Source organism: Apostichopus japonicus, chromosome 1 (assembly GCF_037975245.1).
Source record: "Apostichopus japonicus isolate 1M-3 chromosome 1, ASM3797524v1, whole genome shotgun sequence".
Taxonomy (NCBI): domain Eukaryota; kingdom Metazoa; phylum Echinodermata; class Holothuroidea; order Aspidochirotida; family Stichopodidae; genus Apostichopus; species Apostichopus japonicus.
In genome coordinates, this window is record NC_092561.1 from 11,260,719 (window position 1) to 11,505,670 (window position 244,952).

At 36.6% G+C, this 244,952-nt stretch overlaps 8 protein-coding genes and 1 long non-coding RNA gene across 16 annotated transcripts; 3 read left to right on the forward strand and 6 right to left on the reverse strand.

The window, feature by feature from the left end:
* Positions 1 to 17,395: 17,395 nt before the first annotated feature.
* LOC139967478 (fructose-2,6-bisphosphatase TIGAR B-like) lies at positions 17,396 to 29,299 on the reverse strand. 3 transcript variants are annotated; one of them, XM_071971354.1, is made up of 7 exons: positions 29,245 to 29,291; positions 27,858 to 27,918; positions 26,290 to 26,327; positions 25,430 to 25,548; positions 24,262 to 24,336; positions 22,945 to 23,049; positions 17,396 to 21,119 (listed from the first exon to the last, which is right to left on the reverse strand). In XM_071971354.1, exons 2-7 carry the CDS (start codon positions 27,881 to 27,883, stop codon positions 20,709 to 20,711), a joined length of 774 nt encoding a protein of 257 aa, XP_071827455.1. In that variant the 5' UTR covers positions 27,884 to 27,918; positions 29,245 to 29,291; the 3' UTR covers positions 17,396 to 20,708. The 3 variants fall into 3 exon arrangements, with proteins under 3 accessions (XP_071827455.1, XP_071827464.1, XP_071827446.1); XM_071971363.1 differs by lacking the exon at positions 29,245 to 29,291 and adding an exon at positions 28,527 to 28,677; XM_071971345.1 differs by having other exon boundaries at positions 17,397 to 21,119; positions 29,241 to 29,299.
* Positions 29,300 to 39,444: 10,145 nt separating this feature from the next.
* LOC139967511 (A-kinase-interacting protein 1-like) lies at positions 39,445 to 46,220 on the reverse strand. 2 transcript variants are annotated; one of them, XM_071971398.1, is made up of 6 exons: positions 46,065 to 46,220; positions 45,154 to 45,222; positions 44,234 to 44,365; positions 43,555 to 43,635; positions 42,086 to 42,190; positions 39,445 to 40,991 (listed from the first exon to the last, which is right to left on the reverse strand). In XM_071971398.1, exons 2-6 carry the CDS (start codon positions 45,163 to 45,165, stop codon positions 40,848 to 40,850), a joined length of 474 nt encoding a protein of 157 aa, XP_071827499.1. In that variant the 5' UTR covers positions 45,166 to 45,222; positions 46,065 to 46,220; the 3' UTR covers positions 39,445 to 40,847. The 2 variants fall into 2 exon arrangements, with proteins under 2 accessions (XP_071827499.1, XP_071827503.1); XM_071971402.1 differs by having other exon boundaries at positions 46,079 to 46,211.
* A 9,044-nt stretch (positions 46,221 to 55,264) lies between these two features.
* Positions 55,265 to 65,598, forward strand: LOC139958780 (uncharacterized). Its single transcript, XR_011789943.1, has 4 exons — positions 55,265 to 55,374; positions 59,581 to 59,622; positions 61,725 to 61,952; positions 63,759 to 65,598. It is a non-coding gene; the product is annotated as an uncharacterized lncRNA (long non-coding RNA).
* A 16,217-nt stretch (positions 65,599 to 81,815) lies between these two features.
* Positions 81,816 to 105,180, reverse strand: LOC139967522 (uncharacterized). Its single transcript, XM_071971413.1, has 7 exons — positions 104,795 to 105,180; positions 104,169 to 104,293; positions 92,595 to 92,664; positions 90,913 to 91,041; positions 89,153 to 89,329; positions 87,813 to 87,923; positions 81,816 to 86,179 (listed from the first exon to the last, which is right to left on the reverse strand). The coding sequence occupies exons 1-7, from the start codon at positions 104,963 to 104,965 to the stop codon at positions 86,003 to 86,005; spliced, it is 960 nt and encodes a 319-aa protein (XP_071827514.1). The 5' UTR covers positions 104,966 to 105,180; the 3' UTR covers positions 81,816 to 86,002.
* LOC139971985 (52 kDa repressor of the inhibitor of the protein kinase-like) lies at positions 83,107 to 84,158 on the reverse strand. The gene is made up of 2 exons (XM_071978852.1): positions 84,155 to 84,158; positions 83,107 to 83,546 (listed from the first exon to the last, which is right to left on the reverse strand). Exons 1-2 carry the CDS (start codon positions 84,156 to 84,158, stop codon positions 83,107 to 83,109), a joined length of 444 nt encoding a protein of 147 aa, XP_071834953.1.
* Positions 105,181 to 111,310: 6,130 nt separating the features above from the next.
* On the forward strand, positions 111,311 to 130,162 carry LOC139967546 (uncharacterized). Of its 2 annotated transcripts, none has more exons than XM_071971464.1 (8): positions 111,311 to 111,424; positions 112,387 to 112,516; positions 113,467 to 113,632; positions 118,901 to 119,121; positions 120,646 to 120,756; positions 121,581 to 121,710; positions 123,397 to 123,505; positions 124,892 to 130,162. In XM_071971464.1, exons 2-8 carry the CDS (start codon positions 112,407 to 112,409, stop codon positions 125,029 to 125,031), a joined length of 987 nt encoding a protein of 328 aa, XP_071827565.1. In that variant the 5' UTR covers positions 111,311 to 111,424; positions 112,387 to 112,406; the 3' UTR covers positions 125,032 to 130,162. The 2 variants fall into 2 exon arrangements, with proteins under 2 accessions (XP_071827565.1, XP_071827556.1); XM_071971455.1 differs by having other exon boundaries at positions 111,359 to 111,539.
* A 607-nt stretch (positions 130,163 to 130,769) lies between these two features.
* Positions 130,770 to 184,877, reverse strand: LOC139967534 (tubby-related protein 3-like). 3 transcript variants are annotated; one of them, XR_011793026.1, is made up of 13 exons: positions 184,600 to 184,877; positions 158,243 to 158,357; positions 149,986 to 150,151; positions 149,069 to 149,203; positions 143,822 to 144,075; positions 142,315 to 142,503; positions 141,528 to 141,640; positions 140,484 to 140,598; positions 140,084 to 140,182; positions 139,245 to 139,332; positions 137,358 to 137,441; positions 132,677 to 136,792; positions 130,770 to 132,634 (listed from the first exon to the last, which is right to left on the reverse strand). XR_011793026.1 is itself a non-coding variant. In XM_071971440.1 (12 exons), exons 1-12 carry the CDS (start codon positions 184,617 to 184,619, stop codon positions 136,659 to 136,661), a joined length of 1,512 nt encoding a protein of 503 aa, XP_071827541.1. In that variant the 5' UTR covers positions 184,620 to 184,877; the 3' UTR covers positions 130,770 to 136,658. The 3 variants fall into 3 exon arrangements, 1 of the variants encoding a protein (XP_071827541.1); XR_011793025.1 differs by having other exon boundaries at positions 130,770 to 132,600; positions 132,635 to 136,792; XM_071971440.1 differs by having other exon boundaries at positions 130,770 to 136,792.
* An 885-nt stretch (positions 184,878 to 185,762) lies between these two features.
* Positions 185,763 to 234,898, forward strand: LOC139967557 (PIH1 domain-containing protein 1-like). 2 transcript variants are annotated; one of them, XM_071971476.1, is made up of 7 exons: positions 185,776 to 185,985; positions 188,157 to 188,306; positions 189,578 to 189,692; positions 191,765 to 191,908; positions 193,480 to 193,760; positions 232,740 to 232,883; positions 233,502 to 234,898. In XM_071971476.1, exons 1-7 carry the CDS (start codon positions 185,923 to 185,925, stop codon positions 233,535 to 233,537), a joined length of 933 nt encoding a protein of 310 aa, XP_071827577.1. In that variant the 5' UTR covers positions 185,776 to 185,922; the 3' UTR covers positions 233,538 to 234,898. The 2 variants fall into 2 exon arrangements, with proteins under 2 accessions (XP_071827587.1, XP_071827577.1); XM_071971486.1 differs by lacking the exons at positions 232,740 to 232,883; positions 233,502 to 234,898 and adding an exon at positions 201,919 to 201,939 and having other exon boundaries at positions 185,763 to 185,985.
* Positions 206,022 to 228,189, reverse strand: LOC139967526 (uncharacterized). Its single transcript, XM_071971427.1, has 5 exons — positions 225,659 to 228,189; positions 213,057 to 214,145; positions 211,090 to 211,381; positions 210,372 to 210,557; positions 206,022 to 208,554 (listed from the first exon to the last, which is right to left on the reverse strand). Exons 1-5 carry the CDS (start codon positions 226,475 to 226,477, stop codon positions 208,382 to 208,384), a joined length of 2,559 nt encoding a protein of 852 aa, XP_071827528.1. The 5' UTR covers positions 226,478 to 228,189; the 3' UTR covers positions 206,022 to 208,381.
* Positions 234,899 to 244,952: the final 10,054 nt, after the last annotated feature.

Below are 244,952 nucleotides of genomic sequence, written 5' to 3' on the forward strand. Positions count from 1 at the left end.
GGGTCCAAGAGTGGGATGCCCATGGTATCTCTTCCCTTGTCTGACATGAAGGTGTCAATGACTTTTCAAGAGATGTTCAGTGCTTCTTTGTTGTCCCACTGTGCATCTGGGGATGTCAAACATGATTTTTCTTGAACCGCCTCATGGTCAGCCATCAAACTTACTGCCCAACCAACATCATTTTGACACCAGCCAAATGAATGGTTTGCAATGAAAATTTTACTTATCATCCACATCCCTGTTAGTAATGATCCATAAGGCTATAATATAGGAACCAACAACACATATGATTAAGTGATTTTATGTGAATTATGCTTTTCTATTTCTCTAATATTTGAATAAAGTGCAATCTATAGCTAGCTATGGGTATACAGTGACATCTTTCTAAATGAAAGGGGAAAATGAAGGAGATGAAAATCAGTTAAATGAAATAATAAACATGCATCTGAATCTAAAACAAATGGTATACTGTACCTCTTTCCATATTGTAGCTTTTTTCTACTTTCTCAGCAACCATGATCATTGCTTCATCCTCAGCAGTTTGCTCTGCCTGCATCTTAATGAGGTACTTTTTCAAGAGGTCCAGCTTCCCGCCAGGGTTAGTCACAGGGTGTCGCAGCATACGCTTTACATAACTTTCGTGTTCTTTTTCAGTTGACAGAAGAAGTGCTTGTCTTGAGAGATTACTGTAGGGTCCAAAACCAACAAGGATATCTCCTTCTGTGGTACTCAGATTAGGTTGTGGCCTTTTGTCTCTGCGAGCTTTAATAGCTTTCCTCATCTCTGGGAACATGTTGACATACCTTTGAGAAAAGCATTAAAATGAATAACAATGTACATATTGACTCTGCAGTGACCATCATTTATACCCTTTTTTCATATTGGATGATTTTAATTTGCAATTACTACCTGTACAGTGCTTCTTTGTTGTCCCACTGTGCATCTGGGGATGTCAAACATGATTTTTCTCGCACCGCCTCATGGTCAGCCATCAAACTTACTGCCCAACCAACATTATTTTCCACGAGCCAAATGAATGGTTTGCCACGGTACTTGCCAAATTGAAGACAGCTCAGGCTGAGCACCCATTTTATCATCTGGATCACCCTTAGTTTGCAAGAGATGTTTCTTTGCTTCTCTCTCGACCTTTTAAAAGAAAAATAACATCTAATCATTAAGGTGGCAAGACTTTAATGTGATTAAGCATTTGATTACAAAGCATTTGGGTATCAGTACAGTTTCTCCAGTTGGAAGAGTCAGTTATTAATAAAATTAGAAAAATTAAATTAGAAAATGAAGTTTTAATACAGTTTTTTGCAAAAGTGGTTGAGAAAAACTGGACTTAGGATTCTTATTGTAGGTATGGCTTACCTTGTGAACATTGACTTGAGGTTGTGAATGGAGCACAACGTGAGGGGGGACTTTCCTGGTCTCGGTCAGCCTGGAAGAGAGCTCTTCGACCTCCCTAGTCTGGTCCTCTGAGTAGCTTACCGCAGTTTGGCCCTCCAGTCTCCGGTTGACTGTCCTTTCATACAACTGTATGAAGTGTCTGTTGGTTATCCGGAGCTGGTTGGCATCCTCCCCCGCACTGGTTCGGTACTCTTTCAGTACCCGCTCCATTCTCTCCTTCCCTGTGTGTTTGGCCAGGAGGTTGTTAATGGTTGAAACCATATCGAGATGCCAATTTGTCACCGTTCCAGATAGTGTACTAAGCTTTAGACCCACTACTGGTGGCCTCGACTTGGTCAGCTGGGCAGTTCCTGATGGCCCTAACACACTTTCCTGTTTCAAGTAGAAGATAAAAGAAATTTATAATACAGGCAACCTAAAGATAAATGTGTAATAGTAAAGTTACCTGCTCATAATTTTCCCTCATATTTCTGACTAGTCCTGTAGAGTTGCTGCCGATTGTGCCCTCGCTGACGGCCACTGTGTCTTTGAACCCGAACACTTACCATTGTACGTTGTTCCAGTGAATCTGGTCCACCAAAGAGGGCCTACCTGCATGGACCACAGCTTCACTGTGGTGTATTTTGTTTTCATAACAATCATTGCACGCACCTGTGTTTTAACCTCCTGTGATGATATCATCTCTTCCACTTTTTTCTGCGCCTCAGCATCGACAGAACAGTCAAAGGAAGTGTGAAGATAACCAGCATCAGGTGTGGGCTCATCCTCCGTTGCGGTCACAGGCACCATGTGGACTTGTTCCTCATCCAGGGTTGACATATCCTCGTCAGAGCAGTCCATGCCAAAGTTTCACCGGTATGGTTGTCACTGCAGGAGAAATCTGGGTATTTGGGGTGTCCATACTCGTGCTGGTGAACGTTGTTCAGCTCTGACGTCAACTTTGGGTCAAATGCAGGCAAAGTTAGATGTCGATGCTCTATGGCACGCTTCCAAGTTCCAGTGCGTAAGACCCAAGAATGTCTGTGCCTGATGAGGATAGAACCCTTCCAGCTGTGATGTACCGCAGAGTGGTTGCCATACTCGTAGGCGCGTGGCTGGAGACTTAACACCAGCAAGGTGCACATAGTCCACCAGGCGCTAGAGAACTCTGCCAGCCTGGTCTGTGACATGTTCTGCGAAATATTCATATACCTCTGTTGACAATACATTTAAAATTAATCCCTTCTTGTTGTAAAACTTTAAATGAATTAGTTGACAACTACAATCACAGACCTCTTCATTGAAATAATAGTTGTTAAATTTGCTTTTAGAATATCTTAACCACCATAATAATAATAATAATAATGATAATAATCAGCAGTAATTTTTACAACGCATAAGCGACCATAAATGTGGGAGAAGCCCGGAAGGGCTTATGAATTACAACTTATATGTTGGGTGGCTTCCAATTCAACAGGGAACAAGCTCAACCAGATACACTGTACATATCACATTGTTAATATCACAAAATCTGGCACAAGCAAGATAAATGGAGATTTAAGAGGCATATTTGTGATCTCATAATTTCCTGTTTCCTGCATTTTGTAATTTGTAAGACTCTCTCTCTTCTGCAATATGTCAAATCCTGACAATTTGTTAAGATTACTGTACCTGAGCCATTAACAGGATGAATACAGATCAGAAAGACAGCTGCGTCTGATTTGGGTCCTCTGCTGTTACCATTCACTGGTCATGCTCTATTTGAAGAGCAGGATCCAGTTGGCATTTCAAACGATTGGATGACAGCGTGGACCCTCTTCTCCAGTTGTTCTGGGCCTGGGATAACAGTTCTGAAATGGAAAAATGAATAATACCATTTATAAATTAATATACAATATCAGTGTACTATTGGTTGTCAGGAACGTAATATTGTAGCATCAATACAGGTACTGAAACCTATTGGTCAGACAGCATCAAGCTGGATAAACCCTGGATGAGGAAAGATGAACTGAAGAAGCCAAATAAGCAAATAAAAATAAGAAAATAAGCAAATAGGAAAATAACACATTGTGTTAACAAATATAAACCTATCAACTTGCACTATTTTTGAGGGGATGAGGTGTACAGTATTTTGTGCTTGACAGCTAGGAATGCTGAGTTTGATTAAATGGGTGATGAGTTAGGTAGTATCCAACAACTGTCATTATTGCCCTTAATTCTGTCATTTATTCAAACATTACAATTAAATCTAATCTTACCTGCAGTGTTTTCTGATCTGCTTCTAAGTAGGGTCTCCCTTGGCACCTATGGCAGCTCTAGCTGAATGCAAATTCTGCATGTCTTCCTCATCAATGATGAAGAAGGCACTTGATAGTAGACCCATGAACCTCGGGTAGGCAGAGTGGGCATACGGTGGAGCAACGCAACACTACTTATCTATCCACCTAACTGCTGCCTTGTCAACTGCCGCCATCTCGTACCTTCTTGAAAGCCCTTGGTAATACTTATTCAAGGACATTTCTGAGTCACTGTCCACCATAACCCATGATAGAACCTCCCAGAACTCATTAAAGGTACAAAATGACTACATAACTCCACTGAGCAGTTCCACCTTCTGTGCCAAAGTAAGGGTGTGGTCGGACCGCCAGAACTTCCCAAAGACACTTTTCAGATGGCCATAGAGATATGGTTTCTGCTCAGTGTACTCACTGATCAGAACAGTTGCCAGAAACTGCTCCGAGATTGTCACACCTCTGTATCCAGTTGGGTTTTCATACGTCCCAAAAGGTGCACTTGGTCCAGCATGATCCAGTCCCAAAGCTGCATCCAAACTAGCCCTTGTCCTAGCCTGCCCACGGACTATTTTCAAGAGTGTCAGGTATTGATTGTGGGCTCTTTCAAATCTGAGTTGCAGCAGCTCTTCAATTTCTTTACTGGAATCTGAAGGGGATTTTCCAGACCTCCTGATTTGGTCCACCAGGCTCTTGCACACAGCCTTCCTGTATGTCACCACGGCAGGAAACAAGTTCTGCAAAGCTTTGGGTAGCATCTGTAGATAGGATGGTTGGTCAGAAGCCCAGGGAGAACACTTAAACTTTGTACAGTAAAGTGTGCTGGCCAGGATGTAGTATTGGCCAGTGTTCGGCATGCCAGAACTTCCACCACCTGTTCCAACAACCACCCTCGGCTTTCCTATTCCTCTTTTCTCTGCCCGTCCAGTACAGGATGCTGTGATACAGGGAAGTTGTGCAGTCCCCATTAGCTGTTGGCAAATGATTTCAGGACTCCAAACAAACATGGGATGAAGCCAAAAGTCATCAGGCTTTGGGAGTTAATTTGCTGGTCGACTCTGTAGTTCGCCAGGTGGAGGGGTATGCCACAAGGGTTGGCCTTGCCATCTTGATGGTTTTAGATACTCCACTGTTCCTGGGAGCAATCCAAGCTTCTGGAGTTCTTTCTGCATCCACATCTCTTGAACCGAACTAACAAATCTTTGCCAACTCAAATCTGTTGCTGTGGTTGCAACCTCTTCACCAATGGTAGGTTTGGATGAAGTGGTTTGGTCTTGTTGGGTGGCTTTCCGGGGGGCAGTTTTCTGGGTCGAGGTAGAAGGCTGAGCAGGCGTATCTGGCGAAGTAGTTGCGGAGGATGATGGCAATCCCTGGAGATGCACCTGGAACCTATGCATCGATGAACCCTGCATGACGCTTTTCTTGCCCAGGATCCATCTGCAGTACTTCTGGTGCTCTTTGTCAGAAGACTTGGTCACATCTCCATACGTCAGGGTGTGGAAGCGGCCAAACCCTAGTACATTGAGACTAACATTCCCCGTCTCCTTGGCTTTCTTGTCGGCTTGGATACTAGTCACTATATTTTTGTGAGCTGTCACTCAGGCAGGTACTTTCTTCATGTAATTTACCAAAGAAGAAACATTTGCAGTTGCCCTGTCAACTTCTTCTTTGGTCTTGCCAGAACTCTGGCCTTTCTCACTCTCCCACCACAGGTAGAATCCATAGCCTGGGTCATTCTCCATTAACCACCTGAAGGTTTTCCCGCGGTACTGACCTCTGTATCCACAGCTCACCAAGAACAGTAATGTCATCAGGATTGGCCAGTCCTGATAAGGTGAGCAGCTGTCTTGCCCTTCGTTCAACATCCTCTGGAGATCGTACGATGGGAGATGGCTAAACGGTGGGTCTGGCTTTGTACGTTTTCTTCACCTGTTCTGCCTCTACTGTAAGTTTGGTGATGACATCCCTAGAATTTGTCAGTCGGATATTTGGGCCAGGCATGTTTGACAAATGTTGTGATCTGTGTACCTGTGAGATAGAAGCAAGAATAACAATCCTTAATGTAGTACATTTGTTTAAGAACTGGCATAATGCTTTCAACGTAACCACGTGAAACAGTTGATCAAGGGAAGCAGGGTTCTACCTTTGCGAGGATATAGCTACAAATAATTGAAAATGAATATAAACACAATATGCTCTTGATACTCTCAGGGTAAATACTATTTATATACCATAAAATAAATGAAAGAGGAACACATACACAAATCTAATGATTAAAAAACATTCTTTTATAACACTTGATGTAAGGGGAACCAAACACCAAGGGTTCTTGTTAGTTTCTTACGAACCTTTGGTCTTTGGAAATCCTAATGCTCAGTGAGTATGAGGGCTTCTGAGCATTATCTTTGAAACATATACAAAATAATACAAAACTGGACTACAGAGTGCAGGGCACTAAAGTCAACTTTAGCCACTAAGTCGATAATATAATATTAATATATTAGTAAAATATTAATGTATTATAACTGATAAGAAAAATAATAGCCTTACAGTTGGGGCGCCTCCAACGAAAAATTTAAAAGTATAAATAACAAACAGTTCTGTGTCACAGATGTTGCCGAGTGGTTCCTAGTACTGTTTCCCTGTTAGTTCTGTGTCCAAGTCTTCTTCAATCTCAAGGATTATTGGACTGATGTTTTGCACACTCCTTGCATTGGCATAAATGTTTACTTCCCTCTCTGATTTTGGTTTACCTGATACTCTTTTTTTTTCCTCCATTTATTGATAACTTGAGTCAAAGAACAAACTTTATACTTACATACTAGATGCTTCATATTATGTAAACGTCATAACACATTAACAGTTGTTCAAAGAAATGCAGCACAATGGATCGAACAAGATTAACGGATATGAGAATCGCATGTCCTGAAGGCTTGTTTAAGCTGCATGGAGTTAACTTTACTTTTACTAGGATAACGATGTACCTGATACTCTAACAGACAATGCACACAGCAGGAAAAACGTGCTTTGATCTAGCTGTTTGATTGAACTTCTGAACTAAGTCCTTTCCGCTGCTCCTTGCTTTTGTGTGATACTTTTATTGCAGGATCCTAAGTGGCAAATCAGTAAATAAACCAACTAATACCTCATCAACTTTAACTTATTATAAGTCAGCACAAGAAAGGGAAAGCAACTTGCATTCCAAGTCATAAATGCAAATCTTCATTGTCTGAAATATGTCCCTTTGAAATAAAAATTGTAACAGTGCCCAAATGGAAAACATTCAGTGCCTTCGCAAAGAATTTCTTTCCATGACTATAATGCAGAAAACACTGTGTCAGTGCTCCTAAAAGCCTAAGCAGTTCTCAATGCTGAACCAAATTGAATCTAATAGTAACAATATAATGTATGCATCATCAGGACTGATACAACTGGTTAAGGAATTATCCTTTACTATCCTTGACCAGTGTTGGATTTTCAGGAATTTGAGGTTGTCCAAAGGACTACCCATTTCAAAGATTTCAAAGATTTGGTAGTCCTGCAAGAAACTTGGTAGTCCTTCCAAATTTTCCACCAAAATTGAAAATGAACACAAATAATACAAAACAAAACATTTTGGTGCTCAATCTGATTGTGTCAACCAAAGCTTTATTAGTTTAGCATATAACCATGTTATTGTGTACTGTTTCAAATCACTTTCATTCCTCTATTTCAATCTCTGACTCATCACCATCTTGGTCATCATCATCAGGAATGGCTCTTCTCGGACCATAGGATAGCTGGAATGTTGTGTGAATGTTTGTGTAAGCTTTCGATTCGTAACGATGCACATCCCTTTATAAATTCTGTTTTGCATAGGGCTACATCCTCTGTTTTTGCCCTATCCTCGCATATTGTACAAAACATAAGCTTTGACGCATTGTCATATCAAAGCCATGGTTTAAATCCTTGTGATCCAGTCAGGATTTTTTAAACGATCGTTGCCGCTTGTTTTGGTCGTATTTTTGGCGGACCGTTCTCTTTGTCATTGTCCGTCTGAGGCTTTTTCTTATGTGGTTCAATTTTCTTCATAAATCGCCACATATTTAGATCATATCAGATATCAGAATATAGGAAAATATATGCTACACTCTTTACACTAAAATGTGTAGGTGCGTAATGCAGCATGCATGTGTTAAAGACTAACTTTAAAAAGTAAAACAGATGACCGCTATCCAGTATCCAATGTGTAGGAGTAGTCTAATATGGCCTACTTTAAAGCCATCATTGTTTTTACAGTGGAATGTGTTCTGCCATTAAGACAAACCAAAATATTTGCGAATGTAAGAAGTTACATCTTTGTTACACCTATTCTTTGGTAGATTTTCCTTGTGTTTCTGTGCATTCATTTAATGATGTGATGAACATTACCATAAGAGCTGCTGAGAAATGTCAAATATCATGCCCTTTAACTTTGAGGAAGCTGTTATTTAATGAGATCAGAAAACATGAAATGAATTTAACTGAGTAATGGTATCTGGATTTTTGTAGATTTAAGTTGGTGGTGCTTTACCAAACCTCTGATTCTGCTCTTGTTCACACCATTGCATTAGAAAAGACCAAGAAATGTCTTCCATATAGCAGTTTCACTGCCAAATGTATAGTGAGCTCACAAAATGCATCTCCATCTTGGAACTTCTGAGACAAATAAAATCAGTAAATTCATCCTTGAATATGCTACAATGTCTGGACCACACCCTGTCTCTGTTCAGTATGCTTTATGTGTCCCATGTGACATGAAGTCTAATATCTTGTTTATAATACACTTCATTCATTATATGACAAACAATTAAACTTACTGAATTACAACACCACACTCCACGCAAATGAAATGAAATGAAATTTAATACATTTTGATAATGCATTTTCCTAATGTATAATATATAATGTATAATATACAGTAACTGTATCTCATGCTATTTTGAAGAAATTCTGAAATTGTGGTGTATTTATCTTCACTTTTTTGGGGTGATTTGACAATGACCCCTTAAACTCTGTTGTCTCACTAAAGAAAACTCTTGGAAACTTAAACCATACTGAACCAAAATAAAAATAATAACATCATTTTTCCAGAACACTGTTGCCACCAACCACCCATGGTGAGAAGAGGCTTATAATTTACAGCACAATTTATCTTAATAGGCTCGCTTCATGAAGTTAGGACCTATTTTGGGACCTGAAGGTCATAATTTCAAAAGTTGTATTTTGTCATGTCATTATTAATTTTAGGTAGCCCTCTAATGGAGGTTTAAGAAGGGAAAAATAATTGAAGAAGCTGAAACGAAAATGCCAGAATGGCTGTGTATGCATTTATACTTAATCAGTTTGTGTTTTGGTTTTACAACTTAACATGAATGTTAACATTTGCTAGCCTCTGAAAGTAGAGCTTAAGAATTAAGTTCTTCTTTACAGGTCCTCCTTAAAGATAATGATAAGTTTTACGTACTAAATGGTCTGATATAAATCTTATGTAATAGAATAAAATAAATATATAATGTTCCTGTGTGAGTGTGACCATTACTCTTGACTTTATACCTTTAAAGTTTTTCATTAGGCTTAAAGTTACTAGAAGTTAAAATTTAACAGTACATGATTTTGTTCAAGTTCATAGATTTTTGCTAAAAATGTAAACATTCTAACTTTCTCTGGCTGAAGCCTACTTCTGTTTGCGGTAACAATGTCCAGCTGTACACGAAAGTCGCTCAGATGAAGAACTTGATCCACAAATACACAAATATTTTTTTGCCAAAAAAGTAAGCCAAGGCAACTTGACTGCCTCTCCCTTCCACCACTCCAGTGGGTCGGCCTCCTATTGAATCGAATCGGTGGCAAGATATGTCCCAATCTCTTTCTTGATTTTCTGCTCATTGGTAAGATCCGCAGATTGGCCACCAACACCGCCAACTTGCCCTCGCTTTTTCACCTTCTGCAGCAGATCTGCAAACTTTCTTTTTCCTTGAATTTGATAACCTTCCCCTTAACTGGTTTCCTCTGAAGCTTCAGTAAGAATAAAAGGGTCCTTGACTTTCTTTTTGATGTTCCCTACACATACTGCAATAACATACAGTAGTTCTTTGTTTCTAGTAGTTCTTCGCAGTCATGGTAATCTGTTTTGTACCGGGGGTCTAGAAAACATGCGAATTTCAATAATGTGACAAATCCTTCCATTTTGTAGTGAGATAGTTGAAACTAATTGTGTTGGGTGACTTCAACACACTTGTCAGTTGTCACACTCTAAGCATCAATGCTTCAATTGGTGCTTTTTTATCTCAAAATTTGCCATAAAATAAACAATGCCATGTAAATTTCATCCATTAATACCAATATTTAAATTGTTGGAAAATCCTTATCAGTTTCTTAATTGGTTGATATCCATAAACCTTATGGTCCAGGGATTTGGAAATCTCTGTGGTCCTGACTTAATTTGACAAATTTAACTCAACTTTCCCTTACATCAGTCAGTTAGTTGAGTGGAAAATTTATGGCAAGAAATCACAAAGCCTTCTTGCTGTCCTTAGAAGTTTGCATTATTTCTTCTGCACTCACAAGATATTATGTGACATACAGTAACTCTACATTAGGGATAAAATCTCTAGCTCTGCTTTCTTCATCAGCAGCTGTAGTTAATTAATGATGCCAGACATGCCGGCACTCAACATGTTCTGTTTCTTACTACTAAGTCATTTCTCATGGCTGCCGTGGCTTTTCTTCTCAGAGAACTTAATCATAATTAAATTGCTTTAACACCCTAACTGTAACTGTAACAGAGATCAAGACTCTCATTGCCTCCTCATATTGCTAAATGTATGAAATGCCAACTAATACCGTGTGCTAGACCTACAGTAGGCCAGCCTAGTCAGCAATGTCCTTAAAGCTACTGTCACAGCGGTATGTGAACAAGAAATAAAGGCACAAACAAGTAGTTGAATTTAACAGAGTATATTATATCTTCACTTGGCTGGATATCTGCTACTGAATAAAATTGGTGAAAGGTACATCTTATATACTATTTTACAATGGATTACAAGAGGCTGGGACAGGATGTTACTCTGTCCACATGTTTACTTTACTACATAAACAGTGTTTAAAGGATATTCAAGTGTAAAGTTTTATCAGATTGTGTAGAAAACTGCTGAAATCTGACTAGCTGTGATGTCACATCCTCACATTCCTGAAAAGTCTTTGATTTTATCTCTAAATATTTTGTGAGATTTCATGACTTTCAACCAAAAGATATGTCAGGAGATCTCGTATTTGTCAAAAGAAGTATTTGAGATTAAATTAAACATCTGAAGAGTTTGATTATATTATTTTCAAATGTGTTAAAAAAGTGTAAATAATTTTTAAAGAAATATATTCACAAATGGTGAGGATGTGACATCATACCCTCACAGTAAGTCTTTCTACACCAGTCGTTTTCAAAGAAATTTTGAAATCTTCAATGTGTCATATCTGCTTAACAGAGCATGCTATCATGGTAGTTTCTTCACTGTTCTTTTTGTCTTTTTGTGCTCTTTCATACAAAATAGACATGTCAAACACCTGAAACAATCCTTTAAGCTACTGAGAAAATGACCACACATTCTGTTGAAGACTACATAATAGTAGGTGCACACAAGTGCAGGGATTCTGTTGTAGAAAGTTACACTGGAGGCCAGAGTGTGGGTGATCTCCTGGAACTAAGAAGTTGGAGGCTTCTGGGAGGTGTGATGTAAGAACTTCCTGTCTGTGCTACTAGCTAAGATATTGTAAATATGTTCCTAGGGTAAGGGGAAGGTGAGATACTGTATTGGTAAAATGCTCTCTGTTATACTACTGCAAGACCCTAAATTTACACTGAGCAATATAAGAGGCAGAGTATCAATAGGTATATTAATGGTGCACTGTCTCTTGACAAACAGCTACTTAAGCTAGGCTACATGGCACAAGATGCATGCATGCCTATACAGCTACTGAAGCTAGGGTATGGCACAGATGCATGCATGCCTATACAGTTACTATTTGCTAGGCTATGGCAAGATGCATGCATGCCTATACAGTTACAACACAGGGTAATGTAGCATAGAGGTCATACCTGTATGGCAGCAGCTTTGAGAGAGAGATAACTAGCACATGGCATCAACTTATATACTAGGTCACTGTAAAAGTCAACCTAATTAGCATGGACCATACCAAAATGCAGACAGGGATGTCCAAACAATGAACACAGTGAATGTTTTGGGACACCACAATACTACAACTTCATCAATACTTCCACTTAATTTGAGTATGCTACATCTTTTCAGATGTTTGTATGTGATAGTTGATGAGTGTTTACTTATACAATAAAATGTGTCAATGATGGAAAAGCTGTTGAGAGTTTGAACATGAAAATTTATAGTCTTGAAGGAATGTTATTGGAAGCTGAAACATTGTTAATTTTGATCATGAATACCAAATGTTACATATTTGGGTAATGTTGTATTTTCAATATTGTGTACACATAAACCTTGATATGCTATACCTTGAGTGCTCTGAAGAATGGATATGTGGGTATAATTAATCATTTATTTTAATTGTGTTATTATTATTAATATTGATTTATTTGTTTAGAAGGAAATGAGAATTGGATATTTTCTTGTTTTGTCCTATGGTGTCTAAGTTTGGAGAAAGTTTGATTGTAGCAGTATGGGGTCCCATTGATTGAAGAATGGACATTACACTAGTAATTATCCATATTTTGGTATATAGTTGCATTCCAGTATTGTGTACAAATACACCTTGCCGACTTTCTCCTGCACTATCAGACCAACCTGTGTTTGCGTCATATTTGATGTAAACATAAAGTCATTTGTTTATCATTAGAGTACTTTCCAAAGTACCTCAGGCTTGGAAAAGTTGAATGTTCACAACTACACTACACAGTTTAGAGTACCCACATAACCAATGGTGTCCTGTTGTTGATACAAGCTCATTGTTTAAGATGACTTGCAACATATATAATTGTCAATTCTGATAGTCTATACTGTAACTCAGCACAAAACTTTAACATCTCTAGAGATGACTATCACTCCAGTTAAGGCTAGTTGTAAGGGCAGACTGAGTAGAGTTTGGTGTTACTCGTGTCCCAAAGTCACTGATATTTATAAAATTGTTAAGATGTGAGCTTCATTTGTGAATACATTAACTAATGCTCCTTACTGCTGTAGTAACAGTCTCAAGTCTAGAGATTCACTTGTGTCCAGATGCCCTAGGAGTAATTTACTTTCCTCGATCACTAGACACAGCTTTAAACATGGTCAAATGTGCTGAATAACTATCGTTTTTAAAAGCTGGAATAAGCTTTCAAATTAAATTTAAACTTCATTTTGTGTACAATTATTAATACTCTGATTAAGTTAAATCTTTCTTTTTAATACATCCTATTGACTACTATTCATGTTTCTTTGTTTTTGATACCACCAAGTTGCTTTACTTCATTTCTCTGTTCCCCTTATTTATTTTTTTAAAGGTTACTAGCCTTGATAAACAGTCACTAGCCTCGATAAACAGTCATGTTTTCTAGTGTCCTGTATGCATGTATAAAGTAATATGTACACACGTTTGTATATTTAATTCTACTCATAAATGTGTATATATATATACAAAATATATAACTCAAAGCCAACCATGGCTTTGTTTGTGACCTGAAATTTCTCAACAGATAGCTAGATTGGTGTGTACTATTATTCCATGGTGACTCGTGTGACATTTTTACTAAAATTCCTCTCTATTTGATATCATTAAACAAATAAAGAAATTACCTGGGAAGAAAGCATTCATGTAGCAGTGAAGGAACGCCTTAATGCTTACAACAGTAGAGAAAAAATATTTATACCTCAAGTATTGGGGGTGAAATTGGCGAAAAACTAAACGTGACTCGCGTGACAGTTACTATTAGCAAAATTCAGAATGCACACACATGTATTTGATTTCTTATGTCTTATTAAAATTTTTCCAATCAATTTTTATAATCATACCGAAGTTGAAAAACACCTCTACCTCAATTGCTATGCAACTTTGGAAAAATGTTGTAACCCATGGAAATAATGAGGAAGATGTATTGTGACTCGCGTGACAAGAAAACGTGACTCGCGTGACAAGTTCACTTTTCGGATAGTTCTAGACCAAATGCAGTAATGAATCGAAAGTATAGATCTTGCATAGTGAAATATAACATTCATTAGTCTAGAAAGTGTCCAAAAGGTACTTCCCTTGGTAATGTCCAGATGATATTCATGTCCCCGAGTTACCTTCATGAATGCAGACAGAAGGTAACATACTGTACGGGTAGTACAGTTGTTCAGGCAATATATCTTGTCAATTAATATTTATAACAATATTTAGTCTGTTGAAGTCACTCATTTGAAAGCTATAGAAGAAAGAGATCTATCAAAATGTGATTCAAATTACCATTCTGATTTATCATATTTGAATAAACCAAAAGTGTAATATTTGAGAAGATACATTCGCTCATAGTATTTTGGGAATGATTGAGCAGTTAAAACCTTAAGGTTGTCAAGTCATAGCACATGGCATTGCCAGATACAAATATAGATTATGTTTTTGTATATTACTAAAAAATAAATGACATGTGCTAACTTTTCAAATGTGGTGATAAAATAGGCATTATATTGCGAATAAATATTCATGATTTTAAATTCTGATATTTCAAATAAAATTATTATAATTAGTTGCATTATGTGTGCCCATTTTATTCAAGTTGCCTAATTAAAGGGGTATGCATATGATATCTTCAATCAGTGATTCATTCATCAAACTATAACATCCCTGTAATTTTCACACAGTAAATAGGTAGAAACACTATCTTGATTTGACGTGACTCGCGTGACGTGACTCGCGTGACATTCGTAAAGGGTGATTTTCTGCAAAATTTGAATATCTTCTGAAAAGGAAAATTCAGTAATCCTTTTGGTATCTATGTGACGACTTGAAATTAATTATTTGGAGTGAAACTTTTGTGCAGGCAAGGAGAAAAAAACAAAAACAGTCAATTTTGTGACACACGTGGCAGTAAATCAAGGATGTTTACTGTTTTCAATTTACCACTATGTCTAATGCCTTGATGTCAAAATAAAATTGAAGCTATTAAGTGAGCACTATGCTATAGCAAATATAATTAGTCCAACACAGAGTTAATAGGTAGAAACACTATCTTGAATTGACGTGACTCGTGTGACGTGACTCGCGTGACATTCGTAAAGGGTGATTTTCCGCAAAATTTGAATATCTTCTGGAAAGGAAAATTCAGTAATCCTTTTGGTATCTATGTGAAGACTTGATATTCATTATTTGGAGAAAAAATATTGTGCAGGCAAGGAGAAAAAAAAAAAAAACAGTAAATTTTGTGACTCGCGTGACAGTAAATCGAGGGTGTTTTCAATTCACCACTATTGTCTAATGCCTTGATGTAGAAAAAAAATTGAAGCTAATAAGTGAGCACTATGCTATAGCAAATATAATTAGTCCAAAAAACTGATGATACCTATGATTACTATGTACAAATCTGCACAAAATGAAATTTCACTGTATTTTTCATAATTTAGTTTCTACGGGAACCATTTGTTATTACCGACCCCATAATCAAACAAATGACATTTTGGGGGTGAAAAAATTATTTTTAGTAACTACAAGTATTCTTTTTATTGGAAACTTATACAATTTTAATGTACAATGATTTTAAATTTTTTGGTATGATGTTGACCTTATCATGGAATTGACCTTATATGTGATACTACAGGTATGTGTTGAAAATTCAGCCTCAGCACTACACTTTACATTCTCGGTATCTCTTTGTGCTATAGTGATATGATTGCCTGTAAGTTTGTGTTTTAGATAAATTTCTTATTTAATAAATTTCTTAAATAAATTCAGATATGTTTGAGGTAAATTTGCCTAATCTGTATTCATGGACTGGCATGGAGAAAGTATAAAGAAAGAGTTATCAGTTTTTTTTGTATTGATTGAAAGCTTTAATCACTTTAATTTATATTCACTCAAATCAGGATTTAGATGGACTATACGAAAAGGTTACTAAGGAAGTGCATAGAAAATGTCTTTTTGTAATTTTTAAGAGGTTATCAAAGATAATCAGTTGATAAGTTTAACTACTGAATTGGTAATCACATGTCTTCTTTTTTTGTTTTGTATGTTGAATATTAATTAATTCAAAATTGACCGTGTTTGTAAATTTCTTAACATGTCAATAAACCATACATGCAATTTATTGTTATTTCATTATCATTTCTTTGTCCATTTTACCTTCAACTTTCTGTAGAAGTTTGGGGGAGGGGGGGATTTCTAAAACCCAGGATAAAGCCTTATAGGGGGTAATGTAAGTGAGAAATATGCAACATCAAATATACCCTGCTTTTCCAGTAATGAAAGACAATCAGATAATGCAGAAAATGGAGCAGTTTTGTGCCACCTGTCGTTAACCTCCTTCACACCTCATCAGAAATTCTGGAAATCACATAATTTGTAAATCAATTCATAACCAGAAAACCGACATGTATAAAGAGTGATTTCTTGCGATAGTTTATATTCTATTTATTAGGTCATGATAAAAAACTTCTTTTCTGGGAGGTTCTGACTCTTCACTTGATTCCTGGAAATTATAGCAGGTTTGTTTAGTGTCATATGTCTCAGAGAGGAACAAATATGGAGATAAAATACTTGTTGAACTGAGCAGGTTTGTGTTAATTAGTATGTCTCTATGAGGAACAAACCTGAAGATTTTATCAGGCACTGACTCTCGACATTTGTGAAATACGACGGAAAACTTCAACAACGGACGCAAAGACTTAAAACCAATGATTCACAATGATATCGTTCATTCATATAGCAATGTATGTTCAAACAGTATGTTAATACGTTGCAATACACACCTTGTCACAGGCATCTATGCCGCGACGTACATTGCAACTCCAAAAGTTAGTGACACACTTAAGTCAATGGAGATTTGGTCGAGACTTCCGATTCTTCTATGGATGCCCTTAAGCTAATATCCAATTGCCAACAGCGTCTCCTGGCGTAATGCACCAATTATCTAATTGGCTGATCTGTGGGGGTTAGGGTAGATTAAAAACAAGGTTTTCAGACCAATTTCAAATTTGATGTGTAGAAATACCACAATGAGTACAAAAAGTATTTTGTTTTTGGTGGAGGTCAAAGGTCATTTGGGGTCACCAGGGGTAAAATTGTGAAAACCATATAAAAAAATATCAAGAAGCGAACGGTGGGCAGAGCTCATGTCTAGTGTGTAGAAGTACCACATTGAGTACAAGAAGCCTATTGTTTTTGGTGGAGGTCACTGGTCAAGAGGGGTCAAATTGTAAGTGAAAACCTTGTAAAGACGATATCTCAAGAAGGGAAGATGGGCAGACCTCATATATGGTGTATAGGAGTACCACATTGTGTACAAGAAGCCCATTGTTTGGGTGGAGGTCATTTGGGGTCAAATTGTAAACACCTTATAAACAATATCTCAAGAAGGGAAGCTCACCAGGGGTAAAATTGTGAAAACCTTATAAAAACATATCTCAAGTAGCAAACGATGCGCAGAGCTCATGTCTAGTGTGTAAAAGTACCACATTGAGTACAAGAAGCCTATTGTTTTTGGTGGAGGTCACAGGTCAAGAGGGGTCAAATTGTATGTGAAAACCTTGTTAAGATGATATCTCAAGAAGGGAAGATGGGCAGACCTCATATACAGTGTATAGTACCACATTGTGTACAAGAAGCCCATTGTTTTGGTGGAGGTCATTTGGGGTCAAATTGTAAACATCTTGTAAACAATATCTCAAGAAGGGAAGCTTGGGCAGATCTCATACTTGGTATATAGGTGTATAACATTCAGTAAAAGGAGCCTATTGATTTTGGTGGAGGTCAAAGGTCATTTGGGGACAACCGGTCAAATCGTGATAGCCTTGTAAACATGATATTGCCAGAAGGGAACCTTGGACAGATCTCACGTTTGGTTTGTAGATGTAACATATCAAATTTAAGGAGCCTATTATTTGCTTTTGGTCAAGGTCAAAATGTCATTTGAAGTAAAATGCCAAACATTTACTTCATTCCCCTCTTACCTGTCTCTCTACGCTAACACACCTTCCTAAATATAATATCGCAAGAGAAGCTTGGACAGATCACATATTTGGTATGTAGTTGTACCACATTGAGTACACAAAGCCTAATGTTGTGGTCAGAAGTCAATGGTCATTTGAGTTCACCAGGGGGCAAATTGTGAAAACCATGTTTTTCACAATATCAACAAGGACAGATGTCACATTTAGTACAAGGAGCCTGTTGTTGAGGTCAATGGCCTATGCCATTGTGAATTTATTGTTTGTCACATGACACTGATTTTCACTATTACTTAGATCAAATATGTTGTACACCCTCACTATACATTAAGTCAGATTTATGAAGAAAACTGCTCATGTTACATCATCAAAACCAAAATGCATTTTTGCATTCTGGTTAAACTTATTATTCAAAACTTTATAATATATTTTCCTTCCTGATATTTCATAATATGATGGGCTGAGTAGATACAACAGTCACTTTTAATTGATGAGCCAGTGAAGTTTAAAAGGGTCATTTCTGATGAACTAAAAATGGTGTAAAAAAATATAACCCAGATTGACAGTAATAGTTTGTGAAAGTCTTACAGTTTCCCTTTAATTTCTTTTTTTTTTATCTTTTTTTTTTATAATTCAGCTGCTAGGTTACTGCATTACTTAAGCCACTTAATCTCAGTGACATTGCTTATTATTGACCCAACTCCAAATCATAACCAATTAGGTGCAATATTAACTTTTTAGAAATTTGTCAGCAACATATTCCCTGGTTTGACTATTGGTTTGAGATTACATTGTACACTATCCCTAATACTCATCATGAGCACACTGAGGTACAAATGATCTCAATCTTCTTGGTCAAGAGTAACCCAGTTAAAACTGACATACTACAACATATTATGTAAGGGTATTTCGTAGGGCAGTAACAATATATATCTTTATGTAAAAATGTCCATAAGTTTGAAATTTCACAAGCTCAAAAAAAGTTTTGTAATATTTATATTGATGTCAGCTTAAGTAAATAGCACACTACAACATGTTCCTCTAGATACAAGAAAATAGGTTCCTGTTAACAAATCCTTTTCAAACTGATTCCACGTCTTGGAGTCACATATTTATACTGAACTTTTTTATGAGAATTTGATAAATTCCTTCCTTTGGCATTACCTGTAATCTACCAAATACTGAAAAAATTCCTCCAAATCATGCAATGACAAAATGTAATACACCAAATGATGGTTCTGCTCAGTGGCGGCGGAACCGGGGGGGCTCAGCCCCCCCAATAAAAAAGTTGAGGGGGCAAATGCATGATAAGCCCCCCCAATATTTACCAAGGCTCCGAAACGTGCATCTGCCCATTTTTCAATGCATACTTGTCGATCTGTCCGATGCACACGTATGCTCTATAGGTGTAATAATTTTAGTAATTGCTGGGGGACCCTCGGCCCGTCCCCTGGCTATAGATAACATTGTCACCCCAACCGCGTCTTCACGCGGTTGGGAAGCAGTGAAAAGTGGAAGCAGTGAGTGTGAGTACCGGTAAGCGTAACACAACTTCGTCTTAGGCAATGACTTGCCTCATTTCAGCCAGTTCTCCAACATCCCCTTACTTAGTGACGGAGCGTCCATATATACAGTCAGGGGGCGGATGCCCCCCCCCCCCTGACGGACTCAAATGGACTGCTGGCGCCCTTTTCAGCTTTTCACTACTTTTTTACTTATTCGCGATTTTTGACTATTTTATTGCGCTCTCATATACCTATTGACATTTGTCATATTCTGTTGGTTTAATTTTCCGACAAAATGGCGACGACACCTATTTATTCTCCGTTTATCTGCAAATTAGCAAGGCCCCGGAAAGGGTCATTTCCTGCAATCTAGGAAGTATCTTTACTCAAAAATTTTCTGTACGCTCCGCGCCAACCTGTGGTGGCGCTCCGCTTAGTTAGTGTCGAAAGCGCCCCTACAGACCATTCTTGCCCTCCCTGCACCAATACCCTAGCTCCGCCACTGCCCTTACTACACTCAAAAACATCTTTGCGAGAACACTACGAGTAATAGCTACTCTCTTAAAAAACCATCGAATATACAAATTACAATGTTTTTACAGACTTTTACGTGCAATCTGAGAAATTGCAGGCTTGAGACCCATATTTTAGGGCTGGGTATTCGCAGCATAAAACACTCGGAAAGTGCCGTTTCCGGCCATCTGGGGGTTTGAAAAAACCCAAAATTTTCTTGTACGCTCCGCGCCAACCGATGGTGGCGCTTCGCTTAGATAGTCTCCACACATTAGCCCCCCCAATAATTTTTCCGTTCCGCCGCGCCTGGTTCTGCTTATTAATAATGAATAATGATCATAATTGTTAACAATAGTTCAACACTGACATCAATATCATCTCCAACTGTCATAAACATATTACAGCATTTCTAACATACCTTCCTGTGGGTGTCTGACAATTCAAACCATTTGCAGAGATTAAGCAAATGTCAGGAATAGGTTAGGTTAGGTGTAATGTTAATAGGTATGGTGTAATGTGAGGATAGTGGTGGAGGCTATCAAAATGCTTTCACTGCCACTGGCCATTGTTTATTTCAAAGCTGTTCAGCATATTTGGTTGCAATAATTGTTACTTGATTTGTTGCTTTTGGCCTCCCATATTCCTCTCCCACCTTTGAGGGTCTTCGCCTGTGTTGTGTGTTCTTTTACGTGTTGGAAAAAAAAATTACTAGCCATGTGCGCACATGCTGGCATCGATGAAACACCTACTGTGAATCGAGAGACAAGATTTTCAGAGTAAGTGGCAATTTTCAATAATGATAAACAGTGACCATGCTGCAAATAGTACATTACCTAACATCTAATAGCCTAATCATCACCTAAATGATGATCGCAAAACACAAACTTATAATCTACATGACTAGGTTTTCCGTCAGTTAACTTAAATATAAAGCCAGACAGTCCAGTATTTGGGCACCTTCTGTAAATATGCATCCCTTTCGGAATTTGGCAAATGTACCTCTTCCTTAACACTTGCAATAATATACGTAAGAACATGCCGTGGGAGGAGAGCAAGACATGAGGTAGCTCCATCTCAGGGGGATATCCAATCTCGTTAAATGTGAGGGGCTCATCATCAGTTCTGGCTTCCCTTGTTGTAGCCTCATCCTGTGTTGTGATGTCATCAGATGTAACGGTTGTAAAGCTGGAAGTCTTAACAAAGTTTTCAGTCATGTCCTGACATAGGTGGTCAAGAAATGATTCCATGCGAAAAATAACCTGCAAGGAATTGAGACGGTTCACATAGCGATTGCAACAATTAGTGAAAACCACATCACCAGGAAAGCCCTAGGATTAAAATAAATAAGTCAATATAACAGTATCCAACATTGAAAAACTGATCATATATTTATAATGGAAAACTGTTGATAACTGATCGTTTCCAACTACTTCACGACAGGTCCTTTACGTACATGAGATAAGAATCTTACCCAAAGCTAAATAAAAACACACTTTTCAAAACCTGGAGTTAGTTTATCCGGCCATCCAGCACAACCAAACGAAAAAGTTACAACAATGTTGAATGTAAATGCAGAGCAAATAGGACAAAGACCAGAATGCAAAAATGCATTGTGGTTTCGATGATGTAACATGAGCAGTTTTCTTAGGAATCTTATGTAATGTATACTGAGGATGTACAACATACTTGATCTAATTTATACAATGAAAAGCAGTGTGATGTTACAAACAATAAATTCAAAAATGACACAGGCTGTCCTGAAATGACCATGGACCTCAACAACAGGCTTCTTGTACTAAATGTTATACACATTCATACCAAGTATGAGATCTGCCCTAGCTTCCAAAATTGAGATATCATGTTTACAAGGTTTTCACAATTTGACCCCTGGTGACTTCAAATGACCTTTTCACCTCCACCAAATACATTAGGATTCTAGTACTCAATGTGGTACTTCTACATACCAAATATGAGGTCTGCCCATGCTTCCCTTATTGAGATATCGTGTTTTCGCATTTGACCCCTGGTGACCTCAAATGACCTATGATCTCCACACAATAGGCTTCTTTGCACTCAATGTGGTCCTTCTACACACCAAATATGATGCCTGCCCATGCTTCTCTTCTTGAGATATCGTGTTTACAAGGTATTCACAATTTGACCCCTGATGACCCCAAATTAGCTTTGACCTCCGCAAAAACAGTAAGCTTCTTGCACCCAATGTGTTACTTCTATACACTAAATAGAAGGTCTGCCCAACCTTCCCTTCTTGAGCTATTGTGTTTACAGAGTTTTCACAATTTGACCCATGGTGACCCCAAATGACCTTTGACATCTACCAAAAACAACAGGCTTCTTGTACTCAATGTGGTACTTCTACAAATCAAATATGAAATTGGTGCCACCTCCCTTCTTGAGATAAGTGTTTACAATCTGGGCATCACAAACGCACCCACACACACCCACACACACGCCCACACATACGCCATCATGAATGCAAAGGTTTCGATTATAATCAAAATCAAAAATTGAAACAGCAAAAAGACAAAGAACGTTGCTGAAACTGATGGTAGAGAGACAAATCTGTGAAATCCAAATACTGAATATATTGAAAATTCTTGAATTTCTTAATTACAGACGTGATATGCACATGTTCACAGCAAGTCGCTCCATTTCAGAATCAGGCATTACAAAGCAAAGTGAAAAAGTAGGTATTATGATGAAAAGGTGGGGGAAAACAAGTAACCAATGGTAAGCTAGAACCACTGGAAGACCTGGTTTAACAAATACTTTCCAACAAATGACTAAACTGCTGCTAACTGTGGGACATATACTAAATTACAGATATGGAACAAACTTTAAATATTTTCCACCCCCCATCCTTACTCCACTTCCTTTTGCATTGAATGGATTTCAACAAACGTGACTTTTCACTAGAGACAACTTTAAATACTGATAAACCATTTTTCCCTATTTACACCTCATATGATATTTCCCCTCTCCTCCCTATTAGCAAAAAGGAAGACAACATACTCAGAGGAAATAACTATTAAACCAAAATGTTACAATATTAAGTACTGATACCTCTTCTTCTGTCTCTCCTTCTGGTATTGTTGAATTTCTTCCACCATTCGCATCAGTCCAGTTGTGATATTCATGAAATGGTTTACCTTCAAATATCCCAAAAGACTGAAAATAAAACATAAGAGGACAATTATGTTCAAATTTTCACATGAGATGAAAAACCCCAAACAGAATTTATCTACTGAAAGTAACAACTGTTGCAAGTCATATTGATGTAGTTAACAGGTCAAGGATCTGGCAGGCCACCTGTCTGTATTCTGTGTGTGTTTTTGTCCCTTCTGTTACTGTTACTTGTCATTCAGCCTTTGAAGAAGATCCTGCAAGGATCGAAACATCAGGCCAACTTACTTTTACACAGGTCAAGGATCTGTGAGGGTGGTACAGCCACCAACCCCCCCCCCCTGTCTTCCCAACAACCCTTCTTCAACCTCACATGAAGAATGTCAAGTACTTATACGTACAACATTTCATGTAACCTAATTATAGACCTAAGTTATAGCCTAAATATACCTCAGAATTACCATCTCACATCTAAACTTTGTAACTCACTATAAACAGTATGATCACCACTGCTGTAGGTAAATATTTGTTGCAAAACAGAACAGGTATATTGCTGGGTTACTAAATATGTGTGAATATAAAATGTCTTTCTTTGAACGACAGAAACTTACAATCGAGCACAAAATGCAGCTGTAATAATGACTAAACCAAGATTTTTCTGGTTGGTTAAAAAATATCTAAATCTATCAATTAACGCAGTAGCACAAAAATATGTATGCTACAATAGTTGAGACAATATTAAAAGATGCAAGGTTGTCTGTATTAGATAGACAATGTTTTAAATTGTTCATGAGGAGCAGAATTTATGGCTGTGTGAGGATCATAGAAATTGAACTAAGAATGCTGACACAGTGTATCGCCATGTGTTAAAGCAGTGAAGCCTTTAAAAAAGTGAGGGCGCTTTGTGTTGTACGGCAAAAAGCCAGATCATTTGTACATCTTCATATATACATTGTGCATTCAACTTTGAAAATGAATTTGATTTTACCCGTTTTTTTACACATCAAGGGACATCTACCAAGCAAGTATGACATTGATTCCACTTATGATTGTTGAGATATCATGTTTACAAGCTAGCCGTCACAAACACTCACACACTCCAGCACAATTGCAAAGGTTACTGAGCATTCAACCAATTTAAGCCAAATTGGATGGAAAATTAAGCAATTGAGTTTGTATAAAACTCCTAAGAATGACTTATCAGTATATCATAATGAGAGGTTGACAATAGGACTCTCAAGGGAAACATTTACCTACCTTTTCTCTTAACCTTGCATCTTCAATAATACCAGGTGGAGAACAGCTGTTCCTCTTCACCACAGCATCAGCAGTCTGAAGAATAAAATAAATACTAATATAAGGGTAATATATTTATCAGTTGCACTATGAAAATTTTTTGATATAAATGCAACTATGATGAACTGAAACTTGCACAGCTGTCTTATCCAAGTGTCCAGAATTTGTCCAAAACAATTTGAGATGAAATAGTAAGCAGACATAAACCTTGCAAATAATTGTTGTATTTAGTTGATACTTAGTAGCTCAACTTTGTTTACAGTACCTATTTAGGTGGTGTTTCCCTTTAAAAGGAATAATATGTTGTTCAATCCTTCACTAAATGATACAAAATTTCACAACATTTATTTGAGGACAAAGTCTACACATATCCTGTTAAGTCCTGAAGAATGGTGTCCAAGGAAGGTCTAAAATCACAGGTAAACTTGTCTAAACAAAATTATGCTCTCAAAGAAAATATCAAGTTCAGTCAAAAAGTTTATGCTCACAACACTATATATATAGATATGTCTGATACTAGGACATTTTAGCCCCTGTTAAATCCTTACTGCTCTCACTCCCCTCCTCCCCTCCCCACCTCTTCCTTAAGCTTCCAGCATCTGACAGCTGCTGGTGTACTCACAAGCTAAACAGCAGAATACAGAACTAGAGTGCTTTTGGTGAAAATATTGTTCAACAAATGATTGGTTTCTATAAAAGCAGCTAGCCATTTCCAAACAAACCTCTCAACATGCAACTTCAAAATTAGCAAACATGGTTGCAATGTCATGACAGTCAACAGATGTTTATAATTGTTCACAAATATCAGCACTTACACACACTATGTCCATAGCAATCGCATCAAAGATGAACCTCTGGTTTTACCAACATTGCATGACATGATAGAGAGGAATTTGATTGACTTACACTGGTAAGACTAATTATCAACTAATTGAACTTTTCTAGGCAGACCAAATTTATACTTAAACCTGGTTTGACCTGGTTTATACTTGCATGGGTTCATCTGACAGGCACAGAATATTCTTGTGTAAATTTTGAAACATTACCTGCTGCTTTCAGCTGTCAATAATATTAGTATTCTTTGCCCCTAAAAGCTTATTATTATTATTTTGCATAGATATGACATTACCTGGATACATCTAATCAGATCACTGCTGTAAATTCTGTCAAATTTAATATTTTTCAAGTAAGCACCTGCTGCTTCTGCTTGCTTCTCTCCTAAACTGTTAAGTGGGATGTCACTTTGACCTTTCAAATAAAAATATCAAGAAATAATAATTTGAATAAACTTCAGGTGTGATATCTACTTTACATGTATGGCACTGTAATTGTGCCACACTGCTCTCACACTTGATAAAAACAAGAATTGGTCCCATGATGGTCAAAACCCAGGTGCAGAACACCTTTTCGAGGTACATGTATCTGTCCAAGTTACATTTCCAATGCCAAACACATAAGAGGTAACTTTAAGACTCATTACTGTAATGATCACTGCATTACCTGCACTAGACTTATTACCTCAACACTAAGTTCAAAGAGATGTTTTTCATATGAATCACAGGCTATGAAATTATCTAGATTGCCTTCATCCATGAGTCATGAATGAACTTTAGCCATAAAGTTCTAACAATCACATTCAAGCTGGTTCTACGAACGGAACACCAAACAGGTACACTTGAAACTATTCAGTGCCCTTTTCAGGGTTTTCTTTTGGGGGGGGGGGAGGATTTTCCAGGGGTATTCCTTGTAACAGCACATAAAATCCACCAATTTCTAAAGACAAATTTTTAATCTGGGTATGGTACATGCAACCAAGGTACTGTCCCAAATTGGAGATGTTCGGTCATGTTATACTATGGTAGCCACTTGACATTGTGACCATTGTAGTGAGCTACATATGAACATTTTTATGGTATTTGACAACTCGCGACCATTCGTTCTGCAGGTTTACTGTGGCAGTTTACTCACATCTCCTGCATTCACACTGACCTTGAAAAAGTCCATTGGCATTGTACTCTGTCTCCCCACTGATGAAAGAATAAAAGATTGCTGACTATTATTAACCAATTATAGAAAATACAAACCTCTTCAAGCCGGAGATTTTGGCAGATAGAGGTCTAACATGTTTGCTGGTAGTGAATCAAATATTAGAACCACCAGTGTAAAGTAAACCACAAGACTACAAAGTATTAAAACTGCTTCATATTTTCCATTAATAACACAGAAAATCATTTCAATTATGACATCCAAAATTATAAAAGGATTGTTGCGGATTTCAATCTTTAGTGTAAATTTCCCGCATTTTTCATACTGTTCAGCTTTTAATGTGCTACCATTTGAAATTTATCAATGTCATGACTCACACTGAATTAGAAGATATCGGTTTTGTCAAAACAATGGAGAAGGTTATTTTTTGTTTGGAGAGGTCAGTTTTATCTCATAATGCAACCAGAATGCAAAATGCATTGAGGTCTCAGATGACTTCATTGCACTAGACTTCTGCTTGAAGTTAACCAGAAATAACTATCACAATATCAATGGCCCGAAACTCTATCTATGTACACTAACATTAAATGGCATGGTAAACACAGGTCAGTCTACTGTACCTGGTAATACACACCTCCACCAAAAACAATAGGAGCCTTGTCCTCAATGTGATGCATCCACACATCATAGTATGAGAAGTATCTATGATATCCATCGTTAGATATCATGTAAAAGGGTTTTCAAAGTTGACCTCCCAAGAAACAGGATTCTTGTACTCAATATGGCAAATCCATTCACCATGTGATTTCTACTATGAGAAATCATGTTTTAAAGGTTTTCAGGCCTCAACACTGACATTTTTTTAAAAACACTATCAACTAAAAATCTACTCGCCAAAACGCAAAACTCATTCGACACTATGACTGCTGTTCAAATCTCCATAGTACAGATCTACAACTATCAATACTTTCTATGAACAAATGTTAGGCTCTTAGGCAGATAAATGGTGGTGCGTAATTGTTCATTGGAAAATTATGTTTCTGTGCAGTATGAAAGTTTAACTTTTTTTCCACCAAAAGTTATGAACAAAGTCAAACATGTCGCAGAATCGTAAATATGCAGCTAGGTCTACTGTACAAGTGTCACAAAGATATAAACATAAAACATCTGCAAATTGGTACATTTTCCCAATTATTTATCTTGTCTTTTAGCTGCAGATTGGTGTGCAAAATATAACGCTATTACTCCATTACACTGCCTAAGTCAAAGCGATCTTTTACACACTGAAATCTATGGTTGAAAGAGCATCTATCTTCCACTCGCAACCCGGTTTAGTAAATATCTTTGGCAAAAAATCCTAGCAGCAATAACAACAAACATAAATTTCACTCCAAGATTAAAACTGGTAACTAAATCAACATATGTCTTAGAGATGATACAGCCTCAGGCATTATCTACTTAATGAGAACTGCTTTGTAACTATCTTGGTCATAGAAGTAAAAGCGATACATTATAACTTAAGAAGTAATCTCTTTGTAATACATCTCTACTACAAGCCCCTTAATACTTACTGTCTGATGAAGGTAACCTTGAACATCTTATCCTCAGAGACTTCTACCGATCAAAATATCACTACAAAAAAGAACAAAATACACATGAAATAGATTGATAGTATTGAAGAAAAACCCCAATTAAACCATGGCTTGGTTTCATGATATTAATGAGATGTACAAATGTGCTGCTTTAATTACATACTATAATGTCATGTTATGCTAGACCAGTAAGGTAAGTAGTGTAATCAAACTTCAAAGGAGACACACACCCAACCATCATCATTGGACTGTGTGACAGAGATAACTGTCATCACAAACCCCTCTTCCCCCCTCCCCTTCTCATCCCACCCTCCAGCCAGGAGACACAAACCCAACCATCGTCATTTGGTCTGTGTGACATAGATAACTGTCATCACCAACCCCTCTACCCACCTCCCCTTCTCATCCCACCCTCCAGCCAGAAGACACACACCCAACCATCGTCATTGGTCTGTGTGACATAGATAACTGTCATCACCAACCCCTCTATCCCCCCCCCCCTCTCCGCATCTCACCCTCCAGCCAGGAGACACAGTACGTAGTACAGTCAATACATACAGCTACGGTCAATACCCACAACACAGTGTACATAGCAGCGTGGACATCTCAGGTCTAGATAAAAGATAACAAGGTATCACGTTTCATTACTGTCTGCATTTTGTAGCGACAAGAAGAAGACGTCATTTGCAAGCAACGGAAAGTTAACTTTTTCAGAGCGCGGCACACGGTTTGGGGCGAGTCTTCAATGCCTTTAAGAACTGCCTTAATGAAAACTGCTAAAATTGAAATAGGATGAGCTCTGGTGAAAAGAGAAAACATGTACTTCGAATTTGTACCACTTTCATGAAATATTTGACACATTTACCAGAATTATACAGTACGAACTTAAGACGTGCAAATGTCCCTCTCAAGTAGTAAAGGCCTTGCTTGTTTTCGCAATTTGATCAATCCATGGATGAAGAGTAGTTCTAATATAAAACTACATGATCTGATGAGTTAATTCAGGGATATAATCATTACCGTTATCTTTGGAAACTACCATTGAGGTCTTAGCATCTCGTAATTACCGTATACGCTACCACCATATTGATACCTCGTATTTAACGTTGAGCCTAGAACTACCCTTTACGTAATTATAGTAATAGTGTGTAGTATAGGTCTAACTTGATAGTATTGCCCTAACATAGTAACAATAACATTAGTATTAACAGCTTTCCCGAGCACTTCTGTTACTGTATCTGAGGGTTTAACATCAGTTTTAACATCGAGAGCCTACCATTCTGTTCTACTAAGTAGAAAAGTACGCATTTACTTAAATTTACTTAAATAGGTTGATAGGTGTAGCTAAATATACGCTCTTACGCACATGTCTTGACTTAGTCTCCATCAATGCAGCGATATGATAGAAATAACGTGTTGATTACGCAATACGTAATTCCCCGCCTGATCGTGACAGTGTACCGCTCTTATGGAACGCCTTGTTAACATTTATTCAATAATTAGAGATATGTTCAATTAATTTCAAATATCTCGAATTAAATTAAAGATATCTCTAATTATTGATGATATCGTCAATTCAATTTGAGATATCAGAAATTGCATTTCGATATCTTGAATTTTATTTAAGATATCTCAAATTGATTTTAAGATATCAAGAAATAAATTAAAGATATCAAAAAAGGAAACATCATTTAAGATATCTCGAATTGAATTCGAGATATCCAAAATTGAATTCGAGATATCAAGAAAAGAATTCGAGATATCCAAAATTGAATTCAAGCTATCAAGAATTCGAATTAAAGATATCTGGAATACAATTAGAGATATCTGGAATACAATTAGAGATATCAAGAATTCGAATTAGAGATATCTGGAAATAAATTAGAGCTATCTGAAAATAAATAAGAGGTATCTTGAAATGAATTAGAGATATCTGTAATTATTGAATAAATGTTAAAATGGCGTTCCATTGAATTAGGATATCTCTAATTCGAATTTTTGATATCTCTAATTCAATTTTGGATATCTCTAATTCGAATTCTTGATATCTTTAATTCAATTTTGGATATCTTTAATTCGAATTCTTGATATCTCTAATTCAATTTTGGATATCTCTATTTGTATTCCAGATATCTCTAATTGAATTTTGGATATCTCTTATTGTATTCCAGACATCTCTAATTGAATTTTGGATATCTAATTCAATTCTTGATATCTCTAATTCAATTTTGGATATCTCGAATTCGAATTCTTGATATCTTAATTCAATTTTGGATCACTCTAAATAGAATTCTTGATATCTCGAATTCAATTTCTGATATCTCAAATATGTTTCAATTACAGATATCTGGAAATGAATAAGAGATATCTGTAATTATTGAATAAATGTTAAATGGCGTTCCATACGCGCGGAGAGGTGAAGTTTACATAACCAGAATGCAAAAAAAAAAACATTGTGTTTTCGATGATGTAACATGAGCATTTTCCTTCATAAATCTGACTTAATGTATATTGAAGGTGTACACATACTTGATCTTAGTAATACAGTGAAAAGCAGTGTGAAGTGACAGACAAATTCACAATGACACAGGCTGTCCTGAAATGACCATTAACCTCAACAACAGGCTTCTTGTACTAAATGTGATACATCAACATACTAATTATGATATCTGTTCTTGTTGAAATATTGTGTAAAACATGGTTTTCACAATTTGACCCCTGGTAAACTCAAATGACCAATGACCTCCGCCCACAACATTAGGCATCATGTACTCAATGTGGTACAATTACATACCAAATAAGCAATCTGTCCAAGCTTCCCTTGCGATTAATTGAGGAATGTACGTTATTGTAGCGAGACAGGTAAGAGGGGAGTGAAGTAAATGTTTGCCATTTCTTGACTTCAAATGACATTTGACCTCCACTAAAATCAATAGGCTTCTTTTACTCATTGTTACAAACCTTCTTACCAAGTATGAGATCTGCCAAAGCTACCAATATTGAGAAATCATGTTTACAAGGTTTTTGCAATTTGACCCTCTGATGACCCCAACATATAACCTCCACCAAAATCTATATACTTGTTGTAATCACTGTAGTACTTATACGCACCAAATATGATGTCTGCCAAAGATTTCCTTCTTGAGATAATCATGTTTACAAGGTTTTCACAATTTAACCACTAGTGACCCCAAATGACCATTGACGTCCCCAGAAAACAATAGGCTTCTTCTACTTAATGTGGTTCTCCTACACACCATATATATTCTTGAGATATCTTGAGATATGGCGTCACACACCTATCCTCATCCGCCTGCATGACTACAAAGGTTTTGATTTCATCGAAACCAAAAAGTGGGGAAACCTTTGAGTGACGTAATGAGTGTGCTGAGACCGGATATATAGGCGTGGTTAAAACAATGTGGGTGGGCTTTAGCGAACCTCCAGGATGGAGCTGGATAAAGAAATACATAAGTGTTAACCCTGATCGAAAAAAGCCCCCGAAAAACGGGGGCTCCCAAAATGATGCCCCGTTTGGAGTCCCGATGGGGGGGGGGGGGTGGGTGAAGTAGCACGATATCTACTACTAACCTCTCTGAGACAAAGAAGATGTTTTGAAAATTTTCAATAATTTTAACAAGCTAATTTTTGGCGTCAATACTGATTGTCAGCAATACACACCTCTAAAGATAAGTTGTATTCTGATGTCTCTGTCATATCATAAACTTCCAAATATTTCGAAGGGTATAGAGGAAAAATTAAATAATAATAAATTAATTAACCAACACACTAGACTACTAAAGTAATACACTAAACTAATATAGAAAGTGCTAAACGAGGAGCTTGATTAAAATGGGAAGATGCTGGCTGCGGTTAACATAAACAGCAATAAAAGCGAATTATTACGAATAATTTAAATGCTGTCAGCATTATGCATTTCATTTATTTAACGACTTCGTTCGTGTTCAGTTTTTAGTGTCGCATCAAATTTTTTAAAACTTAACGTGTGTTAATGTTGCTGGTACAGCATTAAGTTTACGAATTATTCACGTAAACAACCCCATCCATCCATCTTTGTGAACACGATAACTCAAAAGGTGCATCTTTGACTTCATACCCAATTCATACACTTCATAGTTCATACATAATTGGACAATTCCGTAAAGTCGGACGTACATTTCGGACAGTTTGTTGATCCATATCTCAATGGCTATGAGGTTGCTTTTCATTTGGGTTTTATGGAACATCTGCCCTGTATTATTCTTATATAGGGTTTCAGTCCTTGTCCCTCCAAATAAAGTAAAATACTGAAAAAACTCCCTGTGACGGACATACACAAAGAAAGTGACTTTTTCAGTTTTGTTTTGAAACTTTCTGTGAGTTGGGAATGGGGGTACAATTATAAACTACTATTATTATTATTTTAGGTTTACAGTCTTGTACAGGGCCAAGGCCCTTTCACACGACTTTTACAACTTAACCCTGGTCATTGGTAACTTGTCACACCTACACAACAAAGTGTGCACAATTCAAACAATCTCTCCTGGGGCACCAGAGTGCACCACAACCACGTGTCCGGGGGACTTCCCATAGGGTGCAGCCACAAACCGGCCCACGCAACTATACACCTGGGTGAAGAGAGGCAATGGAGATAAAGCACCCTGCCCAAGGACACAGCGCAATGATCTGGCCAGGGCTCGAACCTGTAATCCTTAGATCACAATTCCACTGCCTTAACCACTTGACCACAACGCCCTCAAACTACTATCATATGAAAAAGACTGTTAAGTACACATACCAGTAAACAAGCAGTTGAAACCTTTATCACTTCCCTGCAATATTTTCAAAAATTCCTTTAGGACGGACGTACAAATTTTGGTGACTGACGTGTGAAATTATATAGTAAATGTACGTATGTCACAAACAAAAGCATTACTTGGTATGCCTAAAATTTCAATTTGTGACAAGGCTTCACCCAGAGTTTCCATTGTTGACAGCTGCACACAAAATGCAGCATTTAACTGTACCTAATGGAACAAATTAGGTGAAAGTAATAGTGAAACGAAGGTATATGCAGTATCATCTCACAAAATTTTCCATTCCATTGGAAGTATATAATTCACTCTAAATTGTATGAAGTCATCACTTGAAATAATAATGGTAAGCTCATTCAAAATTGTGTGTGCCTCATTTCCAACAATACAGATGTTAGACCCCTGGGGTGTTGAAATTCTCTAGTGGATCAGACCGATGGGTATTTATTAACATTAGGATGGTATGAGCACCAAAACCATGTTCCTTTCACTTTTCTTCACACCCTGTTAGTTTAATTGACAATTTTTTTATTATTAAAATACATGTACTGCAAGCTTCTGTATGGATGATATAACAACACTTTTCAGCAAAAAAAAAGAGATTTTTTTTTTTCAGTTCAGATGTGTGATACAATTCTGTTGCATTGCTCCAGGAGCTCTCAGGCTGTGTTCACATCGAATCCCCTGTTCTTGGTCCTGTGTTGACAATTTAACCACAGACAGGGACGTATCCATACTTGAAGGGGGAACAGAATTTTAAAAGGGGCACTTCTCACAAAGGGAACATTGATACAGTTAACGGAGCGCCATGATGTACAAAGAAAATTGTTGCCCAAAATGCTTCGCATGTTGCAGGAAATAAACATTAATGAGAGTATTGTGTTACTTAGCAACGGTGGCTTAATAATAACAAAGGAAAGAGAAAGTGTCCACAAATCTTAGGTTGATTTTTTATCTCAAAACTTTGATTTTGTATATCAAAAGTTTGACTTAAAAGGTCCGTATGTGAAAATACACGTTGATTTTAGCTAATTAGTACGTAATTAATTAACTTTTGTGTTCAAACTTTCTGAGTGTATTTAGTTTTATCACAAGAAACATTTTGTAGAGTATGGGGGGAATTTGTCACGTGTCCCCCCTCCCCACCTTTAAGACACAGACATACAGAGGCACACCCTTGGTTAGTATAGCAACTATATGAAACATTGTATTTAAAAGTAATATATAGACAAAAACACTGTGAAGTTAAGGATGAACCTTCTGGTAACTCTGTCCACCAACACATAACACTATGAGCAGGGACGTAGCTAAGGCCTGACGATTGGGGGGTGTAGTGGCTGAAATGCCAACTGGATGGGTTTTGAAGCCAGAAAATTCGGACTGCTGCCTTGTATACACCCCCCCCCCCCCTCCTGCGCTACTCGCCAACGATACGGTCAGTGTCAGTCAGACATTCCATCTTTCGCGACTGCACGTTTGTTCCGAACTTTTTTTTCGATACATTTGTAAGATTTAATTGTCTGAAAATATAAACTACGAACCTATTTAGGCAAAGATTCAAGAGTTCGGTGAGACGTACCAAGTAACGTACTGTAACGGTTACAACTCTTATTGAGTGTTTTAATTGTTTACCATAGAGACAATATATATATATAATGCACGGGGGGAAGGACATTTTTCGATTGATATGGGGGAGGGGTCTAAGGGGAGGGGGTCTCCCCTTCCCTTTGAGAAATTTTTGAACAATTAAAGGTCCTTAGATGCGATCTGGTGCAATGTTTTGCAGTTTCATCATTATCATATGATATCATATTATCAGCAGATTTTGTTTCCGGTTTGAATTTTTCTTTTACATGTTCTTTTACATATTATATCAGAAAGATAAACATAGTGCTCTTTTACAATTTTTCCAGTAGGATGATTCTTTTTTATTGTCCAATGTCTGGACTTTAATACATTTGACGAACTTAACTGATAGACAATATAAACTTTCATATTTCGCAGTGTAATAACTATTTATAGGAAGCGCGTTTCACGTACGATTGCTAGCTTAGCTTCATATAACATGCTGTTCGTGCAACAACTTATGACGAATTATAATGGATGACTGGGGTGACTCTCCTTCGGTTAGGTAGGTTATATGTATATTATTAGTGGCCAACTGTAGGCTTGTAATAGGCTATAGGCTAAATTTAGCTATTGCATCTGCCAAAACTAAGTAGCTGAATCAGTAGGCCTGAATGCTACTACGATTATAATCGAGTTAACGGAGCTGACGAGTATTCAAGATCAAAAGAGCACTGACAAAATACCATGCAAAAAACCCAACAGATTTTAACATTTTTTCGACACTGAAAGCGGGGGAGCAGTTGCTCCCACTGCCCCCCCCCCCCTCGGCTACGTCCCTGATATATACTGAACCTACTTGAAGCTAGCGAACAGGGTCAACCCATCCAATAGCAAAATTAATACATAAATAAACCGAATTGAAGCTGGCGAACGTTGTATGGTAGTTCTATTAGGCATTTTTTTTAGAGTATTCAAAATCATACGAAGTTTTGTATGGTGGAGTATAAGGATCGCGAGATACAATTTCTCAAACTGGCAAGGAAAACGTGTTAAATATGACTGATTAAAGGTCAATTTTGACCGAAATTTTTCAATTTTTATGTCATTCACAATCACAGGAATATATGAATATGCCTACGTAAATTAGAGTGCGACAGTTGGAAATTCTGACAGTCGGAAATTCCGACAGTCGGAAATTCCGACAGTCGGAAATTCCGAAAGTCGGAAATTCCGACTGTCGCACTCCAATTTTCCAACTATCGTCAGTTTTACCAAGTTTGGGGGTGAGACACTCCCCCACAGTTTGGGTACTTGCTTCTATTGTTGGACAAATTTAGTTCTCTTGCTCTACATTAGTCAGATAGTTATTTTGAATTTTAAGCAATTGTATCATGCCAAGAAATCAAAAAGTTATAACCGGCTCTCTGGTTCTCCATTTATACCGAAATTTCCACACAGTATCAACGTTTGTACTCAATTGTTACTCGAAATTTCGACTCTTGTATGCCAACCTTCTCTCTTCAATTCCACTATTTCTCCATATTGTGGCTTTTTTTAAATTTTATTGTTTTCTATTTCTCAATTTTTAAATTGTCAGCTATTTCTCTAGGAAAAAGCTATTTTTTCTCAATTTTTTTTAATCACAAATTTGGCTTCTTATTCCAAAGTTCAACTACTGAAAATGTTAACTTTTTGTTAACTTTTTGTGAAATTTTAAATTGTTTATCAAAGTTTGGAGATGTGTCACATTTTTTTTAATGTTTTTTATTTAAATTATTACTTTCATGACGAAATATTAATATGTACATAAACTGTTGAAGTTTTGGTGTTTCAGTAAAAATATTACTTATAAGTCAAAATTATAGATGTGAGGAGCAAGAACATATACACCTTACCTGCCATCCCGCTTTGAAGAGTGAGGGGGGGGGGGGTGCATGACAGTTTTCCCTACTGGCTCCCCTTGTTCCTACGCCTATGTTGATTAATGAGTGAATAACTAACTGCATTATCATGGGAATTTTGTATCAAAAATAGATTAATAACTTGCCCAAAATATCAACTCAATGAGATTTAAATTTGTGAAGAATGTTCCATTCAACGAGGCGCAGCCGAGTTTGAATGGAACAAATTACATCTTTCAACGAATGAAATATTAGCACTATTGCACGAATGGAAACCATTCATTATTTGTTTTATACAACATATTATATTAAGATGGGTAAAATGCATTCATGCAACAGATTGTTTTGTACAGACAGGTTTCTCTGCTCTCTTACCATTGAAAAAAGTGCTATCAAAAAAGTATAACCCATGGTTCTATTTCATAGAGTGGAATAGAGCGGATTTTGCATGCAATCAACGAGCAATTGACCAATCAAATGACCAGAATACAATTAGGTGTTGTATAATATCAAATAGCTATATAACCTTGTATCGGTGATAGACATATCTACGGTGGTCCTGAAGGGACAGATGAGATGTAGACCTACCGGTTTAGTATAACACGACTTCATAACAAATGTATATACATATGTCGAGTTGCCAAATTGTCGAGTTTCTTAACCATACCAAGTTAAGTCCAAATCAATGATAATGTCCTCATTCCATGACTTATTTGTAAATGTAATTCCATTTCATTGTTAAATCTTATAATTCTCTCAAAGCTGTTCATTTTTAACTGAAAGTCACACGCGGAGAAAAAAAATCGAACTTTGCAACGGCGTGTCCTTGTCTTTCCATATTAAGTTCTGATTTCCAGCAACGAGCTAATAATATTTGTTATGCTCTCACGAAGTTTCTGGGCTGTATCAAATTATAAAAGAATCCAGACAGGAATCTCTTACTGACATTAACTGACGATGATATGCAGAGCATTCTTTCTCTTATTTTTATGGGGGGGGGGGGCAGGGGGGCAGGGGAAGAGTTCCATAGAGAGATGGTTGTAATATCATTGTATGCAATGTATTGTATTATAATTTAAGTTAATCCAGGAAGAAAAGAACTTGCTGTCATGAAACAAAACCAGCTGCTTATAAACAGAAAGAATTGCAGTTTTACAACACAGACGGTACAGCGTCTTAATGTAGGCCGTAATATGAATTAATAATCAACAGTAAACATCTGGCGTGTAAGTAGTGTTATCGATTGATCGTGGAGTGTCCTTGAAGAACAATAGTATGCTATGGTAAACACTCCAAGAACATTACCTTATCGAATGGACGTTAAATCTCTACATTTGTCGATAAATCCTATTAACAATAAACATCTGTTCATTGAACTAAACGGAGTCAGTTAGTATGATTTCATTGACTCGATGAAGTCACTCGGATCTCTGTGGAGTTATCAAGTTGAAAAACAAAATTCCGGAATCTTTTCTTTATGGAATCAACATTTATTAACGCATCTTACGCGATTAATATCATAACGCAACGTTTCATTCATATAAAATTGTTTCTTTGTTGTATAGAAAAGAGGAACATTGCAACCTGAACATGTAATTCGCGGTATTTTCATGATCTCTCTTATTAAAGTTCATTCATTCAACTCACGGAATACGTTCCATGGATCAGGATTATACAAACGGATCTGAAGTTTCTGCTCATTTGGAAACAGACGCGATGTGTCGGAAGACAAAATTCAACTCTCTACCAATAACCGTTAGATGTTAGACATATAATTAATGTAGGATAATAGGCCTACTCATAGTGAAATGTAAATTCTTGGTAACAGTTTATACTAATTGACGCATCAGTCGATAGGCATCACCTGTCTATATCTGATAAAAAATAATGGCTACCGTCCATTATGCTCTTAGCAACGTCTTTTCGACTCCAACTAGAGAAGTTACCGAACAATATTCTCCACGTCTGTCGTATCTGAACTCTTGTCAACAAATAGATCGCGAAGAAGCGGACAACGAAGGTACTTCAAATGATGTTACGGAGATAAAAGGAGTAAGCTTACCCAAGACAGAGATTCAACCTCTCCCAGCGGACACTACCGTCGAGAATGACACTGTTTTAACGAAAGATATGGATATATGGGACTTAAAGAAGTATGGAGTTGGAAAAATCAAAGACGGGAAAATATCTGAAAGAGACAACTGTGACAAAGATGACGACGGATGGCACGTGTATGGTGATTTATTGATGACAGAATTACTACATCTACCTACAGCGATGTCTCCGAAAACAGATCATGTGTCTCGTATAGCTGATCATGTGGACACTGGCAGCGACAGATCCAGCATAAACTCGGCAAAAGTTACCAAAGGTGACAGAAAGACAAATTCAAGAATAAATGATACGAATATGCTGAGGACTTTAAGTGAAGGAATCGGACGCAATATGTTGAGCAGGGAATGCCATATGATATATGATAGCAGTTACGTAAAAGAAAAAAAACCAAAGAAACACATCCAGAAAAGTAACGGAAGATCATTATTTCAAACTAACCAAAAAAATCAACTCGATATGTCAGGAAATTCTACAATGAGCCGTAAAAATGTAGGAAAAAGTGGCGGCAGAGCACAGTACGGACGTGTTGATTCTAGTCATGACCTTAGTATAGGAGCAGTAAGGCTTCCTTCACATTCATTACCAGAATATAAACTACGATCAAGCATGAAGTTAGGCAACAAGGTCAACACATCCAGCTCTTTGTTATTGGAGCCTGAAGCAGAAAGTCCAAGGAAAAATATGAGCAACAGTACACAACGACGTGTTGTTAGATTTACATTGTGACATAGACTTAACTAACACTTATATGAGCTCGGAGGTTGTTTTTTTGTTTTGTTCTTTTGCTGAAATATTAAAGTAAATGAAGTTCACTGTTGAAGAAAGCTTTGACAAGGTGGTCGGTGTGGAGAGAGGGATCAATTTACTCGAAACTCAAATATTTGCTCAGCATCAAGCAAATTTAATATATTTCGGAGATTCGAATGTGGACGCGATTGTGGGAAGAAGGACGTGGGACAATTAATCACTAAAGTAATCAACCCCCCCCCCCCACATCATTAACAACCAGCACTCTCATATTGCACATCTAAAGGAAGTCTGCAATCTATTCAGGGGGGCCGGATATGTCATCACTAAAATTCCACAGTGACTACTCCATTTAAAGCCAGGAACTAAAACATTTTGGAAGACATATAGTAGAAAATACTCAATTCACAATAGTCAATATTTGTTTTCTTTTGTAAAAAATCTTTATTTGAACATAATTTTGTTTGTAATGCAAACATGTATAAAACATACAATTAAAATTAAATCTAAGACAGTCATCCCCTTTAAAATGAAACAGGAGAGGAAAGTAACAGGTGCATAATAGAGACTGGAATACATCACATGACCTTAAAGGCATAGCAATGTCTGCCACTCACATGAAACACATTGGTTGCAACTTGCATCTTGAAAGCTCCTTCCATTGCTGGGATGGTCAATGTTGACATTTATTCATTTTTATTCAGATAAATGCATTGCACAACAATTTGTGATGTCATACAGGCACAACATATCAGACTGTCTTTGTTTTCCATTAGTTTTCAATGTTACAATGCAGACCCCTAATGTACATAACTCAAATCACGATTTTGTTGAGATGCAGTCACTTGATCACACATTACCAAAATAAAACAACTACCCTGTCACACAATTGAATTATTTTCCAAGATTATACAATCATTTCAAATTAGAGAAAAACAAAACAAAGCTCTCAGTGTAGTCCATGAATGATATCACAGATTATTGTACAATGCCCTCATCCAAATAACTTGAATTAACTGGAACATGTTTCATCTCGACTATGGAAGGGGCTATGGAGCTGGGAGTTAAATAAATGTGCTTTGTTTCAGACTCTGTATTAAGGTTTAATGATTCAGCATTGTTGTACGGTTAAAATTAACATATCAGTAACAAAGTTAGAGAAAACAGGACACCAAATCCAGTAGCAGAGTACCCTCACAAATTATGTAAGGGAAAAAAGTATTATGAATCAAAAGTGATCTTACCATCGATGTAAGGATAAATTGGGGAGCATGATTGGTATGTATGAATCCCCCCATCCAACCCACCCCAGTAAAATGTTACTCAAATTATCAATGCTGTGTAGGCATGTAATAAGTAATTGATTTGAAATCAAAATGGTATCTGAAGTTTCCTGTGAATTAGCACAAATAAATTGAGAAGTACTTATTTCAGATTATACCAAACAATCATTTAATGTTCTTCAATCTTTAAACAGGTCACAAAAGAGGCACACAGTGTTACATGTAAATATATTAACAAATGCATTGTGAAAGACATATGTTAGTATCCAGAATAAGCTGTTTAATGATGTTGGTCTGGAAGTTGTATTGTAGAACATAAGCAGCGGTACCAAAGCAACCTAGTTAAGTTTGCATTCAAGAATCCGCACAGGAATCTCTTGCTGACATCAACTGATGATGGTATTTAAAGGACATTTTCTTCTTTGCCTCAATTTACCCTTTTAACCTTAGACACTCTGAAAGCATAAAATGGCTTTGTAACAAAATATTCTGTGATTACATCACCGCTGTGGATGTTTATAACATGTCATCTATCATCAATCATAAATTAAAGTCCAGGTTGACACTTTGTCCTGGGTCCAATCGGACTACATGAGTCTGCTGGGAGTCCCTTCCCCAGGCACCTGCAGTCACAGCGTAGGTTCCAGGAGTAACCAAGATATTCATGTTCTCTGATTGTTGAAGCTAACAAGAAAACAAATGTAGGATGTACATCAATACACCTGAATAATATAAAATCCAAACACAAAATACTTAATTGCAACTTATTTCATCAATGTCAACTCGGAAAGCTACGACACCTGCACCATGTCGTTAAATGTCTGGTGATTGGAGATGTATATTGACATGGTCTTTAGAAACAAATGAAATATAGTCATTCCGTAAACCAGGGTCGAACCCCATTGACTTGTTTGGTGTCCTCACTATACATTGAAACATTCAAGGTTGACATTTCTAAACTATAACTATATTTACAAGTTGTGATCAAGCATATCTCATTTGCCTTGTTACTACATGTAATGAAATGTAACAATTGCACAGACATTGCTTTGCTGTGCCATAGAATATACAAGTACAGAAAAACTGACACAAACTGGACCTCTAAATACTGGAATGAATTCAAGAATAACTTAATAGATAAAAACAATGGAGAAACCTGGGTGCATTCCTTATGTTGATGGCTTTAGGAGTCATTATCATAATTATATTCTTCACTAAATCAGAAATTATACTAGGAAAGCATCTCATGCATTTTCAACCTTCTTGATCCTGCTGATTAATGTCACAACATTAAAAGTGCGAACTTTCTTTGGACAAAACAAAAAGCTTCCACAATAAACTCATGCTATTAGCATTTGTATAGCTTGCTAAGATCTTCAGCAATTTTTGTTACTGAAATCAATTATCACAATTTTGTCTCCATTGGTCACAACCAAAGGAAGTTCAAGAGGGAAACACGTGAAAACAATACCAACTACTTTATGTTTGCTGGAGAAAGCTTTTTAACTCAAAAAGAACTTTGCCGTCATCATGCTGTAATGAAGACGTTTGGTGGCTTCGGTCATCATTTTTACCAAAATCAAATGATAACAAATAAAATCTGGCTGTAAACAGCCAGTAAACAGCCATTGTGCTCATCTAAATCATTTACTCACTGTGATATATTATATATATATATATATATATATATATATATATATATATATATATATATATATATATATATATATATATATATATATATATATATATTAATATCAAGTAGTAAAGACACTTACTGGATGTCTTTGTGGTCGGTATGGGTACTGTGGGCTGTGGAACCTGGAACAATGGTTCTTATCGCAGGAGTTGTGAGTGTGTGGAGGAGAACTGACAAAGAATCGCTGCAAAGAATCAGAGGAAGGAAAACAGAAGCACAATCAAAGTCAGGAAAGATAAGCATTTAGTATCATGCTGAATGTCATGTATGAAAACATAGAGAATAGAATCTGAACAACTTATAAAACAAAAAGGAAGAAATGCTTTTTTTTCATCAGCATCCATTACATGATTGAACTATTGATATTAAGGTGAACATCAAGGTTGAAGTCTACAGATAACATGTACCGTATTGTGAAATACCCAACCTCTTACCACACTCATTGAAAAATCCTCAAAGTTTGGGATTTTTACACAAAAAAAACGTTTTTGCCCTGTTTTGATGTTCCACATGTTTTGAGCCTGGGTATTGTATCATTTCAAAATAAGGCAAAACACACTTCTGAATTTTTTTGTACAAACAGGGTGATACTATATCTCTTCCAGAAAAAATAATCAGATTTTTTTCAACATGACGTGTTTTGAGTTATTGGCTGTCAAAGACGACCTCGTTTGTAGATCGGAGCAACTTAACAACTTCATAAATTAATATTGAGAAAAGCTAGAACCCTGAAATTTGGTAAGGTGTAGGAACTTTATACTAATAATTAAAATAAAAAAACACTGACAGCTCTTATATGGTTACTTTGGTAAAGAATTGGCATCAAAACCCCTTCCTCATGCTGAATATCAGCATGAAATAGCAACATTAGAGCTGCAAAACTTTCAACTATATTAAACGGAAAGAGCATTGTAATCATTATTTTAAACATAATAACCTCTGAAAGAATCAAGTACCCTGAAGCAATGGTTTAGGAGCAATTTATCACTTAAAATAGCACATTTCTTTGTGAAAAATACCAAAATCAAATATTTTGACACTATTAAGTTGACATAACTCCATAAGAAAATGTTTTTGTAGCCTATTTTTTTATATTCCTGTAATAGAAAGGTAGTAGGATGTTTAATTGCTGAGAAATTTGACCTCAAAAGTCAAGAAAATGCCACAGTGGCGACAAACTGCCGAATTTCAAAGTGTGATAAATCGGCCAATTGTAAAGCAATGTAATTTTCAGAATATGCGTATTTCATGGTGCTCCAATCCAATCACACAAAAAAATTGGGAATTTTTGGAGAGGGTGCTGCAACAGCCATCCATGATTTGACACGGAATGACCCTTCAATCAATTATGTATTTGTCATGGTAACAAAAAAAAGGGAATGAACTTCAGATCCCAATTTGTAATTGTGGCCTACGTGTGTACTGTGACTGGGCATGTAGATAACTACTTTATCAAATCATCATGCAATGCATTCCCTTCTTCTGCTTTAATGGCAATTCCAACATAACATATTATTATTATATAATCCAGTGTGTAACTTGCATTACCTTGCATTGTCTACTACTGGTACTCATGTACTGTAACATACTCTCAAAGGCTTCGTCTATTGTTGTGTACGGTAGATTTTCCTACAAGAAAAACAGAAAGAGAAATGAGACAATTAACATGTGAATATCTTGATAATCATAGTTAAAAGTGAAAATTGAAGTTAAACAGTTTACAGTCTTGTTCAAAACCAAGGCCCCCTCACAAGACTTTGCAACACTTAACCCCTGGTCATTGGTAACTTGTCACATCCACACAACCAAAGTGTGCACAATTCAAACAATCCCTCCTGGGGTACTACAGTGTACCACACCTATTGTCCCCTGGGGGACTTCCCAAAGGGTGCAGCCACAAATCAGCCCACGCTAACTATATTTACAAGTTACCTCGCAAGTCCCTATTTATACACCTGGGTGAAGAGAGGCAATGGAGATGAAGTGCCTTGCCCAAGGACACAACATAATGATCTGAACAGGGCTCGAACCTACAAACCATAGATCAAAAGTCCACTTCCTTAACCACGATGACAGCAATGTTATCCACATCAATACCTTTTCCATCTATTCATATCATCACATTATACAACTATAGTGTTAGGCTGTCATTACTCAGCTGAATATTGCTAACACTAGTTTATATAACTACTGTATGTTGCTATGCTGAATGGTTTGCTCAATTTACCTCTACTGGAGATCTAAGCTGATCTGGTTTCTCCGGCCATTCAACCTTTCTCCTCTGGGCTCTTTGAAGGACGCTGACACCCTGGCGGCCAGACCGGCAAAGTGTACAGGACATCCACTGTTTAGATTCACTCTGAAACAGATTGAATGTGTTCAGGGAGATAAAAATTACCTTGTAAGTACATAATAACAGACATATTCATGAACTCACTGGAGGATCTCAGGTATATATACAATGTTTGAAATTCATTCAAGCTCTGCTTTCAGAGTAATGTTTACAAAGAGGATCTACAAGCCAAGTATGAAAGTTAAGCTACAGTAAGCACACTCTTTCTCAGTTATTTGACAGGTGTCCAAATACTCAAAACAATATACTGTACACACTACATCAATACATCATGTGCACAAAGATAATTCGGCAAGGAATACAAAATTTGAACACTACCCTCATCTTTGAAAGGTTGTGACACAATTTTCTCCAATCACACAATTGTTTTGCAAAATCTGCAAACTACATTATTATTGGTACAAATGTCATTTTAAGGTGTCACTCACCAACAAAAACAGTTGTGTGCCCTAATTGGACTATTTTTAGTGACAGTTTCATGCAGGATTTAAATCTTTTCGGAACTGTTGAAAGTTTATCCTGTTTAATGACTACAGTTCTATATATGTATTTTTTTTTAACAGCAGTAAACAGTACCTTATGATACAGGGGATTTGATTGTTTAACATTAGAACCAAAATAAATTAACTTTTAACTTATTGTGTACTAAATACGTATACAGTATTATCAAACATATCAATTGACTGAAGTAATGCTACTACAAAGGGTTCATTAGCTATAATGCATCTAGAAGAAAATTGCATCTCCAAGATATAATCTGTAAACAACCACTTTGTTCTGATCTTCATACTTACATGATCACACATCTCCGACTGCTGGCACAGTGAAATTTTCTAGACGAAGAACATATTCTGAGACATACACTGAAATGGAAATAAAAAAGTGGAATTAAAATTGTCAAGATGGTAGGGATCATATCTAGACGTTGCTTCAGAGAACAATACATAGTCAATGGTAACACCAGAAAGAAATGCCTGGAGTCTTTAGTCTAATGTAATTGCTGCAAAGCTAGTGTATTTTATTTTGAAGAAAATGTTCAAATATTGAAAATCATACTAAAGGATTTATAATACATAACTAGTAATATACAGACACACAAACAGTCATAGAAATTAAGAAATGTCATCAAAAGCTAAATCATTTAAATAAGTCCATTGTATGATGCAATCTAATCAAATCAATTGGAAATGATATGACCAAATTTGCTCGTGTAATCCAAGTCAGTAATTACAAAAGCAGAATTAAAAATAGTACAGCTGTTCTTATACAAATATATGAAAGCTATAATTTGTAACATAGGCTGCCTGGGTTCTGTCAAAAGTATTCTTTTGTTAATGGTAAATTGGTAATATAAAAATTCAAGATGAAATTCAGATCATACCTCCATAAGCCTATAGATAATTCTTGCAAGCTAGCAATTACATTACAAGTATATTGCTAGCATAACAAAGTCTTTTAGACAAAACGCTTTTAAAATTTCTTTGCAAAGAAAGTGTACGGTCCTAGCCTAGTATAAATGTATCATTTAGGGGCCTACTCTCAGGCCTACTCTGGCTAAGCCTAACGTTACTACTGTAAGTTAGGAATTTGAAACGTCCTTAAAATCTAAACCTTACAACAAATTCAACTAGGACTAGACTAATATTATTCAACTCTTCCGGAGAGCTTTTATTACACACAAGATATGCCAAAATAACGGACTCACAACATCTATCAAACCTCTGATCCAGTTGGAGCCAACACTAATGCACATTAGTATTTAGTATGGACGCTTAGCCAGGCTACTTGTTTTGTAATCGAACGATAACAAGTTTCGCGCGATAGGCCGAGGTAGTACACAAATAAATAACCTCACGGAACTGATGGCAGTAATCAATTTCTATTCGTCCGACAGACTAACATGAAGGTCAAGGACAGGCTAAATTAAAGGTAGTCAGTAGTATAGGCCCCAAATTATAGCACGCTATTATTGCAAAGGATATTTACAAAGAATTCAGAGAAAAACCACTAATAATTAAAGTACTTAGCAAAGAGGAAGATTTTGAGATGAGACTTGAAAGTTTGAAACTTAGGTCATAGAAATAAAGAAGGGTAAGGTATTCCACAAACGTGTCGCGGAAACATGGAACGCCCTATCGCCGTAGAACTTGGTATTTCCAGTAGGTTGGTGGAGACTATATGCATCTGAGCGAAGGGTGCGCCCACTACTGCGTGTAGTCAGTAATTCTGCCAGATAAGCCGGTTCCATGTCATGTAAGATTTTGAATGTAAGACTTATAATTTTATATTCAATCCGCTGCTGAATTGGAAGCCAGTGTAATTCTTGGGTTGAGATAAAAAAAAGAAAAGAGAACTTTCGGTATAATTACAGGAGACAAAGGTCAAATTTTCGAGAAAAGAGGTCAAATTTTCGAGAGCAAAATTAAAATATCGAGAAAAAAGTAGACATTTCAACATAACAGTCCACACTTTGAGGAACAAATCTAACTTTTGATCAAAAATAGCCAAAATTCTGAGATAACATGGTGGAAGTTATATGTTCCATCTGGGGAATAGTAGCATCTCTATAAAAGTAGATTCTTCTTGGAAAGATCCCCAAACCGGTCACCTGTTTCATGCTCCCACTCTTCACTTCTTCGATTTGTTTGACCTTGAAAACATACGGTAGGTACGGGGAAAGGGGGGGTGGCGTCAGAAGGTATAGATGCTAGTAGAGCCAGTTTGTTTATGCTTCTGATCAAGTGCATTTGCATTCCTGGAGGGCTTGTATCGGTAAAGTTTGACACTCCTATCTTGAAAACGGATCGACGCCTCTGTTTTCTTGATTTACAAGTGACTTGGTCAATCGTGTAGTCGCAAACATACATGCCCAACTACTATCCACGGAAATCGACGTTACTACGATGTCAGTCGGGCAGTGCACGAACGTGTGCATCGGTAACTCATTTGGTCTCCCTGTAAAGTGCCCAGAGGGACATTATTTTTCAGGAAGTATGTCCGGCTCGACCCAAAAATAAACCAACCTTCTTTTCCCACTTCACGGTAACCCCCCCTCCGGGAAAATTTTCTTTACGAAATATTTTATAATCATAACATTTCATCCCGTCAGAGAAATAAACCAAAGCTTATACATTAACCATATGAATAATAAATTAATATATATATATGCATTTCATTTGCTACCATGACTACTCTCAATCTATCGGTTTTCCCCTAGTAGGAAACTAAACGAGCTTTATATCCTGCGAACACACGGGTTCTTGTCTCTTCACATTGAAATCGTATCACTCTGGTCCAACCTCTCCTCCTCTCCCCCTTTCCACCTATCCTCCTCCCCTCCTCGGCCCTCTTCCCCTCTCCCTCCACCCCTCTCCCTCTTCCCCTCTCCCATCTTCTCGTTGTCAACATGGATTATCATCGTTCTTGAACACTAGCTGTATGTTGTCAAACCTCTCAGGTATAAATGCATAGATTACGAACCTTTGTTCGTCTACTCTTGGATTCAGAATAAGACATTAATATCTTGCCTCTCGGAAGATTAACGTCGGAGAACATATGCGAATATATTATACCGCACGTCTTTAGAAGAATGGTCCCAACTTTCACAAAAGTCATTATTCAGTGAGGAAATCTCCTCTAAACAGATTTGATTGAATTCAATAATTCAGCGAGTTTTGTAGATTTGTACATCACTATTCCCTGGGGCAGGAATACAACAGAAATTATTAGTTCTGACAAATACGTGTTTCTTATAATCCCCTTCTTTTACCAAAAGTAATTAAGAATTAAGCTAGACGTATATGAACGTGAAAATAGTTTTATATTGAGGGCTAAAAGAATTGCAAAGTATTTTATTTTCATGTAGGCTTAAAGTAATATAATTATGGTTTGTAAATTTATTAATTTATAAAAATTCGTTAAATGTTCTTCTTTCCACGAGACAAGTCCAACCAATCTGTCTTTGCGATTATAAGTTCCCGTTAGTAACCATTGGAAGACTCTGAACCTTGGTTGACCTCGCCCAACGTCATGTAGGTGCCAGTTTCAAGTTCAAGATGTTTCGTACAAACAAATCGCAGCCACGCAGCCGGTGGCAGGTGTGGGTAGCTGGACGCAGGTGTTATATTTACAAATCAGATTGATGCATTCATAAGGGGTGATGTGGACGCATAAAAGAAGACGCGGTGTATGAACAAAGAACAACAGACAAGATCATATCCTTGTTACGAAAACACTTAGACCATGTTTGAAGCAAACATCATGTTCTTCCAGAGGCATAACCCGACCACTCCATTTCTATATATTTCCTTACTTGAATGGATAGATGAATATTAATACGTTTTATCTTTAAATGTAATGGCCCACCCAACTGTTGGCATTTCACAAAACACACGGTAATAGTTATAAACTTAATTATATTAAAGCAATTTTTAGTGAAAATGGGAACAGTCCTTCCTGTCATATAGTCTTTCTATCGCCCTAATGAATGTGAATTTTAGTTTCTGTGATAGAGAGCTTGAAATGTTGGCCCGTCCTGCCAGAGAAGTTCGAATCTAACACGTCAAGATGTGACGTCAGTGCGGCACATTGGTCAGAATCGATCAGATCTCACTCTAAGCTTGGCCTTGATACAATACACAGGAATGTGTACAGACTTTGCGTACGGCTGTGATTTAAATAAAATCTCAAAATAACAAATATCGGAACAACATATTATGAAGAAAACCTAGTTAGTGAATTCTGGAACGTTTAACTCTCCAAAAGATTGCTAACTTGCAACTTCACTGGGAAATTTAATCTAAATCGCTATTTTATTTTCAGAAATGCTAGCTTTCCTCGCTACAGTGTAGCTTTCTAGTGAAAACGTCCCTGAAGCCCCCCCCCCCCCCCCGAAACGAAGTGCAGCGCGACGTCACAGTCGTTCATCGTTCTTCACTGTTCAAAATATATTATCTTAAGTTGGGGCGAGGTTCAAAAATTCACTTCTCATGAATCGTAGGATGAAACATCCTCGAACTAGGACTGTGGAGATGAAAAGAGAATGGAGTTTTTTCATATACCCCATAGACTGCCACTAAAGAATTCCTTTAAGTTGCTACCCAATCTATAACTGACTTTTAATTTGGATAACAAAAATATATGATACTTGGGAATCGCACATCAAGCTTTCCGCTAATCTATATGATTTGCCAGCATTAATTATCCAGAGATGAAAAAAAAACCGCACTTGACGGCAGGGTGACGTCATAAGGAGCATCAGATCCCGTATATTTAGCTAAACTCAGTCAATGCAGCTGCTCAGTGCGAACACCCCCGATGTCTTCATGAATAAGAAATCAAACCCCCGATGACTTCATGAATAAGGCAGAAATCAAACCGACTCTAAATCATTTAATTCATTCCACATCTTTCAAAGTCGATCATAAAGTACAGAATTTTGCTCGAAGGGAATTAAGAAATATTCTCACTCAATTCCGGAGGCGTTGCTCAATTCAAGGGATTTATATCAAATTAGGCTTGAGATATTACTTGATCGACTTTTGGTCAGATTTGCATAAATATTCTATAAGCTATTATTTGCAGCTGACGGTTTGTCAATGACCAGCAAAAGGGAATATTAAAAAAGGACACAGACATGAAAGATAATATATGCATATTTTCAAAAACTGACGTTTATTATTGTTGTGGTGTTACTAGGATACAAAAAACACAAGAAGTTTGTCGCTATTTACTGAAGATGTAAAACATGGCGAATTTGGGGAAATATGTAAACGTGAAGGTGAAAATGAAACTCTGCTGCAGGCATATTCGATTAGTTATAAGGTTGTATCAACGGAATGGAATGGGTTTCTGTAATGTTAATATCAATGTGAGCAATCATCCCTATTGTGGGCCTTTTTAAAGCATTCACGAGGAGGAGAGGGGAGACTCCGAATTTGCGCTTGTCAAACGTGACCCCCCCCCCCCCCCCACACACACACACACCTTCCTGAGATGGAGAAAAGCTATTTTGCAAATACAGGGGAAATTTGGAAATAAAATCAGTCAATATTTGCAGGTAAAGCAGTCAAAATTTTGACTGAAGAAAAGAAGAAATTTGAGGAGATACAGCTGAAATGATACAGTCGAAATTTCGAGGAACAAGTCGTAATTTCCACACAACAACCAACACATTTAGAGAGGAAGTTAAATTTTCGACATAACAAGTCACAAAGAGTTAGACATTTGGAGATAACATAATAGATATTTGGAGATAAAAATCAGATATTTTCAACGTCCCATTTACCATCGTGACATCTACATAACTAAAATTCTTTGAGGGAAGTTTTCCAAACTGCACCAGTTTTCCAAGCCCTCACTGTCTTTTTGATAGCTTCCACTCCTCTAGTATTTTGGGCTACATTGGACTGCCCATATCAAACCCAAAAAATTATAAAAATATGAAAAAGTAGACTTTCACCAGAGTTGTCACAATTAATTTAACAATCTTAACAAAACGAACTTTTCACAAAGTCACTTCCATGACCCCCCTGGTCTTCCCTAAAGCTTTTCGGCTTTTGTCCTTTCCAGAACTTACCTTCAGCTTCAAATCAACATAATTTTTGAGTTGTGTATCTTCCTGCCTATTTCATGTTTGAATTTCACTTGGGGTCATCATGGGGGGGGGGAGGGAACCAAACATAGTTTTGTTGAGTGCCGGGAGACGCCACTGCTGCACGTGAGTTGACGTAACTTCATGTCAATATTGTTGAACTCCCTTTTCTCCTACCGAAGACGATTAACCAATTTCTTTGAGAGAGCGATAGATTCGGTTCTACGTTGCTGTCAATGGATAGAGTATTTGTAACCAGTTTATGACGATGTGTTTATTAGGGTGTAAGTGGGGGATTTCCAGATTGTACACAAATACAGCAAAAATTTGACAGTACATGAAGCCATGCAAAGAGAAATTTTGACCTCGATAAGTCAATATTAATTCATTTTTGTAAATTTGTTGGCATTTTTTGGCACACGGTGTGCAGAGAAGTGTGCACTTTTCAAGGTTCCTATAAAGAGGTGGGTGAATAACGCAGGGAAAATATAAGGCCGGTAGTAGGTGTACGGTGGTATTTGCTTGTTTATTTACATCTGATACAGTTTATTGATAAGACTTGTTACGTACCATTACAACAGTATGAGTGAGAGTACAATCAGAATTCCAGTTAGTATGTGTACGAGTATGACAGGGGCGTCGGAGCCGGTACAATATTCACGGCGCCAAAAAAAAAAAAAAAAAAAAGTAGGACTAAGAAAAAAAATGGCAAAAAATAAAGAACCAAAATGAAACATACTTCAAAAATGTGTTTCAGAAGATTAAGGTAATGAACTTCGATTGCACCAGTTTGGGACCTTCTCTGATATGTAAATTAAATCTCGTTACCCTTGAAATCTTATTTTTTTCATATGACACATGTGAACTGCTATTTCATGCAATCTGGGAGGTATATTTTTCAATAATTTTCAATAATGATGACGGCAAGAAGGCTAAATGTGACTACTCTCATGGCAGGGGTCTTGTTTTGAAGCTCGGGAAGTGCCATTTCCTGCAATCTTGGAGGCATTTTTTCCAAATTTTTTCCATTACGCTACGCGCCACCATAGTTGGCGCGTAGCGTAGTTTGACCTACCAAACGTCCCCAGATAATTATGATAGATGGCCACACTCTGATCTGCCGTACCAATCCCAAATATCTTCCGACGCCCCTGTATGAGTACCTGATTCGAGTAGGAGTCCTTAATTTGGAAATTCTAATTCTTACACTAGAATCCGAAATATCACGAAGGAGTACAAATTCAAAGGAATGCTCGAGTAGGAGTAGCCTACCGTCCATTATGCCGGGTACATTATTCACACTATTCTTTAATATCGATACATTATATGTACTGCACACGCTCTCTATATACCTATATGTATAATGTAGGCATAGGGGGCCTACAACACAACACATGTGCTGCAGGGCACATTCTACACTGCTATGGTTACTGCATGACCTTCGACCTTTTGACAACGTATCAACGCAATAATCATATCGACAACTCCATTAGTGAGACGGTAACCTCAGAGTTTAGTTTGCTTTAATAACATCTTAAATTCCTTGGCATCGCCTCCTTGAGTTGTTTCCTCGCCTCGGTTAATCAAGTTGAGAAGAACGAGTACTGCTCCCAAAGCTGTAAACAGTTGTATAAATGAAGTCAATAAAGTAATGAAATATACTTTTTTTTTCTTATGGAAGTGGAAGCAATGTCCCTAAAAGCGATGTATAACTGAAAGATGATGGTAATTAAAACAGACTCAAGCACGAGTCACTGGAGAATACCTTTCTTTAGAATGAGGTTTAGCTTATGACGTAAACAACGTTAAGGTAACAACGTATGTACACGATTGATTGAATTTATCAACCTTTTATTTAGTTATGATCTGATTATGGAAATCCCAGACACAAGGTTCGATTAACCCGAGGTAAATAATATATTTATGTGCGTAAAATGAGGACTAATTAAAATAAGTGACATAGTACCAAACAAATCACTTCAAAGGTAACACGAACATACCAGAGAGTAAAACGTATCCAGGAAATTGCTAAAACGCCTAATTAATACCGGACATGAACAAATTAGTCTTCTGTCGATTTCATTATATTCGTTTTTTATATATAGTACTGTCTTTAGTGCCACTCTGTGAAGCAGTGTTCCCAGTATATGTGCGAATGGTGTTTCAATTGGGCTGGGGTTAGTTTCAAGGTGTTTCGACGACAGATAAGTTGCCCTACATGTGGGGCTGTGACGTACTTCCGTTTCCAACAGCCAATTAAGAGCCAAGAGCCTGTACTGTGGCCATGGCGCGCTTAAAATGAAATGGAACGTATATCCAAACAGCTTAATTGTACATTAATTGTAGATGACGGCTACCCTGGAGATGTCAGGCAGAAAAGAAACAATGTAGAACAATTAGATGGCATGACTCCAGGGAGTTGCATATCTCTTCACCAGCAAACACTGATTTCAAATGAATAGCTATAGGCTACGCACTCTGGCAATACCGTTTTTGAACTTAAAATGACTTCATTCTTTTGTGAACCCTACACTGAACAAAAAATAGGTTTGGAATCCTGACTCCGGAATCATACTTTTAACAGTGATAAAATTATTGTGAAATTTTCCTTTTGTTTTCGTTCGTTTTATACTAAATTTTATAACTAGAAATATTACCACTCATTGTCAATCAGTGAAATTCAAATGCAATGTGAAGGTTATTATACATAGACTAGACGTAGACACGTGACGTGATAAACAGGCCGACTTTGTCCGCTTGAGCACACCGTGGGTATAGACCTAGGCTGCGCGCCTATACACAATGCAGTATATATATATATATCGCGCGTACTTGCGCACAAGTTATAGGTTAGACCCGGATGCGAAAGTGAACTGCGTCTCAAAACTGCGACGTTCCCATGTAGAAAGTGCTGTCATCGCGTCGTGCGTTACCGCCGTTCTTCTAATCCTGTGTGACACATGGGCATTCTTGAAAATTTGAAAGCCCGCCAATTAATCCAAGTTTTCACACATCATGGACCATGCCAGGCACAATATTGTACATTGTAAGTTCAGGCTAGTGCGGCTTAGTTATGCTAGATCTAGTTATAGTATAGGCTAGGTTTATACTCCTGACTTTCACTTGGCCTGTCACTAAAGACTTGGTACTGGTATAATATACATTTAACATTTAACCACGTGACTTTTGACCTCGCTTCTCATTGCAACCACATAGTTTGTTAATATTTGATAACATCTATTCAATTTCCCAAAAATCGCAACCAAACACCAAACCAAAGGCCAGGCTACGGAAAACAGCCTGATAGAAGAGGGTTGGATTCATTTTTCAGAATTTCGAGGCAGCTCGTATAGCTAAAAACCTTCACTGTCTGAAATTCAAGGAACGGTATCCGTTGGAAGGGGAGGATTTACCTGGCGAAACGATACTAGCTTGGCTATGGTCTTTAAATAAATATATCATGTATAGAGTAATATATTGTATACTAAATCTGATGAATGAATGAAAACAATGGGTTACACCTACATATAACAGTATAAATAATTATAAACCCAAACAAACAATAAGAAAGACCTTTGTTACGTCATCGGACGGTATTTAAGTTTAGGTTTTGTGGTGACACAACTGGACCGAACAGGTTGATTAAGTGGCACGGATTGTTGTAATTGATTTGCTAAACAGTTCATGTAAAGGTGAAAGATTCCGCCGAGCATCTCTGCAAGGACAATATTGAATCAATGAAATGCCTAATAAGGGACATTTGTCGTTATTCTCCCCGCTTCTAATCTGCGGTATAATTTATACATGCATAACAGGACGTGTTCCAAATAGGCAGAGTCCATACCCAGCGATGATAACGCGGACAATTAATATATTCTCCTATTTTTTTGATAATACCAACTATTTGACGCAATCGTGTCAGAAGAAGTAGTAAACGTTTAAAGTTAAAGACGACAACACATTGAGTGCGATCAAGTAACCCTCATTAAATCGTCCTCAGGGCGATAAAAGTCACCTTCTTTCTTAGTTTGAAAAGATTTTCCACCTAAACAACATCTTTTTTGACAACGTTGACACCGGACCTAATTGTATCATTACCAAATTATTCACAAGTTTTTAACTAATGAGGGAAATTCAAATACATAGGCGCACCTGATTTTGGTTCTAGCCGAGAGTTTGACTCAAGGCAGGAAGTATTTAATTCCATGATCACTCACATAACTGAACACCTCTCGAAGATCTTTAACACGGCTTCTGATATTTTATGTTAGATATATCTTTATTATTGATGGAAAGTAGGACCCGAAGCATAAAAAGGCACCTCGTAGGTTGCTTTGTCATCATTGAGAAGTTATCCTTAGCTGAGGCAATACAGATATATTGTTTTGTCAAATTACTCTCTGGATTAAGAAGCCCAACAGAGGTAAGCTGTTTTATCCATTCCTTTCACAACTTAATTTTGCTATTGTTCTATTCCATTTCCTTTTTCCCTATTTTACTCTAGTTTGGTCGTAAGGAATTGATTTCAGGTTGATAACAAGAGCTGCATCAAACAAACTTGTGTGAACAACATTGTCAACACCATTGGGGGTAACTTTGTAAGAAGTCATTATCAGGTTTTTATACTTGTTAGTATATTTTCGGTAGACAAGCAAATTACTTGGTAAAAAAATAATCACTTAGTTGCACATTTATTTGGACACATCTTGTAAGGTTCACAACATTTGTGTTTCATTGTTTCATTCCCCATTCCTTTATGAGAAATGGAAACATTTAAACCACTTAAATTACCAATATTGTTGTCTATGTTTCAATCGGCTATGTTCAATTCCTTCGTCATGTCTTGTAAATGTTTTCATGCTAGTCTAAAAGTAGGAGGCGAGCTGGGGGGGGGGGGGGGTAGGGGACAAACATGACGGGTCACTCGTCATTGTTTATCAAGTTAGTGCTATACATATCCTGTGATAATCAATTAATCGAGGGTTAAGCCTAACAGACGCAACCACTTTAACCATAGTAGTTGCGTGTTTGTTCTTTCACTGCGGCAACACTATACTCTTTATCAATCTCTTTTCATTACTTGATATAACATTCGTTTCATTTTAACGGGTTTTGATTAACAAAAGAAAGTGAAAATAGTAACAATCATTACTTCAACAATATATACTTGATAACATATTTAAGCCAGGATGCGGAGTTTGAATTTCCAATGACATGGTTGTTTTTTTCGGAATATTTAATATTGAACAAACTAAGCAAGACGTATTTGTTTTATATTTAATTTAAAAAACAACAACTATATAGCTTTGTAATTTGTTTGTAGAAAACACTCGATTTTACTTTATAATTCACGTGTAACGATTGAGTATAACATCATCTTGTTAGTATAATCTTTCATTGTTTTGCTTATTTCGTCATTTGTTGACCGCTCATTTCAGTGATGACGATAATAGAACAACAAGAATCTCTAATCAACCCGACACAATAACGCGACCAACAATGAACAGTTTGAAAAAGAAACCTTTGATATCACCCAATCTATTTTCATACATTTCAACAATTAATAATGGGCGTTAACATTTTTACTTTTATAATAAATTCTGTATAATCGGTTCCGGTGGGGGGGGGGGGGTGAACTATTGAAGAATGACAGGCTAGTTAGTGGAAACCTAAGTAGATATATTAAATACATTTATTCTTAGTCTTTTTTGTTTATTTAATTATAGAATTCATCTGTTGCATTATGCCCTAGCTTCTTGATTGGTGCAGATTTCGCTAAAGGTTATTTGCCGCTTTTGTATACATAGTCGAGCGGTTAGATTAAGCTAGTTTCATCTTTAATTTGTTCCACATAAAATAATATTATCCGATCCTAAGGAAACTTGAAACCTTGAGCAAAGAAATATGAAGTCAATATTTGGGAACAATGTGAAAGGGTTAAGTTAATAAGTTAAAGGATATATAGGCTTGTTATTTGTTTAAATTTTATTACGACTGCAGAAATTTGTTTTTACTTATAAAGAATCTACGTAAGATGAAGTCTATAATAAAAGATTGGCAACCTCGTATGCATGACTATATTATCCTGAAATATTTTCACAACAAGAAATAACACAAATGGTTAAAATAATAATAAAACTGTTAGAATAATGTTGAACTCTATAGAAATAAATATTTAAGAAATACATTTGTTGTTTGTGATAAAAGTACATATATCATTATGTAGGTAGACCTATCTATATGCAAATATATTTATATGTGTCACATTAAGGCGTATTTATTTTTAAGAGATTCGGTTATCGGAAACAGGTAAAATATCTGAGGTTTGTACAGATTCCATTCACTTTACGCTAAAATATACTTAATGAATAAGGCAGTGAAGAATATTCCAGATGTCATTTCTAAACCCGTTTTTTTTTGGCAAAATGAATAAACATAAAGAAATTCTGTTCACTGTAAGGAATCATGACTGAAAATATTTTCGAATTTTATGCAACAATTTCTCCGTGACCTTCATTTATAACTACTGTACTCAATTAAAAAAAGTGCATTACAAATTAAAAGCATAACATAATTATGTATAAGATATTGATAATTACAGATGAGCCAAGAATCTAACCTTGATAAAGTAATCACCTTTTCACTTAATCCGTAAAATAGGGGTTGTCTTCCAGTATAGCCAATGGCGAGAAAATAGAGGCATGTGTGAAGTTATCCTTATAATTCTTTCTATGCATAATTAATTTATCTTTATTCATAGGCCGGAAGCAATTCTGTAATAATTGCAAAAGATTTCCTTCAGCTTCCATATTTGTTTTTATTACTTCAGATATGTGGAGTGGTGATCTCAAAATTTTAGAATTTTTTTCTATAATTTTTAAACCATTGAAATAGTTACTTTATTTTATTGTTCTTTGTGTGATTTTTGGTGAATTAAGATGCCGGATTATCTTTTAAGATATACTTTATCCCTCCCCCCCTGAAAACTTTGATATCGTCTTATTATGAAACGTTTGCATAATTGGCCTTTCATAACTACTGGTATACTTGGCCGGCGAAACTTCCGTAGACATTTTTTTTCTTAAATTAATCTCTTACATGTAAATTTTTCTTTTACTGATTATTGTATAACAATTGTAACTTTTTTGTTTCAAATCGTTCTTTTTTCAATCAGTTAAAGTCCTTATCACTCGCTATTTCTGTTTTTATTGGTTGCAGGCCTATTGCACACAAAACTTGTAACATCTATCTTGGTGAAATATTTGGGTTGAGTTTTTAATAGTGATTCCGTGGCTTAGGAAGCCACCAATATGTGACGGGGGAGGGGAGGGGAGGGGGTGATGTGACCGGTTTGAAATCTTCCAGAGGAAGGATTTTAGTAGATGCTATACGGCGCTCCTGATGGGACAAAGCAAACTTCAACATTTTTCTCAAAATTTGGGCAATATTGTATCTTTATTACCTTACATTACAACTATTTTTCTCAAAATTACAACTTCCTTTCTCAGAATCTGATGTTTTCATACAAATATTCGAATCCATTCTAGAAAATACGACTTTTTGGGTACATGTCATAGCGAAATTTCTACATTTTTATCTCAAATTGTAATCTTTTTAATTTTTTTTATTCATTTCATGCAAACTTAGGTAAAACTTTCGGTCGGTAGAAAGTCGAAAGCAAAGGTCGACATTTTTACTTTGTAAATCGACCAGAATTTATATCAAACTTCGGTTATTTTATTTTAACTTTTGTCTATTTTCTCCAACTTTCGAGATTATTTTTCTAGAAACTTGTATAAATTAGAGTCTCGAAATGTCGACCTTACATCTATGTAATTGATACTAATATCTATTTACAATGCACTTCATATACATTTGTTTAGTCAGGTGTAGCTTTAAATAATGAAACAAATGTATGTTTGTAAACTGATGCTTTAAGTATTGCATGTTATCAATCATCTTACATATAACTATATGGGCGACAAGATGTTTATATCTTTGAATAGCTATACCAACTATAATCAAAACCTTATAACCATGTACCCTGTATATATAAAAATACCCTACAATCATATACCCTTTATAATAAATACCCTCTAATCAATACTCTGTAACGTTTTGTTGATGGAAACTTCTTTATGGCTGTTCAGTTTTGACATTGTTTTGCGGGTAATACTCAGTGTATAGGTTTAGTGAATCATGGTGGCAAACCGTAGAAAACGAATTCTTATGTTTATTCCCCGGGTAATCGTATCATTCCGCTGTTATTCGGTTAATATGTTTGCGCGATTATTCAAATCGCCCATTCTCTGATCTAATGATATTTGTAATACTCTTTAATTATACGGTCGTTTTACAACACCTGATGCCAATCTCATTAAAGCTTAAACCCCCAAACGCATTTACGTATTAGCCTACTACATGACGACATACAAATATCTGTCTATATAAACAGCGAGGCAAATCACTCAATTAGAAAACTTTTCTTCGCTTCGAACCTAACGGACGCACGACCACGTGACTCGGTATTATTTTTGGAGAATGGTGACAAATGAAAGCTATTTGAGTTACTGTCACGATTTAGTCTCGTTTAAATAATATTTTTATCTCTCTGTTTTTGTACCAAAAGGAAAACAACTCTTCTGATACTTCAACAGATCTATAATTCCTGGTAAGAAAATTTCATTGTTTTACATTGTTTATTATATTATCCAGTTTTATGCTTCAATGTTACAGCCAATAGTTGTCTGGTAATGGAAGTTACAGTAAATATTGAAAGACTTTTAAGAGGCAAATAGCCTTACTTTTAGATTATGAAATAGATAATGGCTACCGGTAGTTTCCGGATCATATGTCCTGTATACGTTGTTAGATAATCTGTCCTTTTTTCTGCGTAGAGTAACAGCTTTATATTAGTTCGGCCAAATTCATCTGAGTTAAAACCTATATACGACGAAGGGTTTTCGATCTTGTATTAAAGTATGTTTAAAATTAATCAAGCAAGTTGTTTTAAATATTTCATCTGATATGCATCCATAGTTATGTTGTCTTGGAACAGTTTTTGTTTTCAATGTAAAGTAGCTGGGTTTCTATATTACCCAAATGTAAAATGTCTGCATAAATTTGCGTTCATAGTGGAGTGAAAAAAAACATATTTAACTTTTAACTTTTGTCACGACATCTACGACTTCAAGTAATGACAATTTAAGGAGTGATGAAACTACAATTGCTATAAGTAATGTAAACCAGGGTTCTTCAAATAGTTGTGTGTGTAAAGAGGGAAGGGGGAGGAGTGGATAGGGATGGATAAGAATGTGTAGGGATGGGCAAGGATGGGCAGGGATGGACAGGGATGGACAGGGATGGGCAGGGATGGGTGCGGATGGGTAGGGATGGGTAGGTTTTGTTGGTTGTATCGGTGAGGAACCCACATTTACAGGAATATGTCTTAAGCGGGAGGGATCTTTAAAATCGAGGATTTTGTACGTCAGTGTACAGAATAGTTCGAGGAAAGTTTGGGTCTAAAATTAGTACGTTTTCCTCTAATAATTTATTTGGTCACATATATACACACAACTTTTATTTTGATTCATTAATTGAAGCCGCAGAAGTCGTAAAAATAGTTTTGAACTATTCGAATCCATAGTACATAGAAAAACAAAGCTTGGGTGAGATAATAGATACAAGTAATATGTTATGCCAGGCGAGTAGAAACTTTCGTGGTGTGTTTTTTATATTTTTTATGCGGACCTACATTTGCAGGACTTTCATTCCTGACTAGCGGAACGATATAAATGTCCGCTGAACGCGAAGCACAGTAGACTAACACTGAAACAGGGAAAAGTATATCAGTGAGCAATGAATGGTAAACGCTCAGAATGCCTCCATTTTGGTAAAAGTTATTGTAAAGATAGATTTAACTTCTTATTGTTATTTGTAATTATCATGATATAACAAATCCGACGTGATAAACTTTATAGGTCGCATATAACATACTCGTCGATTGGGGTTCATCGTTATGAAAAACATTTTATTTTGCGCGTAGAATTTAACCCACAAAAATAATTACCAGCTTAATTGTTGAGGGATAATAAGAGCATTTGTGTCTCAACATAATATTTATCCACAGACCACCTCATGAAACTTGATATTAGTAATGAGGTTGACACAATAGCAAAGTTCTCTGACGTTGGTTTCTCAATATTTATTAAGTTTCTCACGCCTTCTTACTGTAAACTCATTTGTTGATTGATACTAAGCAGCTGCATTTGTGCTTGATCGATAAACCGGTAGTCGGAGTGTCGGCAAGGAAGATAGAGAGGGTGTGGAGGAGGGAGGGGGGGGGGCAAGAGAGTGCGGGCGGTGATATACCCCTCTAAATTCAAGAGGATCCTTTTAATATTCCGAGCTTCGTTCACATCATGAGAATGTACTTTATATCAGTTCGCTTTGAGCACAATCATCTACAGAAACGAAAAACCGCTGTCAAAACTTAACGATTCTTGACAATATTAACAAGGTTAACAAATGCTTAATGGAAACGATAACTAGGCCTATTTCCAATTTCCAACAAATTGAAAATATTCCTTCACATTGAACACGTTCCTCAGGCTATGTATCTTCAACATGACATATTGGTTTATGCTCTCATTTGATTTGTCAATCCATGCACACTTTTTATTTGTTTTCATAACTGTCCATTTAGGTACAAAGTTTCCAGTTTCCCCTCATTAGTCTTTCTAATCTTTCTTCCATTTTCTTTTTTTAATGTAGACACAAGTTAAAGAAAGAAAGTGAACAATATGACGACCCAATCTACCACAGTCATAATATTAAGGATCTTCTGTGTGTTGATAGCAGTAAGAGAAGCCGCATCAATAAGGTTATGTGGGCCGGACTTATCCAGGGCTGTTTATCAAATCTGTTCACATGGTAAACGAGGCTACATACCACCAACATTTAACTCAGAAGATGACCAGTTAAACCAAGAGTTCGGAACAGGTAATTACATACAGAGGGATGCCAAGGCCTCCATGAATATGTATGATAACTCACAGCCATCTCCGTGGCAATTTGGCGGTTTTAGGTATTGAGGGAATTCAAAGCTTTAATCAATGTTCATTTCATAGAGAAACCGGTATATGTATGATATGCTTACGAATATCATGTTTTTATCAGATAAAAGTTAGGAAATATTCATGTTGTCAGTACGCCTGTTTTGAAGCATAATATGAGAGGACAGTATAGAGTGTTATTATCATTAGAATCATAGTAAGGTTAGGAACTGTTCATACTGTCACTGACAGTCTGTCAGTACAACTGTTTTGAAGCATGATACGGACAGTATAGAGTGTTATTAAGAAATTTGCCCGAACTACTGCCTAGAGAATGGCATATTGGCTAATATCATGCGTTGAATTCAAAGCTTTAATCAATGTTCATTTCATAGAGAAACCGGTTGGGACAATTTTTCTGTCAGGTATATGTATGATATGCTTACGAATATCATGTTTTTATCAGATAAAAGTTAGGAAATATTCATGTTGTCAGTACGCCTGTTTTGAAGCATAATATGAGAGGACAGTATAGAGTGTTATTATCATTAGAATCATAGTAAGGTTAGGAACTGTTCATACTGTCACTGACAGTCTGTCAGTACAACTGTTTTGAAGCATGATACGGACAGTATAGAGTGTTATTAAGAAATTTGCCCGAACTACTGCCTAGAGAATGGCATATTGGCTAATATCATGCGTTGTATCTGTTCTTCGCAGATACATAGTACAAACACACTGTTGGTCGCTCACCAACCTTTTAACCAATATCACGTGCATTATTTATTCCCTTTCGGAAGAACCCGGATACATCACTTGATGTTACACCTTCCAGTGATCACATAAGTCACCCCAGCTTAATTGTATTTAAGGGGCTTTTGCATCCTTCGACTTCGATAGTATTCCAGGAAATTCCTTCCGTTTTCACTTGCAATTGCATATTATGTGCGAACATGTTGACGGAGAGAAATAATTGAACCCCTTTGAGTGGAAATTTTGAAATGTACCAAAACTGGTTTTGTTCAAATAATAAGAATTCCATTCACTGTTTGCCTTGTTTAATCTTACGAGTCGGTTGTAGATATAACGTAGATAATAAATAAGCTCGAATGAAACATGAAATCCTAAAGGACTGGTGTAGTGCTCTTGGTTACTTTGAAGTTGTTTGTAAAATGTTGGCTATTGCAAGTTTCTAACTGAACGAAAACCACCAAACCGGGATCCACTTGTAACTTGACATAATGAGAATATATACATACGTTAATGGTTCTCAAGTTTTACGAATTGCTCGTGGATTTAAATATTTTAGAGATTGATATAGATTACACTAAATAATTACCAGTATTAACAGAGGTTCGAATTCGAAACCCGAGCTGTACTGATAATAAATTGAGAGTAAACAAGTCACTCTCGTCCGATGGATTAGCTTTTATACCACAGCCCGCTTACATAATCTAGACGATATAGTTGCCTATATAACTGTGGCTATGTTATAGAATTCTGAATGATATGAGAACAACAAGTTTTAATACGCCCAATATATATTTTTGTTTGCCATAAGAAAAGCATCGGCAGTGATTTGTCTAGTGATGTTGAAATCACTATTATATAACTCTATTGATATAAGGAAATCCAACATTGCTCCCTCCCAGTAAATTAGAAATAGCCACTGTTTGGGCAAAAATTATAATTATTAAAGCTGCCCACCCAGTAAATGTTTCGCCTTTCTTTTTCTTTTTCTTCTGCTTTTTAGATTTGGAGGAGTACTTAGCTGAGACTATTAAAGAATATTTGAAACCAAATTCGTTGTACGATGATGTAGAACGGGAACTGTATCCTTCGTTACCAAGGGGCTTTAGACGGGTGACCAGAACGGGTGGGATCGCTAGAAGATGTTGTTCGACTGGTTGTAGCTCTTCCGATATCGCCAAATTGTGCTAACATGTCATTTCACGATATTATGAAATATGCCTTGAACCGAGAACCTTGCCCAGCCCTTTCCTGTAGATATCAGCGATGACACGTGCACGGCTTATGTTAGGGTGGAGAAAACTAAGCTGAGTATTATCACAAAATCCACACCGTAAGACAAGTCATTTTATAGCCATCTGGGAAAACTATTTTAGTTCTGTGACTTCGTTTCTGTTTATTTTCTGCAGAAGTCGGCGATACTCACTAAAGATTTGTCAGGTGTTACAATAGAAAGAAGGTTTAAGCGCAGGTGAATGCATGATACTTAAAGAACAGACCATGTTTTCCTCACGTACTCTATATCATTTACATTGTAGATTTCAAACCGTATTTAACCTAAAACCGCTTGCCATGGAATATCGCGGACAAAATATTTCACGCAAACCCTCGAAATTCGGAGGAGACAAGCGTTATCTTTAGCCGTCATCACCGTATGAAGAGGTTAATATGCAACCATATAAATGTTACTTCAGTTATAACGAGCAATTAGCAGTCCCATTACTTGTCGTAAATGAGACATTTCCTGGCCTCACTGTTTGGAATAATTTGGATGACTGGAACCTCAAGGAACTGACTTTGCAAGTACTTACCGCAGCAATTCTGAACCAGCCATGCTCGCTAAAGAAATGAAAGACTCCCGGGGTCTTTTACTTCACAAAACACATTAAGCAACGACTTATTTCTTTTAACCGGAATTAGTTTTGAAGTAAAATACAGTTGCAAGATGGCGGAGAAGATGATAAAACACAGCGATGTGTTATAATAGAAAGAAGACGTACGTTCACGTACATATTATGCCGACCAGGGCTTCTTCTCTCAATTTTATTATTGTTTTTCCTTTAAAGTATTTAACTGTGATCGAGATTAAAACAATGTATTGAACTATTTTAACTGATCTGATATGTCAGATGTATGAAAACGTTAATGTCTCGTCAAAATTTTAAGATGTTCCTGTAAAGATTAAACACTTTTTCTACAATATTATTAATTGTATGCTAACATTTTGTAACAAAATTACAATTTCTTGAATTTCTTGAAGTGAGGAATTCCTTGCTGTAAAATGGCAAAAGGATAATTTATCAAATGTCATCGATTAAATGATAAAAACTGATCATATATTATTTCACCTATTCAATATTTTGCAACAAAATGAACTACACAAGAAAGTCATTAATTCAATATTTTGCAGCATATGATAAATTGATCACTTATAGGGAAAAAAAATGACAACAAAATGAGTCAGTACGCTCGCATTATAATGTCATCATTTCAACATGTGCAGGAAAAATGATGAACTTTTGCAGGAAAATTGCAGAAATATCTTAACATCTTGACGGCGCTTCACGTTTCCATACATATGAGAGGATATAAAAATAAACGATTGTTTTTTGAAGAAATACGAAAGAAAATATCTTGAGGACAAAATATGGTGCGATTTTTTAAAACTGGAAAAATACGATACCTTAAAAGACGACTGATAAATTTTAATTTGATTATGTTTTACTTAAACAATGTTGTGTATATTCCTTTGTGTATATCCATATATACTTTTACGTCAAATATCAAGTATTTGAAATCTGACTAAAATGGTCTTTGAATTATATATATACTAATATAAAGTCAAAAGTTCACAGAATTTGTTAATCTGCTTCATTTCACGGCGTCAAAACAATTCCCAATCTTTTTCTTCAATTGTTTTTGCATCATCTTACACTTCGGGCTATTTATTATCCAAAAAGAGCTCGCAGGTACACCCCATTACGAGTACGAGATAGAGAAGTTGATGAATCTTAAGTTACCTGCACGCATTCAATCATGATGTTGACGATGTTGACGATAGTTTTACATTTTAATAGCTAAAAAAATTCATGTCGAATTAGTATAAATAAAGTCCTATCAAACAATATTTTAAAGTAGACTTAATAATATTTCATTAGAGACACCTGCATACGTTCATATCTGGACGATGGTACACATAACAGGAAGGTGCACTCGCGAACGTATTGTATATAATTATGCACAGGAAGAGAACTGATATAGTCTATAGCCGAACATTGAATTAACCAGTGGCGTAGGAAGGTACTTTTGAGTGGGGGGGGGGGCTGAAGACTGATGGCCGGCCTGGGGAGGGGTCTAAGGATTTTTTTTGCATTTCCAGGTGGCCTCAGGTGCAATTTGGTGCAATATAGCACACTTTAACTCTCACACCATTTTGTAAAGAATTTTGCATTTTCACCTGGCCTTACATGCAATTTGGTGCTCCAAATGAGATTTTTTCTCATTTGGAAAAGAAAAAGGGGTTTTTTGACTTGCGGAGCGGGGGGGCGGAATGATACTTCCGCCCCCCATATTTTTCACTGGGGGAGGCTGGCGCCCCCCAGCCCCCCGGTTCCTACGCCCTTGGAATTAACTATTACATATAAGAGAGAAACCATGAACTTAGGGATGGGGTGGATTAAAGGCAGTATTTCCAACCTCCCTCCCGCAAAACCAGAAGAGGGGATATGAGAGGTATTGAAAGAAAACTTAAAGGAATTACTCTTCTAACATATATTATATATGCTTGAAATCCTTAACAATGAACATGAAAAATCTGACAATGATGCAGCTCCTGGGAGGGGGGGGGGGTTCCCTAATGGTTCTGTCCCAAGGCTACCTTGGGAATACTCTTCGCGGGTTACCTTCACCCCTTGTCAATATTATGTTGAAATACTCCCTACACTTCGTATGCACATGTCGCTCCTCATATACCTCTCCTTCACACTTCAAAACTCTCCGCTGTTCTTTTTCTATCACAAAAGCTCGTAAACCGTAATATATTGAATAAAATCCAAATCTATTAAAACACCTTGCATAGTTTCATTGATGCGCATAAACAACTCGAAGAGGTAATTTGAGACATTTTCTTTATTTGAAAGTCTTTGAAACTCTCGTCCGTTCTTTCACCTGTCATCATAAAACTAATACGGGATAGTTGGTTACAGAGGTGTACTTATACGAGTTGTGGTGGAAATCACAAATCTGTCCCAAAGTTGGAAACGAATGCAGCCTTGTCTTACACTCATAAACGTAAGAGTAATAACAACAACAAGAAGAAAACGAAACCAAGAAAATGTGTTCTTGTCCTCAAACGTCACTACAAGAGAGCACGGAATATCTGCAAATATATACTAAAGCTTCCGGGTGGGGGAAGGGGAGGGGTGGAGGGGGAAGGGGAGGGGAAGGGAGGGAAACTTCACAATCCAGGCCTCTGCAATATATTCCAGAATTTTCAAACCTCTCACACATATGTTTGTGTTTTTAACTAGCTACGAATGAACACGATACATCTAGCAGCGTTGCAGTTTCAGGAGGCATTTCCTCGTGGACGCCAAATACGGCTTAAAATAAACTCCAGAGAATTTAGAGTTATTCTTTTTTGTAACATGTATTTTTTTCCTTCTAAAAATGCGAGAAGCAGAGTCGGTTTCGATATCAATATACGCCCCCCCCCCCTTTCTCCCCTAGAAAATGGTGAACGGTTGGTGCGAGCGCAGCTTAAGATTATATAATAATAATAGTAATGAGCAAGTATTTTTACGACGTTTAAGCGACCACAAATGCGGGAGAAACCCGTATAGGGCTCTTGGAAAACAACTTACACATCGGGTGGCTTTCAATTTCAACATTTTATCTCAATTTGGGATCTTTTTCGGTTTGGAGAGTCAGATGGGAAAATCGTAGATTGCTCTTGGATGAAAAGCCCACCTTACTTCCGGCCGGGTATCGGAACCAGAACCTCTCGATTGCTAAGGCTAATTGCTTCACATCGGACACCGCCTCTATCCACTCGGCCACAGGTACCGATACGGTATCGGTAGATTAGCTAAACATAAACAAGAGCATCGACCGCAACAAGAACAACAAACCATTAATTTCATATTTAAATAAAGCTTAGTATTAAATAAGTGGGAAAGACTGACGATAACTTTTCTAATTATAACGTATAGGCTACGATTCCATCAGGATGATTATACTAGAAGCCGAAAGAATATCTGCAGAGATTGTTGATTCTTCAACTGTAATATCTTCCTGCATGAAGTACGGAAATGGACTGGCCCAGCATACTATAGTCCATCACATGTACCATACCAGTGTATATACAGTTTGAATGTGCAACGATAACCCAAACCATCAACTATCACATGGTGGGACGTGTTATGTTCTAGTGGCCTTGGAAAGTGACGAATCCAGTATGTACGTCAATTAAGTAGTTAATTGTGGTACCGTATATGGCAAGCGTATATATTCAAATTAATACGCGGATATATTATGCGGTGTTTGTCCCACATGGCTTGCCATAACCGCACGACACCAATATACCATGCATTGCTGCTTGCTTACATATCGTTCTTTGCTCCCATGTGTGTGTTCATCGTAGGTGACGGAAAATGGAACATCGGATAAAATTGACAATGCTTACTAACTGTCACGACTTTCAACACAGTTTAATCAAATATATGAGATTTTATTATAGTATACTATATCTTCATAAAAATGAACCTTTTAATGTAATGTTAGTGTGACGACAAAAATATAACGTCTGCTGAGGTACACTCTGGAAGTACTAAAGATGTCACATTCGCTAAACCATAGGCGTACGGGACTATTTCAGTTTGGGGGGCAGAAATTTTTGTGCCCGAAAGTTCCCGTGACACTATCTAAGCGGAGCGCCACCATCGGTTGGCGCGTAGCGTACAAGAAAAATTTTGGCAAAAAATGCCTCTCAGATTGCCGGAAACGGCACTTCTGAGGCCTTGCAAGTTGCATCTAAACATTCTTTTTTTTATAATCTTACGTATTAGGAATTTACACTGCAGCAAAATTTGGTAAATTAGAAGAAGAAAAAAATGGTAACATCACTTTGAAGGGGAAAAATAGGACAGTATATTTTTTAAGCTCCTATTTAGTTACCGTTATTTATTATTTTAACACAGTACTCAGCTACCTCCAGAAAAACATACATTGTTCAACGACACGCAGGCTTTAATGTCGCTGTGTCGGGTGAAACTGCAATTTGTCTCACAAAAAAGTATAAAATATAACAAAGAATATGATAAACCTGTACTTCTAGGCTTTTAGGCACCCCCACCCCCCCCCCCACCATCCATGAACAAGAAAATGTTTCTTATATACACTCATGTCGGGGATGTCCAGGTATACAATTGACTAGTAAGAAAAAAATTTGATCGTGCAAAAAGCGTGGTAGCCCAGATGAGCTGCGCTCACGGTGGTGTTACACGCAAATATTCGGGCATCATGATGCTAAATAAAGAAAATCATGGAATTGTCGGGCAAAAATTTGAAAAAGATTCGGGCAAGCTACTGCATATTTATATATATATATATATATATATATATATATATATATATATATATATATATATTCTCCTCTTAGGCTGCCCGAATTTTTCAGGACTTTTGCCCGAATTTCTTGTCCTCTGGAAATTTGGGGGGCAGTCTGCCCCCTGCCCCCCCCCCCGCCTCGTACGCCTATGCGCTAAACAATAGAAAAATTAACCCCAGCAAAGGATTGCCAAACTGATCCCACTCCGAACAAGACCTTTTCTTACATCTGCAGGATTCCCCGAGACAGTAACATTTATAAAGATAATGTCTGGTACAAATGTTACACATTTTACATATATACTAGAAGATGTCTCACTTCCACGATTTACCACCGTGATCAATCGTTAAATACTGCTTCGTTAATATCGCTCTGATTTCGTTGACCTGAGATTCCTAACGAGTTTGAAGGGCGAGTATTTTAACATGTAACCGAACGCGTTTAGGCTCACGACTTAATTCATCGTGAATTTAGTATTCATCATTAATTTCAACTTTCCATGCTTACTCTGTTAGATATATACCCTTACATGTATGTCTTTATCTCCGATAATAAGACACCTAGTTGGGATAAGTTGTTTCTTTATTGTATATACCTTTATGTCTCGCTTCAAAGCACTTTTACAGACAATATGAATAATAGTATCATGAATTACCGCCAGATAATGAGCTGTTCGCATTGTCAATACGAGTATACATGATAAGGGAGGAAAGCTCCCTAGGTAATGTTCTGCTAATGTGAAGGAAATATGCGAAGGAAACTCATTCTTTTGTACATGGAAATGCATCTCTGTCGGGTGTACCCTTACATTTAATCCGGACTGTGATAAGAAAGTGAACAATGCAACATTCTATGAATATTCATAAGTTCAATTCTTTTGTCTGACGTATATCGTCGCACATAATTGCACGTTGGTCCTGAAGAGAATAAAGACAAAGGTTTTTACGTCTAATATCCTTTTTCAATGCAGACTGCATGATGCAGTGTGAATCTTCTTTCATCACAAACATTAGTTATCCAAGAAACAAAACAAACAAATTACAAATAAAACGATTCTTGCTCTAAACAGGGTTCTTCTTAAATGATTATTTTGTTATGTTGTTAAAATAACAGGTACAGTAATTGTCCCAATCAAAGTTGTGATATCACGGTCATTCAAAGACTCGTTGGTATTTGGTAAAACAAAAAAACAAATAAAAACAATAGAGGGTAACTATATACAGTACTCAATACAAATGGTATTTCTTGGAGAGAGTACAGAAGAGAGGTGGCGAGGGGGAGGGAGGGGTGGCGAGGGATGGAGGTGGAGGTAGGGTGTGGTGGGGTAAATAATGAATAGAAATTAATTAATTTTAGTAAATTATGGTTAAAGGATTATTAAGAAAATAACCTTAAACATTTGTAACGTGAAATATTAATTGTTCGTTTAGGTGGATACTGAAATGCATCAAATTCAGCATTTATTGTAAAACATGTTTTTTGTTGTTATATTATTTCTATTGAAACCATAAATAGTCATTTACCTGTTTGCGCAACCCCCAAGACCAAGCCTCCAATATCTATAATTTAACTTTAATCCAGATAGTCGGAAATTTATTGCAACCCCGTTTTCTTTTTATATTACCTTGCCATCGCCGAGAACGACTCCCCATCAAAACACATTTCCGCCGATTTCAATTAATTCACATAAACTTGTCTTTGTGTAATTGTCTTTGGAGATATACACTGAGAGGAACCAGTAAGAGTTATTTAATTATTTCGAATTTGATGGGTCATAATGCTTAAATTAATTTGATCATTTCCGCTGTATACGGTAAGTGTCTTAAAAGTAAGTTTATTTAGTGTTGTCTTAGAAACAGTCAACGCACATCCCTTCGAACACTATACCCTATGGAATAGGCCATATGGACAGCTGAGGTCCAGCGTCCGGTGTTTGGCAATATTCTGAATACATCTCAACATAGGCCTATTGCAAACTACATTTTGCGATAATATGATGGCTTGAAAACATAGAAAACCCAAGAGGTTACTCACATAGGAATTCGGTTTGTGAATAAATAACTAAATAATATTCTTTGGTTCACAAATCTGAGACTGACAGAACTTGTGATATGAGTGTTAAAAATGGAACTAAAGCGACCCCAAATCACTGCCTTAAGATAATAATAATAATAATAATAATAATAATAATAATAATAATAATAATAATAATAATAATAATAATAATAATAATAATAATAATAATAATAATAATAATAATAATAATAATAATAATAATAATAATAATAATATTAATAATAATAATAATAATAATAATAATAATAATAATAATAATATTAATAATAATAATAATAATAATAATAATAATAATAATAATAATAATAATAATAATAATAATAATAATAATAATAATAATATTAATAATAATAATAATAATAATAATAATAATAATAATAATAATAATAATAATAATAATAATAATAATAATAATAATAATAATAATAATAATAATAATAAATGATGATAAAAAAATCATAATAACATCAACAACAAAAATATCAATAACAGCAACAACAGAAACAACAACAATAATAATAATAATACTACTACTACTAATAATAATAATATTAATAACAATAATAATAATAATAATAACCCAGTAAGGTAACCCAGTAAGTTAAGAATAAATATATTCTTCCACTAATAAAATCATTGCAGTACAGATACAGGATATAAGTATAAGAGCATTGTTATAACTCTTCAAACTCTTAAGAACATTATATTCTTGAATAAACCAGTTATTTAATAACTTCAAATAATGCCTTGGGAAGAATCACAACATTATCACACGCTAAGCAATAATGTCTTGGAACTTGTGGGAAAAAAAAACGAAAAATGAAAGCTATTTATATGAATATTTGTATTGGAATCATTTAATTCTAATCTCAAGATAACTGTAAAATTCATCACGGTTTGAAAGTATGTGATTATCAATTAACATAATTATATTATAGCCTCATTTAAAATCAATAACTTTTCTTAAAATTGTCGACATTTGTTCATTGTGAAATTGATTCAATGTAATGTCACCTACTGGATTCCAGATCAGTGGATGTAATTTTGCGTTTTGCTACTACACTGTACTACAAGTGATGTAAACCAATCTCACTCAGACATCAGTCTTACTACATTTAGCTTATCAATTCATGATGCTCGCGTCGTTAAAATTGTTGATATGTAAATACTGCCTGGGAAAGACAGCTCTCCAAGGCCTGGTACCCCTGTTGTGTCTAACCGAACACCGGTCTGATACCTCATATCACTGAGAAGTGTATCCTAGCAACGGTTTTTATACCTGGCAACACTACGATCTTGGCAACATAACACCAGTTTTATATCTGGAAACACAACGAAATTAAACCTCACACAGTATTTTTTTTAAAACTGGTATCACTTGGATTTCCTAGCCTAGCACCGGTTTGATACCCAGACACTATAGCGACACTTCCCCTTACACTGGTTTGATACCTAGAAAAAGTATGATCTTTAACATAAATCAGGTTCGATATCTGGTATCTATAAGATGTCTAAAGTAACAATATGGCTTGATACCAGGCATCATTACGATCTTTAACATAAAAACCGATAGAATGCCTCATATAACTTTATCATAGGCGTAGGAGACGGGGGGGGGGGGGGGTGGGGCTTGGAGAGGAAGGCTTTGTGAGCAATATGTTGAGAATTTTTCGGGCACCTACTGAAAGAAAAATAATTGCAAATGTGTTTTTCAATGGTTAAACTTATATTATTATGATCATTATTATTGTAACGAATTCCCCAATAATTATAACCAATATGGAAGGGTAATAACAGGGAAAATGATTTTATGTTATTGGCATGCGATGTAATAACCGATGCATGCCTATATGATATTCACATTAACATGTTAAACGCGCGGAGCGCGCGAACAATTTAGGTTATATTTTTCGAGCAAGTCGTTACAGCCCCCCCCCCTCCCCACATCAAATTGGGATCCCTACGCCTATTATATCTGGAAACACCAGGGGCGTATACAGGATTTTCCAATAGGGGGGGGGGCGTCAGGCATGAATGATCGCCGTCCTGGGGGATGGCTCTAAGGGGAGGGGTGGACAATTTTTGCTTTCGAAGAAGGGCTGAAATGCAAAATGGTGCCATATGCATGGGCGGCGATCCGTACTTCCGAGTGGGGGGGGGGGATATGACCTTGTTGACTATCTAAGCGTAGCGCCACCATGGGTTGGCGCGAAGCGTACAAGAAAATTTTGGGATTAACAAACCCTCTAGATGGCCGGAAACGGCACTTCCCGAGGTTTCCAAGCGGCATATACCCAACTTTAAAATAGGGATGTCATGTCCGAAATATCTCATAATCAGGATCCAAAATACCTTTTTTTTAATTTCGGGTGTTATTTTGGGAAAATTGCCCCTGTCAATCTTGTTTCAGGCGCAACGTTAGAATGTTCGAGAGCTCTTTTATATTATTCGATGAAGAAAATGGCCTCATGCAGGCTATTATAGGCCTATACACATGCAATACACAATTACACATAGTTACATTCGGTACTGATTGCTAGGGCATCCAGGTGAAACGTATATTAAGCATTACCCTGGTAACATGAGATTCTCAGCTGTTCGAGGGAACATGTACGTGTGTAGGCCTACTATAGGGCCTATATGAATACTATGAGGGTGCATATATGTACTATATCAATACCGTGGGCGCAATAATACATTTTGTTGTTATAGGGCCAATGGCCCCTACAGTCAGCTATTCTTGCTTTATAAAGACGCTTCATTTGAAAAGATCGCACTGCGTTTATGGTAGGCGAGAAATGAAGCTAAAAAAGAGCCGTACATTAACGATGATGCATACTCTCTTAATTCGCAAGATTGACTTTTCACTCTTAAAGATTGAATTTTAAATCTTTGGCAGATTGATATTAGGGACCAATCGGCTTAGATTGACTTTCAATCTGTCTTAAGATTGAAAAAAAAATAGTCTTAAAAGATTGAAAGTCAGTGTTTTTTAAGATTAATATATCAATCTAATGGATTGGTTTTCTTAATCTAAATTCGATTGACTTTTAAATATCAATCTAAAACGATTGTAACTATCAGTCAATTAGATTGATAAAAGTCATTCCATACGATTGACTCTTCGATCATAAAAACTGACTTTCAATCTGTTATAGATTGAAAAGGTAGAAATCTAATAGATTGACTTTAGAATCTAATTTAGAATGACTATTAGTCTAAAAATGTTTTTTATTTATATGATTGGGACTGTCAATCAATATGATCATGATTGTCACTCGTTTTGCAGTTTGTCTATGTTTAAGCTTTCAACGTTAATTTTGTAAACATATATTGAAACAATTGGTTTTGTTACCCAATTAAATTATTCTCAAACAGAAGCTATAAACATAAGAGTATGTCCACTTAGTTTCGCTTGAGGAAAACACCAGAAACAGAAAAGACAGAATGTACTTTGTAGACGAATTATATTCATTTACTGATGCAGTGAAGAAAACAAAACATGCAGAACATGGGAAATACTGGAGTTCCATAATTTTAAACATTTTCAGGTGCTAAAGATGAAGGCTAAAATAAAACATAATTAAACCACTGGCATGCATTTACTGATGCAGTGATAAACAAAACATGGGAAATACTAGAGTTCCATAAGTTTAATCATTTTCATGTGCTAAAGATGAAGGCTTAATACTGGTGTTCCATAATTCTAAAGTTAAAGAATGAAGTTTGCAATAACATACTGAAGATTTTATCAGGTGTAAAAGGAAAATTTGAATAATTAGCCTTTCCTATAGATACAATAGGCAAATAAGAACCTGAATTGGATTAAAAAACTGAGGCTATGTCCCTTTTGGTTAAAACAAAACAACCTGGTAAGAATACCGAGCTGAACTAAAATTATACATGCTTGTTTTAAATGCTAAATCTTTTATTTATATTTCATCAGTAAACACCATTTTAAGTCAATATCATTACTTGGGTGGTGCTCTTATTGCTGCACCAAGAGCTCGGACCTGTGGTTTTGCTGTTGCTGGAGGTAGTACTTCATAGTTCATTGCAGCAATAAATTCCCAAAATTGTTGCAAACTTGGAGAGTACTCCACATTAAAAACATAATGACACTTAAACAGTCTGTCTAAAGCATCCACCACATGAAGCCCTCCTGAAATTGCAATGCGGTCCAATATTACAAAGAACTGTTTCGGATCTTTTTCTGCACCAAGGGATAGCAACAATGGCTGCTTGAAACGATCTTCTTTCAACTTTGTTGCTTCTTCAACATCTGTTCCTTCCTGTGGATAACAAGCAGAAAAGAGTAATAACTGTAACACATGGTAATGCTCTCCTTTTATCCATTTTCTGAAATGAGGATGATTTCTGCAGTTGAGCTAACTCTTTAACGCTTAAGCTCGAAAAATATGTTCAACTGCTTTTAAAGCAGCATTTTGCGTTTGGTCGCCGTATTATACTTTTTTGACATGTCCATCAAGTTTTTTACATATATCAATCACAAAAGAGCCAACTAAGATATTTATAAGATATTTGCAGATAATGAGAAAAGTGTCCACGACAAACTCGATATTTAAAATTAATCGCATACAGTTCCCCCAAACCTACTAGTTTGAATTCAACCAATCAGAGATATGCAGGTTTAGTGATGAGCCGTTGCTAAAAATAGATTCAAGACTTTGCGTTGGTACAACCAGGGAGTTGTAATGGAACTCCCTGGTACAACTGCCATATAGACTGTACACAAATCAAGCATGGTGTTGTATTATGGATTGGTCAATGACGTTCGTAGTGTATATTCATATTATCGGTGAGGTTTATTGGGATTCCAACGGATAATATCTTGGAGAAAAACACAGTTGAAAGTTGCAAAATTTTCAACTTTTATGCCACCATTTGAAGTAAGATTTAAATAGATGGGCTAGTTATGTATGTCGTTATGGCATAGTGGAGTCAGTGAGGTTGAGAAAAATCAAAGAAAAGCACGCAAATTGTTTTATTGCACATGTAATTATATGTATGCACAGTAACCGTTGAAGGTGTACCGTAACAGTGCAATAAATGTACTAGATAGTCTATACTATCCACACTTTTGCCATCTGTGGGCACTGTGCTTGATATTATGATATTATGCCGATATGGATTATAATATTGAACTGACAAGAGAAGTCACAAGCCTTTACCAATTTTAATGAGCAGTAAACTTCTTGCATATAAGTACAACATGATATGTACAAGCATTAAGCATCACTACACACTTAACCCTACTGTCCAGAGAATACACACTTTTTATATATATACTGCACATATATACAGTTTCAGTCAAAACCACTATGACCAACCCACAGCTGCTGACCTTGTTCTGTGAACTGCTTGTAGTTCAAGGGTCCCATTAACCTTTGGGCAATAAGGTGTATCCTATGGCGCGAGAAAGCGGAATATATTACGTACAAATATATATATGCTGTACTTGCGAAATATATACATGGTTAACTTCAAAAATACATTTTAGACATATTTGTATATTTGTATATATGTTTATAATAATATATTATCTAACAATAAGTATTCTGTAAATATATAGATACTAAGACAAAAATTATAAGTTTCTATGCCAAGAATATATTTATTCTCTAAGAGAAAAAAATATATATATTCTCTAAGAGAAAACAATATATATATTATCTAAGAGAAAAAATATATATTCTCTAAGAGAAAAATATATATATTCTCTAAGAGAAAAAATATATATATTCTCTAAGAGAAAAATATATATATTCTCTAAGAGAAAAAAATATATATTCTCTAAGAGAAAAAATAAATATATTCTCTAAGAGAATAAATATATATATTCTCTAAGAGAAAAATATATATATTCTCTAAAAAAAATATACAATTGAGTGAAATGCGCCCTGCACCACTGACGTAACAGTTTACCTGCCTTACAGATTTCAATAGGCACTTGCGGTAGATCGCAGGAAATTTGAGCTGTGCAAATGACTTTCACACGTTCGTTTCCTTTGCAAGGTTTGGCAAACTGCTTACGTAACACACCGGCTAACGTTCCAAACTAATAACCTTGAAATATGAAGAAGTGAGCAGTAACTGTTAAGCCGGCTAGTTACGTACGGTACAGAAGGCTTCGCTGTCGAACCATGGAGCTATAAACGAGAACGTACCGTAGTACAATCAGGGAGTTGTTATGGAATAATCCCTGGTACTATCATGTGCAATGTGATATCGCAAACCCACTAACTATGAACTGCATTAAGATTCTGAGCAAACATGTGCGTTTTATGAATGGCCAGTGTAAAGAACAGGCTGGTCACTGCTGAATATATATATATATATATATATATATATATATATATTTATAATATATATATATATATATTTATAATATATATATATATATTTATAATATATATATATATATATATATATATATATATATATATATATATATTGAAAGAAAATATATATTTTTCTCTTAGAGAATATATATTTATATTATAAATGTTTTTGTGTCAGAGAATATTTTTTTTTTTCAGAATATATATAAATATGTCTAAAATGTATTTTTGAAGTAAACCATGTATGTATTTTGCAAGTAAAGCATATATATTGTTGTACACAATATATTCCGCTTTCTCGCGCCATAGTATCCTCATGAGGGTTTCTCCTAGCTAGTAGTAACTGGAATGTGATTAATGATTTATCATTTGATGACTTTTTCTCCTATACAATTCTAGCGTGATATTATACTATTCTAGACTGTCACTGTGTGAAGAATTTTGTACACTCTGCACAAGGGATGTGGTGGGAAGGTATGAAGGAAACACAGCACTGTAGTGTTTAACAGTTGATATAGCACTAGCAAGGGCCAAGGCTAGGTCTAACGTTAGGCCTTGCCTGCCATAGGCCTAACAAGTTTCAATGTGAATATGGCGATGGTCTTTATCTATCATGCTGCTAGACTACACAACCGAAGTTGAATGAATGTTTCAAATGTATCACGATAAATCCTAGGCCTACTGTAATTGAATTAAACCGCATGCACATACGCATCCGATTTTCTCTGCAGTGCGTTAAACCTCATTACGCCAAAAGTCACAATAGACCCTTGCCTAACTTTAAGTCTAATATAATTAAAGTAGGAAATGCAACAATAAAAGAAAAGGAAAATTGAAGATGGGCAGATACACAAATTAAAGGAGTAAATGAAAGCGTATAAAACAAGGGCGTAGGAACCGGGGGGGGGCTGGGGGGGGGGGGGGGCGCCAGCCCCCCCAGTGAAAAATGTGGAGGGGCGGAAGTATCATTCCGCCCCCCCCCCCACTTCGCAAGTCAGAAAACCCCTTTTTCATTTCCAAATGAGAAAAAAAATCTCATTTGGAGCCCCAAATTGCATCTAAGGCCAGGTGAAAATACAAAATTAAGTTTACAAAATGGAGTGGGTGTTGAAGTGTGCTATATTGCACCAAATTACATCTGAAGCCACCTGGAAATGCAAAAAAATTCCAAAGGGGAGGGGAACACCCCCTCCCCTTAGACCCCTCCCCCAGGCCGGCCATCAGTCTTCAGCCCCCCCACTCAAAACTACCTTCCTACGCCACTGGTATAAAACGAGCATTTTGAAATACAGACGATAAGAAAAGCGTAACGTAAGCCTAACGTTATCATAGGCTTAGTAGATCAGCAACTAAGCAGACTGAACAGCGAAATGCTAGGCTACATGATCGACAACTAGCTGAAAGGTGTTAAAAAGTCAAAAATACGAACCTTCTAGAATAGTGATTATCTCCTCCGTGAACTCTTTCTTCGCCAGAAAATTTCTTACGGTTCCTGCCATCTTTCTTGAAATGAGAAGGCTTCTTCGAAAGGTTTTAAGAAACTGAACTAAAATACACCGCTGTTTTGGCACAATCAGTCAATCAGTACTGTGTACTATCATATACGTTTCATGCAGTGCGTTGTGCAGAGCAGTATATAGAAGACCGGTATAATGTATTACGCTGTGTGTACGTACGCGGTGCAGCAGTGGGTATTTGGTTTTGCGAAATCTGATTGGACAATAGGCAGCGTTGGTATTTGTTTTGGCGTAATCTGATTGGATAAAAGTCAATCTTTACAAGACTGACTTTTATTTGCACCACGTGACTTGATTCTAGCGTTTTCATTGGATATATCTGTAAATCTAAAAAACGATTAAGTCAAGGATAAGACGTATTCAATCTATTAGCTTAGATTTCAGTTCATTTTCAATCAAATAGATTGAAAACTACTGTCAATCTTAGCTACCACTGACTTTGTCAATCTTACGAATTAAGAGAGTAAATGTAGGCATGAAAATATTCTTATCCCTGGCATTTGGTGGGGGGGGGGGGATATGGTGTATTACATCCCCTCCACCCATTTTCATGGGGGGATATATCCCCCCTTCCCCCCAGGATCGCCGCCCATGGCCATATGTGATCCAAGCAACATTTCCAGTAAATATGGACACAAAATGCACAATTTAGTATGGCTGGCATGTCACTTAGTGTTTATAGTGATAATACAAACACAATTACCATCTATGTTTCTAAAACTATTATGCCGCCGAACTTTGCCAGAACCTTTTTTTGGCAAACAAAAAATAAAGCATACGGGAGGGGGGGGGGGGGGGTTGAGCGATCACCGATATCTCACTTAAAGGTCGTCATCAATTTTTTTTTTGGCTAAACTTTTTTTTGTTTTGTGACGGCCAATAGGGGGGCGCGCGCCTGTTGCGCCCCCCTGGATACGCCCCTGAACACTATGATCTTTAACCTAACATGCCTGGCTATAATACTACCCGGCGATGCATAATATTGTGTTCAACCAAGACAGCAACATTTCATCTAAGAAATCCTCATGCGTTTAGTTGAGTTCAGACAAGACAACAAATCCGGGAAAAAAAAATCTGCATTGGTGTCAAGAAGCTACCTATGAAATGTTCGTATCCACCGGCATGAAACTGAAGAGGCGTCACATTTAAGGAGTACTTAGTGTCGAAGTAATGGTATACTTGATAGTTTCACAGGTTGAAAGAAATATCACAAATGTACCTCAGTCTTGTAATGACGTTTACTATAGATATGACGTGTCAATGCGCATCTAGTGACGTCTCATCTTTCTTTATGCATTCTGTATTTGAGTAACACCAAAGACTAAATTAACCTTGATAGTTTGACATGCGTAGGAGGAACACCTGATTAATGGACCCTCCGGCAACGTCATTATTTAGATGAGTCACGTGACTATCATATACAAATTGATCATTTTGGACTGTGTTCAAATAATATTTTCTTTTCGGGTCTTGAAGTTACCGTCCAAACTTCGACAACTTGATATAACTAATTCAAGTGACTTGGACTGCGATGTTGAGCATGATTAGGCGTACATCTTTAATTATTCTATGCTGCATTAAACTGATATAGAGAGTTCTATTTCATGACTAATTTTGGATATAAGTTAATATTTTGAGTAGTAATACATGTTAAGTGCATGATACATATGGGTTGTTATTTTACAACAAAAAACATCTACGTGTTATCACGGACTCTGCCTCCAGTTGGGTTGTTTATTATAAATATACCAAACGTTGGGTTTGAAATTTAGCCAGAAATAATAGTGGTTTGAAGATTTAATCTGACATTAAAACAACTCGGATTTATATTCTTATACGGGTATTCGTTGACAAACGCACGTACGGAGTTGGTTCACGACCTCTGACCTCTACACACCCCTCGGAAGACTTGCGACCTGATTCTACGTCACATACACACACACACATATATATATATATATATATATATATATATATATATATATATATATATATATAGATATATATATATATACCGTTGCTGGAACTAGAGCAGCAATGCTTCAGTAGGTCACGATGAATTGTTCAGGCTAAAGACCATCGATAGGATATTGTCTAAAATTTGCAGAAAAATAAAGTAATTTTGAAACCGACTGCCATCCTCTGGGCATTTTCTCTCTTTTTGACATCACATTGTCTAAATTGACTCCATGATATCTGGGAAAAGTTGACAACCCTAAGGAAAGTACTTCAGTCATTTTAGTCACTCGATAGGAACAATGTACTCCACAGAACAATGTACTCCATAGGAACAATGGACTCCATCAAACAATAGACTCCATAGGAACAAATTACAATGTACTCCATAGGAACAATGGACTCCATCAAACAATAGACTCCATAGGAAAAAAATACAATGGACTCCATAGGAACAATGTATGCCATAGATGATGAAACCAAGAAAAAATGGAGAAACCAGCATAAATAGAAACATAATAAATCCTTTCAAAGACAATAACTCTTGGTTCAAGGTATTTATTCCAGGTAATATAAAAATGTGACAAGAAGAATGGTATTACACAATTATAACATGGTTAAACATAATTTAATATATTAAACAATGAGCTTTATATCTGTTAACCCTTTCAGAAAAGTGAATGAGAAAGAAGATAATGCAAAAAAAAAAAAAAAAAAATAAGAAACACTTCAACACAGAAACCTCAATAACCTGTAGTAGACTCATTGTAAACTTGTTACTGGCAATCTATGATTGATACGGTGGGTAGAGTTGTGAGAGAGAGGGGGGGGGGGTGACTGGCAGTACCCTCCAGAGTGTTACTGGCAATCTATGATTGATACAGTGGGTAGAGTTGTGTGAGGGGGAGGGGGCAATCTAAGATTGATACGGTGGGAAAGTTGTAGGAGAGGGAGGGGGGATGAATGGCAGAACCCTCCAGAGTGTTACTGGCAATCTATGATTGATACGGTGGGAAAGTTGTAGGAGAGGGGGGGGGATGAATGGCAGAACCCTCCAGAGTGTTACTGGCAATCTATGATTGATACAGTGGGTAGAGTTGTGTGAGGGGGAGGGGGCAATCTAAGATTGATACGGTGGGTAGAGTTGTGGGAGAGAGGGATGGGGGAATCTATGATTGATACAGTGGGTAGTTGTGGGAGAGGGTGGGGAGGGAATGAATGACAGAACCCTCCAGAGTGTTACTGGTAATCTATGATTGATACGGTGGGCAGAATTGTGTGCGGGGAAGGGGGAAATCTATGATTGATACAGTGGGTAGAGTTGTGGGAGAGGGGGGTGACTGGCTGTACCCTCCAGAGTGTTACTGGCAATCTATGATTGATACGGTTGATAGAGTTGTTGGAGAATGCAGGGGCGTATCCAGGATTTTCCACTAGGGGGGGCGTCAGGCATGAATGATCGCCGTCCTGGGGGATGGGTCTAAGGGGAGGGGTGGACAATTTTTGCTTCGAAGAAGGGCTGAAATGCAAAATGGTGCCATATGTGATCCATTTTTCGACCTTAATAATAAGCAACATTTCCATAAAAAATGGACACAAAATGCACAATTTAGTATGGCTGGCATGTCACTTAGTGTTTGTAAAACTTGTGACCGACTGGGAAATCTGGTGATTGCCAAGTTTCACCATCAAAGCCTTTAAGAAATTTATGAATTTTACTTTAGTTTATCAATGATTTACAACATGAAGTTTGGCAACAATAGCAAAGTGGTCTGACTGTACACACAGTGGTTGCATTACTGCTAAATTTGACTGAAATTGATGCAGAGATAATTACTTCTCTTCCATTGGGTTAAGAAATGTCATCCTTCGTGGATGCTTGCGACTGTAGATGTTGACAATTTCATCATAGTCCAAGGCAATGTCCTTGTGGAAATACAACAGGATCAAGGCATTGAGGCGGTCTTCTAACATGGTACTGCGAAGCTTCGTCTTGACAATCTTGAAGGCGGAATGAACTCGCTCAACCTTGGAACTTGTAACTGGCAGGAGAAGCAAAATCTGGAGTACAGCACAGACATTTGGAAACTGCTTGCTGTTCATCTGCCGTAGTGTGTCACTGACTGTTTTTGGTCTTTCAGCGTCATCCACTTCCCGCCAGAACCGTTTCCAGAGCCGAACCTCCTGGGAGACAGAAGCAGGAGATGGCATGTCCGGGCCGTAATACTGCACGATGGCATCGACCTTGTCATCAGAGCAGAGGTCAAGGTTCGCTGGAAGAAGGCACAACGCCCGAACAGCTTTATGGGACAGGCTGGTGAAACGATTTGACAGCTCAGTAATCAGGCCATCCAAATATGGAATGAAAACAGCCCTCTTCCAGTAGATCTCACATAAAGGTCGTCATCAATTTTTTTTTTTTTTTGGCTAAACTTTTTTTATTTTGGTGACGGCCAATAGGGGGGCGCACGCCTATTGCGCCCCCCTGGATACGCCCCTGCACTGGGGAGGGGAAGGGTGAATGGCAGTACCCTCCAGAGGATTAACAATTTGACTGATACATAAATGACCATTGAACGCATTTATTTAGCAGATAATAGTGTTAGTGTTCAATGTTGCATTCTGGTTAACCATCACTGGATCAACTTTCTTGAAGTTCAATTTTGAAATTTAACCAAACTTTTGACCAAAATACTATTGATGTGTGATCATTAGAAATTAATCTTTTCATTTTCATGCAAAGGAAAGACAAAATATTAAGTTGAATGAGGTGGAGAAATGGAAGATCAGTTTTTTACGGGTGGGCTGCCACTTTGAGTGCCAAATGCAGAAGTTTGAAATAGGTGTGCTAGCAGGAGAAAATCCTCTCAAAAGCCCAAACCCATTGTAAAGTTGCCTTTTTGTGATATATATGCTCAGTGCTTTGAAGAAAGGAAACTTCTTAGTCTTCACCTTTCGTAAAAATTGTCATCACAAGTTGAGCAAAACTTTACGAATGGCTGGTCATCAGGACCGGCAGGCGAGTAGCAATGAATTTGCCAAGGGAGGGGCGAACCTGTAGGCAACCTATTACAGCCATAGATTCAGTATTGGAAACTATCTAAGCATAGCACGACCATGGGTTGGCGCGAAGCGTACAAGAAAATTTTGGCCAAAAATGCCTCCCAGATCGCTGGAAATGGCACTTCCCTGGCCTTGTAAGTTGAATCTAAGCATTTACTATTTTGATATTACTAGCGATATCATGAAAACATACAAAAAAAAATTGCTCAAGGGGGGGCATTCACCCTCTTTGCCCCCCCCCCCTTGGCTACGCACTTGGCTAGGGTCTCTCTACGTACTGCAAAGTGTGAGGAGACAGGTAGGTGAAGGATGATACAAATACCGTGTAACTGTAAATACTGTGTAACTGTAAATAATGTGTAACTGAAGTTGTTCATGGTTACTATGATCATAGGCGTACAGGACCAATTCAGTTTGGGGGGGGGGGCAGAAACTTTTGTGCCTGAAAGTTCCTGTGACACTATCTAAGCGGAGCGCCACCATTGGTTGGCGCGTAGCGTACAAATTTTTTTGGGGCAAAATCTGCCTCTCAGATTGCAGGAAATGGCACTTCTGAGGCCTTGCAAGTTGCATCTAAACATTCTTAATTTTATAATTTCACGTTTTAGAAATTTACACTTCCACAAAAATTTGGTAAATTAGAAGAAGAAAAAATTTTAACGATCGTTTTAGACTTGTAGTCATTCACTTCAGAGACTGCTAATTTCCATGCATGGATGTCACCACGAATATTGTGAGCAGCGTTCCCTGTTAATAATTTTGGGCGATAGTGCAAAAAGCGTGGTAGCCCAGATGAGCTGTGCTTACGGTGGTGTTACACGGAAATATTCGGGCATCATGATGCTAATTAAAGAAAATCATTAGAGCTATATCACAAAACAAATAACACAAAACGCTCTCCACGGAATTGTCGGGCAAAAATTTGAAAAAAATTTGGGCTAGCTACTGCATATTTAACTATATTTATAATTTTTTTTCCTCTTAGGCTGCCCGAATTTGTCAGAACTTTTGCCCGAATTTCTTGTCCTCTGGAAATTTGGGGGGCAGTCTGCCCCCCCCCGCCTCGTACGCCTACGCCTATGACTATGATGACAAACACGTAGTGGGTTCCTGCTCATGCAAGGGGATGTCTGACTTCAAAACCGTTGCTACTATCTTGAGAACTTTTCGAAAGCTTGATAAAACTGTTTACATGAAACTAAAATGATGACTTAAGGTTACCTTTGTTCATAGGACATTTTCATGTTACAATGAAAATCAAACAAATGGAAAATTCAATTACATATATATGTGTATATATTTCTACTTACTTTGGTTGTCTGAATTATATGACATACTGTACACTGAATAGCATGGAATTTAATAACGGAGACCTTTGCAGGTATGCCCAACTGGAACAACAAGGCATGTGACCAAAACAAAGGAAGCAGAAATTTCCTGTATTACTGATTGTTTCTGTCGGAAATTAATTTGAATCTAAAACAACACAGGGTGCCAACTAAATGGTACAAAGTTGTAAAAGAGGAAATAAACATGTCCTACGTGTGCTACTATGGTAACTGTGCAAAAACAATATTTATGATTGAAGCAAAGGTTTCATGGTGGTGCGAAGACAAGAATGGGTATAATTTCCAGATACTCTAGCCTACTGCCAGAGGGAGGGTATTTAATAAGTCATGCTGAACCTCATCTCTAGGTATTCCTTACTCCCTATGGGAGGGTATTTATTAGAGCCGTCCAGGCACGCAATGATTTCATCATCGTCAGGGTGGCCAAATAATGCTATGGATTGTCTGCTAGCAGAATTCTCTTCCTCTGTGGTTGGCAACATAACTCTGTGTTTCTGCAAAGTAAGAAGAATGATGCAATGAAGCTACTGATACCTCTAAAGATCTGTCGACTACAGGCATAACAGGAATAACCCGGGTGGGTACATGGCAAGATATCCCACATTGGAAGTGGGTAGGGGAGAGGAATTGTATACCCACCTAATTGGTGATTTATATAAAAAGTAAACAACAATGTCCCAATAATAATAATAATAATAATAAAGAAGCAATTTTTTTGAAAATGAGAGTCTTTGTGAGAAGTTAATATCCAATTTGATTGTACTTTTAAGTTTTGGAATCAAACTTTTACCCTGATTGCAAAGTACCTATAGTAGTATGGAATTGTCCTGTGGTACACTTTAGTTTTATCCTTTACCAGATAACTTGGGCCTGTGTTCAGATAGCTGCAATCAAAATCAGCCACAATCTCCTTTTTCCATATCATTTTGACCATTTTTTGTACTAAGTTGCCAGTCATTATTACTATAACAACAGTGTAAAACAGTCATGCCTAGAGTCACTTAAAATTTGTTTTGAATAAAATGACATGAAGAAGATTGTGGAGTTATTACAGTGACTAGAGTCAAGAAAATCACAGACAAGGACTTAAAGAGACTTATTACAACTCTGTAAAGCAACAGTACTTGGACTTATGACTGTAGCAAGTTACATGGGGGAGGGGAGGGAGGGGTATGAGTTAAAGTTAACAGTACTTGCGAGTACTACAACAATAGGTACATTTTGCCCACAAAGGCTTAGTTAACAACTCATTAAGGATATTTTAACCATTACTATTTAAGCTCAAAGTTATAATGTATAGTTACTTTAAGAATCAATCTGTGTGTAATGTATAGATACAACAGTAGACAGATAAGAATCCAAGCTACCAGCAGACACGGATAATTTAGCAGCCATCACATTTAATAGCAATAAATTTATCATAAATTATGGAACATGTTAAACAAACAAATGTCAATAGCAACACATGCTGATACAGTTTAACACACACTATTTTGAATCTGTGTGTAAAGAACTGCTGTGCAACTTTTGTTTCTTTTGATGTCAGGAAGTTGTCAAGGTCTTTGTCCAATCATTATTAACTTTTTATTGATGAGGATGGCCAATCAGAGGTCTGCAAGGACATCCTGAGTAAACGTTTTTTAACAATTGTGTACAAAAACACATCTTTGTATTCTCTCTATAATGTATGTATGTATGTATGTATGTATATTTGATCTTCCCGCAAGCAGGAACTCGCGAAAGAAGCCATGGAGGCTTGTTGACTTGGAGGCTTGGAGACTTGTTGTTTGTAATGGCCCTTAAACAAACAGTAGCTTGATGAAGAAATTGCATTTTTCATTACTCTTTGTATTTCCTGTTTGTATGGCTCTATGCTCGATAAGGTTGCTACTTTTCCATTTTCATTTTACATAAATCCAATTACAACTACACTGAAAGATCTTTCCCTATGATAGCAAGTTAAGCAATGACAACCTAAGAATTTGCACTTCTTCAATTCACATTAATGAATATGTAGTTATTGTATCATGCATACTTCAGGTTTAATTGGACCACTGTGAAAGTTGAAACAGGGCCCTCCGGTTAGGAGAAGGACCGGCCTGCCTGGTATGGACGAATTACACTTACTGATGCAATCAATCTGTCCGAAGTCCATCTCTGCATAAGATCTCCAATATTGACAAGAATAGTTCCCTCTATGGGTGGGGCCTTCACCCATTCATCATGAACATTGCGTACCTTCACAATATACAAAGAAGTAACACTATTCATATCAATGGAACCAGTTATGAATTTTCCAATTAATTACATTACATGGCATACTTCATACAGAAAGAGGTTGTATGTTCCACTATAGAAAACTGTACATTATTTAGTTAGTTCATGGCTTATACATAAAGGAAAAATAAATAAAGGAAACTATTATCAGTCATTCTCACGGACAGGGTCATCACTAAGGGAGAAGGAGGGGTGGAGGGAGAAGGTGGGAGGGCAGGAAGGACACATGTCCCCCAAATTTAGGTTTGCCATCCCATGCTGCCTCCTCACCCCCTTGAATTTTACCAAGCATGAATATCTACTCTAAACAACTTTTCATAATTAAGCATTTTTGCATAAAATTTGATAAAAAGTAATTCCAAGCATAATTTTATGCAATTCATACGATGCTGGTGGCACAATCCATTGTAACTTTGTCTATGCCAGACAACACCTTTTAATGTACAACATACTATACAGTATTGTAACTTCTAAGCATCTAACTTCAACCACAGTAATCAGTAGAGCTGTACTAGTATAGAAAGAGGGAAGAATATATAATATATGATCAATCAGTACCACAATGTCTTCTCTGCAACTTTTTAAGCCCTGTAAACTTGTAGATTATGCAACACATATGCAATCAATCTTCACTTAAATTTTAGTGCACATCTAATTATCAACCTCATAAATCATTTGCTTTAAACAGCCATCTTGAATCAGGTTATGGATACAAAGATGAGCTATTCACATAGACCTGTGGCATTACCAGTGATCAACTGTGGCCACTTTGAAATCTTCCCTAGAAGAATTTTCCTTTTGTATACCCTACAGTGGCACAGACAAGACATAGCAAACTTCAACATTTATCTCAAAATTTGGACCATTTCATCAAATATTCTCAGATTTGATTCTCTCCACATTTTCAACTACTTTCTTGAAACTGAGACTTTTTAACAGTTTTTTCACAAATTCTTCATTTACCAAGAAATATTGTTGTAAAGTTTCTACTTTTATCTCACATCTTTTGACACACTGTATTGAAAGTATTTCTTTTAACCAAAGCTGCACATCCTTTACTGCTAAATATTTGCTTTACAAAGTGACAAGGCTATGCAGCCATGAGAAACCTTAGAGTCTGTAGGCTTTCAAGTGTGCAGATAAAGGAGAAGTATTATCAGCAATATCCCAGTTATAGCTCTGTAGCCTACCTGCAGACCTGCCTTGCCATCCTGGAAGAGTAACGTGATGCTTCCATAGTCGGAATGCTCTCCACAACGGACTTGGTTCTCTTTTATTTCCTTCATGTTGAGGCGGGGATAGTGTAAGCTTCGCAGGGTGCCAGTTTTGCAAAAGAATTGGTGCTTCTTGGCCAAAAATTGTGGGTCCTGTAAAGATTAGATAAGGTAGAGTTTTTTATCATGTATCACTATAATGGGTGGTATTTTGTTTGGATATGGGAGTCACATGAATGTTCTTTAATGTTGGTATGGAACCAGATTGATTCATTCGTGATTTTTGTATTATTGAACTCTTGAGTGGACATAATTTGTGAAAAAAAAAACACAATTTTGTTTTCATTCCAGATCCAGTTGGTGATATAACCAGCTACACTGTTCTTTTGGCTTTACCTTTAGTAACACCCCACCCTCTCCTCTCACACCCCAACTTTAAAATACATTTGCAATTAAAGTAAATAGCATTATTGTTCAATGCATTCAGCAGAGTATATTATGAAAGACCAACTTAAAATGAAGTACAAAGGAACTGAGATCTTTCTAAGAAAACAGCACTGTTCGCATTAGTCTTCTACATAGCTGTTGTAGAATTATCACGGTTCTCTTTTATAAATATTCTTCCACTGACTGTTGTAGAATCATCACTGTTCGCTTTATTCTTTTACGTAGCTGTTTGCTTATTCTTCCACGTATCTGTTGTGGAATTATCACTGTTCGGTTCATTATTCCACGTAGCTGTTGTGGAATTATCACTGTTCGCTTTATTCTTTTACGTAGCTGTTGTGGAATTATCACTGTTTGGTTTATCCTTCCACGTAGCTGTTGTGGAATTATCACTGTTAACTTTATTCTTCCACGTAGCTGTTGTGGAATTATCACTGTTTGCTTTTTTCTTCCCACTCAGCTGTTGTGGAATTATCACTGTTCAGTTTATTCATCCACGTAGCTGTTGTGGAATTATCACTGTTAACTTTATTCTTCCACGTAGCTGTTGTGGAATTATCCGTTTTGTTTATTCTTCAACATAGCTGTTGTAGAATTATCACTGTTCGCTCTATTCTTCCACATAGCTGTTGTAGAATTATCACTGTTCGCTTTATTCTCCCTTGTAGCTGTTGTAGAATTATCACTGATCGCTTTTTTCTTCCCATGCAGCTGTTGTGGAATTATCACTGCTTGCTTTATTCTCCCACGTAGCTGTTGTGGGATTATCACTGTTAACTTTATTCTTCCACGTAGCTGTTGTGGAATTATCCCTGTTTTGTTTATTCTTCAACATAGCTGTTGTAGAATTATCACTGTTAGCTTTATTCTTCCACATAGCTGTTGTAGAATTATCACTGTTCGCTTTATTCTCCCATGTAGCTGTTGTAGAATTATCACTGATCGCTTTTTTCTTCCCATGCAGCTGTTGTGGAATTATCACTGCTTGCTTTATTCTCCCACATATCTGTTGTAGAATTATCACTGTTTGCTTTATTCTCACACGTAGCTGTTGTAGAATTATCACTGTTTGCTTTATTCTCACACGTAGCTGTTGTAGAATTATCACTGTTTGCTTTATTCTCACACTTAGCTGTTGTGGAATTATCACTGTTCACTTTTTTCTTCCACATAGCTGTTGTGGAATTATCACTGTTCGGGTTATTATTCAATGTAACTTTTCAAGAATGAATTACATTATGCAGGCAAAATTATCATGGAATAGTAATAGGCCTCTTCTTAATACTCACATCAAGTTCGAGGCCCAGACCCATGATTTCCAGGACCCTCATCTGGACTGTATTTCCGGCATCAAACAAGGTTTGAAGAGCTCTGCTCATATCTGAGACTACTGGAAACTTATCCAGTTCAGCTGAAACCTGGAAAGAAGAGTAATCTCAATAACTAATTGCCTAGAAAAGTCAATAATTCGATAATAACGATGCAAATTTTAAGTTGAAACAAGACTTTTATGCAGAATATTTTATATCCAATGCTGTACAGGTTTCAACCACTCACCTCTACCACTTCATTTCAGCACATTGTACCTCAGCAAGGAATCATTTTGTTATTCAAATTCTTATAAAATAATGTTTCCTGTGAACAAAACTGCTATACATCTTTGTATTTGTATAGACCATCTTGTAGAGCATTTTGTGATGAGATACTGGATAAATTTTAATATTGCCTGCCCAAAGTTCATTTTTTTATTTATTTTTTTCAAACATCAAATTACATTTTACGTATAAAGTAACATGTCTGAAACACATCCAGCGATCTAAATTCTAGAAGATTTCATTAAACTCATTTCAAATGGGCAAAGCAAATTACAGTGTATGTAGAATGACCACATTTGCATATATTATTAGCTCAATGATGAAAATTTGGAAACCTTATTTCAACACCTATCCAACAATGCATAGGTTCCTATTGCCAAAAGTGACTGGATTTTGAGTAATTAAAATTTGTAAATAATTTCCCAGGGACCTTTGAGACCTTCGTATATAAGGTTAACTTATATCCTTCTATTGCCTTGTGACTAGTATCTGGCAACTTATTTTAACCATGAGTACATCCTCCCCAAGCATGATGTAGATTTATTTTTTAAATTGTTTTCATGTTCTTTCCTGAAATGTCATAAGTTGAGATATTATTTAACCCTGCTTCATTCATCCCACTGCCATGATGGTACTAACATATGTCCTTATCTGATGCAAGGCTTTCCAAATGTCTCACATAAAGCAGACCTTTCAGTTGATTTTGGTTTTTCATACCAACATAAAAAGATTAATTATTTTGGACTTAAGTATTGAATACCATAGAAAAATAATGAACTTCATTAGCTTTACTAGTCCAATTTGATTTCCACCCCAAGGAAACAAAAGTCATTCTAAGACTTTTAGTTCCTAGCCATCTTACATGACAGAAATCTTTGTGAAAAACTCCTCAAAACAGCTACTACAAATCTTGTTCCATTTAGGAAATACCCTTTTAGGAAAGTCATGTCTGCATGGGTGCTGCCATTTTGTTAATCTGTGATGTCATAGTGCTACTAAGATTTGAAACCTTTTTACCTTCTCACTAATTTTCTTTCATATTTTCAAGGTGGAATGCTAACTGTGTTGACCCTGAAGCCAATGCCATTGTTAGGTCGTCATTTAAAAAGCTTCAATGTTTTATTTTCAGCTTTTGCAAAACCCATCTTCTTCATAAATCCATATAAACAATTCCAAAGCATAGAGAGAATTGTAACAAATTGGCGGAGCATGTGCGGCTCGATGATGTCATAGTTCGACTTGATCAAGTCTTCAGTTTTGTGTGTGCATGAAAGCTTGTCTTAGCTTTTTATGGAAATTCATGTTAGTTATCTTTATCTCTTTATAGACTAATAACTATGTGTAGGATTTGCGTCTTCTTTAAAGATCAGCCGTACCCTTTCAGCTTCACACGGTACAAAGTTAAATGCTTCCTTCAAATCTTTGTAGGGTCTCTCTGGATTTAGTCTGTGGAGAGAGGAAAGACAAACACATTCATATTTTAATCAGCTGAATTAGTGTTTTTGGAATTCTATTTTACAATGTGATAAACAAATCTTCTTTTCACTTTTACAGGATGGATAGCACAGTATGCACAAATTGGTCATATAAAGCAAACATACAGTTCAAAATTGACTTGTTAAAGTCCTTTTGATGTGATATATTTATTCTGTCATCAATAGGGCCTTCCTTACTATCATCTCTTTGTTTATTTATTTCTAACAAAATAACACTGAGAATTTTTTGTTTTGTTTTTTGGGGGTGGGGGGGGGGGCTTACATGGCCACATATATTAATATATAACACTGCAATGTTTCTGAACAGTCAAATCATTTGAAAGCAATGTTTTAAGGACAGACTTCTGTATCCTTTTGTTCTATTAATTTTAATTAATTTCACTTTCGGTTACAGCATCAGCCTGCAAACTGAACCGTATAGGCATTGAAATGTGTACTGACAGTAAACAATACTTTTATTGAAGTATAAAAGATACCGGTCAGGGTTAAAATTTAATTCACTAATAGCATGTCATGTTCCTGCAAACTTGTAACAAAATATCACAGGCCTAGAATTTCAAAATGTTAGCCACTTGCTAAAGAATGCTAGAACATATGAAACCGGTTGCCTAAATGAAATTCCCACTTGCTTTTTCCTTGAATTTACAGAAAAACTACTTTAATTTTGCACCATCAGAAAAATGCAGGTGTCCTTTTTTCCATTGCAAACAGCAAAATCCGATGACATTTAGAGCCAGTAACAGCCTGAATGTTGAGGCCTGTGTCATCCTGCTATAAACTGACTGTGCACTAACAGTTGTACACATGTGATGTAACACACAGAGATGTTATTAAAGGCCTTATTAAACCGAGTGCCGCCCTCTGAAAAAAGTTAACTTTCGGTTGCTTGCAAGTGAAGTTTTCTTCTTGTCGCTACAAAATGCAGACAGTAATGAAACGTGATACCTTGTTATCTTTTATCTGGACCTGAGATGTCCATCGCTGCTTTGTACACTGTATTGTGGGTATATTGACCGTAGCTGCATGTATTAATGTACACTAGTGTCTAATTACCGACGGTCGCAAGCTATGTGTGTATTTTCTGGGATCGATGGTGGTGTCTAACACTTCTGTTACATCTTATTTGAAACTAGGTCAGATTACCGGCATCAGACATTTCTTTGTGCGTGGATCTTCACTCGCTTTAATAACAGAATGCTGGTAAGAATGGTTATCTGGGAATAGTTTCTTCATTGCTTCAAAAGTATACTGAACTACACTGTTACAAGATTTTTAGAAATGAAAACTTTCATTCCATGTCTTAAAATCAACACAAAATGCTGGGCTAATATTGAAATTGATGCTATGTGAATGATAAGGACTATTATTTAACAAGCACAAACTATGATCTTGGTAAAGAATCTGACAAAATGATCCAGTTTAGTTACATGACTAGAAATAGAGATTCCTGGGGATCAACCATGTTAAACCATGCACTGATAGGTCTAACTACATTTCACAATCATAAAGCTGTAGCTATATATAACTTAATGTTACATGGGATTGGTGCACGCTATTTTTGTATTTTGGTTTGTTTTCTTTGGTAATTCTATAAACATTTCTCGATAGTGTTTACATCCTGTTCATAGCTACCAGGTCTGTTACACATGCATGCATGCCAAATATGTCAAATGCCTTGACTTCTAGTAGGGATGGATGATATATGCTAACCTCATGTTAGTTCTAACTCACTACAGTAGGTATGTCAGTATACATTGCAGAAGTAGCTCATTATTAACCATGAGGCTATTACGGCTAGGATTGCATCATGGATATATAAACTCTAGCCACATGAGCTTATGTTTTGGTTCAGTTAATCTAATCCACAGAGTAATTATTCAGTATTCTCATTTAGCTTAAACGACTGGTAAACAGCTGGTATCGAGACTGACAGCTTTGGGAACAATTCATGCAATTTTAGTAAAGATGTTACCATTGTTTATCCAATTGTCATTTACTTAACAACATGGATATAATATCCTCTCTGACTCTAACAAAAGTGTAAGTACAGTTGGTATTTCAACCAGTTGATATGCTATAATTTGTCATGTATCCAGAATACATTTTGAATTCAAACTTAAATTCAATCAAGTCAGCATCAAACGATATATGTAGAATAAAGATTGTATCACTATAAGAAGTAACAACCTGACTCAACTACAAGTGGTAGTGTTAAGCAGAATCACCAGTACACAGCCTGACAATCCAAGAGTGTCCACATATCCACATTCAAGTTTGTATGGGTCCTGATTAGTCAGACTAGTAGATGCGACCCCGTTCAGAAGACATTTTGCTAGGATGCCTGTAGGACCTCGCTGTAAGTTCCATAGGAACTGACATTCTGACAGCTGGGTTCAACACACCTAAAATAGCTAGTTGCTCTTTTAACAATTCTTACTGTGTGAAAACCAGAAGAGACATGTATAATATACACTACTAAGAAAGTGGCTTCTTGCCCAGTAGCTAGCCTATAGTCATGGCACCACAAAATATGCAATATTTTCATGATTTATCAAAGTATATACATAGACAGTGATTTCATACTGACAAGAAACCTTTAGCTAAGCCTACTGCTAACAAATCCATCCCATGGACAGGGTGGTTACAATTTCCATCTGATCACTTGAACACATGTAATTTAGTTTGCTACAGCCTTAGTAAGGTCATACATGTAGAAGTTAATAATAGGAAGGAAAGAGGAAGGAAAAAGATTTACTCTGAAGTTCATATACATAAATCTAGCATTGTACAGTTTGTTACAACAGAGGTGCATGCACTTTAAGACAAGTCCTGGATGAGAGACTTAATGATTACCAGCATCATACATTAGCAATTCTCAGTTTTATGAAGTTACCACAAAACCTACCGGTATATTATGAATTTATATTTAGGAAATAACAAAACATTTTTTGGACAAAAATTCTTTGGACCGAACTTTGGGACCAAAAAAGAATACTGCAAGCGGCGCGACGTGATAGATATTTTGTTGGTGCCCCGCAATGTTTTTTGTCCATGCTGCAGGCGTCTTTATTTTATTGCTCAAGCGATATCTATAGTTTTCATGTTACCCGCCCGATAGTTATGTAATTTAACAAGGGGCAATGATTGGTCACACAGCATGTGTGGCATGCATTGTGGACGTTTTCAAATTTCCACGACTGAGCCCAGTGGTTGAGCGGGGAATGGCTATTGCCCCCCCCCCCATTTGCGCAGGACACTGCCCCCCCCAAAAATGGTAGGCCTACAATGTATTTTGGTCTAAATCTGAACACATTTTATTCAAAAATTGATTTGGCCCAAAACATACAAACAAATTTCAGCTCACAGGCAAGTTTCGGTCACAAGCACTATTTGGGTCATAACAAACTTTGGGTAACATTTTCTTTCTGTGAAAAAACGGTTTTAAAAAAACTTGGTCCGATAAAAATGTTGGTCCAAAAAAATTGAGTCCCAAACTTGGGTCACAAAAATATTCGGGCCACAAAACTAGTTTTCTTGGTACAAACAAATTTTTGGATAAAAAAAAATTGCTCCGAATTTTATCTTTTTGTCGGAACATAGAGATGTTGGAACTGATAGAGACGTTGGAACTGATAGAGATGTCGGAACATAGAGACGTCGGAACATAGAGACGTCGGAACATAGAGATGTCACCCATTTATCATGTTGCAAATGAATGCAGCTTGTGCCTGGATCCATTGCTACAAGTGTGACTATGGTAAACCTGAGGTCTTTTCCTTTACTGGTGGAGAATGATATCACCAGGCAATTCCAGGCTAAAGTGTCAAGATTTATGGTTTCAATCAGCCTATCTAATCTATAATAAGATTAACAGATAGGTTTACAGTGTCTGCCCTCACAGTGATGTCCTATGGGTGTAAAATCCATTACAGATGAAAAGTCACTCTTCCCCTCTGATTTCCTGGGCTATAAAAACATCTTTTCAAAAGTAAAAATACCTGCAGGGCCTTCTTATATATCATCAGGAATCATTTCAAAGATATTATTGAACATGAGAAAAGATAAAAAAAGATGTTTTTTTAAGTTTTGGAAAACAGATTAGACCTTTTGACCTGAGTTCTGTCATTGCGGAAAACACACTGAATATTGTTTCTTTTACTATTAACTGCCCATTTCATTACTCACACTAAAGCTGCAAGGGGGTGCAACGAAAGTGTGGAAATTTGATACTCAGCCGATGGACTAAGTGATTCACAAGAGCACTGTCAAGTAAAGTCAGTGACAAGATCTAGACTGCATTGTAAGAATTGATACATTAGCAATGATAGCAGGGTATTTAGAAGGTTTAAAGCTCAGGGAAGGTATGTTCCTTAAATATGACAAAGGGAGTAATTGATAGGTAGTAGGAGAGGATAGGGACCATAGGTATGAATACTAGGGAAAAGGAAAACAAACAGTGTGTGAACCAGGAGAAGCAAAGGAAGAAGATATTTCAGTATCAAAGGAACTGCTAATACTGACTTCTCAGTTTCCATTATGAATATATCCATTAGGACATACTGTACAAAACTTGCAGAATATCTTTAATATCGTGTTACTCATTTGGCATTCCTTAACTTATTTAAAGCAACTCAAATAATATGAGCAGGCAATGTTTCCTCATGATCTTTCATCAGCTCATCACCTCTTTAATAGTCCAACCATTTAAAGTCATTACACAAATATATACTGTATAACAGTTGCAGTCCCCATCTATTCCAGATGCTGTTAGCCAATCAGGTTACAAGCTGTTATTGTGGTGTCAAACTAGTTTCTCTGGCAGCCCCACAGTGTAGATTTACAGTACCTATCATAGAGTACTTTATTTATTGCATTACAAATCAGTGTTGGCACAGCATACTGTAGCAATGCAGTGCATTATATAGGTTGCTTAATTTTACCAGAAAAAGTATCAAAGAGTGTACAAAGAAAGTATTCTATTTCCTATCCTACAAATAGTATTTGTAAGCATTGAAATATTTCAAATATCAGCAATAACAATAGATGTTTAAAACTAATCATTATAGTAGAGATCTTTGACTCCAACCCAATTGTAAATCTTGCTTGGTTGCAAGATATTGGAGTTTAAATGTTACATTCAGGGACTGCCATTTTATTAATGTGTGATGTCATAGTTATCACTGGCAGGTGAAAATTTTATGTTCCCTTTTCATGTTCTTGTTTGTTTATTAATGGTGAATGTAAACAGAACACGATGCCACTGTTAAGATCTTCAGTATCTTAGATAGAATGTTTCAAAAACCCACCTCTATTATGGAAAATAAATATTGTAAGCAAAGAAGACCATCTCAAAATTCAAGTTAATGTGGCTGAATCATGTTATATTTAGACTTGATCAAGTCTTCAGTTTTGCATAAGAAGGAACATTAAAACTGTGATATCTCTATAATTGTGTTTTGAGATGTTGTACCATCACAAGTATATTTCTATATAACATTGACCAATGATGATGGTTAATAGGTTCATTTCTCTTTTCAGCAGCTGAGAACTGCGCAATTATTTATTAGAAACATCCTTTCTATGACTGCAAACAGATGAATATTCATATTTACATGCCCATCATCCAGACAGGCCAAACAGTTCAGACTACTAGTTGCTAGCTCTCACATTATTGTCATCTGACAAGGATCGCTGTTACCAACAGATCACTGGGACGCTGGTATATCTGGTGATGGTGTTTTGTTTTAATGGAAGGATATGGACATTGCAGCTTAGAATACCGAAGTCTGTGATTATGCAATGGATATTAAGAGATTAACCTCTGTTTTATTAACATAAGATTTATACCTACTCAAAATCAGAGACATGTTTAATTTTGTTTATACTTCTAGTTTGCAACACAGCTACAAACCTATACGCGGTGAGTGATCACATATCAATCGAAATAGAACAACTTTGAAATTCAGTTGATAAACAAAACACCAGCAGACACCAATAATGTCAGAACAACATATTAGGATATATTTTACAAAAGAACCAAAGTCCATTTTTCCTGCTCCCCTCCCCTACCCCATCCCAATAAAGAATCATAAATGTCCTATCTTGATAGAAACTGGTTAGTATTAATTAAAAATTTATAAAAAAAATTATTCTTTGAATTGAAGTGGATGCTATGGACAATCTGGTCGAATCAGTATATTCAATGTTTTGCACAAATTAAACTGTAATGCATAGTAACCTAACTACAGTGTACAGCACTGTAAAATAACACTAACACAAACATGGACTATATATTGGACCAGGGAGTTTCCATAACAACTCCCTGCTGAGAATATACTTGTTTCTTCAATTTGTCAAGTTTCATGTGAACTACACTTTTATCTGCCATGCTTGGATCAAACATAAAAATGAGTGGATTGGTGGTTTATGTGGCAGACTCTATACTCTTAGATCAGACCTAAGAAGAACATGAAGTATATACCAATTGGGATATATCAAGCAAGGTTTCACATGGATACAAGCTATGATCATCGCACAGATTGCATTTGCCTTTTGACAAGGAATTAATCAATGGGATTTACCTTCACCTATCTCAGTATTTAAGAAAGAAATGGTTTGTGTGCTAGACTTTTGAATTCAGTCACTTTGACTAACCCCCAAATGTTATTCACATCTCTACAAGTATGTTGAAATTAAAACTGCTAGCATATGTTGCTTTTAATTGTTTATAACATAAAAAACTTTATGCCAACATTATGTTTAAGAGGATTTTCTTGTTGCCTTCAATTTTTAAATATGACATCCATGATTTAGCCTGGGTGACCTAGTAACCTCTGTGGGATACTCAACCACAAGCAAACAGAAAACAAAAAGAGCCATGAAATTTTCTTCATAACAGCTAAGCTTACAAAAGTTCTAACTCAAATGTCTACCTGCCAACCTTTGAAAGAGTTGAGTGCAACCAGCGATGTGTTTAATTCCACCACAATACATTTATAGAAAAATATGAACAAGTACAGAACACTGCAGACCAGCTTCTATTGATCTTAAGCAGGGAGCATGATATAGCAGACAGTACAAAGGTGTACAAAACTTAACACCCACCTAGCCAAATACAAACACATTTTAAAATTCAGAGCGTATTTCATGTGCCGTATCCTAACATTGTCACAGTGTCACAAATTGTTTGCAATATATATACTGCTAGAGCTCTGTCCATGTGTATGGCCCATGAAATAGCACCAATTTTGTATTATAGGCTAGGCTATGTGGGGGGTTTGAGCTTATTGTCTTGCAATGGCAAACTGATATTCTATACCTAGAATACCAAAATTCACAATATATATATATATGTGTATGAATTACTTGTAAATTTTACTGGGTAAGTCAGCAAGCCAATATGCCATGTCCCCTGTGCGTTTCTGTACAATTTTTTGGAACGACATCGGAATTCAGAAGTAACACCAAACATTTGACTTTTATGATACGGATTGGAAATCTACTCCAGGAGACCTATCGACAGGTGACTGATGAGGACTTGGTATTTTTTATTGTCAAGATGTACTACAAAATGAGATGTCTTGAGGGATCAATACTGTACAGTTACAAAGTCATTTTTAAGAAAGTTTCTACAAATTTAGAACAAGTGATGATATAGATCTCTAGTTACATTCTGACAAAATAAAATAAAACTGTTAGCAACTGCTTATCCACTAGAGAGCCTGTGTAAGAGAATGTGTAAAAGTAAGTTGGCCTGTTTCGATCCTAGCAGGATCTTCTTCAGAAGCTTAAAGACAGTCTCTGAAGAAGATCCTGCTAGCATCGAAACGTCAGGCCAATTTACTTTTACACAAAATATCAACAAGTCTAAACAGAAAACACAACTGAAATACTAAACTTTACCTAGTTACCTAGTTGAAAAATGCACCATAGGACTTTTAAATAGTTGATTTGGAAGGAAGAGTGTGATGACCTTAGTTATTAGTGGTGCAGTGAAAGAATGTTTAAAGATGTAGGTTTGGTAGATCAAAGTGCATATATGTGTATGAGACAGGTATGTATGTTTGTATTTTAGATCCTCCTGCAAGCAGGAACTCGCAAAGAAGCCATCATTGGCTTATCAAAGCTGAAAGCTGACCGAAGTCAGTCTCTTAGATTCATATTTAACGTCCATGATTATGAGTTGTCAATTGTCAACAACTCTGTAGCTGGACAACAAACATTAATCTAGGTGTGACTCCAATTCGGGACCTTATGATTGAAAGGCACCGGCCTTAACCACTGAGCTAACACTCCTTGAGAGTCAGGTAAGAGAATGATAAAGTAAATCACCTAGTAACCCAAAGAAGTTAAGCTGATTAATCAGTAATCTGACCTTGACATGTTTAGAATACATGGACAATGAAGTGTAAACAAATACCCCAGGTGGCACTCGTAAAAATTAAAGGATTGAAAGCAATTATAAGGTTTCCACCTTACAATGTGTGTTTTATGTGGCATAAACCACAGGATACATTCATCAAGTGCAAATCCTGAAAACCCAACAATTGATGTAATTATCACAACAATATATGGTTCACACATTACTGGTACAAAAGGTGTAATTTTGTGAAAAAAACTCAAAAGCTTAAATTATTAATTACAAGAAACTCCAAGGTTTGACACTGTAAAATCTGTATTGATTTGGAGGAAAAGAGCTTAGGTATGTAAATCATAATTAATAACATTAAGTTGCAAGTGCAATTATTACTTTTCCTTAATATTATTATTAATGGAACTCATCACAAAGTGTATGTATACATGCAAACCAAGATCATTTCTTAATAGCATCAATTTACAATGTAAAATGTGATTATGTGATTATAAGTGTTGAAGATTGTTGCCAGGAATTCTATGACAATGACACATCAAATCTTCTTAATTCACTACAGTAGCATAAATTGTGACTTCAATAGATTAGTGGCCTACATAATAACAGAGAAAACAGGTAAGTAGATACATCTGTAATCTATGCCAATGTTATCTTTTAGTTCACTAAAAGTTACTGGAATTATGATAAAAAGAATATCCACACTAACAGACAAAAAAGGGCTGATAAATTAGATTCCTGAGAAATCTCAAAAGGCTTTTGACCTCTTGCAAAACCATAGCAACACTTGTAAATACAATGAAGACCTCAGATAACCTTGACCTCTGGCACCATAAACAAAAGTGTTTCTTGTACACATAAAAGTGGATCTAATATCAATTGTGAGTTTCAATCACATGTATAGGTTTTGAGTTATCATGCTTACAAGTTTAAGCATCTCACATATAAACCCACAAACATCAACACATTATAATATCTCTGCACTGCAGTCCAAAAAAAAAAAAAAAAAACATACATTCAAAATCATTACTGCTTAATAATATTGTAGCATTTTACATCCATACAATTGTAACTGACAAATCAGCAAAAAGGAACATGAAGTAACTTTACACAGAACTAGTGGTCCTGGAATTTATTTTTACACCTCGCTGTAACATTCTGAAAGTACAGTTGTTTCAGTGGTTGAAACTTCAACATAAAACTCCCAAAACTTAAAACATCTCACAGGACTCTAACCTGATATAAAATTGGGTAAGACAGTCACAAAGTTGCCAAAACTTAAAGAGGTTATGAAATGAAAAATTTTCATGTCTTGGAATGGTTTATCTACACTACTACAACACCACCCATGCACAACTCTCCGTAAATACGGCTTCAAACGCCAGAAATTCGCTGTCAAAGTATTCCCTAGAGACCTCTCGAGCTGCCAATCGTAAAAAAAAGCAAAGCTGCCCACCGCAGTTCATCTGACGTCATCAAAGGAACCATTTCAGCCAAAGCCGACTCCCCGCTGTTTACCGATACGGCGTTATACAGTTTACAACATGTAACCACAACACTCGTCTCATCAATTGTCTTCTTCCGAATCTCCCGATTCCGAGGAAATAGGACTTCACCTCTCAGGACATTCGTAAGCTTTGACTAAAATTATTTTCTTGAGGAAGAAGAGGAGGAAATAGTTTTCGAGGGTGATGAAGATAATATCGGTGGTTTTCCTTATCAATTGAGCCCCTTGCAGAAGAATTGTAAAACGATCCCGATGGCAGAGACGCGTCGCTGCCGTGCGAAGTCCCTGAGCAGAACGGTTGGACGACCCTGAACCGAAACTGGTCGGTTGAGCATAAACGAAACCATCGTTATTAAGACCTTCATATGATTTAAATTATCTCGAATGTCAATGATCCTGCTACTTAACTTCGTAGCGAATCTTCTAGAATGTTGTGTCTTACAGTGCAAGGGAAATGTGACGTTCTGTACAGTGCAAGTGCAACCATATAGTACCAGTAGTTGTAACATGGGTCTAGACCTAACTGATAGACGTTGTATAGCAGACTAGCCCGTGTAATTGTATCATCCAACTCTTACGCAAAATCACAACAAAACGCCAGTTTTACCTGCACAAAAAAAAACTTGCAGATCTAGTAGTGATTGTTCTGAAACCAACTGGCTTTAAGTTTTGTGCAAAATATTAGGTAACCAAAAAAAAAAATCGTCATTTGCTGTATCGAGGAGGCCTAGGCTATGGTCATAACAAGTACTTTGGCAACAGTATATAGGCCTACAGGCACTCATAACGTTGTGTATGTGTAGTGTTTTGAGCGAGTCGTGTTCAAATTCTTCGATTTCTGTCTTTTTTTTTTGGAAACGCTTGCAGTTGAAATCCTTATTAATTGTGGTGGAGCAACCTGATATCACATATCGTCCCGGCATATTTAACAGTAACGAGATAAATTTACGTAAAAACAAAGCGACAAACACCAAATCTCAGTTACTACGGAGCGCTGCAACAGTGCAATGTTGTGTGTTCTCAGACGTCTCGGAAGTGAGCTGAGTTCCTCGACTGACGTTCACGCCGTATTACCATAAATACAACAATTTTTCGAAAGTTTTTATTACCCTCGAATTTTTGATCGTTTATTCCTCGAGGATGCAAGCTTCGTTTGACACAAATTGGGTATCATTGGAAAGCTACGAGTATACAGAATACGATGAGAAAGAATTTTTTTTCCATTTCATAACCTCTTTAAGACAAACTGTTGAGCATTTGTTCAGAGTTTGAATATATCTATTTGCAAGATACTCATAATGTTTTGATTATTCTGGTCTTTGCATGTATTCACGGTAAGATAAATTTGAGCAATGCAGCTCTATGATGATTTGTATTACCATCAGGTAATGTTTCTAAACTTTGCTGATCTATAAACGTCCCACTAAACTGTGGGCATGCAAACATACCCAACCTGAAAGAAGAATACTTGTTTTGGTTTACTTTTCGGCACTTGTTTCTTTTCTTTTGGATGTCCAGTATATTGGTGAAAAATTCTAGTAACAATATGTTGATAGTTGGAGTACATTAAATTTCTCACCCTTCCTGTTCCATCTCCACGTAGCCAAAGTTACTCTTTGGTAGGATGTCTCCTCGTCTGTGTTTCAACTTGACACCTTCATTCAAATCAAAGAAGGCTTTAGACTTTCGGAAAGCATCTTTGATCTAGTAGGGATCAAACAGAAAATGATCAACTGTTAGAAACCAGGAGTACCAAATAGTCGAACCTGTTCTACCATGTCAGTCAGCACCTTTGGGGACTTACGTAGTAAATTCTCTAGGATGGGATATTATTTCCTTTAATTCTACCACTAATCTGTGTGTGTAAAATCATATGCAGTACTATGTGCCTGCTGGTTGAATTCATTTATAGGCTATGTGGTAATGCTTGGCAAAGGTTGATCAATATACAACATGATATACTGGAGTTCCACACAATGTCAACCATGCAATAATATCAAGTGTCATTCAATGGGAATGTTTATTATAGCAAATAGTTGGACATGAGCTAAGAAATATATCCATGATTCCTATAGCAGCACAATCTTCTCAAAGCACTTATGTACTGTACCTTCAGCATCAACTGCAGCATTTTGGATTGTCAGTTCTAGGGGCACTTACTGACTTAGATTAGTTAGAAACTGTCGTAAATCGTACTGAACTCACCACTTGAGGAGGGCAGCCTGTGTTCTTGAGATAGACAAACCCTATTGTCGTAAAGGCATTGTGAATGTCATCGACAAGCTTCTGTAAAGTTTTTTCATCAGGTATGTGCTTCTCCAAGCTGTATGCGGAGAAATCAACAACAGGCACCGAGTCAGTTCCACGAGTACTCATTTCGCTGGATTCTTTGAAACTGGAAATAACAACATATAACTTGAACGACACCTGAAGCTTTGCAACGGAAGCTTACTTTAAGCTAGGCCTAGATCTTAATGGAAATGATATTACAGTCACAATGCAAATGCAATATCGGTAGTCTTCCGACTAAGATACTACTGAACGTGTGAGAGTTCCTCTTTCGCTCTTATAATATGTACAGCTGATCACAGCAGCTAGGTACCTAGGTACGGTTCTTCTAATACTAGACTTAAAACGCGCCCTCAATCCCGAAAGTTTGATTCTTTGTGTAAGGCCATGAAAAAGTTAGTCAGTAGGGCCACTTACTGACTTAAGATTAATAAATGAAACTGTGTTAAATTGTACTGAACTCACCCCTTTAGGAGGGCAGCATGTGTTCTCAAAGGCATTGTGAATGCCATCGACAAGCTGCTGAATAGTTATGGCTCTGGTTGGGGGGGGGGGGGTAGGAGCAGTGGCGGAGCGTCCATACAGTCAGAGGGGGCGAATGCCCCCCCCTGACGGACTCAAATGGACTGCTGGCGCCCTTTTCAGCCTTTTACCACTTTTTACTTATTCGCGATTATTGACTTTTTTATTGCGCTGTCAAATACCTATGGAAATTTGTCACAAATTGTTGGTGTAATTTTCTGACAAAATGGCGATGACACCTATTTATTCTTCGTTTATCTGCAAATTAGCAAGGGCCGGAAAGGGTCATTTCCGCCGATCTAGGGAGTGTCTTTACTCAAAATATTCTATATAATATATATAATATATAGTATTGATAGCATACTAACACATCATATATTTAAGTGATATGGCCGGTGTGTATCGGTTTATAGCATAACGAGTGGTGGTTGTGGAATGAGAAAGTGCCCCTCTGATGTTGTGCCCCCCCCCAGGGATGTCGCTAGAGCGGGTGTGGGGGTGTCTCACCCCTCCACCCAATTTTGGTAAAACTGACGATAGTTGTAAAATTTGAGTGCGACATTCGGAAATTCCGACTGTCACACTCTAATTTTTGCGACTGTCGCACTGTTATTTTCATTTTTGTAATTTGTCAGTGACGTAAAACTTTCGGTCAAAATTGACCTTTAATCAGTCATATTTACCACGTTTTCCTTGTCACATTGAGAAATTGTATCTCGCGATCCTTATAGTCCACCATACAAAACTTCGTTTGATTTTGAATACTCTAAAGAAATGCCTAAGAGAACTACTGTACAACGTTTGCCAGCTTCAATTCGGATAATTTATGTATTAATTTTGCTATTGGGTGGGTTGACTCTGTTCGCTAGCTTCAAATAAGTTCAGGATATACATCGTCTATATGGCATACAATTAAAACACTCAATACAAAATATTCTGTATTATAAATATTTGTTCATTTTTCTTTTCTTTTCTCCCAGGGAGTCTCCTACCTTGTTAAGTCTTTTATGACTTTTTAGGAGACTTCCTTTCCCTTTGTACACAATTGGCGATAAAACAAATAAATGAATATAAAGAATACTAATCTACGGAAACTTAAAAGCGCCATCAACATAAGAAAAACTTTGCCCCATAAGGTGACATTTTTCAGTAAATTGTTTAGATAACAAGATAAAATCTTATCAAAAATCAGAAAAATGTTGGATTGCTCAGTTGCTATAACTGACAAATTGAACAATTTTCTGAAAAATGTTTAATTGACAACTTATCATATCTCGTCAATTGGACATTTTGCTGCAAAATGGTCAATTGTTCACTTCATTCCAACTGAGCAATTGCATTTTCTGCAAAATGTTTAATTGACAACTTATCGTATCTCGTCAACTCAACATTTTTCTGCAAAATGTTTAATTATTCACTTCATTCCAAATGCTCAGTTGGAATGAAGTGAACAATTGAATTTTTTTTCATGTGAGTGATAAATAGCCCCCCCCCTCCCCTCAAAGAAAATGATATTAAGCGCGCTACGAAAAAACACTGTATTTTTTGGTAATTCACTATGTCACCGAATATAATTTTTTGAATAAAAAAGTTTTCCCCTTTGTTACCTTAACATAGCTATTGTAGTCAGTAGTCTATGTAGCCTTCAAACAGATAACTATACTCATAGGCGTAGGAGCCCAATTTGATTTGGGGGCTGTAACGAGTTGCCCGAAAAATATAACCAAAATTTTTCGCGCGCTCCGCGCGCGTTCAGCATGTTAATGTGCATATCATTATTCATTACAGGCATGCATCGGTTATTACATCACATGCCAATAACACACAATCATTTGCCGTGTTATTACCCTTCCATATTGGTTATTATTATTGGGGAAGTCGTTACAATAATAATGGTAATAATAAAATCAGTTTAACCATTGAAAAACACATTGCAAATTATTTTTCTTTCAGTAGATGCCCGAAAATTTCTCATCATATTGCCCGAATGTTCACAACAAAATTTTGTTGGGGGCTGCAGCCCCAGCCCCCTGCCGCCTACGCCTATGACTATATTTAGTTGCTTACTTGCTTAACCAGAGTGGTTAATAAGTTTGTGAAGTGAGGGCCAGTGATACAAATATACCGAAAAAAGTTCGGAACAAAAGTGCAGTCGCGAAAGATGGGGTGTCTAACTAACACTGACCGTATATCGTTGACGAGTAGTGCGGGGGAGGGGGGGGGGGTACAAGGCAGCAGTCGGAATTTTTTGGCTCCAAAACCCATCCATTTGGAATTTCAGCCACTACACCCCCCAATCATCAGGCCTTAGCTACATCCCTGATCCCCCCCCCCACACTTTTTGGAAGCTTCATACCCCCTGCTCTGGTTGACCGTGTTCGTGAGATCCTTACGACAAAGGAAAATCTTAGAAGCGCGTTTACGGACGACTGGCTTTTTCCAACTTTGTTAGCCGGTTTCAATGAAAACGTTTTGTCGAGTGAAGCTATTTCATGAGTTCCCATACTATTTGTGAGAAGGACATGCTTGTCTATCGCAATACCCTAGCTAGATCACTTGCACCTTTTTTTTCACGCCCCTGGTTAAAGTCTCAATGTGTGTTTGGCAAATTTTAACTTCGATCTTTCCAGCTTACTGCCCTTAAAGCTCAGTGAAAATAACAGCATTCTATGCAATTTTCATATTAATAATCATTATTTTTATTGAGTTATCTGTCGTTGAACATTTTGAGATGAATAAAATTCGCCTTTTTTTAACGAGTACGTAGATTCTACAAATTTCACTCAAAACTTGCAAGCCCCGCCCAACATATCATGCGCCAATCAAATCTCTCTGTTTTGTTTACGACTGTTAGGCATAGGACATACGAGTGGACAATACGAGTATATATAGGTTGCATTTGTGTAATGAACATGCTGATATGGACGGTCGCAGTGATTTTACGGTAAATCGATCGCACCATAAGGGCAACAGAAAATAAATGTCTTTCGATTGCGACAGCGTTTCTCCATTAAACCCACCTGGTCAGAGTGCATTTAGAATAAGAAATATTGAACCTGCTTCGGAAGTTTGTTTTCCGAAATTCATCAGGACACACGTATTGAGACGTGAATGCATTGAAGCCTATTTGCAGATGGCTGATAGGTTGGCTTTGTCACCTTTAACTGAGTCAATGTTTCATTAGAATATTTCCGTACTGACTTGCACACATTCAAATAAAGTGAACTAACTGCGGTATATTTTATCACTACAACGAAACAAGCTACGAAGTTGAGAGTTGCATCAATACCGTCTCTTATCCATGGGATGATCGTAGATAAACACCAGCTTACCTATAGCCATCTTCGATGAGCGTTCCGAAAATTAAACAGTGGATGTTTCTTTTTCGTCAAATTCTTACCCCAACCAGGCCCATAGCAAGCCAGGTCAGGGGTGCAAGATGTGGTTCCAACTCCCCTAGGCAGACTAACCCCCCCCCCCTCATCTGAGATACCATCACAGCAACAAGTTACAGGGCACTAAGAGTGTTTGATGCCCCTCTAATTCAGTAATCCTGGCTATACGGGCCAGCTCCCAACAAATCCATGCACTATCGTCTCCATCCGATCAGGCCGGTGCACCTAGCATCTCAAAAAATAGCAATACAAGTTTTGCTCTTCATGTAAGGCGCAAGAGAAGTAAATAACATGATGTTTTAAAGCAGGGACCTACAATTTCTATGCCCCATTCCATAACTGCTTATGTTTTTGACCCGCCTATTAATGAATGTGTGTTGAATTAAGTTGATTACATGAAAGAATGTTTTAGAAAACTTTTCTTTTCAACTCAAGGCCAGGCAAAAGAGATTCATTAATACTTACTATGCACTCATGATGTGTATTTGAAAACAGTATGTAACATATGTGTTAAGTCCAGTAGCGTGTGCAAAGGGGTGGGAAGATACATGGCCTATCCCCAAGTCGTCAGTCGGGGAGGGGGGGGGGGGAGGGGGAGAATGGTTAATTCGAGAGATTGTTAACATTCACATTCAAATATTTGACCAGTGCTTCAGTACGCTCTCCCCTTTTTCAACCTCACATAAAGTATTTATTGGCACAACCTTACCTTTCAGAGCTACTTTTATATACCGGTATATAGCTTAAACATGCCTAAGAATGCACCCTTTGACGTCTAACCTTTACTTAGTGGGGTGGGGGGGGGGGAGTGACCTCCAGATCTCCCTACATCAAGGTCGGCTGCAACAACTCCAGATAGACCAGGCTATGAATGAGCTAGGTATCACCCGGAAGGAGGATTTATCTCATTTGGTTTTTCTAGACCAGAATTTCATAAGGAATAAGAATATCTTGGGTAAAAAGCCCAAATTCCTGAACGCACCCCCCGAAAAGGGGGGCTCTTTCTGGGGGTCCATTTTTTAAGGAAAAAATACCAGAGGTTACATTTACACACAAATAGGATCAAATGTGGTTTATCTAGACCAACATTTAATAAGGAATAGGAATATCTTGGGTTAAAAGCCCAAGTCCTGAACGCACCACTCGAAAAGGTTTGTAACATTTACACACAAATAAGATCAAACAAACTCTTATTAACCGCAAAACTTAAACCCATTTAGTTAATTAAGCCTTATATATTGGAGATGGTAACACAGTGGTGGTGGGGGAGTTTAAGGGGGTGTCTAAAGGACCCCCTGTTTAACCCTAACTGCACTGGTGGGGAGCATTATGACATATTTTGCCACGGATTTTGAGCCGTATGAGATATGAATTAGATTCTTTCATGACTTTTCCCCCACGTCTTGCGCACATTTTGACGCCACTTCTGTCCATATAGGACCCCAGTAGGGTGAGTAATGTACCAATTTGTGATGACCTCACAGAAATGTTTTCAATTTTTACACTCACTTGTGTACAGAAACGTTAGTTTAAATAGAATACAAATACCTAAACTTGGGACAAATTTAAAAGTCTGTTTGTGCTTGAAGTACATCACAATTATGCTTACTTAATCTTCTGAATCGCTATCATCACTGTCGCCTAGAAAGACTTCACAATCATAACAGTTCTTGCACATCGTCAGGCATAACCTTCTCGGGCCATCTCAGCTCTAGTGATTCTGTCCATCCTTTGTCAACAATGAATGTTTCCAGCTTCATAACTACTTACGATCGCTGAGCGCCATTCTCTAGCAATGAAGTGTAAATGTAACTTATGGTATTTTTTCCTTAAAAAATGGACCCCTCCCAGCTAAGAGGAGCACCCCTTCTTTATAAAATATTTCATTCGCCACAGTCACATACTTAAAGAGTCGTTTATTGAGTGGTGGGGGGGGGGGGAGGGGGTTGTCAACTTGGCTTACAAACATTCTATTGGAGGAAGGCCTAGGTATGTGTGATTTAATGTTACACGGATTGTGATTTAGTGATAGACAGAGGCCGGAGTTACCGCTCCCCTCTGAGAAACTTTTGTTTCGGCATCCTCCCATGGTAGCTACCATGCCTAGGCAACATCATTCAATGACTGAATTAGTCCATTAGCTGCACGTCTTCGAATTTAAGAATGTAAGAATTCCAAGCCTAATAAACATTTTATGATACAGGCATTGGATCCGTTTCAACACTGTGTTCATTCATGTTGAAACTATGACCAGCAAAAAAGGAGGAAGTGACATATTTTGCTTCCGTGTACCACTAAATCACCCAAGGACAAAATGACAGCATCCTAAAACGATTTTTAGGCCCCAATATCGCTTAAACGTTTCTTTTCTTATTTTTTAATTTTTTTTATAGGAATGTCATATCGCTAAAGATGATAGTTGCATTGCTTGAGGCTCCTGGATACGTACTCAATACTATCAACTATAAAACGGCTTTCCATACCCGTACGCATAACGCAGCTTGCAAGGAAACTTCGGTACTGCTATTTACCACAATAAATTTCTGTGCTATGTACGCAACTTTCAAGCGTATTGTGTCAATGACTATTTCGACGACTCCCAGCGGCCTACGAGGCTAGAGTAGTAAAGGTTGTCATACTCAGGCATAGTACAGTTGATATCAACAAGCGTTAAGTAAAAGATCTTAATGTTTTTTTCCGGAATATTAAACAGCTTGTTATAACTAGAATTTTACATTCTTGTTGTAAGTATCTAATAGTGTGGTGGATAATTAATATAGAGCAAATACGTATTTCTTTTTTCTTATGAAGCCTTATGTACGTACTGGTTTTGCGAAAGTAGCACTAGCATGGCAGATAAACTAGTCGTAGCAGCATAGTGGGCTCATAATTGACGCACTTCAGGATTTGATCAACTATGTCTATCAAGGAAATATCCAAATCACTCAACTATATGCGTTTTTCATGTGTAGCTCCTCAGAAATGTAATGATCTCAAAATAGTTATTGTTCTGTGCCTACACAACATACAATTGAGCAGAATTTGACCACAATATGTCTGCCGTTCAAGTTCTTTCATACCCAGTTAACTGTAAAGTTAACTGTAAGTATACATCCATTGACTCTGGATACCGTTTGGTATGCTCAGAGGTCAGGTCCCAGAGAGTAGTGGTATCATGTTGAAGTAAGTTTGGTTATTTTTAGGGAGTAAAATTTCCAAATAAATATACATGCAAAACTGGTGGGGGGGGGGGGAAGAGGGGGAGGGTGTTAAAAGCTTTAAAAAAACACAATTTGATCAGCACATACCAGAAATGGATTCAAACTCATCATCATGAAATATGTAACTGCTTCACTGCAAAAAGTTTAGGTTGCCTGCTGTACGTCGCTAGTAATTTTTGAAGGTGCGTCAATTATGAAGCCTTTTCTATACCAGTACTCAGTAGTAGGCCTAGGCTATTACTAACTTAGTAACCTGAGTATCTGTGTTTAAAAGTAATGATAAACTACATATAGTTTACATTTATTAATTTACTCTGTTATTCCCTCATAAACTATGTCATATCTAACTCATCTTGTACTTTGAATTCAGATTAATTGTCTCAGACGACAATGTCTTTCATAGACAATGAGTTGGAGAGCGTTAGACAGAGCTGTTCTAAGGAGGTCCAGGGTTCAGAGGTTATATCCTGCTTTAAGGCATCAGTTCGAATCAACATAAGGTACTGACTGTAATCTACATAAGTGAATATAATGTTTGTTTATAGACCTCATGAAGGAGTAAGTGTGATAGGCACTCTGCCTTAATGTAGATGTCTAGACCTCCATAAGTGGTGATATAATAGGATGATGAAATTAATTGTGTGACTGCTGCAAGCAGATGCTATTCATGAGCATGTCATTTGCATTTCAGTACCTTGTATAAATGTTGTGAAGTAGGTTAGTGTTGGACAGAAATATATGTACAGGTAGTTCTTGTAATGAGTTTGCTAATATTTCAAGATTTTGAAAATAATTTGTTTTGAAGATTGAAGTGCAATGCACTCTTTGATGTGGAACTAAATATTAGTCATCTTTTGATACTCTGATGATACATTGTGCAGCTGTAATAATTTCAGTCTTGATATTTACATGTTGCCCCTCTCCATCTCCCCTATTACCCCCCTGTCACTCCTCTTCTCATAGCTCTCTTCCACCCTTTTTCCTTACCTTTCTGTCTTTTTTTCGTCCTCTCTAGTTAATTCCCTACCCCCTTCCATTAATCCTCTCTTTGTCCCACTACTGTTTATCTCCTACCTCTCCTCTTACCCTGTTGGTTTCTTTCTTTCTTCTCTCCATCCCTTGTCTACTAATCCCCTTACATCTATCTTTTCACCATGCTCAATAACCTGTCTGTATTCTGTGTGTGTTTTTGTCCCTTCTGTTACTGTTACTTGTCATTTAGCCTCTGAAGAAGATCCTGCTTGGATCGAAACGTCAGGCCAACTTACTTTTACACATTCTCTTACACAGGCTCTCTAGTTGATAAGCAGTTTGCTAACAGTTTTATTTAGTTTGATATTTACATGTTTGTTATCCCTGTCTTAGGTCTAATTTTGAAGTGTCATAGTCACCCAGAGTATTATCTTTCAGTAGATGTTAGTTTTGACCATAATTTCTATCTGTATTTCAGGAGGACAAGGTACAAGCAAGTTGTGGTTTGTCTTCAATTTTCTGATCAGTATCCTGACACACCGATTCTTTTGGAACTGAAGAGTAAATTTTTGCCAGATAAATTATTAGATGGTCTAACCAAAATATGTGAAGAGAAACTGAAAGAACAGAAAGGAAAGGCACAGGTATGTACTTAGATAGTAGTAGACATTAGACAGGTATGTACTCTAGATAGCAGTAGACAGTATGTACTTAGATAGCAGTAGACATTAGACAGGTATGTACTGTAGATAGCAGTAGACATTAGACAGGTATGTACTCTAGATAGCAGTAGACAGGTATGTACTTAGATAGAAGTAGACATTAGACAGGTATGTACTCTAGATAGCAGTAGACATTAGACAGGTATGTACTGTAGATAGCAGTAGACATTAGACAGGTATGTACTGTAGATAGCAGTAGACAGGTATGTACTTGAGATAGCAGTAGACATTAGACAGGTATGTACTCTAGATAGCAGTAGACATTAGACAGGTATGTACTGTATATAGCAGAAGACATTAGACAGGTATGTACTTAGATAGCAGTAGACAGGTATGTACTTAGCAGTAGACATTAGACAGGTATGTACTGTAGATAGCAGTAGACATTAGACAGGTATGTACTGTAGATAGCAGTAGACAGGTATGTACTTAGATAGCAGTAGACATTAGACAGGTATAGTTAGTTGGGGTAAAAAAAAAAAACCACTTTTATAGAAGGGGAATATTTAGCCAAAGTTCCAATTTATTTTGGGTGATAGTCCTATATGTCTAGTTTATTATTATATAATTTCTGGAACTCTATGTCACTTCGCTGCCAATCACCGCTTCATCGAATCAAGCGAATGTTAAAATAGCGAAATTTGAAGTTTGTACCACATATCCGAAACTTTCTCCTGCATACCCAGCTTATATGATGTGGAGATTATTCCAGCAGTTACAGCATAGCAGTTAGTGATATTACACTCCCCCATGGTAGAATTACTCCAACTTCATTCACGCTTCATGGGGGGGCCTTGTTTTTTTTACCCCCAAAAAATGATGTGAATGGGGTAAAAAAAAACAAGTACTTTCTGGCTCCAATGTACTCCCTATTTTGCCTGAATGGATACATTTTTCCATAATGTTGATTTTAGAGGTTAGGCAAATAGTTTTCATGTCTGTTATGTGTCAAAAATGTTAAATAATTGGGCAGAAGTAACTGAAATTGGCTCAACTCTAATGTTTCTACTATATTACACCACGTTTGTGTAGCATCATATACACACTGTACAGTATTAATATGGCTGAGCATGACATATGACACGAGCCATCCATAATTAGGAATTAAGACAATTTCACAATTTTTTTTCCTTTTTCATGTAAAGGTAGTAGCTCATACTAAGATGTAATTATATGCAAACATGATTTTAAGATACATTCATGAAGAAAATAGATGTTTTCTAGCATTGTGTTTTTTTACCCCGGTATTGTTTTTTTTTACCCAGAATAAGGCAAATTTTGGGGGTAATAAAAAACAACATTTTTCGCAAAAAACGACACTTTCCATTTACGAAAAAGTTATTTTTGTTAGATTCTCTTTAAAAGAATCCCTCTCCACACACTTGAACATTGGAACCGAAACAATACCTCCTACTCACCAATTTTGAGAGCAAACTTTAGGTAAATTGTTTTTTTTACCCCACTTGACTATACGTACCTGAGATAGCAGTAGACATTAGACAGGTATGTACTGTAGATAGCAGTAGACATTAGACAGGTATGAACTTGAGATAGCAGTATACATTAATGTACTTGAGATAGCAGTAGACATTAGACAGGTATGTACTTGAGATAGCAGTATACATTAGACAGGTATGTACTGTAGATAGCAGTAGACATTAGACAGGTATGTACTTGAGATAGCAGTATACATTAGACAGGTATGTACTTGAGATAGCAGTAGACATTAGACAGGTATGTACTTGAGATAGCAGTAGACATTAGACAGGTATGTACTGTAGATAGCAGTAGACAGGTATGTACTTGAGATAGCAGTATACATTAGACAGGTATGTACTTGGGATAGCAGTAGACATTAGACAGGTATGTACTGTAGATAGCAGTAGACAGGTATGTACTTGAGATAGCAGTATACATTAGACAGGTATGTACTTGAGATAGCAGTAGACATTAGACAGGTATGTACTTGAGATAGCAGTAGACATTAGACAGGTATGTACTGTAGATAGCAGTAGACAGGTATGTACTTGAGATAGCAGTATACATTAGACAGGTATGTACTTGAGATAGCAGTAGACATTAGACAGGTATGTACTTGAGATAGCAGTAGACATTAGACAGGTATGTACTGTAGATAGCAGTAGACAGGTATGTACTTGAGATAGCAGTAGACATTAGACAGGTATGTACTGTAGATAGCAGCAGAAATTAGACAGGTATGTACTTGAGATTGCAGTAGACATTAGACAGGTATGTACTGTAGATAGCAGTAGACAGGTATGTACTGTAGATAGCAGTAGACATTAGACAGGTATGTACCTGAGGTAGCAGTAGACATTAGACAGGTATGTACTTGAGATAGCAGTAGACATTAGACAGGTATGTACCTGAGGTAGCAGTAGACATTAGACAGGTATGTACTGTAGATAGCAGTAGACAGGTATGTACTTGAGATTGCAGTAGACATTAGACAGGTATGTACCTGAGGTAGCAGTAGACATTAGACAGGTATGTACTGTAGATAGCAGTATATATTAGACAGGTATGTACTGTAGATAGCAGTAGACAGGTATGTACTTGAGATAGCAGTAGACATTAGACAGGTATGTACTTGAGATAGCAGTAGACATTAGACAGGTATGTACTGTAGATAGCAGTAGATATTAGACAGGTATGTACTGTAGATAGCAGTAGACAGGTATGTACTTGAGATAGCAGTATACATTAGACAGGTATGTACTTGAGATAGCAGTAGACATTAGACAGGTATGTACTTGAGATAGCAGTAGACATTAGACAGGTACAGTATGTACTGTAGATAGCAGTAGACAGGTATGTACTTGAGATAGCAGTAGACATTAGACAGGTATGTACTGTAGATAGCAGCAGAAATTAGACAGGTATGTACTTGAGATTGCAGTAGACATTAGACAGGTATGTACCTGAGGTAGCAGTAGACATTAGACAGGTATGTACTGTAGATAGCAGTAGACATTAGACATTAGTCCTGGTTTAAAGTGTATCAATTGTTTTAATCTGGGAATCATTTCCTCTTGCAACGGTTGATGAAGGGCTGAGTGAACTATTTACAATTATTGTGAAGAGAGCTTAAAACAATAGTCCACATGTAACTTTATATAATTGAACTATATATGAGAACAAAATCTAGCAACCTAGTGTGAAATTCACATTCAATATTTACGTGCCATTTGGGTATCAAATGTAGACACAAGGGATGCAGCCAGTTTTCTACTTTAATATTGGAAGCATGATAATGTAATTACACTGTAACACTTGTTGGTTTTTGACTTCACACCTACGTTTGATAAAGTTGAGACCTCACTCAATAGAAATTCTATTGAAGCAGAAGAGTGAGAGAAAGAAAAGGATACATTTTGTTGTCACTCTGTATCTACAGTAATAGTATGTCATTGCACCTGTTTACTTCTAGTTCAAGAATTGAGATAGTAGGAAGGAGTGATTGGAGAGTGATCAACAGAGACAGGTGGATTGTGCTTTTAATGACTCTGATTAATAGCTCACCGCCTTTCAATGTTAGCGTTAAAGAGAGAGTATAAAATATTGCTATTCTTTGATGATATAAAAGCAGAGAAAAAAGATAGTTGATAATGATTTTTAGAAGTTTTGCAGTATGTGTAGTTTATAACTCATTAGATCATTCTTTTATTATTTTTTGGATGCTTCAAGTGAAACCTGGGAATCGTTATCATCATATTGCTTTATGAATATTCAGTAATGTGTATGGGTTTAAATATTCAAATATAATAAGACTCTGAATATTCAGGTACTGTAGATGACTATTCATGCTATGACTACTTTGGGAGGTTACTAATATTCAGGCAGAAAAGTTGAAGGAGACACAAACTGTACCATCATTATTGGTCTTTGTGATAGAGATAACTGTCATGCACAACTATTTTAGATAGCTTAGAAAACTCTTCTATTCGGGGGATACCATACAGTAGATTTAGTGTTACTTCACACACAAGCCAGAAGACTTGATCAAGTCTAAAAATGACACCATTAAGCCACATAATGTGCTTCACTTGTTTATGTTTCTTTGTTTCTTACAACATTTTACTATCTGTAAAGGAGATGGGTTTTGCAAAATTCTGAATGTCTTAATATGTCCTAATAATGATGGTATCGGTTTCATTGTCAATGCTGTTAATGATCTACCTGGAAAATATGAAAAGAAAAGACAAATGTAAAGTAAATGGTTTCAGATCCAAGCTTCACTATGACATCACAGTTCACTATGACATCACAGTTTTTCAAGGTGACAACTCCCAGCCACTACTACTTCTTAAAGTTAGATATGTTGAAAACAGAATAAGATATTTCTCAGCTCTTTGGGAGAATTGTTCTTCAGAAAGATCCCTGTCATATAAGCAAAAGATAAATAGATTATGTTTGGGTTTGTGTCTCCTTTACAGTAAGTCTCTGTATATTCAACTGCTTCAAATAGTACATAACAACATGCTAGTATCCCAAATATTACTCTCACACTTCAAAGGCAGGATGTCAGTGTCAATGAGAACATTTGTGTCTTGCTGAATAATTCGATATGGAAAGACTTTAGATTTAGGAAAAGGGTTTTGCATTGTGTCTTCATTTCAAAAACTCAGGGAATAATCTGAGAAAATTAGGAAAGTCTGTGACATATCAAGTTTGGAGCAATTAAATACATCAATTTAATGAATCTAGTCTACTATTCTTTTCCATATATATATATATATATATATATATATATATATATATATATATATATATATATATATATATATATATATATATATATATATATATATATATATATATATATATATATATATATATATATATATATATATATATATATATATATATATATATATATATATATATATATATATATATATATATATATATATATATATATATATATATATATATATATATATGTATATATGTATATATATATATATATGTATATATATGTATATGTATATATATGTATATATATATATATATGTATATATATATATATATATATATATATATATATATATATATATATATATATATTTATATATATATATATATATATATATATATATATATAAATGAGACACATTGTCTGCTGCTGGAGATTTTGTTCCAACGATTTGTTCGTCTTGTTTCTTTCAGATACTATTCCTCTTGAAATTTATAAGACAATTCTTGGAAGACAATCCATTCTCTGTTTGTAGTGAAGAGTTAACATATATTAAGAAACACATAGTATCAGAAGGCGACAAGATCGTAACAAAGTCTAAGGCAGGAGTGATCGTCATCACTGTGAACCAGGACAATTACTTTATGAAGCTAAGGTTTTCTATACCAGATGCCTATCCCAGTGATCCTGTAACGTAAGTAACAGCATAATCAACATAAAAAACTTAAAGCACCTCTATGTCTTTGCCAAATGACTCTTCAGGTTAGACTATTTGGTACTTAAGTTACATAGCTAACTTGCATAACATTTGCATTACTAATGAAGTTTCAGTCCAAGTTTCTGATTGTTTTTGGATTGGCTTACTACTCTTATAATCAATGTGTCTGAACAAAGAAACCTTGAGGATCCCATGGACTCATTAATTGCTTGCTAACTATTTTTCAAACGAGGAGATTTATAGTTTGATCAATTTTGAAAATGGTTGGATAAGTTTGGTAAAATTATTATAAATTTAAAAGAAATGTTGAACCTGATAGTCCAAAAGCATTTGGTATATAAAGCAAATAAGCACTTCTTTTCACCCTGCCATAGTCCCATACCCGATGTGCAGATCATGAAGAGGATTATCTCCTTTCAAAACTTTGCCATGTTTTTTACATTTTGAGTATTAAAATGGTCAATCAAATCCTGAACTGTGCTTTCTTGACATGTTCTCCTGTAATGTTGCTGAAGTTGTTCCTTTATGCCAGATACCATTAGAACATTATGCAACTTGAATACAGTTTCATCCTAAGTTTGAGTGACCATGAATGCTTTTTGCACAACAATTATTTAAAAAGATCCCTCGTTACTCAATAGGATATTCTGGTCGGTGAAGTTAATTGAAAATTTTCTGGAACTTTAGGAGAAATCCAACAACTCATAGCATATGTCCCAAAGACATGAATTTGTTTCAAATTTTGTAAATGCTTCTGAAAACAGCAGAATGGTCATAATCTGAGCAATTCAGTTGAAATTGTCTTTGTTGTTTTGCATAATTTGACCATTTTCACAAAGGAAGAGAAAATTTTTCTACAAAAAAAATATACTTTTTGATGAAATTTTAAGTACAGAAAACTCAGCTAGGCAAACGTTTCAAATGTATCAGGTTCTGAGGATAAATCAGCAAGAAGATTATAAAAGCTTAAGTAAAGCTTTTGAAGACCATTTGCCCAGATGACATCACAGACCCCCCCCCCCAAAGTAATGTGATCCAATTTCCTGAAGTAGTTGAAGGTTTAACCAGTCAAAAAAGGTCACATTCAATCAAGCATACTTCCAGTTAGGGGCAACATACTGAGATATGGTTTTCAACTAGCAGTGTGAAATATTTTCTCTTGAATATAAGTTTCATACTGTTTTTCACCAGAAAATCGTTTTTAAGAGTAAACATCATTTGGTTTACTTTTTGCATTATGGTGTAAACATTACTGTAAATTCTCAGTTAGTGTTACAAAATGCCTTTTTTTTCTTCAATATGAACAGATAACCAGTTCTTATTCAAGTCTAGCAATTCATGTTTTAAACTTCAACAATACCTCTATGTTTTCTTTAACTACATTCTGTTTAATAATTAAGTCTTCTCTTGTTGAACTTTATAGCAACAGTTCTCTGTTGTTTTGTTTTGGACAGTGCAGAGGCAACCAGTAAATGTATTTCTGTGTATTTGATCTTTCAGACTAGAAAACTTAAACCATAACTACCCAGACATTTTTCAAAAGATGCTTATGGCACAAGCTCAGGAAATGGCAAGGCGGTGTGTGGAGCCTCCACTCAAACGAAAACCAAGGTGAGATTGCCCACAGTATCATAAAATTAGAGATATAAAAATAGCTTTCAGTATTTTCATTTTCTGTTTATAAATCTTCACGTTATGCAACACTCATACAAAAGCATTTGCTTGTCTGATTCATACTGTAAGTTAAAAGGAAACAGTTTCTAACATCATCCTAGACTGAAGAAAGATTGAACTGTACAAAAAAAAAAAGTCCCGTACATTTCTTGTAACTTGTCACTGATTAGTTAATTTCTTCATAGTCAACATGGAAATCAAAACTTGTGAATTTTGAGTTTCTTTTGTTTTTTCATAGAAATAAATCATCAAGACATGTTGGCAAATTGTAAAGAGCAGTGAAATGTTTGGCTAGAATAGGACTCAAATTACCAGTGACCTCAGGTCAATAAGTCCTCTGTTCTACAAATGAAAGCTATCCAGCCTCTGGTTGATTAGGATCCCTATGTAACCATGCCTCTGGATGCCATTTAGAATATCAAACTACTTTACGTACATTTTATCTATGGATCACACCCAGTCTTGCTTGATTTATGTTGTAAGTAGGTTGATTAGATCAAATCAATTCACTTACCACCAGGATCACTACGGATGAATCATAGACGGTGTGTTAATTGTAATTCAGATGTCGGTTTGGAAGGTTTAGAAGTCGTTGTTTGGTAGTGGGTTCAGGTCAGCAATCTAATTTATGTTTCAAGTTTAATTTGATATAAGTTTTTCGGCAGATTAGAAATAATTAATATTGAACAAAGAAGTTTAACTGACAGCTTCATGAAATGTAGATGTTAATAAATTTATAACTCATCTTTTGTTAAACCTAGGGATCCACCATTCGAACCTGCACCTTCACTTCAGAAAATTGCTAACTTTCTCATCAGAGATGGTTTAAGGAAACTTCCAACAGATCCTTGCCAAGTTTGTAAGGAAAGAGCTTTCCCTAAGGAACCTAAGGTAAGTTTGTGTCTGGTAAAGTGGGAGGATGGGTGAATGTTGGATGTTTGTGTCTGGTTAAGTGGGAGGATGGGTGAATGTTGGATGTTTGTGTCTGGTTAAGTGGGAGGATGGGTGAATGTTGGATGTTTGTGTCTAGTTAAGTGGGAGGATGGGTGAATGTTGGATGTTTGTGTCTGGTTACGTGGGAGGATGGGTGAATGTTGGATGTTTGTGTCTGGGTACGTGTGAGGATCAGTGAATGTTGGTTGTTTGTGTCTGGTTAAGTGGGAGGATGGGTGAATGTTGGATGTTAGTGTCTGGGTAAGTGGGAGGATCAGTGAATGTTGGATGTTTGTGTCTGGTTACGTGGGAGGATGGGTGAATGTTGGATGTTTGTATCTGGGTACGTGTGAGGATCAGTGAATGTTGGTTGTTTGTGTCTGGTTAAGTGGGAGGATGGGTGAATGTTGGATGTTAGTGTCTGGGTAAGTGGGAGGATCAGTGGATGTTTGTGTCTGGTTAAGTGGGAGGATGGGAGAATGTTGGATGTTTGTGTCTGGTTAAGTAGGAGGATGGGTGAATGTTGGATGTTTGTGTCTGGTTAAGTGGGAGGATGGGTGAATGTTGGATGTTTGTGTCTGGTTAAGTGGGAGGATCAGTGAATGTTGGATGTTTGTGTCTAGTTAAGTGGGAGGATGGGTGAATGTTGGATGTTTGTGTCTGGTTAAGTGGGAGGATGGGTGAATGTTGGATGTTTGTGTCTGGGTAAGTGGGGGATCAGTGAATGTTGGATGCTTGTGTCTGGTTAATTGGGAGGATGGGTGAATGTTGGATGTTTGTGTTTGGTAAAGTGGGAGGATGGGTGAATGTTGGATGTTTGTGTCTGGTTACATGGTAGGATGGGTGAATGTTGGATGTTTGTGTCTGGTTAAGTGGGAGGATGGGTGAATGTTGGATGTTTGTGTCTGGTTAAGTGGGAGGATGGGTGAATGTTGGATGTTTGTGTCTGGTAAAGTGGGAGGATGGGTGAATGTTGGATGTTTGTGACTGGTTAAGTGGGAGGATGGGTGAATGTTGGATGTTTGTGTCTGGTTAAGTGGGAGGATGGGTGAATGTTGGATGTTTGTGTCTGGTAAAGTGGGAGGATGGGTGAATGTTGGATGTTTGTGTCTGGTAAAGTGGGAGGATGGGTGAATGTTGGATGTTTGTGTCTGGTAAAGTGGGAGGATGGGTGAATGTTGGATGTTTGTGTCTGGTAAAGTGGGAGGATGGGAGAATGTTGGATGTTTGTGTCTGGTAAAGTGGGAGAATGGGTGAATGTTGGATGTTAGTGTCTGGTTAAGTGGAAGGATGGGTGAATGTTGGATGTTTGTGTCTGGTTAAGTGGGGGGATGGGTGAATGTTGGATGTTTGTGTCTGGTTAAGTGGGAGGATGGGTGAATGTTGGATGATGGTGGTAGTAGTCATATAGATTGCCACGGAAATGTTGATCTTCTTTGAGAAATAAGTCTTGACCCCAAAATAACCATATGATGTGAAATAAAGCTAATTGATTTATCAGGAGGTTACTGAGTCCTGAACAAAACATGCTTTGAGGCTAGAGAGCAAAACAGGATAGATTGAATGAGTGTTTACATGTAAAGTAATGGGCACCTCCTCTTAGAATCTGTCTGTTATTTGTCTTTATATTTTTGTCTCCTACAGAATGTTGTCAATAATCCTGAGCATGGGAGACATGTGGAGTGGGTCTACTGTGGTCATATATTTCACAATGGTTGCCTGGATGAGTACATGAAGTTACCACCATTTACAGGTTAGTTTATGCAGCAATCATATCAATTATGATGTTTAGGACATTATCTGTGCACACATAAAGATGAGGTGTATGTACACATCTAGTGGTGGTCTCTGCATATATAGGGGAGGTTTGAATCAAATATAGTGGCCATCTCAGCACGTATATAGGGTCTCTGTACACATACAGGTGAGGTCTGTGTACACATATAGGTGAGGTCTGTGTACACATATAGGTGAGGTCTGTCTACACATGTAGGTAAAGACTACACATATAGGTGAGGTCTTTGTACACATATAGGTGAGGTCTGTGTACACATATAGGTAAGGTCTCTGTACATATATAGGTGAGTTCTCTGTACACATAAAGGTAATGTCTCTACATATATAGGTAAAGACTACACATATAGGTGAGGTCTCTTTACACATATCCGTGAGGTCTCTACGCATGTAGGTAAAGACTACACATATAGGTGAGGTACACATACAGGTAAGGTCTCTGTACATATATACGTGAGGTCTCTGTACACATATATATGTAAGGTCTCTACACATGTAGGTGAGGTCTCTGTACACATATCGGTGAGGTCTCTACACATATAGGTAAAGACTACACATATAGTTGAGGTACACATACAGGTAAGGTCTCTGTACATATATAGGTGAGGTCTCTATGCATGTAGGTAAAGACTACACATATAGGTGAGGTACACATACAGGTAAGGTCTCTGTACATATATACGTGAGGTCTCTGTACACATATATATGTAAGGTCTCTACACATGTAGGTGAGTTCTCTGTACACATATCGGTGAGGTCTCTACACATATAGGTAAAGACTACACATATAGTTGAGGTACACATACAGGTAAGGTTTCTGTACATATATAGGTGAGGTCTCTACGCATGTAGGTAAAGACTACACATATAGGTGAGGTACACATACAGGTAAGGTCTTTGTACATATATACGTGAGGTCTCTGTACACATAGATATGTAAGGTCTCTACACATGTAGGTGAGTTCTCTGTACACATATCGGTGAGGTCTCTACACATATAGGTAAAGACTACACATATAGTTGAGGTACACATATAGGTAAGGTCTCTGTACATGTATAGGTGAGGTCTTTGTACACATATGGGTGAGGTCTCTGTACACATATAGGTGAGGTTTTGCAATGTTTTTTTATTCATTATTCTAAGCCTCAAATCGATCTTGCTTCAGGAGTAGTATTGGTAAGGACAGTCACAATGCTTAATATTACAGTGTGCAAAAATTCACACAGTGCCACTCTTTAGTAATGATGGTTTCAGTTGTGTTACGGTATAAAGATCACGTCCAGATTGTTTGCAGCTTAATGAGTTTTACCATGAACCCAAATACTGTTTCATTCACTTCTGCAGGTGGCAAAAAATGTCCTGGTTGTAAGAAGAGGATATACCATGATAAATGGAACATCAGTCCTGAACTTGCAGAGGCCAGATGGGCCCATCATCAGGCACGAGAAAGGGAAATTGATGAAGTTACAGACTTTTTGAAATGACAGAGGCTCAGTTTTCAGGATCTTCTAATGAATCAGAAACTTTTAAATCCTGATGCTGGATTGAAACAAATATTTGCTTTTAACAGAACAGTGACTTTATTGTAAAGTAGCCTTCAGGGCATAAACAACTCAGTATTGAGTAGTCTGATCTGGAAAGGCTGAAGTATTAACAGCAGAAACAGATCTGATGGATCAGAATGATGTAGAAAGATGGCTACATAAAGCTGTTGTGACCTACAGGAAATCAGTGGCCAGAATGATGTAGAAAGATAGCTCCTTATAGCTGTTTGTAACCTACAGGGAGATCAGTGGCCAGAATGATGTAGAAAGATAGCTTCATCTAGCTGATTGTAACCTACAGGGAGATCAGTGGCCAGATTGATGAAGAAAGATAGCTTCATCTAGCTGTTCTGACCTGCAGGGAGATCAGTGGCCAGAATGATGTAGAAAGATAGCTTCATCTAGCTGTTTGTGATCTACAGGGAGATCAATGGTCAGAATGATGTAGAAAGATAGCTTCATCTAGCTGTTTGTGATCTACAGGGAGATCAGTGGCCAGAATGATGTAGAAAGATAGCTTCATATAGCTGTTTGTAACCTACAGGGAGATCAGTGGCCAGAATGATGTAGAAAGATAGCTTCATCTAGCTGTTTGTGATCTACAGGGAGATCAGTGGCCTGATTGATGTAGAAAGATAGCTTCATCTAGCTGTTTGTGACCTACAGGGAGATCAATGGCCAGAATGATGTAGAAAGATAGCTTCATCTAGCTGTTTGTGATCTACAGGCAGATCAGTGGCCAGAATGATGTAAAACCTTAGTCAAATCAACAACTACTTTCTAAGAAAGCCATTCTGTACATTAGAATTTACTTAACATGCTTGTTGTGATGGTAGCTGCATTTTGCTTTGAATTTTATACAATCTATTGGTTTGATACTCAGCTGAGGGATAAGGTACCTGAAAACATCATTTAGCACTTTGATTTACAAATCATACCATGAACAACTAAACTTTTGAGCATTTATTCTGTTAGGGTCAATGGTTCCTGTAGAAAAATAAAGCAATTACATTAAATCCGTGGACACAAGATATTTTGCAGTGGACTAAATGGTTAATAAGCATTCAGTCTAGTGTAACCATAATGATCATCAGTGGAGTAAATGGTTAATAATCATTCAATCTAGTGTAAACATAATGATCATCAGTGGAATGAATGGTTAATAATCATTCAATCTGGTGTAACCATAATGATCATCAATGGAGTAAATGGTTAATAAGCATTCAATCTAGTGTAACCATAATGATCATCAGTGGAGTAAATGGTTAATAATCATTCAATCTAGTGTAACCATAATGATCATCAGTGGAGTAAATGGTTAATAATCATTCAATTTGGTGTAACCACAATGATCATCAGTGGAGTAAATGGTTAATATTCATTCAATCTGGTGTAACCATAATGATCATCAGTGGAGTAAATGGTTAATAATCATTCAATTTGGTGTAACCATAATGATCATCAGTGGAATAAATGGTTAATAATCATTCAATTTGGTGTAACCATAATGATCATCAGTGGAGTAAATGGTTAATAATCATTCAATTTGGTGTAACCATAATGATCATCAGTGGAGTAAATGGTTAATAATCATTCAATCTAGTGTAAACATAATGATCATCAGTGGAATGAATGGTTAATAATCATTCAATCTGGTGTAACCATAATGATCATCAATGGAGTAAATGGTTAATAAGCATTCAAACTAGTGTAACCATAATGATCATCAGTGGAGTAAATGGTTAATAATCATTCAATCTAGTGTAACCATAATGATCATCAGTGGAGTAAATGGTTAATAATCATTCAATTTGGTGTAACCACAATGATCATCAGTGGAGTAAATGGTTAATATTCATTCAATCTGGTGTAACCATAATGATCATCAGTGGAGTAAATGGTTAATAATCATTCAATTTGGTGTAACCATAATGATCATCAGTGGAATAAATGGTTAATAATCTTTCAATTTGGTGTAACCACAATGATCATCAGTGGAGTAAATGGTTAATAATCATTCAATTTGGTGTAACCAGAATGATTATCAGTGGAGTAAATGGTTAATCATTCAATTTGGTGTAACCATAATGATCATCAGTGGAGTAAATGGTTAATAATCATTCAATTTGGTGTAACCATAATGATCATCAGTGGAATAAATGGTTAATAATCATTCAATTTGGTGTAACCATAATGATCATTAGTGGAGTAAATGGTTAATAATCATTCAATCTGGTGTAATCATAATGATCATCAGTGGAGTAAATGGTTGATAATCATTCAATTTGGTGTAACCATAATGATCATTAGTGGAGTAAATGGTTAATAATCATTCAATCTGGTGTAATCATAATGATCATCAGTGGAGTAAATGGTTAATAATCATTCAATTTGGTGTAACCATAATGATCATCAGTGGAGTAAATGGTTAATAATCATTCAATTTGGTGTAACCACAATGATCATCAGTGGAGTAAATGGTTAATATTCATTCAATCTGGTGTAACCATAATGATCATCAGTGGAGTAAATGGTTAATAATCATTCAATTTGGTGTAACCATAATGATCATCAGTGGAATAAATGGTTAATAATCATTCAATTTGGTGTAACCATAATGATCATCAGTGGAGTAAATGGTTAATAATCATTCAATTTGGTGTAACCACAATGATCATCAGTGGAGTAAATGGTTAATAATCATTCAATTTGGTGTAACCATAATGATCATTAGTGGAGTAAATGGTTAATCATTCAATTTGGTGTAACCATAATGATCATCAGTGGAGTAAATGGTTAATAATCATTCAATTTGGTGTAACCATAATGATCATCAGTGGAATAAATGGTTAATAATCATTCAATTTGGTGTAACCATAATGATCATTAGTGGAGTAAATGGTTAATAATCATTCAATCTGGTGTAATCATAATGATCATCAGTGGAGTAAATGGTTAATAATCATTCAATTTGGTGTAACCATAATGATCATTAGTGGAGTAAATGGTTAATCATTCAATTTGGTGTAACCATAATGATCATCAGTGGAGTAAATGGTTAATAATCATTCAATCTGGTGTAATTATAATGATCATCAGTGGAGTAAATGGTTAATAATCATTCAATTTGGTGTAACCATAATGATCATGTTAAAGTGTATGGATGGAGGGGTATCCAGCTTTGTGCAAAGAAAGGTCAGAATCATGAAGTTTAACCCATCCTCAAATTCAACTTGAGAATTTTAATCAGAATTTCTTTAATACTTCTATCACATCGGTGCTGTGTGGAAGCTTTAAGACTGTGTGAATCAAACAGGCAGTGTGGCAGGGCCTCATGTATCATATACATGTATCTATTGTGTACCTGGTAGTATTACCATAGACTTAGCTCATAATAAACTAATGAGAATAAAATCACAATCATCTGTCCATTGTCTGTGTACTTTTAACCTATGCTCTTTAAGTTGTATGAGGGGTATACATAGCAGGAATTGTGGAATGTTTACATCAACTTTGAATTCTAACACATGCAGTTAGTACATTGAAGTGTTTAGACTCTCTATGTACCTGAAGTAATGCATGGTTAAGTTTGTCAATGTACATCTTGGGAAACATTAAGAAGTGGTTATCAATCAGTCACATTTGCATAAAACTGATGCCATTTGAAAGAATACCAACATTGATAAATGGAATTGCAGTAGTATGAGTACAAGTAGAATTCCTGTTGGTTTGAGTATGTGTACAAGTACAAGGCCCTACGCATGGATATTAGTATGTAGTCTTGGACTAGCCATCTATACCAGACTTCCAAAGTACTATGAGTAAGATTACTAGTCTTAGAGGGCAATACAAGTACAGGTATTCTATGCTACTATAAGAGTATTAAAGTATAAACTCACTACAAGTCTGTTATAAATACAATGTAAAGAAAGATTTGATGCTTCAATGATTCTCTGAGTTTTCATTGATATTATCCAAAAGGACAAAAACAGAACTACAAAAGCATCTTGCTCAGTTTAGCTCAAATTTTGGCAAAAACACACATTAATCACATTTGGACTTAACCAAACCAGATTGTGCTTTGCTCTTATCGATAAATAGCTTCTTTTTCTCATGTATTTCATTTAAATACTGTTTATAATGTGAAGGCTGAATACCATGTTGATGATGCTTCACATTAGCTGGCATGTTTTAGCTCTACTGCCCTGTTTCATATAATTTATTTTGGAATACTTCTAAGGAATACTGCGAGTGCTCTATGAAGCAGGAAGGATAGCTCTGCCATCCGTTGAACTGGATTTGAGATGTAATTGTTACAGTTACAGACTTTATCTCTCTGTGACTTAATCACAATGCTCATAGACTTGTCAGCATTGCATACAAAACAAAGCAGACATTATAAGGTGATCTCTTTTTGATTTCTTACAATCAGCCTACTGTGAACTACCCAGTTAAGAGGATCTATTATTTTAATATTGAGAACATCAATGTTTACAGGTAGTTCAAATTGTAAATAATTGTTGTAAAATGAGATTTGAAATACACTTTGGTTGTACCACTACAATTAAATATTAGAAATGTCTGAATTTGTATACATACTCCTCAGAATTCTACTCTATATTTTATGGATTTCATTAATATATTTGTAATATTAGGATAATACAGAATGTGTTTGGCTATTGTTGTTGCATGTTCCCTGTGCTTTATAGTTTGCTGACCTGATTTGTAGTGTTAATGAGCTAATAAGTAGGATGATTGCTGCCTTCCTCATGGTGTGTGGAAGTTAGTGCATTGTTAACATTATGTCAGTTTGAGAGATTTATCAGTGATGAAGAACCGTCAGTACAGATGTTTCATTCCCCAATCAGTTATGTATGTGGATGTATGTATGAGGATACATCAGAGGATGTAATATATTCCATGAATAAATTGTCAATAGGACTCTGTGGCGTTCCAAATGAACTCTCGTAACACATGGTGATTTTGGGTGAACATAACCTTTATAATCTTCTCACTAGAATAAAGACCTGAGTCACTGTAATATCTCTAATACAGACTATGGGGAAATCTTCCCAAACTTTACTTTTGAAATTGAGTGATTTGAGTCCGACTAGTTACAACACATTCCTTCAACTACTCATCAATGCGTACAATGCGTGCATCATGCGTACAATCAGTCATCAATGCAGCAGACACACATAACAACTAGGAAGTTCAATCCATGCATTTGTTTCCTTGTTTACGGCATCAATTTGATACCATTTGCTGTAAACAATGAACAAACAAACACAAACAATGGACATCATTTTTGAACTGATGTAAAGTAGAATTAAGAATCACATGAGCACTACGAAGTACTTCTGTTCCCATATATATTCAAAAACAATGACCAACAAGGGTTTGCTTGAATTTGTAAGACATTGTTATTAAATTTTTTGACACATTTTTATGACAGAACACACAGAGTCAGGCTTTAGAAAGTAAAGCAATGAGTGGAAATAAAACAAACCTGGAATGGATTATAGATGATGATCAACACATATATTTTCACCAAGTTCAAACACATCAGTAGTGTTGGTGTTCCTTTGAATAAATTTGAAATGATGCAATAAAATATAAAAGTCAAGGTGAGGGTCAAAACACAAACCATTTTGAAAATATTTAAAGTGGTTTTGAGAAAAAAAAAAAAAAAAAAAATGGGGAATAATATTAGTAATGAAAAGGACTTCTTAAATGATTTGAAACATGAAAGGACACCAAGCACATTTCATTCTACAACAACGAGTGTAACTTAGAACACCAATATCATTACTACATATCCAGCAAGTTCTGTCTTGTCAGTAATGTTGCTGTGAATCCATGGACCTATTGTGGTCCAGTTATGATATGTTCAGTAGTAAAACATGTCAATGAATGAATTTGAAACAGTTTTAATATTACAAAATTACAAATTGCAGCATAACTTACCATGTTAAATCTGCTACTAATAAACTGTGTTAAAGGATACTATTATAAACTTCCCTAAAGGTTGAGTAATATGTGAAGCTTCCCTGCAGGTCAAGCGATTAACTACAGCTTCACAGTGGGTTTATGCTACTATGAGTCCCTGATAGGGCCATTTACATGGTACTTAACTCACAACAAGTTCAAAGGTTGATATGGTGATATACTGTAGGTTAGTAGGCATGACACAGTTGGCTTGAAATTACAGTTCACTGTTACTAACTTACCTTAATGTCTAATAGTTAACAACATTTGGTAATAACATACATTCTCATATCCAATAGGAGAAGCAAATGGATAGAAATAAAAAAGAAAAAAAAGTTACTTTTTGAAAGCCCCTACAGAATGTTTTAAGATTATAGCAAGAATTTCATATCACAAATGAGCAAGGAATTAACCATGAAGTCATGTAGAAACATCTCAAATAAAACAATTAATGTACACATTGATTGTTTTACCCTTCAACATTACAAGAAGTACTCTTAAAAGGATGATATTACCAGCAAACCTATGTGATATGTTGTAGGACAATAAAACACACTGCTATCAGTCTAGGTTGCCTTAATTAAATAAGTTTAGTTTTTTAGAAATGACCATTTACACGAGTGTAGTTTCTCTGATGCACTGCACAACTCTATGGTAAACATATAGACTTATGGCCGCAAATGACGTTTTAATACAATACATTACAACTTAGTTAAAGGCCAACACATGACAAGGATTCTTTGTTGTTTATAAGAAGTCACAGAGCATGTCATGGATGAGTTATTAGAATTTATAAAACAACAGATTAACATTTAGTCCTGCACTCAGGAGCAGACTCATCAATTTACCCTCGAGAGTTTTGGCATAGTTTAAAGGTTAATATCTTGAAAACCTCAACAGCTATTCAAACATTACTAGCACTTTATTTTGACCTTTTTCTTGAACTATGATACATCAAGACTACAATTCTACCTAAGTCACCCTTTTGTAAGTTAAACCAAACAGGTCAATAACAATAACTTACACACTGCTGGAAAACCTAAAAAAAGAACATTTTGAACCATTTCCTCAAATTACCGAATTGATAGCTGCACAAAAGTTTTTGATAAAGAAACAAAGGATTGACCTGTCAAGCTAATGCTAGTTCCATCAATCAAAACTGGAATTGGATAAAGTATGGATAAATCATCATTCAATTACTAATGGATAGTGAGATAATACTTAAATCTCCATCTATGACATCTCCATCATTGTAACACTTCCTGTTTACTGCCACCATGAATATAATGTTATAATTGGAGTAATTGCTCAATTATTGTCTTTGCTTTATTATTGTTTTCTAGCCTGCTACATGGTTAGTGAATATGGTCATGCTCAGTCAGTTAGTTGTTCTGTGTATCTGGTCAGTGAATCTGACCACATTTCAACTGTTAGCTTTCTGGGAATTTATTTTTCATTATTGTCATCTTTAATGAGGGAAGTCCTGCTCAGTGCAGAAGCACTGGTTTGTGGTCACACGACCTTGTCTATTCCCTAGTACAGCACTATAGCTAACCTTGCCTATTCCCTAGTACAGCAGTATAGCTAACATCCTAACATAGATGCTAACATATGGGAGATAGTTCAGCTAACAGAAGCTAATATATTACAAACAGTAAAGCTAACATATATGGAGATCACAGCTAACATAGGTGTTTGGGACCCCCACAGTTGCATATAAGGACTGGGTGTTTTAATCCAGTATGCCATTGTGTGCTGAGAATCAGAAACTATCACTTGTCATTTGCCTAATATTGTAAATATTTAGTACAGAGCATTTGATATGCTACAGTGAAGTAGATTGTAAATATATAAGTAACCTGCAACTACATAATTTCCTGTCTCAATCTTATTTCTACCAGTGAAGTCTTTAGTCTTCCAAACATCTCTAACTTCTAAGGATATCCAGTAGACTGCGGGTTAACGTTACAACAATGACAAAGCTTAACATTATGAAATGGTAGATGTTCATACTTGATTACACTAAGCCAGTACCTAACAATACACACTGGTGTGTGACCAGTGAAAATAAATTCATCTGTAACAGGTATGTTAATAATATGTGAATATCCATTTAGTTCTAATCATTTCAGTGGTCATCATTGCATAGAGAAAACAGCCATACACATCATTCCTACAACTGACCATCTCTAAGGGATTTCATTAAAGTTAAAATCAAACCAATTTTGAATACAAGCACATTAAACAAAAAATTAAGAGGCAAGGTGAGTAATTAATATCACAACAAACATATAAATAATACAAATTGTACATAAATTAATTCTTTCAGCTTTAAACAGCACTGTTCCAAGGTGAAAGGTTGTCACAATGACAAGGACGGATAATAGTTAAAACATTCTTAGTTAATACAGATAATATAGCTTGCAATAATATGGGTCATTTTAAAGGAAAAAACAAACATACAAAATAAGTGTCTATGCGTTAGGTAAACTTCAAGGTGAGAGGCTGGTGATGCATACCTATGGTTAGATGTCCATTATAGAAAGAATACAGTTGTATGAGACATTAAATTGTTGGTACAAGTGGTCATTTGGTAAAGGGCTGCTGTACTTGTACTCAATCTAGAATACTTATTGTTTGCAAGGATGATAAAGTAGATTCAAAATTAACTTTGCAATAATATTTAAGACATTTGTCATCAATCATAAAGAGTATATGACTTTATTTATTTATGGCAGATCTGTAACTAAGTTTTGCAAGTACATATTTGCTTACAAGATTTGTGTTTTGTTTACATTACATTAACACCACATCAGTACCACAGTACGATGCTTTCTTGGGGGACAAAGAGGGAGTCATGTGACATTCCAAATCATCTCAGCTAAAACTGGACAAAATGTGGACATATATAGAGCAAACTCAATACCCTTTGAAAATTGCTGGTAGTACCTAGTAATGTGACTGTTTCTTGTGTGTGTCTGTTTGTTATGAAGTTTACAAAGATTAGATTCTATGGTTGTTCTTTCATAAGGTACACTTTGAGACAAACCATTTATGGTTGAGGTAAAAATTTAAACAGCTGATATTCTGATAACATCACTTCGTAAGTACAACTTAACTGTAGTTATATAAACCTATTCTACACAGTTAACAAAACCAAACTGTTGGTTAGACTAATTAGGGTTAAAGATAATACTGGCCTTAATAATGGCTTCAAGGTGTTGAATAATAACTAGGAACTATACTGTAGAGATCCTTCCTAAAGGAAGAATTACCATGAAAGTTACATCTATTAAAGCCCCATTATACATTACATTATAAACTAAACGATACCTTCACTATCATCATATTATTCACATTCTATCACAAAGTAGCTCCTTAACTTCTGTCAAAATTTTTTTTTTCAAATTATGACAGTAACATTTTGTAAACTTCTGATTGGTCTTTGTATGTGATTTATTTTAATGTATAAATTATCTGTGCACAAAACATGATGTCAAAATTGAATAAATCTTTGACTTCTTACTAATTAATGTTGCTTTTGTGAAAATCAATTAAGGAAGAGGATGTCTGATTTGATTAATTGTAATCTTATCAACAAGCTGGTATGCTGATTTTCAGAATTTGACAAATCAACTCAAAAAGTGACTTCAGCACATTATACAATTTACATTTTGTTTCAAACTTCTCTGTCAAAACACTGAACATGTTCACACAAAAAAATGTGCTAGATTCATTGTCAACTTTGTGCCTTTCTTACTTATTACATCTTACAATGGTGCAGAGAGCAAATTGAGGGCAAAATCAGAGAGCAAATCTGCAGTTTCATGGAACAATCATGCTTGATAATCCAAGGTGTCAATTCATAACACAAAAACTTGACATAACAGCCAGGTCCATAGTTGTTCCTTAAATGACTTGACAACATATCAGATAGTTTTGGTGGTACATCATTATCAAATGGGACATTAATGTTTCTGCACACATCACATGCATAGTTGGTTTCCTTGGTTTCTAAAACCTTGTTTTGTAAAACTGTGAAAAGAGGTTAAGAATCCAAAAATCTGTTCCACTCTCAAACAACAATAAAATTGAAGGGGAAAAAATGATCTGCACAATTTTGAAAACTGCACCAACCATTTGGAGGTCCTCTTGTACCAGAGGTAACTAAACAGTTGGCTTACCTCCTGAATTAGACGTTACTAAAACAGTTGGCGTACCTTTTGAATTAGAGGTTACTAAAATAGGTGGCATACCTACTGAAATAGAGGTAACTAAATATTGGGGAGAGTGATGACTTAGGCAATAACTAAATCAATAGAAACTGATAAACATCTTTGTAGAGCTACAAATGACTTCTTTTGTTCCTAATAACAGAATGTTACCTGTGTGCGTTATAAAATGTCTATAGGTGATGGATAACTTTCCCTGTGCTTGCAGTGTTTTGATTGTCACTGGGTTCAACATTTATATAAAGGAGTCACTATTAATGATCATTTTAATGCTCCACACTTTGTAAATATAATGTAACATTAACACAAGAACATCCCTTCTGTTAGGGAGTTTATCCACTTAAAATTAGTCTGAAAGAGCATTAACGCCTTTCACTGTGAATACAAAGTGTAATAACGATTATATCGCTGGTTCTAATCAATACAAGTTTTTCGAGAAAGATGAATAAACAATATACCAGTGATATGACAAATGAAAAGTTTTGGTTTAAAGACTGAGTTACATTATAAATGACAACAGGTAATATGTTTGCAGTATATACAGTTCATAAAAGCCATTCACCACATGATTGCAGGTGAAATCATTTCATCTCAACAACAACAACAGGACGTTAACTCAATGCAATATTTGTTTATAATCACAACCTACGACAAAACAGGAAATGCAAAAATAGTTTTCAGTAAGAAGTACATATTTGTTATTGGAATGTAACAAACCACTGATATGTGCAAAATAAAGACAATGCTCATCAGGGCAATATTACTAAGTTACAGAAATAAGGAATGCCATCATCCAACAGCAGTAGCAACCATTATAAACTTTCACCCTGCTTCTCTCCACCCCCCCCCCCCCCAAGTCTCCAATCACTACAATTCTTGTCCTACTATATGCATGACATATCTCAATTTAAATAAAGCCCTTAACTTTGAGACTAATAATTAATCTTAATAAAAAGAAATGGTTGGAGATAAAATTCATTTTTCAAATCCTGAAACAAAATCTCTGATTGAATACAGATAGAGTACCGTCCACACAGTGGGTATGGTGTAAATATATACATATCGTGCTGACGTGGACCAGACACCACTCAAGATCATATATACTTGAATAAAATTGAAGTCATTTGAATAATAATTACAATACTATCCTCTCTTTGTACAGAAGTGAAAGATAAGCAGTGCCTCCTGGCAGCAAAAGTAAGGGTGTGCAGATTAAACTCATATAAATCACATACAATATTCAATACCTTGTCATGTATAACCACCAAGACAGTGAAGGCAATCTTATTATGTTATTGTCATTGTACAGGAAAGGCTGACGGATTGCCATGCAGCTGCTGCACAATGTTACTCACAAGCTAGTTTATTGTCAAAGCTGCTAAGAGCGATACCCATGGCCTGTACAGCACAGAGAGGGTAGCTGAAATCCATAGTGAAGATGTCTTCTGCCACACGACCAAACTGCATGATAATGTACTCAGCTGTAGAGGAATAACAGTTTTACAATGATGATGATTTAATTGATTGTATTTAGTTTTTATTTTGTTGTTGTGAGGGTCTATGCCATAAAGAAACCATAAATACAACCTAGAGACTAACACATTGCATTGCAAGCTATTAGCACAAGCCATGGCTAAGTTCAGATGCTTATGTTAACTTCAAGATAAAGTACAGCACTGTCTACAGAAGTTTTGTAATGAGCAATACATCCCCCACATAATATTTGTGCTGCAATTCTAGCATAGGCCAACACTTTGTTTCTTTCTACAGGTAACATGTGTAATAATTGCAAAAACATGTGCTGTCACAGCAATCTCCTATAATTTACAGTACATGTGATGTCCATGGCCACAGTTATTTCACTCAGTTTACTCATAATAGCTAGCAGTACCAAAGCCCTCTTACAAGTAAACCACATTACTATTCTAAATACAAGACTACAAAGAAGCCAGATATATCACAACACAAGTGTTTTGAAAATTGCCAATCTGTGTCGTGTAACCTCATAAAAGAATGTGATATCTGTATTTTAATTTCAGTACTTACGATCATTGTCATGAATAACTTGAAAGTTCTTGACTGATGCTTGGGTAACTCTGCCATGAAAGTTCAGCACGTAGGATTGAGTATCTAAGAGAACAACAGATTAAAGAAAGGTTGTATATAAATGTGTAAATGTTTTCCACCAGAAGAAACCAGCAGTGCACTGGTGTATTTAAAACTTTCCCCATTTTCCTAATTACACAAAGATTTTAACAACTAACCAGTTTTACATGTGAAATAATTGTACAATCTACATAATAGGCAAAATTATTTTCCACCAACATAAGAAACCTGTCTGAACTCTTTGTACATAGTATTTCATACAGTGCTGTAGTAGCTTTGTCAAAATTTCACCTATGAGCAGAATGCTTTTTGAAAATGGAAAACACATTTCAAGTTTATTTTTTTACGTTACATCCTCACAACTTTGTCACAAGGTTGTCTAAACTCACCTAACAGCCATAGCAGCATGTGGCTGGTACATTAGGTACATCAGGTAAGTTCTCTATTTAATTTACATTCCAAACAATACATTAAGCTTCACCATAAATGTTTATACAAGTACTAATGCATCAATCAATACCCTAGCCATTGGCTGCAATACTTGGGCTTAATGTACTTATTATTACTATGTTACTTAGGATACTAAGGACTGCAGTTAAAGTTAACTTATAACAAGGCTGCCAGTGAGACTATGAAAAGTAGTGGATTAGTGGAATTCCATCCATCTGTCTTTACAGTTTTATTCTTTTAAATTTATAACATAGTAGATGCAAAATAATACCATCTTTGATGTTTATGGTAGCTACTTTGGAATAGTAGAGATACTGAGGTGAGTGTGGCTAATACCAAGATCATGTTGAAATATTGTTTTGACACCAGAAAACCATTCTTGGATATGCTCCTATTCAATGGACAGTCTTTAGATGGGTTCAAAAAATCAAATGTTTTATGCTTGTTTTCAATAGGCAGTTTTTAGCCTGTTTCATAAAATGAAGTTATTTAATGCTTGTTTTTTTAAGGCAGTTTATAGCAGGGTTCAATAAACATGGAAAACACATTTCAATTTAATTTTTTTACATTCAACTAACAATTCCAGGTGCTTTTTGCAGAAGAAAGCTATTAGTGGCATAAATCCTCACAAGGTTGTTTAAACTAACCTAACAGCCATAGCAGAATATGGCTGGTACATTTTAAGGCATTTCAAGCTCTCTATTTAATTACAATCCAACAATACATTAAGCTTCATCATAAATGTTTTGTTTATGTACTTACATTAATCAACTATTTGATTGAAGGTGTAGAGTTATATTAGTGCACTATCTGATATCTGATCACATCTATTATCTAACATCAAGTAACCTGTAACAGTACCGGTGGTGGTGAAAACATTCCTTTACAGTAACCATACATGTGGCCTACCATTCTTTATTATTCTTTGATCACCAACTGATGTCACAGAGCTTGAGGTTGAAGTCAACCAACATCAAGAAATCCCAACAAGTGATGTGTGAAAAGACATGTCTGCAGCAATGTAGATTTCTTTCGTGTGTGTCCTTTTTGTCCTTGTGCGCTCTGAGTTCTTCGGAAGATTTTGCGCCTTATAAGTACCATTTATTATTATTATTATTATTATGTTAACATGGTCATATATGCTGCTTATCATGCTGTGATAATACATATGTACTGTGTGATAAAGCATCTTACTATAGTAATATCTTTGTGTCTGTTATTTCAATATTTGTCATGTGTTTCCTTACATATGCATCTTACAAGTTTAACTGATATGCAGAAAGATACTATTATGTTAAAAAAAGTTAAATTTGGATGAAATGTAACCAAGAACAATATTGCTCTTGAGGGTTTTGATGTTAGTATTAATAAACCTACCGTCATTCCACACCGGGGTCTTGTTATGTAAATCCAGTAAATCCTCCATGTCTTTCCTTTTAAATCTCTCCAAGATAGACTGATGCTCCTAAAGGTAAACAGGGATTAGTTATCAAGTAAAACATAAGAAAGAATGGGAATTCAATTTGAGAAAACAATGATCTATACAATATCGTCTTTAGTCTTTCACCCTCCCATCTGCTCTTGCACTAAAACCTCTAACATAAGGTTGTCAGAATACTTAACAGGAAATAGCATAGTGCTATGCCAATATGCAACATGTCAAATTGTTACACGCAAATGAAGCAGCATATCAGTTTATGTACACAAATCTTAATACTGATAGCATTTCACACTAACCATATTGATAAACCTGCATATTGCTGTGCACAAACTAAACACCAATTCACTGAATGTATCTATGCTGACATTAACCAGTGGGAAATGTAAACATAAATGAAGGTGCCAACTAGTGATATTGATATATTGATATAACAGGGCATTTAAAGACTGCAGCATACCTAAACCCAACCTTAGTAGTTCCTTACTGATGTAAGAACATTATGCTAACCTTGGGAAATTTACTTTTCATTTTTGGAAGTTGTTGTCCTCAGGTTTTTCACACATTACCTACACATTTAATCCACATGACAAGTTAAACTGATAAATTGTCCACACATTCAAAATTAAAACTACTATTTCATGAGAGAGGTTATGCAGGGGTTCTGAACCTTGAAACCTGAGCATGGTGTTGGGGTTCAAAAAAATAAAAGCCCTGAACATTTGCTAATAGTCTACACAACATTTTGCAGACAGCAAACTACAACTTGTGGACTTACATCTCTGGGTCTGACAGCTACTCTCTGATGGTCCATACTCATGCCTGGGATTACAACAGTCATTTTACGGGGACCTTTGAACCCAAGCACATTGGTATCCTGCAAATAAATACAAATATTTTCTCTTCATTTTTATAAGATTATAATATAACAATTGCCATGCTGATACTACATTTGAAACAGAGTTTTTCAAGTGAAAGATTTAATCCAAATTACACCTTGGCAACTGTGGACTAAACGATGACTGGAATTAACCTGAGGCAGTGAAATGTTACCTCGACTTATGAAACAACTTCTATACCAACATGTAAGGAATGACCTAATTAGAAGCCTACAGCACTATGAAATCTCTCCTTTAAAGTAAAGATAACATCACAAATATGAAAATACAAATACGTACATATAACACAGCGGCTAGTTCTTCGCGTATATTGCTTCCATCAGACAAGCTGCCAGGCTTCTGGGGGCCTAGTCCTTTATCAAATATTGTGAACTGAGTTCCCATAAAGTTGGATCTGTGATGAAAAAAAATGAACGAACACATTATGCAAACTAAATCTTCTTGATAAATTGTCTTGATAACAGCAAGATGATATGGATGGAAACATTACGGTGCTGTCAAAGTGTTAAGATATCTTTTTAAAAATAGTAGTAGTTTTCTACAAAAATGTTTAAAGGTTGAATTAATACATTAACAACTAACTTGCAACCAAATGACAAATTCCTTAAATCTTATAAGTGAGAAATTCATCCTTTGGCTGCAAAATGACAAAACTGGTTAGTTATCAAATGTCATAAATTTAACAATCTGCAGCAAAAATATAGATTGATCACTTAATATAATTTCAAAACGACAAAACGATGCATTAATCTCTGAAAGTCATCATTTCAACAATTTGTAGCTGATTGATAAATTGGTCACTTAAGAACCTTGTCAGTTCAACATTCGAAACAGACTATTCTATCACATTTGCATCAGAATGTCATCATTTCAACACTTTACAGAATGATGAATAGCGGCAAACCACAGGGAATGATCTTAACATCTTTTGACTGCACATTAAAAGTTTCCATAGATTGAGATAACTATCACATCCCCTCAACTGTGAAAGGCAGGTAAGCATTCTTTCCACTCTCTGTAGTCATGACATGGCATGAGTTACTGTAGGAAGTGACACTTTCTACTTGGTTTTTGCACGTATTAATGCATTTTGAATATAAAATTAAAGAGTTAGGATGAGTCGTTGGTGGTTTGACATCAAACATATTTGCCTCTTACCCTATCTGCCTTCTCTTCCCCCTGCAAAATTGCATTCTTAAAGGATAAAATAACTTCTGATAACAGCTTTTGATCTAAGAAATTTAAGGGATGTGCAGAATATAAGATACCAGGCAATAACAGTCACCACACTTCAGGAGATTTACTTTCATTTATTTCACTCACCTAAGCTTTCCAACAAAATTTTCACCTCCTCTAGAAAGATCAGTTGGGTCTGTTGACAGTAAATAATTAGACGTGGTACTCTTCTTTCTCCTTCTTGCAGCCAACAGGAAAGTCTGTCAAACCAGAAAACCAAAACGTTTACTGGTAACGATGCCTAAACATATCCATGGTAAGCCAAACATATTCATAAACTTGTGCACAATCAATGAAGAGGATTATCTACTGATGGCAGTAAATATAAAGGAAGGTACCAGGAATCAGTTATCATGTTAACAAAATCTATTTAGTGACATAGTATTATAAAATTTTGCCCAAAAGTATTGGGCCCACAAATTCAGGCCCATAGAATGTGTCTGAAACTTTTCTTGTGAAATTTTACTTTTATTTTTTACATATGTACTTTTTCCTTTCGTTTTCCTCTGCAAGAGGCCACATGTAGATTGTACAGCAACTCTCACTTGGAATTTATTGTAAAACTTACACATAACTTTAACTTGAAAATGGTTACATAAAGATAAGAGCATAATTACATAAGGATGAGAGAAATGTTTTCATAAAGATGAGAGAATATTACCAGTTTCCCTTCAGGCTGAGACTGTTGATGAATCATACCTAACAATTCACCCAATAACAAAATATTGACTTGTTCAGAATGATCACAATTTGTTTAGCAAAACTGGTTGATATAGAAAACAGTTGTCTCCTTCCCAGAGGGAAAGCAAATTCGAAACCTTACAAGTTTGGCTTGATAATCTCAAGCAGACTCTTATGTATACTGTGTAGCTACCTTCTTGCCATCTTCTCTCTCCATATGTAAGTAGTATGTTGGGTAGATGTTTCGATCGACTCCTTTCTTGTCTCTAGATATTCTGCACCTGACAGGAGTTCCTTGGGGTGCTGGGGTCAGGACATAGGCATCCAAATCATCCATGTTATTGGGACCACCTATAGCCCCTGGACCTGGTATCAGAGTCATCTATAATGAGAAACAAGACAAACATAAACAATCTCTACGTATAACAATACATTGAGTTATTAAGACCAATCTCTTTGTATAACAATCCACTGAGTAATTAAGACCAATGACGAATTGTGTCACCACCATTCATCATTATTATATTCATGAAGTATAAATCATGAATTTTTAGTCACCATGAAAGTGCTTTTCTAACATTCCTCTTATTTAGTCAATGAATTTAATTTAATATCTCACATTTTGGCCACTAAAGGGAATATTAAACACCCTGGCAGTACAGATGCTCAACAAAAGGTAGGTCAACATTTCAACAAAAGTATCCAACATAATTCTTTTCAAGGTTAAAGGTTAATGTTTGTCTATACAGATGGTTTTAATTTGTGTCATTCTTCCACTCTTGCTTACTCTACAGATACATCCATATTCCTCCCCCTCTCCGTATTTAAGTTAAGTAATTTCTAGTATTGTTACCTATCAACCAAATTCAAATATGCAGAAGACATTCACTATTACTAAACACCACTGTATTTCGTACATCTTTAATAACACTCAGCCAAGCTAGCTGTGTGTAACGAGATGTTCAATACAGATGGTAACATACCATCACAGCTACAGTGTAATGTATGCAATATTCTGCTGTGTGGGAATTAATATATAATAGTGTTGTAATAACTTGAATGACATTAAACCTCTAATTTTCTGCTGACTATGACAGGGCATGGCGATATGCATTGATTTCATGAATGGAATGCAGATGGCAAATTTAATTTATTTTTAGTGTTTTTCTTATTATTTAAACCATTGTTAATGAATAATCCGGTACTGTTTTCCTGCCTCCACCGAAACCAATTTCAGATTCAGATTTCAACATTGATTTTCTATCCTCCATATTTCTACCACCACCAAATGAAACTAAAACTGGGTTAATCGACCGCCTTGGAAATCCAGTTTCTTGATAAAACATCCTGGTCCCATGTGGAACAACTGCAATAAACTGGTTACAGTTATACTTAATTTCAGAGGGAACAATAAAATCAATAATCAGTCTGAAGATTTTGTCTTCAGAAACTGTAAGAATGCACTGACATAGTTTACAGCACAGATGGAAAGAAACTCCTTTTCTCGATGCATGAGACTGCATTAAGCAGATTTTAAGTTGATTAAGACCAGTTTCATGTTTCAAAACAATTTCTTATGAAAGAAAATTCACAAATCCACCACTTGGTCCCAAGTGAATAAATACACTTCATAAAGAAGTTAACAATGTGTACAAATTAATCTATTTAATTGACCAATGGATAACACATATATTACTCACCTGTCCAGATGGTGCCGTTTCAGTTTGGAATGTTTCCTGTGGAATCAGTGAATGAGAACTAGGGTTGGTGTTTGTTTCTGGATAAGAGGCATTTAGAGATGTGTAAGGCGGAGGGGGAGCACTGTTGTTATTGTCGCTGGAACCCATCAGTTTGGTTGAACTTGTAGAGGGCAGTGTTGGAATGTCTTCCACATCATTGTCTTCATAATGACCAGCTGAAGGAATTCCCATTGCCTTTAACTTCCTTTCAGTCTCTGAATGAAGAAAAAAAAATCAGTTGCTTGAAAACACTCTTGTAACAAGTAGGTCTGTCAATGCATATAGGATAGGTTATCTCATCTAAATGAAGCATTGCACAACACATCTCATGTGCCAGCTGCCCAGGGTTCCCTCACTATTATAATATTCAGGGAAACAAAGAGGATAAATGCTAAGCCTGTCAGACAAACAACATTCCCATGGTATAACAATAAATGACTTGAGCAGCAAAAAGGTGCAGATAACTTGCACCAGATTTATCATTTGGACAAGTGTGTCTCAATGAATAAACCTATTTGGCACCTAAATTTAGGTACCAGCAGTGTTTATAACTTGCCCGCCTCCAGACACTACATAAAACAACTGATTGTTCGGTTGGACGGTGCATTCAGAATAGTAGTATTACTGTGTTTCCCTATTTTGTGCAACCTGTTTTAGTGCAGTACACACATACAGCGTTAAGCCTACATTTAGGCTAGGCCCTAGCCTAACCTCACAAAAATACAGTAGGTCTCCATTCTACCTCCATACTGAGTTACAATTTGAGTATAACCCACAAATCTTGGGGACTATGGGAGGATTTTATTTTATTCGTCATTTGCAATGCGGTTGCTTGATTTAGGAATCTTTTCACTTTCCATGAGTTTCAGCGGACATGTGTATTTACTATCTAAACAAAAACATAAATCTAAACAAAAACATAAATCTAATCAAAAACATCAATCTTGTTGAGATTGTTCTAGATACGTCCTTCGCAAAAACGTTGATTAAATGATCTTATTACTTTTACACAGTAAGTCAATGGGTCTTTTCCATTGAGTTAACTGTATGCAACGGAAACCACACACTAACAGCCCATCGACTTGGTCGTGTGAAATCAGACTTGCTTTAGTCGATTTACGTTATGATGGTCAGTTATGAAATTGAAATTGAGGGGGATGTTAATACTGAACCTGTTAATAGAAGTAGTAACCTCCACTTGGGAAACAATCTGAGTCAAAAGTTAGTTTGAACAAAGTAGTGACGTATAATATCATACAGCATATACTACATAATGAAAGGGGGGGGGAATGGTATACTAACCATATCCCTTAAACTGAGCTCATCAGAGGGCTGGCAATACACCCTGCCCAACTGATACAAGAAATAAACAATGCTGTCGTGTGCAAATGCTATAATCAATTTGTTCATGGAATTATTAAAAATTACCAAAAATTATATTGTTTTATCACTTCAGGATCTCTCATGAGCAAAAAGGAAAAAGTTAAACTCCAAAAGAAACACAAAGTCGCTGAAAAATTTGAAAAGTTTGACAACATCTGGAACGTGCATGAGCTAATAATGTATGTGAGGACAGTTAACCTTACATAATGTTAAGTTATGATTTTATAAGTGTTCAACTGATATTGTTTCATTCCCAATATTGATATGGATACCAATAAAAATAATTACTATAACCTAACATTAGGCCATACTTTTGTACAATCCCACTGTTTTAAACTTGCCTAACTTGATCTTTAATGACACTACCGATTATTTATTCAGTGTTGTTTCATACTAATATTGCATCTCTTAATATGACTGAAGTTAAATTAAAAAAAGGAAAGAATTGTTTTCTTGTTGTTCTTTTGTTAATTTCTTACTAAGTAAATGTTTTTGTAAGAATTTGAAACCATTTTTTTTCAAAAGCTTTCGATTTTGTTTGAGGGCTGGCCATTGCATTTCTTTAAAAAAAAATGTAATACAAGCAATTGTATGATTTATTCATTCTGCTTACTATATAGCATTAATAGAACTAAACAAAGGTTGTAAATTTGTGTAAATATCATGATTGTGTTCCCAAGTTTGCTTATAAATCTTGCATTATCTGACTTTTATTTATCAGGTATTACTTTAATACACAGACCAAACCCTTCGATAAGCTGCTTATAAGGTGTAAACTATAAGTCTCTTATGGTAAGTCTCGATGGATACTTAACTCAAGTCATTTCATTAAACTCTACACTGATATTTAAGCATAGTTACAAATCTGTTTCTTCCAGATGAACTCTTGTGGTCTTTCAATATTTAACCAACATGTTAATCCGACCGGTGTTACTCGAAGCACATCTGCCATTATTCTGTTATAAAGGTCGTCTAAACTAAGAGTACGACAGCCTGCCAGAGGCGTAACTTGTCACCACCTCCAACGGATGTAACGTCATTACCTACGTAATCATGCAACCACCACAAAGGCTTAATACGTGACTGTCAGGCAATTGCTTATTACCTCTTAGTAACTAGAGTACTTAAGAAAAGCCATTGTACAAGATATTGTCAAGCCAATTTCTCCTCCAGGACTATTGAGAAAATGATGACTTTGCTTTACCCACTTGAAACATTTTCTCAATCTGAGCTAGCAAGGAATATTATCAGATTTTAATCTGAACAAATCTTCCTGATTTTAAAGCCAACAGGTTTCCGCTGTGAATAGCTAGGTAATTTGATCACAAATATATGTGTATATGGTGCAATATGCAAAGTAATTTCTACAAGTTTTCACAAGCAAAAGAATAGACAAGTGCTCCCTCTTAAGTGCTAATTTATGTAATCTACTAAAAAAAACAAAAACAAAGCTATAAATGATGATCAATCTGATGAGGTATTTGTCAGTGAAAACTTTGAAGAACTTTGAGAGTATCGCTAAGCATGAAGAGTGGTTACAATCATGAAAAGTAACACCTACTCCCTTCCCTCTCTCCATCCCTACATAGCCACCTACAGTACCTAGGTACGATAACTACCTATATACCTGTTTATCTAACTATTAAGCTGCCAGGACTCTTGATGAAGTGGTTGAACTTTCTTTGTTTTAATTAGATGAAATATTCCTTGTGAAGCAGTAATCAGTTATTTCAGTTTTACTGCACTGCTAATTGTACAGGTACATGGTAATATTTGTTAAAGTGGTTGAAATTTCTTTGTTTTAATTAGATGAAATATTCCCTGTGAAGCAGTAATCAGTCATTTCAGTTTTGCTGCACTGCTAATTGTACAAGGACATGGTAATATTTGCTATTGCAGCTTTGATAAACTTGATATGATTGAAAGGTAACTTTAGGAAAGACATTAGTTCTGATATGTAAAAACAGAAATATATTAGTACAGATGGTGTTTTTATCTGTTCAGGTTTTCCAGATACTTATAAACTACTAATAAATATATAATCGTTAATGAAAAGTCAGTGTCTGTTCCTCTGCTCAGTTTCAATGATAAATCATGTTTGTCTACTTCCTACTGATCATGTTCATTCTTCCATCAAAGCTGTTCTTTAGCTCTACCGTACTAAAACAGGGCATCAATGATCAATCTAAACCATTTGTCTCTGACAAACTTGGAATGTATTGAGAATATGTTAAACCAAGACACAACATCTATAAATATATTTTCCAATTAACATTGCATTGTTTTGGACTAGCTGAATTAACGGTATGTGTCAAACTTGGCAGTGTGGCCAATTGTAATGTTGAAACCAGTAATTGCTCAAAACAATTTTTTTAATTAACTGTGACTGGTACAGTAGTAAATTGGTGATGGTTTGCTTGTTATATGGACTGTCAAACAAACTTAATATTTAAAGATATCCTTTCTGATATGCAATACAGTAGTATGTTTTTTCCCCTTCATATTTGTAAAACTCCAGGACATTTTCAATGTACTGATATTGTTTTTATAAGAAATAATCAAGACAAGACTAATTGAGTGTAACTATTTTAATTGGCTAATTCAGTGTTACTGAGCATACTATTTGTTGTTTTCGGAACAAATATTTGTTGTTATGAATTTAAATTGTCAAGCAGACCTACCTACCTTAACATGCCACTATAGGAAGGACAAAGTATGCAACTGAGACATTACCCTAAACGTGACTATACTCTGTACTTACAGTATTTCTTAATGACTCTCTTCCCAGTACCAGACAGTAGTAGGACGGTTGTACATGGATTAAATCAAGCATACTTAAATAGTCTATACTGGTGGAGAGAATGATTCAGCTGTTTTGGAAATTCTACTAGTACACGAACAGAATGACTAATTATAGAGAAGATCTACAGACACTGAGTAATTTAATAACATTGCACATTACTCACACTTAAATGCACACTCACAGCTCAGGCTGTAACCAGCCAAGTCTCTTAGTCAATATGCTAATGCTAGAGGACCTTGGAATTACATGTTCATATCCTAACCCATCAGAATCAACATTTCTTTTTGTAGATTTAAAATTAACAGAAATAATTCAGAGAAAGTTTACACACAACGGCAAATTACTTGTCAGCAATTATTATTTTCTTTTTTAGTTACATCTGTTCAGTATTTTTTAATTAACCCCTTAAAACATTCCACACCTTCATAGTACTTCACTTCACGCATCATAAAATGATATGTTTCAATTTTTCTGCTTGACAATAAACACTGATTTGGTTCTATATTACTGTATTTGCAGTTATCTTTAAACATCAGTCCCCAAACAAAAACTATGCATTTTAGTTAGTTTTCTTCTCTTTGATGTTTTCTTTTGCAAGTTTCAGAATGTCAATATAATTTAGGGAATCATTTATCCGGTATCATTTTGCAATTTGCTATGCAAAATGGTCAAATTGCTATACAACTGCAAAGATGTATGGCAGTATTTTACAAAGGAATTGTAGTATATGTTCAGAGCATTCAATACTGCAATACAAAATTTGGATACTAAATTATTCCAGGCTGCAATTATGTGAATATTTGTATGTGTGTATCACAACAGAATGAAGACCTGAATCTACTGGTAATGCAAATTGTATCTTATATTCTAGGAAAAGTGTTTCAATTCCATTGAAGATAAATTGGAAATAGTTCTTGCTACAAATTGTCTGTAAGAGTCTGTGATTCAACATGACTCTGTGTGAAGTACTAGTTGTTCTTCTGACAGTCAGTCCTACTAATATCAGGGTATAAATCAATCACCTGTCCTTTCCTTAAACTGTGGTGTTTCATCATCAAAGTCATCTGTAGAGGAACTTCCCACTGCAAGGACTTGAATGGTAGTATGAGAACCAGAGTTGTTCAATCCATAAACAGATGACGCTGGCCCATCAATACCTACAAAGAAAGAAAAAAGAATACAATTTAATACCTTTACTGGTTTAAGTTCAATCTTAGGCAAACAAGCACTGTAAGATTGAAATGTTTAGAGTAACCGGTTGTACTTGGTTTATGTAAGTTTATGGCACCATAATATATAACCAAAGTTACAATAATAACTAGTGCACTATTCCATTGTGATCAGGCAATGAGAGTCATTGAATTTCTCAACATAAGAGACCGCATTGTAGCTAACTGACCGTAAGTTACCTCTTGTGACCTAACATGATCTTTGACCTCCATGAAAATTCATAAGGGTCTTGTACTCACTAAGATGAACCAACACCCTAATATATGAAATGAATCCAACATTCACTTTTGAGTTAATGTTTACAAGCCAAAGTGTCACAAACATCCATAACCATCACCATCTCATAGATTGCTTTTGCCTTCGGGAAGCAATAAAAAAACACAGAACAAAGAAATCATATATTTTCATGTTTGTTGCTGTGTAAAATCTTTAGATCCTTTCATGATGGTGAAGGATAACTCTGTGTGCTACTGATAGGATATTAAGTAATATAAAATAAACTGTTAGCAAACTGCTTATCCACTAGAGAGCCTGTGGAAGAGAATGTGTCAAAGTAAGTTGGCCTGCCAGGCCTGACATTTCGATCCTAGCAGGATCTTCTTCACAGGCTAAAGGATATTAAGTAGTTATTCTTAAATTGACAACGACTCTGGATGATCCATATAGGGGGCATGTTCTTGTTACAAGTCCCAAACAAGTTTTGTACTACCTTGTAATCCTTCTCCTCCAGAGCTACTGCGAGATGGAGATACCAATGGTAACGATTCCTCCGTCTGCCTCCTCCGAGATTTGCCTCCTGATCCTTGTCTCTCTTCATTTGGTTGGACCATCATTGGCTGATTCTGTCTTTGCCGCTTTTCCCTTAATAAGGCTCTCTGAAAAATTAGAAAAAGAGAACCTCCAATTTAAATTGAGGTTGCAATATTAATGACATACAAACCTTGTAATGTTTCATACACATGTTAACTATGTACTAGGTCTTGAAAGGAGTGCACATCCAATGTGGATGGTTACAGTAGCTAAATTGCTTCATAAATGTATACTGCACACAACCTTATCACCTGAATCTGATAAATTACAATTGATCACATCTAACACTGGTACAGTATCAGCATGCTGTGTTACACTAGCATACAGTATAAGCTAATGTATACTAAAAACCTCAGTAGATATAACCTTGAGCATACACCAAAAACAAACAAGAACAAGAAGCTCCGAAGCGCCCTTTGAAACATCGCATACATTCGATACCCAACCATTTTCATATACGACAACAAGAAAGCTAAGATTGCTAATACAGCTATTCTATCGTCCATTTTCTAAATTTTGGCAAAGATAAAAGTTACTGTACTTGTGAACAGCCTACCGGTAGTTGTCATTGAAAGGGTTCACCATACAACACAGTATATCGCAACGTTGTACGTTCGATATGTTATGTGTTTTAAACAGTGCATACAGCTGCAGAAGTCCCACACGGTAAGTTGTAAACAATCATTGTGACCTATACAAGCTTGTGCAATGCTTCCCTGTTCTTGCTTGATCCAGCACACATTCTCCAATTGATGTGAACCTGCCCAGGTTAAGTTTTATTACCTCCATAGGGGATATTCTGATCTTCCTTGCATCCTTAAATGTGAACAAGGCCTAACTATGTGAAATGAAACATGGAACCTTGTTCACTTTGCTTTAAAATGAGATTGTTGAGAGAGGGCAATCTTTTGGATTTTCTATCTGTCCATTTTCTGAAAACTTACGCTGAATGAAAGTGAATCTTCCTATTTGTGGACTACTTTCCACTAATAATTCATGTTCCTTTTTTAGTAATCTCACTGTTGTGGAGAATTATTTAGAGTTCACACAGTTACACATAACACATCTGTGTAGTTTTCAGGTCCGATAAAATTCTGATATTAGAATGTTTCAAGGCACAAAAATGACTATAGATGCACATTTTGCATATCACTTTGCTATGCAGATAAATCATTACCAGTGTTCAGAAATGTAAACAGCTCAGTTGATAAATTTGTTTTGTATCTTAAATGACAGTCTATTATACTAAATGTCCTTGACACGCTACTCCTCTAAGATGTTGTTTTTTAATTTACGGAGAACGTGCCAGTAATCTAGTGAAGCTGAAAATCCAAGCAATGACGTCAATCAACTCAGTTTTATGCTCATCAAGAGAGCACCTTTACATACACTATCCATTAACAATCAATCCTCCCTCATCGGAGATTTCTTCTTCACCAATTATATTGAATAGATGGAAAGGTACATTACACCTTCCTCTCCTGCAAAAATAATGCAGTGTACTCAGTCAATTAAACATAATTTAATGCACTCTTCTGCATATGGGGATATAAGTTTTTGTTTATTTATCACAAACTCAAAGAATCAGACTTATAATATTTGATATTGAAGGGTCACATGTAAATATGTTACTGGCAGATTAGTAATGGAATGTCAAAATGACATATATACAAAATAAAACAGACTTATTATGCCCTGTTTTCTGTTTTACGTTGTTTGATATTTTTTGTAAATTATATTTATTGGTATTTTCTGTCGTTGATCATTTCATCTGTCTGTACCTTTTCATATTCTATTTTATTCTGTAACTGTTTTCATTTCCTGTTCAAGTGGGATTTTAAAAGTATGACTCACTTCATTAATTACTGTAGTTTGTGTATAATGTACAGTAAATTAAATGTTAGTACGTAAATAATGGGATAGTTTCTAGGAAAAATGAACCACTTTTTGTCCACAGAAAATGGCATACAGTAGGTCATTAACATTTTAGATAACATGATGCTAGAGTAATGTGCTAAATATGAATGTACATCCTGTTGCTAAATTGGTGAAACAAGATTGTTCTCTTTAATATTTGATAACATAGCTTCAGCATTGTTGGAGCAATCCTGCCTCAGGCAGGGGACGGGGGATGCAATGTGTTAGCCAGGGATGCAATATCTTCAAACTGCTTCCCAAAGAATGATGCTTTGTTAAAAGTCTTTTCGATCCAACAACAAATCTTGTGTATAATCTAAGAAATCATATGCTGTCTTGATCAGAACTACTGCTTAATAGTTATCCCAAGAGAATAGTTACTGTAACTGCATTGTAGAAGACAAAAGTACAACTACCACTGCAGCCCAACATTATAAAAGCTTTGTAACTCCCACACATGTAACATACAAGAATTACACATCATTTGAAACCACGCAGCAAGATTTAACAAGGCCAGTCTTATATTCATCAAGTTACTCTGTTCAAATTTGAGTAATGTGAACATGATAATTAGAGCCTTACAAGATATCTGGAAAGAAAAATGTGGTTTACTTGCAATATGGAAAAATATTTTGTATTGAATTTTATGTGCTTTGACAAAAATGGTGAATTTTGTCAGTTAGATTGGATGAATTAATTCAATTTTGGAGAATATTATGCTTGGTGTTTAAAGAATAGTCTTGTCATCGGATTTTGTTTTATGTTGGTTTACTGTACTTCCTATGGGTGTGTGTGTTTTGTTTTTGCCTAATGAATAAAGTAGCAAGAAATGTACAGTTTGCCGTTTATAATGCACTGCTCAGCATTTGTGGGGGTAGTGTGGTTAAACTAATATTCTATAACTTGTCAACCAGATGCTTCTCACAAGAAGTAATAATGAAATATTTCAAAGGTTCTCAAAATGTGAAAATGTGAGGTTGAGCAATTACAATACCATTCAAATGGTACAGTACATCCTATAAACAACATACACACCACATAAATTTCAGTTCAGTGCCACAAAGGGGTTGATGTAGACAGCAAATAACTGTGGGCAACCTCACAAAGTTACTCTCTCACATATGAACCTATTTCCCTGTTGCTCACTACTTTATTGTTCAGCTACAATTTGATTATAATATTCATCTCACAGAGCACTCAATTTCCAAGTTTCCCAAGTTGTAGATTTCCCTGGATTCAGTATAGAGACAACTACTTTCAGCAGACTTGACATGATTAAGCACCATTTTAAATTCACAGCTCTCTGTAAAACTGACAATCAAGCATTCAATGGCAAGAATTTTCTCTAAATTTCCTTTCTGAATGTTGTAACATTGATAAGCTACTGTACAAATAGGTTAGAACTGCAGGGAGTACAGAACAAATCTGGATAATATCTATAAAAAAGTTTAAAGGCTCTGACAGATATGAAAAGGAAGCATGTGATAGATAGGTAGAAGTGCTGTATTGTATTGCTTAACACACTTTATCATGGGCAAATGTGCATGAATATCACTGTAAAATCACAGATTATGAAACAGCTCTGCCAGTCATTTTCTGGACCAGAGGCAAGATCACTACAAACTAAAGACGAAAGAACATGCCCCAAAGGACCCACATGGCAGGTTAGACACAGCATAATTAATACTTAGACTAATGTTAGCATATTAATGTACAGTAGTTATAATATTTAAATAGTTAATCTTACAACTAATCCCTACCAAATTGGGAGCTGCTTCTGTTTGGAATAATTGCTATTAAACAAGCAACAAATTCCATGAACATACTAACTAAATTCTAAACATATATGATCTTAAAAATCATTTGACATTCACAGATGGGTTTACAGAGACGAAAGAGAAATAGAGAAAAGATCAGACTATTTGCAATGATTCTGTGTCAACGACCAATGTTAATGGGAGTTAACTGTGTAAAATTGCTCACTATTTTTACGTTCAATATGTACAGAGGTTTTTCAGATGCGGTGACTTCTTACGAGGTGTAGTGATACCAACTGAACTCAAACATGAAATCATAATTTTACCGTAATAACATTACATATCTCGAAATGAACAACAGGAAGATTATTGGATTAATTGTTCCTCATAAAAAATTATCAAGACCTGACCAATGAAAGCAGTAAGTCTGACACTCAGTAATCGATCGATAATTATCATAATTTTCAGTACCAAGCATTATCTTAAGACTTAACTTAACGATACTAACACATACACTGATACAGTAGTATGATGTCATGTCCAGTGAAAGTTACAGATGGTCAGCCATGCCATTGTTTATTTGTGGTCACTTTTTACAAAGCAGGTCCTAAACTATGCTTACAATGTTTTTTTTTTCCATATATATATGTTTTAAACACTTTAGACAAACCACAAGTTAAATAGATCCTTTTTGCTGTAAACAAATAACACTATGGTGATAGCCTTAGAAGTTAGGCCATGCTACATATATAGGCTTAAGAAAAGGTTCCCAGGTTACAGTATGTAATTCACTCAAGCTCATCTTTTACTAATTCAATTTTGTACAAATCCTTGAGCAATGCTTTCCGTCTTACTTAGTATAACAAACTGCTCTAACAGAAGCATATATGAGGATGACAACAGGAAGCATACAAAATATTGTTGTCTGACTCACAGTTCATCATGGAATTGAAAAGTTACTGGCCCCTGCTGGCCTGAACCTTCTTACACTTTATAATGAAGATGTCTTCAGTTTGTTTGTGAATAAAAATTTTATATTCACTGCTGCAGAACAATCTTAAAACTGAAATTGAAATTGATATTCCTATTTCTCTTCCTGCTGACTTTCCTGGTAATTTCATTTGTGTCTGTCTACACGAGAGATACAGTACTGTACTGTACAAACAACTGGATTACAAGTTAATTAAACCTGTCATAAAGAACCAGTGCATGTACATCCTTATACACATGTACATCCAGATAAGTACTTGTATGGTCAGATAAGTATACTATGAAACTGAAATTTATACACTTAGCTAATTAGTTAATTTGACAAATTCCCCACCTCCATCCCCCCCAAGAAAAGGTAAACATATTCATGAGAATGTTAAAAAAAAAAAGACACTAGAATAGGTGACTTACCATACTACAACACCTCCGAAAGAACGTGAAAAACTGCATTTTGGTGAATTTTACGGAGAGTGAAATTAACTACCTTCTGTAACAAGTCAATTTCCTTTTATCAACTATTGGAGCACTGCTACTGTACAGCACACTCAGTACAAACCAACATACTGTATATCACTACTGAACGAAGTATGAAAACCTCTGCTACTACAGTTCTTATTATACAATTTTCTACCCATCTTCTTACCATCACACATGTTACAGTTCCCCAGGCATGTTTTCTCTCTATAATGACAACTGCTCATTAAATGTGCTCCAACAATCACCAATGTCAAATACTCACCAAAATTTGGCCTGTGAGTGCTACAATAAGCCATCTAGCCATATGTTCCATATATACAAGATGCAGATGGCTCAAGCACCAGAAAATTCAACTCGATTAGTAGTAACCTTTCCATATATTAAACTTACCATCCTTTCAGTTGAAATTTGTGAATGATTCTTGTAACAGAATTGTTTTCTCCACAGTTAGCCGGGCAGCAGCAGCATTTCAAGCTGAAGACTCCCAGATTCAGACCACACAGAGTCTCCCTCTCTGAGAGCCTTCCTCAACCTCTACTTAAATATTCCAGGATATCAATATTGCTTTTGGGGGTCAAATTCAGAGCAATTACATGTGTTGTGAAGAGAGATTTGACCTAGATTTAATGTAACAGATGGATGATTTCTCCCCTGCTGTTATGTAATTCATTCACTTTCCTACCTTGCAGATCAAATAACAGATTCAAACTTGAGTACCTCACTTATCATATTGGCAAAGGAAATAAGATGAATAGTGACAAAACAACTACAAAACATGGTAATGAAAATTATATCCACCGTAACCAAGACGTTTTTCTCAATGAATAATTGACATCAAAGCAAACTGCAATTTCTGGCAGACAACCGAATCTTGGAGAATTATGTAGAGCTGTTTGATCCTTGGGAAGACCAAGAAATTGGAACTGTTAATCCACAATTATACTAATGAATAATCTTACTGCAGTTTAATGAATGAATGATTGACTTCGGGTTCAAATCACAAGCAACTTTTCTGTGTTTTTTCATGAAGGAGTTTACGAACATCCGTAGTACTCACTTATTTGTAGGCCTAATCTGCAGCAACTGCCTAGTATCACAAGAGAGATTTCTGACAAGCATCTAGATATGGAAGTGCTATCTATTGAACGTACAGTAGGTCAGCAGCCTCACAGTGTACATGCCCATTACAGCAAAACATCAATGCAAAACTGCAACTGTTATTTTTCAAGTTTGGACTCTGTAGAAGCCAATCAATTGGTTAATACATCTCATAAGAATCCAATTCCGAATATCTCAATAAGTTGCAAACACGAAGCACAGTGGTTACTTGATGTGTCTATGGCTTCTTTGTTTCATACCCATCTCACACACTAAGGATAGTGGTAATGTCAAGTCTGGGAGAATTTTTGGAAAGCCTTCATATTGATGCAGAAATGATCGATTGTCCTGAAATGGTTTATGAATGAATAGAGCCTTTACAACATTATATCAGTTACATTTTCACTGTCACAAACTGCCATTACAATTATCCCTTCCTCTCTCTCTCTCTTTAACTGTAAGCCGTTTCACAAATTTATGTACGGTACTTTTACCACTGGCCAACGTACACCATAGGTTCTGTGCAGTACTGAGCATACATGAATGGGGACTGAAGGACAATGTCATACAGAGGATTCTAAAACTACACTTTACAGCTTCTCAACCTTCAAAATGCAAATAAACAATTTTCCACAAGCATCACTTGCAACTCGTAATATAATTTAGACTCCTAGCAAAGTACCACTTGTATGGGTTCCACCAACTAATAAGAGCCAAACTCCCTTCTGTGTTAAATAATATTCTCCCCTTAACTACTTGAAAAACCACTTGGTAAATCAGTGTGACAACTGATTCTGCTCTTAAAGGTTTGAAGAAGACACAAGCATTTTGACTTTTGCACAATTACTGAAAAATACATCTTGTTTTACTCAACCGAGAGGCCCCAGGGTACCTACAGTAAAGTTAGGCTTATGAACAAAATCCTTCAGATTCAACCCATGGGAAATTACAAAGTCTTTGGTAAAGAAACTTATAGTCTTGTGACTACTTTGAGATATCCCGGCACGGATTTATAACATTTACCTATATTTTTAAAGATAGCATATATCTGATTAAATCTGAGATTGGAAAACACTCGCGCAAGAGATTAGCCAAGACACTCCAAGGAGGATCAAGTTCCAGGGTCAAGCTAAGTCTGAAAATGCTGTTACAATCTTTGAAGATGATAAATTTGGGATTATTGAGGTGAGAATCAAAGTGTAAAAGTTCTACAAGTTATAAATTTAAAGTGGAGGAATTTGGAGGAATTTGGAGGAAACTAGATCATCCATTTCTTAACTAGAGAATCCACTGTAAAATGGTACAAGAGCTTTTATCAACTCTCATCAGAAATTGTCACAAATGTTTTGTGATTAAAATGTGGCACAGAGGCCTTAACACTACTGTATGTCTTTAAAGTTGTGTTGACTGCATGTAAAAACAATATGATATCTCAACACTACAAGTAAGGCCATCTAGAACCAAAGTGAGAGTATGTTGGTTCTTTCTTCTTTGTGTATGGAAGAGGCAACAATGTTCTCAAATTCATAATGGACTCTCTCAAACGTCATTAACAGAATAATAGCAAACTGTAATGGCTTGCATGAACTTCCTTTAATTTTTCAGTCCTTAAGATACAAAAACATGTGATTATGTTCTTATTTGCTCGGACTACCATCGATGACTAAATTGCATGGTGCCCATGATTCCTGCTGCAGCAATAACGCATTGAATGCTATGAAAAATAATTCAATGTCATCCAATAAATTTCAAAAAACAAAGCTGAATAACACTGGATGCAGATGAAAGCCTGTTGTACCCAGCATTGAGCAATTTCACTGATGACATCATAATTGACTATTAATTGAGGCAGCAAATCACAAAAGGTAAAGTAAAGCAACTTGGAATCCATTTGAGCAGTAAGGATAGAGCAATTACCTGCTTTTCAAGCTTCTGCTGGCGTAAGGTATTTGGTGACATTCCTGCCTCTTCCTCCATGACACTACCAGGTGGAGCCCCAGATGACCAAGTACTACTCTGATTGAAGGGAGAACTAAAAATGAGCAGGAGAGAAAGACATTAATAAATATTTTGTCTTGATGGTTGGTAAACATGCATAAAAATAAAACAAGAAGATGGGTTGACCATTACTCACTTGAAGTGACCAGCAAGGTTCTGGCACAAATGCAGTCTTCTTTTCAGAACAAGGTTTTGAAACTTTGACCGCAAATGTCCTTTGACCTCTACCAACTTAACTAGGGTTCTTCCTTTACACTGACCAAGGGTGATCAACATATACCAACTAAGAACTTCACCCATGGTGTTACTGTACCTTGTCAGTTATCATGTTTACATGGTTTTCAGACACCAATTTCGATGAGGTTCTTTAACTTACTAGGTGGATCAACATACTAATTAATAACTTCAACCAAGTTGCACCTTTTCAGTCATTGTGTTAACAGGATTTTCAGACAATCACCATTGTTGACCTCAATGACCATTGACCTCTACCAATTTCTATACAGTTTTAGTACTCACCAAACAGGATGTACATACCACGTATGATGTTCAACCAAGATGCACTTTCTGACTTGTGTTTACAAGCAGATGTCACATACACACAAACATGCCAACATCATCACATCACACAGATTCCTTTTGCCTCCAACAAGAAATAAAACAAATGGCCAATGGGCACTAGGTTCCTTGCTCAGGGGAAAATAATTGTGTTGTGTATGTCATCACCCAGTTTCATCATCATACCAACTTCAGTTGATACTGTACAATATTACACTGTCTCTTATGAAATATGCATAGTATCAACTTCACACATGGTACCATATCAGTCACTCAAATAGTGAAGTAAATGCTAACACAAGAGCCAGATGGCACTTTCCACAATTTGGTCCAGGAAAAAATGTTTGGACCCAAAAAGCCCAAACAAATATTTGGTCCCAAAATGGACTTGACAACATTGAGGTCCACATGTACCAGCTACTTACCAACAACTGTATTCCAATTAGTTTTGGAAACATTATTGCAATGCTAAAATGTTGGGGCCTCCCCAAAAATATTGGGTTCAATTTTGCACCTAAGTGGTCCCAAAAATATTCGGCCCAAACAAACTGGCTCAAAAAATATTTGACCTCCAACAAATGTGGGCCAAAATGGTCTCAAAAATGTGTCCCAAAATGCGTTTGAGGTGGAAAGAAAAGTTGGGCCCACCCAGCCCAGAAGTGTGCATAAAGTCTCTGGGACCAGACGGTCCCAAAAAAATTAGGCCTACCAGTACCAGCTATTAACCAACAACTGTGTACCAAGTTTGGCTACAATTTTTACATTTGACCCCATAACATAATTAATATTCATAAATTCCATGCCTGAAACAATAAGGCACACCTCACTATAATACTGTACATCTACAGGTACATAGCAATTATGAAAAATATCCATCACTCTGATATTGAGTTATCACAGACCCAAGCAAGTGTCACAGACAAACAAACACACATACACACGCCAACCTGGTTGCATACGTTCCTTTGCTTCCAGCAAAGGAACCAAACATAACAACAGATCAACCTGATGACAAAATGAACAAGATGACAATCCATAGAGCTACCGATCTCATCTCTTCTATGATTGAATGAATCTACAATCAACTTGACCCTCAACAACAACATAAGTACTTTTTTTAGAGTTTGCCTAACTTATCTTGTGGTTTAATGACTTTTTACGAACAAATTGACAAGCAGAAAATGGCTAAAAACAGTTCTGGGCTATTTGAGCTTTGACATCACCAATCAATCAGGCATGAGTTTACAGTACATACATAGTCAGGCACCTACCCACCAAGTTTGAAATGTGATCAGACTTACAATCTCAACTGAGTTCGCGACTTGTTCTCAGAGGAGTTCGAGAGTTTTACCTTTTAATTAGATTTTAAATAAAGTCTTTGCTGTATGTTAATAAATGCTCTGTCAAGTTATGAACAACCTTTGCACATGAATTTTTTTTTAACATAATGCATGTGCAGATAGCGAACCAATTTACACAGTTAATTCACATTGAGACTGGTCGTTGACCAAAATCAGTTTACAATTTAAACTTGCTTCAAGTTCTGCAATGTACTGCTTTCATTATTCTGTGAAATTTTTGTTAACGATTGTCTTGCTAATATTGGGGTTTGACTAGCCCACAAGGTTATTCACATAGTGCATTTTCTATTGGCCCAAGCTCAAATTATTCTACAAGCCAATGGCGAGTTGGCGACCGTATTTGTCGAGGCCTGAACCCAACCCTGAACATCTAAATCTGTCTTATTTTAAAATTTGTTTCATCATTCTCTGATCATTTGTGTGGTTTAATGCCTTTTTCCACATGTTGGCATGCAGATGATGGCTAAAACCAATTTCTTGACCTTTAACATATGACATCATCGATCACACAGGCATGACTTTACATGGTCAGGCACCTACCCACCAAGTTTGAACTTGATTAAACTTACACTCTAGGAGCAGTTTGCAACACACCATTACACACAATTTTAGACCAACCTTGCCTTAACAACCACATACAAGGACTATTTTAAATTTGTCCCATTATGCTGTACATATCTTGTGGTTTTAATGCCTTTTTCCAACATACTGACAAGCAGGTAATTTCAAAAACAATGTTTGGGGGGATTTGACCATTGATATCATCAATCATGCAGGCACAAGTTTTACATGATCAGGCACCTGCCCACCAAATTTGAGCTTGACAGGACTTAGGGTCTAGGAGGAGTTTGTAACACACTGTTTTCTGCTCTCACACACACTCACTCACACACTGCCTCACATTTCTCATGTGAGGTGAAGTATATACCATATCTCATCTCCCTATACATTACATGTAAGGAGATGAGATAACAATTACCTTGATGTAGAGAGACACAGCTCTAAGTTTAAATCAAACAAAGATGGGAATCAAAGTAACATTAATCTAACTGTTTTCACTTCAGTTTCAGTACAGTTGGTCATCAAGGAATGCAAATAGTTCTTGCTGCAACAACAAAACAGCAGTAGGGACATTTAACTTAGTCTTGTAATTCATTTACCGTCCTTAGATTCACATTAATTACTCTAGTTTAAAGGCATAGTAATGCCACCCAAACCCTGACCATTCTTTTTAACTAATACAATAGTATAGTAACTTGTACAAATAGATTTGAGCCCTTTATTATTGTGCCTGTCTGCTGTAGATGGGCTGTTGCCTGTTAATGATCATGTGCTCTCCACCCTATCGTGAAGACATTTAGGTTTCCATCATGCTTTTTGTTCATTTATTATTTTACAGATGCTCCAGTCAAAACAAAGACTGACCAATGTTTACAAGATTTCCAACCAAGCAGTTACCTGACAGCTTGATATATGACCACCTGCTTTCAAAATAATTGGTCTCCTAGATTACCTCATTATGGGACAGCAACAATTGTTACATAAAGTATGGGTAGCACAAAATTACACTGAAACAATCCCCACATAGTGATGGGAAAACATGACAATTTTAACGTTATCCATCCTCTGCTTTCATTTTGCTCATTCATCACAAGCATGAACCACGAATTTGACTGAGTGCTCTATTCTACGTACTTTTGCTACAATTGTATCTTTTTCTTTCTTACAGCAGTAGACCTAATATCTTATTGTTGACTTGATTCTATTAATTGAATCCCTGCCTCCTAAACTTCACACAAATAGCTTTGGATATTGTCCGTTTGGCATTTATCAGGCCAATGGATACATCTGGAGGGTAATCCAAAATTAGATTATCCTTCTTCTCCACAGAGGAAGTTTCCCAAGCAACCATTGAGAACATGTAGAAGATTGTTAAATTAAGTTATTGAAGGTTTTTTGAAGGTGACTGGTTCAGAGTGGCATCCAACAACATCACTTGCAGCAGTATATATCCATTTATTTGATTTTTAGGTTCTTGTTTGTTTAGGCGATGTAGACCGTATAATTCAAGAATTCTATATTATGTATGCATGTATGGTAAAATCTACTGCAAAGGTGACTTAAGGCATTAAAGTTCTATATGAAGACATCAATCACATAGAGTTGGTAGTTTGTACTGCATGTGTGCAAATTTAATAATATGGTATTTTATTGTTTCCTTGCTAATTTATTTCAGTTGTTCTTTAAAACATTAGGCAATTACTGAAGGCTTGAAGTTAAGTTTTTATAGAGTACAAGATTCATTAAAATTAGTGTTCAAACGATTGTGCTCAAACAGAAAATACCGATTACCAATTATTTTTTTCATAATTGGGCCGGTTCCGATTATTTGAAAAAGAGAAAATATCCTGTTTTTACAAAATCGGCAATAAAGTATGTGATAGAAACAATTATTGTTGTGATCTTCCTGTTTAGTTTTGCTTTCATTGTAAAATAAGGCTCTTATGTATCCTTTTGTATGAACCAAATCACCTAGAGCTGCAAACACTTCAGTTGTACCACTCCAGAAACATACTTTTGGTGAAAATAGTAGCCAACGTTTACACTAAGAAGTAGCCTATTACATATGTGCACCACTCTAATGTTATGCTTTTTGGTTCAAGTTTCTCCAAATTAGTGAAGTACTAGATTTTCAATTTCATCTTCTTCTAATAGTACACTTACCTGTTACTATTTGGTCAAATGATTAACTAAAATATTGATGGTTTTCACACATTATCATGATCTTTGTAATGTCTTGGGCATAGAGTGCTCTTGTTGTGACAAACAATGATGTGGATGCCCTCCCCTGTAACTGCTACTTACAAAGATAAGAGAAGTAGCAACTTACACAACCATCATCATTTGTTTTATATGGTTATAATGAACTACGACTATGATAGAAAACCTTCCCAAACAGCTCTATGATGAAGCAAATTGAAAATTCCGAAAATATTGAAGTTCTAACATGCTCCCCCTACTATCAACTGAGCAACTGATTAAAGCAATCTAAATATGAAATCATTAATGATTTTCTTTATTAATTACAGAAAATTATGCAAGGAAGACCATTGCATTACAAATGAAGCTGATACAGCTAAAGTCAGGATTAATTGATCCTACTGTACTGTATGTGACATCCCAACTACTACTGTAGTAATGTGTTCTTCCAAACAAGATGAAGAAGCTTAATCAAAATGTTATTGTATCTCAGCAATGGAACAAAGTATAAAGCTAATTTGACTAAGTGTTTCTACAGTACTTCCTCCAGGTACAGTATATCTATGAAACCTCTAGTTTGATATGTGTACATTTATGATATAGATCTCTGTAAGTCTGATATAAGTAAAGAGCTGAGTATACGTTTTATAGGCTCATAAAACATTCATAATCTAACTTCCCATCATAGCTAACAGAAGTTATGCACACATGCAGGATGTACATTGCTAACATGAATTAGAAATATTTTATATAAGTATTACACATTTGACTTATAAGCTTTAAGTAACTACTTATGTTTCCATTCTTTAGCATTATACCATCTGCTATAAGTAGATGCACTTTCGCACTGAATAAGTCTTAGTTTGTTATATTACTGTTATAAAAAGTGTTTACAACCTATTGTAAGTCTGCTTATTTTCAAAAGAAACATTAACCTTGTGTTAGGTCAGCACGCTGGCCCTGTCTACTCTGGATACGAATTGGACAGAAATTGACAGAGTCATGTACCTGGTTAAAGCACAATTTGTACATTAACAGTTACTTGAACCTTTTGGGGAAAGTTCTCCACTTATGGGACTATTGTATTAGTAACACCTAGTAAGAATATTGGGGAATATAGCTAATTTAATGGTAATGGAATGCAACCAACTGAAGCTGGCATGATGAGGAGGGCAGCAAGCAAGAATTATCTAGTGCCATTTGAAGAAGAAGCACAATTGGTGATAAATGTCAACTTTGACTTTTAAAGATCTATAAGAATTGAGGTCTATGAGTCACTGCAGAGAAGAAACAGCAACCAACAGAACACCACACTTAATCCACTATATACAGTCAATACCGTTAAGAACAATAAACTAACATAACACAGCAATTGCAAATCCTGAGCAAAATACCAGGTCGATCCAACAGTTGGTAAATTTATGTAAAACTTGATTACAATATTATGTTCACCGGATCGCCTTACTGTATGTCAGCCCCATAGCTGCTCTGAAATATTCATGAATGAATGAATAAATTACTTGTATAAATCTCTCATGCATGCACACACACATATATATATATATACATACATATAAACATATACATACAGTATGTACACATACACGTATACATACATACTGTACATACAATGATACAAACATGCATTGCATGTACATACAAACATACACCCATACATAATATGAACATTCATGCATGCATACATACACACACACATACTGTACATACAGTGAGAGTTGCTCATATATTCCAATAGGGAGCTTATTAATACTGTACTAAAGGACAATACAAGATGACAAAGAAGATGATAGCTTCATGTCTCCAAAGTTCACTTCTACTACTTTTATGACAACTTCACACTAATCGTATTGACATGATAGATACATCATTGCTCTATGAGTGACACACAGACACTTGACTGTTGTTAATACATCAATTATTCAACAGAGAGACTCCCTATTCCTTTATTACCACTGTCTCAATCAGGGGAGCTGTCTAATATTCCAGCACAATATTTATACTGCAAGGTACACCATTGTTGGATCACTGACAGATATACAGTATCAGGTGCATATATAGTAAATACAGTGTAATATTCGCCTAAAAAGTTATTTATTTTTGTATGTTAAGAACTAGTGTTTACACAGGTCCAAAAATCGGGAACCGGGTACCCGAGAGCTGTTACCCGTCGGGTATCCGGGTACCTGGAAAAAAATTGTTTTACCTCGTGTATCACGATTACATATTGGATGCAAATGAATTATATTCTTTACTGACAATGTTTTCATGTTCAAATACGTAGGTGTAAGATTAGGTATAAAACCTTCCTCAATAATTTCTATTTGCTTTTGTTTCTTTCATTAACTTGTTAATAACTTCATTTAATTAACATTACTACTTACATTGCACTGCCGCCGCTGCTTATGCTTGCTCTCCACGTTAATTGGATCAGACCATATAAATATCAAATTTAGCTCTTAAACAGTTGTTAAAAAAAGTTGTTAAAACTTCTGGTCAGTCTTTCCTTCTATGAAATAAACGAATGAATAAATAATAATTTCTACCACATGGTAGCCTAACACCACACTAAGTCAAAGGGAATCTAGCTAAGCCTAACCATCTGTTTATTCGCTGAAATTGTAACACAGTTATAAAATATCCATGGAATACTTTCATTATTGCTGTTACGTTCGACCACATGGTTGCCTAACACCACATTAAGTCAATGGGGTAATCTAGCCTAGCCATCTGTTTATTAGCTGAAATTTGTGACGCAGTTATAAGATATCCATGGAATACTTTCGTTATTGCTGTTATCTTCGACCACATGGGTAGCCTAACACCACACTAAGTCAATGGGAAATCTGCCTAACCATCGGTTGCAATTTTTTTTTTTTTAAATCACACTTTGCGTAGGATTGTACCCGGATAACCCGTGCAAACACTATTAAGAACACAGCCGCCTGCCCTAAATTAACCCAATAATTTTTGCATAATTTCCTTCATGATAACAGTGCAAACAACGCTCGTAAACATGCATAAACCCTGCTATATCTAACCAAACAGAAAGGTATCAAGTTTAACAATTGGTCTAGCAAAAAATCTCTATTTATACTGCTAACAAACAATATCAGTTTACAGGTGCTTTCTGAGTTTGACTTTGTCCAAACTGAACTACCACATTGGTTTCCTTAAATAGCTATGTTCAAGGTAAACAAGCGAGCACTGAATGAATACTAGTCGACCCTTGTTGGCCATACTCCACATAATTAGTAGTAAACATGCTTAATAGTGACTTGGAAAATTAAAAATAAATCAACATGAAATTCACACTTTATGACGACACATGACTAATTGTCATGGTAACACTCTACTTTGTTTGAGATTTCAGCTCAAGCAACAACAAAAATCAGTTAGAACTTAGAAGGCTGCTTTAATTTGTATTCTGCAAAAATTAGTTAGAACTTAGAAGGCTGCTTTAATTTGTATTCTGCAAAAATTTATTCATGCTCTATAATACCTACAAAAGTAGACAACCCTTTACATACTGTAAGCAAGGGTTCTATACAGAAGATAAAGCCATTTGATGATCTGCAACTAAGATGTAAGTAAAAATAAAAATCATTTCAAAACTTTGTGTGTAATTTCATGCACACAACTCACAATCAGAATTATTCATCATGCTGACTTACTACAACAACACACAGTAGTGTGTATAGCCCAGGTACAAGTTTCCCAATACCCTTCTTCAACATGTACTTCATATAGAATCAGAGAAAATTATGAATGTTCCCTTTGAAACCAGAAAGGAGAAGGAACAGATGTGACCAAGTTGATTATGGCCAACATATTATGTAAATATCACATGATTTGCAGACATGTTGAAAAAAGTTTAAAATATATTGAAACAATTGTCTCCTTTACATCAGCTGTCCCTGATCTTAATTTGTTAACGCAACAAGAACTCTACTATCTGAACAAGATAAAATTGATTATTTGCTCATTAAGCTTCATCGGAATACACTCAATCATCAACAATATTTGGTGGGTTTCATATCAGGAACTTTTGCGAATTACAATTCTAACTCAACAAGCTTTCTGTAGACCATGTATAAACTCTGAATTTATGTATCTTTCTACAAACCATATTTAAAGAAACCCAAAAGCTTCCAGTCAGTTATGATTATCATAATTGCCCAGAGGCGATTAATTCTTACGCCACTAGATGACCATCATAGTAATCAGTGGAGTTAATGTATACCTTGGTGCTACTAAACAGATCTGCATCTACTGTATTACCTGAGCACTACAAATCTTACAAATAATTCTGATGGCTCTCTGACACTCATCAGACAGATTTACAGACAATACTGGCTCTTTCAGAATAATTATTTGAAAGCACTAGCAATAGGAGAAGTGTCAAGTTGAGTACAATGAATGGTTGTAATCACAAGAATGCAGCATATCCCTAAATTAAGTAATACCTTAAGCACTTACTGATTGTATACCACAGACATAATCACTTGGCTGTCAGTTCTAATATTTAACACGCTTTAATATTGTGGGATGTAAACACTTTAAGCAGAGTTGCATTGTAAATCATCACACACAGTGAATACCCTGGTAACAGGTTATGAGTTTGCAGCATATGGACATTTTAATAGGTACTGTAAATGATCTGATACAATATTGCAAATTACTAATTAAAGGAGAAGCAGACTCCAATGTCTTTATGAACCTATCAACAACATCCCAAACAGCTAAGCAAAATATCTTGTTTCAAATGGATACTATACTGTATGTACAGTAAGTGTTCTTTCATATGCTGGACTGAATTTGATGTTTTTTTTGTAATAATTATTGGTTACTACTTAAGGCAGAATTGTTAACTTTGCTTACCTGTATTCTCTTGGTAAAATGATGGAAGCTTTTGCCAATGTTACCTAATACTAGCATTGGCTCTGTTAATAATTACTCCTTAGGTTTATGAATTCCAAACTGTCACAAATGGCAAGCCCTGAACATGACTTTTAAACCAAGACATATCGTCACCAGAGCTAGACTTTCTTCAGGTACAATACACATGACGCATTGGTTCCATCTTGTTGGAAGTTTTCTTAGTGTTACTAACATTGCCCATGTTTTTCATTCTCAACTACAACATTAACCATGTTTCTATTCTGCCAGTCTTGTCTTACTATACAGTACTACTGCACAGTACTACCACAAGACATGATGAAGATCTATACAGTCAATTGCAGCATGTTTTATTACGTCAAATTGTACTTATCACAGATCTAATAAATTTCATGTGCTCATTACAGACAGAGAAGAAACCACTGTCAACACAACCACTCTTGGCTGATACAGTATGTGAGACATGCATGTTGAGACAATTGTAACCGGTGTGTAAAATTGTACCGCAGCACTTAAATCATATCTGTGAACACTATGAAAAAGTAGCATCAAAATACCATGTGGTATAGTGATATAGAAATCTATGAAAACTGTTGTAATCAGCAATTATATAGTGCAGTGGAGTGTACAAAAGGGCTCTACTCCATAGGAAACACAATCAGCTCTGTACAAATATCTACAACAGATAGCAAGGCATGGAGTTAACTGCAGAGCTTGTGTGTCAATCGATAACGCTGCTGCAGCACATACCGTTAGGGATATGAAAAAATATAGATTTATTCTCTTTCTTCTGAGAAAATCATAACTACCTAGGGACAATTTTAGAGTGCTGGTTTGATGCCGATTGCAACAGTAAAAGGTTATCTAAACAATCTTAATCAGCCTAATCACATTTAAACCCACTAATGAAAACAAATAAAAGGTAATATTGGATGGTAAACACACATTGCAATTGATTCTGAACTTGTGTGCTTTCTCTGTGCTTTCTCCTCTCTCCCAGTCAGAGGAACCAAGACACAATTGTGAAAATACTTGATTTGTTTGTGTTGTTGACATCATTTTATAGTAAAAAGTGAAACTAAATTCAGTTGCGACTGCAGAGTAGCAAAGATTTCACAATATTAACTTTACAGCAGTTACTGCATTGTGCCAGAAATAAATTGACTCAAAGTAACACTACTGTACATACTTTTAACCATTGAAGCTGCTAAATTATTAATGGTAGTAAAGTTGGGATGTGGGAACCAGACTAAAATGGTGTGACAAAGAGAGCAGCAAACCAGAATGTCTGGGAATCTTTGTAAAGAGAACAGCATTAAGGCCTCCAATAAATTGTTCTTAAAATGTTACAGTAAGAGTGTAATGGCCATGTGAAGACAGGTGAGGTGTGCAGGAAGTATTTGATAGCAGAGCTTAAAGGGACCTGAGCCCAACTCATGTTTGAACAATTTCAGTGTACATAATACCTTCCTTTGATTGTTTCAAATGTGCAGTGACTGGCCTTTCTTTGATGTTTGTTTTTTAGAAATCTATGCTGTTATACTTGTAAGAGAAGTGAAAGTAAACTTAGAGCAATCACAGTATAACCCAGTTGTGAGTACATTAAGAACAAATATATTGCTCAACAATATGATTTTAACCTCTCTTGGTACAATCATCTCTCTCTGTTTTGACTAATTGCCAATCACATCATTGACATGTGACAATTTATTGGAAGGAGAAACCAAATTTCAATAAAAGTGGTGACCACTGAACACAAATAAATCTACTTAGTACCTTTTGACCATTATTTGACTTTAACTGTAGCTCAAAAATCTTCTTCATTGGAAGTGACTATTTTGTATTTTGCATTAATTGTACCATTTCTATGCAACACTCTGAATTTCTCTGAACATACAAGACCTGTAATATAAAGCCAGTCTGAAAGCCAGTCTTCACACTAAGAAAACATGTCATCGTTCATGAACGCAAGTCCTTCACAAATAAGTCATGTTAATGTATGGCTTGATACTAAAAAGTACTACACTGTAACTGCTGAGAAATTTTTCTGAAGATTTTGCATAATCACAACATCTCATGAGGAACAGAATCAAATTAGCAAATCAAATAATAAATCCACCATCTTTTGTTGTCATAAACTAGCCTCAGCTGCTCACCTGCAGATAAGAATCTAAATGTCAAATTATGCAATATGTCAGGTTAATCTTTAACTCTACATTTACCTTGTTAACATTTAACATCAACTTGTAACACAACCAATCTTTTCAAATAGAAAATAATCTCAATGTGAGTAACTAGAGCTGTAAACTACAGTAGGCAGGTAGACATATCAATAAATAATTCTTGGTGGATTAAATAATAATTCAAACTCTGGAGTCTCTGGTCTTGAAATGTAATCAATCAGAAATTTGCCAGCAATTTGAAGTCTCTGGTTTTATAGGCTGATGTTAGGTAGAATTTTAGCTTTGATATATATATCATATTCCAAAAGAATGGAAAGTTGAAGTGCTAGTTATATTTCTATAGCTCTTTTGGTTTCAGGATGTTCTCCATTAAAATATGATGTATGGAATTTCCACTTAGCACCCAAAAAGATTGTAATGAATTGTAATTAACTCTAATTAAGTAAAGCCATAAAAATTTCTGTTTCACTGTTTAGTTTTGTTAAATTGCTTATGAGGAGCTCACCTGATTGTATGTCTGCTAGACTAAAAAGCTCCTTTGACTTATGAACCTCTGAAATTTTTCAAGGGGCAATTCTCTTTTCCTTTTGTTCTTAATTTACCCTGTTAATTGACTCATTTTTGAAAGTAGGAATATAAACATTTTAAGGCACAACTTTTCCCTGTTATCAAATAATCCTGAAATTCAAATAAAGTGTTCAAGAAACACTGCAAATGATTCTCTGCACAATAAAATATTTAAGTGCCAGTACGTGTGAGCAACTCCTGACAGTCTTTTCCATTAAATCTTTCTACCTGCTAGACTGCTACAACTCAACTCTGAGGCGTTATAAAGTACCTGGAAACAAAGAATTGGTTGTTATGGTTTTTTGGTATCATGTATGTCCAGTACTTCCAGCACACTGCAATAGTGCTCATCTGACAGGATTCTGAGCCATGAAGAATGATTTATCTATGAGTATGAATAAATAATCCTCAGATTCAAAAAGAACAAACATTGGTTCTGTCAACTAAATCAGTGTACAAGCCTTGAGAAAATCCAGTCACATCATCATCTACTTTGCATTTAGCAAAACCATAATGTGTAAATTAGCAAAAGCATCGCAGAAAAGTGATAATTATAACCGCACGGTTGATCTTACCATGTTAAGATCGCATTTTTCTCATACTCATATATACATGAAATATATCCTATCACATACCCAGATGCAAACCCTTGCTATGGGAATTTTAAAAACAAGGCCTCTAACAATCAACTCAAATAGCTAATTTAAAGATAAAATATCAATTTGTTCCATCCACAAGGTCAAACTTTATATAAAAAAGAGGAAATTCCACACTTTGAAAGGCATTCACAGAAAATCACAAAGTATCAAACGTTAGTACAAATTGAACCTGACATAGCCTCACAACAAGACCTGCTGCAATGTTGTAGATTTTCTTGCACACCTTTGTCCCAAAATATTATATGAATACAGTATACAGTGCAGTGTACCCACTATTGCACATGTATAGATATAGCGGGTATTGAATATTGAAACCATAGTATGTTTTAAGTGAAAGACAAAGTTCATAGCCTTCGAAAATGCCTTACTAAATTACTCCCTGTCATCATAAATAACAAGAAGAACCTTCATTAGATGACAGCTACTCAACAACTGGAGGCTGTTTACTTAGATCATTCATTTGTTTTTATATATCCAATTTCCATAAATATGAAGCTTATTGAATGGATGAAAAATGAGAAAATGGATCTTAATTATGAAGACTGTATGTGAATACAACAGACAATAACAAACTACAGTACTGGACATATCCAGTTTTGCAACTGTTTGGTGGTACTGTACCTATGCTATGTTTATGAGTCTTATTATATAAGGTATATATGGTGTTATATTATTTTAGTATTTATGCATTAAGTTGTCCGTTAGAAACATGCTAGTAATTGGGTTTAGGGCAATTAGCACCTGACTGAGAGTTACTGCATGCAAGTTGTGCATCATTGACTGCCACGTCGCCTAGATGTGAGCTTTATTCACTTCCATGCAACTTATTGTAATCATATTTCATTTCTTTTTGGGTTTAATGATTAGAATGTACTTATTGTAGATTTGTCTCATATTGTAGTTGGTATTGAGCCCATGGTATTGGTTATATTTGATACTTAAGTTAGGCTACTCACTTGATAGCCCTCAGCCGTCAATAGGATGTCGGGACCATCATCACTAGAAATTACTCCACAATTTCTATACAGGTTCTTTGGGTTTGGGTTGGCTTGACTCACGTCCTAGTCGTAAGATGCCCCGTCCCCACCAAGCCATGATGTGATCAGATCGGACAGACAGCCAAGTGGGTCTAGCGAGAGAGAGAGCCCCCACCCCCTACTAGTGTCACATCCCGGACATGCCTGGTTTTTTTTTGTTATAGTTTAATATTTTATGATGACTAGTAATAGTTTGTTGTTCTTTGTTGCTTTACCTTTTTGCTTTCTTTCTTTCTCTGATGGTTTAATTACAAATACATACATTGCACAGCCATATATATGCTTTTTGTGTAATTCTAATTGTTTGTGTTTTGCCAGTAGTTATAGTAGTAATGTAGGTTACAGCGTGGGAAATACAGAGGGGGGACGGGCGATTCGCCCTCGTGAGCGTTAAAATAGGCCTCAAAAGCACAATTGCGAGGGCAAATTTTTTTTAAAAATATAAGAAAATCGCATAATTACTTTTGACATGTGGTCTTCACTTGTTACATTTATTTACCTTTATTTACTTGACTAAGTTTCTTTAAAATAGCATATAAATTAATATAAAAATAATATAAAAATATAAATTGTCTGCTGCCAGTTTTCCTTCTTAGGACAAGTTTGTCCAGTTCCGCGAATTCCAAATTCATTTTTTACGTCACGCCTGGAAAAAGACGGCAAAACAGAAAGCTCATTACCCGGAAATCTTGATTACTCGAGAAAGAGCCAAAGAGGAAATAAAATTTAAAAAAGACGATAAATAAAAAATCAGAAAAACTTACTAGTGTCCGGGACCCAAAATAGACGGGGCGAAGGGCGATTTGCCCTACGAAGTTGAAAAATCGCCCCAGAAAAGAAATCACGAGGGCGAAATGAAAATGCAAATACCACTAAAATCGCCCTCCACATGTACTGCTCAACGGGCGCCTCACATCTGACTGCCGATCCTTTTGTTATTATATAACAGCTCTTGGTTTGTACGTTCGCTCAGACACCACCTAGCTAGCTAAAAAAATATCGGTTTGTCGCGTGATCATTTTCGCACACGCAAGTATTTGTATTTTTTTCCTTCCAGCTAGGTGTTATGTATCACTGTACTGTGGAAAGAGTGAGCTAATTATATTGACAGCTCCTGCGATGTTTTCCTAATATACCTAAAAGGCAGGAGGGAAAAGTTTTGCGTCATAGTAACAACCATGCATTCTGTCTCACTACAAAATGGCGCGAAATTTCCGACTACTTTTTAATAGGAAAATCGGGAAACTATTATCCTAACACACTGTAGCATACGCAAACTGGAGCCTATACCGCAACTTTCTCTGGATTTTCATAAAGTTCTCAACGTTACTGCAACGATATTTTCATAAGTTTCCCATGATTTTAATATTTTAGTATCATTAGAGTAGGGACAACTAAGGAGAAGTGTAGTGCTATAGCTGCTGAATATTATTCCAGATTAAAACTGACCATAGTGTACATTTTATGAACAGTACAGTACGTAACTTTTTAATTATGGGTAGCCATGATTAAAAGAATCAAGTAGGGTGAAAACGACAGGCTAGGCATGGTCCTACCACAGGCCCTAAGGCAGGCCCATGGACCCCATCTATAACTGTGTCGCGCTGCGTGCTGACTGACGCCTTCGGCGTTAGTATAGTATCACCCACAAAGTTGAGTGATTTTTTTTAACCCCAGGCTCATCCCTGTATATGGATGAAATTAACAGAATAAAGGCATAGCCTATACTTAACAAGATACACAGTAGGCTATTTTATAGTACATAACATAGACACTGTGTTTGACCAAAACTGAGCCTCGATCCTGTGATCAAAATGGAAAACTTTTCAGTTGGCTACAACGGTGTGTCTGGGGGATCAGATAAGGGGAAAGAGAAGCAGAAGAAGGGGAAACATGTGGTGAATAAGGAGTCCACTATCAAACAATATTATTTGGGTGTTGAAATAAAGAGAGTGTTGGTGTAACACCTTGAAAATTTAGTACCTTTGTTTTTAGTCTTAGTCAACGGTAGGTCTACTTTTAATAGTAATTAATAATTTTACCGATAAAATGTTGTAAAATTTAATCAACTTGTAGCTACAATAATTTATACAGGAGAAACAGCCCTCGCAACACCAAAAAGAGCCCCCCTCATCAGTAAAACAGCCCTCGTAAAAAATGTACTTGTGCTGAAAAGAGCCCTCGTCACCAAAAAATTATTTTGAGCCCTGCTTTACGATGTTTGTTTACATAACATAATGATAATTGATTTGGTACAATGTGACAGCCGGGGTATAGATTTATAATAAATTATTATCAGACTGGTTTGATTATGTGAGATGAGACTACTTTGAGTTTTGCCAAGGTAAGAACTCAAGAAACTGACACACTAAAACAGTTTGTTTTAAAAATTATATTTATTAGCTTTTTTAAGTTCAAATTAGCACTGGTCTTCAACGATCGCAAGTTGTTTTATATCGGCAAAAAGGTACACTTAATGGCGCCAATTGCATCCTCATTTTTCAAAAATCTCTAGCTTCTGAGGGGGGTTCATCCCCCCTCAGACACCCTCATGCGCAGCTAAAGCGGCGCGATGGCTGCTTGGCAGCCATATGGTTCGCTGGAAATGATACCTTTCTTGCCAGGAAAAAAACATTTTTTACAGCCCTGGTTTACGTACACCTTATACTGTACCTAGGCCAATGGCCAGAAAAAAATACTGTTCCTGGTTTGAGATACTGTTTGACCACATGTCTCAAAATTTTCACAAAAATTATTTCTTGAAGTGAAAATTTGATTTTTTTTCGATGAATTCAGCTTTAAAACTGAGATAGTTGTTGTTGGTTTGACATTAGTTTCTGAATGCTTGGCAAAGAATAACCCAACCAAATAATTCTGAGCTTTATAGTTTATTGCAGTGTAAAGTAAGTAGTGCCCAAAATTGGGAAGAACCACAATGACAACATTTTAGTGAAATATCGGCAAATGGTTCTGGAGGGCTGCAATATCTCAACCAATTTGGTTTATAAATAGAGAGCTAAATGTTCATGTGACTACATTATGTGTATAATTGAACTAAGTTTCAGCAAACTCTGGATGGTCACCTGGCAATCCCTTGCTAAATCGACACATGAAACTGTTGTTGGAAATGCAGTCCCACGCACCTAAACTCTGTCCCTTGCAAAAATTTCTCAATGCTATACACCCTCCTCCCCTTCCACCCCCTCATTTTTTTCATTTCTTTTATGCAAGTTGTAGGTATTGTATAATTAGTTGGTACTTTGGAGAGTTTCAATATACCACAGCAGTTACCATCTGAAAACTGAATTCTTCCGTGTATAAAAATAAGAGGAACAGAATTTTGACCTAATTTTTGATATCTTTTCCAAGTTTTAGAAAACAGTTTGGAACTTTAATTTATGCCTTTAAGAATGAACATGAATATTATCTAAGCACTTGATCAACGTAGCTGTAGCTAATCTACAGTTAAGTCATTTTAATCAAATTCGGTCCCTCGCGCACAAACATTGTTATATCTGACTTAAATCACTATTTTCGTCTAAAATTTTTTTTTTTATATTCATAAGTTTTCAAACAGTTGTGCCACAAACCAAGACTGAATGTTTCATACTGAATGAACATCTAACTTCAAGGTCGAAGTTGACCAGTTTTGGCTTTCACCCTACTACCGTTAATGTAATATAACTGAAATAAAGTTTCTTTCCATAAACATGAATATTGCCTTGGATATGTTTGTTAATGAATTTGTGATTATTGTATATATTGTACAAAATACTTCCACATTGTACAAAATACTTTTCTCACAGCTAAAGTTGTGCGCCAATGACTGCCTTGGTAATCTAGGTTGCGGGGTGTCTATTTGAGCCATTAAAAAATGTAGGACATGCAGCTGGCTGCCCTACATCCTTGTCAATCAAAACCTGATTGTCACTTTCTCTTGCATACCATTTGCAAATTAACATAATATTTTAGCTCCGAAGGGGTTCAAGTACTCTGGAACTTTGGTAGATTGCCAAAATGTTTTAACATCAACAGGTGATATAACAATTGAATGGCTTACAGTACTGTTTTCGCTTAACACCCGTTGAAAACAATTCAACAATCGTCAAATTTCGATAAAAATCGATAAAAATCGTTGAAAATTTTAAGACTGAAACGGACAGGGTTTTCAACGAAAAATTATCGCGAACAAAACCGCAAATGTAACTCGAGACATCTGCTGGTTGTGAGTTTCGTTTAGTCTGTAGAATAACCGCAGTCGTTTCTCTGACAATGCCAGAAGTTGAGGAATATTACAGACGAAGTAAATGTGGTTTCTTAGTCCATGACGGCGTTCTCTGAATGTTTATTAGGCAGTAGGTGACTGTTAGCTAGGATTGAAGTCAAGTACAAGAACAATAGCCTACTGTAGCTAAAGGTGGATTGTAAACGGCCCAGTTACGTGTGTTTACCCGCCGGTAAACGTAGATGAATCAACTCAACTGTGACATTAGTAACAATATTAGAGAGAAGGTTACTCACCAAGGCAAGCAAGTCGGATAAACTAGAAATATGTTAAGAAAGCGTAGCTGGATATCAGTGAGGTTTATTTCCAATAATTCCTGTGGTTACTAGACGTACGTTTCGTAATATCTACAGAAACCGATCTCCCTTATCGCCTAAAACCACATTTTACAGAGCTCTTCCTTTTGTCTTATACCGCATTAATTAAAGTGCGAGTATTTGCAGGAAAAGTCTTTTGTAAGCGCAGGTTCCGTCAGAAGATATCTCTCACTGTAATACTTAATCATGTTCAATCCGTAACAAAAGAAAGTCGATCTTTATATAAGTGTTTGATTTGCACTTTAAAAGTACAGTACTGAAGAAATTCTTTACACAGTAGTTGTAATTACAGATAAAAAAACACACGATGGGCCCCAGTTCCCTGACTAACTTTGCAGTATACAGATCCTGTAAAGAAGCACGTGGTCAAGTCACCAAAATGCATTGCAGTACTGTACAAACATGGTTCTAACCCCACCCCTTCCCCCTCATTGTTTCACAATAAAATAGGTTACTGTTTCACAATAAAATAGGTTACTGGAACGCTCACCATGACAACACATTGTACACACTGGCACAGGCAGTCTCCCAGGTGCCTTGCTAAGCATGTGTGAGCTCAATCCTTGCAGAAATGAGCTGTCCACTATGTGCGCGGCCCTCGGCACCTGGATATTCCCCTAGACCTTGTTTTGTTTTGATCCCGCATCATACTTTGCACTGCACGGCAGCACCTGTTAATTTGCATACTGTAAAATATTTGCGAGTCGGAGATGAAATACTTGCTGTGAAGTAAGGGTGTGACCTAACGGATATTTCGCTAACCGTTTAACCGGATCGCCACCGGTCGGTTAAACGCCGTTTCCCGATCGCGGCTTTTTCGATGCACCGTCACTCAACTATTAATGAAAATAGGACATTATGAGTACAATAATTAAGGGTTTTTTTCCAACAGGTAGCAATTCAGGCAACAAGACGACAATCTATGTATGTTAATTAATAATTAGGCCCAATAATATTGCGAACATTTCGTGTAATAATTGCTGAAAAGAATAACAAACATGATCAGTATTCGTGGTCTTCAGAAGTTCAGATCACTGAATTTATATAACATTGAATTTATATAACATCGTAACTTTTGAAAAACACATTATATTTGTCTCTTTCACAAGATTTTAAACAAAAACTCGCCTAACTTAGCAAACTTACCCACCTTTCCTGCTTACTCATTACAAGTCATGTTTAGAAAACAAATTACGCACACACGTGTTATGCGATGGGTTGTAAAAATCAAGTTGAAACTGGTTTGAGCAGCCTCCGATTTCAGCGACGTCACATGCCATACAGTACTTTACATTTGATACAAAAGTTACTTCAACAACAGCTTCCCAAATTTTGTGTCGCAATAGGTTAAGTTTTAACCGCGTAGCATAGCACAGTACCATTCATAATTTGCATATTACACCAATTTACACTCGGTGTCCAGATGGCGGGAAAATGTAACATCGTGTTCAATGTGTTGTGTCGTTCCCATGGTGCGATGAGCTTGGGCAAGTTCGAATGTCGATGACCTACTTATGCTCTATGACCAATGTCAGTGGGAATTATGTGTGTAAAAACTTGGGTTTTTCCACGTGTTATATTTATAGAAGTTTTACATAAGCCGAGCGAATTTTGGGGCGGCTCGTTGATCGTGAGGAAGCACTTATCTAAGCATCAATATTTGTGAAAAATATTGTAAGGTTTTTCAGATATTCTCTTTGAATGTCCCCTCCATATATCTCTCTTTCTCCGTCCACTCAAAGCTCAACATTTACGCTAATTCTGTTAGGGGAAAAATTATCATAATTATTGAAATATCGCGATAATTTTTTAACTATTTATCGTGACGGTAAAACATATTGTTTTTCCCTTTTCAAGATTTTATGTCCTACACATTTTACCACCATGTTCCACGATCGCGGAAAAACACTGGCTAGACCAGTGAGCGCCTATACTTTTCATTTCATTGATTCGTTTCATTGACGTCTTTTACGAATGGTTGCCGATCGTGATGTCATAAAGTTAATGAAAACGACTGTATGTAGACTACTTGGGAATTTTTCAACGATTTCACACGATTTTCAACGTTCCGCGAAGCCACTGTTTGACCTCGCATTTCGTTGAAAATTCATCAACGAACGCAGTAACTTAAAATCCCAATCGTTGAAAATCGATAAATTATGTTAAATTCAATAAATTTCGATAAAAATTGTCGAAATTCATGGAATTTTTTTTTCAACAAATTTAAACGGGCGTTAAGCGAAAACAGTACTGTAGGTGTGCTTACCGAATGACATTCATAGCCCTGGGAATTTTTTGCGGACTTACAGTCAGGAAGGAACAAAAAGAAAAACGTGACACAAAATAGAAAAATTAACAACAATGAAGAAAACATCTGCACTTAATTTAAACACATACAACGGTGAAAGTTTTCACGGGAGGATAAGAGACATTTGACGATACTTTCTCCAAGGTATCATCTACTTGCTGCCGCTGTTTATTGTTTTAAAGTATATTGCATAACCGCAACTCCGTGCAAAACCGACCTTTTCAACCCACCGTTTTTGGACGCTTTCCAACAATTTTCGACCAGCTTGTCAACTTCGACAAACTAATACTGTAGGCATCCACACATTGATATGTTCGGATACATCTTAGAATCAAAGAAGTAGAGGTTATTCCTAATATTTTCATATAAGGAATAAGGAAATGAGGACCTCCCTGATTTTTCTCTATGGTTTAGTGTTAACTTTCAACTATGATTTCATTGATGCTTTGATAAGTTCAAAGTAAAAAAACTTACCTTTTCCTTTGATCTATAATAGCCTTAACTTGGCAGAAGTTATATATAATAATTGGTATGCTACAGTACTGATTTCGCTTAACTCCTGTTGAAAAAAAATCAACGATCGATAACAAAAGTTAAAAATCGATAAAAAAAGTTGAAAATCGGTTAATTTCGTTGACAAGATTTAGACTACTGCGGGCACGGTTGTCAACGAAGTTTCAACGAAATTTCCACGAAATTTATCGCGATCAAAAACCGCAAAGGCAATTCTAGACATATCAAGGTTGTGACTTGCGTTGAATCCTTAGTGTAACTACAGCCGTTTTCAGACTCTACCAGAAGTTGCCGAGGAATATTACAAACGTTGCAAAAGTGTGATTGTATATACAGTAAGACGGAGTAAGTTCTGTACTAGGTGTTTGAAAAATGATTTGGCTAGGATAATAAAAACTAGTCTTGGTCGATCGTAGCAAGCACATTCTATGACTCTTAAGTTATAGGCTAGTATTAAACTAGGATAAGTTTAAGTTAACTCACCAAGGAACGCAGTGTCAGAAAAAACAAGAAAAAAATATCAACAATGAAACAGTCGTAGCTGGATATCAAAGAGATTTATTTCCAATAAATTCCTGTGTTACTTGACGTACTACAGTACCGTTTACTACAGAACCGCACTCACTTTCAAACTTTTCTGAGAGCGCATTCCGTCCAAAAAATCTCCCCGACTTCAATGCACGCAAAAAAAACAAAAAAAAACTGTTATTTTCCCCCTAACCCGTTACTGTAAGTTGCCCGCGAAAGCAGATGGACTGCCCTGGTAAGGTCGCAGCCTGGGTCTGGGCCACCTGTAGCATGCTGCTTACATGTGCATTCCCTACCCTGGATATCCCCACCACCAAACTTTTTTGAAAGGCTTAGTCCAATCATAAACTTGGCTTTGTCAAATTCACGCCTACCTTATGTTAATTAGCATAGTATTTATCTTCGTGGGGGGTTTAGCACCGCAGAACCTTCATGGCTGGCTGCCTCTAGAAGCAAACATTATTTTACCCCTACTGTTCGTAATGGAATGGATGTTATCTGTTACTTAGTTAATTGAAAACCAAATATTCATTCATATATATATAAGTAGAACAATCCAGCAGGGATAGAAAGTTTATCTTGAATGAACCAATCAAAAGTCGTGCTATTAATAAAACTTGAAAACACCTGGCCAGCAAGAGAGTTGCAAACAATTGTTTCCATGACTACTAAGAAAATAAAGCAGTGACTTGGGGCCCACGTTGGGTAGATTTCTGTGGAAATTGAATATATTTTCATTGCTTATTTGAGTATTGTATATTGGGAAGAGCTGATCAAACATTACTGGGGAGGGCTTTCAACTGGCCTGACGGCTTTCAACTGGCCTGACGGCATGTATAAGTTTATTTTAATGAGTAGGGGGAGTTTTTATGAGTCTCCCGGTATGCGTCACATGAGAAGTAAATGTTTTGTTTTTCGGTTTTATCATCGTTTTTCAAGTGGAACAACTCATAAAATCATGTCAAATGAAAATAATATATATTTGAATATCCTTCCTTAGTTTTACTAATCAGGAATGCTTGATAAGCCATGCAATGCATCGTTCGAAAATGTAATTTTAAAGTAGAATTGAAAATGAACGACATAAAACAATATCTGTGAAGCGTGTGGAGCACAACTTTGAATATTCGTTGTGAAAGAAAACATAATGAACGATGTTTACTGCGTAAATAAATTTCGCGGAACTGGTACAGAGAAATTACGTACTGCAGCTTACGTCAGAGAAGCTCATAAATGACACAGGTGGATAGAGCGCATCAAAATTCGGTTTAGGAAATCCCTATACAGCCGACAAAAGTCGATGTCTCCTTCCGTTTTCGAGTTATAAGCGATTTTGTGATTTTACGATATGGTTTTCAGTATATTTTCATTGAATAAGGGCGTTTTGTTGTGTGTGTTTAAATAAGGGTGTGACCTATCAGATATTTCGCTAACCCTTTCACCGTATCGCCTACCGGTCGGTTAAACGTTTAAACGCTGTTTCCCGATCGCGGCTTTTTCGACGCACCGTTACTGGAATTTTAATGAAAATAGGACGATATGAGTACAATAATTAAGGTTTTCTTTTCCAGCAGGTAGCAATTCTGGCAGCAAGACAACGATCAATGTATGTTAATTACTAATTAGGCCCAATAATATTGCGAACCTTTCGTGTAATAATAATTGCCTAACACATGATCAGTATTCGTGGTCTTCAGAAGTTCAGATCACTGAATTTATATAACTCGGCCTTCGGCAACGTCGTAACTTTTGAAGACAAAAAAACAATATATTTGTCTATCAATCACAAGATTTTAAACAAAAACTCGCATAAATTAGCAAACTTAAACACCTTTCCTACTTACTCATTAAAAGTCATGTTAAGAAAACAAATTACGCACGCACGTGTTGTGCGATGGGTTGTAAAAATCAAGCTGAAACTGGTTCGAGCAGCCTCCGATTTCATTTTCTTTCTCTTGTGTCACATACATGATACAGTACCTTACATTTGATACAAAAGTTACTTCAAACAACAGCTTCCCAAAATTTGTGTCGCAATAGGTTAAGATTTAACCACGCTGCGCAGTACCATTCATAATTTGCATATTACACTCGGCGTCCAGATGGCGGGAGAATATAACATCATGTTCAATGTGTTGTGTCATTCCCATGGTGCGATGAACTTGGGCAAGTTGCCAAGTTCGAATGTCAATGACCTACTTATGTTCTGTGACCAATGTCAGTGGGAATTATGTGTGTAAAAACTCGGGTTTTTCCATTTGTTATATACATAGAAGTTTTTCCGTAAGCGGAGCGAATTTTAGGGCGGCTCGTTGATTGTGAGGAAGCACTTATCTAAGCATCAATATTTGTGAAAAAATATCGTAAGTTTTTCAGTTTCATTCATTTTCTTTTATGTTTGCCGCAATCGCGCCCGCAATGCATGCACAGCATAATATCATGTGTGAAAAAATGGCTGTACACGTGCGGACCTGAGAGAGCAAACTGGCCTTGTGTTGTTAATGTTATGACGCTACTTTCTAGAACGGCCATTTGCGTCTTTTGGGGTCAACATATTTTCATACGGGGTTTTCACCATGCCATTGATCGATGTACACGGTGATATGTCGCAAATATAAACTGAGAAAACGAATTGACGACACTATCATCATGAGCTCATGACTATTGGCCTACTACTTTAGTTATATTAAACACATTATTCATGCCTAAAACATCGTTTTTCTGTTTTTATAGATAGTTTGCAGTACATTACTAAGTTCTTTACATATTTTAAAATAATTTTCATGTTTAAAAGTAAACAAAATAGAAAAAATAAAAAGAGAAAACGCCTTTTTGAAAAATGGAAGCGTCCTCGCAGAATGGGCGGGGCATCTTTATTTTGCTTCAAGTTACATGTTTTCGCTCAGAAACAAAGTTTCATACTCCAACTCTAATAAAAAACCAAATTTACATCTCTAAAAAATAACTATTTTTCGTAATCTGCAAGTAAACCAAGTTTATATGTCCATTCATTGTTATTTAAATGGTTAAACAGCACTCTAATTTATCTGGAAGGGTGCCTCGTGGTACATAGCTTTGACTGCAATCTCTCTTAGATCCTGGCGAAGTTAAGACTTATGTCACTGTGTTTGGGGTTCACAGTTAGAAAATGTCCCCCGTCAGTTTCACTACATGTTTCTTTGAGTGTCACTACTCATGCAAGTACAGGAATGCTCTTGAGAAAATTCCTGCCTTCAAACGACTGTTCCAAAGTCTAATCAATACTAATAAACGAAGTTGCTCGTTTTCCGACGTTTTGCGTAACCACACATTGACCTTCTATTTCGTTTAAAAAAGAATTTCAACGTATCGTTAAAAATTCCATGAAGGAAATGACTGAAATAACCAATCGTTAAAATTCGGGGAATTTCGATAAAAATCGGGGAATTTCGATGACAAAACGTGGAAATTCGGTTATTTTCCTAATTAACGAATTTTAACGGGAGTTAAGCGAAATCAGTACTGTATGTATAGTCAGTAGTGCGAAGTTCGGCATACTGCGAAGATCGGCCACCCTAAGAAATACACGATTTTAAAAAGACAACTGACAGGAAGAGCCAAATTTCACCAAAAAGTACGAAGCTACAGTTATTTTCTCTCCAAAATGGCCCGTGTGCAAGAAATTACTTACATATTAGTCAATAAAATGACGGAGATCTATGAAGTCTGTTATATTACTGAAAAAGCAACTGCGCCACCAATTTTATCACCAGCGCCACACTGTGGGTTGCGTGTCCGAACTTCGCAATACTCTAGCAAGGAATACCAGTTCCACAATCACGAAGAATCTTCTTGGAAAACAACGTGAAAACAGTTTGCAGGAAAGAAAGTTTGGCCGTGTATCGTACTATAACAAAATTCTCCCACCATATGAAGTATATTTTCTGGTGATTTAGACCAGAAGATTTAGTTTTGGGGTGTTTTAAGTCTTAAGTGGCCGAACTTCGAAGTCACCATCCTACTACTAATGTAGGCCTAGACTAGGCCTAGCCACATTATTTGACATTTGTGGTCCTAAATTGAGGCATAACATTAGGTCGCTGCAGAATGGTTTGTGATAGTAGACCCTGCGTTCTAGATTCCACAAGTCCTAACACTGTAACAGACGGAGGCTACAACAACTTAAGTCACCTTTACTAGTTTCAGTCCAAGGTTAACGTTAGGCTACTGTATGTCTAGCTTAGGCTACTGTAGGCTGTCGGCTAACTAAGGGTAGTAAGGCCAACAGACAACACTGTAGTTACCTGGTGTCACGGTGATACATCTTTCGATTTGTTTAAGGAATCACGGACAAGCAAAATGTCTTGTTTTTTTTAAGTGGAAGGCCTTTTCCTTCGGGTTGGCTAAATCAGATTTCCACACTTCGGATTAAGTTACCTTCGCTTGATTGCAGATTTCTATGTGAAATTAGTACGGCGTTAGACCGCATATGTGTTTTCGTACACAGGTTCAACTTAACTAAAGCACTAACGTTAGCGTAGGCTACACACAGTATTGTACCATACTCTGTGGAACTTGCATCCATAGGCCTAGGTGGAATTCTAAAAGATTGTGTACATGACAACATATATCATTGGTTCCTCTAAATCACGTGACTTTGTTGTTCATTTTCATTGGGTGACGTCAGAGAAATCTCTGAAAAGATACAGGCTGTTTATACAAATATCTTGGTGCACTGACGCCTAATTTGGTAATCATGGTGATAGAACTTGCAAGTGCTAATTGATCTGGAATATGACCGTCCTAGTTCAGAAACCCCAACAGGTTCTGTATTGAGTGGCTAGATGGGAGAGGAGGGGAGGTGTAGCTATTCTGGTCAATGTTCTGTGGTGTGAATTACCGCTTGTGGTCACACCCAAGTGTAGCTTATTTCTGTCACAAAATGGGATGGGGGTGGGTCTGATGGTTGTGGCGAGGGGGGGGGGATCTCTTGAACCCTACCCTCCCAGCAGTTAATTGTGTTGGTTACGTCCAAAAATATTGTAAGTACGTTGAACGTTAATTACTGTTCTGCAATTCGAGTTATGATGACTTTGTGAAAGCACTAGTCAACTTTAACTTCTAGGTTAAAATCTAAATCATCATGATGGGGAGTTGCAAACACCGATATGGCGCAGTTGAAATCAGTGGATTGTTCTTACAGTCAGCAGTATTGCACCCATATACGGTCAGGAATTAAGATGAATGGTCACCAATTAACAAATGTCAAAAAGCAACTAACTTCCATTCAAACCGTCGTCACTCACACCGAGATGAGACCAATTCTGGTGACCGGTTCACTGAAAGGAATTCAACTGATATGTGTACATTGTATTTTTTAAGAACATGTAACTCCCTATTTACCTTTCATTGCAAGGAAATGATCATATCTATTGTATACACATTTAATCATATAATCTCGGCGTGCGATAATTTTTTCATTGATGACGGCTGAAGTTTCGCGGCAGCCAAGGATGGAGTAATGATTTTGTCGTATTCTACCTAGGCTACTCTGACATCCGTTAATTTGTCCGCTAGTTAGTAAATTTCATTTTGCACCTTGACGAGCGTTGTATTTGAAGTCGAGAATGACTGATAAAACTTTGCTTCATGCAGAGGAAGATTCCTTTCTTCAGCAGTTGCTTTTGAATGTGAGAAATCAATGGTGTATTTTTTTCATGAATTTTAAGCTACTGTAGCCAGTAGGCTACTTAAACTTTAAAGGCTAGGCTATGTCAACCAGTACAGGTACTATTTGCACGATGATATACCGTAAATTCGCAATAGTAAGGGCATTAATGATGACGATCTCGCTAATTTTGTCAGAGATTGAGTTCAATCATTCCGCTATGTGATTTCATCAAGAGTTTTACCAGATACCGCAAAATATGTTAATAATCATACTTGTAACACGTTTGGAGTCAAACTGCTCAAAGCATGTGTTGAAGTTTACAGTAGTATAATTCCCCTAAATGGGTGGAATATTCCATCATAATTGATGTTTTCTTGTTTCACTGTTGTAATTTTGCCATTTCTATAAAGGCTTTTTAGAAAAATTTCTCGTACTAGTTAGAACATTGCACTACCCAATTACAGGTACTGTGCACAGTTTCCTATAGCCTTAAGTTAAAGTATTTCATTCCTTGAAATTCGAAAATTTTACCAGTACACTGTTATGATGAAACCACAGAGGTGTGTGCAATTTCTCTAGCTGTGTAGCCAGTGCATTTGGCCAGAAGGGCTTACATAAAAATGGCTAAATCTTGATTATTCTAACGGCAATAAAGAAGTTGGGATGGTTGATCACCTTATTGATGTGTTGAATAATGTTATTTCACCTATTTTTAGTTAATTTGTCAAAAATTGATTACTTGTGTTCTATGAAGATTCCTACTGTACATCATAATCACAAGAAAGAGTTTGTCAATTTGTTTGTTTACAAACGACATTGCAATTTGTGACTTGAATCAGGCAATTGATTACCAGTTAGCAGGTTTTAACGCGAAACTTTACGCAAGTTTGCAATGAAGAAATTACTTTGGTATGAATACACATTTTACATTACCAACTCTCAATGTGGAGAGAACATGAAAAGGCCTTTGCAGTATCAGAGATGTTAGCTTCCCACAAAATTCATAGATTGTCTCAAAGCATAACATTTTGTGATCAAATGATTGTTTTAATATTACGTGATAGTCTCAAAAACAGTTCAAGTGCATCTTTGCACCATGAACTGGAGAAATTTTTGCTTATCTCAGAGGGCTTGGATGCCAAATGATGCGATCTTTTCCATCGTTTTTTTCCCTTCATTTGTCTTCCATTTTTCTGTTTTGTAAAATAAAAACTGGTCATTTTTTAACTTAAAATGGAATAAAATGTGGAATGTTGATTATATCGGTCCATACTTCATAATTACATAATTTATCACAAACTGTCAAATTGTAATTGCCAGAAGGAGAATTTATTTTTTTAAATAAAACAATTAGGCTATTGAAGGCCTAGGCCATATAACTGATAAAACTTGGGCAGTAGTTTTGGTGGTGTAATGGGATAAGATTTTTATCTGTTTTTTTACAACCTTGCCTTAGTTTTTTAGCTAGAAATTTTCCAGAAAAAGAATTGTGGTTGATTGTTTTCAATCATTTGTAGGATTGACAGAAATTGTGGTTCTATTATGAAGTTGTTGGTTTTTTAAATGAAAGAAGGAATGATGTATATTCATGATGTGTCTTGTCACATCTGGCATAGGCCTAGTTTTATACTGCATGCTCAGTAAATTGAAACATTGTATGCACCAGCCATGTTGAACCTACAGTGAGTATGTAGACTTTTCACACATTACATTGATCAATTTATCTTCAAATTAAGGCTAGATATCATAGTGGATCTTTGTGAGCAGTTCCATCAGTACACTTAATAGTGAATGTGAACCAGAGAGTTAGAGATATACAGTAGCAGAAACACAATGTTAGATGGGAAAGGAAAGAACCTGTCTGAAACATTTGAAGATGTTTGCTGTAAAATATTCAAATAAATCTTATTCACCAGAATAAACCAGTCTGGTTTAAGACTGTAAGCCTTAAGTGTGTTGCTTGAGCAAATCTGCATTGTATCTGTTTCAATATTATTTACATCCAGGGTGAAGTTTTTGGGAGGACGTGGGGGTTGGGGAGACAGCAATGTTGCAAATGCACTTGGTCATAACACAAAGACCGGTTACTGATCTTCAAATTCAGCTATGTTTCAATTAGTTTTGTGTAATCGTAGTGTGGTTCATAATACACAATCTATTGTGATGGATTTTTCTTTTTCTTATTTTCAGTCTCCTGGCTCAGGAGAGATGAATCTTTTTCCTGATCAAACTGAAGATAAACCTCAGTTCACTATTGTTAAACCAGAACCAGGTGTTTGTGTAAAGACGAAGGACAATAAAGGAGAAAAAATATTCGTTAATATTTGTAAAACTTCTCAGGTAAATTTTGTCTTCAAATTGATCTATAGATACAAAAGTGACCTTTACCTAATTGGCTTTTCAGCAAGGTTGCACATGGAATTGGAATGATTAAGATTTATGTGGAAGGAAGTCACATGAACACAAACTCAACTGATACTGTAATAATTAAAATGATCAATTTAGACAACTCTCCTGCAATAAGTATGGAAAATTCTATTTTTTTGTAATGTATCAAAGCCTTCACATCATTTAAGGACAGCCAAGGAAGCTGCCAAATTATGCCTTGTCATAACAACAACAGTCAGTAAATCCATTAATATTTCAAGACTGATATCAAGGTAGCAATGTTTCTGGTAACTCTCTGTGCAACTTTGCAAACATATGTCAATTAAGGTTAACAAAAATGAAGCAAATTAAGAAATTCAATTGCACATAAAAAGAGCATGGAAACTCTCCATAAATGCTGATCTTCTTCAGTTTCCAATTAGTGACTGAGTGAAACCTTGCTTAATTGCTTGGGAATGTTGACCTCCATTTTCCAATAGTGTTTCTCCAATGTTGGTTAATGATGATAATTTGGGTTTTTATGTTGGAAATTATCAAGTCCTTTAAAAAAGCTTGAAAAAGTAGGTAGTATTTGAATCTTGCTTTCAACCTTTGTTTTATTTTTCTTTATCTGATTTAGCATATTTTTAAATAAACAATAGAAGTAATAAATTAAAATCTTAATTTCTACTGCACCTAACCTGAATAATCTGAGAATATTAGGTAACAGTACAGTGTTGCAATTAGATATGTAACAGACAAACACCAAACTTTTTGAGACATAACAATGTGTCTTGTTTCATCTTGTGGCTCTCTTTCAATTAGTAATTATATATTGTAGAGCCCTCTCTGTTTTGCAAGCTTGAATGAAAAGATATATTATAAGATAAGATATATTTTTAGTCCACCGAAAATTGCAAAGAAATGGAATTTGGGATATAAACTGCATTATCAGCAAATGAGTCAATAAAGCTATACATTAAATCCATGTGACACAAATTTGTCTGTACTGGACTAAAGCCTTTATATCTCACTATTACATATTTATAGTGAACATTTATATCTATGTAATCATATTGATCTTTTAGTTCAACTTAGCATTTTCCATTTATGTGGGAATATTGCATGACTTGGTTAGAAATTAGAATGATGCAAAGTTACCACCCAATGCATAATGCAAGTTAAAAGTACTCATTTATAAATGCTTTCTCTTGGAATGTTCACATTTTTTTTTCAATTTGAAGATGCCATCACCAAAAGATATTACAGAAGAAGAGCTGGTGCAACTGCTAGATGACGAAGTACCTGATTATCGTATTCCAATGAGCATCGGTGAACCTCATGCTGAACTTGACAAATGTAAGAAATATTCATCCTTAAATGAATTGGTTTGTGACAGATTATAATAATAATACTTATCAGCAGTTATTTTAATGATTCTTAAGCGATCACAAATGTGGGAGAAGCCCGCAAAAGCTTATAGATTACAACTTACACGTCAGGTGGCTTCCAATTCAACATTTTAACTCAAATTTGGAATCTTTTCAATTTAGAAAGTCATTTCAGATGGGAAACTGTAGATTGCTCTTGGATGAAAAACCCACCTTACTATGACCCGGCCGGGTATTGAACCCGGAACCTCCCGAATGCTTAGCCTCTTTGCTTCAAATGCAACCGCCTTTATCCACTTTGCCACAGCACAGTATTAGATAATTATGCCCTCAGAGGCAAACATATACACCCGCATAATTTACATCTCATGTCTTTCTCATAATTTTTTATTTTCTTTATATTTTGAAGCTGAGCTCCATTAGGCCTGATCAGGAATCATTCAAAGGAAAGGAAGTTTTCTGCTTTTCAAGAATTTTATCTTTTTCTTTTGATCATTGCATCATTGCTTTGCGTTCAGCATCTATTACATAGTGATATCTTCATAATAATTTGTGTGGCCTTTTGATGTATTTGTGTTACCAACTGGAAAAAAAATGTGGGACAATGAAACTTTTCATAGGAGACATTACAGGATAATTCATGTCAGGCTGAAATGAGAAGGCCTTAAAGAAAAGAAATGAGAATGCCTTAAAGAAAACTGGCAGACTAACATACACTACTCTGAAGAGTTTTTTGAAAGGATTTCAGCATTTCTTTTTTGCAGGTTAACTTATCTTTACTTACGTATTATTTCTCTGGGTGGGAGCAACCGACATATGCCTATTCAGTCAAGCTCTACCTCTTTGCTTCATTTGTGGTAATAATCCCAATTTCCATTCACCATGCACAGAACTTGAAATAGAACCTCATCTCTATGGACAAAGTGTCAAGAGAGTTTACAAGTCATTCAAAGAGTTCTCTCCATCTCAAGAACCTTTGTCCTGCAGGAAAGTCACAAGAGAACTGACAAAATAAAGTTTTCCCTATCTGTTACATTCCATCACAATCTCCATCCTTCAAGCAACCATCTTCATATGCGCTACACCTCAGGTCAATGAGGTATTCCTGACATCCGATCATTGCCTGCAGATGCATCCCATTACCTGTGAGGTTTGCTTGTGCAAGCTTCTGTCCCACCATTAAGTTCTAGCTCTTCCTCTGTTCAGTACTTTCAAATTTTAGATTACTACCGGTGTGTGTATGGTACCTAAGGTCCACATATCAAATTTTTGATATGTAGAGGCTGTCAAGGACAATATGTAGATGAAACCAAGACAACTCAAGAAACAATTCTATAGCCACAGATCACAAGTCAACACTTAAAAACAAACCTCCAGTTGGGCAACACTTCAACATTCCAACCCACTTTATATCCAACATGGTTTTAACAAAGCAATTTTAGGTAACAGCTCTGATTCAGTTTGCCGTAGGAGGGAAATATTGCAAATACAGCGCCTCGGCATCGTCTTCATCTCTGCACAGTTCATCTCCTGCAGCCCTGTTGCCTCTCACTTCCTCTCATTACAACCTTTTTTTAATTTTACTCCATTCAATGTTCCAGTTAAGTTGTCAGTCCACCTGTCTATATAATTCAGTCTGTTTTGTTTCAGTTTGCCTTTGAAGAAGATTCTACTAGGATCAATAAGTCAGGCCCTCTACCTGTTATATATTACTTATTAATAAACATTATTTCTTTTTCTTTCTTAAAGACATATCCTCAACAAAAATTGAGGTAATTCAACCAGAGTAAATATTTTTTTACCAAAATATACCACAATATACCATTTAAGATGATTGGATATCTGAACTACTTTCTGTAGATTTGGAAATTGCTTCTGCAATCATCTAGTTGACCCTACATTAAGTGTTATAATTTAGCACAAAAATATGTTTCAGTACTTTTATTGTTGTGTAGTTGTTGTATGAGGCATGCATATAAACAGTATGTCTTTTAGATGTTGGTGATAAATTCTTGCCTATTTTTTAATGTCTTTTTGCAGCTGGTAAGGGTTGTACTGCCTATGATGTGATGATCAGTGATGAGTTTATGGCCAAGATTATCAAGAGTAACATCTTCCATGGATTCTTCATGTCAGTTCTCTACGAGGGACTGGAGAATAAGTTTGGCATCATGTTAGAGAGGAGTAAGTGGTTTGTTAATTTTAACTAAAGTTAATATTTCATTGAGCAATTGTAAAAACATGTTTATAATATAAATTTGCTATAAACATACTGTACCTTCAAACATTGAGTTTGTTTGCAGGTTTGAGTGAATAGTGATTTTTTAATGAGCATCAACCAAGAACTAAGATTAACAGCAGTATTCCACATTGACTGAAGTCATTTTGAATGGAAACCCTTTTCATAAGTTACACTATAATAACAAATTATTCTAGTAGCTCTTTTTAATGTCCAAAGCTTTTAGGTCAGACATGGTTTGATATAAGCTGCTGTGCATTCACAATGTTGATAGAAGTATGAACTGTCTAATCTGTAAAACTTAAGAAATTTCAGTGGTGCAGAACAATAAAAAGGATCAGTTTGGTTGACTTTGTATCACATTTAATCATATATCATTCCTTTCTAGACATTTTATTCTGTTGGCAAGAACATCAGTTAGTGGTTGTTGTTCTCAGAAACTAAAGAGACAAGAAGAGCAGGGAATTATTGAATTGACTTGAATTTATTGTCCACAATTGGAAATTTGGCTTACACAGGTCATAAACGCAAAGAGAAAACAATAGTATAAGTATCAATAGACTGCGATACACATACAGTAATACAAACATATATATACAGCAAGTCCTACAAATAAGAAACTTATCTTCTCACTTGTGAATTAAATATATGGATAGAATTAGGCACAAATGAGTATCTGTAGCAGGCCTTAAGTGTACGTTGTGGGCATAAATGCAGTCCAGAGCGGTTGTAAATGTAGTGCTCAAACAAGGGGTGTGTTGGGTCTTGCATGATTTCTTTCACTTTATGCAGACCCTCTTATGATACAAGCACTCTAACAAAGGTAAGTGAACACCGATTACACGCTTAGCAACTTTCCTAGATTGCTCAAGCATCATCAATCGATTCTTGTAACCGATGTGAAGATGGTATCATGAGATTATGAATGGGCCTGAGCTTCTGTATGAAAAACACACTTTGGAAGAACCTCTGTTGCATGAGAAAGAAAACAGGCATGTCAAGGGACAGAAGCTGAGGTTGTTTGCCCAACAAATAAAAGAGATAAAGCAGTGCATTAGCTGTTCATGTAACATGTTATTGGATAAGAAAATTACAAGTATATCTCGACAGTGTTAGATTTTAGACTTCTAGATCAGTAAATTTGGTCGCTGTGATGTCAAAGTGGTTTAATTCTGCCAATATCTGTTAATACTGAACTCACATCTTACTTGCTATCAGCTTAATGAAAGTTTGATATGTATACAGCAACCATCCAGCAAGCCTTAAAGGAGCAACCGTCCAGAAGCCTTAAAGGAGCATTCCTGAAGTTTAATTTCTTCTTAAGGATATATCTTGGTGGTGAAGGTGTCATGGTGGATTGGTGGTTAAATTGTCCATGTCCGTTGAAAGTGGTTATGTGTGATGTCATGCTTGTGCTTAAATTTCTCTCTGACCCTGTTGGTTTATTCCAAAAGGGGTACAGTGTTATCGAAATTGAAAGGTTTATCACTCAAATTTATAAACCCTTAACCACCAGACTGGACACAACTTAAGAACCGAAAATGTCTTGGAAATCTGCATGAACATCATATTCGAGCCAAATCCAAACCAAGAATCCTTGAGATGAGCCAGGAGGCAGCAGCTGCTGTAGATGAAAGGCAGACAAAGTCTCTGATATCTGAACTACCCAGTGAGGTATCCTCTGCGGCCCTCAGAGAGGCGGACAAGACACCTGAAGAACCTGAGTGTGTGATCATACAAGAACCTAAGACAGGCTACCCAGAATTCCTTGTAGCAGAAGTGAAACTCCCCAAAGTAGTGAGTTTGATATTTGTATTTTTATTTGGTTCCCCATTCTTGCAAGATTATAAGACAAGATTGAGGATATTATTTGATGTTTGAGAGGACAGAAATGTGAAGAAGATGAAGTGTTATTTTTCCAAATAATGTGAAGTAGCTAGCAGTGATGACTGCATTTAAATGTCAAATGTTTTCCTACCAAAACTGAAGAAACCTTTCCTTTTTGTATCAGACAAGTTGAAGTAGTTAAAACTATGTGTCTCTGCATTAATGCAGACCATCGGGAGATTTGCAGCTTTACTTATACAGGACACCACACAACCCTGGCATAGTCAAGCACAGGTCTCAAGTTAAACTGTTATTGAATTAATGGGAATGATTAAACATACACTCAGGCAACTAACACCATTCTTTGAGGTCACAGGTAGAACTAATGAATTGATTAAAAGTACATTCAGTAACTGTCAGACCTTTCAAAGTACTCACTTTGGCTTCAAGACATCCTCAAGAGAAATCCAGGTTTTCTGACATCTTGTTAAACAGTCATACAAGGTGATGACATGTAATCACACCAATATTAATAATCACCATGGTTACACAGAACAGAACCCAGGTGACACACAAGTTGATCTCATGTTGGGTAGTGTGATGCAAAGTTGGAAATATTGAGAAGAAGCAGATAGGCTGCACCAGAGATGGGCCTACATCTCCCAATGATGTGGTCAACGATTGGAGACACTGCCAATAGAAATTTAAAAAATACTGTTTAAAGAAAGGCAAACTGTTGATCTAAAGTTTTATAAATACTACAAGAAGTTGCTACAGACACTTAACCTAATATCATCTATCCTTCCAAAAATTGGAATTCATTGCATGTTTACTTCAGAACATGTAAGTATCCAGTTTTGTGAGCAATGTAATGTTTTGCATACTAAATTTTGTAGTCCAATAATTGTGGCAGATGAGCCTTGTGTGATAAGTTGAACCGAGTTGAGCCTTAGTCATTATAGCTAGTCTGCCCTTTGAATTACTGCTCATATCATGCCATTAAATTTCTCTTCTCATTGGAATCACCATAGATATTGAACTTTCATATTATTGTTATCATATCAAGGTAGTTACCAAGGTTATTTCCAGGTGAAAGTGTAGTTCAATGAAAAAAGGAATTCCTGTACATGAAGCTAAGGGATGCCATGTGAACTTATTAATATACAACAAGTAACACATGTATCTTAAGGCAATGGAAACTGAACCAGTGAATTTTCTTGACAAAGTGATTTATGCAAATACTGTAAGACATATAAAAGCTATGTGACTGAAAGGATGTTTTTGTACTTCAAAGTTCAGCTAGTATGTAATTGACACTGACTGAACCCTAAATTTGTAGTGCTAGATTCACAAGGTGTTTATAAGTACCTATTCCAGAACTATATGCATATAAGAAAGGAGCAAAAGTAGTCTTTTAAAGCCATGGATAAGCTATCAGTTATATGCACCTTTAAGGAATTTTTTAGTAGCATTCTATTAGGTATATGTAAAAAACTCCATAATTTTTCATCGCCACAGTCCTAATGAGGGGATTTTTCATCCCATAGTTCAGGAGAAGTGAATTTTTGAACCTCATGCCAACTTAATCTAATATATTTTGAACAGTGGAGAACGAAGAGCGACTGTGACGTCACCGAGGCACTTCATTTTTGGGGCTGCTGGGACGAATCATTAGCAAACTACACTGTAGCAAGGAAAGTTCTGAAAGTAAAATAGTGATTAAGATGGAAATTTCTCGGTGAAGTTGCAAGTTAGCAATCTTTTGAAGAGTTAAAACATTCCAGAATTCCCTTACTCGGTTTTCTTCATAAAGTGTTGTTCACATATTTGTTATTTGAGCTATTTTTTTAATCACGGACATATGCGAAGTCTGTACACATTCCTGTGTATTGTATCAAGGCCAAGCTTAGAGAGAGATCTGATCGAGTCTGACCAATGTTCCGCACTGACGTCACATCTTGACGTAAGTCAGAGTTAGAATCAAATTTACTGACAGGACGGCTAACATTTCAAGCACTTTATCACAGAAACTCAATTTCATCACAGGGCAAGGCTTAGGGCGATAGAAAGACAAAATATGGTATGACTGATAGGACGGGATTCCATTTTTCACAAAAACATTCCTTTAATTGAGCGAGAGGAATTATTACAGAATATTGCACCAGCTGCTTGAGTGAATGGGAGTGCAATAAATGGTTATAAGATACAATTGTGATGAATATAATGATGATGATGATGATGAAGATGTACTAGAACAAAGAACTTTCACTCTTGAGATGTCATACAGACAGACTTCCACATATGGATAGAGTAAGCAGTAAATGGAGAATGAGATATTGGGAACAGTTATTGCATAGTGCATTGTACAAGCCCTCTCTGTCCTTAAATAGGTCAAACAGTTCTCTTTATATCTCTATTAATGCCTTTTGGTAAAGAGTTTATAAAAGGTCACTTACACCCAACAAGAATCATTAACATGTATGATAGAGATGGTAATAAAAGTCTTCCCACCCCCACCCCTCACCTCCCCCAGCACCAAGCAGCATTGTTCATATGCAACATGCAAGGTTGAACATTCTATAAAAGTACCTCATAATACACTGCTAATTTATGTGGGCTTTTTTTAAACTTTCTTGTTGGATTAACCTGTGACCTTGGGTGGTGTAAACTTATGATCAAAACATTGTCTTTCGCTACCTTTTGTTCATAGTATAAAAGGAAACCCTGCAAAGAAGGAAATCAAACAACATAAACAATTGAAATTGAAAATCTACCTTTCAAAAGTGTGCAATTGGAAATGATTAGCATGTCCTTAAATTGTGATGGTTAAACTCAAAATCTTAGCGAAAAGTTTATAAATCCATGTCATCGTTAAACACAATCCTGATTTAAATCACAACAACATTTACTTTCACCTTTAAATATAACCAAACTATTGACATACAAAGTAGACACTAACACTTCCTGGTGACACTATGAATATATCACACACAGTTGGACAGCTACTTTAGACTTGGATATATCTCACACAAACATGCCAATAAAATTACTTTGTAGTATTTGTCTCTTTTCATTCAAGTCAATGATGATGGTTCAATGGTTGATGTCTGCTTTAATAAAGCACAGAACATTTAAACAAATCTAACATAGGTTTCCAAAAGCTACTTAAAATTTATGATTTAATGGCACAACCAATTAGCATGTTTCAACAGCAGTTTTGCTTCTAAACCTTAGAAGTTGCCTGATGCCTGTGACAGAGATCCTTTAAATTTGAGTGCATGGAACCAGGGCCTCTGCTAATGTCACTACTAGAATGGACGATCTGCAGAAAGGTTACTGGCCAAGAGGGTCTAAAATACAGAGTTTTGATGCTTGTCCGTAAATAATAGTTTACAGGGGCACGCATCCTCTGAATCAAGTGGTGGTCTTGTATCATTGTGATGCCTTAATTGCCATATAGTGAGGTCATTCTTCTGAGTTATGGTGATTGTATGTGATTAGGCTATACATGGATTTGGCACTGCCATATTACATCATCCACAATTGCAATTTTGATATGTGATACATGGTCAATTTGGGAACCAATCACAAAGTATAATATTCTGAATCTCTTTGCAGATATGTGGCTGTCTTAGGAGAAGACATGTAGAGGGGGGGGGGGGTGGGGGTATATTAAAATCATTGAGCCATCTTTAAAAGACCTTTCACATGATGAAAATATATTAGAATAGATGAATGTGTCCATTGCATGATTGATACTGGTGTGGTATTCAGGAGGAATGTTCATATAACATCCAAAAGATTAAGAAGGGGGGCGGGGGGATATGAGAATGTGAAAGTGAACAAGTTAAAAGCTACTCCCATTCTGGCCAAATGACTGCTCTAAATGATGTATTAATAAGAGACTTATGTTTCCTCGGACGTGTGAATGCAAATAGCATGTTGGTGGGCAAAACACTTTGTATTGGAATTATAACAAGCTGTAGAAAAAGGGCTATTGCATCTGGCTTTATTTGATGAAAGAAGCAAAAAGGGAATTTTGTCTAATTACAATGTTAAATTACTGTAAAGGTTCAGTTTCAGGTGTAACTAAATCACAGTGGAAACCAGGGAATATCACAAGGAGGACATAGTGTCCAACAAGATACATTCATTTTTATTTCAAATAGAAACAAGTATTGGAAAGCAGAATTTTGAAAGTTGTAGTAGTTGTGAAGGCAATTATCGCTTCTTCAAACTCTACAGTGAAAGTAAATGTTTTGTGAATACATATTTAAATACTTTTGAGAGGAAAGTAGTTCTTCATACTTTATTGAAGTACACTTTGATCAATTTAGGGGGATAAAGAAAACAATTGATGACACTTGATTGATATCAATCACTTGATACAATATCAAGGACACATCTGAAAACTACCTAGAATACCATCCCTCAAGTGAGAAAATGTATCAAGTTTGCAACTATTTTGCAGCTAATTGAAACTTGCATTTTAATTGTTTCTGTTTGTGGGATTCTGTGACCTGATCTCCTAATCCAGTTTGGCTCAATTGAAGCCTTTGCATGCTTTGTGCAAGAATAAAGCCCTCAAGAGGTTCCATAGTGCTCTTTGGAAATGCTTGGATGACCTTTATAATTTATCTGTGTTTAGCCAGCATGATCAATGGATACAAATTTAACTGTGGAGGCACTGCCTTCAAATTCACATGGTTCTTCTTTCAGCAAACCAACATAACATAAAATTACTGCCCTACTTGCTGATAAATCTAACAGACTTAATAGCAAGCATAGTAGATTGGTAGCATTTACCTGTAATGCTCTACTTCTTGGTTATTGTTCACCTTCTATCACTTGACCAGGGAAGTGTTGGTAGTTTAGACCACAGTAAGACAATAGCCTATATGTCTTCCCTATGGAAACCAGGTGTCTAGGAGCTTAGTATGACAAAACTTACAACCCTTGTGTAAAAGAGCCTCCTAGGTATTGACCTTAAAAAACAGGGTTATACTTGCTGTCAAAATAATTAAATTATAGGGCTGTCAAGTTTGCAGTTTGAGAAACCTATCTTTATAGCAGCAAGGATGAAACTTGAACATTGAACCAATGGCTCACTTGTCAAACACCATTCACCAGTATCCTGTTATATCCTGAAATTTAATACAATATCAAGGTAAGACTCACCAGCATCTAAATCTGAACTAAATAAGATGACTCATCATACATAGATTTTCTTCGTTTTTCTTCCTCCAAACTAAACCAGAGGGAAACCCCTCCCAGTGTTCACTTGCCTTTTAATACATTTCATATGCAGCACAAGAGTAATCTGCAAGCTGACTCTGGCTGAAGTTCATACTGCAGATGGAGAGCAGTATAGATCTAAACAGAGTCAGTGCTTACATGGTTGATGACTGGGAATCTTGTGACATAATACCACAATCACGAAAGAAAGACAGAGGGACGTTGTTTGTTGTTGGTAACATATTTTGCATGCTAACTCTAACAACAAAGAGCTGAATTTGCATTTGCAATAGTTAACCTGATGAGATCCATTTGATATATTTTGACATTTGGACTTCTGCTGACCCCAAATGACCTTTGACCTCCACACAAAATAATAGGTTCTTGTACTCTCTATAAGAAAGACACATGCCAAATATGAGCAATGTGATGTAACCTATCTTGGGATATCGTGTTTACAGGGTCTGTGTTTATCAGGCTTTACAGAGTGTGACCTTTGATGACCTCAATGACCTTTGATCTCCACCCAACACAATTCAGTTGTTGTATCCAATATCAAATATGAGCCAATAAAGTTTCCTATCTGGAGACATTGTGTTTACAAGGATTCAAGTTTTGACCCCTGGTGACCTGGAATGACTCTAACCTACACCCAAATTGTGTAGAAACTTTACATTATATAAGGCTATCCTACCATGCAATATATGAGATCCTTTGATGTTCAGGATCTGGAGATACAGTATTTCTGAGATGTTCACATTTTGCCCTCTGCTGATCCCAAGTGACCCTGACCTTCACCCAAACAATAGGGTCCTTGTACTAAGTATGGGGAAGCCATATGCTAAATATGAGGACTGCAGAGGTTACCTATCTTGAGATAGATGTGTACAAGGTATGGCATCCTATACACACACGCCAAGTTGACTGCATACGATATTTGCCTGGTTACAGCAAGTTACCAAACGACTCTATTCACATCAAAGTGCAAAGGTCAGTTAAAAATGTTGAAGGATAAATATTTTCTTTCCAATTTAACTAACTCCATAATATGTGAAGTACTTACTATTCCAATGATTCATGACCATGGCTGTCAGAGGAACACCCAACAGAATATGCCCCATTCAGTGTTTGACAGTTTTTGGGGTTACAACATTTAATGGAGCTATATTGGAACAGGTTGGTATGTTTGTATTACTTTGTGCATATATTCAATGTTCGTGAAAAACTCAAAGCATTGCATGCAATGAAGATGCAGTGAATAGTTTAGTCAGTAATATTATATTACAGTTCTAATGATCACTCATTAGCCTGGAAATGAAACAAACACACACTAATGTGAGACAGCAATTCACCAAACTAAATGGCTTTATATTGTAACATTTGATATTTTGATGGTGGACGTGTAATAGACACATGTTGCTTAATGCACAAGCCAATAGTTTACATCAAGTCTGTACTGTGAAGTATGGGGATTCATATTTTAAAGTCGAATGAAAAACAATGAAGGAAGTTAAAATAATACCTTTAGCTAATATTTTCCTTGTTTAAACAGCAAGTCAATTGATTATTGTAATGAATACCTTTCATAAACTACTTTCAGTTATGAAGCCTTAAATACTTAAACATTTTTAAACATGCTCTTTTCAATTTTATTAGTTATGGATATCAAACCCTTCAAAGGCTGGTTTAGTTTTCTCTTTCCATCCATTAAGTCAAGGGCCAAAGAGTATGATAATCCGAAGACTAAACGTCACAGCAGATCTTTCTTAGACAACAAAACACTTTGACAGCTGCTGTTGACCCTTAGTACTTTGTTCATACTAGCAGTAAAAAAATACTGTTCTTTTTTTGATATGTTCAGGAAATGGAAGCAGTGACCTCAGAAATTAGCTGAATTTACACTCAAAATCCCTTCCATGCCACCCTGTGGGATGCATTAAATGAAACTGGAGTGTTATCCCTGTTTACATGGTATGCGAGAAACGAAAGCTTCTGACAAGTGCCCCCCCCCCCCGCCCTTAAAGAATGGAGCTTAGATCGGGATTGGAACCAACCAAAGGGTAGAAAGCTGAGTTTGTGGAGCACATGTGTAATCCTGAGGTAACCGGTTACCGTGGTTACAATTCCTATCTATCAAATAATTCTGCGCTGATATTGTCTTTTCTTTTTTAATACCTGACAAGCTTTGTACCTGCTGTGCATTTGCATATTTACAGCAGAGTTTGATTCAGTTTGGTGAATATCTAAGCTGTTAATGAGCATGAAACATTAACTTTGATGTGGAGCATAAATAAAACTATCAGTTTCATTTGAACAATTACCATTTACAACTGCATTTTGAGTTTGATCAAATCATGTCATGTTCATACCTTATTGAAAACATATGGCTGCTCCTACCTAGTTTCATCCAGTGTTGTTCCAAAATTTGTAACTAATAGTTATTGTTTTCATTGCAACACCTTTGTCTTTGCCTAATTTCCTTTGGTTCAGTTTGGTGTTAGCAGTCTAGTACAAGAATATGACAACTCAGACCTCAGTCATCATTAAAGAGGCCTGAGTAACTTGTATTCATGCTCTACCGTCAGTTTGTTATAAGCAACACAAACATTAAATCTAGACCGTAGTCTCACATAATTTGTTCCAATGCACCGCAAGTTTGTACTTACTTCATGTGGTGTCTGTGTTATTAGGCCAAAATTAAAGCCTTTTAATAAACTTTACAAGAGATTGATGAAAAACTGAATAAACAAGTGAATTCAGACAGAAGAAATGATATCAAATTAGAGTAAAAGAGCATTCCAAATATTTTTAAGGCACATATCTTGAAATTTCACATGCCAACATAAACATCAAACTATAAAACCTGAATGGTCTTACATTCCTTTTAATGCAGCATTAAACGGTTGACATGAACATCAACTCATCAGCAAGTATATCGTTTTCCCAGCTTCCTGCTCAGGTATAAAAATATAGTAAGAATTAGTGTCTGTTGAAGTTTTTCTCTCACTTTAGCCTACCCCCCCCCATCCCTTCGACGATCTCTGGCACTGTAGCCTACCCCAGTCCACCCCAGCTTACCCCTGCATCATCTCTGGCTATTGGATATTTTAGTATGGTTTCATTTACAGATATAACATTAACCAGCTGACCAGGAATATTTACATGAAACAAGAGCCTTAAATTCAGCATTCAATATCTTTGCATACAATTGTCAGAACAGGTATCATTTAAACTGATTCTGGAAGACAAAAGTACATTTGTTTACAAGACTACTGTAGATACTTCTGTTAAAGTTGATTTGTAGCAAGTCCATGCTTGTACTCCAGAATACTTGTACTCATTATCATGAATTTGTACTCATACTAGGGGGTTTTACAAATCATATTATATATACTGCTGCAAGATAAAGTATGCACACTCACTTAGATCCTTGTACACATACTCTTGCCAAAGGAAATTCTACTTGTACTCATTCTTTTTTATTCACTGTACTATTACTTTAGAGAAAAAGTAGTTTTCCTGTTACATTAGAAAACCTACTTCACTACTCCCATCTCTCTCTCTCCACATAGCAACTGGAGAGAAAGTAGTTGCTTGAAGTTATCGAGGGACTGGCTTTTGATCATTTATTGAATCAACGAGCACTGACATTGATATTAATGATTCGATACCAAAATTCCATTACCAATGAAGTTCTCTAGCTTGACTAATCATGTCCCTTTCTTAAACCGTATCTGTTCATGGATGTATGATGGTACTTTAATGATGCCTAGTATCATGTTCATGGATGTGTCATAGTACTTTAATGATGCCTAGTATCAAGTTCATGGATGTGTTATGGCACTTTTATGATGCCTAGTATCATGTTCATGGATGTGTTATGGTACTTTAATGATGCGTAGTATGAAGTTCATGGATGTGTTATGGTACTTGTACTTTAATGATGCCTATTATCATGTTCATGGATGTGTGATGGTACTTTTATGATGCCTAGTATCAAGTTCATGGATGTGTTATGGTACTTTAATGATGCCTAGTATCATGTTCATGGATGTGTTATGGTACTTTAATGATGCCTAGTATCATGTTCATGGATGTGTTATGGTACTTTAATGATGCCTAGTATCAAGTTAATGGATGTGTTATGGTACTTTAATGATGTCTAGTATCATGTTCATGGATGTGTTATGGTACTTTAATGATGTCTAGTATCATGTTCATGGATGTGTCATAGTACTTTAATGATGCCTAGTATCAAGTTCATGGATGTGTGATGGTACTTTAATGATGCCTAGTATCAAGTTAATGGATGTGTTATGGTACTTTAATGATGCCTAGTATCAAGTTCATGGATGTGTTATGGTACTTAAATGATGCCTAGTATCATGTTCATGGATGTGTGATGGTACTTTAATGATGCCTAGTATCATGTTCATGGATGTGTTATGGTACTTTAATGATGTCTAGTATCATGTTCATGGATGTGTCATAGTACTTTAATGATGCCTAGTATCAAGTTTATGGATGTGTTATGGTACTTTAATGATGCCTAGTATCATGTTCATGGATGTACTTTAATGATGTCTAGTATCAAGTTCATGGATGTGTTATGGCACTTTAATGATGCCTAGCATCATGTTCATGGATGTGTGATGGTACTTTAATGATGCGTAGTATCAAGTTCATGGATGTGTTATGGTACTTGTACTTTAATGATGCCTATTATCATGTTCATGGATGTGTGATGGTAGTTTAATGATGCCTAGTATCAAGGTCATGGATGTGTTATGGTACTTTAATGATGCCTAGTATCAAGGTCATGGATGTGTTATGGAACTTTAATGATGCCTAGTATCAAGTTCATGGATGTGTTATGGTACTTTAATGATGCCTAGTATCATGTTCATGGATGTGTGATGGTACTTTAATGATGCCTATTATCATGTTCATGGATGTGTGATGGTACTTTTATGATGCCTAGTATCAAGTTCATGGATGTGTTATGGTACTTTAATGATGCCTAGTATCATGTTCATGGATGTGTTATGGTACTTTAATGATGCCTAGCATCAAGTTCATGGATGTGTCATAGTACTTTAATGATGCCTAGTATCATGTTCATGGATGTGTGATGGTACTTTAATGATGCCTAGTATCATGTTCATGGATGTGTTATGGTACTTTAATGATGCCTAGTATCAAGTTCATGGATGTGTGATACTTTAATGATGCCTAGTATCATGTTCATGGATGTTTGATGGTACTTTAATGATGCCTAGTATCAAGTTCATGGATGAGTTATGGTACTTTAATGGTGCCTAATGTCATGTTCATGGATGTGTGATGGTACTTTTATGATGCCTAGTATCAAGTTCATGGATGTGTGATACTTTAGTGATGCCTAGTATCATGTTCATGGATGTTTGATGGTACTTTAATGATGCCTAGTATCAAGTTCATGGATGTGTTATGGTACTTTAATGATGCCTAGTATCAAGTTCATGGATGTGTTATGGTACTTTAATGATGCCTAGTATCAACTTCATGGATGTGTTATGGTACTTTAATGATGCCTAGTATCATGTTCATGGATGTGAGATGGTACTTTAATTATGCCTATCAAGTTCATGGATGTGTGATGGTACTTTAATGATGCCTAGTATCAAGTTCATGGATGTGTTATGGTACTTTAATGATGCCTAGTATCATGTTCATGGATGTGTGATGGTACTTTAATTATGCCTATCAAGTTCATGGATGTGTGATGGTACTTTAATGATGCCTAGTATCAAGTTCATGGATGTGTGATGGTACTTTAATGATGCCTAGTATCAAGTTCATGGATGTGTTATGGTACTTTAATGATGCCTAGTATCAAGTTCATGGATGTGTGATGGTACTTTAATGATGCCTAGTATCAAGTTCATGGATGTGTTATGGTACTTTAATGATGCCTAGTATCAAGTTCATGGATGTGTGATGGTACTTTAATGATGCCTAGTATCAAGTTCATGGATGTGTTATGGTACTTTAATGATGCCTAGTATCAAGTTCATGGATGTGTTATGGTACTTTAATGATGCCTATTATCTGTTCATGGATGTGTTATAAATGGTACTTTAATGATGCCTAGTATCATGTTCATGGATATGTGATGGTACTTTAATGATGCCTAATATCATGTTCATGAATGTGTGATGGTACTTTAATGATTCCTAATATCAAGTTCATGGATGTGTGATGGTACTTTAATGATACCTAGTATCATGTTCATGGATGTGTCATAGTACTTTAATGGTGCCTAGTATCAAGTTCATGGATGTGTTATGGTACTTTAATGATGCCAAGTATCAAGTTCATGGATGTGTGATGGTACTTTAATGATGCCTAGTATCAAGTTCATTGATGTATGATGGTACTTTAATGATGCCTAGTATCATGTTCATGGATATGTTATGGTACTTTAATGATGCCAAGTATCAAGTTCATGGATGTGTTATGGTACTTTAATGATGTCTAGTATCAAGTTCATGGAAGTGCTATGGTACTTTAATGATGCCTAGTATCATGTTCATGGATGTGTGATGGTACTTAAATGATGCCTCGTATCATGGATGTGTTATGGTACTTTAATGATGCCTAGTATCATGTTCATGGATGTGTGATGGTACTTTAATGATGCCTAGTATCATGTTCATGGATGTGTCATAGTACGTTAATGATGCCTAGTATCATGTTCATGGATGTGTCATAGTACTTTAATGATGCCTAGTATCATGTTTACATAGAAATACACAGTACTTACTTCAGTTTTAAATCAGGTAAGCATTTAGTTTGCACACTATTGCAAGGTTAAAATGCATGAACATGACTGATGCTCTAGGTTACTAATGTGTAATAAAGGTGTTTACTGTGTACAAAGTCAATGCAGGAACAATCCTTAAAGCAGTAATTTTCAACGTAACCACACAAAAAAATCAAAATCAAAATGCAAGCTTTCACCAAGATTCTGCAGAATATGTATTAATAATGCTAAAGCTGCTTGAGATGCAGACCTTACATTACAAAATGAAATTTTATTATCATCAGTTATACAATCAATATCATGTTAAAGCAGCAAAGAATGAAACCTGTGATATAGATTTAGAGAGGTTCCATGTTTTAATCGAATACATTAAACTTTGTAAAGAAGCCAGCATCAACCAACAGTGTACACAATTGTTTCTGTTGAGTTGGTGCCTATTGTTCACTTTGTATATAGTACCTAGTGTGGTGATAACATCATTGGGGGCATACTCAGTAAAGATTATTATATGCAAAATTGAACACTCCAAACTAAACGAATGAAAGGAAATGGGGAAGTGTTTTGTAATTGGTAGTTGGATAATTAATACTTAAATATAGATTAGTTATGTCAGGATCACTATATAGCTGTGACTACACTTTCTCCTCACAAGAGCTGTTAATTGTTCTGGTTACAAAATGTCTACAAGAAAGTGAAAGTGCAACATTGCTTGATTTTATGACTTTCCTTTTTATAACTTTTCTTTCAACATAGAATCTTTATACAAACAGATTGTGACTGTTTTTGCTAGTTTTTGTTTTCAACCTGAAAATAAAATATCTCTAACTCCATTTTCACTCTTACTTCTTTTCTTCTTTACAGATGTAATTTTGTAAGTGTCTTGATTGACAATCATTAGTCTTGCCATTAAAATGAAACTGTTGCCTCAGCATTCAATTTGCAACAAATAACCTGGAAAGTGAAAGTTATTAACCCATAATGACTGATTAATTTATTTGCTTGTGAAATAGAAATTCATAATTTCAGAGAGGATGTTAAAGATCGCCTTAGAGAAAGTGAAGTGTTTTTCATGGATTAATTGCATTAGTGTGTACAATCACATTTGACTGGCAATATTAATTTACCAAAATAAGAATCACAAATTGTGAGAAATGTGACAGATAAAAATTCAGCAATCTTCGAACTTGTCATATTCATCTTTGTCTCGATTGCTTGAAAATATGTTGCCAGGTACCTAATGGTGTCATAACAACCAACAACACACAGTCAAATGAGAACTGAGTACAACACAAAGAAAAATGCAATCTGAACATTGAGCTCCTCTGTAGAACAGTGATAATTCAAAGATGAACTTCACTGTAAAACAGACCATACTAACCCTTGTTTGGCAGGACTATTCACACAAAACCTTATCATGCATATACAACAGTAAGGCTGGTAATTCAAAGAGTAGGATTTATTCACATCTTCATTGCATTTGTAAGTGATCTAACTTTATGATTTATGAATCTAAAAGATTACTGAATCTATTCAATTCCATACTTTCATCCCGAAACACTTCATCACAACTGTATTGATTACATGCAAAAGGCTTTGTCTTTTTCTTTGGGGGGGGGGGGATTTTCTATATTGTTTTCAAACAAACATGACAAATTTTCACCTCGAATGGTACCAAACTTACAGAACTTAACAGGTGATATGATGCATGCTAGGTCAACAGCAGTCTATTATATCTTGACTAGTACAAATTACAAAATATTCTCAGGGGAATTCTGGAAAAAGTGAAGCAAAGAGTAACAGATCCATAAGGAGTAATCTGTCCGTATGGTAGGACATTAATATAACTAGATACTTATAATTCTCCACTGAGAAAAGTAACTTTAACATCCACTTGTGTTTGCTCCATATCCGAGTGATCCCTCATACAGTCTGGAGAGATGTCACATGACTACTAACAGGTAAAAATAAATCCTGTACAAGATCCTATTCCTATGCATATTCATGTTTATCATAGTGATGGTCACATCCACAAAAGTAAATGTGATGTATAATGTACAAGTCTTTGTCTTAACAGTGAACACCATAGTTTTTTAAAAAGCTGTTTTGAAAATATTGCTGTGATTTTTATTTTACAAGTATTATAGCAAAATGATTTAGGAATAACTACAAAAGAAGCAGATTTATCACTTTCAATAGTGTAAAGTTTGCTGTCTAAGCTGGAATGTGTTGAATGTAAGCAGAAGGTCATGATAGTGTGAATAGAAATAGTGTCATCCTTGGCTTTATAAATACTGCTAGGTTCCCAAAAATCTTCTCTTCTGCAGAAACCAAACGTACATCAGGTATCAAATGTACACATAAGTTGATGTGCATTACACACAAGCGAATTGTCTCACAATCTCTCAAGACATTATAAAAAGAGTTCCTGTTGATACACATACGAAGAGTACTTCTTAAGGCACGATCATCTCTAAGTTTATCCTTCCCAAAGCTGTGCCAAGCACTGATGCTGCACCTGGCTGAAATGCTACCATGTGCTGTCCTGAGCTTCTTACTGTCGACAGTCCAAAATAAAATCTTCCTGACCACCACCGACCCTTCCCGTCATCTGAAATTTCCTTCGCAGTCTCTTACAGAGTTGTGATATGCTCTCCCTTGATGTCTTCCAGACCATCTCAAATTCCAATTGGTTACATCTACTTCCGTACTTTTCTCTCAGTAATTCTGCAAAGGAGCAGTAAGAAACAATGAAAGTTTGCTAAACAAAATGAATTTGCAAAATATAAATAAATATATCATTGATAAGTCTACAAAGTAGTTTGGGAGATTTATGCAACATCCCGAACATTTTTCTGTATTTTTCATGGCATTTTGTTTATTCCACACACATTAAAGGTAAATTTGAACACATGTGGGTATGCTTGTTTTCCACTGTCACAGCTGTGACAATTTATTAAAAGATTCATTGAGGTAGAAGTTAAGTGTTTGTAAGTACAGTCCAACTGTATGTAATAATTCAATACTGAAACAAGGATCAAACAATTTTGTTTCAAGGTATATTAAATGTTTGGATTGCTCCTTTAAAGTGAAAATGATGGGAATATTTCCTTCCTTAGTCCAGGCCTGATTGTTAATAATAATCCATTGTACATAACAACTTATATTGTTTAACACTATGAAAGTATTTTTTTCAATTAGTTTTTCTGATTATTTATCCTGAGGAGTTGGCACTAGAGATCATAGTCCTCTGATGCTGAAAGGGGTCATTTCTTAAAACTTACAAGTGTTATGGAAACAAAATCTGGGCATAGACTGGTGATTCTTATCATTCTATAGAATGATAAAAGTCACTGTTTTTTGATAAATTTTATTTCTACTGCCATCCCTCAATGTCAGCAAATCAGCTGGATAAAACTTAGCTATAGTTGACTGTTGTTCAGCTGTAGAAATACTCATAATACTTGAAAGTTTTACTTTTTGATTCCTTGCAAAAGATAGAAGGAATCTATACAGTCACGTTTGTGTCTGTGTGTCTGTCTGTCACACTTCCTTGTAAACATGATATCTCAAGACATTCAACTTTGATGAAGCCCATACTTGGTATGTAGAGCCCCCATGGGGAGGACATGGTCCCTTTATATTGGTGCTAATGTCATGAATGTCATGGAATAAGTTCAAGGTGGTACATATGCTTGCACTATATAAAATTTGATCACATTGATATTCATGAGTGGGCAGGGCTAAGAAATATTTCTCCAATATTAGTTTGAAAACACGAAATCTCAACAAGTCTAACTTTGATTAAAATCATACTTTGTATGTAGATCCCCCATGGGATGCTAATGTCATAAATATTAATGAGTAGGCGGGCTTAATGTCAAATCCGTCAAACCTCAATATCTCTGCAACCATACACTTGATTTTGTTCAAAATTGCTGTGATGGAATATGTTCAAGGTGGTACATTGCTTGCACAATATAAAATTTGATCTAATTGATACTCATGAGTGGGCGGAGCTTAAACAATATTTTGACAATTTTGCCTTTAAGCAAGGCCATATAACCTTTGGATAAATCTCATACTTAGGTTTGCGCATTGTGAGAGTACAACCCACAATTTTGGATGAGGTAAAATATCATTTCAAATTGTTCTTATTCAGACAAGTTTTAAATCCAAAAGCAAGAAGTCACAAAGTAATTGACTTTCTTGTTTAGTTCAAAGTTTTAGAAAAACTTGAAGACAACCTTTTGTCATTTTATATTGCACTCCAACAAGAAGGGAAACCTCAGTAATAATTATGTTGCTATTCTGGTTTTCACCTTTAAAATATATGATAAGTCTGGAATGCTATGTTGGAATGAAAATAAAATGAGTAATTTGTGAATTAGAAACAGCCACATGGTTGTAGCCACATCTACAGTATATCTCTTAGACTGAATAGCAACCAATGTCTAAATATGACATGACTTGGTAAGAATGACAACCCAATCCAAAATCCAGATTTACTGAATATATACAATCCCTTCAGGACATCCTCTCACCTTTTATTTTCTTCATTGCAAGATTATTGAGTGGATTTTTGCTGTTTCTACCAGTTACAGATGATTCCATGAGTACCTTAGTGCCAAAGATACAGTATCTGGCTAATGCAATGGCCAGTCTTGGAGCCCCTGCATATGGAGTCATCTGATCCCACCTTACATCATCCAGTACTTCTCTTATTAAAGCTGCAAAATATAACCAAGCAATTTTAACATCATTTCCAAAAACTTTTTATTATTAGATAACGTCCACATGGATGTGACCTATCACCATGAAATGGAAAGTAACCAATATATACTTTAGATGTCAACCTTTGTGCTTACTTCTTTATACAAGCAGTAACACCATTAACAATAGACCGAACCCCACCTCCTAACATTTGCTTGTATAAACACTTTCTGTTCCGTATCTGAAAATTAATTTCCCTTTTTCACAATATCTGTTTGCTATTGCATGGCCAGCTGTTGCTGATTATTTTGATATTCCAATTTGCTTGCAATCGGGTATACCATGCAAAGTTTGTTTTCATATATATGGGGCTACAAACTCTGAGAATTTAAAGAATTTTTTCAGTACTAGTGTAAAGTACAAGAACCAAGAACAATTGATCAACTAATGTACTCTTTTTCCAATCCCTTCGCCCCCGCTCCCACTTTCTTAATAAACACTGGAAAGAAAAAAAGTTTGTTTAATACTCCATTATTACTAATTTGTTACCATCGCTTTCTGGTGTTCCAAGAGTGGGTGTTTCCATTGATTCCCTGGTACTACCCAGTGGGCTCTCCTGGTTGTTCTCTGTGGTATTGTCATCAGTGTCGTCCACTGTGTCTGGAGAGTGGTCATCATTACTCAGAGGGGATGAGACCTCCATGTGTTGGGTATGGCCATTAGTGGTCTGATGTCTCACTTCAATTGCTGATCTCTGCTGTTGTACAAAACTTGGCATCTGTTCTACAATTAACTGTAGCTGCCCTTGAATTGTCTCCATGTGTTGAGAAAATCGTCTCATCTGAAAGAAATGGTGCAGAAACCCACTTGAATTGCCAAGCATTGCGCCAAATATGCCTTTAATATCTCCCAAGTTATCGGAAAGATACCAAAATTGTGACAGTTTATTGTAGACCAGAATGAAACATTTCATGGTTCTGCTGCTGCTCATTGATTTGATTCACAGGGAACACTCCAAGTATGTAATGATAAAGCATACCGTTAAGGTATGTGTACCAACTGTTGTTACCAAAATAATTCCAGCCAGGGCCCTTCATAAATATACTATCTACAAATATCACTAATCCAGTTTTGAAGATCAATCATATTGTTTCCACATGCGTAACTGCAGTTTGATATATAATCCGTCACCCTGTAAACTCATCCAGTGGCGTAGGAAGGTACTTTTGAGTGGGGGGACTGAAGACTGATGGCTGGCCTGGGGGAGGGGTCTAAGGGGAGGGGGTGTCCCCCTCCCCTTTGGAATTTTTTTGCATTTTCAGGTGGCCTCAGATGCAATTTGGTGCAATATAGCACACTTCAACCCCACCCACTCCATTTTGTAAATAATTTTGCATTTCACCTGGCCTTAGATGTAATTTGGTGCTCCAAATGAGTTTTTTTTTCTCATATGGAAATGAAAAAGGGGTTTTCTGACTTGCGAAGCGGGGGGCGGAATGATACTTCCGCCCCACCACATTTTTCACTGGGGGCTGGTGCCCCCCCAGCCCCCCCGGTTCCTACGCCCTTGAACTCATCATTAGTCATGACATCAGCACCAAAAAAATTAGGTTCACCTACTCACTAAAAATGGTAATGATCAATAATTGCCTTGTGAAGTTGTTAATTATACTAACTTATAGCCTTAATGATGCAAAACCACACCTCAAAAATACATGTTATCAATTGCAACATCGACATGTGCAGACTTCCTACCAATATCACCATATGGAGTTTGAAGGTAACTCCAACTCGTGGTTGCCAATTATTGCAATTTGAAGATTTTGAAGTTTGACCCTGTGACCTCATTAATATTTATGAGCACCAAAATCAATAGGGTTCATAAACTCATTATGGACCACCTACCCACCGAGTAAGGCATTGGTCAATCAATCCCTTGTTGAGTTATCATACATACAATCTAAAGTGTCACACACATACACACACCACCTGACTACAAAGGTTCCTTTGCTTTCAGCAAGGAACCAAAAATAGTTATGCCCTTCTGTACCTTGTATGAACCTATCTTGTATGAACCTATCTTGTATGAATCTTGTATGAACCTATCATGATCATTAGGTGGGTCCATGTTACTTATACCACACCTGTAATAGTGTTGGCACCTTGTGTTCATCTGCATAGCCATCAGTGTTAATTAGTCAAGAAATGTACTGTTAAGTGTCTGCCCACCAAAGAGTTCATGATGGGTACCTCACCCCACAAAACTCTTAAAAATCATTTTGAAAATGTCTAGGTGATACCATCATCTCTTTCTGTGTTTTCAAACATGTGAGATCCCAACTTGATTCCCTACTCTTATCTGGCAATTGAGAAAGTGATTGGTAGCTACATTGTGTCTTGTAATCAAGAAAGATATGAATACTTTTTATACCAGTCTAATCTATGTTCAATAAGGTGGACTTTAATTATTTATATACACTGGTAGTTTGGAAGAAAGGAAGTGAGTCATGACTGACCTCTTTCATCATTTCTTGAAACATATCACGGAGCAGTTCACCGTTTTCGCCGACAATGTCCGGTGTTTCTTGCCTCTCTTCTGGACTGGGTCGTAACTCTTCATTTACTCCATAATTGTCTGGTGGGTCAATTTCTAGCTCAGTCAGAAAGTCATCTTCATCCAGATCTGATTGATAATACAGAGGAGAGACCATCTCGTGACGTTGAAGTCTAGTAGTTAATCTCCTGCGATTATTCGTCATTGCATTGACCACTCTTCCGTTGGAGAGTGCAGTAGGGTGTAATTTATGTAATCCATTGCGCATAAGTGATCGTAATTGTGCATTTCGAGCAGCTCGCATCATCTGTAAGGTTCGCTGACTTGGTCTGCCGGTGGATCTTGCTTTAAATTGGTTTGAGTTTCTACCATTTGATTGACTGTGCAGGGAGTGCCCTGGCTTTCGCCCTTCTTGTTGTGATGTCTTTGCAAAGGAAGGTTCATGTCTGACTCTGAAAGGAATAGGGGTGCTATTGCTTGACGGACGATGAAAGACAACCGATGGCTTTCGTGGTGCTCGAGCAGCCTGTCCCTGGGACCGCATGTTTGTTATTTTTCCAATAGCTTTGTTCAAACGAAATTGTTGAACTGCTCTACCTTTGGCATCCTTCTCCGGCCTTGCATAAGTATCGTAACTACTAGACATGAGTTGGGGACTGACAGACTTTGTGAGTCTTTCACTATGATGAAAGTTTTCACTTGAATGTTGGTCTGAGGTTCTTGGAGGAGGGGTCCCTGTATTCATGATGGTGATATATGCTTCTGGGTCAGAGGGGTCATCAATTTCTATTTTGATGACTGGATCAGGATTGTCTTCTATGTTTTTCTGTTTGCTTTCTGTGTTAGTTACGACAGAAGCAGATACAGCTGATGATGAAGCCAGAGAGGGCGCTGTTGATGAAATGATGGTGCTAGCTATTGATGGTGTGCCTCTCAAGGTCAGGACCTGCTGGGTCCTTATAACTGCAGTTGACCCCACAGCTGTCATTGGAGAGGATGTGGTTCTAGCTTCCTTCTTTATCTGCATTAAGCCCCTCCCACGTTTTTCACTCTGAGGTTAAAAGAAAAAGCAATTATCAAAAGAGGTCCACAAGTATACAAATCCAAATTAGTACAACAATGATAATAAGAATAAAACATACAAACTGACGATACCAATTCACATACAAAAATGGCTAATGAAAGTTAAAGATAGGTATTACAAATCAAAGTATCACACAACCCCAAGTTATACACCAGTTTGACATTCTAACTAGCACTCAAGAATGATTACTCTATACAACATATTAGTTTGACATTCTAACTAGCACTCAAGAATGATTACTCCATACAACATATCAGTTTGACATTCTAACTAGCACTCAAGAATGATTACTCTATACAACATATCAGTTTGACATTCTAACTAGCACTCAAGAATGATTACTCTATACAACATATCAGTTTGACATTCTGACTTACATTGAAGAATGATTACTCCATACAACATATCAGTTTGACATTCTAACTAGCAGTCAAGAATGATTACTCTATACAACATATCAGTTTGACATTCTGACTTACATTCAAGAATGATTACTCCATACAACATATCAGTTTGACATTCTAACTAGCACTCAGGAATGATTACTCCATACAACATATCAGTTTGACATTCTAACTAGCACTCAAGAATGATTACTCTATACAACATATCAGTTTGACATTCTAACTAGCACTCAGGAATGATTACTCCATACAACATATCAGTTTGACATTCTAACTAGCACTCAAGAATGATTACTCCATACAACATATCAGTTTGACATTCTGACTAGCACTCAAGAATGATTACTCCATACAACATATCAGTTTGACATTCTAACTAGCACTCAAGAATGATTGCTCCATACAACATATCAGTTTGACATTCTAACTAGCACCCAAGTATGACAGTTTCCAAGTTGCAGCAGTGAGAAATCAATGTTACATACACACTTGTTTGACATTCCAAGTTGTATAAGAGTATGACAATTCAAACTCAAAGTAAAAAAAAAAAAACGCGTTGTACACACGTATTGCATTTCTAATGCATGAGACAATGAAACCTTTAAACAAGTTATAATCAAGTATGATAATTAAAGGAAGACACTAGTATAATGATTCTTAACTTGTAAAAAGTCCATGAAAAATAATATAGCAAGGATCCAACAGACAAAACTTGTCAATTCGATCAGTCCAAGTTGGTGAATATGATTCTTCTTTATCACAATGTTACATTTACTGAATGCCTGCCACAACCTTAGACATGTTCATATATCACATTGAATTCAACTCAAGTGTTCTATTGTCTTTATTTAATGGGCGCTTATCCATTCACGAAATTTCCAAGGAACTGGAACAGTCGCCCTCCATTCGCAAAAAACTGTCAGCAAACTTGTCGACCGCAGATTTGTCCGAGAGATGATCGTAAAGATTAAGTAGCTATTCAACCAACGGGTAAACACTGGAGGCTGTCCGTTGGCTTAATAGTCATGATCATTTGTTATCAACATTCTACAGGTGAAAAAAAAACAATCTCCGATGCTATATATTAATTTAATACTTACAAATAGAGGAATTTGTCGAAACTAACTGTATAACGGCTTTCGAAATGTTTATGTCTACTAGTTTTGCTGCTGTCAATTTCTGTACTGACGAACTACCAACACGGTTCGAAATTGTGTAAATCTGTCTTAAATCCCTTTTGATAAATACATATGAAACTTCCGACCGACGCGCTCAAAGTAATGGAAGTAGCGTAGTAGTTTCAAAACGTTCTTGTGAGCCATGGTTTATAATGAATATAATTGTGCCGCAAATAAATGGGATTTTCCAGTTTTGTTCACCAACGGAACTCACTCAGTAATATGTCTATAGGATATTGATGAAACCAACCTTTATGCGGTACTATAGACATTCATGTTTGCATTGTTTGAAATAACAGCTCTGCTGGAACTCAGCATTGAATAACTGAGAGAATTGGACAGTTGCATAAACAAAATGCACAATACTAGTCAATTGACCTAGAATATACAAACAAAACAAATAACAATAATGCGACATATAATATAGGGAAACAGACAAATGGTGGGAAATAGCAACAAAGGGAACGAAAGAGGAATAAACGATTTACAAATAAAACACGCTCAGAAGCGTAACATACACTATCCATCACGCACCTTTAATGTTTTCAAGAAATATTATTGTGTGAGATAACGAGCCACTGTACAGCATTAACGACGATGATTCTGTACAATACCGACTCTAAACAGCTGCTTCGGTAAAATAAGGAGAACCGTACAAATCATTACCGTCATTCTGGGGATGTTATGATTATTGTATGTTGCAATGAAGTATACTTCCGCGGAAATCGCGTGAGTTGCCCGGATAAGCAAGTTCCACACAATTAGAAACCGGACAGAACTCATGAACCATGGAACCGGAAGAGAGTAGGTCTATTCCCATTACATATGTTCATATCAGTGTGTGTGTGATGGTGCTGGAGAAATGGTATCATGGGCTAAGCAGATTGTGTCAGTATTGATTCATGCACGCCAGGGAAACGGGAGCATCTGATGAGAATGAGGTCGTAAAATAACAGGGGTTTCGCCGCGAACATGAATTCAAACAGCTCTATTAACACCATCATTGTGTCCACCTTCCATTGAGCCCACGGTCTCTAACTTGGTCAGGCCGTAAAAAGTTGATTGCACCGTTTAAGTGTTTCGAAACACTTAACCCGAATGCATGGATGAGTATATGTTCAACGTCATGACCAATTTAGCACCATTTGCAGTAATGTTGTTGACTCTCATGTATAGATAGTAACAGGTACCGGTACTGACTAGGGAGATATAGCTATATGGTAGTACACAATAGGGATGGCGATTTTGCAATCATTCTTTCAGTCTACGCAACTCCCCGAGACTTTCCCCCACGGCCTCCCCGACAAAAGCCCACTAAGTGCCTTTGGCAGACCAGCCACCTAACCAATAAACGCAAGCATACCGAGCTGTTTTAAGTAGCCAACTCAATGACAGTGCCACAGTGGTACCCTTCGTGATAGCTTGCTAATTTATTTTGACTGTGGTTTCTTTCAATTCAATTCGTACGCATGTTTGTATACTTATAGTCATGCGATAATGAAAAATGACTTTACTGACGGACAACTCAGTTGCATATAGGTTAAATCCAGCATAGACAGCCTGGCGATGCGACACATCATACATGCAACACAAAATGACACTTTTTGAAGAGAAACCTTCATTTATCATCTACATTGCGTGATTCGTAGACTAGAACGGTACCCGAACACGTGTGCAACTGTACTAATACCACGCTGTTGAATACTCTGCGAAACTCTCGGACTTTGAAATCATCAAACATATTAGCGGGCGTCACATCTTGCATCGGTCTGGTAAACGTAAAGCCCTGTTATACCTGCCACCGTTGTCTTACGACATGCAGTTATAAACATATACTGTATATGGACGAATATGTATAAAACGTTTGAGATATAATATTCGTCATCATATTCGTAAGATATCGACATATGTATAGAGTAATATTATTAATAGTACAGAGCCAACTGTGAAGCCCTTTCATGTACATAGGACAAAGTGCAGGCCCTTGAAGCGGAGGGAAACCTCTCAATTATGATCAGTTTGTCAGTATTCGTCTTGAATTGTTTAAAGTTTCTAAAGTCGGTACTTTATGATGTGATAAAAAAGCCAAGTAAAGTACTAACTTGGGAGCGAAAACGTCTTCAAAATTACAATGAATGATGCCCTCCACATGACCATTTTCAGTAATTCTAACATTTTGAGGCGCAACCTAGGTAGCCTAATAGCAAACATCGAAAACTGCATATATTTGAAGATCCATACACCATAGTCCACAATTCATCGAACATTGGTATCCCTATATGATTATATGTGTACGAATATACATGTGCATAATGTACGTGGATAACAGAAACAGATAGGCAAAAAGGGTGGAAGTGAAAGTATGAAAATACGATGACGAATTGCAAAAAAAAATATTTAAGGAACTTCCTTTTTTTCGTGCTCCCAACTCTAAAATTGAAGAAGCATGACACATACCGAGTATTTTGCCCTCAGAGTTTGTGTAACGGTTGTTGGTATTGCACACACGTACAAATCCACTAGCGTAGGCTGGTTTCTAAATTGCAGAGCTACCTCCAGAAAAGGTTGGAAGTCTACCAGACACAACCCCGAACCTTAATCCACCTATTCACAGCTGGATTCCTGATAGCAACTGTTCCTCGGCGTTAAAATCCTTTCTGTCACATTTTCACATAGCCACAATAGATGTGGTATATCCCTGCTTGCATGTTTGTCGTCAAAAGCCTTTAACAGTTTTCAGTTTCGATAAGTCTCTGCTCCACGCTTTGAGGTCATAGCGATCTCGAAAAAAAGTCGGCAATAAATATTTTCAAGGAGAAATAGGGGTTATCAAAACTGAATTTTGAAGAACCTCTGTAAGGCTAACGACATTGCCAAAAGATCGAAATCAAAAACTGATTAATTATAATTTAGCCCAAACAAATACTCTCTGTAAGATGGCTGAGAAAATTAGCTCAATATAGGCAATTTCTGTTTCAGTTACTTTATACCTTCGAGTGCAAAGCCATTGAACGTTGTATAGCTCGAAGACTTTCGAAAGTCGTGAGTCGAAGACGGAGCTGTATTTATTTCCCTATGTGTCACAGGTTTTGGTTTCGATTTAAACATAATAAGCCAGCACGAAGTACTCTGTGAACTTGACCAAGTCCTCTTTCTCTACTCTGAAATTGGAAATTTTCGAGTTGACTTGGCAGAAGTCGGTTTTATGCAGGGTTGTGAAGGGCGGCATAACATAGACAATGACAAATTAAAAGAGAGAGGGTTGTTGTGTATCTCTGGGCATGTAGGATTATAATCCTTCATCAGATCTTTGTAAGAGTAGAAACGAAAGCCGAAAAACTGCAACCATCGATTTGTTGTTAACTACAGTAAGAACAGAGACAATATTCACTTACTTCCTGTACCATTGTAATGAATGTTACTTTCTAAAAGCGAGGGCGCCACAACAGTGGCAGTACATAGGCTAATTATAATTAAAGGAGCATATTGCGTTTATATATATCACCCAAAGTGACGCCTGCTTACCATTAACTGTGATCCTTACGCTACTCGAAATATGATGTACCAAACGTACTTTGCGCGAAATACATCACGAATCTTACTAAATTTAGCTAACAGGATGAAAATTTTCGTAAATTGTATGTTTGTACACAGTACAGTGCATTATAGTCATATACGGATATATTGCATATTGCGTTGAAAATCAATCAATTTAGCAATAAAAAGAAGAAATTAAACCCTTTAAAGTGGAAAATGAAACTTAACTGTACAAACAAAGAAATCAACTAATTCCATCATATTAGTTTACGGAAAATCCAAGCTTCAAGTTGGCAGTGACTGACTAGGCTAGTATAACGTGTTGTCAATCACGAATCGGATGTGACAGAACATACCCAAATGGACACTGTGTGACAACACGATAAATTGAAATTTTGAAAGGCGAAATTTTCGGAACATACCGTGGATTCTATCGAAGGCTTTATGCCTTAGGACTATAGCGTATAAGTCTAGTCTCTTATTCATTGTATTTATACAACTCGCATTTGCCATAAATGCTTAGTTTCACAAACGTTTAACACACTAACTAACGTTACTCGTTAGTAATACACTATTAGGATCAGGCTACCTGGCTTGTTCGTGTTTACGAAAGCTTCATTACGCGTAATGAATATTTGTATACGTCAATTAAGAGCTCATTTTTCTTCTTTTTGGATGTTTTAATTGGCATTTATCTTTACATGTAAATGAAATTTGCTAAACGCATAGCTCAGTTACATCTAGTAGTATGGGCCTATAGAACATCAATGTCAAAATGAGCGAAACATGCGGTTTTGTTACGTGATAGTGATGATTTGATTGCTTGAATATATATTGTGAATAAGAAAGATGTGGTGTACCTCCACAAATTGTTTGGGCCAACAAAATTGTCAGTTTTACGAATAGATTAATTATTCGGTAACTATGGTTCGCCACAAGTATCTCTTATTCATCAATCGCTAGTTGCTGATATGTAAATGAATGTCAGTGGCAATGGAATGCTAAAAAATTCCAGATAAACGCAACATGGACCTTCAATCTATGCAAGGGCGTAGGAACCGGGGGGCTGGGGGGCGCCAGCCCCCAGTGAAAAATATGGAGGGGCGGAAGTATCATTCCGCCCCCCCCCCCGCTTCGCAAGTCAGAAAAGCCCTTTTTCATTTTCAAATGAGAAAAAATCTCATTTGGAGCACCAAATTGCATCTAAGGCCAGGTGAAAATGCAAAATTATATACAAAATGGAGTGGGTGGGTTGAAGTGTGCTATATTGCACCAAATTGCATCTGAGGCCACCTGGAAATGCAAAAAAAATCCAGTGGGGAGGGGGACACCCCCTCCCCTTAGATCCCTCCCCCAGGCCGGCCATCAGTCTTCAGCCCCCCCCCCCAAAGTACCTTCCTACGCCACTGAATCTATGTGACAGTACCAGAGCCATATCGCTATCTAAATGAATCTGTGTAGTACTATAGAGATCCTATATCCTATAACGTCCTTAGTAAGTATCAACAAAAGTTTTTCTTGCCCAGGTTCTATCTGAACGGAATCGTTCGTTACTCAGGAAAGAATTACCATTGTGAGGCGAATGGGTCGTTCTGACCTCGTTCTTTGAATAACTCTTCCGCGCCATGAGACCACGTGATTATAACAATATCATGCTTAGTACAGTCTGGCAGTTCCCTCACAATGCTTTAGAGCGATAACGCCTGTTATTTATAATGTTGTCTCAACCAGCACTGTTCCCTGCACTTTCTCGTCGATGATAAAACCTTACAATTACTAGGCAGTTGTTATTCGGAAAACATAGCTTCCGATAAAAATGCAGCTTGAATTGCCAGTCTAACAACTAAAATATGATATCATATCCGCTGCTAATATTGCAACTTATGCTGAGCTAGTAGATTTCGTAAATATTGATTCCGTGACGCTGTAAAACGCGTTTCTGTATTTCAATGCCAGTAGCCTTGAAGCAAGCATCTTTGTTTAGCAGTAAATTTTGCATTAAGTATCGTAGTACCGTGAAAGGCCGCCATCCCGCCATGTTTCATATTAATTTGACACTTTTAACATTGATAGCCTATTCCCGTCTCACTGTAATTGTAATTGAAGGTGGACATTTTATAAGTTACCCATTAAACTGCAACAACGAAAATGGCACTATGGTAAGGCAGTAGCTCGAAAAAAATGATACACGTTACATATTTAGAGTAACAAAGTTGTTAAAATATGGGATTACAAGCAACGTTCAATATAAGTTACAAGGTGATTATTTAAAGGATGACTTTGGGCATTTTTATTTTGTCTTGATATGTTATAGTCCAAGAAAAGGAAAACATTGAGTGCTAGTGATGTTTCCATAGCCATTCGTGTTTGCATATTAAGCTTTAAAATGTATGTTGCATTTCTGAAATGTTACTTTCAGGGCCAAACTCACGACGAGGTCGGCTCCTCAGTGCACAGCTATAAATGTAAATGTTACAATATGTCAAGTCAGTGTTTCATAAATTTTAATGTCTCAACCAAACCATGTTCTTTTAACTTCTATACTGAAGGCGAAACAAACCCTGCCATTGTTATTGGTCGATGTGATAGAGATAACTGTGATGAATAGCTTCTCAAACAACTGAGTAAACTCATACTCCAATTAGGCTTCACCGAAAGGTTGAAGAAGACTTGATCAAGTCTAAATATTATATCACCGAGCCACAAGTTCTTATGTGCTTCCTTATCTATTGCAATGTTTATAATGTGTGATTGACATGGGCTTTGAGTAGGCTGGATTTAAATTGGAAGCTGTCTACATGACCTGATGCAAGGCATGAGCTTCAGTGTCAACACAATTAACATTCTACCTCGAAAATATGAATAGAAAAACAAAGAGAAAGTAAAATGATTAATATCCTAGTGGCACTATGACATCACAGATTTACAAATGCTCTCAAAAGTCGCGACATTCAAACTACGGTATCTCCCAAACGGAGCGAGATTTTGAAGCTGTTGAAGGAATTGTTCTTCACAATGATCACATGATGTCACAAAGCTAAAGATGATGGGTGGTTTCACACTATTGGCTTTTAACACCATTCGTCTTTGAAAAATTGTAATGGATTGTAAAGAAGTTATTTTGATCAAAAGTCTTGGTTTCCTATTTGCTTTGTGTTGCATATAAGGAAACTGACTTAATAGTCTGTGTGTTAGACTATGTAGCCCTGCCAAGTTAATAAGTGATGACCCTCCAATGTGTAGATAGCAGTGTTTTACATCAGTATACAATGTATCAAAAATTATTTCAACAGCGCAAGGGCCAAATTCTAAATTTCACCCGACTGATCTTGATAGGGACTGGGTCTTTATGGCAAACATAGGTTTATGTGAAGTAGGGGTGACCCTGTAGTCGTTGAAACTTACTCCCATGTATAGGGTCCGGGGTTCTTCTTACTGAGTTTAGTCAACTGTTGGTGCGTTTTATGTGGCATATTAAGACCATAAAATGAGTATGTTTATAATCATTTACAGTAGCTCAAACTTACTCAAGGTTATGCCAATAAATAGTCTTGAAATGTTGTGTGAGGTTGAAAGGGGGAGGGGTTTACACCCCGAGGAGTGATCTGATTCTTCCCGTCTCAATGTAAAAAAATCCCGACTAACGCGGTGACGTTAGTGTCCGCCATACAACCGCCATGGCGATAAGCAGCTTTTCTATGGCGGAAACTACTGGCACCGCTTTAAGTATATAGTTATTAGAATGTACTGTAGGCGTATAGTATGCTTGTTTCAATAATCAGTCATACAAACTGAAACGGAATATCAAGAACGGGAGAATCCCTTTTTAAAAATAATAGCTGTCAATACTGGTTAAAGGTAATGGACAAATGTTGCTAATTATCTTGAACCTTTCTTGGTAATCCATTGGTAAACAATTCAATTGTCACATATCAGTCGGTTAGTCAATGTCTTTCGGTTAATATTTTAAAGCAGAGAATTTGCTGTATACCTTTTGACAGTATACGCTGTACTCTGGCACACTATTCGAAAATGCGTGGTTGGGTGAGTGGATGTCACTTTTTTATGTATACATTTTTTTCCTGCACATATATGCAGTTGCAACAAAATAAATACTAGAAAGCCTTTTGGCTTTGTGATTCCTTGCCATATAATTGCAAATAACTATCTGACTAATGCAGAGCAAGTGAGTTAAGTTTGTCTAAGAATTTAGTAATAACTAGAAATGATCAGAGATTTCCAGCGCTAATCAGTAGCACTCCCTTGTGGGCATCAACCATTTCATTCACTGGTAAGGATTTTACAGTGTAAAATTTTTATTCCAAAATTTTTCAATATCCAGAAAGTCTTCCTATGTGAAATATAGACACATAGATGTATTAACAAAATCAGCTCTGCCACCTTGCAACAATCTCTTTAATAATTGTTTTTAATGAGTAAGAGCTCTACATGACATTGTTTATACATTGTGAAATATTTTCACAACTTAGCCAACGAAAAAGTCATCGAGGCATAGAGAAAATGGCTAATTCTGAGTCCATTTGAGATAAAATGTTGACCCCTTAAGCCAATTCTTCTACCATTTGAGATTACCTTTTGACCCCTTGAAGTTCAAAGGGTGAAAACTGATATGGGCCTCCTGAGTGTCTAATATTTAGTGGTGCACGTTAAAGATTATCAACAGATTAATGTAGATTTCATTTCCTGGATGACTGTATGTTTTTTGACAACTTTACAGAGCCCCTTCACAACATTAAACTGAATTTGATCAAACTTTGTTCACCAAAAGAAAATCATAGCATTGGAGAATTCACAGGTTAAGTGTAGCTTTATTTTTGGAGTTCTCATGCTTAAAAGGTTTCAGACTTTGACACCTGTTGACCTTATTTGACATTTAACCTCTACCACTTTCAATAGGGTTCTTGCACTCACCAGGCTGGATCTACATACTAAGTTTAAAGTTTAAGAAAGATGTACTTCTTGAATTATCGTCTTAAGATGATTTTCAGACTTCGACTTAAATGTTGACCTAGTTTGACCTTTGAACCCTGCCAAAAACAATAGCAACCGAGAAATCAATATGGCGCATCTACTTACAAAGTTTGAATGGGATACATCTGCACAAATTAACTTTTTCTTTCCTTACCTGTAACAGTCTTTTATATAGAAACACAATATCTCTATTTGTGTCAATATTGAGATATGAGATACCTGCGTATATACCGACCCAGGCATACTATTATGTATTTGTAAATGTTTGATGTTGTTATATAGGGCCATATGCACTGAGAGCGTGGGCCCACTCCCACCCCAATCCCTCAAAACTTTCTTCCAAACGGCATATATTTTATGACGCATATAAAGTCGCACACCTATGTAGTTAAAATGATGGTAAATTAAAGAACCCTTTTGCTTCTAAGACGGCGTACAAAAACAAAATTTCTCAAAGGGGGGGGGGGGGGGGCAGAAGTCGTAACAGAGGGCACAGCCTATTGGTGTTATGAAATGTCATATCACATATCAATACACGCTTTACTTCAAGTATAGCCCAGTAATCGGTAGACCTATCTACAGTGTATACCCCGCTGACAGCGATCATTTTTAACAGTTGTAATATAGTTGTATTTATCTGTCCGCATCTAACAAATTGTTGCTAGCAAGCTTCGATCGTTGATATTATGCAGCCCATGCGTGACAATGGTAAGGGACTTACGACTACAAGTGGCTTTGTTTCGGTTACTTATGATTAGGCACGATTTTGAAACCATTTGGTGTATAAAACACGTTTACTTCAGATAAAACAATATCTAAGTTGGTAGATGAATGCTCTCACTTTTCGACCTTTGACACATTTTCTAGTGCCCTGTTATTTCGTTTCAAATCACGTCATACCTTGTTGTGGTTTAGTTCTGTTATAAGTCATGTCCGCTGGCACGTGACATAATTATGAGTCAAATCAGTATCGCTATCACAGTAATGGATCATACAAATTTAAAGCTTTTTGTCCTCTCTACTTTGGAAAATTAAGTTCATGGTTGACATTGGCTTGATCTATACATATGACATCAAAAAATCTGGACGAGCAGGAATATTGGGGATAGATCTGCTATAAAAGTTGGGAGGAGAGAAATGAGAAGCCTATAGAGTTAGAGTGCGATAGTGCGAGTACCGACAGTGCAAAAAGTCATCATAACTAGTATGTTGACCTAGGTCTATGAATTATCATAAAGCTATGAAATTTGGCCAATTGCGCAATCAATTCAATAATCATATGCTCATAGTTTTTGCTTTCATAACAATCAACAATATCATATATGACGTGAAAATGAACAGGCCACTGTCGTACCGATATGTCGCTTACCTGTTGAACAGAGCTAAAAACATCATTGCTACCAAACGTCGAGGCAGTGGTGGCTAACATGGGCTTTGGCGAATTGTTCATCGAGCTGGTGGGCTTTGGCAACAATGCACGCAACTTCTTTTGTGGTTGATATTGGTTTTTCCCAAGGATCATCGCCTTCCCGTCAGACGTGACTATTACAGGGGCCGGTTGTGATGTACCCGGTGCCACTTTCCTCTTTTGCTTCGCAAGCATTTCAGCAACTGTCCTAGGCCCTACTTTAACGGGCTTGGGGCTAGTTTTAGGTACGGTAACTGTCACGCGAGGGGCTGGTTTTTTCTTCTTTTCTACAATACTACGCCCAAGCTTTTCGAGGGCCCGATACACAGACGTTTTAGAGATATGGACTCCTTTCAACTCCAAAGCACGTTTCAAAGACAGTAAGGAATGCACATCCTCTTCGTCCAGAGTGTTTGAAACTATCTTCAAAATGTCTTCTGTTAACTTCACTTTTCTTCTTCCAAGAGTCTGAGAAGGATCACTCTGTGGTATATTGTAATAACTGACGTGGACGTTCTTTTCCGTATCCCCTACCGCATCATTGCAACTGTTTACTTTCTTTCCTCTGCGCAGACTGTCCATTGCTGTTTTCACAGTCTCGAAGTCAACGTCAAACCCGTGCACCTTAGTTACACTTTCCCATACATCTTTGGGGTCAACGTCCTCACCGTATGCCTCTATGAAATCTCGTAGGCATTCGTTTAGTTCTCCACTGCCCGAACCATAACTGACTGATATAGGATAGGGTTCTTCTGTTGAATCCCTATCCGTTTCTTCCATCACTATGACTTAAAACGGTGAAGGGATTTTCCGTTTTAATGCTGTTCTGTTACAGTATGGAACACACGTTATGAGTTGGATCCTTATTATCCGATCCAACGATATCATGCAGCACTGTTCCACATAAGTAATGATAATGTATATTCCAATAACGAGTCTGAGCGAACGGTGCAACTTATAACAGGTATAAATCTACCTCATTATGAACGCTAAACTTCAGGAACAATTATATACCGTTTGTGCTGCAGTGTGAAACCGCTACGCGTACACTACTTGTAAAACGTACCAACCTTTTTGTGTAGCCGTACTGTGCGATTCCGGACACATAATTTAACCTTCAACCCCACACGCTTTTGTTCCGTGTGTGGAAACAAATACATGAACTAGCCAATCAGCATTGATCTCCATAGACAAATACGTACCAGCGAAACCACAGAATCCTATGTAGTTTGGCGAGGCGTCAAGGAATAATTATAACGATTCATATGTACCAGGAACGTCTGTGATCGATTGCTTTTGCGCGGGAAGTCTATTTGAATAATTAGTTTACAGAGACTGAAGTTTTGTAGTGCTCGGTAACTCACCATACTCCTGACAAAAGGGAATATTTAACAATTAAACATCATTCGATTATGAAACATGGAATGATTACCATCACAGAGAATATTGCTTCCACTGTATTTAGGGTATATGGCGTCAGAGAGTGGTGGAAAGATAACGGCGGAGTTTGACTGCATATACCCGTATAGTAGCATAACCCTTGTAATAGTAGATGATATGTGTCTTTGGTTTGAGTGTGGGGGAGGGTTGAATGGGGTGCCAGCGACATGGCCGCGGAAAAGCGCAAGCCTCAAATCCCTTGCAAATAGTTGAAATATTGTAAATCGGTCGTTCCTCTCTGACCTGCATCTTTTATTTCTAACAGGTCCTAAACACGTTCTAGAAGGCCTATTTACATCTTATTTGAGTTCTACACTATAAACGCACATGTCACGACCAATATTATGAACTTGGGAGGCGATTGTTATCATTTAGGAAACGATTACTTACTGATTTTAAATATTATAGCGAGAGAACTGTAAAGACAGCCTGTGCGCAAACACGTAGATAATTAGGCCGGTGGGGGAGGCTATACCTCTCGAATAAAGGGGCGGCAGAGAGAACTTAACAAACTAGAACAACCTGTATTTGTACACAAACACATGTCATTGCAGTGCATGGTGAAGGTCAAACTTAATTAGTTGTTCATATTCAATGGAGGGGTCTTTGTTACTGCAACCCCTTTGAAGTTATTTCGGTCACGAAGAAGCTAGTTCGGCGTTTGGTCCTTTAACGTAGACCAAAGCTATAGGCTAGATTGTGTAATGTTTATGAACAGTACTCTAGCTAGCATACGCCTGCAATATATACGAAGAAATGACGACGAAAACCACCACAACTAAGCTGTCAATCACGAATCACGCCTGTTTCGGACACTGGACACTGATTGTTCAAATTGAACATTACTGTATCCTCGCCTATTTAGCGAAATTTTACGAACATACGGTGCTTTGCACCGAAGGCCTAATGGACAATTAATCTAACGAATACATGTATAGGCCTATAGTATATCATTGCAAATGTAACACCCTCCGGTCTATTAAAAACTGCTTGGACGATTTCCTGGCCCTGGTTTATCATCATTCAAAACACGTAATATATGCCATACACGACCATAGTTTATAATGCAATGCCACAATAAGAACGTTACAAGTGCCTATGTACGTTGCAAGAACTGAAGTAGTCTAGTACAGACAACGCCGAGTAGTTGCGGATAAATGTGGGTTATATCTGTTGCTTGCAACTTTTTCGCAGGATGTTGTTAACTCAAATGCGTTCTTGTTCAATTCGAGAATAACGGCTTTCTGGTCACTTCGCCCAACAACCATTTCGCCCAACTGCCATTTCGCCTAACCAGCCTGGTCATTTGCCCAACCAGCCTGGTCATTTCGCCCAACCAGCATGGTCATTTCGCCCAACCAGCATGGTCATTTCGCCCAACCTTGTTGGTCATTTCGCCCAACTTTTTTTTACTAATATTCAGTAAGAATTTTTCTATTTCACTAGTTCAGTTTGATTTATTTTGGGTTATGTTACTTCGTGGTAGGTAAATAAAGTGAGGTCCGCTCGACATCGATCGGAGTCTGAGCAGTTATTTCGGGTATAATGGGAGGATTACACTACTCTATGCGGTTACGCATACAATGGAAGTTATATTATTATACAAACAAAGGGGAATCGGTCTTCATAAAAACCTATCAAACCTAACCCCAAACACGTACACTGATCCATCTTCAAGTTTCCTTAACATTCGGTTCGTATCCTGTAACGTTAACAATTCCCGAACGTTCCTTTTGAAGTATCATATTTAATCAAGGTTGGGCGAAATGACCAGGCTGGTTGGGCGAAATGACCAGGCTGGTTGGGCGAAATGACCAGGCTGGTTGGGCGAAATGTCCAGGCTGGTTGGGCGAAATGGTAAGGTTGGGCGAAATGGCAGTTGGGCGAAATGGTTGTTGGGCGAAGTGACCTGCTTCCGAATAACGAACCAAAGTATAGAATTTTACGTAAAAGTTTTGAAGAAGTATGCTACTCAAGTAATGAGGCTTAGCAATCGGGAGGTTCGGGGTTCGATTCCCGCCCGGGTCATAGTAAGGTGGGTTTTCATCCAAGAGCAATCTACGGTTTTCCCATCTGAAATGACTTTCTTAATTGAAAAGATTCCAAATTTGAGTTGAAATGTTGAATTGGAAGCCACCCGACGTGTAAGTTGTAATCCATAAGCCCTTGCGGGTTTCTCCCACATTTGTGGTCGCTTAAGCGTCGTAAAAATAACTGCTGATTATTATTATTATTTTTATTATTAGTAGTATTAGTATTAGTATTATTATTATTATTATTATTATTATTATTATTATTATTATTGTTTATTATTATTATTATTATGATTATTATTATTATTAAGGAGATCTATTTTATTTACGTGTGCAGAATTAACTGTTGGCCGCCACAATTCTTTGCAAATCTGAGTCTGGATTTATTCCTGCGTAGCCAACCTGTGAATTTGAGATTGTTATGAAAAGTGTACGGTCAGCTGGCATTCACCAGCCAGCCATGTAGATGATGGAGGGGGCTAGTAATCCCAATATTGTAGCGCGCATACGCACTATAATAAACATCCTAGTGTACAGTACAATCAAAATATAACATTCAATATGCGCTAGAACCTACACAGTCGAAAATTCTTCACCATTGTTTTTAAAAAGGCACCAGTTTGCGTCTAAGCACCCACCATTTGGTGTCTAAGCACCCCCCCCCCCCCAATATAAAACTGGGTTTGCGCCAGGCTGATCAAAGGGCGACTTTAGGGAGGATGTCATAGTGACAGAATCAATGGGTAAATGAGAGTTAAAATGGTTTGGGTTCAGTCATTCCGCTTTTCAAGATGTTCAGCTTTTAAAATACGGCTCATACATTGCGATGTGTGCGTAGCTGCCAATCTTTTTCGTTCTTAGAATTTCATACAAAAACTCTTTTGTAGAAACGTTATCTTCATATGTGAAGAAATATTACAAGCATCCCGTATTACAGTATTAAATGTCTCAAGTCATATCTATGTGATAACATGAGAATGTGGTTATGACTCGAAGATACAGATCAGTTTCATCTGTTTGGCTATCCAATCAGCTCCAGCCACCAGATGATCATTTTAATCAATTCTATAGCATAACTACCTGAACAACACAATACCAAGATCAAAACTATTTGTCCTTTTCAATTTGTACTCAATTGTAAACATGTCACTTGGGGCCGTAAAAGTCTTGTTTCACAACTGAGTTTGAGGAACTGTCCTAATTGCTAGTATGGTTTATAAGTAAATGAATAATGGAAAACTAACTCTTTTAGATAATTTAAAAGAGCAAATAAATTCATGGCTAGAACCGTTCTATAGACATGAATTTCTATACTCTTTTCCATTGTTTTATTGTTGTGTGTTAGGCTAGGAAGTCTAACCATGTCTGGGATGTATAAAGGGTCATTTATCAAACCTATAAGAGTGTGAGAGATGTTTACAATGCACGCTGATAGTAGTGTTTGTATCGGTCTGCAACACAGTATCACCATGGCCCCGCCGAGGAGGTATCAATACCATAGCAGACAACAATTCTAAGAACACCTAGGATCACTGAATATCTCAGTAATAATTAGTCGCTATCACATCGAAGATAAGTACAAAACATAGGTCATAATAATTAATAGTCAGTATGATTTCATTGAAATGACTGAAAATTAAGCGAACAAGGATCGAGAATAGGCATGGACAATATCTTCCCAAACTTTGATTATGGACCGTTCGGCATGCATATTGAGCCTGCAAAAATCGGTGAACATTTGGTGCCTGGCCTTCTTCCACTGCTTTGTGACTACCAAATGCTTTCACTCGCATTTATTTTTCGATTTGTCTTGTATATTGCTGGTTCCGCCGCAAGGCGCTTCCACGAGCCAGGGGTGAAACCCCTGGCCGGTAAATAGAAGACTCCGTGGTTCGGGAGAACTGAACATTTTTGAGATTTTGTGAATATGAACTTTGTGGGCCGGGTCGGAGAGAAACATGGCTGGAGGATGACAGTAAAGGAGCATGTATTTAAGGGAAGCGATGAGTGGTGGCTGGCTTACTAGGCTAGTCTGGTGCTGCATGATGAAAGGACTTGGAGGCTAGACGGACATCATGTTTCTAAGGCGGTGTGGCTTCTGGTAGATGGGGGTCCCAAATTTCCAAATCTAGTCCAGTGAAGGGGGTCGCATCCAGGACATACGGTGTTTGTTATAGTTGGTTCTTGGTGAATTCATGTAGGTGGTGTGTAGAAACGGCGACTCTGTCGAGGAAATTATCTCTTAATTGGTTTTGTCTCTTGTTGACTCTTGGAATGTTGGCGATGGTTGTTACTGTTTCACAGTCTGTATATCTAGTGGTATAGGTGGCCGGCGATTCTGCATGCTCTGCGTTGTGTGGCTTCTATAGTTGTTCTGTGTTGTTTGTGGTAATATGAGCCATGGCTGGTGCTGCATATTCGAAGAGTGGTCTGATCATCACCTTGTAGATCATAGTGGTGCTTGGTGATAATAGAGGGTGTTCTTCAGTTCCGGTGATTCTGAATAGTAGTCTTTTGTACATACATTTTAGCAGATTTAGCAGAGGAATACTATTGTTTACGTTTCGCGTGAACGAAAACTACAAAGTGCATATACTGTTGGTTCTTTGTTTTTGCAATGGGGCATAGTTTATCCCTAGTAATAAGTACGACGATCTATTGCATGAAAAAAGTTCATGGCAGTGGTTCCAATTTGAAGGAGAACAACTTACTAACATTGTAATAAACTATGTCTGCTAAGAAAGAGCATAAGGCAAGGGAAACAGGAGATGGGAGGAAAGGAAATGACACCTATGTATTTTATTTTTTTGGCACAAACAAATGGATAAAATGCTCAGAAATATCGCCAATCAAAACAAATTTCTAAAATAGAAGCTTAGCTGAGCTTAACTGAGCTTCTGCAGCGTTGTTACACTTGTTTCGTATTTATTTTGTAATTCAGATTATATTGTGCAGGCTCGTAAAACGGACGATGTAGGCGAATTTATCTTATACGATTTCACTAATGCGCATGCTCTACAAAATACCCCGACCACCACTCGGCACATGCATACAAAGTACATGATGAAATTAGCATAAGCAGCTTACTTGATCAAACGCATAAACAGATGCGTGTAGTGACGTAACGTTTCATTCGGCGAACGAATCAATGGACTGCGCACATGTCGCACCTGAGTCACCAGTTAAACAATAAATTTTAATCATGTTAAAGTTACTGTGTTTGCGCTTTCAGTAGTATTCTTTTTCTCTGGGTTCTGACTTGACTTATTTACAGACATTACAGTGTGTCCATTCAAATGATATGGCTCTGTAGGGCAGTGTACCTGCAAGTTGAAGTTTAGGCATGAGTGACCAGTATTGGACTTACTAGCATATTTCCATGGCAACACCGAATGACCTTCAGTCAGCATAGTGTGTTTATACCGAATCCGAAATATTTAATTATTGTATTTGTGTGTTTGTGTTTTCATTTTCTATTCCTAAACTTGTTCAGTTTGTTATAACTATTTAACCGTGCAGTGCTTGCATCCTATAAATTCTGTAATTTGATCTGTTTTCATCTTTCACAGAAATCCTCTAAAACGGTGGACTTAGATCTTGGCGAGGACCGCATTTTTCTTAAAGCTCACCCTGAAATGTATACGCTGGATATCTACCTTCCTTATGACGTCATACAAGAAGAAAGCGGAGCCCAGTTTAACAGAACTACTAATGTTAGTATATTAATCCCTTATATGAACACCAAATCATTCGATGCTGCTAGCCTAGTCATCAACCCCCCCCCCCCCCCACAATAGATTTATATACATGTGTTCCTGGTGAATGCCTCTGGCTGTCATTATAGGACATGATGCAGCACAAAATAACACCCCTCCCCACCCCCACCTCTCAAAAAAAAATTACAAACACACACCCACATCAGACGAAATAAGCACTTCTTCATGTCTGGTGTTGATAAAGGATCCTGCTAAGATGATATCGAGCAAACAGCTATACAACTGCAGCTATACAACCGTGGTTAACAGATCATTGATTCACACAGGCTGTAAATGTTTGTTGCCGTGACCTCCTATTATATACAATGTAGTAATTGCCTTCAGTTATTGCCTGGAAATGTTTGCCTTTTTTGTGTCATTTTTCATCAGTGATAATTATTGTAGTGCGCATTTTTTTATTTTCGCTTTCTTTATTGAATAACACCTGTAAAATTTTGCGATCTCCTCATTTGGTGTAGCCTATATCAATTCGTTTAACGTCTTATATATTTACCAATTAACGTCGATTTTATTGTGTAGTGACATGTCTTTATTTGTGATGTCCCTTCTTTTCAGGTCTTAACCCTCACATTACCTGTGAAGCCAGCATAGCCTTCATCAACCTGGTACGCCGTTTATGCAGTCCTGTCAAATGCTGGACAATACTGGACAATGCTGGACTATAACTTAAGTGCCAATGTTGTGATAACAAATATACTACCCCCGGTGTGACGCAGCGGTACGACAACATTATATATGCAGTGTTCGCTTTACTGTTACACAGTTAATGTCGACACATAAGAACTAATATGAATAATTTCAGTTTTCTTGACACTGCATGACGTAAACGAGGCTGGTGTAACAACAGTAATCTACGAATAATGTGTTCAGTGGCCATGCACTGGCCAGGGAAGATGCGGGTAGGGGGTTGGAGATGGCTTAAGATGTGGGTAGGGGGTTGGGATGGGTTAAGATGTGGGTAGGGGGTCGGGTTAAGGCAGGGGTAAGAGAGATATCGATCGTTATCCCTCTCTTTGTCGATATCGTGATTGCAACTTGAATGAATTATGTTATAGGCTTTCCGGGATGCGTGAAAGTTCATCAAATTGGTAACATTTCATTTTCGTTATCGAAACGGCGCTAAATATCTGAAGTGCCATATGAAAACAACTTTGACGTCTGTTCTTCGATTCAGACTTTTTTGTAGATCTTAACTATATTCTTGTTTTTTTTTCGAGATTGTTAAGTTATCTTCATATTTATTAGTGTACCACAAGATGCACACCGCAAAATGATACATAATCATATAATATTGTGCAACAAGAACTGTTTCTAATGGTCTCTCCGATATGAAAACTAAACGTTTAACCACAAATCACACTTTCAGTGATATGAAATATGTCAGAGTGGGATGCAATTGTTGAAATGACCTTTCATCTCATAAAATGCCATGGGAATGATCTTCGAATTTCTATGAGTCACAATGGATCTTGTTTACAAACTAGTGTATTATGTTACTTTTCGTACACAAAAAGAATAAGCTTCACCATACCTAGGACATAACGATCCGCTAGTCATGTGACTTGCGCAGGAACATTTCAACGGTAACATTAGGCTCATGGAGGCTTTTTGTGAAAATTACTGGTCTCATTATTTTTGAAATGCTTGTAAAGCATTTTCTCAATTTTTTCTTCAAATATGTTTCAATGGGATGAGATACTACGCTTAGGGTGCCCTTGTTTTTACATTGATTAGAAGAACACCATGATGGCTTCCTAGAGCACTCTTGATTTTGGTAAATATATATTAAATGTGTTTCGGTAGTTGTTTTTCAACCTTATCAGTATGCATCATACAGATTAGCCATTTTTAAGTTTGCCTCTATATTGATTTCTTAAGAAGAGTAATATTGCTGCATAGCGATTGGTCCATTCTAAGTCTGAGCTGATAATATAATGTTTTGATTTGCTGGACGTAGGTTCTCTCTTCACCTCATGTTTAGAAGTTAATCTTGCTTCACATCTTAAATGCGTAAGACCTTCGTGCTTCACATGTAAAAGTCACTGGTAATCTTCATCCATTGTAATCAAGTCACTGACCGATTAAACATAACATAATCAATGTGCAGGCTTCCGGAATGATTCTACCCCCCCCCCCCTCCTCCCTCTCTCTCTCCCTCTTTGTGTGATTTTATTCGTTCGATCCCTGCTTGGCACGCTACAAGCCATCGAAATGATCTTACGCAGAAGGGACCGTCACAACAATGTCACAATATGAATATGGACATCGTAACTGTTTGTGGCTTTGATATGCAAGGACATATAAAGTCAACAGAAACTGAAATATTTGTAAGCACTATCACTAAAGAACCCTATTTTTGGATGTCAAAGTTCACTTTAGGTCAGAATAGGTTATAAGTATGATAGCCTATGATATGAGATACCTATACAAGAATGGTTGCTGGATGTGATTTATTCCCATTGGTATGTACACGAAACGCATCTTTTATTATGAAGATTAAAAATCATGTTCGGTCAACAGATAATGCCTGATAACATAATAACCACAAAAGTGTAAATTAGGTTAACTTGGATATCATATGTACATATAACATATACGAGTATCACAGGCAAGTACCTTGTACTGTTTAGCTCGAGGTCCACATAAACCGGAGCAAAAGTTCATTTGAATCGTCACAAGAGATCATTGAAGCGCCAGCTCTCTGTGTTGTATACACAAGCAACCTTGATCTCACATATAGAAGTCGTATGTGCATGGGAGGTGCAGCTTATTGTTTATTCAGTAGATTGACTTGGTCATACCTGTATTATTATTATTGGACTGCATCGTGCTTTCTATACTGTTTCGCACTCAAGCATCATTTGGACATCTTAAGAACACTAATGCTCTTTTCCTGGACGATTACGTGAACTGTATAGAACCAAGCTGTCGCTAATAAGTGTGTCTGCACTAGCCCTGCTAAAGCCATTCGGTTATACAGGCGTTCAGGGTTTCTGGCCATTAATTATCATTTTAAATCGCTTTGATGTTGCAATGCTCGTTTATAACATTTAGGATAATTAAGATGAAAATAACTCAGATATTGATGAAACCATATTCTCATTTTTACTTTCATTTCCCGTTTTGAATGGCTAATTATAGTTTCTGTTTTACTTTCAATAAACAATTTGGTCATCCGGTTTTCGCGGAGTGAATAATTGAACTTTGGCCACGTGACTAAGCCATTTACCACTGTTATATAGAAATCATATGTAGTCTCCACACTGAAATGACAGCCGAAAACAACGCAGAACCCGATAAATAGGAAACCTACATTAATTCCTCGATGACGAAAAGGATAGTGAAATTATAAAACGTGCCGGATTTGCATGTCGCGATTGCACTGTATCAGGAATATTAAAAATTACAACAACAAAAATTAATCAGAAGCCAAATAAAAAATGCCTAGTTCGTGATTCCTTACTTTTCATGAGAACATTTCATGTCATACCGCAGCCAGGATTCTAGTTTCGAACATTGCTCAATGCACATGATGGTCAGCAATATTTTTGAACACATGTGGATCTGATAAGTTCGATGTTTCGATACTTCGACTTCTGTTACCCTCAAATGAACTTTGACCTTTACAGTATTCTCGTGCTTGCTAGAGCAAATCTAAATACCAAGTACGAAGTCTATCTTCATCTTGAACTTTATTTGAAGTTATCGTTTTATCGATTAAAATGATTCCTTTCCCCATCATATCGAAACTACATTTGTCTAAGGCTTAAGTCATAATGATCAGAGAGTACCAACTCTCTTGACGATTATATATATTTGTAATCCTCACTTGTGAAGATTTTATACACTTGTCACGACAATGATCCAGAATGAACATTCTTTCTGTGAAATAGTCAAATATAGGCCTATATAGATGTGCTGTGAAGCCATCGACGTTTTCTTTACCTAACTGAGATACCAAATCAGTTCTGCCACCACTCCTTTACCAACGTATTAAGAATTGAAAACGACATGGCTTTTCTTCATATATTATAAAATATTTTGAGAACTATTAAAAAGGATCACTTGCCATGGCATCATCTCACAGAGTCATATTTGAGATCACTTGAGTTCACAAAAAGTACTTTTTTACCTCATATTGTTCAAACCGGTTTGACAAGAGCCAGGTGTGTTGAAGTTACCCACCATCAGAACTTAATCTCTGTCCGGGCCGCGAATATTTTTTTCCCAAACTGAACTGACACTGAAATTATTTCCTCGATTCTGATTGGCTGATCAAAACCGGAATGGTAGTCGGCGTTTATGAATGAATGTATGTGACACTGTTAGTGTTGATCATACCAATCCTCATGGGCCGCATCATGTCAAAAATACGTGTGTACGCCATATACAGGCTAAGTTAAAGTATGTAGGCCTAAGTGTGCCTACATGTAGATACAATGTGAGGCTTCCAGTTATCAAGAGCTACTGCAAGGGCGGTAGGGCCTATATTAGTGAATTTGAGATCTCGTACGAACTAGTACGAATACGTATATACGGTTAATGCAGGCCTACTATGTCACCATGTATAAGAACTTCTAATTGTGCAGGTAAACATATGTGGTTACGTACGTATAGGTTATAATGCTATATACAACTAGTTAACAAGTCAAAAGACACAGACATATCGTCAAATGCCATGTTTGTGTACACTCACTGGCTGACACACACTCGCTCGCGCGTCTTCATGGCCACTACATATTCGAATAGGCCTATCATGATTCATTGACTGAATACATTTTGAATTTATGATTATAAAACTAAAAGTATCGCAACCAAACACCACGGTACATATGTACATCGGCTACATGTATACAATTACAAATGCACTGTGTGTTATTGTGTTGTATACTATACACAGTACAATAGGCTACATTACATGTATGTGTTGCGTAGAGCGGAGTCAAGCGAGTAAACAAACGAACGAGGACTGCCTATAATGGGCGCAGTAGTTGGGAATAGTTGCTTCACTCTATACTTTCGTTCAAATATACCTACTAAAAGTTCTGGAAAGTTGCTAATGTTAATATCTTGAATTTGATTGTGTTGATCATACTGATATCGACAGATTATGGAGGATCCATGTTGAAAACTAAAGTATATCACGTGCTCGCTGATAACCAATCAGAATCGAGGAAATAATTTCAGTGTCAGTTCAGTTTGGGAAAAAAATATTCGCGTCCGGGCCTACACACGCCCTTACTCTACGACTAAGTTGGGAGTATTCCAGATCAACCCACTGGCGGATCCAAGGGGGGGGGGCAAGGGGGGCCATGGCCCCCCCCCCCAAAGGTGAGCCAAAAGTGTTTCCGAACATCCGCTAAATCATATGATTGGAAATTAAAAAAATCGAGAGGAATAGCAGTGGTAGACTAGTCTTAACCTTTTCGTTTTCTGGTTTAAAATTAAATGCAGAGCTCCCAACTGACCCGCAATTCGCGGGAATTAGACCCGCGTTCTAACACCTAAACCCGCTGACCCGCACAAGCGTCCGAAAAAACCGCATTGTAATTGTCAAGTATACATAAAAAAATTGGCATCAAATTTTGACTTGGCAACCATCATTTCTTTAGCATTTAGCATAATAGAGTATAAAACCTCCTTTACAGCATCATTTGAACCTCAAATTAGCCTATAATTCTTTTTATTGGGGCGAGCAGCGAACATTTTCATGCCACGGAAAAGAATGAATTATCACCTACTATTCAATTTATTGATGTTACACACAAAAAAATGCATATTTGTCAGAAAATTTTGGGTGACAAAAGCCTTTCTAAGTGCCACCATTTTACATGTAGGCATCACCAGGATTCCAAAAAAATATCAAAAGGGGAGGGGGACACCCCCTCCCCCTTATACCCCTCCCCCAGCAGTGGCGGCGGAACCAGGGGGGCCTTAGGGGCTATAGACCACATTGTCACCCCAACCGCGTCTTCACGCCCCGTGAAAAGTGGAAGCAGTGAGTGTGAGTACCGGTAAACGTTACACAACTTCGTCTTAGGCCAATGACTTGCCTCATTTCAACCAGTTCTCCAACATCCCCTTACTTAGCGGCGGAGCGTATATATACACAGTCAGGGGGCGGATGCCCCCCCCCCCCCGGACGGACTCAAATGGACTGCGTCCTTTTCAGCTTTTCACTACTTTTTACTTATTCGCGATTATTGACTATTTTATTGCGCTCTCAGATACCTATTGACATTTGTCATATTCTGTTGGTGTAATTTTCCGACAAAATGGCGACGACACCTATTTATTCTCCGTTTATCTGCAAATTAGCAAGGCCCGGAAAGGGTCATTTCCTGCAATCTAGGGAGTATCTTTATCCAAAATTTTTCTGTACGCTCCGCGCCAACCTGTGGAGGCGCTCCGCTTAGATAGTGTTGAAAGCGCCCCTACAGACCATTCTTGCCCCCCCCCCCTGACCAATACCCCAAGCTCCGCCACTGCCCTTACCACACTCAAAAACGTCTTTGCGAGTACACTACGAGTAATAGCTACTCTCTTAAAGCACCATCGAATATACAAAATTACAATGTTTTTACAGACTTTTACGTGCAATCTGCAGACTTGAGACCCATTTTTTAGGGCTAGGTATTCGCAGCATAAAACACTCGGGAAGTGCCGTTTCCGGCCATCTGGGGGTTTGAAAAAACCCAAAATTTTCTTGTACGCTCCGCGCCAGCCGATGGTGGCGCTCCGCTTAGATAGTCTCCATACATTAGCCCCCCCAATAATTTTTCCGTTCCGCCGCGCCTGTCACCCAGGACGGCGATTCGTGGCATGGACCAGCATTTGCCTTCTCAAGAGTTGGGAGCTATGTAAATGTATGAGCATGAGGATTAACAGTTTAACACAATTTTGCAGTTACAGGCTGGTTGTAAGATATTTATAACCTATGAGAAATCAAATTTCTTGAGAAAGATGATCCCAACTTTGTTTTATAAATATTTTAGAAAATTACACCTGGGAAACATTTTTTTTAGAAGAAAATTAACATCACCATTGTACACTTTTGTTGCACCAAATTGCATCTGAGGGCATTCAGCAATAGAAAATTTTGTCAAAGGCGAGGGGGGCCCCCTCCCCTTACACCCCTCCCCCATATCACTCTAATGCCACTTTGGCCCCTCCCAAACAAAGGCCCTGGATCCGCCAGTGGATCAACCCCGAGGGTACGTCCTTGCTCTGCCGAGTCCGGAAGCGCGAAGGTGTTGCCCAGCTAGGTGTTCCCCCTCCCGATATGTTTCGGGGGGAAAGGTCACTTGAAATATGCTGTTTGGTGGCATATCAACTGTAAATAGTTCATCACAAGGTAAGCAGAATCACAGCCGACAGCTTGTCGCCCGGAGACCAGTCCGCCGAATAGGTAGACAGGGCTAACAGTAACTACAAGCTGATTTCTCAAAATATATGCAGGATTTTATCCCACTTACGCGCTCGCAACAAACGCGTAAAAACAGTTCCTAATTTTGCCCCTGTTAGTGCTACGAACTCGGGAGGGTGCTGTGATCTATCGACTGTAAAACTAGAGCCCGCAACCTCTTGCTTGCTGCTCAGCTTATGATAGACTTAAGGTAGCAAACGCCCACTAAAAGCCCCTCTGACTTACACACTAACTCACAAAGTAATGTGGTCCTTAAGTCTAGATAGAAGTTCTCACTAGCTGAACGCTACCATCACTGGATAACTTACAAGTTGGCCTTTCATATGGCACCATAAAATTTCCGTATCATGACCATGTAGATTTGTTGCTATCCGAGCTGGAAGTTTTCGCCACTTCCTGAATGTACGAGGCATGAAAAGCAATGGGATAGCAAAACCCACTACGGCTCACATTCCTTGCAGTTGCACCTAAACTAATATTAATAATAATATACTAAATACTACTATGGTTATACTAACTAGCCTAACGTTAGGCTAGGTCCGTGCCTGTAACTTGACCACATATATCTCTTTTTCTTAGGTTCAAAGACTTCGTTTGTTCTTCACCGAGTTTACAGAGAATTCCATCATTTCTGCTATCATTTTGTTCGTATAACCTAGCCCTACAATATTGGCTAGTCGATCTCTCTTGGACATTTTGGCTAGTTCTGAAGCACTAAATTATTTGAATTTGTATACGTATTTTGACGTCATAAAAGTGAACAGCGCCGCCAGCATCAAAGGAGACAACAACATCAAATGAGACAACAGCATCAAAGAAGACAACAACGTTTACGGAGACAACAGCATCAGCGGAGACAACAACACCAAACAAGACAACATCATTGAAGGAGACAACAACATTAAATGAGACAGCAACATGGATGGAGACAACAACATGATAACTGACAGACAGCATAGAAGTATACAACATAATACATTGCCCTTTCGGCGTTCTATAAAAAAATGGGTTAGGCCAGTGTATTGCTACGGTGATATTGAACAATTTTGTAAGGTGCGCCGTACTCGGGTCCTTCGGTTCCTTCACGATAATTGAAAAGTACTGTGTATCATTGGCGACTGTACGGAATTTGGTTTAAGGGGAAATGTCGAAAAGTCCACTCCTCTAACAAACTAATTTCGGTAATTATTATAACTTAATTATGAGGAGCCATTCCCGATTAGGAAATGCAGTCATAACGATGTTTTTGTCATATGCATTCGAACCAATCCTTGGTCGAGGGCAGGGATGTTGGAAGCTTTCAACAAGTTGGGGCACAACTTTGGAGGGCACTTCGGAACAGTGCATGCGTCATCAGCGTCACATATCTTGGGGGGGGGGGGCTGTGTGGTTATACGAAAATCAAGAGGTCCGACCGTTGTTCGGCCGAAGAACCTGGTTGCGGATCACTAGGCGGAGGGGTAGGGGTTCTGAGGTCGGCTCCCAGAAATTATTGTAATTAAAGACCTTTAGATGAGATTTACTGGCATCTGACAGCCAAAAAGGGAAGAAAAAATGCTAGGCAATTTTATATTGCAAAATACATTTTGGAAGAAAATGTTGAGTGTATGGGGTACCTTCCCCTATCCACCATAGCGCCGGAACTGGTTTTTTTTCTTCAAATTGTGGTAATTTTAATTCCAATTGGTCACTTTTGTTGGCAAATGCTTGTCAGAAAGATCTTTCGAAAACAATCTTTTCGGGCGATTACCACAGACTGAAGTCGGTGCAATCATGTATGCCTTCCGGCATCCCTGATTAATAAATGGTTCAACACTTCGATATATCAGGGGGATAATAAGTTATGCTATTCAGTCATTTCATTAATATTCGCTTCATCATAATAAATGTGAACAAAAACCGCCGTAAAACATGCAGACAGTGCCAGACACCAATTATTCTATGAGGTGGACATATTTACCTACCCACAGAGACAATTGTCGAAGAAGGTTCCGAAATACATGTTTTTGAGTCTAATTTAGTGCCATTGTGAGGGGGGGGGGGGCTAGCCGACTGTGTTTCTGTGTTGTATCCTTCTTTGTTTTCGTGGATATATGTTTCAGAGAGGTTGCTTTTCGAGAGATACTTTTTCGGTAAAACAAATAAGGACAAAACATACTTGCAGAAATCACAATCGACCATTTTGAAGGTCCGAATGGGTGTGTTCGTATATGAGGTATAATTCCCATGATTAGTCTGTTCTTGATTTGAATCCTCCGTGTTCAATTATGACACATGCATGTTATATCACTAGTTGCAACAGCACATGGAACGCAAAACAGAAATAGTAAATAAGATCTTCTACTAAGACTAGATAAACTAGTTTAGTAGGCCGAGTTATCTCTTTCCCCTCATCATGTATTTTTTTTTTTTGTAATCTGTTTATCTCTCGGCACACGTTCTGTTTGTTCCTCAATTTTCCTCATTATCCTTTCTTTTGGTTTACCAGGACTCCATTATTGATTATTACTTATTTCCTGACCAGCGAAGATTCACTTCTTAAAGAGCTACTTTCCTGATTCCATTCCACTACCTCCTTTTGGTCAGTGTAAATAAATAAGTTGTTTGCGATGCATAAGCTACACAGTGTCGAGTGGTTCTCCAAATGTTCTTATGACTTCATTGTTTTTTACTTCATTTATAGTTTTAACTATATTTTCTAACATACACTATTGTGTTGATATTATGTTAAAAGAGGCCCAGTTGTCACGAATATCGACATCAATATATATTTAGGCCTACCCTCGTGCTGAAACTTTAAAAGGTTACAAGTTTATATTATAACTTTAAAATATCGTTGTTAAGAGATCACAGTTACTCATATGTTGGATTGTACTTAAGGTAGGAGAGATCCGCTAGTTTTATTTGGTCACTAATCTCCAAGACGTCGTTAGCTGACACGGCTTTGGTGTCATAAGTTCTGAAATCGACATATGTCGAATTATATTGACATATGTCAGGTTTCTCGTGCTCTCATTGGACGACCAGTGTCACAAGTTGTTTTCTAGCGCTCTGAATGGACGAAATATACATATGTGAATGACTATACAAGCCTAGGCATGAGACTATGCTGGCATTGGCATTAACAAAAACCAAAGCTGCCTGTATTGATCATCCTAGGCATGCAAAGATATTGATACATACAAAACCAATTATAATGCATATCAAGATACTGCTGGTCTCTTTCGCTTGTTTTACCATGGTCATGTTTTCCAATTTTTGCATTTATGCTTAAAGCAAATCTTGATGAAAAGAAGGTTGTGAAGATACCGTTTAGCTATTCTAATATCAACTGTTTGGATGCTGGGCCCTATGACTATGCATAAATAAGTTAATAAAACCAACATCCGTCAAATTAATTGGACAAATGTCGATTTCATTCAATCAGAGCACTATAAAATGACATGTGACAACGGTCGTCCCAATGCGAGTACGAGAAACTTATGTCAATTTATATCGACATGTCAATTTCGTCCAATCAGAGCACAAGAAATCGACATGTGACAATGATCATCCAATATGAGCACAAGAAACCAACATGTCAATTTAAATCAGTATGTCAGATTTCTTCCAATCAGAGCGCTAGAAAACATGTGACACTGGTCATCCAGTGAGAGCACTAAAAACCGACATACTGTATGTCAATGTAATTTGACTTATATCAATATCAGGACTAATGGCACATCCTATATGTTATGGACAATGTGGAGTTTTTGGTAACACCTGTCAACCTTAGAATCCGTGGTACAGAAGTGTTCAAGTGCCTTTACTGTTGTCATACCATAACATTAATGTTATTCAAATCATTAGCAAGATGTATTGATCATAATGTTCAACATTGTTGGCCTCAAGAATGTTAGTCAGAGTCAATTAGTGGTCACCCTCAACGCTTATACTCCTGTCATCCACGTAGCATCCTTTCTCGTTGGGGAATTAACTTGACTAACTAGACATTTCTCAAAATCTTGGAATAGCTTGCAAAGTCACAACCTCAAGAGAAACACTTTTCAAAAACTTTCAGCAATTTTAGCATGCCAAATTTGTGGCTAAAATTCAAGCAACCATTCCCATTGGAAAGTAATCTTTGAAAAGGACCACAATATGCGACCAAATATTGATATATCTTTCTTTCTTTATCTGTAAAATGAATGAAGGTCATGTTCAATAAAGTGAAAACTGCACAGAAAACAGCTAGAAAAGTAATCATTATTACCATATGCTGTTTTGTCACAATACATAGAAATATTTATTGTAGCACACTTTCATGTAAGAATGTAATAATAAATTGCAATTACCTTTAAATATGTCCAGTCTAGACAAAACTTGATAACACTTCTGAGCATTTATGTAGCTAAATAAGACAGGACTTCTTTGCTCATGGATTATAATCAGAATAAAAATAAAAATAATAATCAGGCCTGTAGGAAGGTCGTGACATGGGGAAGGGGGGGGATTCACCTCCATGCAGACTACTGTGCCCCCCCACCCCCATCTGTGTCACCATAATGGGTACAAAAGTTTCACAAAAATACAGAATACAA

Excerpts from the sequence above, each read along its gene's own strand:
- LOC139967478 (XM_071971354.1), bottom strand. The coding sequence starts at position 27,883 with ATGTTCAAGGTTACCTTCATCAGACA. Across the intron at positions 26,328-27,857 it reads AAGGTTACCTTCATCAGACA|TGGGGAGACAGAGTACAATG; the intron begins GTAAGTATTAAG and ends TTCTTTCATCAG. Across the intron at positions 25,549-26,289 it reads TGCCAATGGACTTTTTCAAG|GTCAAAGTGACATCCCACTT; the intron begins GTCAGTGTGAAT and ends TTTATTTGAAAG.
- LOC139967511 (XM_071971398.1), bottom strand. Across the intron at positions 43,636-44,233 it reads AGCTTAGATCTCCAGTAGAG|GAAAATCTACCGTACACAAC; the intron begins GTAAATTGAGCA and ends TTTTTCTTGTAG. Across the intron at positions 40,992-42,085 it reads ACCGACCACAAAGACATCCA|CTTCAACAATCAGAGAACAT; the intron begins GTAAGTGTCTTT and ends TTTTCTTGTTAG.
- LOC139967522 (XM_071971413.1), bottom strand. The coding sequence starts at position 104,965 with ATGAGTACTCGTGGAACTGACTCGGTGCCTGTTGTTGATTTCTCCGCA. Across the intron at positions 92,665-104,168 it reads GTGGAGATGGAACAGGAAGG|ACTAAATCCAGAGAGACCCT; the intron begins GTGAGAAATTTA and ends CTCTCTCCACAG. Across the intron at positions 86,180-87,812 it reads CGGACAGATTGATTGCATCA|AAACACAGAGTTATGTTGCC; the intron begins GTAAGTGTAATT and ends CTTACTTTGCAG.
- LOC139967546 (XM_071971464.1), top strand. The coding sequence starts at position 112,407 with ATGTCTTTCATAGACAATGAGTTGGAGAGCGTTAGACAGAGCTGTTCT. Across the intron at positions 113,633-118,900 it reads AACAGAAAGGAAAGGCACAG|ATACTATTCCTCTTGAAATT; the intron begins GTATGTACTTAG and ends TGTTTCTTTCAG. Across the intron at positions 119,122-120,645 it reads TATCCCAGTGATCCTGTAAC|ACTAGAAAACTTAAACCATA; the intron begins GTAAGTAACAGC and ends TTGATCTTTCAG.
- LOC139967534 (XM_071971440.1), bottom strand. The coding sequence starts at position 184,619 with ATGTATCACCGTGACACCAG. Across the intron at positions 142,504-143,821 it reads AAACGGCACCATCTGGACAG|ATGACTCTGATACCAGGTCC; the intron begins GTGAGTAATATA and ends TTCTCATTATAG. Across the intron at positions 141,641-142,314 it reads AGAGAGAAGATGGCAAGAAG|ACTTTCCTGTTGGCTGCAAG; the intron begins GTAGCTACACAG and ends CTGGTTTGACAG.
- LOC139967557 (XM_071971476.1), top strand. The coding sequence starts at position 185,923 with ATGACTGATAAAACTTTGCTTCATGCAGAGGAAGATTCCTTTCTTCAG. Across the intron at positions 189,693-191,764 it reads TCATGCTGAACTTGACAAAT|CTGGTAAGGGTTGTACTGCC; the intron begins GTAAGAAATATT and ends GTCTTTTTGCAG. Across the intron at positions 193,761-232,739 it reads AAGTGAAACTCCCCAAAGTA|AAATCCTCTAAAACGGTGGA; the intron begins GTGAGTTTGATA and ends CATCTTTCACAG.
- LOC139967526 (XM_071971427.1), bottom strand. The coding sequence starts at position 226,477 with ATGGAAGAAACGGATAGGGATTCAACAGAAGAACCCTATCCTATATCA. Across the intron at positions 214,146-225,658 it reads TTTTTAGCTCTGTTCAACAG|AGTGAAAAACGTGGGAGGGG; the intron begins GTAAGCGACATA and ends TTTTAACCTCAG. Across the intron at positions 211,382-213,056 it reads TTCAAGAAATGATGAAAGAG|ATGAGACGATTTTCTCAACA; the intron begins GTCAGTCATGAC and ends CATTTCTTTCAG.